The sequence below is a fragment of the Hyperolius riggenbachi genome, chromosome 4, assembly GCF_040937935.1.
Source record: "Hyperolius riggenbachi isolate aHypRig1 chromosome 4, aHypRig1.pri, whole genome shotgun sequence".
In the NCBI taxonomy this organism is placed as follows: domain Eukaryota; kingdom Metazoa; phylum Chordata; class Amphibia; order Anura; family Hyperoliidae; genus Hyperolius; species Hyperolius riggenbachi.
In genome coordinates this window covers 310,755,745-311,044,102 of record NC_090649.1, presented here as the reverse complement: position 1 = coordinate 311,044,102, position 288,358 = coordinate 310,755,745, and the positions used below count along the sequence as shown (strand labels likewise).

The window sequence follows — 288,358 nt, the reverse complement described above, 5'->3', positions numbered from 1 at the left end:
CGACTGCAAAGTCTGCCCAGTTCTCCAGGAACCCAAACCCCTCCTTCCTACACCAATTTCTCGGCCACTTATTTAACTCCCTAAGCTCCCTCTGTCTCTCAGATGTAGCGCGTGGCACTGGTAGTATTTCAGAAAACACCACCTTGGAGGTCCTTGCTTTAACCCTCCTGGCGGTTTGCTAAAAAATCGCCAGTGGGCAGCAAATCTTTTTTTTTTAATTTTTTTTTTTTTCATGTAGCGAGACAAAGTCTCGCTACATGATAGCCGCTGCTCAGCGGCATCCCCCCAGCCCCTCCGATCGCCGCCGGCGATCAGGAGATCCCGTTCAAAGAACGGGATCTCCTGGAGGGCTTCCCCCGTCACCATGGCGACGGGGCGGGATGACGTCACCGACGTCATCGACGTCGTGACGTCAAAGGGGATTCCTATCCACCCCATAGAGCTGCCTGGCACTGATTGGCCAGGCAGCGCACGGGGTCTGGGGGGGGGGGCGGCTGCGGCGCGACGGATAGCGGCGGATCGGCGGGTAGCGGCGGCGATCGGGCACTGCACGCAGCTAGCAAAGTGCTAGCTGCGTGCAGCAAAAAAAAAATTATGCAAATCGGCCCAGCGGGGCCTGAGCGGTGCCTTCCGGCGGCATAGCCCGAGCTCAGCTCGGGCTTACCGCCAGGAAGGTTAAGTTTATCTTCAAGTACCTGAAAATCATTTTTGAGGACCTTCCATCTCCCACTAACTTTGTCATTGGTGCTAATGTGTACTATGACAGTCGGGTCTTCCCCAGCCCCACCGAATAATCTGTCAATTATTTTTGCTACATGCCGAACCCGAGCACCCGGGAGACAACAGACTGTACGGCATTCATGGTTTCTTCGAAAAATTATCCTATCTGTGGGCCTAATAATTGAATCCCCTACCACCAATATCTGTCTAGCCTTAGCTGCACTCTTATTCCCTTTCTCGTTGCAGCGGTCTGCCCCTTGGTTGCTAAGGGACGCATCCTGCTGCAGCATTGCTACTCCAGAATCATCCTCCCCAATATTACGCAAACAAGCATACTTGTTAGGGAGGGACAACTCGGGACTAGCCTCCCTGACACTTTTTTCCCTACCCCATCTAACTGTGACCCAACTAGCGGCTACCTCTGCTTCTTGCTCCGGCTATACTCCACCCACCTCATCTTCACCGGTTCCAGTCAGTGTCTGGATCGTGAGATCCAAGCTCTTCTCCATGTTGTGTATGCGTCTCAGTGTTGCGAGCCGCTCATTTAGTTTTCCGACTTCACACCCAGGGCAACAGTAAACACCCTCAATCTGCTGATCAAGGCATGCATACATGTTGCAGGATGTACACTGTACTGCATTGTCCAACATGGTGACTATTGTGTGGGGAAAAATTACTTAAAGTAAACTGTGGTGGTAAAAGATGAAGCGGGAGAGTGAGTGAAGCGGGGGTGGAAGAGAGGGAGAGTGAGTGAAGCGGTGGTGGAGGAGAGGGAGAGGGAGTGAAGCAGGGGTGGAGGAGAGGGGGAGTGAGTGAAGCAGGGGAGTGAGTGAAGGGGGGTGGAGGAGAGGGTGAGTGAGGGAAGCTGGGGTGGAGGAGAGAGAGAGTGAGTGAAGCGGGGGAGTGAGTGAAGCTGGGGGGGGGGAGGAGAGGGAGAGTGAGTGAAGCGGGGGAGTGAGTGAAGCTGGGGTGGAGGAGAGGGAGAGTGAGTGAAGCAAGAGAGAAAAAAGTAAAACTTAAAGACTACACCACAACGTGCCTAGCACATTCTAACCAATGCAAAAAAACGCAATATTGGTTGAAGAAACATTCTAGGAACTTTAGAATATACAGTAAAGTGTGTTTGATAGAAATTGTTTATCTTAGTTATCATAGCTGCAAAGAGTAGTAATGTCTACTGAAGTTTTAATGAAGGAGAAATTACAATTTTAGAATAAAGTTACCACAAACAGAAATATGTGATGCAAAAATATTTATGCAATTTATTGGAATTAAAATCTATGTAATTTATTGGTATTAAAAGCTATGTGCCCATTCCAATCTGCAGCCAGCTAAGGATTCCAGCGTTGACAGTAAGCTCAAATTGCTTTTCTTTGCAACGCTTGCAGTAGTACCATACTCTTTGCAGTGTGTTTGGAGTATTGTTGCCAATGGACAGTCTAAAAACGTCCAAGTATTGCATGAGTAATAAGCAGGAGTCTTAGTTACTCATTATCCACGAACTATGACTTTCCTGTCTGCCAAAATAGTGAAGAGGCGGCACACAAAAGGCTTGCTAATTAAAGCATGTATTGATAGTGGAGCAACACTACATGTTACGAACCATCACGGTTCTTCATCAGGTGTATAATGAGACCAACCCCAACTCATACATTTATACTAGCATGACGACCACACCCCTTAATTAGGGGGCGTGGGAATCACTTAACTAGACATAAGCCACTCCTTACTACCAACCAGCAAGCAGTTAAGATATTTTAATATATAATTCATTATCAAATGTAAAACCTCATAAAGACAATACAAAAATCTGTATTAAAATGTTTTTAAGGAGTAATTCCCATATGAGCTATCTCCCACAAATACATATACCCACTAACCGTACTCCTAGGGCACTCCACTGGGGCTACCCGTAAACACCGACCTATGACTTTCCTGTCTGCCAGACTGCCAGTTTCTGTTTATGCATGTGTTTAAAAACTGTTTGCTTTTGATCCTTTCAATACCCAGAACCAAGTGAAAACTGAGTTAATAGAGTCAATAAAATAAGAATTTCCCATAAAACACACATGCTTTACAGGGGCAGGAGGCGTTGCATACCTCCCAACTTTTGAGATAAGAAAGAGGGACACTTCAGCCACACCCTCTAATCACGCCCCAGACACACCCCTAGTCACGCATACTATAAAGATTTAATAAGAACAATATGTTATTTGATAATTCATTTCACACTGGTCCTTTCTATCCTACTTTATTTTTCTTCATATTAACCACTTTACCCCCGCGCGTACGTATTTCTCCGCCCCTTTTTCCATCCTTTAACAACCAGGGACGGAGAAACATGTACTTTCCGCGTTCCCGACGCTGCCCGCGCTCCCGCTCGTAAACACGCCGCCCGCCGCTAGTAAACACGCCGCCGCCCACTCGCCCAGAGATCAATGAACGGGAAAATCCATTCCCGTTCGTTGATCTAAGCCCCGCAATGATCAGCTGCTCTCCTATGGGCAGCGCGATCATTGTGAGAAAAAACTCACGTGTCCAGCCTCCTTATACTTCCTCCAAGCTTCCGGAAGGAAGCTTGGAGGTCGCATTAAAACAAAAAGTTACTGTGGCCATCTTGTGGCCAAATAGTAAACTACACCCTACACATTTTTCACATACAAATAAATGACTTTTACACATAAAATTAACTCATTACCTCCCACACTCTCCATTTTTTTTTTTTGTAATTAAATTTTTTTTTAAAAATTTACAATTAAAAAAAAATACATAAATAGTTACCTTAGGGACTGAACTTTTTAAATATTTATGTCAAGAGGGTATAACACTGTTACTTTATAAACTATGGGCTTGTAATTAGGGATGGACGCAAAAATGAAAAAAATGCACCTTTATTTCCAAATAAAATATTGGCGCCAAACATTGTGATAGGGACATAATTTAAATGGTTTTATAACCGGGAGAAAAGGGCAAATACGTTTCATGGGTTTTAATTACAGTAGCATGCATTATTTAAAAACTATAATGGCCGAAAACTGAAAAATAATTATTTTTTTCCCCACATTTTTCCTATTTTCCCATTAAAACACATTTAGAAAAAAATAATTCTTGGCATAATGTCCCACCTAAAGAAAGCCTAATTGGTGGCGGAAAAAACAAGATATAGTTCATTTCATTGCGATAAGTAATGATAAAGTTATAGACGAATGAATGGAAGGAGCGCTGAAAGGTGAAAATTGCTCTGGTGCTCAGGGGGTAAAACCCCTCAGTGGTGAAGTGGTTAAAAATGAAATGTGTCCTCATGTGTCCTGAAAGAGGGACACATGAGGGGGAAAGTGGGACAGAGGGACAGGGTTCCCAAAGAGGGCCTGACCCTCCAAAAGAGCGACCGTTGGGACCTGTATTTGCTACATAATATTATTTGAAATGGAACTGCAGCCAAAACCATTTTTCAGCTTTGGACAAGATGCTGAAGGCTAATCTCAGTTTCAGAATTGTATTTCTTTCAGCATTGTGAATAGAGAAATTGCAGCTCTTGCCATTGCCTTTATGCTGTGCCCACCTTGTAGTAGCACCTGTGCTGTGCCTCCTTATTTTTTATCCCTGGTGGCTTAGTGTCCCTAATAGTTTTCACAGGTGGACAAATGGTCACCTGTTATAGTTTTCCTTGGTAGTCTCTTCAGGCAGAGATCAGCAGTCACAAGCAGGCTGGGAAATAGTATCTCAGCAATTGCCATTCCAGCAACGGACTGCTGTGCTCCTGTGCCCTACATTCCAACCAGCTCCTATGCATGATGATGCTGCTGTATGGCTGGAACCCAGTACATGCAGCTGTAGAAGGATGGGTGCAGTAACGGAACACACAAGTGCCATGAAGGTTTGTAGAGCAGCTAAGAGGTGAAATATTACTTACCTTAGCATCCTAGCGATTTAAAAATCACTAGCGATTTTGCGATTCAGCTGTGTAGTGGAAAAAGGCCCTTAGCATCTCTACTGAACTGAATCCCAATTTCTGTGGGGGGTGGTGGGGGGGAGGGGGTAAGGTTAGCATGGGCTCTGTGCTAATTAATTGCTGAGGACGGATATCTAATATCTGAGGCTTTCATTATGTCGCTAAAGGTCCGTACACACGCCGGACTGGAGGCAACGATGGGTCCGTCGTCACGTCCCGCTGGGTGGGCATTCCAATGACAGTCCCGCGTGTGTACGCACTGTCGGCGGACTGATACGGCTGTTTCTCAGAAACAGCCGTATCAGTCCGCCGACAGTGCGTACACACGCCGGACTGTCGCTGGAACGCCCACCCAGCGGGAGGTGACGACGGACCCGTCGTTGCCTCCAGTCCGGCGTGTGTATGGACCGTAAGACGTAGATGTACTGAATTAAGGCCATGTATTGGATAATTAAAATAGAATGTTAATTATTTTAATTAATTAAAAAACAGTACATGTATATAAAAATTTATATATAATTTAATTTTTATTTAAAATCATCTTTTAATATTAACCCGTTGTAATAAATAAATAGGTAACAAATTACCCCCTTTTGACCACTTTACTGGGAAGAGGGCAGACATTTAGTGATATCTACTTTTGCATCTAGACTGTTAGGAATATTGTTAACTCTGCAGCAGGGAGCGGCGCGGCAGATCCCGCCGCGTCCTCTCGCTCATCTCTTTCCGGCAGAACAGGTCTCTCCAGGGTGCATCAGGACAGAATAGTGCACGCGCGCACCAGGAGACAGGACCTTTATGCATTAAGGAGGCGGGTCAGCTGACCTCCCGGTCAGCTGACAGTGATGGGCTGACTTCCTCTGCTGATTGGCTGTGGTGCGCTGGGCGGAACTTCTGGATTGCCTGGTTGTATTTAAGACCTGAGCTGCCAGTAGCTCGTTGTCTGCTGTTGCTGACACTTTGCGATTAAGCTCTCAGACCTTAGTCAGTTCCTGGTGTGTTTGATCCGGCAGGACCCCGGGGATTCACACATAGCTTAGGATTATTATTATTATCTATCGTAATTGTAACTACATTATTGTATATCCTTATTGTGTATGAACCTTGCCTGAACTCTCGACTATTCTTCTGCCTCCTGATTCTGTACTCTGCCCATCTGTTTGCTGCCGACCTCGGCCCGACCCTGACTCTGATATTGCCTCCTGATTCTGTACCTTCGCTCATCTGATCTGTTACCGACCTCGGCTTGTCTACTCACTACGTATTTGCCTGACGATATTGTATCACTACCTGACCGACCTGTTACCGACATTGCCTGTACGACCACTCTATTTCGTGATAGTCCCTACAGTCAAGGGCTATCATCACATAGGAGTACTCCTGTGTTACTGTGCACAAAGACATGTGTGATCACACTCTGGATAAAATACTGACTACTGTGCTGTTGGAGCTAATACTGATCATTACATAGACCTTGTTTCCCCCTTATGGACCAAAGCAGTTTTGACATTTTAGCTATGTCCCTATTTAATCAGCAATTACTTTATCCTGACTTATGCACCTAAATTAAATATATATCGTTTTTTTTTTCAAGACAAACTAGACTTTCATTGCATGGCATTTTGTCCCTAGAACAATTTTGTTTTCTATTTCTGCATTTTAATGGGAAAAAGAGCAAAAACTTAGAACAAAACCCATTATTTCTCAGTGCTACTGTAGATAAAAAACACAAATTTTGGTTGGCTTTTTCTACCATTTATCACAAAACTTAGATTATGTTTCTGTCACAATTTATGATGAGGATATTTGATTCTGAAATAATGCTACAGTGTGTATTTTTGACTATGAACTGAGAAAATAAAAGTATTTATTAATGGTAAAAGACAATCTTATTGGCTCAGGGAACATATAATCCCTTTCACCAATTAGTGCTGCAGCAGATAGTGCTGGAGATGTGCATGGGAGCAAGCCCAATCGTGCACATTTGTACTTAAGCTACAAGACGCATATCTACAACCTAGTGGCTTAGATGAAGTCACAGAGGACGTAGATCTACTAAAGCTGAGGCTAAAGGGGGATTTCAGATTCCTATAAAAAATGGTGTACTTTCATATATCTGAGGGGTTCCACCCACATACTAAGCTTTGAAATGTGGATCAGCCCCTTATCAATTGCGATGTACTAAGTTGGAGATGTAGTTACCCCCAGTAAATACAGTAAGTTATATATAAAAACAGTAATCAGTAGTAATAGTTTATGAATACATGATATACCCAGAATCATCCTAGGTTAATATTATATGATGCCTTACTTGGATATCAGAGGTATCAAATATACAGTATTTGGCTCACACTTGACTGCCTAGTTTATATAGCCCAGATTGAATAAACTATCTGGAACAAGGAGCACTGATATTGCTAGGATATCAAGGGCAATATAAAATGTAAGTTGCTTACATACCATGATGACATCGGCTGTTAGTGGTTGCCAAGAAATAAAACAATGCCATGCAACTTACAGTTTCTCATTTTCAAAAGTTTTGAGGTTTGTTAACCAGGACCACAGGCTTTACCCCCCCTAAAGACCAGGCCATTTTTGTTAAATAGGCCACTGCAGATTTAAGGCCAAGCTGCAGGGCCACACGAAACAGCACACAAGTGATCCCACCCCCTTTTTCTCCCCACCAACAGAGCTTTCTGTTGGTGGGGTCTGATCGCCCCCAGGTTTGTTTGTTTATTTTAAATAAATATTTATTGTATTTTTTTATTAAATTTTTGGTTTTTTAATTATTTAAATTCCCCTCCCTCCCCCCATCTGCCTATCACAGCGATCGGCTGTGATAGGCTTCAACCTATCACAGCGGATCGCTTCTGTGTCCCCCAGGGGGACATCCGTGTCACATGGCTGTCCCCAGTACAGCACTGCTGTAGAGCAGCGGGTCGGGTACCCGCGGGTAACCCGAAATGCGGGTCTGGTTCGGGTACCCGAATTGATTTAAGCTGCGGGTGCGGGTCGGGTGCAGGTAGCGAGTTGCGGGTGTGGGTAGGGTTGCGGGTAGCGGTCTGCGGGTGCGGGTTGCGGGTAGTGAAAGCAAGCTAAAAACCTTTTTTAGCTTTGGTTTGTGTATAAAAATAGGTTTTATTAACTTTACAGCTCCCCAATGTTACTTTAAATGTGCACTTTAGAAGAAAATGTAAAAAAGCGGGTCGCGGGTAGCGGGTCGGGTAGCGGGCCTGCGGGTGGCGGGTCGGGTGTGGGTAGCGGTTCTGTGGGTGCAGGTTGGGTTGCGGGTATCAAATTCACCAGAAAGCGGGTCGCGGGTCGGGTGCGGGTAGCGGGTCGCGGGTGCGGGTCGGGTATGAAAAAGTGGACCCGCGCAGGCCTCTAGATTGCATCACTGTACATGCTAATTAGAGGGAGGTTTCACGACTAAAAGGTTGGAGACTGAAGGCGGAGCATCGCTCCGCCTACCAAGCAGGAGATGCGTGCGCAGCCTGTGCGGGATCTCCTGCAAACTGAAGGCCCAGGACTTTACGCTGCTCGCCGTTAGGCGGTCCTGGGGCTGCCGCCGCGGCCACGCCCATCGGTGTGAAACGGTCGGCAACAGGTTAAATGTTTTCTGGGGTTGGAGGAAAGGAGAACTAAACCACTCCTTTATTGTGGGGGTTGGCATGAGTGGGGTAAGTAGATGACCATAATTCCTTAAAAAATATAAGGACAGAAGAGGTATGGAGAATGGAGATGGTGGGTGGTTTTGTGTTAAGCATATCTAGAATTTGACTTCTGCTTATTGTTGTTTCCTTTCTCTGCACAAAGCATAAAGTAAAATGTATTGCATTTCTACAGAGCTTTACTGCTTTGCTGGGTATACTTCAATGACACATTGGTTCCACAGTACAGACATACATATACACATTTGTTCCACAGTCCACACATACAGATGATGCAGGCGCTGCATGTATGACATCTGGAGTAATCACTCCTATCTAAGTAACAGCTGGGAGCAAAGCCTCTCATTTTTTACACTGAAGCACACATAGCTACAAAGAAGGGACTTTGGAAACATTACAGTACAATAACTACATCTGTCTGTGTAATATAGCTCGTTACATTTCTTTAGCTATGTAGGGATGATTTAATAAGGTTTGGATATTCATTTTAAGTAAGACTAGCATAGAGTAAAATACGCTCTATCAGGGACAATAACCACTTGTGACTGAGCAACTTTGAACTCATCAAGACATGCTGAAGTGTATCTTAATTCTCAGTGGAAAAAGGAACATATTTGCAAATTATTTTCTCAGACTGTGGTGATTCTATGACAGTAAAATACTCTCATTAATCACATCTCCTATGTAAAGATGACACCATCATGGTTTTGATTCCAATCTAGGCTGTAGGTGTGTCTCAAAAGCTGCAGAGCTGCAGTTTTCGTTAGACTCATACTTTCGAATATGAAAGCAGGGTGTGGTGACAGGTTTCATAGGTGGCCAGCCCATCATCACATGTCATTAGAACTATGATGAGGCATGCAGTGACTAACTAAAATGCTTGGAGCTGTAAAACAAAATACCAAACACAAGTAGAAATAATCCACTAACAGAGACCTGTGCTTCTAAATTACATTTCCTCTGTCCCCCTGTGTGTATGTGTACTATATAATGGCCTGAACAAATCATGCAGTATCATTCTTCTAAACTGCTCAGTGTTATGTGTTAGATTTGAGTTTTGCAATATGCAAGTATGCTATATTGCTGGTTTTCTGTTGCATTCCTATTTTCAAAGTAGAAGTAGCAGTGTTGGCATTGGCTACATTTCTGTTGGTATCATAGTTTGTGCTGGATAATGCTGACACACTCTCAGTTACAACACACCTGAAGTGAGAGGGATTTGGAGGCTGCCATTTAAACAATGGAAATTGCCCGACTGTCTTGCTGATCCTCTGCCTCTAATACTTTCAGCCATAGACCCTGAATGAACAAGCATACAGAATAGATGTTTGACTGAAGTTTGAATGCATTTGCCGCATGCTTGTTTCAGGTGAGTGATTCAAACAATATGGATTAGGATCAGATTGCAACACTGAGGGCCCACCAGAGACATTTCTGCCTGGGACCCACGCCCCCCCATGATTTGCAGTTCACATACCTACCGGTATGTAATCTAAAGTTCTGCAGAAGATGTAAGTGTTACATAAATATATAAGAATATGGAAGGTCATTAGACTATTATACAGTAGTATTAGATTGTGAGCTCCTCTGAGGACAGACATGACTATGCAGGAGGCAGCTCCAGAAAGTTTTTAGTAAGGGGGCTGTGTAGATGCTGGATCTACTGGTGGGGTAGGCAGGTATCTGCAGTGCGCATATCATGCCGCAAAAAAGGGCGTGGCCATGCTCTAGAAAGTGGGCGTGGTTGCGATTAGTTATGGGCAGGCCCAAATGTACATGACATAAATAGTGGTATTATTCAGAGAGAGTGGGCCTGCCCATAAAAACTTTGAATGAAGCCCTCTCTCTTTTAATAAAAATAAATGCTTGGTTACCATACATACAGTATGCCTGGTTTGAGATTAGTACTGCAGAAGTTGTCAGTGCCATATAAATAAATAATAATATTATTATGGCGCTTTGAGTCCGCCAGGAGAAAAGCGTGATATAAATGTTCTGTGTTTATTTGTTTGTTTTAATATAGTCAGACATTATAGTATGACTATGGCAGGGATTAGATTGTGAGCTTCTATGAGGACAGTCAGTAAAAGTTCTTCAGAAGATGTCAGCGCTATATAAATTCATTCAATAGTAACACTGAAGCACACTTCAGAAGATCTCAGCTCTGTATAAAGAGACACTAAAGTGTCTAAAAAAACATCTTTTTATTTAATAAATGTGTTTAACCTAATAGCACTAACTAAACCGCCGCATCCCCGTGGCTGTAAGCTATCTAAATCCCCCCTAACTCCCCCCTCCCTCTCCCCTGCAAATTCCATGACTTTCTTGGTTGTGGATTTTTCTGCCCTGTACGCTTCTGTGTGAGGCAGAGCTATGAGCTGCAGCCCTTTCTCACACTATCAGCCTATCAGCGGCGGATCTCCGCCTCTCCCCTGCCCCTCTCAGCGAAGGAAGACTGAGAGGGGCAGGCGGAGGCGGCGATCCGGGCTGACAGACGCGTGTGAGGCAGGGCTGCAGCTCATAGCCCTGCCTCACACGGAAGCGCTGCCCGGATTGCCCACCGGGGAGTTTGGGGGGATTTAGTTAGATTAGAGCGAATGCGGCGGTTTAGTTAGGGCTATTAGGTTAAACACTTTTATTAAATAAAAAGAAGCTTTTTTTGAGATTTCAGAGTCTCTTTAAAGAGTACCTGTCACGAGGGGAAGAAGAGGATTTATACTTACCTGGGGCTTCTTCCAACCTCCTGTAGCCCTCTCGGTGTCCATCCTGTCCCCTCTGTACTGCCGTGATCAGTCCTGATAAAGTTCACGACTCTGCTTATTTGGGACTATTGCACATGCGTGGGCCAGGTACACAGGTCCTCAATCTCAGGTACACATCTTTACTAACTGTGCAGGCACAGAACACTCCCATCAATAGTAGCGCATTTGAGAGGGCGTACAGCCAGGTACGCGCATGCTCCCCCCTCCCCCACAGCACACACACAGTGGACAGAGAGTAGCCTGGCAGAAACTGCCATTTTTTTAGCTGCACCTTTACATACATGGGATGGGACCCATTCCCTGCTACCCTCCTTGCTTGCACTATTCATCCATTCGCACCTCCATTCCACCCCCACCCCTGTGAAGGAAGAATTGCAATGTGCAAATTGCAGACAAAGAATGTAAGTATGTAACAGTACAAGATGTGCAAAGTTTATGTCCATTTTTTAATCTTTCCTGTATTGGAATTTTTCCTTCATATGCCGTGGACATCTAAAAGCGTCAAATCTTCATTTGCATGCGGCAAACATCTTTAGGCACTCCTGAATGTTCGCATCCATACATTGCATTCATCTACAAGTGTCAATTCAGAAGTAGTTTTTAAAAAGAGAGGTTTATAACAAAAGGAGGCTAACACTTGGAAATAACTAAATAACTAAATAACTAAATTCCAAAATAGCTGGCACAATCACATACTTTATTTTAACAGTAAGTGGACATCTAAGGGTTAAAGTAATAATAATTAAAACAATAAAATGATTTGGTAAAAAAAAGTCTCCACAGTTAAATCAATCCTAGTATTTTCAAAAGATAGTTGAAAGGATAATAGTACCCTCTAGTGGCAAATCTGTAAAATGCTGAATTTGTTCAAGGCATCTGCGTTTGTAGAAACTGTATGTTAACCACTGTAAATGAAATAAAAATCCACAATAACATTAATAATAATAATAAAAACCTCCCAAAACAAAAACACTTATATTTACTGATCGTGATATCTCCTAACTATTAATTATTGTAATATGACACATGCCACAAGTGTGAAATGCGCACCAAGTCAATAGGGCACTCAAGATCTACTTTTTTCCACATACTGGGCATGTTTCTAATTCTATTGTATTTTGTATTTTCCCAGCGTCCATGCAAAAAGGGCTTTGGGAAAAAAGGGAGCGTGGTGTAAACGATAAGCGGTAATAGAGTTTATAAAAAATATTGTGTTGTATTTTGTTTACAATAATGTTTTACAAATTAAAAAACATTTAATAATGTGTATGAAATCGCGAATTGTGAAAACGATAATCTTCCCAGTTTTAAAAGTGAAACTTATAATTACGTTGGTTAAAAAACAATAATATATGTATAATCGTTATAAATGTATAATATTGTGAATAACCTTCATTTAACGTTTCTTCATGTAATAAAATCTGAGTGTATAGTTTAAAACAATGAAAAAAATATACCGTATTTTCCGCCGTATAAGACGCTCCGGAATATAAGACGCACCTAGGTTTAGAGGCCAAAAACCAAGGAAAAAAAAAAACCTTAACCTGGTGCGTCCATATTTCAGGAGCATCTTGTACATGACCTACCATCCATCTTCCCCGCGGCGAATGAAGACATTCGGCTTCTGTGGGCGGTTTCCTCTAGTGGCTGGAAAGTGTAATGGTTAAGGGCTCTGCCTCTGACACAGGAGACCAGGGTTTGAATCTCGGCTCTGCCTGTTCAGTAAGCCAGCACCTGTTCAGTAGGAGACCTTGGGCAAGACTCCCTAACACTGCTACTGCCTATAGAGCGCGTCCTAGTGGCTGCAGCTCTGGCGCTTTGAGTCCGCCAGGAGAAAAGCGCGATATAAATGTTCTGTGTCTGTGTTTTGTGTACCCCAAATGGTGTCCTCATGTGTCCCAATGTGTCCTCCTATGTCCCCATGTCATCCCCAAGTGTCCTGCTGTCACCCCCAAGTGTCCTGCAGTCACCCCCAAGTGTCCTGCTGTCACCCCCAAGTGTCCTGCTGTCACCCCCAAGTGTCCTGCTGTCTGCCCCCAGTGTCCTGCTGTTTGCCCCATGTGTCTGCCCCCAGTGTCCTGCTGTCACCCCCATGTGTCTGCCCCCAGTGTCCTGCTGTTTGCCCCATGTGTCTGCCCCCAGTGTCCTGCTGTCACCCCCATGTGTCTGCCCCCAGTGTCCTGCTGTCACCCACATGTGTCTGCCCCCAGTGTCCTGCTGTCACCCATATGTGTCTGCCCTCAGTGTCCTGCTGTCACCCATATGTGTCTGCCACCAGTGCCTGCTGTCACCCCCATGTGTCTGCCCCCAGTGTCCTGCTGTCACCCACATGTGTCTGCCCCCAGTGTCCTGCTGTCACCCATATGTGTCTGCCACCAGTGCCTGCTGTCACCCCCATGTGTCTGCCCCCAGTGTCCTTCTGTCTGCCCCCATGTGTCTGCCCCCAGTGTCCTTCTGTCTGCCCCATGTGTCTCCCCCCAGTGTCCTGCTGTCACCCCCATGTGTCTGCCCCCAGTGTCCTGCTGTCTGCCCTATGTGTCTGCCCCCAGTGTCCTGCTGTCACCCCCATGTATCTGCCCCCAGTGCCCTGCTGTCACCCCCATGTATCTGCCCCCCAGTGCCCTGCTGTCACCCCCATGTGTCTGCCCCTAGTGTCCTGCTGTCACCCCCATGTATCTGCCCCCAGTGCCCTGCTGTCACCCCCATGTGTCTGCCCCCAGTGCCCTGCTGTCACCCCCATGTGTCTGCCCCCAGTGTCCTGCTGTCTGCCCCATGTGTCTGCCCCCAGTGTCCTGCTGTCACCCCCATGTATCTGCCTCCAGTGTCCTGCTGTCACCCACATGTGTCTTCCCCCAGTGTCCTGCTGTCACCCCCATGTGTCTGCCCCCAGTGTCCTGCTGTCACCCCCATGTGTCTGCCCCCAGTGCCCTGCTGTCACCCCCATGTGTCTGCCCCCAGTGCCTGCTGTCACCCCCATGTGTCTGCCCCCAGTGCCCTGCTGTCACCCCCATGTGTCTGCCCCCAGTGCCTGCTGTCACCCCCATGTGTCTGCCCCCAGTGTCCTGCTGTCTTCCCCCATGTGTCTGCCCCCAGTGTCCTTCTGTCTGCCCCATGTGTCTGCCCCCAGTGTCCTGCTGTCACCCCCATGTATTTGCCCCCAGTGCCCTGCTGTCACCCCCATGTGTCTGCCCTCAGTGTCTGCTGCCACCCCCATGTGTCTGCCCCCAGTGTCTGCTGTCACCCCCATGTGCCCGCTGTGTCCATCTAATCCCCCCGCTGCGGCCATCTAATCCCCCCCGCTGCGGCCATCTAATCTCCCGCTGCCTCCCTCTACCCCCTCCTGTGTGGTTGGGTCCCCCCGTGTGAGCAGCGGAGCGCTGGTGTGCCAACAAAATAACCTACCCGGCAGCAGCTTACCTCCTCCATGTTGCCCGCGGCGATAGAAGACATCCGGCTTCTGTGGGTGGCTTCCTCTAGTGCCGGCTTGTAATGACGCGTCATTACAAGCCGTCACTAGAGGAAACCGCCCACAGAAGCCGAATGTCTTCATTCGCCGCGGGCAAGATGGAGGAGGTAAGCTGCTGGCGCTGCTCACACGGGGGGACTCGACCACACAGGAGGGGGTAGGGGCAGGCAGCGGCGGCGGGGGGATTAGATGGCCACAGCGGGACACACAGGTGGGTCGATGACGGCGGGTCACGGTTCGTATCGGCGGGTGTTCGTAAGTCGGCGTTCGTAAGTCGGCAGGGGCCTTTGCCGTATAAGACGCAGGGACTTTTTCACCCCATTTTTTGGGGAGAAAAAGTGCATCTTATACGGCGAAAAGTACGGTATAAGCACGTCCGTAATAACTGTTGTAAAACATTCTCTATAATAATCCCTAAGTGTCTCTGCGTCCCATGTCCGTGTGTGTGTCCCTTTTGCGCTCTGCGCATGTGCAGGGCCGCAGAGACACTGAGGGGGAATGACGCGCAGTAATGGATGACGGGCCAAGGGGCGGGCGGGCGCGGTGTGCATGTGCGGCGTGCGTGAGGTGGATGTTTTGCGCACGCGGCAGTCACATGCGCAGTGACAGACCTAGCCCATTTTTAAACGGGCTAAGGTCACTAGGTAGTAAATGTTACTAACATTTTACTACAACTAAACCTAACCCTACTCTCACACAGAACCCTCCCTGTACCTATCCCTAACCCTTAGACCCCCCTGGTGGTGCCTAACCCTAAGACCCCCCCTGGTGGTGCCTAACCCTAAGACTTCCATGGTGGTGCATAAACTTAAATCCCTGCTGGTGGTGCCTAACTCTTAGACCCCCTGGTGGTGCCTAACCCTAAGACCCCCCTGGTGGTGCCTAACCCTAAGACCTTGCTGGTGGTGCCTAACCCTAAGACCTCCCTGGTGGTGCCTAACCCTAAGACCCCCCCTGGTGGTGCCTAACCCTTAATCTCCCCTGGTGGTGCCTAACCCTAAAACCCCCCTAGTGGTGCCTAAACCTAAATCCTCCCTAGTGGTGCCTAACCCTAAAACCCCCCTTAGTGATCGCTTTATTGTGTGGATAATAATGTTTTACAGATAGTGACTGTAAAAAAATATATTACAATTTACTTACTGACGGCTTTATTATGTGAATAATAATGTTTTACAAACAGTAAGGGATAACATTTTAAATAACGTTTTAGTTAAATATGAGTTTGAAAACGTTAATAATCTCCGGGCGCCGTTTGAAAACGTTAATAATCTCCGGGCGCCCTTTTTTCCTGTTCGGCGCCCATCAAACGATATTTATTATGGGAGTGAATGGCGGCGCCCTTTTTGTCCACTTGCCTCATGCGCCCAAATTTCCCTGTTCCATTTTCCCATGTCAGTGTGGCAAGCGGAGAACGGCATGCCATGACATGATGTGGGCGGAGCTAACTGTAATGTAACCGAGTAATTTTGTGGGAGTGGGCTTTCTTGGTGTTTCCTACCAAAACACAGTTAAGCAAAGTGACCCTAAAGGTAATTAGACAATGTTCCCCAAACACATAATCATTAGGTGTCCGTGATATGTCTCCAGATGCATTGTTGGGTCCTCATCATTCCCCTTCTTCTTTCGCTTACAAATTCAGAGTTTACACACAGCAAAGTCTTACATAATCCAGGCAGGATACGAGGCAGCACCATGTTCTGGACTTCTCCCAACCAACCCCTTTTCCTCGTTCTCTGCAGGCACGTATAGGATGAAGGGGGGGGGGGGGGCTCTGGGGCAATTGCCCCCTTTGCCTCTATGGTAGCCCCGGCCCTGCACACAGTGGTGTAGCAAAAACCCCTGCAGGGGGACCCCGAGCTTGGTGGGGGGCACGGCCAAGGAGTTTTTCAACGGCAGGAGGGGAAGTGCAGCACAGGAGAGGGAGGGGGGGCTCAACTCCCCCCATCACCTTGGGCCCCCCTCAGGCCCGGATTTATCTCACAGGAGCCCATAGGCACAGATGTCCTAGCACCTTAGATTTTGCTCTCCATGAACCTACAAACCCCCACCAAACTGCACCGCAAGTGTGCTGGCTGGCCGAGCTGTCACTTCTCTTGCCCGTCATAGGTAGCTACAGGTGCCCTGTGGTATTGCGTAGCCAGAAGTACCCTCATGTACACTCTCATTAGGACTCTGCATAAGGAAGGAGGGAGGTAGGCGCACCCGGGGCGAAAATAAACGATTGAAATAGACAATTGCATCTATCAATCTTCTCCTAAAAATGACTTTTTAACATATTACGACTTTTATTTTATGTTTATATCTACTTAGTTATTTGTGTGCTAGGCACTGTACATACCCATGTCTATCTCATCATGCCACATGTCACTTCAGGTATCCTTTAAGCCTGAAGGTATGATAAAGAGCCTGTGTGACCTTCTCTTCAGTTCTGGCAATATAAAGTTTCAAAAGTGTTGGAATGTCCAAAGTATGCAGATTTTGATGTTCAGGTAATATGAAAGGAGGAAGTGTCCATTCCTGATTGAAATGAAAATTTGTTGCTACTTTAGGGATAAAATGTTGTACAGGTCTTAAGACCACTCTGACATTATAAATCGTCAGATAAGGACTTTTATATCCTAGCGCTTGGATCTCTTAAACCCTTCTGGCTGATGCTACAGCCACCAAGGAAATAATTTTTTGTGTCAAATTTTGCAAAGTACATTCTTGTTCTGGTTCATATGTTTTTTTTTAATCAAAGCATTCAGTACAAGAGTCAACTCCCATTGTGGAAATATATTTTTCTTTGGTGGCCTGATCTTATGAACCACTTTAACAAATTGTATAATTAACCGATAGGTAGCCCATCTTACATCAGTTAGAGCTGAAATAGCTAATATATGTACTTTTAGCGTATTAAGACCCAATCCGAGATCCAATCCGTTTTGTAAAAAGTCTAGAAATATCCGTAGCAAGAGGCTCTTGTACATTACCACCTTTCTCCAACATAAACTGTCTGAATTTGTTCCATACTCTATTATACGTATCATTGGTAGTTCCTTTCCTCGCTTGTAATAAGGTATTCTGTACTGCCTGTGAACAACCTAAACCATCTAGTTTTCTCCGTTCAAGATCCATACGTTCAGCTTCAGCCTGTTGGGTCGGGATGCCTTGTGAGATTATGTTCCGAATTTTGGGTAGCATCGATGGTGGTTCCAATGCTAGCTGATTCAATAATGGATACCAAGGCCTGCGAGGCTAGTCTGGGATTATCGCTATTGTCAAAAACCTGAGCGGTTCTTGCCTTTTTCATGATTGCTAACTCAGTAAAGGACCAGCCTTTAAAACGTTGCTATCATATAGATCTGGCATAGCGGGGTCTGAACCCTCTATAACAGTAATTATAGATTGACGGTATACCTTGAAATGAATCAGAGCACTCGGTATTTGATTTTATATAAAAAATTGTATTTGCTTATCATACAGCATATGTACAAAATATGAACAGTTCCAAGTAGTGTTTCCTTCTAACAGCATTCCATCTTATCAAGGCCTTTATAGCTAAGCATTCATCAATCTTCCAAGTACATTAAAAAAAGAATATAACAGTTGTGTTATGTAGAATAAGATCAAAAGTAGTCTCATCTGTATCAATAGCTGTGTACCTAGTAGCTGTGTAAAACTTGTAGTAATCTTCTTAAAGAAATAGCATAAAAAATAGCTTCTAAAAAAACTTCTTGCTAACATCTTAACAAAACTTAATGCTGAAAAATTAATAAAGTAAATCACCAGAATATTAAGCATATTACCCCTTCTCTGTCCTCTCTTCAGCATCTAGAACCATGTGTGGGAAGGTAGCTTCTGCCTCATATGTCTTCTCAGGAAATTGTTGGGCTTCTGCAAACTATGAGCTTTCAGCTCCTACTTTTATAGGGATTGGATGCAATATGTCTGCCTAATCTGGAATTTCCCTGAATCCCAGGTTCTGATTGGCTAAAGCTTCCATGCTTCAATGCTCAATATTATTGTTTATAAATTCTGATTAGGTCATTTCTGACGCAGTTGAGTAAAAATGGACGTCACCAGCCATTGATTGACTTTTTTGCCCCAGACATTGAGACTAAAAATGTCATTCATGACGCATTTCTGATAAAGTGTTCTCTGCTAATTAGGTTGGAATGTCTCGGTACTTTCCCAGACATAAGCTTGGTCAAATTGACACTTACACAGACCTGTGAGAGTCTTCAGCAATTTAGGGCTTATTGAAACATACAGGGCTTCTAATATACTTATTTAAATATAAAGCTTATTATATAATTCTTCTTAAAACAATGAATCATATAAGAAATAATTGCATATTAAATCTTAATAATATAAAATCATGTTCTATATATTTGCCTTTCTTATGAATAAATATAATAACTTTAACCGGCAGATGTCAGCATTTCATCATGTAGTAACAATCTGTATTAATAATATTAAATTTATAAGACTATGAAACCGCCAGGTGGCATCATTGAATCAATGTCTGCGTAGGTTGTAACTGGCTTTTTTTCCAGTTTATTATCCAGCCAAACTCTTGAAGAGTCTAGATGAGTTTCAGTTTGTGTGTATTTATTGTATCCATATCGTCTACAATTAATAAGACATCGTCCAAGTAGTAGTGTACCTTCAATCCTAGGTGCCTGGTATATGCTATAACAGTTACTAACACTTTCGTGAAAGTCCGAGGAGCAGTCAATATTCCGAAAGGTAAACGTGAATTGGTAATGGCTGTTTCCTATTGCAAATCTCAGGAGTGGTCTATTTACAGTAACCAGTCAACAGTAACCAGTTGAACTGCTTTTGCAATTGTGTAAATTGATTCCATCTTGAATCTGTATTTTTCTATGTTGATTCAATCGTCTGAGGTCGAGGACTGGTCTCAATTCACCCTAAATCTTTGTTACGAGAAATAACGGGGAAAAAATTCTGGTAAACCCCTCGTCATTTGGAACCTGAACAATTGCCCTTTTGGATAGTAGAGCCTGTACATAAGTAGTCAGTGTTTGTAATCGTTTTTTTTTTGTGAGGAATCTTTCTTGGCACAAATAAACTCTCTGGAGGCTGAAAGTTCCATGTGTGACCCCAACTTATGGTGTTTAATACCCATGTGTTGGTAATATGCCTCACCCACACCCCCTGGAATAATTGCAAGCAAGCTCCTACTGCTAGAGTGTGGGCTGGCGAGTACTCAGAACGAATTTTGTGCATGAGTACTTTTCTGATTAGTTCTCTGGAGAATTTTGAAAGTGTGGATTGTGCTCCTTGCCACTGTCTCCTGTAGTTCTTTCCCCCCGACAGCTGGGTTTTCTCTTCCTTTCTAACGAAAGGACCCCCTGTCTGATGTACCTTGTTGTCTTCTGCCTCGCCTCTCTTGCGGAATTAGTCCACTTTTACCACCTGTGACCCCGGAGATTGCTGTATCCATTAATTCTCCAAATAAATGCTTACTGTCATACGGAATTTCACACCATGTGACCTTAGAGTTGTTGTCGGCTGCCCAGTGTCTAAGCTACATAGCTCTCTTAGATGTTACAGTGTGTACCATAGACCTGGACGCACAACTCACTACACTGATACCAGCTTTGCCGATAAAATCTGCCACCATTCTAAACTCTTCTAATGCCACAATTAAAGTATTTTTATCATAATCTTCCTTCAACCCAGTCTGTATATTATCAGTCCATGTTTTTAATGCTTTAGCTATGGAAGTTAGGGCTATACCAGGTTTACAAGCTGACCCCATAGTGAAATATGCCTTTTTGAGATCAATGTCCACTTTTCTTCCCAGAGTATCTTTAAACGACACTGAATCCTCTAAAGGGAGTGTTGCATGCCTGGCCAGTCTAACGATAGATGCATCCACTATTGGTGGAGTCTCTAGTTTGGAGGGAAGCTCTCCTTCCAGTGGGTATAATTTAGAAAATCTATTTGCCAGTTGCAGTTTCCAATCCAATTTTGACCATTCCTCCTTTACTAAGTTCTCGATTTCCTCAATTAGTGGAAAAGTAGAGAACTCTTTTTTAAGATGAAGGTAATACTTGGGTTTCTTTTTAGGTGGTTCCTGAGACTCCTCCCATCCATTGCTTCCTTGACTGATTTGACTAAATGTCCCAGCATAGCGAAATCAAAACCGATTCCGACACTATCGACTTCCGACAAATCCTCGGTTAGATCCTCTATTGTATTTTGTGGATTAACATCTTTCAGGCTTAAAGATTCCTGAACCGCTTGTTTAACCATAACCTGTATATCAGGCATTTCCTCCTCTTCATAGACAGGTAGTGAATAGTGAATACAAACAATTTGCACAAACTAGTTTGTTCGGTAAAGAATAATCGCCACATGCCCAGCAAGTATTTTTGTCAGGGGTGTTAATATGTTTGGTTTTACTGGTTGCTTTGGAGTCTGAATGTGAAGACTCTTTATGACTTTTGTTTTGTCTTTGCCTTCCCTTGAGGTAGAGGGGCTGCAGAGACAAAGCAAAATAAATCACTTTTGCTATCTTAGGCCTTGTTCACATTGCGTTCCAGTCGCGTGTCTGTCCGCGTTGGGGTTTTTCTGAGGCGTCTTTTCCGATTCCCGGCGCTTGGGTGGGTGATTCGTTTTTGTGTTTAGTGGTTTTCTAAGCATTTTTTTCCGAGGGGTTTTGTAATTCACTCCCTGACGCAAGTCAGGAAGTGAACTCTTTGACCCGAAAAATAATAAATACAATGTATTTATTCTTAACAACGCAAGTGCAATCACCTTAATGCGCATTTTTGTACGCATTTGCGATTTTCTTATACCTTCCATTGAGGCGGAATCGCCCCGACAATGGAACACGCACCGCTTTCCTAGCCGTACCACGCACGACCCGCACTGATATGAACTTTCTCATAGAGATTCATTGGCTGCGTTTTGAAACACTGCAGGTGGGCGAAATAAGCCGAAAACGCCCGCAGTGTGAACAAGCCCTTAATGCACTCTTTTACAAATACAAAATGTACCACCATGTGACATAATCATGCCCTTACCTATCAGACAAGTACTGGCTATTTTCCTGGGCATCCTGCTCCATTCCTCAACAACATATTATTATTTATTGTATTAATAAAGCGCCAACATATTACGCAGCGCTGCACAATAGATAAATGGGTTAACATACAGGTAGAACATACAGAAACTCACAACAAAACAAGATCATGCAAATGATTTGATAACAATATAGTGTCATAGGTCAAAATAGAGACTGTTTGAGTCTACAAGAGGGGTGGTTGTGAGTAAGATTGCATAATCAAGCTGGATACATTAGGGAGGAGGGCCCTGCCAGAGGCTTACAATCTAAAGGGTGGGGTGGAGACAATAGGTGCATCTTTTAAGAGGGGTTCTAACAGAACATATTATGGTGCTGGTGTAGGGGGGTATGCGAGCGTGAAGAGGTGAGTCTTGACAGCTTGTTTGAAGGTATTAAAGGTGGGGGCGAGTCTGACGGCTGGTGGGAGCGAGTTCCAGAGAGTAGGGGCAGCCCTGGTGAAGTCCTGCAATCGTGCATGTGAGTGAGTTATGCGTGGTGCGACTAGGCGCAGGTCATTGGAGGATCGGAGGGGGCGGGCTGGTATGTGCCTGTGGACCAGATCAGAGATGTAGGTCGAGCAGGTCTTGTGCACTGATTTGTTGGCCAAGTACAGGATTTTGAAATTGATCCTAAAGCTGATGGGGAGCCAGTGTAGTGCTTTACAGAGCGGAGTTGTAGAGGCGCTGCGGTGAGAAGAATGTATCAGTCTGGCTGCCGCATTCATTACCAATTGAAGTGGGGCAGTACGGTTAGAGGGGAGGCCAGACAAAAGAGAATTGCAGTAGTCTAGGCGGGAGATGACAAGGGCGTGGATAAGGAGTTTAGTGGTGTCAGGGGACAGGTAGGAGTGGATCTTGGAGATGTTGCGGAGGTGGAAGTTGCAGGATCTGGCAATACCTTGGATGTGGGCTGTAAAGGAAAGTTCAGAGTCCAGAGTAACGCCTAGACAGCGGGCTTGGGAGGTAGGGTGGATAGTAGTGTTTTCAATAGTGACGTGCAGATCTGGGAGGGGTGCAGCTGTGCGGAGTGGGAATATTAGAAGCTCAGTCTTGTCCAAAGTAAGCTTCAAGTACCTGGCAGCCATCCAGGAGGAAATGGATGTGAGGCAGGCAGAGACTTTGTCCATTGTAGAGGAGGAGAGATCTGGGGTGTGGAGATATATCTGGGTGTCATCGGCATACAGGTGGTAATTGAAACCCATGGAGGAGATGATTTTGCCAATTGAGGCAGTATAGAGTGAGAACAATAGTGGTCCTAGGACGGAACCTTGAGGAACACCAACTGAGAGGGGTGTAGGAGTGGATGAGGAGCCATTGAAAAATGTTGTGAAGGAGCGGTTGGAGAGGTAGGAGGAGATCCAGGCTAAGGCTAGGTCCTGAATGCCCATTAGCTGCAGGGAGTGGAGGAGGAGGGAGTGGTCAACAGTGTCAAATACCGAGGAGAGGTCCAGGAGGAGCAGGATGGAGTATTTACCTTCGGCTTTGGCAAGGGCAAGGCCGTTTACCACTTTGGTGAGGGCTGTTTCTGTAGAATGGGCTGTGCGAAAACCAGATTGCAGGGGATCAAGAAGGGAGTTGGAGTTAAAGAAGTTGGTCAGGCGTTGGTGGGCCAGGCGTTCAAGAATTTTTGAGGCAAAAGGGAGGAGAGAGATTGGGCGGTAGTTGGATGGCAGAGCAGGGTCAAGTGAAGATTTCTTTAGCAGAGGAAGCACAGTGGCCTGTTTGAATATGGAGGGGAAGATGCCGGTGGAGAAGGAGAGGTTGAAGAGATGGGTGAGGACAGGCTCCAGATCAGAAAAATGTGGGCGCAGAGAATCAGATGGGACCGGATCTAGAGGGCAGGAAGTGGCAGGTGAAGTTGCCAGCAGCTGGTTGACTTCCTCCACCTTGACAGGATTGAAGGAGGTAAGGGAGGAGAAAGAGGCAGGAGTCGGATGTGGTGGGGAGGCGGGGGACGATAGAGTGGAGGAGAGAAATATCCCTCCGGATAGTTGTAATTTTGTTGATAAAGTAGTTTGATAGGTCAGTGGCTGAGAGGGTGGAGGTTGGGGGGGGAGGCGTGGGCATTGAAGGTGGCAAAAAGACGACGTGGGTTAGAGGCTTGGGTAGCGATCAAGCAAGTGAAGTATATCTGTTTACTATCAGCGAGGGCAGTATGGTACGTCTGCAACTTGGTCTTGTATCCCAGGAAATCATTGTTGTGGCGGGATTTTTGTAGTTTTTTTTCTGAGGGCAGTGTGCCAAGGTTGGGGGTTGGGGCGACTGTTGGTACGAAAGGTCAGGGGAGCAGCATGGTCTAAGGCTGCGGAGAGGCTACTGTTTTACGTATTGAGCTGCCGCTTCGTTGGGGCAGGTTAGGCTGGGGAGGGAGGAGGGGATAGAGTGGAGGGGTGTGGCTAGTACATTGGGGTCAAGGTTGCGCAGATCTCTCTGCCAACGTCCAGTTTGGGGAGGGGGACAGGGGGTGCTGGATGGAGTGAGGGTGAAGGTGATGAGGTGGTGGTCGGAAATGGGGAATGGTGTAATGTCCAGGTTTGTAAGTGCGATGACTTTGGAGAAAATTAGGTCCAAAGTATTACCAGCACATATTGCTGCAGAGAAAAATGGAGGGTACATGAGACAGTGTCTAGGAAAAAATGAATCTCACCCTCAGTAAATCACTTTTGCCCACACTGACCTTCCTGGTTTGGCACCAATTCCAACTGCACAACAATACTGCAAAAGATAACAAATATATGCTGCTCTCAAACTACTGCAGAGAATATAGTGCATTCAAAAATAACTGCATAATATCCAGCAAGAGCAAGTACAATCATCCTACCAGTTCCAGAAGCAGCAGCGTGTGTGTGTGAAGCGTACTCCTAATGCGCATCCAGCATGGGAGGGTAGCCGACTGGCTGTTTAAATGGTCAGCAGACCAGGAGAGGCTGAACCTGGTCTGGACGGCTGCAAGAATGCAGCTAGATAAGGGCAAAAAGATAAATAAAATGTCCCCTTGAAATGGGACAGAACTGTAGCGGCGGACAGGAAATAAAAAAGCAGAGAGGAAGGGGAGAATCTTTAATCTATAGCTAACAGACCTATATGTTGGGGGCGGGGCTACCCAATCGTATGCTGCCATGAATACTGCAGGAAAACTTCTTTTCAATTTCTATTGGTCCAAGTTCCAATCTGCATAACATTTACACAACATTGGAATGAAAGGAGAAATGATTTGCATCTCATTGATGATCCCTATGCTACGTACACACATGCGACAACGATCGTTCGTTGTGAACGACGAACGAACTTTTAATTGATGAAAGAACGACCTAAGTAAAGTTATTTTTTAAATGTGTGTAACGATCTGATCGTTAGAACGAACGTTACATCACGTAAAGTAACTATTGCGCTTGCGCATAAAAATGAGAAGTTTCGCATGTCAAGTCTAGTACGAACGACCGTTTCCAACGATGTACTACTTTTGCAAACGATCGTCGTTGGAAAAAATCCGCCAAGCTAGATCGTTCGTTTTTAACGATCTAGCTCGTCCGTTGTTAGACTTAATGATCGTTGGTTGCTTTTTTTAAAACGATCGTCGTTTGATACGATCGGGGAACGATCGTTTCAAACGACTATAGTCGTATGTGTGTACGCACCTCTAGAGTATAGGTCCCTAGTGTGTGTCACAAGTTTTTAATTAAAAAGCATAACTAAATGATAAAATAAAAATAAATAAATATATAAACAAACCTAAATAAATATTTTACCTAAAAAACATTAAGTTTTAAAGGGATACTGTAGGGGGGTCGGGGGAAAATGAGCTGAACTTACCCAGGGCTTCTAATGGTCCCCCGCAGACATCCTGTGCCCGCGCAGCCGCTCACCGATGCTCCGGCCCCGCCTCCGGTTCACGTCTGGAATTTCTGACTTTAAAGTCAGAAAACCACTGCGCCTGCGTTGCCGTGTCCTCGATCCCGCTGATGTCATCAAGAGCGCACAGCGCAGGCCCAGTATGGTCTTTGTCTGTGCGGTACACTCCTGGTGACATCAGCGGGAGCGAGGACACGGCAACGCAGGCGCAGTGGTTTTCTGACTTTAAAGTCAGAAATTCCAGAAGTGAACCGGAGGCGGGGCCGGAGCATCGGTGAGCGGCTGCACCGGCACAGGATGTCTGCGGGGGACCATTAGAAGCCCTGGGTAAGTTCAGCTCATTTTCCCCCGACCCCCCCTACAGTATCCCTTTAAGATGATATTTATAAACAACTATGGAATATTCCTAATTATTATGAGTGTGTAAATGGTTACTTGAGATGGTGTTAATTACAATAGGGGCATTTTCCACCATCTTTCATTAAGTGGTACATACTAAAATAAAACTGGCCTGTGTATTAAAGGGGACACATAATAATACATGGACCTAATTTACATCTTCCTTCTTCAGCTCATCTATGTGTTTAATAGATCTCATTTTGCAGCTTGCACTATTCATGGACTAAATATAGGCCTCGTTGTTTGGTGAGTACTCTATTCCTGCAGTATTTGCTGAATAATATCTGCGTAGGCTTGTATTAGTGGCTGGGAATTACCAGCGGTCATTTTAGAAGTTCAGTAGGAAATAATGAGGAAGCACACAAGCCTCAACAGTAAAACATACTTTCACAATTAAGTATCTCGCTCCAGCAGTCTACACCGCACATTAATTACATGTGTGGTCAGGGGGAATTCTGCTGCTGCTGCCGCCATAAAGTGGTAGTGAAATGCATGACCCTAGCAACACAGTATTATTTATACTGCGTATTATTTATACTGCTACTTCTCCAGATGGAGGAGTGTACTGCTCCACCTAAAGAGCACTGTAACTATACTGGCAACCAGCAAGACATTGATAACTGAAGTGAGAAGAATATGGAGGCTGACAAATTTGTTTCAGCGGCGATCAGGTAGCACACGCGGCTGGCAAAGTGCCGGCTGCGTGTGCTGCTTTTTATTTGAGCCAAATCGGCCCAGCAGGGCCTGAGCGGCAGGCTCCGGCGGTACTGGACGAGCTGAGCTCGTCCAGACCGCCCAGCAGGTTAAACAATACCAGTTGCTCCGCTGATATATTTGGCTGCAGTAGTGTCTGAATAACACCAGAAATAAGCAAGCAGATAATCTTGTCAGGTCAGAATCACCTGATCTGCTGCATGCTTGTTCAGAAGATCAGCAGGATGCCAGGCAACTGGTATGGCTTAAATTGAAATAAATATGGCAGCCTCCATATCCCATTCAGTTCAGGTCTTTTTTAAAAAACGTACAGTTCTTTTCTCCCTATCCAATCACACCTTTGCTTCCAGTCACATGAGCATTACTTTTCACCTGCTTGGAGCAGGGCTGTGGAGTCGGAGTCGAGAAGTCGGAGCAATTTTGAGTAGAGGCCTGCAGCGGGTCGGATACCCGTGGGTTACCCGAAATGCGGGTCGGGTGCGGGTACCTGAATTGATTCAAGCTGCGGGTGCGGGTCAGGTCACGGGTAGCGAGTTGCGAGTTTGGGTCGGGTCACAGGTAGTGAGTTGCGGGTGCGGGTCGGGTCACGGGTAGTGAGTTGCGGGTGCGGGTTGGGTCGCGGGTAGTGGGTTGCGGGTGCGGGTCAGGTCACGGGTAGCGAGTTGCTAGTTTGGGTCGGGTCACAGGTAGTGAGTTGCGGGTGCGGGTCGGGTCACGGGTAGTGAGTTGCGGGTGCGGGTTGGGTCGCGGGTAGTGAGTTGCGGGTGCGGGTCAGGTCACGGGTAGCGAGTTGCGAGTTTGGGTCGGGTCACAGGTAGTGAGTTGCGGGTGCGGGTTGGGCCGCGGGTAGTGAGTTGCGGGTGCGGGTCGGGTCACGGGTAGTGAGTTGCAGGTGCGGGTTGGGTCGCGGGTAGTGAGTTGCGGGTGCGGGTCGGGTCACAGGTAGTGAGTTGCGAGTTTGGGTCGGGTCACAGGTAGTGAGTTGCGGGTGCGGGTTGGGTCGTGGGTAGTGAGTTGCGGGTGCGGGTCGGGTCACGGGTAGTGAGTTGCGGGTGCGGGTCGGGTCACGGGTAGTGAGTTGCGGGTGCGGGTCGGGTCGCAGGTAGTGAGTTGCGGGTGCGGGTCGGGTCACGGGTAGTGAGTTGCGGGTGCGGGTCAGGTCGCAGGTAGTGAGTTGCGGGTGCGGGTCGGGTCACGGGTAGTGAGTTGCGGGTGCGGGTTGGGTCGCGGGTAGTGAGTTGCAGGAGCGGGTCGGGTCACGGGTAGTGAGTTGCGGGTGCGGGTTGGGTCGCGGGTAGTGAGTTGCGGGAGCGGGTCGGGTCACGGGTAGTGAGTTGCGGGTGCGGGTTGGGTCGCGGGTAGTGAGTTGCGGGTGCGGGTCGGGTCACGGGTAGTGAGTTGCAGGTGTGGCGTGCGGGTCCGGTCGCGGGTAGTCAAAACAAGCATATGATAATTCTGTATCCTTTGCCTTCCCAAAATCTGTGATGAATGTTGGCACCAGAATACTTTCTTGCTGACTTGTTTACTGCTTCTCATCTTTAAAGAGAACCCGAGGTGGGCTTGTGAAATCATATTAGGACACAGGCATGTTCTGTATACAGTGACCAGCCTATGTCCTTCTATAGTGCTACCAGCCCTCCCTCCCCCTCCCTCCCCCATTAAAAAAAGTGCCAGGCTAGTGATACGCACATTTTCGCTAACATGCTATTTACCTCTGCCTGTCATTCACCCGCCTCTCCCACGCCTACTGTATAGCGCGGCTCCCCACCTGTGTCCCTTGCCTCCCTGCCTCTGTCAGCTTCCTCCAATCAGCTTATGGAGGCGGGGAGGGAAGGGACACAGCCAGGGAACAGCGCTATACAGGATTTAAAGCTTCAGTATACATCAAAATATTGGGGACCCAGATGCCAGCAGGGACGTCGCTAGCCCTGTTTTGGGGTGGCACGTGCCCCCAATCTGTTCTTGGGTGCCATGGATCTCAGCGGCTCCCTCCAGCCGCCGCCGCCGCGTCACTCAGACCTCAGGATCAGGCGGCGAGCCGGCGACCAATCGTGCGGGCGCTAGGACCCAGCGCCCGCACTGATATGCGGAAGTGACATCACTTCCGCATATAGAGCGGGTGCGTCCAGCGCCCGCTCATACAACTGGTCGGGTCGCCGCTGATCCTGAGGTCTGCTGAGAGGTAGGGGGGGAGCGGCGGCGGCTAGAGGGGGGGCCTCCCTGTCACTCACTCACTCCCTAAAGGGGCTCCCTGGCACTCACTCACTCCCTAAAGGGGCCCCCTGTCACTCATTCACTCCCTAAAGGGCCTCCCTGTCACTCATTCACTCCCTAAAGGGCCTCCCTGTCACTCATTCACTCCCTAAAGGGCCTCCCTGTCACTCATTCACTCCCTAATGGGCCTCCCTGTCACTCATTCACTCCCTAAAGGGGCTCCCTGTCACTCACTCACTCACTCACTCACTCCCTAAAGGGGCTCCCTGGCACTCACTCACTCCCTAAAGGGGCTCCCTGGCACTCACTCACTCCCTAAAGGGGCTCCCTGTCACTCACTCACTTCCTAAAGGGGCTCCCTGGCACTCACTCCCTAAAGGAGCTCCCTGTCACTCACTCACTCACTCCCTAAAGGGGCTCCCTGTCACTCACTCACTGCCTAAAGGGGCTCCCTGTCACTCACTCACTCACTCACTCACTCACTCACTCCCTAAAGGGGCTCCCTGGCACTCACTCACTCCCTAAAGGGGCTCCCTGTCACTCACTCACTCCCTAAAGGGGCTCCCTGTCACTCACTCACTCCCTAAAGGGGCTCCCTGGCACTCACTCCCTAAAGGGGCTCCCTGGCACTCACTCACTACCTAAAGGGGTTCCCTGTCACTCACTCACTTCCTAAAGGGGCTCCCTGGCACTCACTCACTCCCTAAAGGGGCTCCCTGTCACTCACTCACTCCCTAAAGGGGCTCCCTGTCACTCACTCACTGCCTAAAGGGGCTCCCTGTCGCTCACTCACTTCCTAAAGGGGCTCCCTGGCACTCACTCCCTAAAGGAGCTCCCTGTCACTCACTCACTCACTCCCTAAAGGGGCTCCCTGTCACTCACTCACTGCCTGAAGGGGCTCCCTGGCACTCACTCACTACCTAAAGGGCCTCCCTGTCACTCACTCACTTCCTAAAGGGGCTCCCTGGCACTCACTCACTCCCTAAAGGGGCTCCCTGTCACTCACTCACTCCCTAAAGGGGCTCCCTGTCACTCACTCACTCCCTAAAGGGGCTCCCTGGCACTCACTCACTCCCTAAAGGGGCTCCCTGTCACTCACTCACTTCCTAAAGGGGCTCCCTGGCACTCACTCACTGCCTAAAGGGGCTCCCTGGCACTCACTCACTGCCTAAAGGGGCTCCCTGTCGCTCACTCACTGCCTAAAGGGCCTCCCTGTCGCTCATTCACTGCCTAAAGGGGCTCCCTGTCGCTCACTCACTGCCTAAAGGGGCTCCCTGTCGCTCACTCACTGCCTAAAGGGCCTCCCTGTCGCTCATTCACTGCCTAAAGGGGCTCCCTGTCGCTCACTCACTGCCTAAAGGGGCTCCCTGGCACTCACTCACTGCCTGAAGGGGCTCCCCGGCACTCACTCACTACCAAAAGGGGTTCCCTGTCACTCACTATCGGGGTCCCTGTCACTCACTACCTAACTGGAGGCGCATGTCACTCACTAGCTAACCTGGGGGTCCCTGTCACTACCTAACTTGGGGGGCTACCATATTAAGGGGGCATTCTGCCTATTTATGTGAAATGCTGTCTATTTATGTGCCTCATGAATGCTGAATTTGTCTTGTTGGGAGCCTTATGATTTGTTGGGGGCCTCAAGATTGCTGAATTTGTCCTGTTGGGGGCCTCATGATTTGTTGGAGGCCTCATGATTGCTGAATTTGTCTTGTTGGGGGCCTCATGATTTGTTGGGGGCCTCATGATTGCTGAATTTGTCTTGTTGGGGGCCTCATGATTTGTTGGGGGCCTCATGATTGCTGAATTTGTCTTGTTGGGGGTCACATGATTGCTAACTGCGAGACTATGGGAAAAGCTGAATCCTTATCATATGAGACAATAGCATTAAACCTACTTTTTTAGCGTTTTAAAACAGAAAATAAAACTGGGAGGTTCTAAAAAATTGAATACATTTTTCAGGAGTAGGATGGATGAAATTGTTTATCTTCACAGTTTATTTTCAACTTGGATTTTCCATAATGTTCATGTATGAGTCAAAACGTTTGTACAGTATTTAGTTTAAATTGCTGTTGCCACTTTGCGATAGATAAGTGACTTTTGGGTTGCAGTTTGGGCACTCGGCCTCCAAAAGGTTCGCCACCACTGTCATAATCTAATGTCCCACCATTGCTAGATTCATGTAAATTTGTCTCCACCCGTTACCACACCTATATTCTGGTCCATGGCCCACCCATTTTTCGGTGCGGCGCGATAAGCACGCCGCACAACGTGATCCTCATATTTTTGGCACGCTAGCTGCAGTGTGCTGAATTCTGCTGCCTACAGTATGTACAGTATACGCTGTTCTCTAGTGCCTGCACTGTGTGCTGATTTACCTCCAGTGTGTACAGTGTAAGGTGTTACTCTGTGCCTTTATTGATTGTAAACCAGCTGTATTGTATGCTGATCCCTGCTACTTTCAGTATGTACAGTATTAGCTGTAAAGCCTGGTACACACATACAATTTTGATTAGCCAATTTTTAGCTCTGTTCATTAAATTCATTGTCTGTTGGCCCACTTACTGCACGGGGGTGGTAAAATTGGGGGTCAGTGATTGACCAATCAAAATTGTATGTGCGTATACATCTTTGATCTATGCCTATACTGATTGTAAATTATCCAAATAAAGGACAGGGGGCTCCATCCAATATTTCGATGGGCAGGCCCGTTATCTGTAGCTTACACCGCTGCTAAGTTCATGTACATTTGGCCCCACCCATGGCCACGCCCACTCACCTCATGGCCACGCCCATTTTTTTTCCCTGCCTGGTGCCTACAGGTGCCCCCGATCTCCAAGGACCCTAGAAACGCCCCTGGATGCCAGTGATGCAGCCCCCTGAGGAGTGGCCAATATTGTAGTCTGGATCGGCCAATTTCTCAGTAATTAGTGATGGCAGATAAGGGAGAGTGCAGTACAAGCCCTATAATATACAATTTACACTTATAGAAGAACAGAGAAGAGAAGGCAATAAAATAGCAGAAATTGAGGAGCATTGCTGATAAGCTGATACTTACACTCCAGTGAGGCTGAAGTGAGGCTTGTTTACATAAAATTAGCATATTGCTCATGCCACAATGGAGTGTCCCATCTAGCCCTGCTGTGATAGGTCAGTGACTTGTATACAGCACAAGCCTCATTCCCTGCACCCCAAGGGCACAATTTGGGAAAGAGGCGCCCTGGTGTATAAAAACTTTTAAAAGCAGTTTAATATTAGAAAAGGAATGAGGTAGCTTACCTCAATGACAAAATCTTTATGGTAATAAAAGATTTTATTTAGCACAGGCAACGCGTTTCGCGGGTCTGAGCCCGCTTCATCAGGCCAATAACAGTGCCAAATGCAGGAATTGGATTTAGCATAGGGAGGCTCCCTATACTAAATCGAATTCCTGCATTCAGGAATCAGGGCACCTCTTTCCCAAAGTGTGCATATTTAATCCCCTACATAATCTGTTTGAGGAGTGGAGACAGAATACCCGTAGTCTTCACCACGGTGGACATCTGTCTCCATTTTTTTCTAGGAGTGTGACCAAAGCCAGGTCCGAAAGGGCCACCCTGAGTGGAGACTGAACCTGGGTGAACCTGCTTCCTGTGGTCGGTTGCCCTTCTGCAACCCCCTTTTGTGCGTAGTTTCTTTACTTATTCTATTATACCCTTTTTTCAACATATTACACTATTGGGCTCCCGTTTTGTCTCCTGTGTCTCTTTCTATAAGGTGCCAAGACACTTCAACTACACTACGTATGCACCCCAAGGGGCAATTTTAGGGCATGACAGTATTATACTATCGGCAACTAGAAACGTGAGTTACACTATTACCGCAATCCGTGGTACTCCAGTAGTGCGACTGTTGCTATGGTACCGTTCATTACTAGTGAGCGTTACCATTAGTAATGCATGTTACCATAGCAATGGTCACTTGAATACTGTGGATCGCGCTAATAGTGTAATTAGTGGTACTAGCTGCTGATAGTGAAGGTAATACTGCCATGTGCTGTCTGTACATGGCAGTACTACTGTTATTTTGTGCATCAACCCCAATGCATCTAATTAACTTCAAAATTGGATGCATTTTTTTTTTTTAGAAAACAAATGTGATTTGTCTGCGTTTTCATTGACCTACATTAAATGTAAATTGCAAAAATTCTAGAGATAAACACTACAGATGGATTATTGCTCACTAAATATTTCCTTGCACCAATCAGTGTGCTATACTGTGATAGGATCAGAAAAAATGCAAACAAGATATATATAAATCAGGGATTTCACACCCTGTAACTCAATTCTCTCTATATATAATAGTCCAGTTAATATCTTGGGATGAAAGACACAGTCCCTTTAAGGTGTATGCGCTCCAATAAGGTGTCAGTTTCCCCTGTGTCAGATTCTCAGTGTAGTAGGTAGCGCTCCACAATGTAAATGCAGCCAACATAAAACGTCTCATTTGGTATTGCACTCACCCCATCCAATTGACCACTGCTAGATTGGTCATGAATCGCTCATCTAGTGTCCTGCACCGACTGTGCAGCTGCCGCTTCCTTCCTTCTCCCGATTAGGCATCCACTGGCTCACTGCGTCATGTATACCTCCCAGGATGAGTCACTCGACCCTGATGAGTCACACGGTGAGACGAAACGCGTCGGGTGGAGCCTATCGGCCTGTGAGGAACTACTGCACACACGCTGCGCTGGCACAAGGAGACGAGCGGGGATAAAAGGCGGCAACGGGATCTTCTGTACCAACCTGACCGGGAGGCACGGGGGAGAGCTCGTTCCAAATTACTCTACACGCTGTCATAACTGGAGGAATTTGTGAGTGTGTTTTTATAATAAAAAGTACCGGTACTTTTATTCTACGGAGCTGTACTATGTGGGTTTCTCTCATCCTGGGAGGTATACATGACACAGTGAGCCAGTGGATGCCTAATTAGGAGAAGGAAGAAAGCAGCAGGTGCACAGTCGGTGCAGGACACTAGATGAGCGATTGCTGACCAATCTAGCAGTGGTCAATTGGACGGGGTGAGTGCAATACCATATGAGACGTTTTATGTTGGCTGCATTTACATTGTGGAGCGCTACCTACTGCACTGAGAAATTAAATGTAAATTGCACATAGCAAACAAAAAAGCAACACTGCAGAAAAATCGCAAAACACACTAAAGATGCAAAAATACAGTACAAATATGTTGCAGTTGAAATTAGATGGGCAAGCAGCGGAAATTTGCACTTCTGCATGATGCACACAAGTTCAGATAACTGGGAATGGGGCTACAATGAAAGTTTTATTAGTAATGGTGAAGAGTTATTTCTAGGGGCATGCAGGTCGTGCGACCGCCCTGAGCTCTATGAGGAAGGGGGGTGCCATGCTGGAGAGGGGAGCCGCGGCCACACTGAGTCTCAGCCGCTGGAGGGGAGCTGGCTTCTCCCCCTCCTTCCTCTCCCCGGGGCTCCCCTCTGTGCTCCCACCTCTATGCAAAGTTAGCGCAGCAGGAAGCATGGTATGCGCAACTCACCTTCCTGCTCGTTCCAGTCACCACTCACTTGCTGCTAGTCTCCTCTGCATAGCCGCTGATACACACTCTACTACCTGTTAGGCCAGAAACCCACTAAGAACGATTTCTAATCGCTAGCGATTTGAAAAAGCTCTTGCTAATGCAATGCTATGGGGGTTTTTTATAAAATCAAATCGTGAAAGTGGGATCACACCCATAGCATTACATTAGCAAGAGTTTTCAAATCACAAATCGCTCAAAAAATCACTCCTAGTGGGTTTCTGGCCTTAATCAGGTTTTGGTGTTTTATGTCAATTGTTATTTATTATATATAGATGGCTTGAAGGGGTCCTAATATAAACATTATAATTAAAGAGAGTCTGAAGCGATTCTAATAAACCCCCAGATATCTAAGGAGAGGGAAGGCTCTGGGTCCTATAGAGCCTTTCAGTTCTACTCCTGGTCCCTGCGTTAAGCCGCAGGCTTCCCCGTTAGCAGTCTTCGACCGATCGGTCGGATACTGCTCTCTGACCCTACGGGAGGCTTCGGAAGTCTTCGGGAGCCCGAGTGCTCCCAAAAAGGGCCACCCTGTACTGCACATGCGCAAGCATGATCTCTTGCGCACTTGCGCATGCCCAGTACAGAGCTTCACATCTCCCAAAGACTTCCGAAGCACGATATTTGAACGGAAGAAGCCCACAGGGGAACGAGGGTACCAGGAGAAGAAGGGGAAGGCCCTATAGGACCCAGAACATTCCGTCTCCTTAGGTGGGTATGTTTTTTTTTTCAATATCACTTCTGACTTACTTTCAGACTAGTACACGTGTGGACAGCGGCCCAAATTCCTCCTGACTCCTCAGCCAGCGATTAGCCTGGCAGATTAATTTAGGCGATTGCCGTCTGAGAGTATGGTCCTCCACACTTACACGGCCTGCCATGCGACATTAACCTTGTGAAGCTCAGTCAGACCTCTGCCCCTTACCCCCCTATAGCAACAGATTACTTTGCTAGCTTGTCTGTACAGCCTCGGCCCCAGGAATAATTCCTTAGCTGCACCATTAGATACACGTGCACTAGTGTAAAATGATGCACAATCACCTTTGCATTTCTTTGGAGACGGTCTAATGTTAGATTCACTGATAATTAACTCCACTAAGACCAGTTGTTTGTTAAATGCTAGCATTTTGCATTAAATTATACAAAAATTAGTTTATAAAATGTATGTTACAGAAATGGCAGAAATCAGTTGTTTGGACATTGCTGTAAAGGCTTGTACCCAAATTGCGATTTTGTGCACAATTCTTCCGACTTTTTTTGAGCAATAAGCAATTGTTTCTGCAATCTTGTGACATGGGTACGAATGTGCGATTAGGTGAACAACACTTTGTGACGCGTGGCAATAACGACCGTCACACCGTATCAGATCTTTAAGATCCCCGATGACTCCCACGCAAAGTGCAGCAATCGTTTGAGCTCTCCTTCGCTCCCGTCATGTGCCGTCTGGTGATGTCGCATATACCCGTGGGCAGGGCGCTGAACCAGGAAATGCTTGTTGCCAGGTGATGTCACTATAATCCATTTGCCTGTGTCTTGAGGTGAGTATTCAGTTTAAGAGATAGATCTCTGCAGACTGCTCGGATTCACACACAAGTACATCAGTGTGATTGCACCATTCATAAATGAATACAAACGCTTATCAATACAAAGTGGGGCATCACATTCGCCCTTCTTGATAGTTTTAAATCAGGTTCTTACTCTGCTATCTTGCATAATGCTCATTTAGTAATAGGGAAGTGGTTAAGACACAGCTATGCAATACAGGAATTTCCCTTCTCAGTCTGAGCACTAAAATTACTTTCATTACTCTGCTTAAAAGCGGTATACATCACAGATTCATATACCATTTCATCTCGTGAGGGGCCTCTATACAGGGAATTAATTGCTTCATTTTCATCCATTCTCATTACTAACAATGGTGTATGTGAGGGTACTTTCACACTACACCCATTACGTTGCGCATTATGAAAACTAGGATAGCAATGCAGCAGTGATGAAACGCATTGCATGTTATATCGTGTCGTAATGCAATAGATGCAGTGTGAATGTGAAAGGAGCATAAAGGTTACAACAGAACTATAGTTTTCAAGGTCTATATTTATATAACTTAAGCTTAACTAAGCTAAAAACTGAGCAAGGCAAATTGTAACAAATTGAGCAAGTTGAAACAGTGTACAGAAGCAGTGGAAGACTAAGCCAACAGTGGGTCCATCTTGTGCAGAATAAATGTAGAGAGTGCAAGTGGGCGTGGTCACAACAGATCATGGGTGGATCCAAAAATTGTCAATAACATACAAGTATGTGAACCTAGGTTACATTCTGTAGGCACTGTATTTATATAGCATATTTTCTACCTATTCATTACTTCTCTTACATGACTGTGCCAAAAGCAATTACTACTACTACCCATGTGACAGTGTCACAAATGAAAAGGTGTACAAGTGTAATTTTTTATGTAAATGTAAAAAACCTTAATCATTATTATGTATCTATATATACATATATGTGTATGTATATATATATATATCTATATATACATATATGTGTGTATATATATATATATATATATATATATATATATATATATATACTTACAATCTAATCACTATCACAATTATAGTCGTCGACGACAACATTGCAGCATTTTTTCGTGCGGGAAGCAGCGAACCCCATAGCCATGCATGGCAAGGCTTCTGGGATTCGTCTGCATACTCGCATACCAGGAAGTGCCGCCACGCGTCTCGTGGAAACAAGCCCTAAGACCTCAGTTCGCTAACAGGAAAATATTGATAAAGTTGATAATGTTTGACATGCCAACTGATCTCAAAATACAAATTAAAATATTCCTCAATTTCCAAATTTTGTGCATGGTACATACAATAAACCAATTTTTCAATTGTTCATTTTTTTATTACATGGGTGGCAAGGTTTGCGATAGTGATTTCCTAATGTCATTGTAACGATTGTGGGATAATATCCACGATCAGCGCACAACGTGTACGCTGACACTGAGGAGATCTCCCACAAGCGCTCAGACAGAGGACCCCAGTATTGGTGCAAATACATCCGTGGAGGAACAGACCAGCCAGCAGGAGGAGCTGTGGAGCACAGAGGAGAAACACTTCTAAATGAAGCCACAGATGTAGTGCAAACGCACTGGTGAAGGAGTGGATAAGCTGACAGGATGAATGCTTACTAATCGTAGTCACTCCCAGTGACATTAAGCATTCATAACAGGACAGACTAAAAGGACAGACAGAAAAGAGGCAAAGGCAAGACCAGGCAGAGCGAGAGACCAGCAAGGAAAATAACAAACACGCTAGTATGCATAAATATTGGCAATGAACCAATATTTAACGCAAGTACTAGCAAAATAACAAACGCTAACTAAACGCGGTCTCCGCACGTTAAGCGCAACAGAGACAAAGCGTACCAACTGACTAACAGATGAACACGGAAAATACAAACAAACAAATAACAGGAACGCTTGCTAATCAGTTGCCTTACCTCAGGCAACTGCAAGCATTTGCTCCAGACAGACAGACGAACAGATAACAGGAACAGGTCAGATAGGATCCACTACTCTTCCGCAAGAGCGAGTGCGATCCGTACACAGGAACATGACTGATAGGATCCACTGCTCTTCGGCAAGAGCGAGTGTGATCTGCACGGCAAGACAAACAGAAAGAACGCTTGTGTAGCAAGCGTTCACAAACAAGATAGGCAGGAACGAAGTAGCCAATCGCAACCGCAGCGATGGCTTCCTTCGCAAAACAGGACTGGAAGGATCCACTGCTCTACCGCAAGAGCTAGTGCGATCCACACGGTAATACGGAATCTGGGACAGGGGTCCAGTTGCAGCAGCCAGACAAGCTAAGACTGAAACTATGTCGGACAAGGAACACAGCAGGAAGCAACTGTTTATGCTGAGGTCATCCAGAGGGAGTGGACATGCAAATTCACACACAGGTGAATGGTAATCAATCACAGGCTGACAGCAGAGAAAGGCAGACAAAACTAGGCCATTTGCATGAAAAGACATCAGGAATTGCTTGGCTGCAGTACAATTTCCGCCAGCAATACATGCTGCAGAGGAGATCCTAACAGTCATATACTGTTGGCTGGACTGAACATTAGTCTATGAGCTGTCCAAACTCCTTCCTATATCCCATTATCACCCACAGGGGCTAATTAAGGAGGAGCTGGGAGGGGGCACTAGCCAGTCTGTCTCTGTCTCTGTATTTTGTGCCGAACTCTGGGTCATTCCAAATGGAATTTCTCTGAAACAGCTGCATCGAAAGAAAATTTTGTAAGTAATGGCATAGTCCCCTGTCCACCCAGTGGCGTAGCTAAGGAGCTATGGGCCCTGATGCAAGTTTTACAATGGGGCCCCCCAAGCACTCTATACATAACAATTGATATAGCGCACCAAAACCTGCCAATGGCAACTACATTGTCAGAGGTGCAAGAAGGGGATGAGGAACAGTTTGTTAATGATTACCACTATTCACAGTATCTATAGAAGTGATTATTATGAGCACAGGACCAATAGAGAGCTAATACTGTAGTTGAGGGAGGGCCCTTCGGGGCCCCGATGTGGTCGCAACCTCTGCAACCCCTATTGCTACGCCCCTGTGTTCACCGTTGCTAACAATGAAACGTTTGGGAGAGTGATCTAGAGCTTTAAATGATCTGAAAACACTGAACACATGGCAATGCAGTAAATATTGTATTCAAATACACAAGTATTGGCAGGCCTTGTGGTTGGCGAAGCTTCTGCTGGATGAGTTTACATGTTCAGCCTTTATTTATTTTATAAGATCTCATGTTATTCTCAGCGCAAACAAGATATGTTTGAAAGAATTCTGGAAATTCCCTGTGAGCCCAGGTCAGCGTTTAGCCTTACACTCCACATGTAGAAGAATGATACAGCTTGCTAGGGAAAGTTTAGAGCAGGACTTCTCACCCAATAGCACTTAACCTTCCAAATCCTGCTGAAAATCCTCTCCCCTCCCTGAACTCAAAACCATAAAAAACCCCAAAGCCAAAATATTTATATAAAGCCCACCTGTTTAATAATGGGCACTAAGCAACCAGGCCATGTTCATCCACGACCGCTGCCCAAAGCACGGCCGTATGCGTCGCATGCACACCAGGTAGCTGGCATGGACACAGGAGGAAGCAGGCAAAGGGGGTTTATTATGTAGCATTGTTCTTGAGACACTTACTCCCACATGTTACACAGGTTTTGCCACATCATTTATTCTTCATTATTTTCTCCAGAAGCACAGAATTTTAATGTAAAAAACTAATTTCAGCTAGTGGAGGAGATGGAGATTATTCTGATTAAATTTTTTTTTTAAAAACTTCAAGGAAAGGGAAAGTTTATCAATCTTCATCTGTGATCCAGAACATCAATACACCATCAAGCTGGGTCAAATAGTTAAATTATATATGCTCAGCGCAGAGTCCAAAAACAAAAGACGAGTCTTCAACAAAGCATAAAAGCAGGCAAATCTCCACCACAATAAATATTGGGTGCACGGCACAGCTCTGCAATCATGGATACCCAAAAAGGAAAGAGGCTTACCAGCTGGTGACAACCCACATTACAAGGTTGTATCAACGCTTTGGTAGGACATCAGGAAGCAACAGTCTGTCCAGGATCCACCAATTCAGCAATGATTCCTCTCACGAATGGATATCAGTAAACATCATAAAAAACAAACAAACGGCAACTCTAAGTGTAAACCGTTTAATATAGAGTTTTCATAGTAAAAACAGCTTAAAAATAGCATAAAAACAAAACTTACATACGGGGCCCATGCAATGGGAACCCCGAGAAAGTTGCACGCGTGTATGGGTCAGCAGTAAAGGACAGTATAAAGGTGCCGCCTGTCTCCTCCCGACCGGTTTCGCAAACTAGCGTCATCAGGGGATTAAGGATACAAGCGGCTGGCACCAAATATATAAACTTTTACAATAAAGAAAGGAGTGGGGCTATGAACACCAACAGTCAAGACCCCTCCAATAGAGTATAGATCAGACTCTACTAGGAGAGTGACTATAACCCAGATCAATACACATTGAAAACAATGGGATATAAGATTAGAAGCTTGAAGTCTCGGAGACAGGGCCCTTGACCACTGTGCTGTCTAGCCACTGGAGACTTCAAGCTTCTAATCTTATATCCCATTGTTTTCAATGTGTATTCATCTGGGTTATAGTCACTCTCCTAGTAGAGTCTGATCTATACTCTATTGGAGGGGTCTTGACTGTTGGTGTTCATAGCCCCAGCCCTTTCTATATTGTAAAAGTTTATATATTTGGTGCCAGCCGCTTGTATCCTTAATCCCCTGATGACGCTAGTTTGCGAAACCGGTCGGGAAGGAGACAGGCGGCACCTTCATACTGTCCTTTACTGCTGACCCATACACGCGTGCAACTTTCTCGGGGTTCCCATTACATGGGCCCCGTATGTAAGTTTTGTTTTTATGCTATTTTTATGCTATTTTTAAGCTGTTTTTACTATGAAAACTCTATATTAAACGGTTTACACTTAGAGTTGCCGTTTGTTTGTTTTTTATGATGTTTACTGATATCCATTCGTGAGAGGAATCATTGCTGAATTGGTGGATCCTGGACAGACTGTTGCTTCCTGATGTCCTACCAAAGCGTTGATACAACCTTATAATGTGGGTTGTCACCAGCTGGTAAGCCTCTTTCCTTTTTGGGTATCCATGATTGCAGAGCTGTGCCGTGAACCCAATATTTATTGTGGTGGAGATTTGCCTGCTTTTATGCTTTGTTGAAGACTCGTCTTTTGTTTTTGGACTCTGCGCTGAGCATATATAATTTATCTGTTTGTGAACTCTGGACATCGTTCTTCTTTCAGCAGCGGCCACTTTGTTTCCTTGGCGCTGATACACATATGCAAACTGGGTCAAATAGTTAGATCCTTGTTTAACAGCTGAAACCATATTGGTTGGGCAACTGCTTTAATTTTGCTCCAGTTTTCTGGGCACTAGTCCTAAATATGCCTGAGTATTTTTAACCACCCTGGCGTTCTATTGAGATCGCCAGGGCGGCTGCGGGAGGGTTTTTTTTTTATTAAAAAAAAAAAATATTTCATGCAGCCAACTGAAAGTTGGCTGCATGAAAGCCCACTAGAGGGCGCTCCGGAGGCGTTCTTCCGATCGCCTCCGGCAAGCAGAACTAACAAGGAAGTCTGCAATGAGCAGCCTTCCTTGTTTGGCTTTCCTCGTCGCCATGGCGACGAGCAGAGTTACGTCATGGACGTCAGCCGACGTCCTGACGTCAGCCGCCTCCGATCCAGCCCTTAGCGCTGGCCGGAACTATTTGTTCCGGCTGCGCAGGGCTCTGGCGGCTGGGGGGACCCTCTTTCGCCGCTGCTCGCGGCGGATCGCCAGCAGAGCGGCGGCGATCAGGCAGCACACGCGGCTGGCAAAGTGCCGGCTGCATAGGCTGCTTTTTATTTCATCAAAATCGGCCCAGCAGGGCCTGAGCGGCACCCTCTGGCGGTAATGGACGAGCTGAGCTCGTCCATACCGCTAAGGTGGTTAATATGGAGCTCATATTGAACACTGAGGCTTGGGACCCACTACAAAGCACAAAGTTCTATCGCAATCACTAGCGATTTGTGGTAGTGCTTTACAAGCGAATTTTGGGAGCGATTTCCCTGCTCCATTACAATACTTTAGAATGGAAATGCTCCCAACATGCTGCATATCCTGCGATTGCGATTTGCCTAACCGCAATCGCTCTAGTGGAATCTGTCCCATCAATTTACATTGGCAGATCGTTTAGGGAAATTGCTAGCGATTGAAAGCGATCCCTAAACGCTCAAAAAAAATGCCCTAGTGGGTTCCAGCCCTTAGAAGTAGTAATAGCACTGTTACAACTGGCACAAGCATTTAAAGAACACCAAGTGGAGAAGACACAAGTTAGAAGATATTCAGGAGATGCAGGTTCACAGCATAGTCGCTCTCTGCCTGCCATTGGAGGTCTGATTTGATGCTATGGGGAAATGGGGCATGGTTGCCTGGCACTAAGGAGTCATATAGATGAGGGTATGGTGTTAAGTAGGATTGGGCTACATTAAATTGATAGGTGGTGGGAGAGTTACTTAAAAAAAACAACAACCTGGAGTAGGTCTTTAATGTCTTGCATTAGTAATGCAGCAGATATCAGTCCGTGTCAGGAACAGCAACAAATAAGTGTGGTTTTATTATCACCCTTACTAGGCGTGATTTATTTCCCAAGAACTATGCACTGCCGGTCAAATATTATCTCACACAATCTAATGCACATATTTTCGGTAATACTGCCACACGTGTGGCACACAGCACATGGCAATATTCCCCTTCCTTCCGCAGGAAGTACAGCAAGTTACGCTATTAGCGTGACCCATGGTATTTAAATAACATGCGTTACCTTAGCACCAGGGAGGCTACTCGAGTACCGCGGGTTGTGCTTATAGCCGTTTTTTTTTTTTTTTGGCATTCTGGACCTATAGGCAAGAGAGAAGGGACAATGGGAAGAATGGAGCAGGTTTTTGCGGGCACGCTAATGAATGGACTTGGCCACCATTTGTCACTTAACCCTGTCGTTCTATTAAGATCGCCAGGGTGGCTGCGCAGTAGTATTTTTTGAATTTTTTTTTTTAAATCATGTAGCTAGCCTAGCACTAGCTACATGATTCCCCCCCCCCTCCCTGCCGAATCCCTCCCACCCTTCCGATCGCCGCCGGCGATCAAACCCACCAGAAAATCCCGTTCTGAACGTGATTTCCTTTAGGGCTTCCCCCGTCGCCATGGCAACGAAGGGAATGACATAATCGACATCTTGACGTCACAGGGAGTCCCGATCCACCCCTCAGCGCTGCCTGGCACTGATTGTCCAGGCTGTGCACGGGGTCTCGGGGGGGCCCTGTTACGCGGCAGGGAGCGGCGCATTGGCCGTGATCGGCGGTGATCGCCCCCAACGCGCAGCTAGCAAAGTGCTAGCTGCGCGTTTTAAAAAAAAAATTACGAAAATCGGCCCACCAGGGCCTGTGCGGTGCCCTGCAGCTGTTATGGACGAGCTGAGCTCGTCCATACCGCTAAGAAGGTTAAAGATATAGCATGCCAGATCATTGAACGTCCTTGGCAGACTTCAGGGGACAACTGTACACACTCAATTCTCGGCCGAGATGGCCCAGACCAGCAACCTTGCCCGAGGACAGAGAATAGTCTAGCCTGTGTACGAGGCTTTAGAACATCAGCCAGGTTTGTACAGCTATTTGTTGACCTATTCAGGAGAAAATGAGATGGATGACATTTTGTCAGGCTACAGATTACGTTTTGTTTATTTCCTAAATACAAATGGTTTAAGATAAAATCCGTATCAGTGCTCCCTGATATTAGCTACAGCTAATTTATTTGAGAGTATATTTTTAGATATAGGGGATGGTGGGCTGGCTTATGACATTATATCTATACTGTGATAGTTTAGCTATGTATATAAAAGTGTCAATGCACCAAACAACCATTGTGTTAGGCTTAATTAATAAAATGATGGAATGTCCAAAAAATCAAGCAAAACCTTTCTTTCACAAGGTGAATCTCAGTCATTATTTAATATTTTAGTGATTGGGCATGACAAAAATCAGTTTGATTGATGTATAAAATCAGTTATTAAAAGTAAGAAAAAGAAAGTTGACCAGTTTACAGCCTCCACACTAAACAGTTTCTGTTTTGCCACAGTAAAAAATGGGGCCTATTGTAAGATATGTGGCAATTTTATTTAAATTTCTGTAAAAAAAAAACTGCCTGAAAGAGTTTGGCTGACCAAATCTGGAAATTCCCCAAAGTCACGCATGAAATATAGCTTGGAATCTTTTTTAGAAGTCCTGTAAGGGGAAGTCTAAAATCTTCATAGGAGATTTATGATTACCGTAGCTGATATTGTTCATTAAAATGTTACATATTACTTAAAACTTACCATAAACTGATTTCCTTTTTTTCCTCTTCGTTTGGCTGAATCCTCATGAAAATGGGTATGGGTAAGGTATGTTTTGCTGTAAAATAGTGCTTTCTAAATAAGAAGAGAAACAAAAACTAATGGTAATAATTATTGCGTATTGGTGCAATATTCATCTCTACATTTCCTAGTTCGTGAAACAGTGCACCTAGTGTGGAGGTCTTGGAAGTAGATCTGTTTTGCTTCTGGCAAATATACGTTGAGACCTGTATAGCTCTGTATGGCTTTGTCTGAGCCTAAAAGGGGTTTTCGATGAAGGCGGATGTAACATATTTGATGGAAATTCAGTTAACTCTAAAATATCCATATATGGTTCAAAATATATAACACTAAGTTACATGAAAAGTCTAGCAATTACATGGATGTGCAAATTATCTAATTCTGCTGAATTAAAAGTAGCGCTGCAAAAAGTAATAATATAGCTGCTTTTTTTTTTTTTTTTTTTTGGCTCTACTTAATAATGAGTTGGCGGAAAAGCGGAACTGTAATTCCGCAAAAAAACAGTTTCACTTAGCCCCCAACAGCTGTCCAGTCCCGCGCCGGTCCTGCGCGATCATCCGTTCATTCGCCGCGGTGCAGTTTCCTTATAGTCGACTTTGCACCTGTGCTGCCCGAGCTTTCTCCTAGCTCCTTCTGTCCTGTGCAAGAGTTCAGGTCAACTTTAACCCCCCTGGCAGTACGCAGTTTCAGTGGCTGCGTCCGCAGGAGGGATTTTTTTTAATTAAATGGTTTTTTTTTAATGTTAGCTAGCACTAGGCTAGCTAACTATGTGGCCCAAGTCCCCTGGCATCTATCTGACCCCACCGATTACCACCGGCTATATTTACCCGTCCACGATCCCGCGAGAGCCACAGCTTCCCAATTAGCATCACTTGTCGCTATGGCGACGATCGGACATGATGTCATGACGTCATCGACGTCATGCGCAGTTCTGATCCTCCCCATAGCGAAGCCGGGTGCTGATTGGGAGGCTGCGCCATCGCGGGATCCATGGGGGGTACATATACCGGCGGAGATCGGAGGGGACCGGAGGGACTTGGGCCACATAGTTAGCTAGCCTAGTGCTAGCTTAACAATATGTAACACATTTTATTTAAATAAAATCCTCCTGGGGCGATGTGATCCCCTGTGGCGGCTAGCCCGACACTGTGTCGGGCTTACAGCCAGGGAGGTTAAAGGATACCCAAAGTGACATGAGACATGATGAGATAGACATGTGTATGTACAGTGCCAAGCACACAAATAACTATGCTGTGTTCCTTTTTTTTTCTCTGACTGAAAGATTTAAATATCAGGTATGTAAGTGGCTGACTCAGTCCTGACTCAGACAGGAAGTGGCTACAGTGTGACCCTCACTGATAAGAAATTCCCCTTTTTATCTCTTTCTTGCTCTCAGAGGCCATTTTCTGCTAGGAAAGTGTTTTATAGTTGGAATTTCTTATCAGTGAGGGTCACACTATAGTCACTTCCTGTCTGAGTCAGGACTGAGTCAGCCAATTACATACCTGATGTTTACCTCTTTCAGGCAGAGAAAGAAAAAAGGAACACAGCATAGTTATTTGTGTGCTAGGTACTGTACATACACATGTCTATCTCATCATGTCACATGTCACTTCGGGTATCCTTTAAGGACTGGAGTGATAAGATAACACTCTCAGGCCCATATGCCATTCACTTTTTCTCCTGCATTTTCTTCTAGGAGATAATTTTCATCTTCTGTTTAGAACTTGCAACACTTTGCAGTCAAAAAAATTACCAAAAAGTAGGTGGGACAGTATTATCAAAACCATTTTAAGTATTTTCTTGCTTGTTGGTGATTTAAATGGCATTTTATTGACAGGTATGAAAATATCAATATGGCGAAAACTCAGGAGAAAAAGTGAATTGCATATGGGCCACACTGTGAAAACCAGGAGTGTTTATAGGATCCTAAGAGATCATGGGCTCTTTTGGGCACTCCAGCCAAAAAATGGCTGTGGCCACACACTAGAATGTAGGTGTGGTTATGGGTGGCGCAAAATGTACATGAACTTAAAGAGAAACCGTAACCAAGAATTGAACTTCATCCCAATCAGTAGCTGCTGCCCCCTTTCCCAGGAATCTTTTCCTTTTCACAAACGGATCATCAGGGGGCTCTGTAAGGCTCATATTGAGGTGAAACCCCTCCCACAGTGTGATGTCAGGTCCATGGTTCTGACATCACACTGTGGGAGCCTTGTTGCATTGTGGGAAATAACAGCTGTTTACAGTTGTTTCCAGCTGCCAAAAATACAAGCAGCATCTCAATCCACTGATATCACCTGCCAGAAGTAAAAATGTCACCATGTGATAAATGTCACAATGTAAATGAGGGAGAGGAAAGATTTTACAATGGGCAAACACTGGAGTTCCTCTTTAACAGCAGGCTAAGTAGGCTTGCCCAGCAAAATGTTGGATGAAGCCCCCCTTTCCATATCTTAACATACCACATGAATAGGAAGAGAAGATGTCTGCAGAATCTGGAGAGCAAGCGGCCAAAGGTGAGTACTGCCGCCCGCTGCCTGGGGACATCCGGGGCACCCCAGAATAGATCCGTGGCACGTGCCACTGATCTTTTCAGTTAGCGATGCCCCCGGTGAAAACGTATCACTATATGTTAATAAGGCAAGCTTCTTCAGTGAATTAACACTTAACCGGTCAATGTATGGTGACAAGTTGTTATTTCATTGAAGTTGAGGTTTATTTTTTTTTTTCAGAAAAGGAACAGTCATAAGATAACCCCTTTAAGTGTTTTCAGTATTTTGTGAAAAGGATGGTACATTACTTGATAGTGTAGAAGAATGTATGCCCTCCCTTTATGTCTACGAAGGGGCATGTACATTATGCCCACAGCAGACATTAAATACATGTAGGTAAAAGTTAAGGTAAAAGTGAGTTACTTCTGACATTTATACAGAGAACCAGGTTTGGAAAGCCTGCAAGCCAATTAAGGAAATATATAATACAAGACTTTGTGCATTGAAAATTATTATATTTTCTACACAACAAGCATTATAAATAAAACCTAACTAGGGCCCGATTTACTAGGATTCTCCTAGAATGTAAACCACTAGGTGGCATATGTGATCCTGTAAAACTTGCCTTGATTTAGAAAAAAATAACTCCGCTTTTAGATGGCAAGGGTTTGCAACATGGTCCTGGATCTTATCAGCCTAAATAGAAAATAAAATATTGATAACCCATAATATAGGTATATAATGCACTGAGTGATTCAAGTGTCCCAAAAGCAACATTATTGTAGAAACAACCATTGCCAGTAAACAACCTATGACAAGTAGCAAATAAAAAAAAGTTTGTACAACTACCGTATATGTATGTTCACAAACAAAATTACTGGGGTGGTGCTCCCATATGTCACATATGTTTGATAACAGTAAAATACTGTATAATGAGCAAAAACATATACAGTGGAATGCGAAAGTTTGGGCAACATTGTTAATCATAATTTTCCTGTATAAATCATTGGTTGTTATGATAAAAAATGTCAGTTAACCACTTCAGGACTCAGCCTTTACCCCCTTAAGGACCAGCACTGATTTCTAAGATCTGTGCTGGGTGGGCTCTACAGCCCCCAGCACAGATCAAATACCAGGCAGAGTGACCAGATCGCCCCCTTTTTTCCCCACTAGGGGGATGAGGTGCTGGGGGGGTCTGATCGCTCCGGTCTGCGTGTGGCTGGCGGGGGGGGGGGGCACCTCAAAGCCCCCTCCACCGCAGGATTCCCCCTCTCCCTCTCCTCCCTCCCTGCCCAGGAGATCGGAGGCTGCACAGGAACGGATCTGTCCTGTGCAGCCTCTAACAGGCTCCTGCCTGTCATGTGACAGCGATCCCTGGCCGCTGATTGGCCGGGGATCGCTGATCTAGTACAACGCTGCTACTGTTAGCAGCGTTGGAAAAATGTAAACAAAGCGGATTATTTCCGCTTGTGTTTACATTTAGCCTGCGAGCTGCGATCGGCAGCCCGCAGGCTATTCATGGAGCCCCTCGCCGTGAATTGACAGGAAGCAGCCGCTCGCGAGAGCGGCTGTTTCCTGATTAGTTAGCCTGCAGCCGGCGGCGCAGATGTGTGTCGCTGGTCCTGCAGGTACCACTTTGCCGACGCGCGTTATGAGTGCGCGCTCGGCAAGTGGTTAAATATAGCATATAGGAGACACACACAGTGATATCTGAGAAGTGAAATGAAGTTTATTGGATTTACAGAAAGTGTGAAATAATTGTTTAAATAAAATTAGGCAGGTGCATAAATATAGGCACTTTTGTCATTTTATTGATTACAAAACCTTTAGAATGAATTATTGGAACTCAAATTGGCTTGGTAAGCTCAGTGACTCCTGACCTACATACCCAAGTGAATCCAATTATGAGAAAGAGTATTTAAGGGGCTCAATTGTAAGTTTCCCTCTCTGAAGAGTAGCAACATAGGGGTCTCGAAACAACTCTCAAATAACCTGTAGACAAAGATTGTTCACCATCATGGCTTAGGAGAAGGATGCCATGGTTCATGGCACAGCTTAGTGATTTGGGATGCAGCTATGCAGCAGGATGAGAGCTGCACTCGAATCAGAAATGACCACCATTCCTGGTAGAAACCGACCCTAAAGCTCAGAAAAAAACTATGGAAATCCCCCAGCACACTTGTGTCTTCTGGTTTTCTGCATGCATTTTCTGCACACCATATGTGTCTGCATGTGGAAAAACTTGTTTTTTCATAGCAGCCAATGTAATTGACAGAGAAAGTGCGCACAGAGTTGCAATGCTGTCATTTTTTTTCTGCCTGGGGAAAACTCATTCAAGTGTGAATTAAGCCATTGATTACCATAGGTTCTCTTCTTTCCTGTGCAAAAACTCACACAAAAACAGACAAGTGTGCTTCCTTCCTGATGTTAGATTTGTATGTAGTGAATTTTTTTGATGCCTACAATTGAGGGTAGATTTGCACATGAGCGGTGCTAATGGGGAGTGGCATCAGAGCCTTACTACAATGCCTTGCACCCCACCATTGCTTGTATTGTGTTCCCTGCAGCAGACTGCTCCAAACAGTGATATCTGCATGACCCCACCCCCTGCTCAGCGATGTACTTACTGCCAGACAGGAAGTACATCATGGCAATTACACTGTCTATCTCAACAATCTATTAAGGTTGTTCACGGTGCCATTCACTACCAGTGAGTGGTGCGCACTTGGTATCATGTGCACCGATGTCCAACATGCTGCAACTTCTGTGTTGGCTTCTGTCGCATCGTGTCGCACAGCTGGTACTGTGGTCTGTCTCATAGCGATTGATGGCCACTGCGACGAGCTACGGATGGGGAGAGTACTGATATGCAACACTTTTGGGGCTTGATTCACTAAACCGTGATAACTCAAATATCACACCTTATGAAAAGATATCACACCTTATGAAAAGATTTCACACCTTATGAAAATATATCACACCTTATCAAAGTTAACACGCCTTATCAGAGTAGCATAGCCAGCGCTACTAACGTACGCCTGCTAATTGACAATGGCACTCGTCCTACCCTGAGCCCCTGCGGGTTCGTAGTGCTGGCTATGCTACTCTGATAAGGCGTGTTAACTTTGATAAGGTGTGATATCTTTTCATAAGGTGTGATATCTTTGATAAGGTGTGATATTTGAGTTATCACGGTTTAGTAAATCAAGCCCTTAGTGTGAAAGGACCTACAATTAGTTCTATGAAGTTTCAAAGATTTTATTTCTTTTTTTAGACTTTTATTTTTTTGCAGTTCATAACATATTGCATTCTATATGTACCAGAGCTGAAGTTGAATTTGTATTTGATTACTAAGGCCTCTTTCACACTATACGCGTTGCTGCTGTATGCATTTTGGCAACACGTATGGTGTGCACATCAGAAGTGCATAGACTGCACTGTCTAACATTCATACTTTACGCATTTTTGAAAAAACATAGTGCTGAACTATTCACTGTAGTGAATGTGATCAGCAGCGCAAAGCACGGCAACGCAGATGGCATGCGTTCATGTGCATTGCATTCCACATAGCCACCTGCATTTGCTAATGTTAACCAGGCCCAACACGTCTGTTCACATGCATTGTTCTTTTTATATGTTCACTTTTCAGTGATTCACATCCCTTAAAGTAGGTGTAAAATCAGTTTACTGCTCTGTTAAGGGCTTCTACCATACTAAGTATGCTGTCTTGCTTAAATGTCATACTTCCTTTACCGCCCACAATAAACCTTCCCACCTTCCTATTTAGAGAGAAGCAGTCTATTAACTGGTGTGTTAAACATACTTTCCTTTATTCTTGTAGTACTCTGAGAGGAGGGGCAGCTTGTGATAATGTTGTGTTGTATTTTAGGGTGGCTTTCAGTTTTATGCTGGGTACACACGATGAGATTTCCCGTTCGATTTGCGGATCGATTTGATTAAATCAAACATGTTCGATTGGATTTCGATCGTTTTTTCCGTCGATTTTGCATACCTATCATGAAAAAAACGATCGAAATCCAATCGAGCATGTTTGATTTAATCGAATCGATCCGCAAATCGAACGGAAAATCTCATCGTGTGTACCCAGCATTAGAATTGTGAGTTTCTGAGGCTGGAGTGGCCACCCAGGTTGTCACTTAATTAAAATTAGTAAAAAAAAGTTCTAAACATTTTGACACGTATCTAATATTTTGGGTGTCCACAGTATAAAGACAAATCTAATTCTGAATAAGCTGCACTTCTCATACATAACATTGTTTTCAGTAAGGGCTGATTCATACTGGGGGCGATTACACTGTGCTCCAGCGGTGGGCAAAACGCAAGTATAGTGTCACTCACCCCATCAGGGTATTGTCACAGCAGCCTTTCGATTTTAGAAAATTGAAATCCTGCTGCATGTACCATTTTCCAAAGCATTTCCACTTGAGGAATGTGCAAAAATGCATAGTTCTTTAAAAATCTCTCTAAAAATCACATTGCAAACTTGCAATCACTAAGCTCTTAGGCCTCGTTCACATTGTGTTCCGATCGCGGTTGTGTTTGCGTTGGGCATTTTTTGATGCTTTTTTCCCCTTCACGGCGATTTCTGTGAGTTGGGCTGTTTTGGAAAGCTCTTTTGTAAACGCTTTTGCAGAGCGATTGCGTTTTTTCACTTCCTGTGATCATTCAGGAAGTGAATGCTTTGATCCGGAAAAGAATAAGTACAATGCATTTATTCCTAAAAACGCCAACGCAATCGCTGCACAAAGCGATTTTGTTAGCGTTTTGCATTTTTCCTATACCTTCCATTGAGTCAAAATGCTTCAAAAATGGTCCATGCAACGCTTCTCTGAGCGTATCGGAAACGAACCGCTCAGATGTGAACTCTCTAATAGACAATCATTACACAAGCGCTTTCAGGGCAATTTGGAAAAATCGACAGCACTTAAAAGACTCCAAAAGCGCCTCCAGTGTGAAAGAGCCCTTAGCGATTGCGTTTTGCAGTATGAACTACCCGTATTTCGCGCCGTATAAGACGCTCCGGAATATAAGACGCACCCAGGTTTAGAGGGCAAAAACCAGGGGAAAAAAAATACTAAACCTGGTGCGTCCATATTCCAGGAGCGTCTTGTACATGTCCTTCTGTGTGTCCTCATGTGTGTTCCTGTGCCCCCCATGTGTCCTGTGTGTCCTCATGTGCCCACATGTGTCCTCCTGTGCCCCCATGTGTCCTTCTGTGCCTCCCATGTGTCCTCCTGTGTGTCCTCATGTTCCACCCATGTGTCCTTCTGTGCCCCCCATGTGTCCTCCTGTGCCCCCCATGTGTCCTCCTGTGTCCTCATGTGCCCCCCATGTGTCCTTTTGTGCCTCCCATGTGTCCTCCTGTGTGTCCTCATGTTCCACCCATGTGTCCTTCTGTGCCCCCATGTGTCCTCCTGTGCCCCCCATGTGTCCTCCTGTGTCCTCATGTGCCCCCCATGTGTCCTTCTGTGCCCCCATGTGTCCTCATGTGTGCTCCTGTGCTCCCCATGTGTCCTGTGTGTCCTCATGTGCCCCCATGTGTCTTTCTGTGCCCCCTCATGTGTGCTCCTGTGCCCCCCATATGTCCTCCTGTGCCCCCATGTGTCCTTCTGGGTGTCCTCATTTGCCCCCCATGTGTTCTCATGTGCCCCCCTGCCTTCCACGTGCCTGCCTTCCTCCCTCCCGCCTGCCTGAGTCTCCTGGCTCCCCGCGCTGATCATAGATCATTGCGCTGCCCCCCGCTAGCCTCCTTTGCCTCCCCCCTGCTTATCTGGCCCCCCCATGTGTAGGAATAAGTAGCAGTAGCTTACCTCCGCAATGCGCCCGCGATGACTGCAGACATCCGTCTTCCCGGCACTTCTCTCTCTAGTGACCGGCTTAACCACTTGAGGACCTAGGGCTTTCTTCCCCTTAAGGACCGGCCACTTTTTTTCCATTCAGACCACTGCAGCTTTCACGGTTTATTGCTCGCTCATACAACCTACCACCTAAATGAATTTTGGCTCCTTTTCTTGTCACTAATAAAGCTTTCTTTTGGTGCTATTTGATTGCTCCTGCGATTTTTACTTTTTATTATATTCAGCAAAAAAGACATGAATTTTGGCAAAAAAAATGATTTTTTTAACTTTCTGTGCTGACAGTTTTCAAATAAAGTAAAATTTCTGTATACATGCAGCGCGAAAAATGTGGACAAACATGTTTTTGATAAAAAAAAACCCATTCAGCGTATATTTATTGGTTTGGGTAAAAGTTATGGCGTTTACAAACTATGGTGCAAAAAGTGAATTTTCCCATTTTCAAGCATCTATGACTTTTCTGACCCCCTGTCATGTTTCATGAGGGGCTAGAATTCCAGGATAGTATAAATACCCCCCAAATGACCCCATTTTGGAAAGAAGACATCCCAAAGTATTCACTGAGAGGCATAGTGAGTTCATAGAAGATATTATTTTTTGTCACAAGTAAGCGGAAAATGACACTTTGTGAGAAAAAAAAAAAAAGTTTCCATTTCTTCTAACTTGCACCAAAAAAAAAATGAAATCTGCCACGGACTCACCATACCCCTCTCTGAATACCTTGAAGGGTCTACTTTCCAAAATGGGGTCATTTGTGGGGTGTGTTTACTGTCCTGACATTTTGGGGGGTGCTAAATTGTAAGCACCCCTGTAAAGCCTAAAGGTGCTCATTGGACTTTGGACCCCTTAGCGCAGTTAGGCTGCAAAAAAGTGCCACACATGTGGTATTGCCGTACTCAGGAGAAGTAGTATAATGTGTTTTGGGGTGTATTTTTACACATACCCATGCTGGGTGGGAGAAATATCTCTGTAAATGACAATTTGTTAATTTTTTTTACACACAATTGTCCATTTACAGAGATCTTTCTCCCACTCAGCATGGGTATGTGTAAAAATACACCCCAAAACACATTATACTACTTCTCCTGAGTACGGCGATACCACATGTGTGGCACTTTTTTGCACCCTAACTGCGCTAAAGGGCCCAAAGTCCAATGAGTACCTTTAGGATTTCACAGGTCATTTTGAGAAATTTCGTTTCAAGACTACTCCTCACGGTTTAGGGCCCCTAAAATGCCAGGGCAGTATAGGAACCCCACAAATGACCCCATTTTAGAAAGAAGACACCCCAAGGTATTCCGTTAGGAGTATGGTGAGTTCATAGAAGATTTTTTTTTTGTCAAAAGATAGCGGAAAATTGATTTTTATTGTTTTTTTCACAAAGTGTCATTTTCCACTAACTTGTGACAAAAAATAAAATCTTCTATATTTATTGGTTTGGGTAAAAGTTATGGCGTTTACAAACTATGGTGCAAAAAGTGAATTTTCCCATTTTCAAGCATCTATGACTTTTCTGACCCCCTGTCATGTTTCATGAGGGGCTAGAATTCCAGGATAGTATAAATACCCCCCAAATGACCCCATTTTGGAAAGAAGACATCCCAAAGTATTCACTGAGAGGCATAGTGAGTTCATAGAAGATATTATTTTTTGTCACAAGTAAGCGGAAAATGACACTTTGTGAGAAAAAAAAAAAAGTTTCCATTTCTTCTAACTTGCACCAAAAAAAAAATGAAATCTGCCACGGACTCACCATACCCCTCTCTGAATACCTTGAAGGGTCTACTTTCCAAAATGGGGTCATTTGTGGGGTGTGTTTACTGTCCTGACATTTTGGGGGGTGCTAAATTGTAAGCACCCCTGTAAAGCCTAAAGGTGCTCATTGGACTTTGGACCCCTTAGCGCAGTTAGGCTGCAAAAAAGTGCCACACATGTGGTATTGCCGTACTCAGGAGAAGTAGTATAATGTGTTTTGGGGTGTATTTTTACACATACCCATGCTGGGTGGGAGAAATATCTCTGTAAATGACAATTTGTTAATTTTTTTTACACACAATTGTCCATTTACAGAGATCTTTCTCCCACTCAGCATGGGTATGTGTAAAAATACACCCCAAAACACATTATACTACTTCTCCTGAGTACGGCGATACCACATGTGTGGCACTTTTTTGCACCCTAACTGCGCTAAAGGGCCCAAAGTCCAATGAGTACCTTTAGGATTTCACAGGTCATTTTGAGAAATTTCGTTTCAAGACTACTCCTCACGGTTTAGGGCCCCTAAAATGCCAGGGCAGTATAGGAACCCCACAAATGACCCCATTTTAGAAAGAAGACACCCCAAGGTATTCCGTTAGGAGTATGGTGAGTTCATAGAAGATTTTTTTTTTGTCAAAAGATAGCGGAAAATTGATTTTTATTGTTTTTTTCACAAAGTGTCATTTTCCACTAACTTGTGACAAAAAATAAAATCTTCTATGAACTCACCATACTCCTAACGGAATACCTTGGGGTGTCTTCTTTCTAAAATGGGGTCATTTGTGGGGTTCCTATACTGTCCTGGCATTTTAGGGGCCCTAAACCGTGAGGAGTAGTCTGGAAACGAAATTCCGCAAAATGACCTGTGAAATCCTAAAGGTACTCATTGGACTTTGGGCCCTTTAGCGCAGTTAGGGTGCAAAAAAGTGCCACACATGTGGTATCGCCGTACTCGGGAGAAGTAGTACAATGTGTTTTGGGGTGTATTTTTACACATACCCATGCTGGGTGGGAGAAATAACTCTGTAAATGGACAATTGTGTGTAAAAAAATCAAAAGATTGTCATTTACAGAGGTATTTCTCCCACCCAGCATGGGTATGTGTAAAAATACACCCCAAAACACATTGTACTACTTCTCCCGAGTACGGCAATACCACATGTGTGGCACTTTTTTGCACCCTAACTGCGCTAAAGGGCCCAAAGTCCAATGAGTACCTTTAGGATTTCACAGGTCATTTTGCGGAATTTGATTTCCAGACTACTCCTCACGGTTTAGGGCCCCTAAAATGCCAGGGCAGTATAGGAACCCCACAAATGACCCCATTTTAGAAAGAAGACACCCCAAGGTATTCTGTTAGGAGTATGGTGAGTTCATAGAAGATTTTTTTTTTTGTCAAAAGTTAGCGGAAAATTGATTTTTATTGTTTTTTCACAAAGTGTCATTTTCCACTAACTTGTGGCAAAAAATAAAATCTTCTATGAACTCAACATACTCCTAACGGAATACCTTGGGGTGTCTTCTTTCTAAAATGGGGTCACTTGTGGGGTTCCTATACTGCCCTGGCACTTTAGGGGCCCTAAACCGTGAGGAGTAGTCTGGAAATCAAATTCCGCAAAATGACCTGTGAAAACCTAAAGGTACTTATTGGACTTTGGGCCCTTTAGCGCAGTTAGGGTGCACAAAAGTGCCACACATGTGGTATCGCCGTACTCTGGAGAAGTAGTACAATGTGTTTTGGGGTGTATTTTTACACATACCCATGCTGGGTGGGAGAAATAACTCTGTAAATGGACAATTTTGTGTAAAAAAATCAAAAGATTGTCATTTACAGAGGTATTTCTCCCACCCAGCATGGGTATGTGTAAAAATACACCCCGAAACACATTATACTACTCCTCCCGAGTACGGCGGTACCACATGTGTGGCACTTTTTTGCACCCTAACTGCGCTAAGGGGCCCAGAGTCCAATGAGTACCTTTAGGCTTTACAGGGGTGCTCACAATTTAGCACCCTGCCCCCTTGCCAGGACAGTTAACAAACCCCACAAATGACCCCATTTTGGAAAGAATACACAACAAGGTATTCCATGAGGGTAATGGTAAGGTCATTGAAAATTTTATTTTTGTCACAAGTAAACGGAAAATGACACTTTGTTAAAAAAAAAAATAAAAAAAAAAATTCTGCTAACTTGTGACAAAAACTAAAATCTTTTATGAACTCACCGTGCACCTCACATAATACTTTAGGGTGTCCTCTTTCCAAAATGGGGTCATTTGTGGAGTCTGTCCTGGCATTTTAGGGTCTCTGCAATCATTACATGTATGGCCAGTATTAGGAGTTTCTGCTATACTCCTTATATTGGGTATACAAGTAATGCACTCTGGGCTGAAAGGAAAAATGAACGGCAAACATACCTTGCTCCACATCAATGGCAGATCTTCCTCCACATCAATGGCAGTGATAACCTCAGGAGAGAGACACCCCATGCCACCCTGCACTCAGGGTGAGCCACCAACTTATGTGACTGGGCCTCAGAACTTTAGTATACAGCATTATGCCTGTAGGATACAGCAATATGCCTGCCAATAGAGATGACTCTGTGTGGCATTAAAGCATCATCATAGGCCCAAATCACATATAAACCGGGGGTGTCCACACTCAAGGGAAATTCAAACATGCCGTCTTATATCGCCAACCCAGGACAGATCAGCAATATCAAGCATGGAAACCGATCCTTCTTGCCACTTTTATGCTTACCCGTTTGGTTTTCAAGCTTACCTCTCCTCTCCCTGCGACAATGTGCGAAAGACCACTGAGTGTGTGCCTACTCCTGTGTCTGGAGTTCCCTAGGTTCTAATAGTGTACCTGCTCGTGGTACCTCTCAAAACACGGCCCTACGCATAGGCCAGGCTGGTCAGGACAGCGGGGACAATAAAAATTGGTGTCATTCCTTCTTCCAGTCCTGCTGCAGACACGACAACGCTTTCTTCGGATGCGTTGACCTGGGGCACACGGAATCTGATAGGCGTAATGCCTACCATGCAGTCGGCTAGTTGCATCTGGGGGGGGGGGGGGGGGGGCCTGGCACCTCCTGGATACAGGATGTCCAGAATGATCTGTTCCTGAAATTGGAGGAAAGATCCAGTTCTCCCAGCCTTACTGTAGAGAACAAAGCTGTTGTAAACTGCCAATTGAATCAGATAAAAAGACACTTTCTTATACCAGCGTCTTGTTTTCCGGGTAATTAAATAGGGCGCTAACCTCTGGTCATTGAAGTCCACCCCTCCCATGTTGACATTATATTCGTGGACGACAAGGGGCTTTACAATGACCTTAGTTGCCCGTTGAATTTGGACTGTCGTGTCTGTGTGAATGGTGGACAGAAAGTAAACGTCCCTCTTGTCCCTCCATTTTACCGCGAGCAGGTCTTCAGTACGCAAGGCGGCCCTCTGCCCCTGTTCAAGTCTGGTGGTAACGAGCCGTTGGGGGAAGCCCTGGCGACTAGGCCGCGCAGTGCCACAGCATCAGATTCCTTCTAACTTTAAGTGCTGAAAGAGGGCCACACTTGTGTAATAATTGTCCACAAAAAGATGGTACCCCTTCCGGAACAAGGGTGACACCAAGTCCCACACAACCTTTCCACTGCTCCCCAGGTAGTCAGGGCATCCGACCGGCTCCAATTTTGAGTCTTTTCCCTCATAGACCCTAAAACGACATGTATAGCCTGTGGCCCTTTCACAGAGCTTATACAGTTTCACCACATACCGGGCGCGCTTGCTTGGGATGTACTGTTTGATGCCAAGGCGCCCGGTAAAGCGTAAGAGGGACTCGTCTACGCAGATGTTCTGTTCAGGGATATAAGCATCTGCAAATGTTGAGGACAGGTGGTCTATGAGGGGCCGAATTTTGTGGAGCCAGTCATAAGCAGGGTCTCCCCTTTCATGACAGGTTTCGTCGTCGTTGAAGTGCAGGAAGCGCAGGATGGACTCAAATCGTGTCCTGGACATGGCAGCAGGGTACAAGGGAACATGATGTACTGGGTTCGTAGACCAATACGCCCGCAATACATTCTGTTTCATTAGTCCCAAGTGAAGGATAAGGGCCAAAAAGATTTTAATGTCGGAAACTTGGACTGGTTTCCACCCGAAAGGCTGGGCATACATGCTCTCCGGGTGCTCGGTGATGAATTGTGTGGCTTTACGGTTGGTCTCAACCACAATTAAGTCCAAGAGAACCTGGGTGATGAACAGCTGCAAAAAGTCTAGGGCCGTTCCTAGATGAGCTGTCGCCACCTGGACTCCAGACTGGGCAGTGAAAGGGGGCACTACGGGTGCGGCGGAATCAGGGGATTGCCAATCCGGTTGTGCCAGCACCTCTGGGAGTCTATGGGTACTACGGGCCCGTCTTCTTCTTGGTGGCTGCGACGGGGGTACTACTGCACTTGCCACCGTACCAGTTTCGACTTCCATGCTGACGCTCACCACTTCGCCAGGGTCTACAGAAGTACTGGTACCAAGTCCAGGAGATGCTGCGCTGCTGGTGCCTGCCTCACCAAGAAAACTATCAACAGCGCTAGCACCACCCTGCTGCCCTTGAGGCGGATCCTGCGCCACCTGCGGTCTAACGACTTGGGGTCTGGTACGCCTGGCTCTAGCCGGGACCATAGCCTCGTCATCACTATCGGTCAGGGAACCACTGCTTTCTACAGGTTGAAATTCGGACCCGGAAGATTCGACGGATGATTCTTCCCAAAAGAACTCATCCGACTGGTCCATGTACCTGTATACCTCGTCATCGGAAAGCCCCCTTCTTGCCATTGTGGATTGCTAAATTTATGGGGTTTTCCTCCGAGACTACCCAGAAAAAAAGAGCACCTACCTAGCAAAAAGGGAGTATTTGAGAGGTATTGGGGTTGGTGGGAAGTGGGGTCTCAGAGGCAATCAAACAATCACGGGACAATCAAATACAATTACAGCACAATCGACTCCAATCACAGCACAAGCAAATCTGATGCACTCGGAAGGTGGTGGTTGGGTGTGGTGGGGGGGGAGGGTAGGGTTGGTGTGGTGGGGGGGGTGGGTTGGGTGTGGTGGGGGGGAGGGTTGGGTGTGGTGGGGGGGAGGGTCGGGTTGGGTGTGGTGGGGGGGGGAGGGGGGGGGTTGGGTGTGGTGGGGGGGGGGAGGGTGGGGTTGGGTGTGGTGGGGGGGGAGGGGGGGGGGTTGGGTGTGGCGGGAAGTGGGGTCTCAGAGGCAATCAAACAATCACGGGACAATCGAAGCCGATCACGGGACAATTAAATACAATCGCAGCACAATCGAATACAAGCGCAGCACAATCAAATCTGATGCACTCGGAAGGTGATGGGGGGTGGTGGTGGGGTGGGGGTTGGTGGGAAGTGGGGTCTCAGAGGCAATCAAACAATCACGGGACAATCGAAGCCAATCACGGGACAATCAAATACAATCGCAGCACAATCGAATACAAGCGCAGCACAATCAAATCTGATGCACTCGGAAGGTGATGGGGGGTGGGGGTGGTGGTGGGGTGGGGGTTGGTGGGAAGTGGGGTCTCAGAGGCAATCAAACAATCACGGGACAATCGAAGCAGATCACGGGACAATCAAATACAATCGCAGCACAATCGAATACAAGCGCAGCACAATCGAATACAAGCGCAGCACAGTCAAATACAATGCACTTGGACGGTGATTAGGGGGGGGGTCTGAGGGCGATTTGAGGGGGTGGGGGGTTGATCAGGAGCCTGCACGGGGCAGACTGAGTCCTGATCTGATGAGAGGCAGACACAGGGGGTTACTGATCGCAGATCAGTTAGTGATCGCTGGGGAGGACAGATGTAAACAAAGAGCAGGGGATGTAATCAGGAGGGGGGTATGAGGGCAATCGAGGGCCTGGGAAGGTGATCGGTTACCCCCGCGGGGCAGTTAGGGTCTGCTCTGATGGGTGGGGGTGCTGAGGGGTGATGGACAGGTGATAGACAGGTGATCAGAGGGGGATCAGAGGGGGATCAGGGGGTAAGGTAGCTGTATACAGATGTATACAGTATACAGGGGGGTAGTCTGGGATGGGGTCTGGGGGTGATCTAAAGGTAGGGGGGGGGGATCAGGGGTGACTAGGAGGCAGTTAGGGACCTAAACTAAGGGGCAGCGTCGCTAGTTAGTGGCAGGTGTGGGGGGTGGGGGTTTTGCAGGGGTGCAAGGGTGCTAGGCAGGGGTCTGTTGGGGTGATCAGGGGGGGTATGAGGCCTGGGGTGGGTGATCAGGTAGGCTGAGGGCAAAAACAACAGTGTGCTGAGTTACTTACGAAGTGCTTCCTCCTCGCTAGTGGTCTCTGCAACAATGAGACCACGAGGCGAGGAGGAAGCACGTATAAGGCACTTTGTCTACCTAACAAAGTGCCTTATACATCCTGATTGGTTGCTTTTACGGATTCCTCCGCTCGCCGGCTCTGCTAAGTGGCCGGCGAGCAGAGGCAAAATGCCGGGCTTCCGACTCCCGGCGGAGGATCGCGTCACTGATGACGCGATCGCTCCGCCCATGCCCCTACAAGGACCGCCGCCAATTGTCAATACGGCGGTCCTTGCGGGGTCCACTTCCCGGCCGCCAATTGTATATACGGCGGTCGGGAAGTGGTTAAACTGATGACGTGCAGGACGGCAGGCACAGGAAGGCAGGGAATCCCCGACGGCGGCGGGTCAGCGGTTCTGTATCGGCGGGCGTTATTAAGTCGGGATTCCCTGCCTTTGCCGTATAAGACGCAGGGACTTTTTCTCCCCATTTTTGGGGGAGAAAAAGTGCGTCTTATACGGCGACAAATACGGTAAGGCTAAATGATATTACTTACCTTGATTAGAGGTAAAATTCTATAAAAATTCAACTGACTTTTAATACCTTGTGGGACAACGAATGGACTGGAAAGGAAAAAAACCCAGGTCCCAGACTCCCCGCGACCCACACCAGCGTCCCAGGCTACACCAGAACACACTGCACACCTTCGGGGCAGAAACAAGGTGAATTGGTAGGAAAAAGGGAAGAAAAACAAGACAAAACCCTGAATCCTGTGGCCATGGCTGCCAATTAAGGTGCCATCTTCCTGAATGGCAGTTGAAATGAATTAAATCAGTTGTATTGAAAAATCAAATGAAACTTTCCTTTTAAATCAATGAATCTTATTGTCTGGTCTGTGACATGTCCGTTGAGCAACTTTGCTACAGTTCCACTTTCTTCCTGAATCTGATCCAGACAGAAACTACCCATTTCAATTCCCAGTAAAACTTGCAGCATATTTCAGAGCATGTAAATGATAAAATGTATAACATTTGGTACAGATGGCCCTATAATACTGTACAGATAAGTCACCAGATCTTTGCATTGAGGTTACAGTAATTTGTCCATGAATCACTGTGAAAAGGTTTTTTTTTTTTTTAATTTGTAACTTTAATTAATAAAGAAATTGAAGAAATTATTGTATGTGCTATAGAAGGCATAGGCATGATACATGTATTACAATACTAGCTTGTAATGTATAAAATAAATAATCCCTTCATGCAAGAAATGATGGAAAAGTAACTTTGCACTCTTCCGCTTCTCCTGATCACCTCTTCCTTGTGCGTCCAGGATCCCTTTTTTTCTGTCTTTCCTCCTACTTCACTGGTAGGATTTTCAACATTGCTGCATTGATGCTGGGAACACGTTACTTTTTTTTCACCCGGTTTCCTGTGCGATCGATAGTACGAATCAAATCGCAAACAAAATCGGAAGCATTTTTCAGCACTCTTGAGCGATTTTATGGGCAGAATCGAGTGTGTTCTTGATCAAAATAGTATTGGACATGTTGAGAATAAACAGTCGAAATGACTACTATCTTATCGTGTGTTAGCGCGATCGATGAAGCGGCTCGATTATGTGTACAATATAGAGGCGTTGAAGGGGCCATATCAGAGTGCAGTGTCATCAGTAGTGGGCATAATTAGTCGAGAACATAGTAAAAATGGAACAGAAAATATACACGTATGTAGCAGGCGGACGATAAAATTACTGTTGATTTTTGGTTGAGATTAAATTCGTAGTATCGATCGCATGCAAAATCGGGCAAAAAAAGTAACGTGTGTTCCCAGCAGTTCCCTCCCTACATAGCAATTAGAGTTGATAACACACCATGTGCCTGCCTCTCAAGGCTGTTGATTAGGTGTAATATTTCATTTACGACTTTGGTTCAAAACCAAGGCCAGATTCATACTTTTTTTCTGCTCTTAGGCCAAATTTCTTGTGCAGCCCCCTCTTACATGTGTAACATCCATGTACAGCAGTCCTTTATACCTTTCACATCCAGCTTCAATGGGCAACACCTCTACTTTTCCATGTGTTGCTCCCCATTTTCAATTTCCTTTTCCCATTTGTAGCCACTTCTTCTATATACAGCAACCCCTTCTCCATGTCTAGCCACCCCCTTGGACAGCAGCTTCCCAACAACCAGGCCTTTGTGGCCTTTCCGGAAATCTAGCCCTGTTCAAACCTCACGTTGATACACTAACCATTCGTTTTCATCACCAACTCTAAAGGTGGCCACTAATGATACAATTTGCTGAACGATCATTTACACACTTTTCTTTGTGTGAAGAAGTGGAAATGATAGTTTGGGACCACTAATAGCCAAAAATCTCCTAACCAGTCCAATCAGTTTGACAGGATCCATCCGAAAATCGGATCTTGTCCATTAGTGGTCCCAAACTATAATTTCCGATCGTTCATGTAAAGAATCGTTAGTAAAAAATCGTTCTGAAAATTATATTATTAGTGATCACCTTTGCATACCATAATAATATCAATAGCTTAATGATTAAGAGGGGTGTGGCTACAAACCATAGGCCCTCCCCCCAACAAAGATTTTTGGGTCTCCCCACCTGAATATCCCCTCTTCCTGGGATGATCCCCTACAACAAGTGTTGCCTTCTTCCCAAAACAAGGGGGGCCAACATATTGACTGCCTAAAAACTACAATCTTACTGCAGAATTATGCTGAGAAGAGCCTTGTTTTTAGAAAGTGGTAAAGAGAATCCCTGTCTGGTGTTATTTGTAATGTTGACACCATGGACTTGGGGATGAGTTCCAAACCATTCTCCTTCTAAGTGTTGAGCCGAAATTCGCATAATTTTACGTTTCTTTAATTACGGGATCAAATGTTGCCGCTACAAAGCGAATTCGTAATCTCGTAATTGCCATACAAACCGTAATTCAGAATTCCATAAATTTGTGTTTTCTATAGACACAAAGTTACTTTAATGACGTTTCTAAAAGTAATTATGCAGCTTTAAGTAATTACTAAACTCAGGAAAGTCACCTATTGATTGCAATTACTGATTGCAATTTCTGATAATGCAAAGGCCCCTGCACGTGTTATCGCTTTAAATCTATTAGGAGGCTCTACCTACAGCCACTTCTAAGACAGGTGCTCTTTACCAAGGTGCACTTAGCAGTCATGGTGAGACACTTGGTTTTGGGCCTTGCAATATCTGTTAATGCAAAGGTCCCTGCACGTGCTGTTGCTTTACATGTATCAGGAGGCTCTACCTGCAGCCACTTCTAAGACAGGTGCGCTTTGTCAAGGTGCACTTAGCAGTCATGCATGCTGAGACACTTGGTTTTGGGCCTTGCAATATCTAATAATGCAATGGTCCCTACACGTGCTGTCACTTTAAATGTATCAGGAGGCTCTGAACTGGAACACAATTTTGAAAACAGACGAAAATTTCCATGTTAAACATGACATTCTGATTCATTTCCGTTACGAAAATTATTGCAATTCTGAAAAACAATTGTAATTATGAAATTCTGCGTAAACGCATAATTTCGTGAAATTATGAATTTAAGATTACGGGCGTAATCATTATTTCTCGATTTAAGAGAAATTTTAGGATGAATAAAAAATGCTTGGAACGGCAATCCCGAGCCGTGGTTAGGGTAGCTGCCTGAAGGTATATGCAGAGCCTGCAATCGAGCAGCATTTGTAACTCACCTACCCCAGCATCAGGACGCTCGCTGTCTGTTTTCTTTCTGTCCTTTGAGGCTCTTAATCCCTTGGGTGTACCATTGTTTGTCACATGGTGACAGACGGCAATCTCACCATAGGGATAGAGCGCCACCCGGAGGACAGGAGGAAGAACTGCAGTGCTGGATCCTGGGGAGATGAGTAATGTGCAAGAGCTGTTGCATTCTCTCGGCGGTATGATTTTCCTAAATCTTAGGGTCTAAAAACTAGTTAAAAAATTGTACCGCTTTTAGACTCTAAAATACAGAAAGAATCACACCACTAGGGAGGTTAGCTTGCATATCCAGGTTCAACTAAACAACAAAACTAAAAGACATGTTACACAAGCAGCTTGTAACACATGGGAAATTATATAGTAAACAGGAAGAACACGTTTTGTAGGAATAAAAGTATGAGTAATCAGCAGATGGCTAGATATGACTACCTAGGAACTGTGGAGTTCCCACACCCCTCTTTCCAAGTAAATCAATAGACATATGTTGTGCAAATCTGGTTATTTATTAAACAGACCCTGGACTTACCAAGGCTGGATATAATGAGGACATAAGTGAGACTGCAAACTTGGCCTAGACTTAATCCAAATGATTAGGTATTTTGGTGGATGAAATTTACAACCCTCCTATTGGTCTTTTCAAACCCCAGTTGATGGGTTCTTGAAAAGTTTAGCAAACTAGTGGTTAAGCAATTGCAGTTTCCTACATGCACCAGCAGGTAAAACTTACCAGAACTTGTGGGGTACATGTCTATACTTGTGGGGGGAAATGGTGATACTTGTGTGTGGGGTACATGGCAATACTTATTGGAGACAATGGTGTTACTTGTAGGTGAAATGGAAATATTTGGGGGGGTACTTTTTGGGGGACATGGCAATACTTGTGGGGAAAATGGTAATACTTGTGTGGGAAAATGGCAATGCATGTGGGGTAAAATGGTATTACTTGTTGGGGGGCCATGGCAATACTTGTGGGGGGGAAATGGCAATGCTTGTGTGGGAAAATAGTAATTGCTTGTTGGGGGGCATGGTAATACTTGTGGGGGAAAATGGTAATACTTGTTGGATGACATGGCAATACTTGTGGGTGGGAAAATAGTAATACTTGTTGGGGAACATGGCAATACTTGTGGGGGAAAATGGTAATACTTGTTGGATTACATGGCAATACTTGTGGGGGGAAAATGGTAATACTTGTGGGGGACACAGCAATACTTGTGGGGGAAAATGGTAATACCTGTGGGGGAAATGGCAATACTTGAGGGGGAAAATGGTAATACTTGTTGGGGGTGGGGTGGGGGGGGGGGGGTGGAGAAATGGTAATACTTATTGGGGAAATGGCAATACTTGTGGGGGGTAATGGTAATGCTTGTTGGGGGACGCGGTAATACTTGTGGGGGAAATGGTAATACTTGTGGGGGAAATGGCAATACTTGTGGGGGAAAATGGTAATACTTGTTGGATTACATGGCAATACTTGTGGGGGGAAAATGGTAATACTTGTGGGGGACACAGCAATACTTGTGGGGGAAAATGGTAATACCTGTGGGGGAAATGGCAATACTTGAGGGGGAAAATGGTAATACTTGTTGGGGGTGGGGTGGGGGGGGGGGGTGGAGAAATGGTAATACTTATTGGGGAAATGGCAATACTTGTGGGGGGTAATGGTAATGCTTGTTGGGGGACGCGGTAATACTTGTGGGGAAAATGGTAATACTTGTTGGGGGGCATGGTAATACATTATTTTTAGTTTATATGGTCTATTTGAGTCCTGGTACAACATTATGTCAAATCGTATTATGAGTTATTGAGACATTTGTGAATTAGTGGTTATAAGATTACAGGTATGTGCACTGATTCATAGCAATAACTTTGAGATAAATTCAAGACAGCCTGGCTTTAAAACATCTGCTGTGTCAGTGCATATGCCATTGCAATGACACAACTACCAATTCCCTAACTTTTCAGCAGCCCTTGTGTCTGATACAATCCAGACAAGGGATGTAAACCCTTGCCATCTAAATAGCTTTCAATAAATTAAAACCAACTGTGCAGAATGATGTGAGCCCAAGCATGAGTTAGGTCTGTGGCACAAGGGTAATTTCCTACATGATCACTGGTGAGGAATTGGCCAAATGTACTTTATATTAGCCATATTGGCCAAATGTACTTTATATTAGCCATATTGGCCAAATGTACTTTATATTAGCCATATTGGCCAAATGTACTTTATATTAGCTATCACTGCAAAATTGACAGTACAGTTGGATGCTGCTCTATCATGTGTCCAAGATTCAGCCACAATGGAGCTGAATTCTGGCTAATGCAGTAAATCTGTGTCAGTTATAATCAAATGCTATGTGTGTCCTGCTGAGGGCAAACCTGAACTGTAAAAAAAAGTTAATATTATTGGACAGTGTTCCTTTACCAGATAAACAGGTGCCCATGGGCTCCGTGGCACAAGATTTGTCAACATTTTTTTCCTCCTAAATGGTTTTCTAATTGGTGAGTCATAAAGGATTACTAAAAGGATTGTGAAAAAGCAGCCATGCAATTGCTTGGGTACCTGCAGTAAAACCTTCTGATAATAAATTTGGGTTGTCCTGTGTATAATACAATAAAGGTGCCATTGCAGGTATGTCCACATGACTAAAACTGCACTACTAACTTTTCAGCAATACTATTATCTGCTTTGACCAAGGTGATGATTGCAAAAAGTTTGCGACCATATAGACATGAAAAAAAAAAAAGTAAATTAGAGTTACTAGATCACTAAAGTTCCCGGACCCAGATCCATACGACTTGCAGCTAATCAACATGTGCTTTAAGAAAGATAGAAAGAACAGTGAACAGTGCAGTGACGAAAATTGCAGAAACAGGTATCTCCACACCTTTTAAAGGAACAACTGGAATTAAGAGCAAGATAAACTAAGGTGAGGTTTCATTGGGGTTAAAGTGTAAAAAAATGCACATCACCTGAACTGCATGACTCACATGTGTCTGTCAATTATTAAAGGGAACCTAAACTGAGAAGGATATGGATTTTTCATTTTAAAATAATACCAGTTGCCTGACTCTCCTGCTGATCCTGTGTCTCTAATACTTTTAGCCACAGCCCCTGAACAAGCATGCAGATCAGGTGCTCTGACTGAAGTCAGACTGGATTAGCTGCTTGCTTGTTTCAGGTGGGTGATTCAGCCACTACTGCAGCCAAAGAGATCAGCAGGACTGACAAGAAACTGGTATTGTTTAAAAGGAAACATCCATATCCATCTTAGGATCTTGCACACTACATGCAATTCCAATTTTTTATACGATTTCATTTGTGACCTCTGGCCAAGTAGTGCTCCTTACTATATAACCTAGAAATACACTGCCTCTAGGTATACCTATAGTAAGTTACACCACCTTGTTTTCTCCACATTACTTTAGATTGTAAGCTCACAAGAGCAGGGCTCTCTCATCCTTTTAGGTCTTGGAATCTGCTGCTGTATACCTTTTGTTCATCATGTCGCATTTGTCATTGTAATTACTAGGTCTTTCAATTCTGTTTTATGTACCACTGTCTATAATTTGTGTATACCATTGTCTGTATTATTTTGTACCTGTGTTTGTATTTTAAAGTATAGCACCACAGAATAGATTGGCAGTTTATAAATCAATAATAGCAATAATTTACATTACATGCACAACCTGCACTCTTAGACTAGATTTTAACAAAATCAGAGGCATATGAAAAGCATAATCTAAACGATTTCACTACTCATATTGGTTGTTAATCCTGTATTATTATTTTACTAATTTAGCCCGTTCCATTAACGTGCCCTAGACGACCGCCTGCCATACTGCACATGTGCGCCCATGTGCATGGCCCTCACACGCTCACGGCGAGCCTCCATAGGAGTGGCCCCGCACATGCGCACTACCCCAGGTGGCACACACGAATGCAGGTGGACGCAGACACCTGCACATTTATTAGGTAAGAGGTACAGTGGCCCATATGCAATTCACTATTTCTCCTAAGTTTTCTCCTAGGTGATTTTCACTCCTTACCAATAAAATTCCTTTTAAGCCATCAGCAAGCAAGAAAATATTCGGAAACATTTTGTCAGTACTTTTTCACCTAAATTTTAGAAAGAGTGCTAAAAAGTTATTTTAACCACTTGAGGACCCACCCTTTACCCCCCCCTTAAGGACCAGCGCTGTTTGATGGGATCTGTGCTGGGTGGGCTCTGCAGCCCCCAGCACAGATCAGCGGGCACGCAGAGCGATCAGATCGCCCCCCCTTTTTCCCCCCTATGGGGATGATGTGCAGGGGGGGTCTGATCGCTCCTGCTGGTGGCATGTTGCGGGGGGGGGCACCTCAAAGCCTCCCTCCGCGGCGACATTCCCTCCCCCTCCCTCTCCTACCTGTCCCCCCAGTGATCCGGGCTGCACAGGACGCTATCCGTCCTGTGCAGCCAGTGACAGGATGTCCTCTGTCACATGGCGGCGATCCCCGGCCGCTGATTGGCCGGGGATCGCCGATCTGCCTTACGGCGCTGCTGTGCAGCAGCGCCGTACAATGTAAACAAAGCGGATTATTTCCGCTTGTGTTTACATTTAGCCTGCGAGCCGCCATCGGCGGCCCGCAGGCTATTCACGGAGCCCCCCGCCGTGAATTGACAGGAAGCAGCCGCTCGCGCGAGCGGCTGCTTCCTGATTAATCAGCCTGCAGCTGGCGACGCAGTACTGCGTCGCTGGTCCTGCAGCTGCCACTTTGCCGACGCACGGTATAAGCGTGCGGTCGGAAAGTGGTTAAACAGAAGATGAAAAATTATCTCCTGGGAGAAAAAGTTAATTGAATAAGGGCCCCTATCTGTTTTGCATACACTTACAAATACTTCTTTACAACGTAAAAAACATTTTTTTTTAACCACTTGAGGACCGTGGGCTTTACCCCCCTTAAGGACCAGACCCTTTTTTTCCATTCAGACCACTGCAGCTTTCACGGTTTATTGCTCGCTCATACAACCTACCACCTAAATGAATTTTGGCTCCTTTTCTTGTCTCTAATAAAGCTTTCTTTTGGTGCTATTTGATTGCTGCTGCGCTTTTTACTTTTTATTATATTCATCAAAAAAGACATGAATTTTGTCAAAAAAATGATTTATTTTTTTTACTTTCTGTGCTGACATTTTTCAAATAAAGTAAAATTTCTGTATACATGCAGCACGAAAAATGTGGACAAACATGTTTTTGATTAAAAAAAAACCCCATTCAGCCTATATTGATTGGTTTGGGTAAAAGTTATAGGGTTTACAAACTATGGTGCAAAAAGTGATTTTTCTCATTTTAAAGCATCTATGACTTTTCTGACCACCTGTCATGTTTCATGAGGGGCTAGAATTCCAGGATAGTATAAATACCCCCCAAATGACCCTATTTTGGAAAGAAGACATCCCAAAGTATTCACTGAGAGGCATGGTGAGTTCATAGAAGATTTTATTTTTTGTCACAAGTTAGCGGAAAATGACACTTTGTGACAAAAAAGAAAAAAAAAAGTTTCAATTTCTGCTAACTTGCGACAAAAAAAAATGAAATCTGCCACGGACTCACTATGCTCCTCTCTGAATACCTTGAAGTGTCTACTTTCCAAAATGGGGTAATTTGTGGGGTGAGTTTACTGTCCTGGCATTTTGGGGTGTGCCTAATTGTAAGCACCCCTGTAAAGCCTAAAGGTGCTCATTGGGTGGGAGAAATATCTCTGTAAATGACAATTGTTTGATTTTGTTTTACACACAATTGTCCATTTACAGAGATATTTCTCCCACTCAGCATGGGTATGTGTAAAAATACACCCCAAAACACATTATACTACTTCTCCTAAGTACGGCGATACCACATGTGTGGCACTTTTTTGCACCCTAACTGCGCTAAGGGGCCCAAAGTCCAATGAGTACCTTTAGGATTTCACAGGTCATTTTTGTTTCATGACCCCATTTTAGAAATAAGACACCCCAAGGTATTCCGTTAGGAGTATGGTGAGTTCATAGAAGATTTTATTTTTTATCACAAGTTAGCAGAAATTAATTTTAGTTGTTTTTTTTTCACAAAGTGTCATTTTCCGCTAACTTGTGACAAAAAATAAAATCTTCTATGAACTCACCATACTCCTAACGGAATACCTTTGGGTGTCTTATTTCTAGAATGGGGTCATTTGTGGGGTTCCTATACTGCCCTGGCATTTTAGGGGCCCTAAACCGTGAGTAGTCTTGAAACCAAATGTCGCAAAATGACCGGTGAAATCCTAAAGGTTCTCATTGGACTTTGGGCCCCTTAGCGTACTTAGGGTGTAAAAAAGTGCCACACATGTGGTACCGCTGTACTCAGGAGAAGTAGTATAATGTGTTTTGGGGTGTATTTTTACACATACCCATGCTGGGTGGGAGAAATATCTCTGTAAATGACAATTGGTTTTTTTTTTTTTACACACAATTGTCCATTTACAGAGAGATTTCACCCACTCAGCATGGGTATGTGTAAAAATACACCCCCAAAACACATTATACTACTTCTCCTGAGTACGGCGGTACCACATGTGTGACACTTTTTTACACCCTAAGTACGCTAAGGGGCCCAAAGTCCAATGAGTACCTTTAGGATTTCACAGGTCATTTTGCGACATTTGGTTTCAAGACTACTCCTCACGGTTTAGGGCCCCTAAAATGCCAGGGCAGTATAGGAACCCCACTAATGACCCCATTTTAGAAAGAAGACACCCCAAGGTATTCCATTAGGAGTATGGTGAGTTCATAGAAGATTTTATTTTTTTGTCACAAGTTAGCGGAAATTGATTTTAATTGTTTTTTTTCACAAAGTGTCATTATCCGCTAACTTGTGACAAAAATAAAATCTTCGATGAACTCACCATACTCCTAACGGAATACCTTTGGGTGTCTTCTTTCTAGAATGGGGTCATTTGTGGGGTTCCTATACTGCCCTGGCATTTTAGGGGCCCTAAACCGTGAGGAGTAGTCTTGAAACCAAATGTCGCAAAATGACCTGTGAAATCCTAAAGGTACTCATTGGACTTTGGGCCCCTTAGCGTACTTAGGGTGTAAAAAAGTGCCACACATGTGGTACCGCCGTACTCAGGAGAAGTAGTATAATGTGTTTTGGGGGTGTATTTTTACACATACCCATGCTGGGTGGGAGAAATATCTCTGTAAATGACAATTGTTTGATTTTTTTTACACACAATTGTCCATTTACAGAGAGATCTCTCCCACCCAGCATGGGTATGTGTAAAAATACACTCCAAAACACATTATACTACTTTTTCTGAGTACGGCGGTACCACATGTGTGACACTTTTTTTGCAGCCTAGGTGCGCTAAGGGGCCCATCGTCCTATTCACAGGTCATTTTGAGGCATTTGTTTTCTAGACTACTCCTCACGGTTTAGGGCCCCTAAAATGCCAGGGCAGTATAAGAACCCCACAAGTGACCCCATTTTAGAAAGAAGACACCCCCAAGGTATTCCGTTAGGTGTATGGCGAGTTCATAGAAGTTTTTATTTTTTGTCACAAGTTAGTGAAAAATGACACTTAAAAATCAATTTCCGCTAACTTTTGACAAAATATAAAATCTTCTATGAACTCGTCATACACCTAACAGAGTACCTTGGGGGTGTCTTTTTTCTAAAATGGGGTCATTTGTGGGGTTCCTATACCGCACTGGCATTTTACGGGCCCAAAACCGTGAGTAGTCTGGAAACCAAATGTCTCAAAATGACTGTTCAGGGGTATAAGCATCTGCAAATTTTGATGACAGGTGGTCTATGAGGGGGTGAATTTTGTGGAACCGGTCATAAGCAGGGTGGCCTTTTAGATGACAGGTTGTATTGGGCCTGATCTGATGGATAGGAGTGCTAGGGGGGTGACAGGAGGTGATTGATGGGTGTCTCAGGCGGTGGTTAGAGGGGAAAATAGATGCAATCAATGCACTAGGGAGGTGATAGGAAGGGGGTCTGAGGGGGATCTGAGGGTTTGGCCGAGTGATCAGGAGCCCACACGGGGCAAATTAGGGCCTGATCTGATGGGTAGGTGTGCTAGGGGGTGACAGGAGGTGATTGATGGGTGTCTCAAGGTGTGATTAGAGGGGGGGAATAGATGCAAGCAATGCACTGGCGAGGTGATCAGGGCTGGGGTCTGAGGGCGTTGGCGGGTGATTGAGTGCCCTAGGGGCAGATAGGGATCTAATCTGATAGGTAGCAGTGACAGGGGGTGATTGATGGGTAATTAGTGGGTGTTTAGGGTAGAGAACAGATGTAAACAATGCACTTGGGAGGTGATCTGACGTCGGATCTGCGGGCGATCTATTGGTGTGGGTGGGTGATCAGATTGCCCGCAAGGGGCAGGTTAGGGGCTGATTGATGGGTGGCAGTGACAGGGGTTGATTGATGGGTGGCAGTGACAGGGGGTGATTGATGGGTGATTGACAGGTGATCAGTGGGTTATTACAGGGAAGAACAGATGTAAATATTGCACTGGCGAATTGATGAGGGGGTCTGAGGGCAATCTGAGCGTGTAGGCGGGTGATTGGGTGCCCGCAAGGGGTAGATTAGGGTCTGATCTGATGGGTAACAATGACAGGTGGTGATAGGGGGTGATTGATGGGTGAGTGATGGGTAATTAGTGAGTGTTTAGCGTAGAGAACAGATGTAAGCACTGCACTTGGGAGGTGATCTGACGTCGGATCTGCAGGCGATCTATTGGTGTGGGTGGGTGATCAGATTGCCCGCAAGGGGCAGGTTAGGGGCTGATTGATGGGTGGCAGTGACAGGGGTTGATTGATGGGTGGCAGTGACAGGGGGTGATTGACGGGTGATCAGTGGGTTATTACAGGGAAGAACAGATGTAAATATTGCACTGGCGAATTGATAAGAGGGGGTCTGAGGGCAATCTGAGCATGTAGGCGGGTGATTGGGTGCCCGCAAGGGGCAGATTAGGGTCTGATCTGATGGGTAACAGTGACAGGTGGTGATAGGGGGTGATTGATGGGTAATTAGTGGGTGTTTAGGGTAGAGAACAGATGTAAACACTGCACTTGGGAGGTGATCTGACGTCGGATCTGCGGGCGATCTATTGGTGTGGGTGGGTGATCAGATTGCCCGCAAGGTGCAGGTTAGGGGCTGATTGATGGGTGGCAGTGACAGGGGGTGATTGACAGGTGATCAGGAGGATAGATGCATACAGTACACAGGGGGGGGGGGCCTGGGGAGAATTTGAGGGGTGGGGGGGGGGGATCAGGAGGGAGCAGGGGGCAGTTAAGGGCATACAAAAAAAAATAGCGTTGACAGATAGTGACAGGGAGTGATTGATGGGTGATTAGGAGGGTGATTGGGTGCAAACAGTGGTCTGGGGGGTGGGGGTCTGAGGGGTGCCGTGGGCGATCAGGGGGCAGGGGGGGGGGGGGGGGTAAATCAGTGTGCTTGGGTGCAGACTAGGGTGGCTGCAGCCTGCCCTGGTGGTCCCTCGGACACTGGGACCACCAGGGCAGGAGGCAGCCTGTATAATACACTTTGTATACATTACAAAGTGTATTTTACACTTTGTATGCGGCGATCCGGGTGCTAGTAACCCGCGGGCGCTTCCGAACTGCCGGCGGGTTACAGCGCGAGGGGGGCGGAGCCAGTCCCCGGCGGATCGCGTCACGAATGACGCGATCGCTCCGCCCATGTCCATACAAGGACCGCCATTTGTACATGCAGCGGTCCATGCGGGGTCCACTTCCCGGCCGCCATTTGTACATGCGGCGGTCGGGAAGTGGTTAAATAACCAGCACATACGGTATGGGACTTAAATTGTATCAGAGATCTAAACATAGGCAGAATAGATACTTAACCCAGGGCTTCCTCCAGCCCCATAAACACTTCTGAGTCCCTCATCGTCCTCCCGCGGTCTGCCGATCAGCCTCAGTAACTGGCTCAGTTGGGTCCAGTCTGGGTCTTCTGGGCATGCTCAGACCACACACACATGCGCAGAAGGCCCAGACTGATGCAACCGAACCTGGTACCGGGGCTGATCGCGGCTGAATGGCAGACCGCGGGAGGATGGCATGGGACTCAGAAGTGTTGATGGGGCTGGAGGAAGCCCTGGGTAAATATCTATTCTGCCTATATTTAGATCTCTGGCTTACTTTAAGCAATTCAAGTGATATACATACTTTTACACTTTACCTCCTGCTGAATCCCACTTTAATTCCAGATGTTCCTATAACAAATGCTAATTTTATGTCTGCAATGCCCATTAATTGGCTCCTGTAGATTAATTGCATTTGTGAAACAAGAATGTTTCACAACACCTGACTTGAATAGGTACAGTATTCTGGATCAGTGACTCAATGTATTAGAGACAGAAGGTCAATAAACTGATATGCCTCAACACCATAAAGAAGTGTTTTGCTGGGTACACACTATGGTTGAAGGGGTTGTTAGGGTTAGGCATCAGTTGGGAGGTTGGTTAGGCATTGGTTATGTTTGTTAGGGATTGGTTGGGGTGGGCGGTTAGGGATCGATATGCGGAGGGTTCAAATGAAACATCATGTGTTTTAAAAACAAAAACAGATCTACTTACCTGTGGCTTCCTCCAGCTCCTGGCAGCTTTTGTGCCCCTTGCCTCAGCTCCGCTCTCAGCCAGTGTCCCAGGATCCCCTCCATTGCAGCCGCCCACCCGGCGAGGTGGGCAGCCTCTGCACCAGCGCAAGGCTGCACCACTTGTGGTTGTACTCCCGCGGCCGATAGCAATCTGCGCATGCATAGCACTTCCGCACCTGCGCAGAATGCTCCCGGCTATGTGAGCACAGTCGCGAGAAGTGTGGTGGCGCATTCACACAGGTGCAGCAGCAATGGAGGGGACCCCTGGAGATCGGAGCTGTGGCGAGGGACACATAAGCTGCCAGGGGCTGGAAGAAGCCCCAAATAAGTAGATCTCTCTTTTTTTTTTTTTTAAATAAAACACCTAATGTTTTCTTTAAGTGAGAATGAGATCAGGTTAGGCGATGGTAATTTTCACAGATATTTTACTATCATAATTACCAGTACCTAATAGAATATCGTTACTTTTGATATTCTATTAGCAGCTATTTTCGGTGCACAAATTAGCCTTTTTTACATTTGGTAATTTACAGTTCCCTTATAAAAAGGTAATGTCTTTAGAAATTTTTCTCCTGAGTTGTCTCCCAGTAGATATTTTCAAACCTAATCAATAAAACACCTTTAAAGCTCCCACCAAGCAAAAAAATACTCAAACTGAGTTTGCCATCATCTTTTAACCACTTGAGGACCACAGTCTTTTCGCCCCTTAAAGGGAAGGTTCAGGGTGGCTGTTAAAAAAATAAAAATGCCCATCCACTTACCTGGGGCTTCCTCCAGCCCGTGGCCCGTGTCGCGCTGACGTCATCGGACGTCCTCCGGGCTACTGCGCCTGCGCAGTACAGCCCGGAGGACGTCCGATGACGTCAGCGCGCCCCCGTGAGGCGCATTTTGAAACGCAGAAGAGCCCGACCTGGCAGCCGGCCTGGCCAGGTCGGCCACCGGAGGGGACCGGGAGCCTGCGGAGCGGCGCCGAGGGCACGTCCTGGCTGCCACGGGCTGGAGGAATCCCCAGGTAAGTGGATGGGTATTTTTATTTTTTTTAACAGCCACCCTGAACCTTCACTTTAAGGACCAGAGCCTTTTTCTCCATTCAGACCACTGCAGCTTTCACGGTTTATTGCTCGGTCATACAACCTACCACCTAAATTAATTTTACCTCCTTTTCTTATCACTAATACAGCTTTCTTTTGGTGCTATTTGATTGCTGCTGCGAGTTTTAGTTTTTATTATATTCATCAAAAAAAAGACATGAATTGTGTAAAAAAAATGATTTTTTTTTTACTTTCTGTGCTGACATTTTTCAAATAAAGTAAAATTTCTGTATACATTTTTGTCCAAATTTATTCTGCTACATGTCTTTGATAAAAAAAAATCCATTCAGTGTATATTTATTGGTTTGGGTAAAAGTTATACCGTTTACAAACTATGGTGTCAAAAGTGAATTTTCCCATTTTGAAGCATCTCTGACTTTTCTGACCACCTGTCATGTTTCATGAGGTGCTAAAATTCCAGGATAGTATAAATACCCCCCAAATGACCCCATTTTGGAAAGAAGACATCCCAAAGTATTCACTGAGAGGCATGATGAGTTCATAGAAGATTTTATTTTTTGTCACAAGTTAGCGGAAAATGACACTTTGTGACAAAAACAGTTTCCATTTCTTCTAACTTGCGACAAAAAAAAAATGAAATCTGCCACGGACTCACTATGCTTCTCTCTGAATACCTTGAAGTGTCTACTTTCCAAAATGGGGTAATTTGTGGGGTGTGTTTACTGTCCTGGCATTTTGGGGGGTGCCTAATTGTAAGCATCCCTGTAAAGCCTAAAGGTGCTCATTGGACTTTGGGCCCCTTAGCGCAGTTAGGCTGCAAAAAAGTGCCACACATGTGGTATTGCCGTACTCGGGAGAAGTAGTATAATGTGTTTTGGGGTGTATTTTTACACATACCCATGCTGGGTGAGAGAAATATCTCTGTAAATGACAAGGTTTAGATTTTTTTTTTACGCACAATTGTCCATTTACAAAGATATTTCTCCCACTCAGCATGGGTATGTGTAAAAATACACCCCAAAACACATTATACTACTTCTGAGTACGGCGATACCACGTGTGGCAATTTTTTGCACCCCAACTGCGCTAAGGGGCCCAAAGTCCAATGAGTACCTTTAGGATTTCACAGGTCATTTTGCGACATTTGGTTTCAAGACTACTCCTCACGGTTTAGGGCCCCTAAAATGCCAGGGCAGTATAGGAACCCCACAAGTGACCCCATTTTAGAAAGAAGACACCCAAGGTATTCTGTTAGGAGTATGGTGAGTTCATAGAAGATTTTTTTTTGTCACAAGTTAGTGGAAATTGACACTTTGTGAAAAAAAATAAAATAAAAATCAATCTCCGCTAACTTTTGACAAAAAATAAAATCTTCTATGAACTCGTCATACACCTAACAGAATACCTTGGGGTGTCTTTTTCTAAAATGGGGTCACTTGTGGGGTTCCTATACTGCCCTGGCATTTTACGGGCCCAAAACCGTGAGTAGTCTGGAAACCAGATGTCTCAAAATGACTGTTCAGGGGTATAAGCATCTGCAAATTTTGATGACAGGCGGTCTATGAGGGGGCGAATTTTGTGGAACCGGTCATAAGCAGGGTGGCCTTTTACATGACAGGTTGTATTGGGCCTGATCTGATGGATAGGAGTGCTAGGGGGGTGACAGGAGGTGATTGAGGTGTCTCAGGGGGTGGTTAGAGGGGAAAATAGATGCAATCAATGCACTGGGGAGGTGATCGAATGGGGGTCTGAGAGGGATCTGAGGGTTTGGCAGAGTGATCAGGAGCCCACGTGGGGCAAATTAGGGCCTGATCTGATGGGTAGGTGTGCTAGGGGGTGACAGGAGGTGATTGATGGGTGTCTCAAAGTGTGATTAGAGGGGGGAATAGATGCAAGCAATGCACTGGCGAGGTGATCAGGGCTGGGGTCTGAGGGCGTTCTGAGGGTGTGGGCGGGTGATTGGGTGCCCTAGGGGCAGATAGGGGTCTAATCTGATGGGTAGCAGTGACAGGTGGTGACAGGGGGTGATTGATGGGTAATTAGTGGGTGTTTAGAGGAGAGAACAGATGTAAACAATACACTTGGGAGGTGATCTGACGGCGGGTCTGCAGGCGATCTGATGGTGTGGGTGGGTGATCAGATTGCCCACAAGGGGCAGGTTAGGGGCTGATTGATGGGTGGCAGTGACAGGGGGTGATTGATGGGTGATTGACAGGTGATCAGTGGGTTATTACAGGGAAGAACAAATGTAAATAATGCACTGGCGAATTGATAAGGAGGGGTCTGAGGGCAATCTGAGCGTGTGGGCGGGTGATTGGGTGCCCGCAAGGGGCAGATTAGGGTCTGATCTGATGGGTAACAGTGACAGGTGGTGATAGGGGGTGATTGATGGGTAATTAGTGGGTGTTTAGAGGAGAGAACAGATGTAAACAATGCACTTGGGAGGTGATCTGACGTCGGGTCTGACAGGTGATTGACAGGTGATCAGTGGGTTAATACAGGGGGGATAGATGCATACAGTACACGGGGGGGGGGGGGGGTCTGGGGAGAATCTGAGGGGTGGGGGGTGATCAGGAGTCCCCAGGGGGCAGATTAGGACTTAATAAAAAAAAAAGCGCTGACAGATAGTGACAGGGAGTGATTGATGGGTGATTAGGGGAGTGATTGGGTGTAAACAGGGGTCTGAGGGGTGGGCAGGGGGGGTCTAAGGGGTGCTGTGGGCGATCAGAGGGAAGGGGGGGCATGATCAGTGTGTTTGGTGCAGACTAGGGTGGCTGCAGCCTGCCCTGGTGGTCCCTCGGACACTGGGACCACCAGGGCAGGAGGCAGCCTGTATAATACGCTTTGTATACATTACAAAGCGTATTATACGCTTCCTAAGGGGCGATCGTCGGGTTAACAACCCGCCGGCGCTTCCGATTGGCCGGCGGGTTGACGACGCGGGTGGGCGTAGCCTATTGCCGGAGGATGCGCGCGCATAACAGGGCGCGATCCCCGACCAGCAGCCACAAGAGGACCCGCCGCCGATGGCCGTATTGCGGTTGTTTAGGCCCAGCCTTTGCCGTCGCCCAGCTTTTAGTACTTTTTCAGTTGCTAAGTGCTGAAAAAATATAAAATATATAATATTTTTGTACAATCATCTCCTTGCAGAAAACTAAGGTGAAAGATGAATAGGCTATGACCCCATATGCGTTTGCACACATTTTTGGGGAATCCACATGTTTTAATTTAATGTTAGTGATAATACCCCCAAAAAGCAAATGTGCACTTACACAACAACACACACTCAATGCAAACACCTAGTAAAAATGTGAGAGCCCTTAAATGACATCATCTGGATGTGCTATCACAACATGAACATTTTTATGTCTTCCTATATTAAGATACAGTTATTACTATATGGTGATCAACTCATCACTCCTGGAGAGAGATATGGAGGCTGACATTTATTACCATTAAAACATTGCATGTTGCCTTGCAGTCCTGCTGATTCTCTTCCTTAATACTTTTAGCCGTAGACCCTGAACAAGCATGCAAGATTATCTGTATGTTTGTTTGAGTTGTGTGATTCAGACACTACCGACCAGAAAGATTAGCTGGACAGCCAGGATATTCATATTGTGGCTAAGTGCGAAATACAACTCCAGAACACATTAAAAAAACAATATAAAAAAATAACACAAGACAACCCAAATGTTTCATAAATATAGAAAAATAAATCTTATTAGGTGAAACTAAATTACAAACAGATGTGATTACTGGAGTTAGAGGTTTATATACATAAATAGAAGTATGGTTTTGATAAATAGGCATATTATTGTATAGTGATTTAAAAAAAGAACAGTCTTTTTAGAATAAGTTCATCAATATTCGTTAGGAGTGTTTTTAGTGGTATGGACCATGTTTGGTAGGTGTGCAGTCATCCATAGATCTGTTTGAATTGGTAGCATTCATTGCAGTAGCCGTTGCACTTGTTGTTGCCGTAGTGATCACATCCCGGTGCCCGACACCGTAGCTTAGGAGTGTCATCCCCAGATGACTTTTGCTGGCTGCCTCTGTATTTGCACTGAGAACACAGCTCTTCGTTTCTCCCAGCTACTGGATTCCTGCAGACATCCCTAGCACATTTCTTTACATTAGCACTGGAGCGATTCTGTAGAGGTCTCTGCAAAGAGAAAAGTTTTTTATTATTTACTTATAATGTACCATCATCTTCTGTGGCACTCTATGGAGTACAGGTAGTGCCTGGTTAACAAACAAGATAGGGACTGTAGGTTCGTTCTTAAACTGAATCAATGCCGCCTCTGTCCACTGTGCCTCCTCTGTACCCACATTTGCCTCTAGTGTCCCCCTCTGTGCCATCTGTTCCCTGTGCCTTCTCGGTGTCCCCCTGTACCTTCAGTATCTCCACCTGTGCTACCTCTGTCCCCTTGTGCCTCCAGTGCTGCCTCTGCCTCCAGTGTCACCCTCTTTGCAACCTCTGTCCCTACTTTGGGGTTGGTCCAGAAGCAGCGTTTTTCCCGGAGGGGGACGCAGAAGCATGTTAAGCAATGTTAAGCGATCATAACTGGCTCCTGATCACATAATTATCACTCACCTCCATTTAGTGCCCCTGCACTGTATCTAAAAATAAATAATCTACAGTACATCATTTTGACATCTCTGCATAGACAGCATATAGAATAATCAGTTTCTGAAAGTTTTAACAGGTGTAATTTGAGATGTTTACATATTTTTGGTTGAAAAAAAAATACATTTTTAAGCATATTATCTCTATCTTTAAGCAAATTCCAGATTTACAGTACTATAATTAAGTGATATCAAAAGAAAGTCCCATTTGTCCTATCAACTTAAGCAAAGGCATAACAGAACTATGAAAATTGGCTTGGTACTGAAGTGGTTAAAATTTGAAACTTTTATTGTAGTTTCATAGCTTTCAATGGCTTTAATCATTTTAAAGCTTTTTGTTTCCTGGGCGTCTGATGAAGTATTGACACATTGCATCCCAGGCTCATACTTTTTCCACACGATTACTGTGGCTGGTGTCGGCTTTTTCCAGCCTTTAAACAATGTGTAAAAGCAACACACAGCATCTGGAATGAAGCGAGATGTTAGCATCAACCAAGGCACTTACACGAAAGTCACTAAAAGCTTCAACCGGCTTTTTACAAACGCTTCCACTCATTTGAGTAGAGTGGTAGATCCCCTTTACATGATGCGTTCAACATTTGTAGAAAATGCTGTGTTTAGAGCCCGTGTGAACCAGCCCTTAGTCCCCTTTGTGCCTTCAGTATCCCTGTCTGCGCCTTCTCTATGCCCCTGTGAAAGGCATAAATAGCTTTATGGGAGCTCAGTCACTTCAGCCACAGAAAATGTAGGTACTGATGCCTCCTCTCCATCCCATCCATAGTAACAGCCAATCATTGCATGAGTGCCTGGTTTTGGGAGCTCTTCTCTATGACATTGCTGTGTGTTAGGAAGGAATGTAGCTACTGGATGATGTAATCAGGCAACATGAGCCCTCATAAAAAGGGGTTTACATTTTCAAAACTGCTCAGCCATCCAACCATAACCAAACTGGACGTGTCCTAAGCCCTCTCCTATTCTTCAGGATTCCTTCCTTTTCCCCCTCCTTTTTTTGTTTGCCTGTTTAAAAGCCATTTCCACATAAAAATACATACACATCTCAAATGTTTTATCAAATTCAGGTGGTAAGAAGTAAAGAGAATTGACTAGTAGAGATGAATATATACAAGCACTGCTGTGGCTTTTTCCAAGCAAGACTGACAAATCCAACTCTGAATGGAGAAAGGACATCTATAAAGCAATGTGTACTTCAAAATACATAGTTACATAGTTATTTTGGTTGAAAAAAGACATACGTCCATCGAGTTCAACCAGTATAAAGTACAACACCAGCCTGCTCCCTCACACATCCCTGTTGATCCAGAGGAAGGCGAAAAAACCCTTACAAGGCATGGTCCAATTAGCCCCTAAAGGGAAAAATTCCTTCCCGACTCCAGATGGCAATCAGATAAAATCCCTGGATCAACATCATTAGGCATTACCTAGTAATTGTAGCCATGGATGTCTTTCAACGCAAGGAAAGCATCTAAGCCCCCTTTAAATGCAGGTATAGAGTTTGCCATAACGACTTCCTGTGGCAATGCATTCCACATCTTAATCACTCTTACTGTAAAGAACCCTTTCCTAAATAAATGGCTAAAACATTTTTCCTCCATGCGCAGATCATGTCCTCTAGTCCTTTGAGAAGGCCTAGGGACAAAAAGCTCATCCGCCAAGGTATTATATTGCCCTCTGATGTATTTATACATGTTAATTAGATCCCCTCTAAGGCGTCTTTTCTCTAGACTAAATAAACCCAGTTTATCTAACCTTTCTCGATAAGTGAGACCTTCCATCCCACGCATCAATTTTGTTGCTCGTCTCTGCACCTGCTCTAAAACTGCAATATCTTTTTTGTAATGTGGTGCCCAGAACTGAATTCCATATTCCAGATGTGGCCTTACTAGAGAGTTAAACAGGGGCAATATTATGCTAGCATCTCGAGTTTTTATTTCCCTTTTAATGCATCCCAAAATTTTGTTAGCTTTAGCTGCAGCTGCTTGGCATTGAGTACGATTATTTAACTTGTTGTCAATGAGTACTCCTAAGTCCTTCTCCAAGTTTGATGTCCCCAACTGTATCCCATTTATTTTGTATGGTGCTAGACCATTAGTACGTCCAAAATGCATGACCTTACATTTGTCAACATTGAATTTCATCTGCCATGTATGTGCCCATATAGCCATCCTATCCAGATCCTGTTGCAATATGACACTATCTTCCTGAGAGTTAATGATTCTGCACAATTTTGTATCATCTGCAAAAATAGCAACATTGCTCACTACTGCATCTACTAGGTCATTAATAAATAAATTGAAGAGCACTGGACCCAGAACAGACCCCTGTGGGACCCCACTGCTAACAGTCTCCCATTTTGAGTATGATCCATTGACCACAACTCTTTGTTTTCTGTCCATTAGCCAGTTCCCTATCCATGAACACAGACTCTTCCCCAGTCCTTGCATCCTCAACTACAATAAAAACCATTAACAAAAAAAGGTATCTTAGTATGGAAAACTGTCCATAAGCTTTAAAGCTAATGGGAAGCTAAAAAAAAAAAAAGCCAGATGCTTACAAGGACAGAGAAGGGTCTGGTCCCTATAGAGCCTTCCCGCTTTTCTCCCAGTCCCCTCCCTTAAGGGCTGGCTCCCCCGTTTAAATACCCCCCGCGGGAGGCTTCAGAATTCTTTGGGAGCCAAGTAATCCTGAAGACAGGCAGCTCCATACTGCGCACGTGCAAGTGTGGAAGAGAGGGCGCTCGCGCAAGCACAGTATGGAGTGGCCTGTGTTTCGGAGCATTCGGGCTCTTGAAGCCTCCTTCGGCAGCAGAGGAACAGTATTTGACCAATTTGGTTGAATACTGCTGCCGGGGAGCCAGCGCTGGAACGCGGGGACCGTGAGAGGAGAGGGAAGGCTCTATAGGACCCAAAGCCTTCCTTCTCGTTAGGTAAGTATCTGGTTAAAACATTTTTCCTGGTTCCTATTTACTTTAATGCAGATCCACTTTTCAGTTACAGAATGTAAATATTGTTTATGATGCCTCTCATAAATTCTTTACTACTGCACAACCCAGATTGCCTCTTCATCGCCTATAATTATGCTGAATCCTCCCAGTCAGGCATGCTTGCTGATCACTGAATCATACATGCCTAAATGGGATTTTTTTTTTTTTTTTTTTTTTTTTTTTTAGGATTAAAGTAATAGAATGAACCTGTCACCCACCTCTATTTGTCTTAGTTGCTGGTCTGAATTTCTTGCTTCATGGTATCTCTGTGTTTGAGCTTCAATGAAGCACTTTTGACAGAATCCCTCAAATAGAGCGCTCCCAAATGTGCTGCACTCCTTCCCCAGGCAGCGAGTCATGTCCTTAAATGCAGCCACGCTTACACTTCCGTGCGAGGATCTGTCAGCTCTTCTAGAGACAACATCTGCAAATGAAGAAGCACAAATAATCCTTGTAAACCTTAAGAATGACACTCTTCAGAGAGTAGATTTCTTACACAAAACAGAGAAAATACACATCCTTAAACAGTTCAGGACCATAGGCTTACAGCCCCCTAGTGACCAAGTTATTTTCATTACAATCTAGTGCTCTGCAGCTTTAATAGCTTGCTGCAGAGCCATATCACTTAGCACGCAAGTGAATCCCCCCCCCCCCCATTTCCACCCACCAACAGACTTTTCTGTTGGTCGGTGCTGATCGATGGTGTAATGTTTGTTTATTTGTTTTTTATAACTTTGCCTATTTTTAATTTATTTTTACTACTCCCCTCTCTCCCTCATAGGCATCAGCCTATGAGAGGGGATCGCAATCGGAGCCTCTCCAGGGGACAGCAGAGTGACATGGCTGTCCCCAGTACAGCGCTGCAGTAGATCACAGCGCTGTACAATGTAAATAGACGGCGATTTCACAGTCTAACAGTCTGCTAGTGGTGATCGCCACTGGCATGGGTGATGGTTTGTAAAACCCCGCCCCAGGACTTGACGTCTTTCGGCGTTAGGTGGTCCTGGGGCTGCCACCTTCCAGATGCCCATTGGCGTTAGGTGGTCGGGAAGGGGTTAAAGGATACCTAAAGTGAAATAAAGGTTCCAGCCCCTGTAGTCCTCCTGGTCATTCGCCTCTTCTTATTTTAGCTGCTGTGTCCCTCTGAAAGCTGGCCGACGGGCCCATTCAATGGCTACTGCATGCGTGGTTTCCTAACTCTGAACCGTGCAGGACTGTCACGCCGGTCGGCGTGATGATGCGTAGCGGCCAGCGTGAGGATGCGGCGCGTCCCCGTCCATGAAGAGTACTGCCAACCCTCAGCCTGAAAGTCATTGGTAATGGAGCCACCAGCGGGACCAGGAGAGGAGCCAGGAGGATGCCGGGGGACCTCGCAGCCTACGGTGGGCTGAAGGAAGCCCCAGGTAAGTACCATTTTCATTTCTATTAACTGCTCAGGGTCCCTTTAAAAAAAACTGTCCAGCTTTATTTCACTTTAGGTTCCCTCTTAGTGCTGTGCCTCATATATTTTACCTTAACTTACACCAGCAGTACCATTATAATATGCTTCAAAATTTAAGGTGCTCGAAAAAGAAATCTATGTAATTTACTGGGGTATAGAACCATGACCATATGTGTTAAGCTACTATCAAAATTTAGTTTTTTTAGTTTTTTTTTAGCCATCTTGAGCAAAAGTTAAAAGCGATATTGGCTTAATAACTCGCATGAAGCCAGTGGATACACAAAATGCCTAAAAACCTCTGAGATTATTGGTTTCACATAACCACAGACATGTAGGCGAGCCCTTCAGCCAGGGTTAGAGCCAAACTCATTGAGAGGTACTCTACTGGTGGATGCAATCGCATCCTACACAGAGGGAGCATTTGAGGAGAGTCCGAGGTCCATTTATATGCTGCTCCGTATGCTTTGGCCAAGCCTTTTGAGCTCTTCACATTATTTATCCGCCTGATTGAGCGGACTACAATTTCTTTGCAATGCTTGACATGGTGAATACAGGGGAATTCTGATACTAGTCTCGCCTAATGTCTAGCAGCACCCACAAGGTTTGGAGCCCATGGACCTGCAGGCGACCCCAAAACAAGTCTGCTCTCCAGGTTTTTTATCCAATTAGATATGTGTCCAATCATGGATGTGCTCATTGTATGCATAGGATGCAGTTGCATCCACCTCTAGAGTAGGGACCTCTTAATGAGATTGACCTTGTCCCTAGCTGAGGGGCTCACCCATACATCTGTGGAACCATTTTTTAACGTGTTGTGTGAATCTGCTGACTTTGTGTGGGTTATTGAGCTAAAGTCCCTGCTACCCAGCATATTGTTTTTTGTTGTTGCATAATAAAAGATCTTGATTTTAAGTTTAAAGGAAAAAAACCTCCTGCTCCTTGTTCTGCAGGCAGTATGGAACATTACTAGCATGTGACCTATCGCTACAGCGATGGAGAATTGCGTGAGAGTTTTTATAGTGGGCAGGAGGACATATGTGGAATGAATTACTTTACACTGCAATCTCTTGCACCTAGCAGGTCAACAAGCCTAAATTGCTAGCAATATGTACTAGTTCCAGGTTTAGGGGAAATGCTATTATTACACTTTATGCAGTTAATATAACATGGCCATGTAACACTTAGTTGTACAAGAAGTGTGGGGCATCAGTGTCAGATATTTTTTACTGGTGCAGAGGAGCTGTATGTAAATTACTGTATCAAACCTACCAGCCCCTGTACACCAGAAGCCTGGTCCTGGAGTTCTGCTTTAAAATACATTTGCCATGTTTCAACAAAATAAAGAAAGGTCTGTACTACACAGAGAACACTCACTACATGCTACATAAGTGACTCTTAACCACTTCAGGATTCTGCGTACGCTTAACTTCGCCCCTGAATCCTGAAGTGGTTTCCATGGAGGCCGTTCCATGTCAGTTCACGGAGGGTGTCTCCGTGAACACCCTGCGAGCTGCCGATTGCGGCTCGCAGGGTAAATGTAAACACGCGGGGAAGATCTTCCCCGGTGTTTACATATATACGGCGCTGCTGCGCAGCAGCGCCGTAGAGGAGATCGGCGATCCCCGGCCACTGATTGGCCGGGGATTGCCGGCATCTGATAGGCTAAAGCCTTTCCTATCCGGCGCAGGATGGCTTTCCGTCCTGCGCCACACACAGGGGACGGGAGAAGGAGGGAAGGAGGCAGAGGGAGGACTAGTGCTGCGGAGGGGGGCTTTGAGGAGCCCCCCCCCCGCTAGGCACAGCAGCGCGGCGGCGATCAGACCCCCCCCAGCAGGACATCCCCTAGTGGGGAAAAAATGGGGGAGGTCTGATCGCCCTGCCTGATTTCTGATCTGTGCTGCGGGCTGAAGAGCCCCCGCAGCACAGATCAGCCAAACCACCCGGAATCCGGAAGTGGTTAAGGCCCGTACACACGTCCGTTTTTTGCGAACGACGGGTCGTTTGAACGACCCGTCTTTCAGTCGTTCGCCCGCTAAATCGGGCGTGTGTACAGACTGTCGTTCGCGTGATAAGAGTGAGTTTGAGCGATCCGCCCGGCGTTCGCAAAAAACGGACGTGTGTATGGGCCTTTAATATAGTAGCAGCAGAGGATGCTGCTGATACTAGAGGGGTAATCTGTATGTCATATCTTTCTTAAAACAATCAACTAAACATCTGCTGCATTCTGAAGTAAAGGCAGGGAGCCACTAGAAATCGAAAAAAAAACCCTATAAAAAAAGCTAGCGATTGTAGTATTAAACACAGTAATTTCCAGCGCAATTTCAGGGAATGTACTTTTGAACCTTGCATTCCCTGAGGCTAAGTTCACAGTGGGACGTTAAAGTCGCGCGTTAAAACAGCATTTAACGCAGAATAACTCACTGCAATGAAAAATCAATGCCCTGTTCACAGTGCACACGTTGCGTTGGTGTCTAACGCTGCATGTTAAGTAAAAGTACTGCATGCAGTGCGTTATACACGTTATTAGCTGCGTTGGACTGTTTGCACATGCTCAGTAATGACTTGGAAGCATACTTTTCATTGCCTGTATTTTTTACTGTATCTGCTGTATGCGACCGTAACGCTGCGTTGCCACTTTTTGGGCGCGTTGCGTTGTAAGCTTGCGGTGCGACTTTAACGTGGCATCAAAACGCAACGTCCCACTGTGAATCTAGCCTGAGTGAAATTGCTCCGAAAAAGCTGCAGCACCGGGATTGTGATTTTGGCAAATCGCAATTGCTGTGGTAGAATCCACCACCAAAGGCTTACATTGGCAAAGCTCTTTCGGAATCACCAATAATTCCTAAAAAAAAAAAAAAAATATCACAAATCGCTCTAGTAGGTCTCAAGCCTAAAGGTTTCGTTTCCATTGGCGGTCCACTTGGTCATGCATTTCTCATATTTCCAGCAGGCAGTAAGTTTTCCCTCACTGCAGAATATGCTGCCAGGTTAACTTTAACTATTCAAGTTACACTCCACTACTGCTGAGAAAAATGGAATTCCTTCAGTTCAGCTCTATACCTCAAAGGGATTAATGGCAAACATTATATCAGTTCCTTGACATGTAAGCAAGTAAATCATGTGTAAATAAACAGTTACGTTAAAAAATTCCCTGGGAATCAATTCTAAGCCATTTAGATGGCTGGATAATTTCCGACACGTCCGATCTCCCGCCCGATCATTTCGCTGCTCGATTCTGCATTGAGGACAATGCAAAAAGATAAGAAAAATGAGCAGAAGATAAGAGAATCGCCTGTGGAATCGAGCGGGTAATCGATCGGTAAAATCGAGCCGTGTATGCCCAGCATTAGGCTAGTTTCACAGTGGGTGTTGCATTCCCTTTAAAAGCAGGTACTCAAAAGGGGCTCCACACGTTACCCACTACATTGTGGACTCCGCTATAGTTGGTGCATTGCAGTGCAACATCCTGCATTACAGTGAGGCCCTTACATTGGACCGCAACACCCCAATGTGATCGCAGCCTAAAGGCCCGACACACCAAAGACCATTTTAGTTTTTAAAAAACGCCTCCACTTACATTAAAATCACGGCAAAATTGACACAATCACAATTTTTTTTTTTACGCGATTTTAATGTAAGTCAATGGAGGTGGTTTTAAAAACAAAAACAACCCACAAACCACTCTTTGGTGTGTCAGGGCCCTAAGAGAGACTGTGCTATAAAGGTTTTTAAGTTTGCTGCCAGTCATTGGCTCAACCTTGGTGTGAAATGAGCAGCAAGCTTCCTACTATGTGCAGCTAATTACTCCTGCAGCAAGTTCCTACTCTGTGCAACTAATTACTCCTGTAGCAAGCTCCTACTCTGTGCAGCTAATTACTCCTGCAGCAAGTTCCTACTATGTGCAGCTAATTACTCCTGCAGCAAGTTCCTACTCTGTGCAGCTAATTACTCCTGCAGCAAGCTCCTACTCTGTGCAGCTAATTACTCCTGCACCAAGCTCCTACTATGTGCAGCCAATTACTCTTGAAGTAATGTTCTACTCTGTACAGTTAAATACTCCTACAGCAAGCTCCTACTCTGTGCAACTAATTACTCCTGTAGCAAGCTCCTACTCTGTGCAGCTAATTACTCCTGCACCAAGCTCCTATTATGTGCAGCCAATTACTCCTGAATTAATGTTCTACTCTGTACAGTTAAATACTCCTACAGCAAGTTACTACTCTGTGCAGCTAATTACTCCTAAAATAATTTTCTACTCCGTGCAGCTAATTACTCCTGCAGCAAGTTACTACTCTGTGCAGCTAATTACTCCTGCTGCAAGCTCCTACTCTGTGCAACTAATTGCTCCTGCAGCAAGTTCCTACTCTGTGCAGCCAATTACTCCTAAAATAATTTTATACTCCGTGCAGCTAATTACTCCTGCAGCAAGTTACTACTCTGTGCAGCCAATTACTCCTGCAACAAGTTCCTACTCTGTTACAGAAAAAATAAATAGAACACATAAAAAGACTGGTTTAATATCATAACAAAGCATAGTTACACTTCACTTCAGCTAATTAATAAGATTGCAGGCTGCAGGACAAATAATCAGATAGTCTTGTAATTAAGTAATTACTGAGTAAGCAAAGAAGAGAAAAGTTTTGGACTTCCCCCTGGACATAGAAAAATATTTTCTGCATAGTTTACACAGCTTAGCATAACTGAAAACAATCGTATCAATTATCTTATGGAGTAAAGTATGAGTAAAGTAGAGGTTTGAGTATTCACCATTTCAATAGCTTTCAAACCGTTTATATCTTCTATTAGTTTTATTATGTGTTTAAAGGGAACCGAAACTGAGAGGATATGGATGTTTCCTTTTAAACAATACCAGTTGCGGGGCAGTCCTGCTGAGCTCTTTGGCCGCAGCAGTGGCTGAATCACAGACCTGAAACAAGCATGCAGCTAATCCAGTCTGATTTCAGTCAGAGCACCTGATCTGCATGCTTGTTGAGGGGCTGTGGATAAAAGTATTAGACACACAGGATCAGCAGGAGAGTCAGGCAACTCGTATTATTTTATAAGCAAAATGTATATCCTTCTCAGTTTAGGTTCCCTTTAATGCTTTAGACCATAGATGAAATTTGAGTTTCATTTAATTTAAAAAACGTGAGTTTCAGTTTAAAGCATACCTAAACTTAGATTAAAAAACAAACACCTCTGAGAGAAGCTTTTGGAGAGTCCAGAGACTTACCCAAACACCCCTCTGTTCCAGCTCTGTGCTCTTCTAAACATACAGCCCACACTCGCTAATGTGCAGTATGGCCATGCTCATACATGGAGGGAAATGCAGTCCTGAAGAACCAGAGGGCCTTGGACAGCAGCAGAACAGCTGAGGAGGAGCATCTAGAAGCTTCCCTCTGAGCCAAGTATCAAGTTTTTTTTGTTCCTTGATCTGAGTTCAAATGGGTCAGCTCTTGCTGCTGCAGCCAGCAATGATACAGGCAACAGCTGCTAGAACAGGTAGTAGCTTATGTGACAATTATGTGACTGTCAGATAGCATACAAGCAGATGTAGAAAACAAAGTAAGGCCTCATTCACATCATACGCGCTTCCGTGCGGATATGGAAGCGCGTATGATGTGCTGAAACACAGGAACGGCAGAAGGGCATAGACTGCCCTTCTACCGTTCACATCTACTGCGCTGCGCAGCAGTACGATGCGCTGGGAAGCGCTTGCGTACTGCTGCCTGCATTTTGCCCGCACCGCAGAGCTGATCCCATCACTGTCAATGGATGGGATCTGCAGCGCAGCGGCGCAGATGGCATGCGATCGGATGAGCTGCATTCCGATCGCACAGCCATCTGCGTTGGCTGGATGTGAACGAGGCCTTAAGTTCTCCTTCATTCACACTTTAGTGCGCTTCTGTCCGCTTTTTATCAGCACATCAATGTTACAGATTGATACAAGTTGCTGAAAAGCGGACAGAAGCGCACTGAATGAGGCCTACTCTCCTTCACACATCTACAGAATTAATATGACAAGTTCACATAGTATTGCAGCGTATAATAAAGTAATTACCTACCACTGTTTTCCTGATGTTCAATAAAACATAAAGTGCAAAATCCATCATTTTGTAGTGTCCCAAAAAACTGGCAACCAGACTTTCTGCATTTTTGGTTAGGTGTTCTTTTTCCTGTATTGTACACTGGGCCAGATCCAGAGCTGAGAACCAATTCCGGACTCTCGCTGCTGGTTATTGATAAACCTGCCAGGTTTTCCAAGCTCCTAGATACATGTGCAGGGTCTTGTAAAGCATTCTGATGAACCATTGGAGGAGAACTTAAACTCTGTGATTGTTCTGTAGTCCTTTTGAAGCAAGAGCTGCAAATTCCATTAAAAGTCCTTTTTGTGTCCTGGAAACAGATACTGCACTTAATTATGCCAGTGTCCCTTGCCCTGTCTGTGTTACTGCCCAACAAATGTTCTCTGGCGTTATGGCAGCGTTCACACAGACCATTGAGCTCTAAATTTAAAGTAAACGGACAGTCAGGAGTTTTACATTTCATTGCATTTGTTTCACTGAAGATAAAAAGACTGGGTGCTGTAGCCACAGCACTAACAGAACCGGACAATGGCTCATTTGTCGTAAGACACGATGATTCAAAGTACTCAGTTCTGCAGGGAACCGTTTCACCCTTTGCCACTTGAGTTTTAGTCCTGTCACCTGACTTCTGCTTCCTCTCAAAGCACTCATGGCAGAAAGGCTTGGTGCTCACAGACATGTAGAAAGGACAGTTCAAGGTTTCACACTTCACTTCCACAAGGGATAGCTGAGGTAGAGAAATTTCATATCTACTTTTGCTGCCGTTGCCTCGTCCATATTGTTCAGAAGATTCTTGCCACCTTTTATATTCATGTTGAATTAGTTGAGAATAATCTTCTACTAAATTGATTTCTTTCGGTAAATTACTTTCAGCTAGCCTGTGGAGAGAAATAAAGATGAAAGTGTCTCAAATTGAAGTAGTGTTACTTTTAGCGATTTGTTTACACAGAATGTGTCTCAAGTGAGGACAAGAGAAACTGAACATACAACAGTATAATATTACAAAAAAATCTAAAGTTCTAAAGACATAAGCTGCTGAAGTCAAAGACAACATGAAAGAAGACTTTCTTTGACTCTCCTGCTTCTTAGAAGACTGCTACAGACTTGGTAGACCGAAGGTGCAGCCTAAAGCCTGATCTTTACAGGTAAAGTTTAGAGATGGTCATGTAAATTATATGCAGCTTTAAATCGGATCAATTAAAATTGTCAGGAAGTTTTTCTGATTGTCCAATTTCAGGCTGCATATATTTTACATGAAATTTGATTTTTAGGCGAACTTATTTGCATATCATTGACCATCTTTAGTAAAGTTCTTATCTACCCACTTCATCACCAAGTAAAGCAAATGATATAATTACGCAGGTACCAAGTGCAAAATAAAACATAGCTGGAGAAGAGGACCATGGCCAGCCAAGAATGCCACACTGACTGCCTAACCTGACTGGTGGCCCAGTGAACATCTGCTTGGAGTGGGGACCTTGCTTGAAGTGCACTGTAGATACATTTAGAAAAGCTGCATTTATACTGTATGTTCATCAGCTGGCAAGGCGGTCATACTGTGACTTTACTAGGGGGACACAATGGTCCAAAGTATCCATACTGTTTAGCTCTTGTTAGTGTTAGATTTTGCTCTCCACTTATTGCTATTTTGCCATGAATTGTAGGCTTATTATTCATTCTTTAGTAAAGCTTGTAGAACTTGCTGACAGCTAAGATCTATGATCAGCTAACACATGTATGTATATGACCTGTATATTCCATCAGGACAAAGCACAAACAATAAAAAATACACAAGCATGTATACAACAGTAAAAACAGAAGAAGTTTGCTGTGTACAAGTGCATATTCTACCCTAAGGATAATAAGAAATGAACAAGAGGGACAAAAACGGAGGTACCTCTACGTATGTTCTCTAAATATCCACTCCACAAATGTCCACCTTTCTGGGTGGAGTTATTGGCTACTCCAGTATTAATTGTTAAAAGGTCAGCAGCATCAAAGCTAGTCTTAAAGTTCATCCAGCCTTTGTGGTCTACCCAGCCATGTCCCTATACTGGGGAGGACTTATATAGAGGCATACAAAATGTTCCTCCTCTGTATGTCTTTAATAAAAGATATGGATTAAAAAAACAACAACATGTCATTAGGGAGCTATGGAGGCTGACACTTATCTCCTATAATTACTTCTACCTGGCTGTAGTGCTGATCCTTCGAGTATTCTCCTGCCTGTAGCCAATATGCAGATTCCCTCCGCTGTATCCTAAGAAAATGACTTAAAAACCTTTGCATCCAGGAGACTCCTCTCTAGGTCTTTAATGCCATCTATATTTTAAATGGGCCCTTTAGAGGTGACTGGAGTAAAAATATTCTAGGAAGGGAACACATTATAATGGAAGCTCACCTGGCAGTGTTTATTACGTGAGTGGTGTCAGTCTCCCAGGACTGCACTGGTACCTGCAGGATATGCAAATACTCTTTAAGGAGCTTGTCTTTGGATTTCTCTTCAAGGTCTGTCAAAAAGTGCACTGTTATGTCTTCACATCTGCCTCTCTCGAAGAACGCAAGTGAAACTGCTCGAATTTCTATGGTAGAAATGAATAGAATAATCACTATCCAAAGATGAATACAGATTTGTATGTACTTTCATAAATCTAAGTTGTCCATATAAAAGCTGTTTTCTGTTTACTAGGCCCAATTCCTTACAAATGAAATAATGCAGTAGTACCAAATAAACACCGTCACTTATATATATGTTCAGAAGTTACATGAAAGCCACAGAAAATTCAGTCAGGGCCCTTTCACACCAGAGGGCTTTTTCGGCGTTTTAACGCCACGGCCGAAGTTGGCGTTTTCCTAGGTAAAAGAAAGTCCATAGACTTTCATTTTACCATTCACACTAAACGCTGCGTTTTGGAGTGTTGCGTTTCAACGCTCCCAGGCGCTTTTTCTGGGCCTACCGCGGCGTTTCTCATTACAATTGATTGTAATGTATAGGCGTTAAAACGCCTTGAAAACGCCTTGAAAAGGCCTGCAGCCAAAACGCAGCGTTTTAGCCTTTCACCGCTGCCTGTAGTGTGAAAGAGCCCTCATGCAGTGACCGCATATGTTTGTTTACAAAGTTACCATAAAACTGTCCCAGTTATGCTCTCTACATCTTTGATGCTCTGCTTCGTGCTGAATGTCTGTATCTTTCTGTCTATAACAGGGTGACCATACTCACGTGCAGTTATATCAGACCAGCAAGCTATCTCTGTGTGACTGCCATGTCTGACAAGTCCAGAAATACTGAAATCCTAAAGGAGAATTTCATATTTTTTTAATGTCATCTCTATTAAGCCTGGTACACACATGCAATTTTATGGAACTCCCTTTCACTCCCCCTCAGACTCGCTCCTTCCTTCAACGCCTTCAAGCAAGCCCTCAAAACACATTTCTTTAAAATGGCCTACCCCACATCTACCACACTCTAAAGGTGCATACACACATCAGACTATAGTCTTTGGAAAATGAAAGATCACAGACCAATCTTACCACCCTTCATGTAGTATGAGAGCCATACCTTCACAGTCTATTCTATGGAGCTGAACTCCCCATCAGAAAAAAATCTTTGCAAGATGCTGCACACAAACATGCTGCACACACTCAAAAGATCTGTTCCTGCCAAAAATCCGTTCCTGCAAATTGCAATGATAGTCTATGAGATCTGCAGATCATCATACACACATGATTTAACTGACATTCATCTGCAGATCAGATCCACCAGGATGGATTTTCAGATGTGCGGATGATTGCTTGATTTGCAGATGAACGTCAGTTAAATCACGTGTGTATGATGATCTGCAGATCTCATAGACTATCATTGCAATTTGCAGGAATGGATTTTTGGCAGGAACAGATCTTTTGCAGGTACTGATCTTTTGTGTCTGTACAGCATCTGTGTGTGCAGCATCTTGCAAAGATTTTTTTCTGATGTGGAGTTCAGCTCCATAGAAAAGACTGTGTAGAGCAGCGTTTTTCAACCAGTGTGGAACGTTGCCTGGTGTGCCGTGCTCTTATCCCCCCTCCCGCACGTCCCCGCGGCCGCCGCTGCTATTACCTTAGCAGCGGCCGCTCTCCCCTCTCCAGCGCCATGTATTTATTCTAGCAGCGTATCTCCGGCTGCTCTGTGTGATGCGCAGGAGGCAGGGCTCGGTTTCCATAGTAACGGCGATACATATCGCCGTTACAGGAAGCCGCTGCCCTGCCTCCTTCCGCATCACACAGAGCAGCCGGAGATACGCTGCTTGAAATATACACGCGCCAGAGAGGGGAGGGGCGGCAGCTAAGGTAATAACAGCGGCGGGGGGGAACTATCCTGGGGCACTATACTGGGGCACTATTCTGGGGCACTATACTAGCTATACTGGGGCACTATTCTGGCTATACTGGGGCACTATACTAGCTATACTGGGGGGCTATACTGGGGCACTATACTGGGGCACTATACTGGCTATACTGACTATACTGGGGCACTATTCTGGCTATACTGGTGCACTATACTAGCTATACTGGGGGGCTATACTGGGGCACTATACTGGCTATACTAACTATACTGGGGCACTATACTGGGGTACTATTCTGGCTATACTGGGGCACTATACTAGCTATACTGGGGGGCTATACTGGGGCACTATACTGGCTATACTGACTATACTGGGGCACTATACTGGGGCACTATACTGGGGCACTATACTGACTATCCTGGGGCACTATACTGGCTATACTGGGGCACTATACTGGGGCACTATACTGACTATCCTGGGGCACTATACTGGCTATACTGGGGCACTATACTGGGGCACTATACTGGCTATACTGGGGCACTATACTGGGGCACTATACTAGCTATACTGGGGCACTATTCTGGCTATACTGGGGCACTATACTAGCTATACTGGGGGGCTATACTGGGGCACTATACTGGCTATACTGACTATACTGGGACACTATTCTGGGGCACTATACTAGCTATACTGGGGCACTATTCTGGCTATACTGGGGCACTATACTGGCTATACTGGGGCACTATTCTGAGCCACTATACTAGCTATACTGGGGCACTATTCTGGCTATACTGGGGCACTACACTGGCTATACTGGGGCACTATACTAGCTATACTGGGGGGCTATACTGGAGCACTATACTGGCTATACTGGGGCACTATACTAGCTATACTGGGGCACTATTCTGGCTATACTGGGGCACTATACTAGCTACACTGAGGCAACTAAACTCCCTACACTGGGGCAACTATGCTAGCTATGCAGCCGCACCCCAGGCCCCCCCCCCCCCATAGCCTGCTGCGCACGGCACTGTCCACTAGGTCGCGCAAACAACCGGGGGCTGCATTACCCCCCCCCCCCCCCCCCCCCGTGCCGTTCCCCGGAGAAAAATTTGGTCAGACAGTGTTCCCCGGGCCGGAAAAGGTTGGGAACCACTAGTGTAGAGGATGGCTCTCATACTACATGAAGGGTGGTAAGATTGGTCTGTGATCTTTAATTTTCTAAAGACTATAGTCTGATGTGTGTATGAGCCTTCACTCTCTCAGTCAATCACCTTTTCCACAGTCCTACCTTATGTGCCCCTCCCCCACCCTTTAGATTGTAAGCCTTTGGCAGGGCCTCCCCCCTCCCTTAGTGTGTCCTTCTTAATTTTACTACCCCAGCAATGACACCCTTCTCATGGACTAACTTGGACTTGTTTTGCTGGGTCTCTGTAAAACGCATTTTATACCCTGATTGCATGTATAACCTTGTGCTATGTTGTATAACCGTTTGCTACCTCTCTGTCTGTCACCCCTTGTTGCAATGTATGTATCCCTATTTATTGTCCAGCGCTGCATAATATGTTGGCGCTTTATAAATACAATTAATAAAAATAATAATTAGCCAATTTTACCACTTCCATATAGTATACGTGCCTACACATTTTGAATTCTATGAACAGATTATGTAGGTAAATTCTCATATTACATTGGGGTGGAAAAATTGGCCATACAATCTTCGATTCTCAATGACAGTATGCTTCTTGGGTATGGTGGAAGAATGAGTTCCAGCTAATGTAGCCACGCCCTGTTCTGCTACTCAGTTACTCCAGAAAAGGCAGATCACCTTAAAAGAAGGAGGATGCCACATCCTCATTACCAAAATTAGGAAAAAGCTAATACATTTTTGCCTTCAGCAACTATAAAAGGGTCTAACTCCAAAATTTGACAAGGAATGTTTAGAATATTCATCCACCAATCCCCATATTGTATGAACAGTAATGGATACCAGCTGTAGTATTATATAATAAGATCTTCAGCAAACGCAATATGCATATCAGAAGCTCCTTTTCTCCTTGTATGTTTGTCATTTGCACTGTTTGTGTCTACTTTCTCTGTCTGTATAATTTAACACAATACTAAAAGATAGATGAAACTATTTCAGCCAAAAGGGCCAAGGCTGGGAACATGTGAGCAATAAACCATCAGTTCAACATCAGAATTCACACTGCTTTTATACGCACCTGGGCCAGAGTCTTTAATAGTGACAAGAGGAGCAAAGTGCTGGCTATCGTAGCCAAGAACAATGGGGAATTTATAGCATTCCTGTGCAGGCCAATGGAGAGGTAGGTAAATTCCACTAACATTAAGAGGAGAAAAGCTAGTGCCAGATTCCAAAGAACGGAATACGTTATCTGTGTAAAAAGAAGAAGACATTTTTTTTTATTTCTGCTCTGATTCCATTAACAAAGCTAACATCTCATTTTCCTTAAAGATGAGCTTTAAAGAGACTCACAGATGAGTCTCACTGCAGTTTTTTACTTACCCGGGGTTTCCTCCAGCCCCATAAGCATGGACGTGTCCCTCGCATTCTCCCGCAGTAAACCCCCGGTAAGCGGCTCAGTCGGACTCAGTCTGACTGAGTGACGTCAGCTGGGGCCTTCTGCGCTTGCGCAGGTCTGCCACTGACGTCACTGAGCCGCTTACCGGGGCTCAGCGCGGCTGAACAGGACATCGTAGGAGGACGGCAAGGGACACAGCCATGCTTATGAGGCTGGACCAAGCCCTGGGTAAGTAAAAAAACTGTAGTAAGACTCATCTCTGAGCCTCTTTAACCACTTAAGCCTAACTGGACGAGTATACACCTCCACTGTAGTTGTGGAGGGTGTACCACCAGTTTGTTACTAAATTAGGCACACGTGATATCATTTTAACCGAGACGAGTTGTAGAATACATTTTGGTGTGTTTTAAAAGCTTGGACCCATGACACATAAGAAAGAAGGTAGTTAGGGAAAAAACTCGATTAAACATAAAAAATAATTTTCAAACTTATCATCAAACTTGGGAAAGTATTAGTAAAACTACAAGAGACATATGTGGTAACATTTTAACAGTGATAAGTAGTATAATAGATTTTAGGGTGTTTAGGGTTAACGGCATTGGGTATCATTCATAAAGCATTTCCGCATGCGGAAATGCTTAACACCGGTGACTTTCCCGACCACTCAGCATAAGCCCCATTCATAAAGGCTCTTTCCGCATGAAAAGGTGACAGAGCGATACATTTCCGCCTTGTGCGGAGTTTTTTTAGATTAATCTAGAAAAAGTAACAAACACATCCATTCATAAAGATTAGAGCAAGCGGTATCCGGAAGGAAAATACCGCTTGCTCGACAGTAGCGATAGGCGGGCGGAATACATATAAATGAATGGGAGGGACCTCCCAAGCAGCATCAGACAGAGCAGCGCAGGGAGGGAATCGGGCAGCTTTTAAGTTTCCGCATGGCTTCCGCCACGCTGCCGCCAGCTTCCTCCAGAAAACCTCCGCACTTCTTCCGCAACAGGCAGACTTCTTTATGAATGGCCACCCAGAAGTCTTAATTACCGGTTGCGGAGAAGAACGGTGTTTTCCCGCACTACCGACAGCCTGTTTATGAATGATACCCTATGTCTTGTGTATTGGTTTTAGTAACAAACTGAATCAATAGCAATAACATTTTTGTATATTCTGTTCAAAAACCAAAACGTGTAAAATGAAAACAAACTGACAGAATATAAAAGAAAATAACTATATTGTTACCTTAGGAATTTGTTTTTTTAATATGTATGCCATGAGGGTATATTACTGTTATTTTTTTGCAAATAAAGCCTTGTAATCATCGATAGTGTACAATGAGAAAGAAAAAAAACAAAACACCTTTATTTCCAAATACAATATTGTTACCATATATTATGCTAGGAACATAATCTAAACATTGTAATAATCAGGATGGGTAGGCAAATATCTGTGGGTTTGACTTATAGTTAGCAATGTTTATTGTAAAGCTATAATGGATGTAAATGGAGAAATAGTGTGTTTTTTCCCAATTTTTTCCCTTTAAAATGCATAGAAAATAAGGAAATTACTAGACAAAAATCACTCACTAAAAGTCTCATTTAGGTGTGATAAGTAGTAGTAAAGCTATTGGCGAATTAATGGGAGCAGTGCTGATATGTGAAAATTGCTCTCGTCCTGAAGTGGTTAACCATGGATTGAACTACATCCCAATCAGCAGCTGATACCCCTTTTCCCACACAAAATGTTTACCTTTTCTCCAATAGAGCATCATGGGGGGGGGGGGGGGGGGAGGAGAATGGCTGATAACACTGTGGGAGGGGTTTCACCGCATTATGTCATGACCAAGGTCCTGACAATTTGCTGTCTGTGAACCTCATTGCATTGTGGGAAATAATGACCGTTTTAAGCAGACAGACAAGCAGTATCTCTCTCTGTGCATAGAACTCCCAGTAATTAACGTTCCGTACAGATCACCTGGCAGAACAAAAGAGGTCACCACCACCAGTGATACATTTCAGAATGTAAACCAGGGAGTGGAAAGATTTTACAACGGGCAAAAACTGATTAGATAATTTATAAGTGAATACTGTAAAAAAAAATAAAAAATTATTCATTGTTAATTTCACTACAGTTCCTCTTTAAGATATGAATAACAGAACAAAAAAAAAAATACACTGAAAGAAATGAAATCCCTTGATTATGCCTAGAACGTGTGATCTCTTGGCAATGAAAGGCTGTATACATGAATGTGTATGTAAGAATGACAGCTCCTTGTCCTTAGACATGGACTCATACTGTCACTGAAGTATGGTAGACCACTATGGGAAACCTACAATGTGCAGCCTTGCTTGAAATAAATGTGGCTGCTGTTCACATTATCTACCACCTAAATGCTATTCTTATTAACCTGTTTGTTTGCCCACATGTAAAGCCTAAACACACTAGGGTGATAAAGACAAGCCTCAAATCCATAGACAAACCACACTGGCTTACTCAAAAAAAGCATTTTCCCTTGTGCAAAGTAAAAACCACAACTTTTAAATGTTTTATATAATCACCTGAAAGGACAACGATTGGCCTTCGGAGGATGTTAACAAGGACAAATATGTGAATCTCTTCAAGGCAGTTATACTGCAGCCCATTCTGGCCCATTGAGGGTTCTGTAGATGCCATATTGACAAGATGTTCCCATTCTTCATCCCAATTCTACAGATGAAATCATCAATTTAGTAAGAAGAAAAAAACAAAAAACAACACTGCATTTTATGCTTCATGGATGTCCTAAAACAAAGCTTTACACGAAAAAACCAACACAACAGTGGACATGCTATACTTGAGTGAGCTATGAGCAGCTTCTAAATTTGTGTTTGATCCTATAAGCTTTCTATTGCAACTCAGAGGGCCAGTTTTAGTACTGCTGTGTTCAGTTGCAATGATTGAGGAAACAAGAAATTCCAATTGTGGATTTACAAGCAAAAAGAGCCTACAAGCATGGCCCGCAATTACGTAATTGCTACAAATCTTCTTGCTCCAAGTTGTTACCAAGCAATAGCATACCCCAATGGAGCACCTATAATGGGCTAAATGGGTACTTAAACTCAGGGGCATATCTAGAAATCAAGGGTCCCTTCGCAAATTTTGCTTGCCCCACCCTTACAAGAAATTGATAAAGTACCCCCCCCCCCCCAGTATAGGGAGCTAAAGATACCCCCTAGTATTAGGTAGCCCCTAGTATAGCTAGCTAGAGGTACGGCTGAGTACCCCAGCATCCGCAGCAGTCCCACTCACCACCTGCCAAGACCACTAGGCTCCCTTTGGCTACAAGCCAAGTATCTGCTATGACAATCCCTATGCCACTGCTTGAACTTATAGTGAATCCACGCTAGTAGAGTTCAATACATTTCCTGAATAGGAAATCAAAAAATGATGAAGTTTTCAAATTAAATTTAAAAGGTAAAATGTATGCCTTCAAGTACTCCTTTATAAAGTAATTGGCCTAACAGTGTGCTAATAAGAATTGGTACTCCACATATCCTTAGACATGGACAACCAACCTTCCACAACATCTAGAGCACAGGTGTTGATTTCCAGTCCTCGAAGGCCATATCAAGGCCAATGTTTAGGATGGGCAGAGGAATGAAAAAATGTTTTCTACTTGATGAACCACACCTTTTCCAATTCAGACCCTGTGCCAAAAATGTGAGGACATCGGCCCTTGAGGACAGGAGTTTGACATTTCTGGTCTAGAATGTGATCTACAACTCTAAACACACTGTATGTTTAGATTTGCCCTCAGGAAGTGGCATACTTACAATCCCAAAGCCAAGACCACACTGTCACCAGAAGGCAGATGTGGCAGGATGAGCCACGGCAGGTGCTGAAGTTTAATAAGATGCTGTGGAGCTTGTTACTTTTCTGATACTATATGGAGGCCTTTTGGAGAAAAGTTGTAGCAATGCACCTTCCATTTTGGATGACATTTATTTAAATTCTTTAACTTGCTTTTTAAATAGATGGGAGAAAACACTAAGTAAGTAAGTAAGTAAGTAAAACTACACTAAATTCTATGTGCTGCCAGTGTAACTGTCTACATATTTCAGCTGTTTGAGGTTTGGTTTGTTTCTTACCCGGGTATCATATTGCAGCCCCGTACTTATAAACTCTGTGGATTTAACACTTTCCAGCTGCCAGCGAAATTTAAAATTTCGAGTATCCGTTGTTCTTAGAACTTCATGTAAAGACTTTCTTAGCACTAAATCCGTGTCCTGGACACCCCACATATACATAGATGTTGCATGCATTAAGCAGTTTCCATCACCTGCAGGGAAATAAGAAAAGCTTTAGAGCAAAATACTGTAATATCTGAAAACAACATATTTAAAGTGAACCCGAGGTGAGAGTTATATGGAGGCTGCCATATTTATTTCCTTTTAAACAATACCAGTTGCCTGGCTATCCTGCTGATCCTCTGCCTCTAATACTTTCAGCCATAGACCCTGAACAAGCATGCTGCAGATGAGGTGTTTCTGACAATATTGTCAGAACTGACAACATTAGCTTCATGCTTGTTTCAGGTGTACTTCAGACACTACTGCAGCCGAGCAGAGCCGCCAGGCAACTGGTATTGTTTAAAGGAAACAAATATGGCAGCCTCCAGATTACTCTCACCTCAGGTTCACTTTAATTACAAAACACAGTGGTGCAGATTTATCAACACAGGTACAAATATAACTGGAGTAAGGTGGAATAAGTAACCACAGCAACCAGTGGAATTCTTTATTCAACAGCTGATCTTAAAAAGGCATGTACACATGTTCAGTAACTATTACCCTTGGGGATTGATGGTTGATCGTTGATCAATAGGGCAACTGTTTGGGAAATCAGTGCTGTATAGACCCGCTGTCTGGCTATAGCATAGCAGCGTGTATTGCTCCATAGAGAGGGGAGGAGGATTGATGGAGCAGCTCATGCGTACCAGCATCTGGCAGGATAGACCCGCTGTCTGGCTATAGCCTAGCAGTGTGTATTGCTCCATAGAGAGGGGGGGGGGGAGGAGTGATGGAGCAGCTCATGAGTACACAGCATCTAGCAGAATAGACTCCCTGTCTGGCTATAGCCAAGCAGCGTGTATTGTTCCACAGAGAGGGGAGGAGGAACGATGGAGCAGCTCATGAGTACGCAGCATCTGGCATGATACAGTCACTGTCTGGCTATAGCCAAGCAGCGTGTATTGCTCGATAGAGAGAAGAGGAGGAGTGATGGAGCAGCTCATGAGTACGCAGCATATGGCAAGATAGATTCGCTGTCTGGCGATAACCAAGCAGCATGTATTGCTTGATAAAGAGGGGAGGAGGAACGAAGGAGCAGCTCATTAGTACGTAGCATCTAGCAGGATAGACTCCCTGTCTGGCTATAGCCAAGCAGCGTGTATTGCGCGATAGAGAGGGGAGGAGAAACTATGGAGCAGTTCATGAGTACCCAGCATCTGACAGTAGGGCGGTGGAGTCGGATTTGGAGTCGGAATCGAGGAGTCAGAGTAATTTTGGGTACCTGGAGTCGGAGTCGTTGTTTTCATAAACTGAGGAGTCAGAGTTGGATGATTTTTGTACAAAATCCACAGCCCTGGTAAGTATTAGACTAAGGAGTCGGAGTCGAGGTTGGAGCCATTTTGGGTTCCCGGAGTCAGAGTTGGAGTCGATGGTTTCATAAACGGAGGAATTGGAGTTGGAAGATTTTTGTACCGACTCCACAGCCCTGTCTGGCAGGATAGGTAAGTATAGGCCATTTTTTTCACTAGGAAACATGATCACACAGCATGCGTTCATGTTTGCTTCTATGTCCACTACCATGATTTAATTGTGATCTGAGGAGTATATAGCACAATTGTGGTGCATTTGCGATTTCTGGTGGGAGTAAAAAAAAAAACTCAGCGGGTAAATAGTTTGAATTGCAGATTTTCCTGCACTACTGTAGAAGTGCAAACAGACCAAAAATGCAGCAGGCCGGCGATTGAAAATCAATAAAAAAAATCGAAATACAGCACTACAATTTGCATGTTGCAATTGGCACAACGGTGCTGTAGCAATCAGCAAAATGGGAGCGATATGATTTTTGGATCAAAATGAAAACCCAGTGGAAAAGTGCACAGCTGTACACATGATAGATCATCTAGATTTAGTACATTACATAACTGGTTGCTCTACCTCCAGTTTTCAGTGTATCTGTTTTGATAAACTACCCCAGTATTACATTATATAACCAATTTTGTGATTCACAGTTATCAAGAAGGTGATTGGAAATACTATACTGTAGAGTACAGTACATGACCAGAGGACTATCATTTTACTTTCACATTCCCTTATGCTGGGAATACATGATGAAGTTTTTTTGGCAGATACATGGATCGATATATGGTCGTTTTTCTGAATGATTTTCTCATAGACGTGAATGAAAATCGGTTGGAAAAACGATCGGCCAGTAAATCTGCCAAAAAAACTCATTGTGTATTCCCAGCATTAGGAGTGTTGCACATACAAGCAGTCACTGTAACCTGAAATATTCACTTCTTCACAAACAGTGCAGCTGCCTTTAGTCAAAGCAGAAGATGATAGTAACCTATAAAAAGAACAGTCTGCTGACGAGCAAAGCCCTTCTATTGTAGACTGCAGAACAAAGGTCAGACTTGTTGTTACTATGCGTTTCATGATAACAAAGAACAATTAACATAAAATTCCCTGTCATTTGGAATTTCCCAGAGTTCAGCTATGTGACTAGCAATATGCTGATGTCTATTGTATTTTTTTTTACAGTTCTTTCAACACAGAAGGAGCCAGGACTTTCCCAGAGGGCGGGACTACCTTGGCTGGAATGCATAGTCAAACAGGCAAGACCAATGTGTGCAGCCAATTGAAGCTGGAATTTTTTTTCTACAGCCGTGTTTGCTGAAGTTTCGATTTTCATATGACCAATCTTCTTCCTCATTTCTGTCATTCTGATATTCTAAGTCACATAGGTTAAAGCATTCACAAGGTTAGGTAGGAAAGGGCAGCCATAAATACAGCAATGTTTTTTTTTCCTTATGACCTAAGGCTAGGTTCACAGAGGGATGTATCCCGTATAAAGCAATGGAAGGAAAGAGTAGTACTGCACCTCAGAACAGCTCTTTGCCATGCACCCAGTCTGTCTAATAAATCACACCAAGTCAGCAGCCAATAAAAGTGTTCTTGGTTTAAGTGGTAATAGCTCCAGAACGGAAGCAGATGTCTGGGTTGTTAAAAAGTTGCATTGCTCCTTACAAGTGCGATGCAACACATACAGTAAAGCATACAGTACCACTAAATGTATGCTTCACTGCCACTGTAACCATGCACATTGTCTGGAAAACACATCATGCAGCACATCACTCCAAAGCTGCCTGCCACACGTATAATGACAATACGAATGCATTGCTATTTCTTTGACTGTTGCAATGCACCGCAACGGATGCAATGGGAATATACCTCACTCCAAAATGTCATATGACATGAATAACCATGAAAGTAAAATAGAAACATAAAAAAACCCCAAAAAGAATCAGGAAACTTTTCTTGAAACACTGTCTCATTCATTAGCAATACCATAACTATGAATGTAAAATATCATGCAGAAACTCATGCCAGTATATGTGATAGAGTACTCACCGTTTGTCCTCAAAGGGACAAGTTTCTTCAGCTCTCTGCAGGCATTTAATCGTTTGTGGCTTTCCAATGTAGCTTGCATGGATCTGTCAAACAGGCACTTCTGCAGAATCTCCCGGAATTTCGAGCAAAAGTGACAGATCATGAACAGTTCTATAGTGAATCGGTGCATTGATTTAAAGTGGTGGATGATTCCATTGCTGGGCTTAGCGATGTCCTGTGGGGTCTTTTCTCGGATTTTCACAGCCTTCAGCATGTTACTCATGTAGAGATCTTGAGGGAGGACCTGTAGATTGGCCATGTTTCTGTGGAGGAGAGAGTGTGCAGCATTCGTTAGCTGTCATATGTGCACTCACCACACACCTGGAGGCTGGAAGTGAAGCCTTTTACATGTACACACTTCAAAATTCCCCAGCAATTACAAAACAGCTAAGACAAGTTTCCGAGATTTCACATATGAAAAAAAAAGACAATTAGTCATATGGGTCTGATGTAATTCATGCTTTTTAGATAAGAAAAAAAAATATAAAGGGAAAGTACTATACAAATTATTCTCCTCTATTAAACCACCCAAAAACTGGTGACACTACATTGCAATAGGAAGTGCTAACTGCATGGCGGATGCCCATATTACCATCTAGAGGTGGTTTCCATAAAAGAGATAAGGAAACGCATTGATGAGAATAGAGAAAAGGGCAGCAAGGTGCTGCCCACAGCAACCAACTTTCAGTTATTTGGGGCTGGACACAAACTAAATATATACAAATAGGAAAATCAGGGTTTTTTTTTGTATGTGTGTGTAGTACGCATAAAGAACATTAGTAGCAATCTCATATTTTTATGTGTGTGTATATATATATATATATATATATATATATATATATATATATATATATATATATATATATATATATATACATATACAGTGGAGGAAATAATTATTTGACCCCTCACTGATTTTGTAAGTTTGTCCAATGACAAAGAAATGAAAAAAGTCTCAGAACAGTATCATTTCAATGGTAGGTTTATTTTAACAGTTGCAGATAGCACATCAAAAGGAAAATCGAAAAAATAACCTTAAAGAGACTCCGTAACAAAAATTGCATCCTGTTTTTTATCATTCTACAAGTTCCAAAAGCTATTCTAATGTGTTCTGGCTTACTGCAGCACTTTCTGCTATCACAGTCTCTGTAATAAATCAATGTATCTTTCCCTTGTCAGACTTGTCAGCCTGTGTCTGGAAGGCTGCCAAGTTCTTCAGTGTTGTGGTTCTGCTATGAATTTCCCCTTCCAGGCCCCTCTATGCACACTGCCTGTGTATTATTTAGATTAGAGCAGCTTCTCTCTTCTCTCTTATCTTTTACAAGCTAAATAAATCGTCCTCTGAGCTGGCTGGGCTTTCACATACTGAAGAATTACAGACAAGGGCAAAGCTGTTTGCAGGAGAAAAAAGAGCAGCCTGAAACTTCAGTGCATGAGAGATGCAGGGAGAAAGAAACACACAAATGATCTCTTGAGATTCAAAAGGAAGGCTGTATACAGCCTGCTTGTGTATGGTTGTATTTTCTATGTGTAGACATACAGTACATCAACCTACTTCCTGTTTTGGTGGCCATTTTGTTTGTTTATAAACAAACTTTTTAAAACTGTTTTTAACCACTTTTAATGCGGCGAGGAGCGGCGAAATTGTGACAGAGGGTAATTGGAGATGTCCCCTAACGCACTGGTATGTTTACTGTTGTGCGATTTTAACAATACAGATTCTCTTTAAATAAAAGATAGCAACTGATTTGCATTTCATTGAGTGAAATAAGTTTTTGAACCCTCTAACAATAAAAGACTTAATACTTAGTGGAAAAACCCTTGTTTGCAAGCACAGAGGTCAAACGTTTCTTGTAATTGATGACCAAGTTTGCACACATTTTAGGAGGAATGTTGGTCCACTCCTTTTTGCAGATCATCTCTAAATCCCTAAGGTTTCGAGGCTGTCTCTGTGCAACTCTGAGCTTGAGCTCCCTCCATATGTTTTCTATTGGATTAAGGTCCGGAGACTGACTAGGCCACTCCATGACCTTAATGTGCTTCTTCTTGAGCCACTCCTTTGTTGCCTTTGCTGTATGTTTTGGGTCATTGTCGTGCTGGAACACCCATCCACGACCCATTTTCAGTTCAGTTTTCAGTTTTATATATATATATATATATATATATATATATATATATATATATATATATATAGATAGATAGATAGATAGATAGATAGATAGATAGATAGATAGATATATATATATATTTTTTTTTTGGTACTTATCCGTTAGCCAGGTGCATCCGGCAGGTGGCGCCAAAACTCCACCAGAGTTACATCTTTCCCTACTATCCATGCCGGCCTGGAGGGGGAATAGTAATTAGCGCCACCTGCTGGATGCGCCCGGCTAACGGATAAGTACCATTTTTTTTTAATAACACAGGATCATACTGTCACAGTTGCAGTTTTAAAACCACACTGTCTTTTAGGCCTCTTTCACAGTGCTACGTTAAAGTCGCACGTTAGAAAATGTTTCATCGCAGACTAATGCATAGCAATACTAAGTCTGTGCGACATTCACAGTGCACATGTTGCGTTTGTGTGTAACGCGTAGCGTTATTAGAAAGTGCTGCATGCTGTGCGTTATACACGTTATTAGCTGCGTTGGACTGTTTGCACATGCTTAGTAATGACTTGGAAGCATACTTTTCATTAACCTCCTTAGCGGTAACCCCGTGTGTGACACGGGGTAAGCCGCCGGAGGGTGCCGCTCAGGCCCTGCTGGGCCGATTTACATAATTTTTTTTTTTTGCTGGACGCAGCTAGCACTTTGCTAGCTGCGCCAGCACCCCGATCGCCGCCGCCGCGCGCCCGATCGCCGCTATCCGGTGCGGCGCGCGCCCCCCCCGCAGACCCCTGCGCTGCCTGGCCAATCAGTGCCAGGCAGCGCCAAGGGGTGGATCGGGTCTCCCAATGACGTCCCGACGCCGCTGACGTCGGTGACGTCATTCCGCCCCGTCGCAATGGCGACGGGGGAAGCCCTCCAGGAAATCCCGTTCTTTGAACGGGATTTCCTGATTGCCTATCGCCGGAGGCGATCGGCGGGGCTGGGGGGATGCCGCTGAGCAGCGGCTATCATGTAGCGAGCCCTCGGCTCGCTACATGATTTTAAAAAAAAATAATTAAAAAAAAACTGCTGCGCTGCCCCCTGGCGGTATTTCTCATACCGCCAAGGGGGTTAAGCATTAAGTTGCGACTTTTTGGGGGCGTTGCGTTGTGATATGCGTTGCGACTTTAACGTCGCATCAAACCGCTACGTCCTACTGTGAAAGAGGCCTTAAGCTATGAAACAAAGCAGAAATAATCACTCTTTGAACTGTCCTGCAATAGCACCTTATCTCAAGCTGTCTCACACTGTTTCTTGTATTCTGCCCGAGTGGGTTGAATAGCTCAGATAATCTCTTTTGCATAGATAACAACGCATTTCTGTTTGTTTTTTTACCTCTTCCTGTACTGGAAAACAAAATGAGACTTTTTTCTTTGCTACTAATGTTCTATTTCTTAGCTGTAGTACACATAGAATTTGTCTTGTAAAAGTGTATTTTCGCTCCAAGTTTGCGTTAAAATAACTCAGCACTCACTCTCACCATTACCACATGCACATTATGGGCTCTATTCACAAAGCTTCTCATAAATGACTTATTTATCACCTAATTGATAAAAATAACCTTTCAGCACATTTTCAAGCAAAATAATCACTGAGGCTAATGCACACCGAGCGGTTTTGGTAGCGTTTTTAGAACCGCTGGCGGATGTGGAAACGCTTGGGTAATGTATTTCAATGGGCTGGTGCACACCAGAGCGGTAGGCGTTTTGCAGAAACGCATACTCCTGGGCTGCAGCATTTTTTGGATTTCTAAGGCGTTTCTGCCTCCAATGTTAAGTATAGGAAAAACGCAAAACGCTTGATAAAACGCCAGATCAGAGCGGTTTTCCAGGCGTTTTTGTTACAGTAGCTGTTCAGTAACAGCTTTACTGTAACGATATCTGTAAACTGCTACACAAAAAACCGCTACACAAAACCGTAAACCGCTAGCAAAACGCTTCATAATAATAAGAAACTCTTCAAAAACCTCTAGCGTTTTGCGGATCTGCTAGCGGTTTTTGGTGTGCACTGGGCCTTAAAGTAAGTTGTTCCTGATTAACTTTATTTCAGCATTACTTTTCTTACCTTAAAGAGAATCTGAAGCGAGTATAAAACTCGCTTCTTCTCTTATATTCAGCAGGGGCATGTGTGCCCCTGCTAAACCGCTGCTATCGCGCCGCAAAACGGGGGTCCCTTACCCCCCAAATCCCCTCCGTCCTCGCCGGGGATCTCTTCCGCATTGGGGCAGGGCTAACCGCCGCAGCCCTGCCTCACGCGCATCTGTCAGCACGTATCTCCGCCTCTCCCCTGCCCCTCTCAGTCTTCCTTCACTGAGAGGGGCGGGGGAGAGGCGGCGATTCGCCGCTGATAGACGCACTGTGAGGCAGGGCTGCAGCCGTTAGCCCTGCCTCTAGGAGCAGCAAAATCTACGACCAAGTTGGTCGTAGATTTTGCAGGGGGGGGAATTGGGGGGTAAGGGACCCCTGTTGTGCGGCGGGATAGCGGCAGTTTAGCAGGGGCAAACATGCCCCTGCTGAATATAAGAGAAGAAGTGAGTTTTTTTACTCGCTTCAGTGTCTCTTTAACTATATTATATTTTTGCTCTTTGGGAGTTCAAAATGTAACATAGATAAGGTGAAAACAGAGGAAAACAGGTTAAAAAGCTTTGTGAATCATACTGTAATCAAATTTGACATGCTTTATACAGAAGTCCTGTGATTTGGACCCTTGTTGGAAGTACATAATCAGCCTTCTCGAGAAAGAATGGCCTGCAAATTGACATAAAGTAAATCTAAACAGGATCAAAATCATGCCTATGGAATAGATAGGACTTTCCACTCACTTTCATGTGAATTCACTATTTAAATGATGACCAGTTTGAATTAACATACAATTAAGTGAACTAACATTACAATTAATTACAAAACCCTTGCCTAAAGTAAGAACTCTGTGCTTAATATAGTTCAGAAGGATTACTTGAAAATCACATGTCTGTCATCAGCTGTAATAAACACTATCCACAATACACTGATATCAGTACATGAGTCATATGCCAAATGGAACACATTACATCAACAGAATACTGTACAGTGCATATCTGTACAATCAAGTGATTAACTCAGAAATGCAACAAAAACTGAAATCATATCTATACAGATACTGTACTAAACTTTACAAACCTATATACATTCCAGAAATGCAGCATCACACCAAAACAAACAATTCCTTTTAAGGTGCCACTGCCCATACATCTAGCAATGTTGCTGTACGAACGATTATTCCATTCAATCATTTTATCGAGTCGAGAGAGAATAGAGTGTGTTCCAGTATGCCCAATCTATGAAAAGTGGACGATATCATGTCGAATCGAGTTTCCAGTTCCAGTTTAGTTGATCGAGCAGGATGCAAGATATTGGTCGATCACACAGGATTCAGCTGCTGCTACATTTGATTGACTCCCAATTGATTCTTGCATTCAGAGCCTGGAGACACAACATTGGTCAGATAGGATATTAATTGTACTTTGTGTGTCACTAGTTAATCGACTTTCGATCAACCATACTGAAGTCGATTCCCCAATAAAGTTGATTGCTTTGTCGATTGAATCAGAATCGCTAGATGTATGGTTACCTTTACTTTTGTCCTATCCAAAATGAGGCGGTAGTCACTATGAGGTGTGTAGAGGGTCTCGCAGCTATGCACATCTGGAGGCAAAGTAAAAGGTACCTTCATACACTAACCATTTTGCCCTTTTCAGAATGCACTGAAGAAATCACATTTCCAGACCTCCAAAAAACGTAACTTGCATAATCAATCATCAGGCTTGCTTTGCATTCTGTATGTTCCAAACCAAATCAACTGCAGCATCTCCTAGGGGTACTTCAGCTAGGTTTATGGGGCACTTGGAATTTGTCACAGTCAACCTATTAAAATGACTTTTGGAATAAAAACATAGCTAAATCCCAGATTAAATAGCAGTGTCCTCCCCAGAATTTTTTTCCAGCCGTCTTTCATGAAGAAGTAGGTGGAGTGAGACAGGGAGATTTGGTGGTGAGGAAAGCTAAATGTACACTACTGTTACCATTTCACATGGGGTGATTGTTGCATGGAATATGGGGGTTATTTACTGCAGTGTTCCATATGGCGGTGTTTGTTGCATTTCATATTGGGTGTTATTGTAGCGTTCCATAGGGGTATTATTGTTGCATTTCATATTGGGGGTTATTGTACCGTTCCATAGGGGTATTATTGTTGCATTTCATATTGGGGGTTATTGTAGCGTTCCATAGGGGTATTATTGTTGCATTTCATATTGGAGGTTATTGTAGTGTTCCATAGAGGTATTATTGTTGCATTTCATATTGGGGGTTATTGTAGTGTTCCATAGAGGTATTATTGTTGCATTTCATATTGGGTGTTATTGTAGCATTCCATAGGGGTATTATTGTTGCATTTCATATTGGGGGTTATTGTAGCGTTCATTAGGGGTATTATTGTTGCATTTCATATTGGGTGTTATTGTAGCGTTCCATAGGGGTATTATTGTTGCATTTCATATTGGGGGTTATTGTAGTGTTCCATAGAGGTATTATTGTTGCATTTCATATTGGGGGTTATTGTAGTGTTCCATAGAGGTATTATTGTTGCATTTCATATTGGGTGTTATTGTAGCGTTCCATAGGGGTATTATTGTTGCATTTCATATTGGGGGTTATTGTAGTGTTCCATAGAGGTATTATTGTTGCATTTCATATTGGGGGTTATTGTAGTGTTCCATAGAGGTATTATTGTTGCATTTCATATTGGGTGTTATTGTAGCGTTCCATAGGGGTATTATTGTTGCATTTCATATTGGGGGTTATTGTAGTGTTCCATAGGGGTATTATTGTTGCATTTCATATTGGGGGTTATTGTAGTGTTCCATAGAGGTATTATTGTTGCATTTCATATTGGGGGTTATTGTAGTGTTCCATAGAGGTATTATTGTTGCATTTCATATTGGGTGTTATTGTAGCGTTCCATAGGGGTATTATTGTTGCATTTCATATTGGGGGTTATTTTAGTGTTCCATAGGGGTATTATTGTTGCATTTCATATAGGGGGTCATAGTAGTGTTCCATAGGGGTATTATTTTTGCGTTTCATATTGGGGGTATTGTTGCATGTTATATGGGTGTTATTGCAGCATTATCTATGGTGGAGATTGTTGCATTTTATATTGTGGGTTATTGTAGCATTCCATAGGGGTATTGTTGCATTTCATATGAGAATGCTTGTTGCATTCCATACGGGCATTATTGCAACATCTGTTACATGATTTCATAAAGGGGGGTGATTCTTGCACTTCATACGTGTTATTGCTGCTAAGTAGGGAGGGGGTCGAGGGGTACTGCAGATACTGTCCACACTACTCATTTCAAGCCATGTGCACATACCTTGTAGTCTCTACACAGTCTCTAGACTCTAGTGTTGCCTCTATATTTACTTTGAGCAGTGGGTCGCTTTGCACAGACTTTTGAGAGATTTCAGCAGTAAAACGAGGTATCTGGCAGAGTAAAGGTGGGTACACACGTCAGATAAAAGTCTTTGGAAAATGAAAGATCACAGACCAATTTTACCCCCTTCCATGTAGTATGAGAGCCATACTCTACACAGTCTATTCTATGGAGCTGAACTCCCCATTAGATAAAAATCTTTGCAAGATGCTGCACACAAAGATGCTGTACACATGCAACAGATCAGTATCTGCAAAAGATCAGTTCCTGCAAAAGATCCGTTCCTGCAAAATGCATTCAAAGTCTATAAGATATGCAGATCTCATACACACCTTGTTTAACGGACAATTATCTGCAGATCAGATCCACCAGGTTGGATCTTCAGATCTGTAGATAATTGTCTGATCTGCAGATGATGGTCCATTAACCAGTTCACCCCCAAGGGTTTTTACTCTAACGGACCAGAGCAATTTTCACTTGTCAGTGCTCCTCCCGTTTATTCCCTAATAACTTTATTACTACTTATCACAAGAAAATGATCTATACCTCGTTTTTTTTCACCACCAATTAGGCTTTCTGTGGGTAGTACATTTTGCTAAGAATTTTTTTATTCTAAATGCATTTTAATGAGAAAAAAACAAAAAAAAATAGAAAAAAAAATCATTATTTCTCAGTTTTCAGCCATTATAGTTTTAAAATTAAACATTCTCCTGTGGATAAAACAAACACATTGTATTTGCCCAGTTGTCCCGATTATTAAACCATTTAAATTATGTCCCTATCACAATGTATGGCAACAGTATATTATTTTGAAATATAGGTGTTATTTTTCTGTTCTGTTTTTTTTTGTTCTGGCCATAATTACAAGCCTCAATGTAATAAATTAAAATTAATTTTCCCCCATAAAATATAGATTAAAAAAAGCTGAGTCCCTAAGGCAAGTATTTATTTATTTATTTTAAGCTGATTTTTTTTTACAAGTGTTTTCTTTTGGAGGGGGAGTGTTGGAAGTGGAATTTTATTAATTTTATTACTCATGTGTATGTACTTGTAAATGTATGTATTTTGTACGTGTCATATACTTTTTGGCCACAAGATGGCGCTAGTGAACACTCGTTATAGTAAGTGTTAATTTTTTTTTTTTTTACACTTTATTTAATTGTTACATTTCCTGTTTTTGTGAATGGACGTAGCCGCTGTTCGCGGTCACGTCCATTCACTCCAGGCACTGCGATTGGGTAGAGGACCGTTTGGTCCTCTTCCCCAATCCCTCAGCACGGGATCCTGACGGAAACGGCGGCCATAGCAGCGCGCACACGGCGGTAGCAGCGGCGGGAACGCGCGACTTATTAATACGTCATGTTGCCGTTAATAGGGTAAAGCATGACGTATTAATGCGTTAGGATGCCACTAAATGGTTAAACAAGGTGTGTATGGGATCTGCAGATATCATAGACTTTGAATGCATTTTGCAGGAACAGATCTTTTGCAGATACTGATCTGTTGCATGTGTACAGCATCTTTGTGTGCAGGATCTTGCAAAGATTTTTATCTCATGGGGAGTTCAGCTCCATAGAATAGACTGTGTAGAGTATGGCTCTCATACTACATGGAAGGGGGTAAAATTGGTCTGTGATCTTTCATTTTCCAAAGACTTTTATCTGACGTGTGTACCCACCTTTAGGCCACATACACACATCAGACCATAGTCTTTTGAAAATGAAAGATCACAGACCAATTTTACCCCCTTCCATGTAGTATGAGAGCCATACCTTCACAGTCTATTCTATGGAGCTGAACTCCCCTTCAGAAAAAAAACTTTGCAGGATGCTGCACACACAGATGCTGTAGACATTCAAAAGATCAGTATCTGCAAAAGATCTGTTCCTGCAAGAGATCCGTTCCTGCAAAATGCATTGATAGTCTATGAGATCTGCAGATCATCATACACACCTTGTTTGAGGGCTCGTTTCCACTATCGCGAATCTGCATGCGTCCAACGCATGCAGATTCGCACATGTAATGCAAGTGAATGGACCTGTTTGCACTGTAGCGTTTGCGTGGTGCGTTTTTATGAGCGGTGAAAAAACGCACAAAAGAGCCAACGAATTCGCCTGCTAGTGGAATGTATGCGAATCGCAGCTAATGTATTTAATAGGGAAATCGCATGCGTTTTTTTACGCGTTATTTTACGCGATTACGCATGCGATTCCGCATAGGACCCAATGTAAATTAACACAGGCAGTGACATGGTTAAAAACGCACATAGCCTAACCTATGCGAAATCGCATGCATAATCGCGTAAAATAACGCGTAAAAAACCGCACCTGCATGCGATTTCTTCTGCGGTGGAATCCAGGCGATTCCGCACCGCTACAGTGGAAACGAGCCCTAACTGACATTCATCTGCAGATCAGATCCACCAGGATGGATTTTCAGATCTGCAGATGATTGTCTGATCTGCAGATGAATGTCAGTTAAACAAGGTGTGTATGATGATCTGCAGATCTCATAGACTATGAATGCAATTTGCAGGAACAGATCTTTGGCAGGAACAGATCTTTTGCAGATACTGATCTTTTGTGTCTGTACAGCATCTGTGTGTGCAGCATCTTGCAAAGATTTTTTTCTGATGGGGAGTTCAGCTCCATAGAAAAGAGTGTGAAGGTATGGCTCTCATACTACATGGAAGGGGGTAAGATTGGTCTGTGATCTTTCATTTTCCAAAGACTATAGTCTGATGTGTGTATGAGGCCTAAGATGGCTTGCTTACACACTGCTCAAACCCTGGTTCGTGGCCATAGATAGCCCCGCCACTTACTTCACCCAGCCAATAGGTTCTCACAGCGCCGTCATCGCAAATACAGCGCACACAGGAGTGGTCCTGCAGTGCAGAGGACAGCCCCGACTTCTATCTCTGTGTCAATGATTGCTGGCATCAATGAGATTCCTGTGTCATTGTATCTTCCAGAGTAAAGCTACATACACACGGGGGACAATTGTCCCCCGTTGCATGCATACACGCGACCAGGGAGCAAAAGTTCCCTGCCGGCGACAGCTGTCCACACGGCTCGCCAGAAAGGCAGAGACGCGGCGGAAGCTGTTTGTGAATGGAGCATCCCCCGGCCGGAAGCGCCATTCACTTGCGCAGGTCTCCTGTCGCTAGCCCGCATACACACGCAGGACTAGCGACAGTTGTGGCGAAGTTGCGGCGACAGCTGTAGCCGGCGATTGAACATGTCAATCGCCTGGCGACAGCCCCGACGGGCGACAGTTCCGGGGCGCGCACATCATACACACGGGCGACCTGTCGCCGCAACACGCGCGTGCCACGTGGTTGCGGCGACAGCCGTACCTCGTGTGTATGCACCATAACACATCCACGTGTTACTTCCTATAAAAACGTACTTATAGTACACGAAAAGGAAATAATGCGCGGGGAAATTTTGTGGCCAAATAGTAAAATTACACATAAATACATTTTATTTAGTAAAAATACCCACACTTACATTTAAAGTTACCTCCACACTCTCCCATAGTACCCAAATATTTTTTTTTCTTTGCAAATTAAAAAATACATAGTTACCTTAGGGACTGAACTTTTTTAATATGTTTGTCAAGAGGGAATGTTACTGTTATTTTTTTTTAATTTATGGGCTTGTAATTCGTGATGGACGCAAAACTGAAAAAAATGCACCTTTATTTCCAAATAAAATATTGGTGCCACACAGTGTACTAGGGAAATATTTTAAATGCTGCAATATCCGTGACAAATAGGCAAATAAAATGTGTGAGTTTTTTCCACAGTAGAACATTTTATTTTAAAGTGAACCTAAAGCCGATCAAAAAAAATGAGATTAACTCACCTGGGGCTTCCCTCAGCCCCCTGCAGCCGATCGGTGCCCTCGCAGCTCCGCTCCGATGCCTCTGCACCCGCCGGTGAACACTTCCGGTTTGGCCGTCACCGGCCGACAGGCATGGGAACGCGAGTGATTGTTCGCGTTCCCAGCCTGTATATCGCCCCCTATGCTGCTATTGCGACCTCCTGGCCGCAATAGCAGCATAGGGGGCGATATACAGGCTGGGAACGCGAACAATCACTCACATTCCCATGCCTGGCGGCCGGTGACGGCGAAACTGGAAGTCGTCGCCGGCGGGTCCAGAGGCATCGGAGCGGAGCTGCGAGGGCACCGATCGGCTGCAGGGGGCTGAGGGAAGCCCCAGGTGAGTTAATCTCTTTTTTTATCGGCTTTAGGTTCACTTTAAGGCTAGTTATACACCAGGACGTTGCGTTTAGAGGATGTTATAGGGCACATAACGTGCCCCTAACGCAACGCCTGGTGCTCTCTGGTGTGGACGTCGGAGTGAGCCGCGTTGTGCAGCTCACTCTGGCGTCCGTGATGCATACTCTTGGACGCATGCGGCATCACGTGGTCCCGCCCAGCCAATCGCCGCACAGAGCGGCCGCTCCAGGAAGTAAACACTGCACGTCACTGAGTGCAGTGAATATTAATTAGCCATGTGCACGGCCGCTCTCCCCTCCTCCCCAACATGACTGAGCTCGTGCAAACAGTCTAACGCGGCTTAGCCGCGTAGAACGCACAGCATGCAGCACTTTGCTGCGTTACAATGTAACGCAACGTGGGCAGTGTGAACAGCCCACTTGTGTTACATTGCTGTGCGTTGGGGGAGCGTTACAGGCTGCACTAACGTGTGCCTATAATGTCCCTGTGTGCAAGAAGCCTAAAACTATAATGGCAGAAACTGAGAAATAATTATTTTTTTCCATTTTTTCTTATTATTCCCATTAAAATGCATTTAGAATAAATTAATTCTTAGCATAATGTACCACCCAAAGAAAGCCTAATTGGTGGTGAAAAACAAGATGTAGATCATTTGGTTGTGATAAGTAGTGATAAAGTTATTGGTGAATGAAAGGGAGGAGCGCTACAAGGTGAAAATTGCTCTGGTCCTAAAGAGGAAAAACCCTTCAGTGCTCAAGTGGTTAAACACATTTTTGGCTTTTTTAAATATAAATTACATATTAAGGTTATACGGTATAGAAAATACACTGTTTTTAAACTGTTCACAATGTTTTTAAACTGTTCATGAAAAAATCAAGGCAGGGTCTGACAAGTTATAATGGGCAACAACTTGTATTTCTATGCCTTAGTTGTTTTCTGCCTAACAGAGTGCATTTCTCCGGGTCCATAATATAAACTGACAGGCATAGAAATCTAATAAACTGGGATTTGAAACATAGTGCCGCTGCATATTTTGAAAACCATCAATTTGCATGCTTAAACACAATCTAAATGCGCAAAATCAGCTCTCTGCAGTTTGGTCCCTCTCTTAGGCCCAGTGCACACCAAAACCGCTAGCAGATCCGCAATACGCTAGCGGTTTTGGGAGCTGATTTCAGAGCGATTCTAGGTATGTTTAGAGAGGTTTTCTAAACATACCTAGTGGTTTTGGGTGCGTTTTTGTGTAGCAGATTACACATATAGTTACAGTAAAAGCTGTTACTGAACAGCTTCTGTAACAAAAATGCCTGGCAAACCGCTCTGAAGTAGCGTTTTTCAGAGCGGTTTGCGTTTTTTCTATACTTTACATTGAGGACGAAACGCTTCCGAAATCCGCAAACGTGCAGCAGGAGGCGCGTTTGCGGCTTGGCAAAAACCTAAAACCGCCGGTGTGCACCATCCCATTGCAATACATTAGCCAAGCGTTTTTCCAGGCGGATGCGGCCGGCGGATCGCTCCAAAAACCGCTCGGTGTGCACTAGGCCTTAGGCTCGCCTCACAACACTAAGATACAATGTATGCATTGGACGCCATATAGTCATCCCCACATTTAACAATGTTAATGTAGCGGTTATGCGGTGTCTGTGAGATGGCTCATAGACGCTGCAAGAGGCATCCGAGGAATACGATGGGGAACATTAGTGTGAATGCTACCATTTAACCCCATCTATACTTATGGCAGCATTCCCCCATCCCTCGCCTGACAGAACAATGGGGAAATGCTGGGTGTGTAATGACAGTATGAACCTAGCTTTATACAGGCTCATTGTTTCACAGATAACACGTCCCCCCCCCCCCCCCCCCACAGCATGTAATGATAAATACACAACCAGAGACTGCCTTCTATGAAAACCACGTTGGGATGCTTAGCAGCTCCAGATACTTTGGCTGCTGGAATATGGTGTAAACAAAAAGGAAAGTAAATTAAATTTGAGCACCACAGCATACAGGTACCTATTGCTCAGTACAGCCAACTAATATACCGGTATTAGGATCAATCAAGGATGTACTGAACCAGCTTGAGGAAGTAAATGTAGACACGAAACAGGTGAAAATGTACCTATGAACAAAGATCCTATGAAAAAGTAACCCTAATTAGAATTTACTGCCACTTCCCATGAACAATAAAACCATGCAAGACACACTGATGCTTCACTTGTACGAATAAAAAAATGGCTTCTGTTTTGATAGTGAATGCCTTAAAGTGAACCTGAGGTGAGAGTGATATGGAGGCTACCATAATTATTTCCTTTTAAAAAGGACCACTATCGCGAAAATTGTAAAATTTTAAATATATGTAAACACATACATGCGTTTCTCCCACAGTAAATTGAGCTGTCAATTACCCTTCTCCTATGTTGCTGTCACTTAACCTCCTTAGCGGTATGCCCGACACTGTGTCGGGCATACCGCTCTGTGGCCCCAGGAGTCCCCCATAATTAAATATTTGTGCCAAATGAGTGTAAACCCTCTAGCTAGCACTAGGCTAGATAGTAAAAGTGTCGGGCACCCACCGCTCTCCTGCGATCCCCCCCATTATACATTACCCCCCCCCTGGATCCAGCGATCACGCAGCCTCTCGGCACAGCTCCGGTCTCTCTATGGGGAGGATCGGGTTTGCGCATGACGTCGGCGACGTTATGACGCCATGTGCGATCCTCCCCATAGTGAAGACCGGAGCTGTCCGGGGAGGCTGCGCTGATCGCTGGATCCAGGCTGGGTAATGTATAAATGGGGGAGCGGCGGGGATCAGGGGATGCCGGACATTTCTTCTAGCTAGCCTAGTGCTAGCTACAGGCTTTACACTCATTTGGCACAAATATTAAACAGACGGGGAAAAAGTAACAACACCTCCTGAGTGGATAAAGTAGGTCGTAGAAACCCGACAGGTTTTGGACTAGCCCATCTCCTCATGGGGGGGTCCGCAGGGTTTTGTTTATTATTTAAAAGCACTTAGTGAATGGAAGTTGCTCTGTCCAACTGCCAAAAAAAGTGTGCAATGAGCAGGGAAGCTGGCTAGCATCACTGTATAAATTATTTTCAGGGAGTCTTGATAAAGAATAAAAGCCTTGCTGAGAATCGGTTCTGTCAGATTTCTCCTACCTACTGTAAGTGACAGCAACATAGGAGAAAAGTAATTTATGGCTCATTTTACTCTGGAAGAAACATACTTTTTATCTGTATTTGTTTACACATATTTTAAATATTACAATTTTTCGCGATAGTGGTCCTTTACACAATACCAGTTGCCTGGAAGCCATGCTGATCTATTTGGCTGCAGTAGTGTCTGAATAACACCAGAAACAAGCATGCAGCTAATCTTGTCAGATCTGACAATAATGTCCGAAACACTTGATCTGATCCATGATTGTTCAGGGTCTATGGCTGAAATTATTAGGCTAGGTTCACAGTGGTCAGTTGCATAACGTACACCTTATAATGAGTGTGAACTGCAATGGAGACCGGGCATAGACTTTAATACAAAGCCTGCATGCAGCGAGTTAGAATAACGTGATCAGTTACAATGCAGTACTGTGAACAGCCCCATAGAATTGTATGGGCAGAGAGCTGTCATGCAGAATTATACTGCAACGCAACTGCTGAAATAATTTTATACAGCAGGCTAAAAATGCTGTAAATGCTGCCTTTTCTGTACACCATGCTAACATTGCCGGAAGGATAGCTGCTGTCATGCAGGGGTGCAGCTGTGGGTGGAAACATACTGTGGTACGCACTTCTGCTACTTCATGATGCAGACAGCATGTATGGGAAGTATGCCTTCAATGCAGAGCTGGTTAGTGAGATGCTAATCTGTTAAAATGTATACATAGATTTAGCTGCATATTTTACAAAATCATGAGCTACTGCATCCAATTTGTAATTTCCAAGCTGCAAAAACTGGCTCAAAATGAATATCAAATATGCATCAACTCTATATTATTAGCATCTGATTAGCCATCTCTAGGTCCAGCAGCATGTCTGGGCCAGAGATCATCAGGGCTGGAACCCACAGGAGCGCTTTTGGCAGCGTTTTGGCAGCACTGCGATACGCTAGCAGTTTGCCAAAACGCTGGGCTAATGTAATGGATGGGGCAACTTCCACAGGAGCGTTTGCGTTTCCCAGAAACGCAAACGCAGGACCTGCAGCATTTTGGGAGCGTTAGCGCTTCAATGTAAAGTATTGAAACACTAGCAGAAACGCTCAGCAAAACCTAAACTGAGCGGTTTTGCTAGCGTTTTGCGGTTCAGCACACTGTAACAAAATGAAAAATAATTCACAGGACCAATCAGGATAAAAACGCAAAACGCTACGCACCCGCTGGGGAAAAAAATACAATGTTGCAAAACACGACCAAAAACGCGCATGAATCCGCTTGCAAACCGCTCAGACAAAACGCTAGCGGTTGCGTTTTGCGTTTGCGGTTTTCAGGCCTTAGAGCCCGTTTCCACTAACACAAATTTGCATGCGTTTTCTGCATGCAGATTCGCATGACAATATAAGCCAATGGGCCTGCTTCTATTACAGGCGAAATTCGCTTTGCCCGCAGGAGAGAAAAAAAAATTGCTGCCTCTGCAACAATTTTCCACGCAGTTTATGAATTTTCGCGTTAACGCGCACGGAAGTGAATAGTAATGAATGGCGACAGGAAAATAAAAATTGCGTACACATGCGAATTTGCATTAAAAAACGCCCGCTACAACCAGCAATGAACTAAGACTTTAGATAATAATGAAAGATACATGTAATTATATGGTGAGATGATCTCCCTTCTTTTTCTTCTTCCTCACGACTCTCTTCGTGGAGGAACCTTTCCCCCCCTCTTTTCCTCTTAACTACTTACTAATAGATACAATGACCTATTGTTAAGTTGTTGTTGACAGGTTGACCCCTTGGGTCATATAGTATGTTATGTTGTAACTAAAAATGAAATTTTTTCAATAAAAATTTACCTGTTAAAAAAAAAAACGCCCGCTAATGGTTTGTGAACGATCGTTTCCTTAAACATCTCCGTACATGCACACTTTTATTAACGATAATTGTTTTAAAAAATCCGTCAGGTTGGATCGGGCTTTTGGAATGAACCGGCTTGTTGGTTTTAATGATCGTTTGGTACATATCAGGACGAGCGACAAAACCCCCAGTGCTGTCCCGTCTAATGTCAAATGTGCCCCTTCCTGGTGCCCGGGGCACTATACTTTACCTGTCCATGTCCGCCACTGGCTCCGTCCATACACGTGCCTCACGTGGTTGCTGGCTTACACGTGGACATGTGTGTGACATCACACAGGCTCCCATGTTACTCCAGCAACCACATGGGGCACGTGTATGGACGGAGGACAGAGCCAGCAGTGGACACGGATAAGTAAAGTATAGTGCAGCGGACACATTTGACCTTGGGGGGGTGGGGGGGGGGGGGACAGAATTTGGCCTTCAAGGCATTGAATGCATTTTCACAAAGCTGATTCCCAATTGATTTAAGCATGAAAGAGATGGGGAATCTGCCTGCGGTGTATGGGCAGCCGATAGACCTTTCTCTAATCAGATTAGATCAGAGAGACATTTGTTTCTTGGTTGAATCTGCCCATCATCGCTAGATGTATGGCTACCTTTATAATTCCACTGTTGCTGAGGAAAAAAAGTAAATATTTTAGCCAAGTTGTGATAGAAGCCATTATGCTCTGGTCCGCAGTGAAGAGGGTGGGGCTTGAGGATGTTATAAATTATAATGACACAATCAGGTCCAGTTGGCTGATGGTGTAATGGTTAAGGGCTCTGCCTCTGACACAGGAGACCAGGGTTCGAATCTCGGCTCTGCCTGTTCAGTAAGCCAGCACTAATTCAGTAGGAGACCTTTGGCAAGTCTCCCTTACACTGCTACTGCCAATAGAGCGCGCCCTAGTGGCTGCTGCTCTGCTCTGGCGCCTTGAGTCCGCAAGGAGAAAAGCGCAATATAAATGTTATTTGTCTTGTCTTGTCCATGACTGTAAAATATACCAGGATCTCTCATCTCTTCAGATCAATGGTCCTCAAACTAGGGCACGCGGGCCGAATGAGGCCCCCTGAGGCTTTTTTACCGGCCCCCAACACAGAAAATGTATTACTTATAGATGCGGTGAGCTATATCTTTAAATATTGGTGGTCCGCATATGGAATAGCAGTGCTGCCACCACCCATCCACATGGAAGCCTGAAAGCAGTAATTCACTGGTTTCCAATCAAATTCCACATCAGGTGACACTGCTGTTCAATTGGACTGCAGGTTGTTACCTGGCTATGCTTCACTGTCTGGCCCGCCAAGACTTCTACATCATTTTATGTACACTCCGGCCCCCCAGCAGTCTGAAGTATGTTGACCCGGCCCTCGACCCAAAACATTTGGGGACCCCTGCTTTAGATAATAGTCCCTTTGCTTATATAGAGGAAGGACAGAAAAAAAACCTAGTGACTAAATAGGAAATATGTCAAATGTAACTTTTTATTAAGTGTAGAATTCTGGGAAAGTAGAAAGCCAAAAATACAAACAGGAATCTACTTATGTATGGCAGCTTGAAGCATTGTAATTGGCTGAATAGTGTGGGTGTAGTTATTACTACAACCTGTCTGAGGTTTAAAGTGTGAGAGGGTGATGTCCACCCAATCACGTTATTAGAATTTTCCTACGCGGTTTCCCGCTTGGTCACCCTCAAATAGAATAGAACTGAAAAGAACGATGGAGTAACTGCAATCATTTTCAACCAAAATACAAGCTCTATATGTTTTACTGTATTTAAAGTACACCAGAAGTGAAAGGGATATGTAGGCTGCCATATTTATATCCTTATAAAAATATCGGTTGCCTGAACTAACTGAGTTGGTTACTGCTTAAGGACGGAGGTGATTGAAATCTACGCCATTTTGATCCCTTAATACCTGCCAGGGCGTAGATTTCATATCACTGCCGACGTGTGTTCCCGACGATTGCGTTGCTCCTTTCCCGACGCCCGTCTCTATGACCGCAGAGCCCTGTGAGCAGGTCGGGACCGGATTTCATTGGCTCCTGACCCTGTCGATCACTGTAGGGAATTCCCATTGGCTTACATTGATCACACGGTTAGGACAGTGCCAAGCACACAAATAACTATGCTGTGTTCCTTTTTTTCTTTCTCTGCCTGAAAGAGTTAAACATCAGGTATGCAAGTGACAGTTTCTGTCTGGGTTGGGCCTGGGTCAGACTATAGCATAACCCTCACTGATAAGTAATTACAGCCATAAAACACTTTGTCAGTAAATGGCTTCTGAGAGCAGAAAAGGGATAAAACGGGTCAATTATTCATTGATTTGCGCTCTGGCATACTACAATGAAGGTGTCACTGAGCAGACACAATGAAACAGTAAAAACTTAAAAACTTGAATCAAATATAAAATAAAACTGTGGGATAACTTAAAAAAAGTCATTTTTAGGAGAAGGAGGATCGATACAATTGTTTTTCTCATCAGTTTATTTTCACCTTGGATGTCCTTTAGGTTGCTTTCCCAGTAAGACATTACAGGCGCACGTTAGTGCAGCCTGTAACACAGCCTAACTCATGGCAATGAAAACTAAATGGGCTGTTTACAGTGCCTACGTTGCGTTACATTGTAATGCTGGACGTCAACAAAGTGCTGCATTCTGTGTGTTATATGCGGCTAAGCCGCGTTAGACTGTTTGCACATGCTCAGTAATGTTGGAGGAGGTCTCCCCTCCTCCTTTCCGGCCAGCCACATGTCTAATTAATATTCACTGCACTGTGACGTCCAGTGTTTACTTTCCAGGAGCAGCCGCTCTGTGCGGCGATTGGCTGGCGGGACCACGTGATGCGGATCACGTGATCTCCGCATCCCAGAGCACAAAAAAGGCGCACCAAGAGCTGCATAATGCAGCTCTAGGTAGCGTCCTGCTCCAACGCCACCAGGCGTTGCTTTAGGGGCACGTTATGCGACCTACAACGTCCCCTAAAACGCAACGTCCTGGTGGGAAAGCAGCCTTAAAGGGAAATAAATATGGTAGCCTCCTCCATCACACTCACCTCAGGTTCACGTTAAAGGAAATCAGAGACAATATAAAAATAAAAGTTTTATACATACCTGGGGCTTCTTCCAGCCCCATACGCATGGATCGCTTCCACGCCACCGTCCTCAGCCTTCTGTATTGCTGGTACCAGGTCCCGTAACTTCGGTCAGTCTGCGCAAGAGATGTGCGCTCTCTAAGTATCTCTCCGTCTCTTGCGCAGAATGGCCGCGAACCGGTAACGGCAATACAGAAGGCTGAAGACGGCAGTGCGCATGGGGCCGGAGAAATCCCCAGGTATGTATAAAACTTTTATTTAATATTGTTTCTGGTACATTTTAAGAACAGGGTTGGGGAGCTATGGTTTAAAGGAGAGAGATATGGAGGTTGCCATATTCATTTCCTTTAAAACAATTGCCTGGCAGCCCTGCTGATCCTCTCCCTCTAATACTTTTAGCCATGAGTGAGCATGCAGATCAGGTGCTCTGACTGAAGTCTGACTGGATTAACTGCATGCTTGTTTCAGACACTACTAAAGCCAGAAAGATCAGCAGGAAGGTCAGGCAACTAGTGTTGTTTAAAATAAAACAAATATGGCAGCCTCCATAACCCTCTCACTTCAGGAGTCCTTTAATCAACTAACTGAATTAATTGATTAAAGATTCAGGGAAAGTTCAAACTCACGACTGTGGACAACTACCGCTGTTTTCCAAGAACGATTTTTCATTTTATATGTGGGTTTTAACATGCGCATCACTCACGGCTAGCTGGTAGCAACTGATGTTAGGCGATAGGAAACCCGATCACGATTAGCATGTATAGAACCGCTAATCGCGATCGCTCCCAAAACGCTACTTCGCTCAGTGATTTTCGCATTTATCAAGGAAAAATAACTCCTGCAAAACGTTAGCGGTAATTGCTAGCGTTATGCGATTTCCTGGTGTGAAGGAGCCCTTAATCACTCTTGCCATGTGGTCTCATTGCTCTCACCATTTGTCATCACTGCAGCCCACAGCTCCGAATCTCAGTCAGGAGACAATGACCCCATGATCATTGTGAGCCAATCACAATAATCACAGCTTGGTTTTAGAATAAAAAAAAAAAAGTATCTGCTCCTTAAAGATGAATGGTAACAAGAGATGTATACATACCCAAGGTTTCCCCCAGCCCCCTTCAGGGCGCTTGGTCCCTCTCTGTCCTCTTTTGTAATTTGGGTCCCGGTGGCAGAGGACGTCCTCGCGCACGCCTAATAACGTGGACATAATTGACAGTGGTGCTCGCGCAGGCACAGTAGAGGACGACCTCACGAGGTGGGCCTCTCAGTGGAGGGAACCAGGAGTCAGCGGCTGAGAGTGAAGCTGCGGTGTGGGACATGTTGGCTGCAAGGGGCTGGAGGAAGCCCTGGGTAAGTAGATTTTTTTTTTTATTTGCTCGGACATTCCCTTTAAAAACGGTTTCTGTAGGACAACTGCATTAAAATGTATCAATTTGTAGCAAGCATAAAGGTGACTGTACACGATTCAACCAAATCAATTGATTTTCCCATTATTTAAAATGAACCAGAGACAAAGCACTCTCACCTAAATTAATGTCCAGTACTGCGTAATATGTTGGCGCTTTATAAATACAATAAATAATAATAATAATGTATGTTGCCATATATATCAGTGGGAACATTAGAGAAAACACCTACCCTGTTGTCTGTTTCATTCTTCACTGTTCAGCTTGCTTCTTAGCAGCCCTGATAAAATCCTTGACTGAGCATTCAGTCTGGCTTTGCTCACGAATCATTATTGCACAGACTGTTTTTTCTGATGTCTTTTCAAGCCCAAGCCTGCCCCCTTGTGGCTCTGCTCAGGAATCATTATAGCTAAGTCATTATAGCAAAGCCAGACTGAATGCCCAGTCGGGGATTTTATCAGGGCTGATAAGAAGCAAGCTGAACAATGAAGAATGCAGTAGAGCAGGATAGGTGTTTTTTCTAATGTTCCCACTGATAACACACGAAGGTGCTTCATCTCTGGTTCACTTTAAGGACTTTAGACACACTGCAGAGCGCTTTATGATCAGTCAGCTCTGCGTTTGCATTTTTGTAATAACACGCTTCCAATGACTTGCATTAAAATCACGGCAAATTCACTGCAATCGCGATTTTATTGTAAAATAATGAGTGTTTTTAAAAACGCAATGCTGACTGATCGAAAAGCACTCTGCAGTGTGGCTCAGCCGTTAGCAACAGGAGTCGGGTCCTTATTCTTCTCTTCACTGTAGCGGCCGCACAGCCAATCTCCCTGCGGCTTGTCTCTGCATGTCACATGACATATAGGCTAGGATCACGGTGAGAGAGTTACGTTGCGTTCCTGAAACAGTGGGAACGTAATAGAACAGGTAAACGGCGCCGCACATTATCCACGTGTTGCATATAGTGAAACAATCAGTATTTGAAAATTTTGCTTCACTGTACAGTTAATGCCAGCGTTAAGCATTGCACGGCTTCTGGGATTCGCCTGCGATCCCACACCCGGAAGTGCTGATGCGTGTGGCACAAGTGGAAACGGGCCCTTAATGTGAACAATCAATAATTACCTTCTGATTAAGTAGAAACGGGCCCTCAATGTGAACAATTGATAATTACCTTCTGATTATTTTCTATTTTTTTTAAAAAAATCGCATCAAAAGATCACAGTTAGTGAAAAAATTGTACCGTTAATGTGCACCTTTACAGAGTTCCTGTTCTTTAGCAGATTTTAGCTCTTCACCTCATACTATTGACATACAGTATAACTATATTTATACTAGAAAGGACAGCCTGTTGAAAAAATGGGCACTAGGCCTCGGCCGTGACCCCCCCCCCTCCAACGCACAACCTGCACGCTTGAGCGCACACGACCACGCAAGCCCGTCCCCCTCTACGTTGTCCGTCCGCATGACACACATGCGCGCCAGGCACGACGCTTGGACACACGACACGACAGGGAGTTTGTTATATAGGATAGTCTCTATAGTTCTAGAACAGAAACGTCCATGTTGTTTAGTCCCTATTTTTTGCAGTGATATTGGAACCATGGTGGCGGGGTGTAGAGGGTTAACTTTATGTGCAACGTAGAATTCTGGAAATTCCTAGAGGATGTGACAGGAGTATCTCAGATTCCGATGATGGACAAAGAATGACAGCAACTATACTAGGATGAAAGCAAAACCACAGCCACACAGAGGTTACACACACAGCAGAGCGGGCAGCCAGCCAGCCAGCACAGTCTGAGCATTGCGCACTTTACTGCGCCCTGAACGCTAAGTGCAAAGAGACTAAGCACTGCTGTAAGATGTAAATGTGAAAGTGGTCTGTATGCATAGACTACAAGCCTGCAGCCCTGACATGATGAACGGACACTCGTGGTCCCTGCTATTCCAGACAGCGCTGCGCGGCAGCTGCTAATGACTTCGCCCTTGTCTTACCGTTTGTGTGTCCAATGCTCTGCTGGCATAAATCCCATGTACTGGCGATCTCTAGGCAGCGGTCCAGTCAGTGCTTGGATTGCATATCACAGACAGGACGATCGTTGAAGCTCCATAGAGGGCGGCCTGTGAATTCCTCCTCCTCACTCAGCTCTCCTCATCTGCTGCAAACTGAGGTGACAGGGCGCCCAGAAACTTTTCGTGGTAAACACCATTTCCCCAGCGACAGCCAACAAGCTCGCATTGGTTGCTACACTCCACCCACCGGGGTTTTCCCAGGCCGGGGACTTTCCAACACACAGGCCTTGGCAGTTCTGTCAGTGGCCAGCAGAGGGCGAGCTGCAGACCAATACGACATAATACTTTACATCATTGAACTAGAGATGGGAAGTTCGGATCTTTTTAATGATCCGGATGATTCGAATCGGATCATTGAAAAGATCCGGATCTTTGATCCGAATCTCGGATCATTTTACTACCGAAGCATTCGGGGGTGAAATGACTAGCAGGACAGGACTTTCTCTGTGGTGGACAGAGAAGGGGAGGGGGGTGGACACACAGAGAAGGGGAGAAGATGGACAGACGGCAGGGAGTGGACAGAGGAGGGACGAGCATAGAGCAGAAATGTTTGCTTGCACACAATACCCACATGCTGCAATCATATGCTTTACATGTATTTCACATATATGCTCATCTGTGTACTTTGAATGCAAACGTCGCACAGTGAAAGAAAGCATTCCCCAAAGCATTCCCAGAAGTGAAGTGCAGCTGTTTAGAGCGAGTGCAGGAGGATCATTTTGCGCTGCAATCACAGTGCCTGCAAAGTTACTGAGCTGTGCTGAGCTGAGCCAAAAGTTTCCAATGGGCTCTATTCTCAATGACTTCCCGCATGCGGTAAAGTCAGTGTGGGAAATTTGCGACCAAAACATCGCTATGTTGAGATTCACAAAATTTTCCGCATGTTATTTCCGCATGCGGTAAATATGCGGTAGTAATGCGGAAAAAGTTCCGCAAAAGTCGGTATTTTCGCCAAAAAAAAAAATATTTCAGGCGCATTATTTCAGCGTTAATTACTGATTTTTTTTATCACCTACAAGTAGTAGGTGATATATTTCGCATCCCATTGATTTTAATGATGTCTGGAGGCCTAAGTGCTATGCTTGGTGGAATTGTTTTTTAAACTATTTTTCATGCAACCTTTTTACCGCACGTTTACCGCATGTTTACCGCACGTTTAATTGCTGTTTCCGCACTCTTTTTACCGCATGCGGAAAACATGCGGAAAATTTTAGTGAATGCAGAAAAAATGCGGAGATTACCACTGGCGGTAATTTTGCGGTAATATTTTGTGGTGATTTGGCCTCTTTGAGAATAGAGCCCAATGTGTTCACTGTGCACAACTACGGAACAGACAGCCTGTAATGAGCAGCGCGTTATAGCCAGTATGTGTGCTCTACACATATCTGGCAGTGGCACCGATGTCCCCTCTCTCTCATCTACCTGTCTCCCTGCAAGGCTGCCTCCCCTCCAACAGAGCGATCCATCTCAGCTCTGCTTCCAGGACCCCGCTGCCCGCTTAGAGGGGGCGTGTCGCTCCTGGCCCCACCCCTTTTGCGATCCGAATCACTCATTTTGATGATTCGGATGATTCGACTCACAAAATAGATTCGGATCAAAGATCCGAATCGTTCATTATCCGGACAACACTAAATTGAACTTTACCTCTTCAGGCGCTGAATGCATAAGCAGTGTTGCCAACCTTTATAGACGGTTTGTAAATAGAATGATTTATTTCCCATGTCCGTTTGGTCAGTAAGTAAAGGCCCATACACGTGCAATGCATGTTGCCCGACGGGAATTGGCCCCCCGTGGGTGACATGTCTCAGGGCTCGAGGCTAACAAACGTGACGCTAACCTACAGGCTACTGACGTGTTCTGTTCCCATGCAGAGAGGTGGGGTGTAGCGGTGCAGGTGTGACATTGTGCGATGGCGGGAGAATGATGCTCTCGGCCTGAAGTGATCAGCCGGATCGCTGGCTGAGAGGGGTTTGGGGCTGCTGAACTCACATGAATTCTCAACTGAGGCGGTCATTATTGCCATTTTCGCTATGAGGTTTTCTGCTGAGTTAGAGTGACCAGATTTTTGTCGGTTCGACCTGGGACGGGGGGTTTGGCGGCACGCAGCGCACTACGCGCAAAAAAAGGGTGGGGGGTGCGTAAAATGGGAGGGCTGCCAAAAAGTGGGGGGGGGGGGGCTGCAGCGCCGAAAAGTAGGGGCGGCCATGACATTGTATGGGCGGAGCTAACATAATGATGTAACAGCGAGGCATAAGAAAGCAGTGTTTACGCCATGATGTGGTCAAATGAGGATTCGCATCATGGGTGTGCAGAAACTGTGTGATGCTATTTAATAGTATACCGTAACCCTAAAGCAGCAAACATAGCCAACTATGACCATTAAATAATAAATGCAGCAAGAGTTACCCCAGACGCCTGAAAATAAACGCAATGTGGGCAACATGTCAGCACAAAATAAACGCATTGTGGGCAACATGTCAGCCCAAAATAAACGCATTGTGGGCAACATGTCAATACAAAATAAACGCATTGTGGGCAACATTTCAGCACAAAATAAACACATTGTGGGCAACATTTCAGCACAAAATAAACGCATTGTGGGCAACTAGTCAGAACAAAATAAACGCATTGTGGGCAACATGTCAGCACAAAATAAACGCATTGCAGGCTGTCAGTACAAAATAAACGCATTGTGGGCAACATGTCAGTACAAAATAAACGCATTGCGGGCAACATGTCAGCACAAAATAAGCGCATTGCGGGCAACATGTCAGCACAAAATAAACGCATTGCGGGCAACATGTCAGCACAAAATAAACGCATTGTGGGCAACATGTCAGCACAAAATAAGAGCATTGCAGGCAACATGTCAGCACAAAATAAGCGCATTGCGGGCAACATGTCAGTACAAAATAAACGCATTGCGGGCAACATTTCAGCACAAAATAAACGCATTGTGGGCAACATGTCAGCACAAAATAAACGCATTGCGGGAAACATGTCAGCACAAAATAAACGCATTGCGGGCAACATGTCAGCACAAAATAAGCGCATTGCGGGCAACATGTCAGCACAAAATAAACGCATTGCGGGCAACATGTCAGCACAAAATAAACGCATTGCGGGCAACATGTCAGCACAAAATAAACGCATTGTGGGCAACATGTCAGCACAAATAAACGCATTGCGGGCAACATGTCAGCACAAAATAAACGCAATGGGGGCAACATGTCAGCACAAAATAAACGCATTGCGGGCAACATGTCAGCACAAAATAAACGCATTGCGGGCAACATGGCAGCACAAAATAAACGCATTGCGGGCAACATGTCAGCACAAAATAAACGCATTGTGGGCAACATGTCAGCACAAAATAAATGCATTGCGGGCAATATGTCAGCACAACATAAGCGCAATGGGGGTAAACATGTCAGCACAAAATAAACGCAATGTGGGCTTATTTCACCTGGAAAGAAAAGCATTTACTCACCTGACAGAAGTCTCCTCTCACTCCCGGCCAGCCTCTGGCGCGCAGCTCCCCTGGACGATCCTCCTCCAAACTCCTGCGCTGACAGGCAGAGCAGGGCTACGGCAAGATGGCGCCCGAAGCCCTGTACTGGAGACACAAATAGTCTCCAGTACAGGGCTCCGCCTCCGGACGCCATCTTCCCGTAGCCCTGCTCTGCCTGTGCCTGCCGGAGGACAATGCAGGCTGCTGGAGCGGGGCTGCGGGGAATTAACTAATGCAGCGTCTATGAGACGCTGTGGCTAGTTCATTCAGTACGATGGCCAGAGTCCCGAGGCCGGGACGTCCCGCTGCTAAAATCGGGACGTTTCCCGGGACCTCACGCAGCTTGGGACAGCGCCCCCCGAAGGCGGGACGCGTCCCGGGTAAAGCGGGACGTATGGTCACCGTAGCTGAGTCCCCTAAAGTAGACTAGCACTGTGGTAAGTCTATGTGATGTTTAGATTGCAACTAGTGCGATGAACATTGCCTGAAGCTGGGTACACACGTGAGATAAGTCTTTGCAAACCGAGGGAAGGCTTGCCCGTATAATCTTTTGAAAGATGCTGCGTCTTAGGCAAACGCATGCCTATAAGACCCAAGAAATGCTTTATTAGGGCCCATTCACACTTGAGAACACTAGAACTTAGTGCTACCGTTTTGCGTGACTGATTTTACTGCGATTATCACAGTAAAATCACTGTACAAATTCACATTTTTTTTGTGATCGCGATTAGCACTTCAATAGCATGCTAATCCTGATCACTCTTCAATCATGGCAAAATGCCGCATGCAACGCCTTTGCGATTTCTGCTAATCACGAAACACCCGCAATTAGCAGCAATCGCGGCAGTGAGATCACTGCCATGTAGTTAAAATTGCTCTAGCACTTTAAAAAGCGCTAGAGCGCTTAGGCGATTTGCGGTAAATACCCGCTAATCGCCCTAGTGTGAATGGGTCCTAAGTCTACTTCCTTCTTTTTCGCACATGCGCTGTGCACACTGAAGTTAAAAAAAATGGTGATCTGATACACACCTTGCTTAATGAACAATCGTCTGCACACCAGATCCGCCACGTTGCATATGAAAGATTGAGAGAAATATCTTTCATCGCCATCTTTGGTGGTCTTTTTGTTTTACAAAGACTATTTGCATATCGGTCATTTATCTTTTACCACACACATAATGCTGTATACACAGCTTTACTCATAGGATCTGTGAAAACAAGCTTTCTGTTGCAATGCTCTACTACGAAATTAGGCCTCTTGCACACTACATGCAATTCCGAATTTTTTTTTTATATGATCTGATTTTTGATTTCGATAAAAAAACGTAGCAGCATGCAGTACCTGTTTTAATAGGAATCAAAAATCGGATCGTATAAAAAAAATTTGGAGTCACATAGTGTGCAAGCGGGGACACACACGCACACACACACACACACACACACACACACACACACACACACACACACACACACACACACACACACACACACACACACACACACACACACACACACACACACACACACACACACACACACACACACACACACACACACACACACACACACACACACACACACACACACACACACACACACACACACACACACACACACACACACACACACACACACACACACACACGCAAGTAATGCTTTCCTATGGGGTACACTGTGTTTTCAGGAGCCCCCTGCGATTCTGTATAGCCTGGTTTTTACTTTCATTCCAAATCCAGGTTATAATGAACTGTTTGAAGGAAGGGTGTATATGTGACGTATGCGAGGTTTGGCAACGGACTCTTGCGCTACACCGTTCACGGCCTGCACCGCTAATTTGCGCAGAAAGCGGAGGCAGCTTTGGTCTTGGTAAGAGTACTAGCGAGACTAAGACGAGTAGACACTGCACATTAAAAAATAATAATAATAATAGATTCATAATAAAATACAACCCGACCAAAAATGCTGACAAAAAGATTTACCACCCCCAAACACTTCCCCAATGAGTAATTACAATTTTGTTTGTGTTTTTTTTTCTTTAGAACCCGAGATGAGAGACGCATGGAGGCTAACATATTTATTTCCTTTTAAATGATGCACATTGCCTGGCTGTCCTGCTTATCCTCTGCCTCTGAAGCCCTGTAAACACGCTTGATTAAAGCCGGTTGAGGTGACCGATAACGACCGCCTCAGACGATAATCAGGCGTGTGTAGAGGACTCCCGACCCTCAAACACTGCACTGCAAGAGATTTGTTTGCTGGATCAACTCACCTGAGTAATGACTGACTTCATTGTGGAAGCTGCTCCCCTGGCTCATTGCATGACCTCACACATGCCTCACGTCCCCCCCTTCCCCGCCGCAGCATAGCAACAGGATGTGTCTTCAGCTACATAGCTTGTGTCTGTACAGTCTGGCCCAGGGATGTGAACGCATCTTAAAGTGTACCTGAGACCAGACTAATTGCACGATTTGAATGCTCCCAACCGCCGGAGCATGGAGCATGCATATGCACACAACAGCGCAACACTGGCCAAACTAACAGAGCTCAGAACGGGGGTATGGAGCGGCTGGGAGGATGGTGATGGAGCTCATGGTCCTCATGGAGCTAGAGTAAACCCCAGGTAAGTGTAAATCATGTGTAACTATTTTAGGCATTAACCCTGTATGTAGCGTCAGCCTCAGTCTTTGTGCAGTGACACTGAAGTTTACAACAGCATTTCATTGATTGTATAAAATTTACATATAAATTTACACACACACATATATATATATATATATATATATATATATATATATATATATATATATATATTCTACTCAAGGTTAATGATTGTATAAGTGAATGACTGACAGTAACTACATACCTGTGTCAATCATCAGTGTGTGACAACGCCTATGAGTGCATGCGTACAGTCGCATAAGACACTACACTGCACCTGAGGAAGTGGGCAGGTGGCGCGAAACGTGTCGCCTTTTTCTGTTTCCAATAAAATTAATATCTTTAAACCTCCAACCTGAGATAAGATTGTTTCATTGCCCACGTTTATCCATTGCATACCACATTGGGGTGCCTCCTCCCATTTTGTGTACAGTTTCCCCCTCCCACCAGGTGTGTCACCTGTGATTTATCCAGTGGTCCTTTTTCTGGAGTGCAACTTAACCTATCCTGAAAAGGATACCCAATCAGCATGGAGATGGAATTCTCCACACACCTGATACTGTGGTTGCCTAATAGCAAGTAGTGTTTGTTTCACACATTTTATTCGCTGGAAATACTGGCACTTCTGGTGTTTTTATGTTTTTTTTTTTTTTTCATTTCTTTTTTCCTTTTCCAATTCCTGAGGTTTGTCAACAGAATTTCAAAGACCGGACACCCCTCATATGGTAAGAATTAGATTGTGAGTTTCTCTGAATGACAATAATGGACGCCACGTACATAGGCACTATGTAGAAGTGCTGCAGAAGATGTCAGCGCTATATAAATACACAATAATGGGCGTAATGATAATGTACACACACACACTACTGAACCAATGCAACCGCATTAGACTGGATTTGCAAGAATCTTGCAATCGGACCAGAAGTTTGATAATAATCTTGTGAATCTGTCAGCAATGGGTTTCTTTCTCAGTAAGTAAAGTCAACTGCGCCACTAACCAGTCACTTTGTCGCCTAGTGACCTTAATACACACTGCAGTGTCTGTCCTTCAAGACTGGTTCAGATGTCCCAGGTTCGCTGAAGTTTTTACCAACAATAGATGAATCTTTTGTAACTGTCTGCTGTGCTCTCAAGATATCCAATGTAGCATCTCTACAAAACAATGCTCAGCATAGTGTAATACTGCCTTAAAGGTTTGTCATACACTTTCCCCTTTGTGCAGGGTGCATATGTACTCACACTTGTGTCTCCACAAACCCCTAAGCACAAGCAGCTCACTAGATAGTAGCCACCTTAATTTCCAGGTGGGACTCTTGCTTGTTAAATATCATAGTGGCTCATCAGCATTCACAGTATAAAATGTAGAATGGCAGAAGAAAAAACACAGAGAGATCCGGGAGCCCAATCTGGTGCAATATGGTTAGTAGGTCGGGGTGTTTCAATAAACAGTACAAATTATACTCACAAAATTGGGTTGCAATAAAGGCAACCACTCGTGTCCGCAGGTAGGGAAATACCGTCCCCACTCGGCCTTTAGGTCCTAGAAGGTCGCTGCTCCAAAAAAGTGATTTTGTGGGTCAAGAGGTATCGACCAAATCTCCCCTACTAGCAGGGGTGGTGTCATTAGGGCCCATTCACACTTGAGAACACTAGAGCTTAGTGCTACCGTTTTGCGCGACTGATTTTACTGCGAGTATCACAGGAAAATCACTGTACAAATTCATTTTTTTTGTTTATGATCGCGATTAGCACTTCAATAGCATGCTAATCCCAATCACTCTTCAATCATGGCAAAATGCCGCATGCAACGCCTTTGCGATTATCTGATACTAGCGCCCGGATACTCAGACCTCCTGTCTAACAGGCACTGTTATTGACCTGAGGAAGCGGCTTTGGCCATGAAACGCGTTGTCTAGTGCACCATCTAAATAAACCTTTGTTACTTGAACTTCCATTTGTCTCTATCCCTAAGGGGACACCTATAAGGTAGGACAACCTACTTGTACAAATATTGTTGGTTACTGCCATATAGAGTATATACACAGTATAAAATCCTCCTTTAAACCTCAATAAAAAGCATTAAAACAGTCCTTGTGAAACAACAATAAAGTGCAAATGCCCACTGTCAGGAACCGGCCCCACGGCAAGCCTGCACAGACGGTTTACGACTGGGTGTTTTGACCGGATCGAGAGGGGAAGCAGCCTTATCAAGCTAACACAAGGTTGTCACCCCTCAAAAACACTTCTCACTCTCTGCCACCACTAGCACCTGCCAGACACTTCAACAATTCCCACTCTGCTGTTGAGTGGCCTGCTTTCAGTCCAGCGTTTTCGTATTTGGGTCAGCTGCACGCTTAGACCAAAACACTGGAACGCCGCACACACACAATACAATCACACGGTAGCAAGGCACAATCCCAGCAGTACAATCAGGCACTGAACTTGTAACGCAAATTACACTGCAGTCTCTCTCTAGGACTCTGAGCTCAGTTAGTACATCAGAAGTCAGGCTTATTAAATAAATATTTAATATTCCAAAAAGTGGAACAGTACAGAAAGGAATATATACAAAAGAGTTACAAAAACAAGTTAAAAATTACAAAGACACACAATAAGACAGTTTGCAAAAATAAAAACGGGAATCAAATGTTACCAGCATGAAGGTCTGAACGTTGTTTGCGGGAGAACGCAGCAGCTGGTTGGACCAGGGCAGTTCTAACTTCTTTGCTATCTCCTGGGAACTACAAGTTGTGAATGTCCTCTTCTAGCTTTTTAGCAAGCAGCGTATCCCGAGGGTACTCATCCAGATATAATTTAATTTCCTCAGAAGGTTTGCACAGAACTCTGGTCATATCCTTGCTGGCTGTGATATGCAAACTTCAAAGGTTCCTGTTTTAGCTTCCAACTTTCCAGACTCAGTCAGTCCTGATTGTATATTGGGACAACAGGGGCTGTTTGCATGCGTACAAAGTTCAAAGCAATGCAACACCTTTTCAGGAGATTGAGGACAAAGGGGTGGGTCGTTATCTAGTTACCTGTTTCCTTGCTGGAAACTGAATGCAAATGTAATTTATATTGACATACAGAAAATCAAATTAGCAGCTTCCTTCAGCCTGGTGCCCAATTATACCCCAAAGCCAGCTGCCAGACTGGCTTCTAACATACATACACATCTGAAATTGTACACAGCAGACAGAAAATGAAAAAAATGGCTTCTGTATTATATACAATATCACAAATGGCTGCTATATTATGACACCCACGTTTCATGTGTACTTACACACTCCCAGATGTGTTTAGGCTCATTAGTAAGTAATGCTATCTCCCAGGCAGTGCAGTTTCTAGGCTAAATTGCACCCAGGGCGAGAGTGTAAAAATTGCATCCCCTTCCCCCCTACCCCAGTGGACTCGCGAACCCTTAGGTCCCTTTTACACTTAGTCAGTTGCTCTCAGTTATAACTGAAAGAAAACTGATTTTCAAACTATGGCACAGTTCCCACCACACGTTTTAACTGAAATCTTTTTCACAATGCACTGCTATGGAAAAAACGTGTACCAACGCACACTAATGGCCCTTTTCCACTAGCAATCACAAACGCCAGCGATTTCGATTTTTCATTTGTATTGCACTATCACTCTAAAAATCGCTCCAGAAAGCGATTGCGATTTCCAAATCGAATCACTATAGTGGAAAATACTTCTCATGATTTCTATGATAAAGTAACAAACCTAGCGATTTAAAAATCAATAGCAATTTGCGATTTTGCGATTCAGCTGTGTAGTGGAAAAAGGCACTTCAGCATATTAATGCACACTAACGCATACCAACTGATTAAATGTAAAAGTACCCTTCCTCTTTAGGGACAATCACACAGCCACAGGTGACAAGTAGATCTGCCTACTTACTAGTGACCAGCCATCCAGGAGGAAACAGAGACCAGGAAAACACACAGGCGAAGAGAGCCCAGAAAGCTGACTCCTCCATGGGCACAGCGCACTGACAGCCTGCAGTACCGCTACAGGACATCAGGTGTCATCACGCGGAGGTGACGTGATGATGACTTGACATCTGATGCAGACAGCCCAGGAGGAGTCAAGGAAGGTGATTGAGTTGGTAACCTTCTTCCATTTGGCTGCACCATGCGTCACCAGCTCCCTAGCAGTTATGTCCTTCTGTCTGCGCCCCCCTTCTTCTACTTGCTGGTCTGCACCCAGGGCGGTCACCCTGCCCAGACTGCCCAAGAAATGACCCTGCCCCCCGGACCCTGTAGCTGGTGGGTAACTGCGGCGTCCCGCTGCTCTATCCCTCACTACCTCGTACTCGGACCAAGGCACTCACTTCCTGGAACCTTACTGCGTCAGACGTATTGTATCCTTCCAACATGTTTCATAATTCAGAGGCTAGCGTTGCCAGTACATACTTCTCATTTATGTAATGCTGCCTCCTGCTAACTCCTCCCCATACTGTTGTTTATCACTAGAGGCGGGTTACCTTTCCACTTTGCTTGCCGCTCAGCAGTTCAGGGGCCCATGGCAGGTCTCTGTGTGGACTGAGGTGGGCCCCTTATTGCTGGATGCTAGGATCGTTTTTTCCCTTGGCCACCTGCCCCATAGCATCTGCTATGGTGATCCCTAACACACTACTTTAGAAAAGCACCCACATTTATGATTACTAGGTGTAGGAAGGTGATACCTTGATCCAGTCAGGCAGATCATTGTTATCCTTGTGGCTTCTCTTCCCTGTTGGTTAAGGCACACCAAGGGTCAAGAGGTTGAACGTGATATGCATGGGATGTTTTTCAACCAAGATAACAAGGTAAATTTAAATATGGAAAGCGGACCCAAACTCTTGAACAGCACACAATGCACACAAGTCTTTATTTCACATATAGTTGCTGATGAAATTAACTTCTTTGTGTTCTGTGTTTGTTTAGATAGATCAAAGTATCTAAATACATTAATAGTATCTAAATACATGAACTGTTATTTACTGCATTTAAATGTATACTTTTTTCATATGAAACTTTAAAATCGATTTTCTCAAAAACTATAAGGTCTTTTTAAAAAAATGTTTTTCCTCTTGTTCCGACTGTTCTTCTTAACATGTCTGTTTCTGGCATGTAAGGGGGCTTTACCATTACCCGCTATAGTCGGCGGGTTTTTAATCACGAATACCGACTAGTGATCACAAGTAGGTCGTGATTACGAGTCGGGTAATCAGTGCAATCACGAGTGCATTCGTGATCGGCATTCATGAGCGAGAGCCGATCACTAATGCCGATTACGACCTCGTGATTGCAAAAAAGTTACTCGTGATCACGACCTCGTGATGAGCATCTCTGGCAGTGAGGTGAAGGTCTTTGGAGGACCAGTTGGACGACCTGGTATATACCTGGTAATATGTTGGCAGTGCTGCGTAATATGTTGGCGCTTTATAAATACAATAAATAAATAAACAAGCTTGGAAATGTAGGTAGGGCAGGTTTTGTGCACAGATTTGTATGCCAGGCATAGAATCTTGAACATTATCCTGAATCGGATAGGGAGTCAGTGCAAGGATTTACAGAGGGGAGATGTGGATGCGGAGTGGTGCGAAGAATGTATGAATCTTTTCAGCCACGTTCATAACTGATTTAAGGGGAGCAATGCGTTTCAAGGGGACGCCAGTCAGGAGGGAGTTACAGTAATCAAAGCGGGGTATGATGATGAGGACATTGATGAGCAGCTTGGTCGTGTCCGATGTTAAGAAGGGGCGGATCTTGGAGATGTTACGGAGGTGGAAATTGCAGGCTCTGGTGACGTTTTGGATGTGTGGGATGAAGGAGAGGTCAGAGTCCAGGGTGACACCCAGTCAATGGGCCTGGGAGGTAGGGCGAATGGTTGTGTTAGGGCACCTCTAGCCATTTTGTCACTCCAGGCGAGAAAACCTGTGGCGCCCCCCTTCCCCCCGTGGTGTCCCTCCACGAAAATAATCGCAATGCGGCAATGTTTCACTAGAAAATAATCCTAATGCAGCAGTATTTCACCAGAAAATTATCGTAATGCAGCAATGTTTCACCAGACTATAATCGTAATGTGGGCAGCGTTTCACCAGAGAATAATCGTAATACAGCAATGTTTCATCAGAAAAAAATCGTAATGCAGCAATGTTTCACCATGAAATAATTGTAATGTGGCAATGTTTCACCAGAAAATAATCGTAATGCAGCAATGTTTCACCAGAAAATAATCATAATGCAGCAATGTTTCACCAGAAAATAATTGTAATGCAGCAATGTTTCACCAGAAAATAATCATAATATGGGCAGCATTTCACCAGAAAATAATCACAATGCGCAATGTTTCACCAGAAAATAATCGTAATGTGGGCAGCATTTCACCAGAAAATAATCGTAATGCAGCAATGTTTCATCAGAAAATAATCGTAATGCAGCAATGTTTAACCATAAAATAATTGTAATGTGGCAATGTTTCACCAGAAAATAATCGTAATCTGGGCAGCGTTTCACCAGAAAATACACCTAGGCAGGGCTCTTCTTCCTGCCCTGGTGCTGCACCAGTAAAAAAAAAAAAGCATTTACTCACCTGCAGAAGGCTCCTCTCCCAGCCTCTCTCTGGCGTGCAACTCCCCCGATGGTCTTCCATGCAACAGGTCCTGCTGCACAACTCCCACGCTGACACAGACAGAGTAGGGCTATGAGAAGATGGCGCCTAAAGCCCTGTACTGGAGACACAAATAGTCTCCAGTGCAGGGCTTCGGATGCCATCTTACCGTAGCCCTGCTCTGCCTGCTGGAAATTACAGACTCCGCAGGTGAGGTGAACTGCCAGCTGCGGGGAGTGAACTGGCACAGCGTCTATTAGATGCCGCAAACCAGTTCATAACCTGGGGGTCCCACATACAGTAAACACTGAGGCTTGAAGCTTTTACTTCTACCTGTAAACCTGAAATCAATTTAAAATTTTAATTTTTTTTAGGATTTCCATAAATTGTAGTGAAGATTTTTTTTTATTCCTACAAAGGTTATCATGCTGTGGCTAATCTTTTAATGCAGAGAAGAAGTTCTGAATTGAATTCCACTTTAAGGCTGCTTTCAGAGTGGGACGTTACAGGTGCACGTTAGAGCAGCCTGTAACGTAGCCCAACTCACAGTAATGATAAATCAATGGGCTGCTCACAGTGCCCACGTTGCTTTACATTGTAACGCTACACGTTGAATGGAAGTGCAGCATGTTGTGCGTTATACGCGGTTTTAGCCGCGTTAGACTGTTTGCACATGCTCAGTAATGTGTTTTTTTTTATTTACTAGAGGAGGAGGGGAGAGTTCGCTATTGTGGCCAGCCACATGGCTAATTAATATTCACTGAAGTGTAGTGATGGGAAGTTCGCTCTTTTCAATCAATCGATTCATTGAAAAGAGCCAACTTCCCATCACTAGGTTCAGTCCTGCTGCTCTGCCTCTGAATCGATTCTGAACAGTAGTGATGGGAAGTCCGGCTCTTTTCAATGAATCGATTCATTGAAAAGAGCCGACTTCCCATCACTACTGCAGTGTTTACTTCCTGGAGCGGCCACTTATTGGCTGGCGGGACCACGTGATGCGGAGTGTTCCGATCACGTGGTCTCCACAGCCATTTTAACAGCGCACCAAGAGCCGCATAACGCGGCTTTATATAGCGACCACCTTTGCCACCAGCAAGCGTTGCGTTAGGGGACGTTATGCGACCTTAACGTCCCCTGCAACGCAACGTCTAAGTCTGAAAGAGCCCTAAAGGGAACCCATGGTGAGGGGGATATGGAGGTTGACCTGTTTATTTCCTTTTACATAATGCACATTGCCTGGCTGTCCTGCTGATCCTCTGCCTCTAATACTTTAAGCCATAGACGCTGAACAAGCATGTAGATCAGATGTTTATGACAAATCTGACAAGATTAGCTGCAAGCTTGTTATAGGTGTGTGATTTAGACCCTATTGGCCAGAAAGATCAGCAGGACTGCCAGGCAGCTGGTGTTTTAACCTCCTTGCCGGTTATACCGAGCTCAGCTCGGGGTAACCTGCGCAGGAGGATTTCTCAGGCCCCGCTGGGCCGATTTGCATAATTTTTTTTTGTTACATGCAGCTGGCACTTTGCTAGCTGCTTGTAACATTCGATCGCCGCCGCTCGTCGCCGATCTGCCGCTACCCGCCACGCCGAGCTGCAACCCCCCCCCCCGCCCCAGACCCCTGCGCAGCCTGGCCAATCAGTGCCAGGCAGCGCTGAGGGGTGGATCGGGATTCCCTGCGACATCCTGACGTCCATGACTGTTCTGAACGGGATTTCCTGCTTACTCCGATCGCCGGAAGCGATCAGAGTGGCTGTAGAGCTGCCGCTGTACAGCGGCTATCATGTAGCAAGCCCTGGGCTCGCTACATGATTTAAAAAAAAAAAAAAAAAAAAAAAAAGTGTTGCGCTGCCCCCTTGCCGGCGGGAATTGGACCGGCAAGGGGGTTAAAAGGTATTAACATGGCAGCTTCCATAAGTCGCACACCTCGGGTTCCTTTTTAATTTTTAATAAATTGTGCTCCCACAGAAGTGCATAGATTGCCTATTTGTTGCATTTTTGTAAGGGTCTTTCTGTTGTTACCAGTGGGGCCAGTGAGAGACAAGGGACATAGGTCGCTTGTATTTACAAATCTTTTACAGAAGAAAATCTTGTGAACTCTGCATTGTTGTTTTGCTTAGTTAGGTTATACGGTAGTTTACTCAGACAGATAAGTTTCCAACATTGCACAAGTTCTCTTCACAGCCTATTATATTTAGATGGAAAAGCATTTTTCAAATATGTTTACTGGCATACAGGTTTCTTGCCTAATTTGTAGATAGAACACTCATAATTGCAAAAACTTTTCTTGGAATTTGCTGTTTTCAGATTTTCAGCTGAGGTGTGTATTGTTCAGGATTGGGAGCAGGGCCGGCCCGCTCATGAGGCGGGGTGAAACATTTGCCTCAGGCGGACATCTGGGGGGGGGGCGGCTCCCGCCTGTCCGTGGGTGGGAGGCCGCCCGCCGAGCTGGAGGAGTAGCGGGCAGAAAGGGGGTATTGGGCCTAGCGGTGGGGAGGGGGGTCGGACCCGATCTGCGCTCCCCTCCAGCTGTAAATAGTTAAGTACCAGTGTATAGATTAAGAGGCAACGGGCGGGGATCACTCACCTCTTCCGCGGTCCAGCGAGCGCTCCACTGACGTCACTTCCTGCAACACCACCCACTGTATGGAAGGCGTCGAAGGAAGTGACGTCAGTGGAGCGCACCTTAGAACGCGGAAAAGGTGAGTGATCCCCGCCCGTTGCCTCTTAATCTATACGCTGGTACTTAACTATTTACAGCTGAAGTGGAGCGCAGATCGAGGGACCCAGGCGAGGGACGACCCCCCTCCCCACCGCTAGGCCCAATACCCCCTTCCTGCCCGCTACCCCTCCAGCTCGGTTTTCTTTATCAATTACATTAGCTGCTGTGAAAAAATGCGTACAGTGGTGTGCAGAAAACGTACATAGAAAAACACACGCAGAAAACTGCCAAAGGCTTAGGGCCTGATTCACTATTCGGTGCAGGGCCGGCGCTACCATTAAGGCAAAGGAGGCAGCTGCCCCAGGGCCCCAGAGCTTGTAGGGGCCCCCAGTGGCTACAAGAGGAAAAAAAAAATTCAAAATCGGCCTTATAGTTTTTGAGAAAATCGATTTTAAAGTTTCAAAGGAAAAACAAAAACACATTTAAAAACCTGCCGACTTTAATGGTTAATAGCAAATCCACCTTAAATGCTAGAAACCCTACATTTGCAGGGTATGTTAAGGAGATCATTAGGAATAAGAGGAAAAAACAATTTTTCAAAAAGACCTTATAGTTTTTGAGAAAATCGATTTTAAAGTTTCGAAGGAAAAAAAGTATACTTTTAAATGCGGTAAATGTCACTTTTAGTAGCAAACCTAACGGTAGTGTAATTTTACATGCATCAAACGAAAGCGCAATAAATTTCCTGACGGGGTTTTCCCAATTTTTTTTTTTATGTTTAGAGTGTGGGAATTTAAAAAAAAATTGTGGGGTCCCCCCTCCTGAAACTTTTTAACCCCTTGTCCCACATGCAGGCTGGGTTAGCCAGAATGTGGAGCTCTGACCGATTGGGACTTCACACCCTGACTATACCAGCTGCAAAAAAGGTCCCCTAATGCCGATTTTTGTTCCAGGGTATATGTTGGGGGGGCCCCCCAGGTTTATTTTGCCCTGGGGCCCCATTGTTGCTTAAACCGGCCCTGATTCGGTGCTAACCTAGTTAGCACGCCTTAAGGCTTTGGGCGTGCTAACTAGGGTGCTAAGTAGTTAGCACGCACCAAGCTGAATAAGATTGCGCGCAAAGTATCGCACGAACCAGGCTTGGTGCGCGTGAAACCAGTGCGACAAAAATGGCACACCCGATGCACCCATAAGGGCGCATTGTATGCGCCCTAAACGTGGCATGGGTGCGACAATTAGGGCGCATCCAATGCGCCTTTATAGGCGCACCGGGTGCGCCGATTTCATCGCACCCGGTGCAATGTTTTGCGCGCACCGGACTTTGCGCGCGATACTTTGCGCACAAGCATTAATTAGCACACGTAAAGTTTGTTTAGGCGTGATAAAGGGCTTTTCACAAGCGTGCTAACAGTTAGCACCGCTTTGTGAATCAAGCCCATAGGTTGGGAGGATCTTAGTGTTAAGCGTAGGTAAGGGGGATGATAGTGTTAGGCGTAGGTGGAGGGAGGTTAGTGTAAGGTGTAGGTAGTGGGATGGTTAGTGTTAAGTGAAGGAAGGTGGAAAGATAGTGTTAGGTGTAGGTGGGGGAAGGATGGTGTTAGGTGTAAGTAGGAGGAAGGATAGTGTAAGGCATAGGTAGAGGGAAGTTAGCAGTTCTCAGGGTACTTTGGGCACCAGGGTTCGGCTACGAACTCCGGAGAAAACAGCGATCATGTGAAATCAGATGCCCAGGATTCAGCTTCCTGCATCAGCTGTGGCAAGGTGCTAGTGTTAGGCATAGGTAGAGGGGAGAATAGTGTTAGGGGTAGGTAGTAGGAAGGATATTGTTAGGCATAGGTGGGGGAAGGATAGTATAAGGTGTAGGTAGGGGGGAGAATAGTGTTAGGTGTAGGTAGTAGGAAGGATATTGTTAGGCGTAGGTGGGGGAAGGATAGTATAAGGTGTAGGTAGAGGGAAGAATAGTGTTAGGTTTAGGTAGTAGGAAGGATATTGTTAGGCGTAGGTGGAGGAAGGATAGTGTTAGGTGTAAGTTGGGGGAAGGATAGTTTAAGGCATAGGTAGAGGGAAGTTAGCAGTGCTCAGGGTTCTTTGGGCACCAGGGTTTGGCTACAAACTCTGGAGACAGCAGCAGGCATGTGAAATCAGATGCCCAGGATTTGGCTACCTGGATTAGCTGTGACAAGGCCTTCGTGTAAGGCATGGGTAAGGGGAAGAATAGTGTAAAGTGCGAGTAAAGGTAAGGCTAGTGTTAGGGGTAGGTAGAGGGAAGGATAGTGTAAGGCGTGGGTATGGAAAAGGATAGTGTTAGGCATAGGTAGTGGGGATGTTAGTGTTAGGCATAGGTGGGGGGATGCTAGTGTTAAGCGTAGGTATGGGGGATGTTATTGTTAAGCATAGGTGTGGGGGGAGTATAGTGTTAGCGTAGGTAGGTGAAGGACAATGTTAGGCGTAGGTAGGGGGGAGGTTAGTATTAGATGTAGATAAGGAATGGTTAGTGTTAAGCATAGGTAGGGGGAGGTATAGTGTTAGGTGTAGGTAGGGGAATTGTTAGTGTTGAGCACAGGTAGGGGGAGGGATAGGGAGACAAGAGAGCGCTCCGTAGTGCATTAAATGAGGTTTACTTGATAAATAAAAGATAAATCATCACACTCACATTTAGTGAAATTGTTTGCGTCTGTGCCTTTTGCTCGTCCTGCGGGTCGCCTCGTACCATGGATGGCCTGGCCAGGGCCAACGGTATAGATGGGATGTCAGAGGAACGTCTGACTGGAGCAAGCGGCGCACAGACTCTGCCGTCTGACGTCACTACCGGTTTCGGCGTAAGTCCACGCCTTCCTCAGGTGACGGGCTCTGTAGACGGCTGGGTATACATAGCGTTATACGCTTGGCAACAAGGTTGCCAAGGGGCGGCGATTAAAATGAACAACTTTATTGAAACAGTTTAAAAACGTGCATTCCACTGTTTGATGAAACGCTGTGCGAACACATTGAAAATAATAACTCCTGCAGTGTTTACCTGCATTAGATGAACTGATGCATATGTACAATAAATATAAAAATATAAAACATGAATATAAAAATATATAGAACATGAATTTATGTCAAATTATAAACAGATAGTGCCTCGGACATAAGGCTATTGCATTAATCATGTAGCTTATATTGCCAAAGTAAGAGGCAGAAAGGCTAAATTTAAACACAAAACAAATTGCTATGTGTCTACACATTGATCCACAAGAGTCTTTCGACCTCAAAATATAAAGTGTAAACTGGCATCTTAAACAAGAATGTGATCCAAAGACACCCCGTGGACCATTAACTAACTGAACAAGACACCACAGGTCTCAAAACCACAGACCCTACTGCAGCCAACAGGCAATGTAGTATCAATAAAACAAGAACTATGAGCAAAAATCCCAATGTTTAGAAGAATGGTTGCTAGTGTGTACATGCATAGGTAGTCAAACCTTCATTTTTGAATAAAACAATTGTAAATGTAACAATATAAATTAGCAGAAAGACTTAAAAACTGTTATCATATGACCATAACTGAGTAATCTGGCCTTATCATAGAATAGAAGATTATGCAAAAAATTGGGCAAAATTATCATCACTAAGACTATACTGATAGAAAAGGCCACACAACCCACTATATCTAAGGTGCAAGCACAAGATGAGAGGCAAAGTTCTATACACCATTATATGGGAGCAAAAAGAACATTTACACATACATAGACTCCACAGACAGCCACCATTACGTGGAGGCAAAAGAAACACATATATATACATAGACTCTACTGGCAGGTTATCCCCCCACCAGTGTATCACTCCTTCCAGAAGACGGAAGCCATAATTTTTGTGTATATATGGATGAGTTATTACAGACAAAGATGATCACAGATTACAACTGAGACACTCAAAAAGGACCACAGTAACAGGGGCAGCTAAAAGGAAAACATTATGTCATGAAGCTGTGTACTTCTAATTCCTCATTAAGACCCTTAGGTGATAGTGTGTCCAAACGGAAGATCCAATACATCTCCCGTTCACACAATTTTTTATATCTAAGGCCCATAGTTAATGTGTCCGGGATGTATTCCAGGCCTATGATCTTTAGACTTTCTGGATTTCCTTGATGGTGTTGCTGAAAATGGCATGGCACACTGTGTTTGTCTGATTTGGCTAAGGCCCTGTTCACACTTGCGGTTTTGTCAAAACCGCACCGGATGTCCGGACCGCACCGGAGCCGGACCGGACCTGATCCGTACGGTTCCTATCCGGATCCGGTCCGGGTCCGGTCCGTTTGCATCCGGTTTCCGTGCGGTGTGAACACGGTTGCGGTCCGGATCCGGTTTCTTAAGGAGATAACATCCTGTAAATACCTGGGGTCTGGGAGGTCAGCAGAAGGGTCTGGGGTCATTGTTGGAGACAGGTGGACGTGTGGAGACCATCCGTGGATACAGAGACTGCAGTTGGGACCATGGATCCAGGCATTTTTTACTCGTAAACCTGGGAATTCTCTCCTTCCTGTTGTTCGCCTCCTCGTTATCAGACATCAGACATGTTGCTGCCAAAACGAGCTCCAGCATGAAATCGCTGCTGCCCCACTCTTTGAACGCTGGGCCCATGTGGTCCCCATCCAAAATGCATAGGAAGTGGGGTAGAACGTTCGGTTTTTGTAGCCAGTGTGTTGTGCGCTCTCCGGCTCTCATTGCTTTGTATTGGCCGGATGGTGCAGTCCGGCTCCGCTCCGGATACGGCTGCCGGAGGAGCCGGACCAAAAAATAGCGCATGTTGGAACGGACGCCGGAGTCCGGATCCGGTCCGGATCCGGTCCGGCTCCGGTCCGGCAGAACGGACGCATGTGAACGGACGCATAGGCTTTCATTGCTATTGCCGTGCGTCTGTTCCGTCCGTTCTGCAAGCGGTCCGGCTCCGGCACGGCGATTCCGGACGGCCACCGCTAATGTGAACCGGGCCTTAGATATTGCATTTATGCTCATCTAAACAGGTCCTGAGTTCCCGTGTGGTCCTGCCTACATATTTCTTATTACACCCACAGTATAAAAGATAGACTACAAATTTGGTGGCACAATTTATGAACTGTTTTAAGGGTATTGTAGGGCCACCCTGATTTGGTATGGTTTTGGCTCTGTGTTCCATAAACACACAGCATCCACACCTGTTTGAACCACATCTGAAGTTTCCAGTTATACTGCTTTTAAGCCAGGTGGTTTTATCATTGTTCTTCAGGCTCACTTGACTGGGTGCAATGGTGTTTTTTAGCGACTTCGCTTTTTTAAAAATTATTTGAGGTGTCTCTGGTAAAAGATTCTTTATTATAGGATCCTGTAGCAGTATTGGCCAATTGTTCTTTATAATGTTCTGGATTTTTCCAGAGCTGCCTGTATATTTTGTTATGAAAGTGGGCCCACTTTTACATGATGCAGATTTGTCCCTCTCTTTCTTTCTTTTGTCAGTTGTATCTGTCTGTATTTCATATTCCAACCTGGCTGATTGTATAGATCGATCTGTGTAGCCTTTTTCTCTAAACTTGGTGGTAAGAATGTTCGATTGCACTTGGTAGTCATGGTCCTTACTGCAGTTCCGCCTTAATCTGCAGAACTGGCTTCTTGGTATATTATGTTTCCATCTGGGATGGTGACAGCTATCTGCATGGAGGTAGGAGTTGCCTGCTGTTGGTTTAAAGTGAGTACGTGTTTGAATGGTCAGATCATGATCAATGAACAGTTCTAGATACAGGAAGATTAATTCAGACCTGTCTATAACATGAGTAAATTCTAACCCGAAGCTATTATTGTTGCAATAGGTGACAAATTCCAAAAACCTATCTTTAGTGCCGTCCCAGATAAGTAAGATGTCATCAATGTATCTGGTGTAAAGCACAAGATTAGCTTTAAAAGGGTGATCAGACCAGATATGATAGTGTTCCCATGTATATATTAGCGAAACTTGGGGCAAATCCAGCCCCCATCGAAGTCCCGCATTTTTGTAGGTAATAGTCCCCCATGAAGCTGAAGTAATTGTGTTCTAAAGCAAATTTCAAAAGATCCAAAATAAATTGGGCCTGTCCAGTGTTTAGAGTCTCATCTTCCGATAAAAAGTGTCTCACTGCCTCAAGCCCTTTAGTGTGCGGTATACAAGTGTATAATGAACACACGCCCAGTGGTATCCTTTTTTCCACGTGTAGTGTTTCAGAATTTCGAGTGCATGTAGGGAATCCCTAGTATATGATTCAGTATGTTGAACAATAGGTTGTAAAAAATAGTCCACATAATCTGATATGGGTACCATTATCCCCTCCATACCTGCCACAATTGGCCGTCCAGGTGGCTCCTCCAGGTTCTTATGGATCTTTGGTATGTGGTAAAAGTATGGAATAAGTGGGTTTTTAGGTTTTAAAAAAGTATACTCCTCTTTACTGATGATTTCCTTAGTCATCCCATCATCAAGGATCGCAGTTAGATCCCTTGAGAATTCCTGTGTGGGGTCTTTTCTCAATTTGACATATACATTAATATCACTAAGTAGTCTTTCTCCCTCTGTTTTATCAACACTTTAACAAAAAAGGTCCTAAATATTTTTAATTTTGATATGCTTCCCAGGTCTAAGACCTTATATCGAAATTTTTACACACAAAAAAGCTTGGGAAGGAAAAATGAATCAACTAAGGTTATTATATTCTAAAAATAATCATTTATTTATAAATCCATAATAAAAGATTTTAAAAAATAGCCAAGGCACACACACATAGCAGGAGATGCACTGATTCCATGTCTATTATTTCAACCACCTGGACCCAGGTTAACACCTGTCAATGACTCGTCAGTCATATGAAAAAAGCCATAAATAACCAGAAAAAATGCATATGCATATAAAACTGTACAGTAGAAAAATATATTCACATGAGTATATATGCACTATCTTGGATAAGCCTATAGACATCCCCTGCAGGGTATTTTGCAATCCACTTGTTCCTCTAAAGTATGCAGAGAAAAGAGCTTGGTTCACCCAAGTAATTCTTTGTGCAGATGTGCAATTTATAGTTGAAATGGGTTCCAAAACTTTTGATCATATGTAACAGGTCACTGTGTTGTTCCTCTATATTGGTCAGTTGTATATTGTCCGCCAGGAAAATTCCTTATGCAGCTGTGACCGTAAGAGGACAAAATACTTCAAGGATATTTCATTTCATTTAGAACCTTATATCATCATTCACAGAGACTCAGAGAGAGATTCAAACGTAAATGTTACAGTCAGATCCTTTTTGCACCACCTGCATGGGTTCCAAGGTCATCAGCATATATGTCAAACAACGTCACATGATTTTAGCATACTCCTATGTAAATTCATATTGGAGATGGCACTGTATATTCTCCTTTGACAGTCCGCCAGGATTTTATCCTTATTTTATCCTTATGCAGCAGAGGCTTCCCCCACCCGAGGTGAGTACCTCCCAGGGGATTTTTTGAGGTTACAGATCCTCTTTAAGGCTTAAGCACATGGTGCTTCTTATCCCTCTTGCAGGCTGGTATTACTTGAGCAGCTGAGCCTGCCAAATGTAGCCAAATGCAGGAACAACACCTGGGCCCATATGCAATTAACTTTTTCTCCTAAGAGATAATTTTTCATCTTCTCTTTAAAATAACTTTATCCCACTTTGCAATTGAAAAAGTGCCAAAAAGTAGGGGAAAAAGTACTATCAAAACTATTTTGAGTATTTTCTTGCCTGCTGGTGGTTTAAAGGGCATTTTTATTGACGGAATGTGAACATATTAAAGTAAACCCAAAACGTTGGCTATCTACAGTACTGTATATAAAAAAAGTATACTTTGGCTATCTATATCAAAAAACATACTACTTGATCCGGAGGGCTATCCAGATCAGGCAGAGTTACTTACCGTCGCTCCCTGATGCTTATGCATACTTTTTAAAAAAGATTTTAATTTTGTGAAACAAAAAAATGGCCACTGCCATCATGCTCCTGAACGACGCACATGAGAGGACCTGAGCTCTTAGCGTGCTGACAAAGTCATCTACAGCCAGGGGAGCAAATATTGAGGAGGCTGGTAAAGGGTGTTCTGGAGGCTGGAATGGGCGTGTTCAGAAAATCCCTGCCATCTACAGACGGCCTTTGTTGATAAGCTGCTTGGCTGCATTTTTTAGAGGGTGCTGCGGCGACCAGGGTTAGGGAGACATTTCTCTGTGTCCACCTAGGGTACACTTTAATGTGTATTTCATATGGGCCCAGTTCCCCAGAGTGCTTTGGGGCAGAAGGTTGCGTGACATCATAGCATAGGCTAAACATCATGGGGGGAGTTGCATACCAATATACAGCAATATATACATATAGTGTTTCTGATGCTGAAACCAGGATAATTAACATAAAAATTGGTATCTTGATTATTATATTACATTCTACTCTATGTCATTATGGTTCCTTTTTGCACATACATATTTCCCTATACATCATTAGCCATTGCGTAGGCTGGATGACAGCCAATTTGCACATTTATCAAATAAGTGTGATGACCAGGCAATGACCAGATGATGATGTTAGTTTTGACAGCACTGTGCATGTTTGTGCATGCATTTATAACAGTCAAACATGCACAACTGAGGAAGTTCGGCATGGACCAGAAACTGCTGACGAGCTTCTACTCAGCCACCATCGAATCCGTCATCTGTTCTTCTATCCTTGTCTGGTACGCTGGCTCCTCTGCCAGCGACAGACACAAGCAACAGAGAGTCATCAGATCAGCGGAAAGGATCATTGAAAAACCACTTCCCCCACTGGACCTACTCTTCAACACCAGACTGCGCTCCAGAGCCTTGCGGATCGCAAATGATCCTTCGCACCCAGGCTCCCGCTTTTTCTGTCGTCTCCGTTCAGGCCAGAGGTATCGGGCCATCTACACCAGGACCTCAAGGCACAGGAACAGCTTCTTCCCCCCAGCTGTCAAATCACTGAACTCTCTGGACTCACTCCCATCCCCCACCACCAAAAGAAGAGCGGCCCCTCCTTAGGCCACTTGCTTCACTAGCTAGAATAGTCTTTTAAGCATGCCTGCACTGCAGAACTCTTTTTAAGAAATGGCTGTTATGTAATTACTGTACCGTATTGTATTTGATTTGTTTTGATGTATTGCTATCTCTGGTGTGTGTCATTTACTGTTTCTTTGCCCTGCTCCTGCCAAGCCCAATTCCGGGCACGACCCAGTCGTGCTTGGCGGAAAATAAAATTCTGATTCTGATTCTAGAAAAAATAGTGCTGTTTAATTTTTTTTTAATCAAAATAGAATTTTAAAATGAGCATGCATCTTCACGCCCATATCTCTTCATACAGTACTTCTTGTTCCCCGTGCAGTCTGGTATTTGAAGCCTTTCAGCATGAGGCTCCTTCCTCTGTGCAATACCAGCCTACGTAATCTATAATACTGGAGGAGGGAACCCTACAAAAGGGTGTCAGCAATCCCCTCCTGCAGAGATCTCTTGTCCAGGGGATCCCATCCCCATCTTGGTGGTCAGGAGATGAGGTAACTGGTAGGCCTTGCTGCAGAGCTTATGGTGGAATCTTTGTACTCTCTCAAAAGTAAACAGGGGAAAAGGGTAATTTTCCTAAACCCACTTTACAATTAAAGGTTAAGTAAAAACAAATCTTTATCTAAAATAAAACTCTTTTCTTTGTTGTTTCATCTGCCCTTTTCGTTTTTCTTCTATTTATTTCTTGTGCTCTGTATATTTCATTTTTCTTCTGTATACTTTCATCTTTTCTCATTCTTGTTAAATCCTTCAGGGTTTTTTTTTGCTCTTCTAATCTTCTCTTCTGTTCTTTTCTTCATAAAGCCTCATCTACACGCGTAGATGAGGTAGCGATGTGGCTTATCAATCGAGCCGCATCAGTCGGATCTTGCTACCGCCAATTCCCTGCTCGTTCCCCGCGAGGGGACGATGGCAGGGAATCGAGCGGAAGATGCGCGGCGTGGGGACGAGCGGGTATCAAATCCGGCGCGGGCGAGCGGGGACGCGGCGGGGACACGGAAGAGGCGATCCGGCGGCTAATCGAGCCGCCGGATCGGAGCCTCATCTACACGTGTTGATGAGGCTTTAGACCCTACCTCAATTAATCTGTTCTCACAGCACCCTGCTGAAATGTTAACGAGGAGCCCTGTTTGTGGCTTGTTTGTATTTCAGAAACGTCCAGATTAACCGGAACTCAGGCATCCGGCTTTCTCAAACAAATGGCATGCCTGGTGGGGGACATAGGTTCCTTCCTATGTTTGCAGAGTGGTGTGCAGTGGAAGTAACTTATGAACCCGGGCACCTGTCTTCTTCACTCATGTAGGTTTGTGGCGTCCTCGGACGATGGTGAGGGAGGGTGCAGCAGCCGGGCAGGTGGGTGAGGGAGGGTAAAATACATACCTAATGCTCTTTTGAAGCTGGCGGTAGAGACTCCCGTCTTCCTTCGCATCATGTGACTACATGTACAGATGTACATGACTAGTCACATGACGCGCTGTGTAGTCACAGGTGAAAAAGAGGAAGCCTCTACCGCCGGCTTCAAAAGAGCATTAGGTATGTATTTAATGGCAAACTGAGTGAAAACTGATCTGATCGATCGTTGATCAGATCTGTTTTTACTTTCCATTTGGCAGTGTGCACAGAGCCATCCGGTTCCGGTGAAGCGGAGACCGGATCCGCTCACCGAATCCGTATGGCTCAAAACGCTAATGTGAACCGGGCCTTAGTGAATCAAGCCCAAGGTGTTTTACTTTAAATTAACATACCTCTGTGCTTAGTTTGATAATTTAACTTAGGTTAGATATCCTTTAAAGTGGAACCATCATCAAAATTTCCTTTCCGGCCCAAAACATTAGGATAAAAAAAATAACCTGTGAGGAAATGCAGAAGAAAAGGTCAATGACTTGTGGGCAACATTTTAAATCACACCGATACAGCTACAAAAGACAGGTCAACTTACCAAAACAAGCTGGCCATACCATCATTTGAGTTGCATTCTTCAATGAAAATGTCTTCATCAATCCTGTGAGATGCATTCATTCTATTTTCTACATAAAATTGATTAGGCATGTTCTCTTAATCAATCATGATTTAGCTTTTGATGAAACTGAAAGAGCTGTTAAATTCATTGTTTTAAAAATTGCAGTGTGAATGTTCAGCAACAGCTAACCTGTTCCACCGTTGTGTCTCTCCGGCTACCCTAGGTGTCCTCTGTGCCTGCCAGGCCATTTTGGGGGTGGGGGAGTGTTTGAAAGTTTCACGGGTGGCACCATGAGACATAGATATGCCCCTTTCTATGTGAACTCAGATAATCATCTTAATAAAATGATTATCTGAAAAGGTAGGTAATCATTATTATTAACTTTCCTTGCAAACTTGTGAAATGTATGTATATGTTAGTGTTAAGACATTAGTCTGAACTTTAAAGGCTCGTACACACGTCGGATTTTTGCAAACGTCCGGTCGTCTGGGCGTCAAATCAGGTGTGTGTACAGTCGGTCGAGCTGATAAGACTGGACGTTCAAACGTCCAAACGACCGGTCATTTGCAAAAATCCGACGTGTGTATGTACCTTAAGACTACATTTACCTTATAATGTCAACGTTGCTGAATGGAATTCAATTCACTTTATCTCTAGATTTCTTCCCTGGAGATAATTTTTAATCTCCTGTTAAAATAACTTTTTAGCAATCTGGAATGGAAAAAGTGCCAAATAGTAGGTAAAAAGTACTTTCAAACTTATTCTGAGAATTACTTGCTTGCTGATGGCTTAACCTCTAGACGACCAGCTTACGCCGATTTTCTTCTTTCTCTTTCGAGCGGCCTTTCCATGTCCGTTCACGGAGGGTGTCTCCATGAACAGCCGGAGAACCGCCGATCGCGGCTCGCTGGCAAAATGTAAACACGCGGGGAAGTAATCTCCGCTGTTTACATCATACGGCAGCACCGTAAGGCAGATCGGCGATCCCCGGCCGCTGATTGGCCGGGGATCGCCGGCATATGATAGGCTGAAGCCTATCCTTCAATGCGCAGGACGGATATCCGTCCTGCGCAGCCCAGGAAGGAAGAGGTAGGGAGGGAGAGGGAGGGAGCACAGAAAACGATGCGGAGGGGGGCTTTGAAGAGCCCCCCCCGCAAAGCGCAGCAAGCCGGTGGCGATCAGACCCCCCCAGCAGGACATCCCCTAGTGGGGAAAAAAGGGGGGAAGTCTGATCGCCCTGGCATAATACTGATCTGTGCTGCGGGCTGGAGAGCCCACGCAGCACAGATCAGGCAAATCACCCCTGGTCGGCAAGTGGTTAAAACACATTTTATTAAAATATCACCAAGGAGAACTTAGGAGAAAAAAGTGAACTGAATATGGGCCAGAAAGGCTACACTTAAGTTGAATTAATTTTACTTTCAGTTTCTCATATAAGAAAAATACTAAATTACGTTGACATGCAAAGTACTTTTGGTAAGTGTGTTTCACATAGGTAAAAATGTAGATCATTTTTACTGTCAAACAAGTGATTTTTTTAATCTATTATGTAAATGGGAAAAGTTTAACAGTGCATGACATCTGAAAGTGAAACTTCTGTTTTGCAGTAAGGGGGTTCTGATGATCTAACAAGGAACGAAAAACAGCATTGTATGAGCATTATACAGTTCTGAGCAAAATGGTTTAGTCTCATATAGATCTTTGATGTTGCATGTGAATTCTGTTCTTGTCTTCAATCAAGCAAACAAAATTGATTTCCAATACTGCTAAAACTCCTTTCGAAGTGAAGTTCATTGGACCTCATGCAAGTCCACAAGATAGAAGATTTGCTGCATGCTAGTCTTCTATCTCCCTGATGCACATGGCACTGAAAAGGGTACCGAATCCTTAAAAAAAGTTACCTACCTCAGTAGAGGAAGCCTCTGGATAGTCCAGATGAAGGTTGTGGTCGTGGCCATGCTCCCCTCCGTGTACAAGTGCGGCTGCACTGCGCAGGCGCAAAGTACAGCCTGCACCTCCATATCAGCATGTAGCCGCTCATGCACTGCTTTGTCCTACATGCATGAGCGACCCAGTACTACTGCGCAAACCCTACTGATGCCTGTGCAGGTCTGCTTGAACACAGAAGGGAGAGTGGCCGCAAAGAGGAATAGGGCATGGAGCTGTCTCAGCAGTTGCTTTAGTTCTCCCTTGATCAGGGCCGGATTTGTACTTTTTACTGCCCAAGGCCACTGTCACCAGCCGCCCCCTTCAGTATAGGTAGCCAGATGACCCCTCCCCCTTTTCCCTCTAGTATAGGTAGCCTGATGACCCCTCCTTCTCAAGTATAGGTAGCTAGGTGACTCCCTTAATCCCTTTCCCACTCCCACCTTTCAGTATAGGTAGCCAGCCTGCCTCCACACCGCAGTAGCCATCAGTGTCACTCCTCTGCTCTTCACCAGTGCAGAAGCTTCCTCTTCCCCTCTGTCTCCATCAGCCGCTGCTGTACATCTGTTCCTTCAACCAGCATCTTTCACTTGTAACTTGCCAGCATGTTAGCAGCGAATCATACGGGAAGAGGAAGCTTCTGTGTTAGAGACGAGTGGAGATGTGAGCGACTGGCGGCTGCTATTTCACATCTTCCGCTTGTAACTCTGCAATAAGTTCATAGCCACTGGCCACACAATGCCTACGTGCAGAGAGAGCAGGGCGGCCGCAGCACAGGCCTCTGGCAGCAGAGTATCGTTGTCAGACGCTCGCCTGATCTCCCGGCACCGCAGCATTTGCAAGCTTGCAAATGCTGCACCAGTTTAGCCTGTTGCTTTGGTGCCCTTGCTCCTGTGGTGCCCTAGGCCATGGCCTAGGTGGCTTTGGCCTAAATCCAGCCCCGCCCTTGATTACTTTTCCTTAACGTACAATTTTTTCACTATTTTCATTAAGATTTTTAAAAAACGATGTAGTCCCCTCCCCTTTACCCCTTTCAATCTCTCCTCCTCTGACTGTATTGCCACAATGGCTGAGCCTCTCTACAGCATGGCACTCTGCAACAAACCTTACATTTACCTTTAAAGATATACAAAAACTGCAATGCACCAGCTGAGGTTGTGAAACTATATACAGACTTTTGCAAAAAGCAGAAAAAGCAGTACTAGCATGTTTCCTGTTTACTAAGATAACACTGTCCTGTGCTGAACTTGCACTTCATTTTGGATTGTTCAGTAACCACATATGCACTGATACGAATATAACCAAACTGAGAACTCCTGGGCCCTCACCCATACTGATCTTTTAGTTGTACATATGACAAAGTTCTGACATTTTTGATCTATGAAGATATACAACATACAGTATAAAAATACCCAAGAACAGTATTAGCAAGAAGTTGTCTCAGGGTTGCATTGACAGTGACTCTAAGGCCTCTTTTACACGGGAGGCTAAGCTGTGTGGTTTGTCTGGCAATTCAGCCTCCCGGCTGCCGGCAAACAAGCGCCATTTAGGTGCAATTAATTTGCAGCTAAATGGAAGCGTTTGTAACCTCATTCCACTCATGTTATCATTTGACATGCAATAGTGTAACCAGAGGACAGAAATCTGCACCTCGGACACACTCAGATGTGACTCCATGGAGGTGGACACCTATTCAACACCTGTACCGAGTGCTAGCAAGCTCGCCAGCTCCTGGTGCGCAGGAGCAGGGCCAGCTCTAGGCTTTTTGCTGCCTGAGGCAAACTTGAGAGGTGCTCCTTCCCTCCCCGAATTTGGAATGATTGCACAGCACCTGACAATTAACTCTGCTTCATTTAATGTTCTCAGCATGTTAATGTCAGCAAGGGAGCATATGCTGCAGCTCAACACAATAACATGCTGACTGGCTGCGAGTCTGAGACAAACAAACTGCTCACCCTCAGCCAATTGGCTTTCCTCTGTTCCTCCTCAGTCAGGACAGCAGTGCCACCTCCTCCCTTCTGCTGTGCAAATCAAATGAAACGCTGCTCTCCTGCTTCCCCTCCTCCTCACAACACGCTGCTTTTCCCCAATGATGACCTCTTCATCTCACTCGCTCTCCTCTCGCTTCTCCTACTCTGATTGCATGCTGTAAGTGTAAACCCACAGTACAAACATGCCGTCCCTGTAATCTCTGCGCACACGAGTTGTGATGTGATTTTGGGGTTTGGTATGCAATACTCCTAGTTTGTGGTCTTAGAGTTTCTCCTACCATTGATAACTCACATGTTACCAGGCAAGTATTAAATAATGTGCTAAGGGAAATGAATAGCTTAAAGGCAAGGAGAGGCCAGGAAAGGCAACAAACAAGTTTAGAGGTCAGACACAGAAGCTGCCCATCTATATAACAACAAAAAAAGTTACTGTACTGTAGATTTGCAAGCAGATCTGACCAATCGCTGATGCAGTGCTTTGCCAATTAAACCATGGCATTCACAATTATATGAAGTAAAATAAATTACTTTTAGGACAAAACACAATGAATAAAGTCCAGTTCACTCTAGGTCTACTGCCCTGTAGTTTCGAAGGCCAGGCAAAAAATATAACGTAGACCCATCCCCATAGCTTTTATTAACCCCATGTCCTCAATGCAGGCTAGTATAACCAAGATGGCTGAATGCATCAAAGTAGGGCTCCACCATACGAACCTATACCAGCCCTCCATGGGCGTCCACAGAAAATTTTCCAGGGGTGGCAAAAAAAGGGGGGGGGGGAGTGGTGCGGGGGTAATGTGGTCATGGACCAGAATGTGAGTGTGGTCACAGGCGGAGCCAACTTTACATTAACTTAGCAATAGTGGGACATTAGACTAGGACAGTGGTGGCGAACCTTTTGGAGGCCGAGTGCCCTAACTGCAACCTAAAAGTCACTTATCTATCGCAAAGTGCCAACACGGCAATTTAAACTAAATACAAACGTTTTAAAGCGGACCCAAACCAAACATTTTTTTTAATTAAAAATATTTAGTTGCACCACTCTGACACATACAAAGATAAATAAACACTCCTTCAAACCTATGAGCATTTCAGTGCCTGCTTTTCACCCTTCTCTTTTCATAACTAGGGTTATACTGGGGGCAGCCATTAGCAATTCCTCCATTGCCAGACACCACTTACTCCATCAGTTTGCCGGATTTTGTCCCGGAAATTTGAAAGGAAGGGAGGGGTTCCTCCAATAAATGTAAAATATTTTATATTTGTCATCATGCAAAAAAGGCTGCTATTTATTATTATAATTTAGAAAATAGGTTTTATTTCTGAAATCTTGTATTTTTAATTTGGGTCCACTTTAACTCATACATGAACATTATGGAAATTCCAAGCTGAAAATAAGCTGTGAAGATAAACAATTTTATCCATCCTCCTCCTGAAAAATGTATTAATTTTTTTAGAACCTCCCAGTTTTATTTTCTGTTTTAAAAAGCTAAAAAAAAAGGTTCAATGCTATTGTCTCAGATGATGATGATTCAGCTTTTCACATAGTCTCGCAGGTAGCAATTAGGTGACCCCAACAAGACAAATTCAGCAATCATGAGGCCCCCATCAAGACAAATTCAGCAATCATGAGGCCCCCAACAAGACAAATTCAGCAATCATGAGGCCCCCAGTAAATCATGAGGCCCCCAACAAGACAAATTCAGTAACCATGAGGCCCCCAACAAGACAAATTCAGCAATCATGAGGCCTCCAACAAGACAAATTCAGTAACCATGAGGCTCCCAACAAGACAAATTCAGCAGTCATGAGGCACATAAATAGACAGCATTTCACATAAATAGGCAGAATGTCCCCTTAATATGGTAGACACCTCTTACCTGGTGTCTGAATTCTCCTCTACTGGCTGCTGTGCTTGGCTGGCCTGGCAATACTGTTTTTGGCTGGCTTGGGGATGATGTGTGGGCCAAAAAGGCCTGGCAGTGATGCTGTGGCCTGGCTGACAGTGATGCTGTGGCCTGGCTGACAGTGATGCTGTGGCTTGGCTGGTGGTGATGCTGTGGCTTGGCTGGCGGTGATGCTGTGGCTGGGCTGGCGGTGACGCTGTGGCTGGGCTGGCAGTGACGCTGTGGCTGGGCTGGCGGTGACGCTGTGGCTGGGCTGGCGGTGACACTGTGGCCTGGCTGGCAGTGATGCTTTGGCTGGTCTGGCTGGTGGTGATGCTGTGACGGGCTGGCCTGGCTGGCGGTGATGCTGGGCTGTGCTTGCCTCGTTTGAGTAAATGCTGGCCTGACTGGTGGTGATGCTGTGGCCTTTTTGTAGAGATATGTATTGGGGTTTTTATGATATCTGAAAGCTGCCTTTAATAATGAGGCTCTCAAATGCCTGTCCTTTAATAGGTTAAGAGGGTCATTTTTGATTTCCTACCTAATTAATATTGGCATACTCCCACCTTTTTGAGATGAGAAAAAGGGACACTTTATACTAGTAGTAGTGGCTGAATGGACTAATGGTTAAGGGCTCTGCCTCTGACACAGGAGACCAGGGTTCAAATCTCAGCTCTGCCTGTTCAGTAAGCCAGCACCTATTCAGTAGGAGACCTTTGGCAAGTCTCCCTAACACTGCTACTGCCTATAGAGCGCGCCCTAGTGGCTGCAGCTCTGGCGCTTTGAGTCCGCCAGGAGAAAAGCGCGATATAAATGTTCTGTGTCTGTGTCTGTGTTTATACTAACATTTGAAATTAAGAAATATATAAATGATGGGAATAAAGGTTGGAGACAATTAAACACATTTTCAGTAGAAAAATACATATTTTTACAGAAATCTGTGCATCAATTCTGAAAGTAGGACAAATGAGGGAGAAAGAGGGACAGAGGGGTTTGGTTTCCAAAGAGGGTCTGTCCCTCTGAAAAAGGGACAGTTGGGAGCAATGGCATTAGTATTAATAATAAAACAGATGTTTACAAATAATTATTGTTATTAATCTTTTTCATCTGCCAGCTTCTGTTTTCAGTGTTTATTTTTTTCTTCTTGACTGAACAGTCACTCCCTGGCTGATGCTTGCTGCCACCACTCTTTGCCGCGCTTTTGCCTGGCACCTGTAGACCCATTGGTCCTTGTCCCTGCTGAAAGCTCTTTGCCACAGCTCTGCTGAGCTTCCTTGACACTGACTACCCAGCCCCACAGCGCCGACACCGTCGAGACCACCACAGCTCCCCTTGGGACTCCACCGCACTATTGTACAGGTCAAAAGCATCTTTAAACCTTCCACCGAGCCTCACCATTGGTTCACAGTCTAAACCAATGATAATCTCAATGGATTTGAAGATCATTTTTGCTGGGGCTTCCTTTACAGTATTGGTGACAGTCCAGGCAAAAGCATCTTTGAACTTTCTGCCAGGAATTCTTATTGACTTTAACATATGTTTCACTATCTTATTCAGTATTTATCTAATTAAAAATGTGAAATGATCAATACTGGTATTTACCAAACGGGAAATAAGCATAATAGCATTTGTTTAGTGTTATAATATTTCATGTGATAATTAAGAACTTTGCTTGTGAAAATGCTTTGTGAATTAAGCCCATTATATTTCATCACCACAGTGTACTCAAGCTGCCCAAACTTTGCTGCAGGAGTGGACGTGGCCTAAGCTGCCACTTACCATCCACCTGGAAGGGCATACCCATGCTCCTGAGCAGTGCAAGTAGGAGCCTCACATGTCTGCGGACAGTACCACCTAATAAAGTTATTGTTCTTTTTGGTGGATGCCCAGCATAACTATTAACTAGTGAAAATTATGTATTTTGCTCACATGAATATACATTTAAACATCAACTGCCAAAATATCAGATGGTGGAAAAAGATATTTTAAATATCATAGACCCCAAGGGGAATTTTGAATATTGCATCCTCAAAGTGTCACGTTAGCAACTTCCTGTTACCGCATATTGAATCTACATGACACTTGTAGCAGGTGTTTCCCAGAGAGTTAATAGCCAACTGTCACCTAGAATGATTTCCTTCTAGAGAATCTAGACGTATTTCCATTTCCTCCTGATAGTCACAATAGAAATCATTTTTTAAAGGCATGAGCAATCCATTACAATTAATTACTGTATGTTTCAGAATATAAAACGCTCTAGAATTTAAGACGCACCTAGGTTTAGAGGGCAAAAAACAGGGAAAAAAATATATACTAAACCTGGTGCATCCATATTCCAGCAACCAACGTATAGTTGGTATAGTTTCTCACATCTTGTAGATGTTCTCCCCCAATCAATGTCCTCATGTGTCCCCTTCTGTCCTCCTTTGCTCTCCCTGTGCTCCCCCTTCTGTCCCCACTGTGTCCCACTGTGTACTCCTATGCCCTCTAATGTCATCCTGTGTCCCCTCCTGGTCCCACTGTGTCTTGTCCTGGTCTGCCTTTGTCCCCTTTTGATCCCCTGTGCCCCTTCCTGGCCCCCCTGTGTCCCCTCTTGGTCCCCCTGTGTCTTCTACTGGTCCCCTGGTATCTCCTCCTGGTCCCCCTGTGCCCCCTCCTGGTCCGCCTGTGCCTTGTCATGGTCCCCCTGTGTTCCCTCCTGGTCCCCTATGTCCTCTCCCCCTGTGTCCCTTCTTGGTCCCCCTGTGTCCCCTCTTGGTGCCCCTGTGTCTTCTACTGGTCCCCTGGTGTCTCCTCCTGGTCCCCCTGTGCCCCCTCCTGGTCCGCCTGTGTTTCCTTCTGGTCCCCTTGTGTTCCCTCCTGGTCCCCATGTGTCTGCTCCTGGTTGACCTGTGTCTCCTCCTGGTACCCTTGTATCCCCTCCTGGTCTACCTGTGTGTTTTCTGGGTCCCCCTGTGTCACCTTCTTGTCCCACTGTGTCCCCCTCCCTGGTCTCCCTGCCCCCCATGTCTCCTCCGCTCCCCGTTCAAAATTAAATAGTGGCAGCGTGGCTTACCTTCCTAGCGATTCCAGCACTGGGTGGTCCTCCATCCCTGGCTGGTCTCCTCCGCCCCCAGCCCGGCTGGTCACCTTCGCTCCTGGCTGGTCTTCTCTGCTCCCTGCCGCCAAGATATCCATCTTTGACAGGGAGTGGAGAAGACCAGCCGGAAGCGGAGGAGACCAGCGGAGGAGACCAGCCGGGGACGGAGGGCCACCCAGCGCTAGAATCGCTAGGAAGGTAAGCCATGCAGTTTAATTTTTCATTTTAAACAGGGAGCGGAGGTGGGGGGGCATAAGGGGCAGTGGGGGACAAGGCAGGGAATCCCAAACATTGCGGCATGTTGGTGGTTCGTATCGGTGGGCGATCGTAGGTCGACGATTCCCTGTCTCTGGAATATGAGGTGCAGGGACTTTTTCTCCCCATTTTTTGGGGAGACAACGTCCATCTTATATACTGGAAAATATGGTAACATTTAGCTACATAGTTTGGTTGAAAAAAAGACATTCGTCCAACGAGTCCAATCAGAATAAGAAATAAATAAATAATAATACTAATTAAAAAAAAGTAATCAATGGATACCTTTCTCTCCTGCACCCTAACATATCCCTGTTGGGAATGGCACAACAAAAAATAACAAGGCTTGGGCCAATTAACCTTTTAAGGGAAAAAACTTATTTCCTGACTCCAGGTGGCAGTCAGATAAAATCCCTGAATGAACTCTACTGGGAATAACCTAGTAATTATAGCCACTTTTAACAATTCTTAAGGTGGCCGTACACTGGTCGATTTGCCATCAGATTCGACCAACAGATAGATTCCTCTCTGATCGAATCTGATCAGAGAGGAATCGTATGGCCACCTTTACTGCAAACAGATTGTGAATCGATTTCAGCCTGAAACCGATCACAATTTGTGGAGCTGCCACTGCTGCCTCCTCACCCCCCCCCTGCATACATTACCTGTTCCGGCCGGCGCGAGTCCCCTGGTCCCCGCTGTCTTCTTCTCCGCTCCGTGCTCCAGACCGTTCCTGCAGCTACTGAACTTCCTGTCCAAGGGAAGTTTAAACAGTAGAGGGAGCTCTACTGTTTAAACTTCCTGCCGGGACAGGAAGTTCTGTGTAGCTGCAGCCGGTCCGGAACCCAGCGCGGAAAGAAGACAGCAGGGACCAGGGGACTCGCGCCGGCTGGAACAGGTAATGTATACCCGCTGTATTCCGTCGGTCGTCGTGCATTCGAACGCCGCTATTGACGCACTCCCGACCCGCCGACGATCAAGAAAAATCTTCCGCACGGACGGATCGACGGGAATCGACGGAAACGATCGTTTTCGGACGGAAAATGTGCGCGGCGATTTTACAGCCGATTCGATCACTGTGATTGAATCGGCCGTATATCGTGAGGAAAATCGTTAGGTGTATGGGCTCCTTTACTGTAGAGAACCCCTCCCTAAACAGATGGCAAAACCGTTGTTTTTTACTCCATATTCAGATCATGTCTCCTTGTCCTTTGTACAGTTTCTGTTTTGTTATAATAAATATGCTTGTAAACAAGTGAGCAGAACTGAGTACATATAATTCGGGCGCAAGTGAGCTGGGCACAGAGGGAGCCTAATGACGGCTCACTCTGCTGCCGCTCAAATTCCCGGCAGTGCTAAATACTATTCCCCATACGAGTTGTAGCAACTCAGAGGCAGATGTAATTTGGGGTCTGGCGATTGCCGAAACCCCGAATTACCTTTGCGCGGGGGGCGCAGCATAGCACTAGTGGCCTGATTCAAGCAGAATCTACTCGCCCATTATTTTTTACTCATTTTACCACTGCATACAATACCCTAATGTGTAACTCTGGTTACTCTTTACTTCTATCTTTTATCCTCAGTAGGGAGATTTCCCCTCACCTGTTCTGTATGACCATGGCGCTGGGTCAGGGGACACAGACCGCAAGAATGTCACAGGTAGCTTAACCCTTTACCACATTTCCAAAATTGAGTTTTATTGATCTTTGTGTGGGGAGATTTCACTTTTGACCAGTGTTGTTATGTATTACTGGCAAATTGGAGAGAAAAGAAGAGTTGTCTGGCACTGCAGCTTTAATAGTGCATAGCAAGTGTACAGATGCATAGATGAACAAAAACAAGAAACACCAAGAGCCCCAATAGTGTAATATGTACTGGTAAATGGTTACTAGATAGAGTAAATATTAATACTCACAAACTAGGGTTACCATTAGGCAACCACTGTAAAGGCAGTTGGGGAGATTTTCCTGACCCCACTCAGGAATAAGAAGTCGCTCTCTGTAGATGAGAAAAAGGGGGTTCAACCCTCCACCCAGGGTGGACTCAATATTATGCAGGAGAACAGAGGCGCCAAAAGGATAAAAGGAAGCTAAATGAGCTTAAAAACCAAATTCTTGGTAAATAGAGGAGGTAGTGGTGGACTTACCTCCTCCAAGTAGACACACAACGACTGTAGTAAACTCAGTCCATATATTTTATTTATGAACTCCAAATATGCAACACGTTTCGCAGGTTTGATCCCGCTTCATCAGGCAACAACAACGGAGCAATAGCACACATGGTCAGTAGAAGAGCCAGGCACCTCTGTTACAGGTTCACAGATGAACAATGCGTGGTACATTACGTGCTCCTGCTGGGGTGAGGGAGATAGCTCTGGGTTACAACATAAAAAACATCATAAATAGTTACCCTAGGGAGTTTAATATATATATATATATATATATATATATATATATATATATATATTTTTTTTTTATATATGTATTTCATAAGGGTATATCACTATCTGTCAACAATATCTGTCTATCTATGGTAGGATTCCAGCCTCATCTATCAATTATTTCTATCTGATTGCAACTATATCTGTCAACAATATCTTTCTGTCTATGGTAAGATTCCAGCCTCATCTATCAATTATTTCTATCTGATTGCAACAATATCTCTCTGTCTATGGTAGGATTCAGCCTCCTCTATCAATTATTTCTATCTGATTGCAATATTATCTTCCTGCTTATAATATACCATGGCCTGGTATCTCACCATGGGGTAATTATGTTTTTTTTTTTTTTTATTTAACATGTCGTCTTTATTGAGGTATTGCAGTGGTAATACATAATAGATATTATCCGCGCGCAGGCGGTTTACCAGAAGTAATGACATTTGAGTATTAGGATAAAGTGAAACCTTAATGTAAAAAATCAATGAGGTAGTTGGCAATGTGGGAGAGTCCTGAAGGGGAATATCCTATACAGGGAGATGTATTGAACAACAAAGAGACATGTTATAACATAAACAAAGTATAAAACCTAGTAAACGGTAAGGAATTATATACAAACAACAGCCGAAAACCCACAATCCCGCCCCCGACCCCAACCGCCTACAATGCTAGTGGCATTGTGAAGGTCTATAGATGAGAATTAGGTTTTGACATGAGTGTAGCGTGAGGTGGTCCAAGTGTCCCATATGGAGTGAAATTTTTGCTCTGATCCCCTGTGTAGGTATATGGCTTTGTGGAAAGGAAGAATTTTATTGACTGATCTAATTCAGTCAGCTAGTACTGGGACTTGAGGTTGTATCCATTGTCGAGTGAGCACCTTGCGGGCTATGTGGAGGGTATTAAGCAGAAGGAGTTTGGTGTATTTATTACGAATATCATGAGGGATCATATTTAGTAAACAAAGTTTAGGGTCCAATGCAACTGTGCAGCCCATTTTGTCATTTAGAAATTTAATAATTTGTTGCCAGTAGATGTTCACTTCAGGGCAGGACCATATCATGTGGTAGAAGGTGCCTTGGGTCAGGGCACATTTAGGGTATAGAGGTGAGTATCCTGGGCGGAATTTAGATAATCTGGCCGGGGTGAGGTAGGCACGATGCAACACGTAGAGACCAAGCAGTCTATCAGGGATGTGGGGGGAAACCCTGGCAGAATCTTCGAGAGCCTCCTCCCAATCTTCATCGGAGAACTCCCCCAGATCCTGCACCCACTGTGACTTCCTACCAAAGGCTCTACGGGTGGCTCCTGTTATCATTATAGCTGCGTATAAAGCTGAGATTAGTTGAGTAGAAGAAGAACCTGTTACAATTTTTAGAATACCAGAGTCAGAGAGGGAAGGAGGTAATGTTGGAAATTGGGTTTTAAGAGCATGTGAGAGCTGCATATAATAGAATTTCATGTGTGCTGGTAAATGAAATTTAGTTGCCAATTGTTCGAATGAGACAATGGAACCAGATTCCAAGACTTGGTGTAGGTATATAATATCACGTTCGATCCACAGCCGACTATTAGGAAGTTTGCGGAGTTCAGGAAGGCCTCGATTTTCCCATATCGGAGTGAGTTTCAGTGGGGCATCTAGCTCTAGGTATTTATGTGCAGTGTCCCAGACTTTTAAAGTTTGGCAGAAGGTTGTCGGAAACTGCTTGGTGTGGGGGGATTTTTTAGCCCCAGTGGCGATAATACAGAGAGGGTCCATGTGGCGAAGAGGGGGGGTGTCATACACTAAATTACATGTGCGGTCCCTGTTAATTGTGAGGTCATAATATATATGTGAAAGTTGAGCTGCCAAATAATAAATGTGGCAGTTAGGAACTGCTAAGCCCCCAAGGTCTTTTGGGTTTTGAAGAGTAGTGAGGGAGAGGCGATGCCTTGAGGAGCCCCAAATAAACTGAGTTAGGAGAGTGTTTATTTTGGAGAAGGTGTCATATGGGAGGTATATCGAGGCATTCCATGAAACATAGAGTATCTTGGGGAGGAGAACCATTTTAAATAAATTTGCCTGACCTGCCACATTTATGGGAAGTTTGGACCAGGCCTGAAATTTAGCAGATATATATTGCAGCAGGGGTGTCCAGTTTAGGGAGATAAAGTCTTGTGGGAGTCTGGAGATCTTGATACCTAGGTATGTGATCTCTGATGCCCATTGCAGAGGAGAGGAGGTCTGGGACAAAGTTGGTGAAAATATGTCAATAGGAAGGATATAAGACTTGGACCAATTGATACGTAGACCGGAGTATTGTCCAAAATTGTCAATGAGGGTAAGGGCACGTTGTAGTGAGGGTCCAGGATCGTTTAAGTATAGGAGCATGTCATCAGCATATAAGCTGATTTTATCTGTCATATTAGCTTTTTTCAGGCCACGAACATGGGAATCTAATCTTATCAGGGCGGCAATGGGCTCAATCGCCAAATCAAATAGGAGGGGGGACAGTGGGCAGCCTTGCCTCGTGCCTCTGGATATGGGAAAGGCATCAGAGATCCAACCATTGATTCTTATCCGGGCATAAGGATCAGTGTAAAGTAGTTTAACCCATGCAATGAAACGGTGGCCAATATTGTAGCGGCCTAGAACGGACAGTAGGAAGTCCCATTCAATGGTATCAAAGGCTTTGGCGGCGTCAAGAGACACCACCACTCTGGTTCCAACATTCTCGTGCCCTGTCTGCATAGCAAGAAACAGTCTTCTGATATTTAAAGCAGTTGATCTACCTGGAATAAAACCAGATTGATCTGGATGTATTAAGGAGGCTATAACTTTATTAAGTCGATGTGACAGAAGCTTAGCAAGGACCTTGACATCAGTTTGGATTAGGGAGATAGGGCGATATGATTCACATTGAAGGGGATTTTTACCGGGTTTCAGAATTAAAATGATTAAGGCTTCTCTCATAGAGAGCGGAAGGGTGCCTGTTGCAAGAGCATTGTTGTATAATTCCAGAAGTTTAGGGGCCAGCAGTGATTTATATTGTTTGAAGAATTCCCCTGGTAGTCCGTCAGTGCCTGGAGATTTAGAGGGGGGGTAAAGAAGAGATGGCGTCTTCAACTTCCTGGATTGTGATTGGGGCGTCTAATAATAAGCGACTGGGTTCGTCTAGGGAGGGGAGGGAGATGTCCTCAAGGTATTCTGCAATTGAAGATGCAGAAGCAGCAGAGGTCTTGGAATACAATGATTGATAAAAAGAGGCAAAGCGTTGTAGGATATCAGGAGGGGAGGAGAGAATGGAACCCCCAGCATCCTCTATCTTAAGGATTACCTGAGGGGCTGTCATCTCTCTGGATAATTTAGCTAATAACGCTCCACATTGTTCACCTAGTTCATAGACTCTCTGCTTGGAGAATAAAATTTTGCGGTTTGCCTTGGCTATGAGGAGTTGTTCATATTCAGCTAGTTTAGATCTGTAGAGATCATGAAGGGTGGGAGAGGGATCGGTGGTGAAATCAGAGGTAACCTGCTGTAATTCTAGGAGAACTGCACGTTCATTTATGGCAGTGTTTATTTTAATACTTTTTATTTTGGAAGAGAACTGCTGTCTAGTAAATTGTTTAAATACTTCCCAGATCGATGCAATTGATGCAGAGAGGTCTTGCAAGTCAAAAAAACCTGCAAAGGTCTCCTCAAGGGATTTTGACTCTGTGATTTTGGATAACCAAAAAGGATGTAGTCGCCAGAATGGTAGTTTAGGAGGAAAGGACCAGTGTAGTTGAATAACGTATGGGGAGTGATCTGACATGAGAGAGGGGAGAAAGCAAGCCTTGCGTATATATGGGAGTAAAGATGCTGAGACTAGAATGTAATCCAGGCGTGAACATGTTTTATGCGATGCAGAGTAGCACGAGAATGCCGGAGTACCAGGGTACTTTACTGACCATGTATCGTGTAAGGATACATCTTTAAGGAGGGTAACCAGTTTAGTGTCTTTGCCAGTGGGTGCAGTGGATATAGCTGGCTGGGGGATTTTATCGATGTTTGGGTATAAGATATAGTTAAAATCTCCGAGCCATATTGAGGGTACCTGAGGGTAAAGAGCAATGAAGTTCAGTGCAAGTTTCAGGATTGCAAATGAAAATGGAGGCGGTATGTAGATAGCAATGATTAGAACAGAAACATTATATAATAAGCAATGCATGAATACATATTTGCCTTCGTCATCGGTGATTTGGTCTATTAACTGGAACTGAACACTTTTAGCAAAAAGCAAGGAGACACCTCTAGAGTGTGAGGTGTAAATAGAGTGGAAGGACCATCCAATCCAGGGGCGGCGTAGGGCCATAGGAAGGGTGCCATCTAGATGTGTCTCCTGCAGTGCGATTATATCTACATGCTGTTTACACAAATACTCCATAACCACCGTCCTCTTGACCCTGTCCCGCATGCCCCTGACATTCCAGGTCAAAATGGACAAGGAAGTGCTAAGGGCCTGGGAGACAGGGGCCATGATGGAAGGGAGAGCATAGTGTGTAGAATATACACTCTAGCAGAGGGGAGGGGGCAGGGGGGGTCCGGCTGCAGAACATGGAAACAAAGAAGTTATAAAAAATAACACCCGGCTCATAGCCCAAAACATAGGGCCAGAGCTTTTTCCCAGAATTGTATAATAACATAAGAATAGTACATTTAGCATGTATAATCCTAATAACATCAGGAGATATACATGAAAAAAGAACATAACAGAAGAATATTAACACCTGTGGGTGCAACATCAATATATGGTGTTGCATATAGCCTTGCTCTGCACCCTGCCAGAGCTACTAGATAGGCCTTGTGCATCTAGGAACAATCATAGTTAGTGAATGAAGCGGGTTCATATTTACCACGTGCAGTTCTTGTAGGAGTGGGTGAGTATGGAGGGTAGTCCCCGGTAGAGCAAAAAGTCATACCGGGTGACGCAGCAAATAGCACCATGATGTCGTCGGATATACGACCATGTGGGTCCATGGACATTGAGGTTTTCAATCTTCTGGGCTGGTTTGAGGCTTGTACTTATCGATCCAGGTGAGAACTTCAGTAGGAGATTCAAAGAAGAAAGTTTTCCCGTTTGATATAACCCTAAGGCGAGCAGGGAAAAGCATGGCGTATTGTAGGCCCAGGTTTTTAAGCTTGCGCTTTGCGTCCTGGAATTTAGCGCGTTGCTTCTGTGTTTCCACCCCGAAGTCGGGGTATATAGAAATAGAGGCATTATCGAGTTGAATGTTACCTTGCTCGCGGGATAATCGAAGGACGGCGTCTCGGTCCTTGAAATTAAGGAGTTTAGCGATGAAGGTGCGCGGGGTCGCGCCAGGCGGATTAGGTTTGAAAGGTATGCGGTGGGCCCGCTCTACAGAAAAAGCTATGGAGAAGGAGTCCCTGCCATATTGTGTGGTAAGCAGTTCTTCTAGGAAGCGAGCAGGGTCATTCCCTTCCATCTTCTCCGGGAGCCCCACCAGGCGTATATTTGACCTGCGTAGCCGATTCTCCATATCCTCCTGACGAGCTATGATGGTTTTGATGTGGCCCTGCGAGGTGCGTACATCAGATGGAAGCGTTTTGAAGTCATCCTCAAGCTTAGAAATGCGGGCCTCCGCATCAGAGACGCGCTCACGGAGGTTGCGGACATCCTGGCGTAGAAGTTGTAGGTCTGCTTTAACCTCCTCTATTTTGATGGTGAAGGTATCTGTTAAAGAGGTTTGTAGGGCCGAGATGGCTGATAGTATCGACTGGGCTTCAGGCGAGGATATCTGATCTGGCGGGGAGGCTGGGTCCTCCTCCGTGGCTGATCCGGCGCCATCTTGGTCTGCCCGGCGAAACTTATCTATCGGGCCCGTAATCTTCTCGGCGGCCTTCTCATTCTTTTTTGGCCCCATACTGTCGGTAGGGGTCACGGGTAGTTGTGCAGGGGGTGTAATGTCCCAGATGATGCAGGATAATAGCAGGATAGAAGCTAGTTTCGCTCGCAGGGTGAGGAGCTCCGAGAAGTGCGACCGCTCACATCCTCGTTCCGGCCACGCCCCGGTAATTATGGTTTTAAATCTGTGTTAAACTCTGAACTTTGGTTCAATTCCACTAGTTACTAGCTTTTGGCCTTATCTAGATCTTGGCCTTAATTTATTGGCATACAATATATAGCCTAACCAGCTGCTAGAGAGTGCTTGGTTATCCTGTGTAGCATGCTGCATGTGTTTGATCTGTGAGTTACAGCTGAGTCTCCTTTAAATTCTGCTGCATGGCCTCTGAGACTCCCATTCCACCATATCACCTGCATTCAGTATGCTAATTAAGATGCTGACAGCCTGTTTGCATATAGCTAGGATACGAGGTCAGTTTTGGGCATTTGAACTCAAAGTGCATTTGTAACTCTATGAAAGTGCTATGAAAATACAAAGAGCAGAATTAGACTGGTGTTTACTATCTGTCTGCTTTCTCCAGTCATCCTCAAATCTCTACAAACACTACATCCTCCGGCTGTCAGCAATATGCTGTGCATTTCATCCTCTCTCTTATTGACTCCACAGCTTGCTTCTCTTATTTTTTCAACCTCATTTCACTTCTTATGCTGTGTCTAGATATAAGTCTAAAACTCACCCTCTGCTTTACTCTCTTTGCCGCCTCCTCCTCCTCCTCCTTGCTGAAGAGGAAATTTCACCTAACCCTGGACCAGGGATGAGCAGAAACTACACCAGTGCGAATTTACGCATCGTAGTTCGCATCTACGCATCATAGTTCTTAGGTGCCATTTCAAAACTACGCTTACGAATTTACGTGTAGCGAAGTTCCGATACGCGTAGCTTACGCCCACTACGCGTAGTTAACATGTGTATTGCGTAGTGAACTACGAATGCATTACTCGCAGCTAATTTTCCGCATGCGATTGTATGCTTACAAATTTACACATTGGAAAGGGGAATTTACGCATAGAAGAGTTTCCAGTATAAGCATTTAAAGAGGAATTAATGCGTAACATTTTCTGCATGCGGGCATAAGCATCCACATACACTACGCTTCACACTACGCGTAATTGCGTATTTTAACGCGTAGTGTACGAAATGCATACGAAGCAAATATTTGATTTCGAAGCCGTAGTTTGGCGAAACGTAATTGCGTAAAACTATGCGTAGTTCCAGCGTAGCGAAGTTGGCTGACTACGACCATCCCTGCCCTGCCTAGACCCTCACTCTGTTAGTAACAAATCATATTCACCTCCCTATAGTCATAACCTTATTAATATTCCACTTGTTCCCCCTACTCCCCCTCCTATCTTGGCTGCCCTCTGGAATGCTGCTCAGTCTGCAACATGATCTTTTCACTTCCAATGCCTTCACATTCTTTGGGGTCACTGAAACTTGGCTGACACAGTCTCACCTGCTGCACTCTTTTATGGGGGCTTCTACTTTAGTCACACCCCTAGAAGTGGAAATAAACATGATGGCGATGTAGGCATTCTCCTCTCTGATAAATGCTCCTTCAAACCACTCACTCCCATTCTTTCTCTCTCTCTCTACCATCCTTTGAAGTCCATGCAGTCCGACTATACTCTCCCTATAACCTCCAAATCACAGTTATTTACCGCCCTTCAGGCCCTGCTTCTGTTTTCTTAGATCATTTCTCTACCTGTCTCCTCCAGCTCCTGTCCTCTGAAATCCCTACCATCATCATGGGTGTTTTTAACATTCCTATTGATACCAATAATTCTGTCTCCACCAAATTTCTATAACTCACTTCCTCCCATCGCTTGTCTCAGTGGTCCACTGCTTTAACTCACACTGATGGCCATATGCTTGACTTCATATTCACTCGTCTCTGTTTTGTCACTGATTTTACTAATGATCTGCTCCCATCAGGGATTCCCTCCTGTGTGCCCACAGTGTGCCCGGCTCCCCCCGCTTGCCTCCGCTCCCTGCCTGTGTCTCCTGGTCGCCCCCCAAAAGTGTAGTGACAGTATCAGCAGCTTGTTTACATAAACCGCCATGCCCGTAGGGATTGCAGAGATCCTTCTTCTATGTGTAGCTTCCTCTAGTAAATGGCTTGTATTGATGACACAATCTAAACAAGCCGAACACTAGAGGGAGCTACGTGGGAAAGAAGGATGTCTGCAATCCCTACGGGCATGGCGGATTAGGTAAGCAAGCTGCTGCTACTGCTTCTGCTTCTGCACACACGGGGGGGGGGCACAAGATACAGGGAGGGAGCAGAGGCATGTGGGGGAAGCCGAGCACAAACTAGGACAGAAGCGGGCACATGAGGGGCACAGGAGGACACATGAGGAGACATGGGGGATACATGGGGATACAGGATGCTACATGGGGATACAGGAGGACACATGGGGAGACATGGAGGACACATGGGAAGACATGGAGGAGACACGGGGGATACAGGAGAACACATGGGGAGACATGGAGGACACATGGGGATACAGGAGGACACATGGGGAGACATGGAGGACACATGGGAAGACATGGAGGAGACACGGGGGATACAGGAGAACACATGGGGAGACATGGTGGACACATGGGGATACAGGAGGACACATGGGGAGACATGGTGGACACATGGGGATACAGGAGGACACATGGGGAGACATGGAGGACACATGGGGAGACATGGAGGACACATGGGGAGACATGGAGGACACATGGGGATACAGGAGGACACATGGGGGAGACATGGGGACACAGGAGGACACATGGGGGATACAAGAGGAAACATGGGAGACACAATTTGGGGAAGAAAATGTACAAGACACTCCTGAAACATGGACGCACCAGGTTTAGTGTATGTTTTGGTTTCCCCTTGTTTTTGCCCTCTAAATTTAGGTGCTTGTTCTATTCCAGAGCGTCTTATACGGTGGAAGATACGATAATTTTTCATCTTCTTTTTAAAATAATTTTTCAGCACTTTGCAATTGAAAAAGCACCAAAAAGTTCTGATAAAGTACTATAGAAATTATTTTGAGTATTTTCTTGCTTGCTTGAGGTTTAAAGAGAACCCGAGGTGGCATATGTTAATCCTAATAGGACCCAGAGGAATCCTAATAGGACCCAGTAAGTACTCCTGAGTCGCGGCTTGGCTTCCTATTGGTGGAAGCTAACAGAGGCGGGGAGTGGCAGGGGGAGCCTGGAATCCAGGCGGAAATGCTACGAAGCTGACTGACAGTCTCACATAAATGAAGCCAGCTAGCAACAAGTAGATTGTTGCTTGCCTAGCGATCTTTTAAGGGGGTGCAGCAGGGTGCAGGGGGGGAGGGGGGCTGGCAGCGGCGGTATGATGGCCCAGAGGCATGTCATTGTGAAAATATCACCTAGGAGAAAAGTCAGGATAAAAAAGCTAATTGCATATGGGCCTCTCTGTCACAAAGAAATAATCTCATCCATGTAATTTGTTTACAATGTTTGTAAATCAGTCTGCTCTCTCTACTTTTGCCAGTGTATCTTTAGTTAACAGGTGGTCTTTCAGCAGCAAGGTTGTTAGCCCTGTGCACAACATGTGGGAGTGTTTGTGTAGTATCTCATAACTCAAAGGGCCCTTTGGTAGCCCCAGGACTTGTTATGTTGGTTAGCAATTGGTACTGGGTGACTTGATCACTTTGTGACAGTTTTCTCCTGGTGCTTGATTCATTGGGTCATATGCAATGACCATTTTCTCCTTCATATTTTTTGTTTGGTGGTTTAAAGGGCATTTTAATGGCAAGTTTGAAAATATCACCTAGAGAAAGTTAAATGGCTTATGGGTTGTTGTCTTGTTTCAATATTCTGACAAATACACTGCTGCATGTCAATCTGTTACTTTAATAAGCTGTTTTAATAAAGGCTGATTTAAAAGAAAAACAACACAAGTGTTTCTGGCTGCATTATAGTATGTCATAGAGAAAAGATTGTATGTGGGGTCCAGAAACAAGCTGCACACATCATTTTTTTTAAATGTAAGCATAATGTGAAGGCCATTGATAAACAGGGGCTGTCAGTATTAATGCATTCATGTATAGAGGAAAAACACCAAAACAAAATGTAATGTGAATGGGGCCTAGGCATACTCTGCATATGTATTCACAATCACATGAGAGAAATTTGAAGAATGCCTTTGGGATAAGGACACATCATATGCTCTTCACAGAAGGTAATTAATGTATGTATCCCTGAAGAACTCCGCAAACATACTTCCATGAGGTAAAGTATGTGCATATTGTGGGGGGAAGGAAAAGGGGGCAGGTGGCGGATAAGACAAGACAAGACAAGACAAATAACATTTATATTGCGCTTTTCTCCTTGCGGACTCAAAGCGCCAGAGCAGAGCAGCAGCCACTAGGGCGCGCTCTATTGGCAGTAGCAGTGTAAGGGAGACTTGCCAAAGGTCTCCTACTGAATTAGTGCTGGCTTACTGAACAGGCAGAGCCGAGATTCGAACCCTGGTCTCCTGTGTCAGAGGCAGAGCCCTTAACCTCCTTAGCGGTAACCCCGTGTGTGACACGGGGTAAGCCGCCGGAGGGTGCTGCTCAGGCCCTGCTGGGCCGATTTAAATAAATTTTTTTTGCTGGACGCAGCTAGCACTTTGCTAGCTGCGCCAGCACCCCAAACGCCGCCGCCGCGCGCCCGATCGCCGCTATTCGTTGCGGCGCGCGCCCCCTCCCCCCCCCAGACCCTGTGCGCTGCCTGGCCAATCAGTGCCAGGCAGCGCCGAGGGGTAGATCTGGAGTCCCAATTACGTCCCGACGTCGCTGACGTCGGTGACGTCATCCCGCCCCGTCGCCATGGCGACGGGGGAAGCCCTCCAGGAAATCCCGTTCTTTGAACGGGATTTCCTGATCGCCTATCGCCGGAGGCGATCGGCAGGGCTGGGGGGATGCCGCTGAGCAGCGGCTATCATGTAGCGAGCCCTAGGCTCGCTACATGATTTAAAAAAAAAAAAAAAAAACTGCTGCGCTGCCCCCTGGCGGAATGTTTCATACCGCCAGGGGGGTTAACCATTACACCATCAGCCAACTTTACACCATCAGCCAGATCATGAGCTGTGTGGAGATCAAATGGGGGAGTCAGGAGATGATGCTGATGTGCTGATAATTCAGAAACAGGTGACTACTGCCATCGTACATAGTGGATTTGCAGGAAGAGACAGACATGTAGCATCTTTTTCTTTTATTTCCCTTTTTATGAATCCCAGAAATGTATTCGCTTTAGCTGCTGGTGTTTGGCATAGACTATGATTGCTTATCCAATACTCGTAACCAATTCTGACCATGGAGATGTTTTTAGCTAAAGGACCAGAGAAATTTTCACATTTCAGCACTGCTCCCATTCATTCGGCAATAACTTAATCGCTGCTTATCACACTTGAATGATCTATATATTGGGTTTTTTGGGGGACAAATTAGGTTTTTATGTGAAAGAACTTTTTTTCTTAACAATTACTTTATTTTCTATGCATTTTAAAGGGAAATAAAATCTTGTGAAATTATTCTCGCTCATCCCATTTAAACACTACCTGAATTCACATGTGAGATTGGGGTGTATGTACTAAACTATATTAGTCATAATTACGTGTGTAAGGTTTTATGATGAGTAGAGTATAGTGCATATGATGTTTTGCATTCTGCACTACGCACATTATTCTGCTTGACGTAATTTAGTGCATACACCCCATGTAAAGGTAAACGTGGGTACATATAATTCTAGTTCTAGTAAGAAGTATTCTCAGGATCCTTTTTCATGTTTTTTATTGCAAGGGTTTAACCACTTCACCTCCAAGGGTTTTTCCCCTTAAAGGACACCCGAGGTGAAAATAAACTAATGAAATAAACAATTGTATCTATCTTCCTTCTCCTAAAAATGACTTTAAGACATGTGTCGAACTCCAGGCCTGGAGGGCCAGATCCATGCCAGTGTTTAGGATGGAGTGAGAAAGAGAGGAATGTGTTCTACCTGATGAACCACACCTTTCCTGATTCAGACACATCAATTAATTTGAGCTGTGTCAAAAAGGCCCTTGTAGGACCGGTTTGACATCCCTGCTTTAACCACTTGCTGACCGCCCACAGCCGATGGGCGGCGTCAAGGGCTGGGCCCAAACGACCGCAATACGCCCATCGGCGGTGGCCGTGGTTATATGGCGATCCCGTCATTCGTGACGCGATCAGCCGCCGGTGACAGGCTCCGCCCCCCTTGCGCTGTTACCCGCCGGCCGTTCGGAAGCGCCGGCGGGTTACTAGCTCCCAGATCGCCTCTACAAAGTGTATAATACGCTTTGTAATGTATACAAAGCGTATTATACAGGCTGCCTCCTGCCCTGGTGGTCCCAGTGATTGAGGGACCACCAGGGCAGGCTGCAGCCACACAGGTAAGCACCCAAGCACACTGATCTGCCCCCCCCTTCCCTCTGATCGCCCACAGCACCCCTCAGACCCCCCCTGCCCACCCTTCAGACCCCTGTTTGCACCCAATCACCCCCTAATCACCCATCAATCATTCCCTGTCACTATCTGTCAGTGCTGTTTTTGTAGTTAGTCCCTAAACTGCCCCTTGGGGGCTCCTGATCACCCCCCCACACTCTCAGATCCTCCCCAGACCCCCCCGCCCCTGTGTACTGTATACATCTATCCTCCTCTGTAATCACCTGTCATTCACCCGTCAATCACCCATCAATCACCACCTGTCACTGCCACCTATCAGATCAGACCCTAACCTGCCTCTTACGGGCATCTGATCACCCTCCCACACCATCAGATCGCCCGCAGACCTACCCTCAGATCACCTCCAAAGTGCATTGTTTACATCTGTTCTGCCATCTAATCACCCACTGATCACCCATCAATCACCCCCTGTCACCACCTGTCACTGCTACCAATCAGATCAGACCCCTATCTGCCCCTAGGGCACCCAATCACCCGCCCACACCCTCAGAACGACCTCAGACCCCACCAGACCCCCCCCCCCTGTGTACTGTATACATCTATTCTCCCCTGTAATCACCTGTCAGTCACCCGTCAATCACCCCGTCAATCACCCCGTCACCACCTGTCACTGCCACCCATCAGATCAGACCCTAACCTGCCTCTTACGGGCATCTGATCACCCTCCCACACCATCAGATCGCCCGCAGACCTACCCTCAGATCACCTCCAAAGTGCATTGTTTACATCTGTTCTGCCATCTAATCACTCACTGATCACCCATCAATCACCCCCTGTCACCACCTGTCACTGCTACCCATCAGATTAGACCCCTATCTGCCCCTAGGGCACCCAATCACCCGCCCACACCCTCAGAATGCCCTCAGACCCCAGCCCTGATCACCTCGCCAGTGCATTGCTTGCATGTTTTCCCCCCTCTAATCACACCTTGAGACACCCATCAATCACCCCCTGTCACCACCTGTCACCTCCTAGCACACCTACCCATCAGATCAGGCCCTAATTTGCCCCGTGTGAGCTCCTGATCACTCGGCCAAACCCTCAGATCCCCCTCAGACCCCTTCCGATCACCTCCCCAATGCATTGATTGCATCTATTTCCCCCTCTAACCACCCTGTCACCCCCCCCTAGCACTCCTATCCATCAAATCAGGCCCAATACAACCTGTCATCTAAGAGGCCACCCTACTTATGACCGGTTCCACAAAATTCGCCCCCTCATAGACCACCTGTCATCAAAATTTGCAGATGCTTATACCCCTGAACAGTCATTTTGAGACATTTGGTTTCCAGACTACTCATGGTTTTGGGCCCCTAAAATGCCAGGGCAGTATAGGAACCCCACAAGTGACCCCATTTTAGAAAAAAGACACCCCAAGGTATTCTGTTAGGTTTATGACAAGTTCATAGAATATTTTATTTTTTTGTCAAAAGTTAGCGGAAATTGATTTTTATTGTTTTTTTCACAAAGTGTCATTTTCCACTAACTTGTGACAAAAAATAAAATCTATGAACTCACCATACTCCTAACGGAATACCTTGGGGTGTCTTCTTTCTAAAATGGGGTCACTTGTGGGGTTCATATACTGCCCTGGCATTTTAGGGGCCCTAAACCGTGAGGAGTAGTCTAGAAAACAAATGGCTCAAAATGACCTGTGAATAGGACGTTGGGCCCCTTAGCGCACCTAGGCTGCAAAAAAGTGCCACACATGTGGTATCGCCGTACTCAGGAGAAGTAGTATAATGTGTTTTGGGGTGTATTTTTACACATACCCATGCTGAGTGGGAGAAATATCTCTGTAAATGGACAATTGTGTGTAAAAAAAATCAAAAAATTGTCATTTACAGAGATATTTCTCCTACCCAGCATGGGTATGTGTAAAAATACACCCCAAAACACATTATACTACTTTTCCTGAGTACGGCAATACCACATGTGTGGCACTTTTTTGCAGCCTAACTGCACTAAGAGGCCCAAAGTCCAATAAGCCCCTTTAGGCTTTACAGGGGTACCTACAATTAGGCACCCCCCAAAATTCCAGGACAGTAAACACACCCCACAACGGACCCCATTTTGGAAAGTAGACACTTCAAGGTATTCAGAGAAGAGCATAGTGAGTCCGTGGCAGATTTCAATTTTTTTTGTCGCAAGTTACCAGAAATGGAAACTTTTTTTTTTTTGTAACAAAGTGTCATTTTCCGCTAACTTGTGACAAAAAATTAACTTTTCTATGAACTCACCATGCCTCTCAGTGAATACTTTGGGATGTCTTCTTTCCGAAATGGGGTCATTTGGGGGGTATTTATACTATCCTGGAATTTTAGCACCTCATGAAACATGACAGGTGCTCAGAAAAGTCAGAGATCCTTCAAAATGAGAAAATTCACTTTTGGCACCATAGTTTGTAAACGCTATAACTTTTACCCAAACCAATAAATGTACACTGAATGTTTTTTTTTTTTTTTAATCAAAGACATGTAGCACAATACATTTGGACAAGAATGTATACAGAAATTTTACTTTATTTGAAAAATGTCAGCACAGAAAGTAAACAAAATCATTTTTTTTGACAAAATTCATGTCTTTTTTGATGACTATAATAAAAACTAAAACTCGCAGCAGCAATCAAATAGCACCAAAAGAAAGCTGTATTAGTGACAAGAAAAGGAGGTAAAATTCATTTAGATAGTAGGTTGTATGACCGAGCAATAAACCGTGAAAGCTGCAGTGGTCTGAATGGAGAAAAAGGCTCTGGTCCTTAAGGGGCGAAAAGACTGTGGTCCTTAAGTGGTTAAGATATTCCACAGTTTTATTTTATGTTTAAATCTACTTTTTAAGTTTTAACTGTTTTATTGTTTTTGCTTAATGACACATACATTGAAGTATGCCAGAGCTAAAAATCTATGAACTGTTGACCCTTATTATCTCTTTCTTGCTCTCAGAAGCCATTTTCTGCTAGGAAAGTGTTTTATAGTTGGGATTTCTTATCAGTGAGGGTCACATTGTAGTCACTTCCTGTCTGAGTCAGGACTGAGTCAGCCACTTACATACCTGATATTTAACTCTTTCAGGCAGAGAAAGAAAAAAAAGAACACAGCATAGTTATTTGTGCGCTAGGCACTGTACATACCCATGTCTATCTCATCATGTCACATGTCACCTCGGGTGAGCAATAGCGCTCCTTCCATTCGCCTATAACCTTATTACTACTTATCACTACAAAATAATCTATATTTTTTTTTAGCCACCAATTAGGCTTTCTTTGGGTGGTACTTTTTGCTAAGAATTATTCTATTCTAACTGCATTTTGTAATGATAATAATAAAAAATTTTTTTTAAAAAAAATTCATTATTTCTCAGTTTTCGGCAATTATAGTTGTAAAATAATACATGCTACCGTAATTAAAACCCACACATTTTATTTGCCCATTTGTCCCGGTTATTGCAACATTTAAAATATTATGAGGCAGTCAAATAGCATAAATGCAGTCACAGTTCTCCTAAAGAATGAAAACAAAACAAAAAGCAAAACACTGCTGATGAGAAGAGAGTGCTAACAAATTTCGAAGGCTATTATGTTCTCCACCTACGAGGTTAAGATTTGTATGCCATTTAGTTTACATGGCATGATGTTGTAATAGATAGCACTCTCGCCTTGCAGCGCTGGGTCCCGGGCTTGAATCCTAGCCAATGCACTACATCTGCATCTACATAGAGTTTGTATGTTCTCCCAGTCCCAGATAAGTTAATACAGATAAGTTAATTGGCTTCTCCTAAAATGGAGACTAGGACCATGACTGACATATGACTATGGTAGGGATTAGATTGTGAGCCCATCTGGAGTTAGTGACAAGAATATACACATGTAAAAGCACTGTGGAAGGTGTCTGTTCTATATAAATACTAAGATCTTGATTCACTAAGACAAATAGCATGCCTTATCTGAGTAAACACGAAAATCCACAGCACCACGTCAATGATGTATAGCTCTTTTATTGTTAAAATAACAAAGAGATAACAATAGCCATAACAGCGACAGACGCTGTTTCAGACAAGGTCCTTCCTCAAGCTGTGTCAGGCTCTCTCTTATCTGATTTAACATGCCTTATCAGATATAACACACCTTATCTGAGTTAACATGCCTAATCAGAGATAACACACCTTATCAGAGATAACACGCCTTATCGGAGTAGCATAGCGAGCTCTACGAACTTATGTTTGCTAATTGGCAATGACGAACTCCACTCATCCTGCCCTGAGCCCCTGCGGGTTCGTAGAGCTCGCTATGCTACTCTGATAGGGCTGTTAACTTTGATAAGGTGTGTTAACTCGCATAAGGCGTGTTAACTCGGATAAGGCATGCTATTTGTCTTAGTGAATCAAGCCCTAAGTATTAATAATGATAAGCATGTTAGCCGCTTGCAAGTTCAAGATTCATGACCTTACATTTATCATCGCCATATTTAATTTTATATATCTCTCCCCTCATATCCATGGATTCAAGATCCCTCTGTAACATACCCCTATTCTCCTGAGCATCCTATCTAAAGTTTAGATAGTTTACACAGCAAATCTAGCTGCAACAGCTATTTGGCTTGAGGAATGCCCTATAAACAATATGAAAGGAACACAATTATGCAATGAGGAAAAGTTTATCTTGGATCCACTTTAATTGTACTTATGTTATATAATCTGCAAAGATGGCTTTGTTACTTTCTATACCGCCCAGCAGATCGTTAATATGGTGTTGTTCATTTTATCAGGGAGGGTTTTTCTTCATCTGGTATTTTTAATTTTTTCTTACCGCTTTAATCCTGAGAAAGTTCCAAAAGCTGTAATATAACATGATGAATAGTCAGCTGACTTAATAAATCTCTGTACGACTGCAGGGGAAGTACACACTGTACTTTTTTCTTTCATTTTAACCGCTGGAAACCAGACTTGCTTGTGTCACAAGGTCAGAAAAACCACACACTCATTCCTTCTAGTATGATCAACACACTCAGGACCAACTTTTTATTTTGACTGAATTTAACTTTAGGAAACTACAAAATTAACCCAGGCATTTAATGACTTTAAGACTGACTAAGACATATTTCTGGTTCACTGGGCATGTGTTTGGGGATTTTTCAATTTTTTTTTTTTTTTTTTTTTAGAAGTACTTTATCTAATCAGAAACAATGCCAGGAGATGTTTGTATTTCTCAAGTGGAAATTCAGTGGAAAGTTCAATAGTCAATACTTTCTATGAACAAAATAAAAAGTTATCAATCAATGAAGGGTTATTCATAAATGTCTATCACTTCAGCTTAAAGGGAATCTGAAATGAAAATAAACTTATGAGATAATGATTTGTATGTGTAGTACAGATAAGAAATAGAACATTAGTAGCAAAAAAAAAAAAGAGTTTCATATTGTTTCCAGTACAGGAAGAGTTAAGAAACTTTGGTTGTTATCTAAGCAAAATAGCTTTTCTGAGCTCTCTGACAAAGCTTGGTAGGCTACAGTGCTGTTTTCTGAAGCACTTATCTCAACCTGTCTTTCACTGCTTCTTGTTTGTTTAAGGTTTTACTACAGGAAAGTTCAAAGTGTTATTAGCTCTGCTCTGTTTCATAGTTTAAAATGCAGAGTGTAGTGTGTAAACTGCAAATATAAGAGAATGATGCAGTGTTATAAAAACAAAGCTATATAACTGAAAAATGAAAATATGAGACTTTTCTTTGTTACTAATGTTGTATTACTTATCTGTACAATTCATTGGGCTTGATTCACTAACCGGCGCTAAGTGTTAACGCCAGTGTGAAAAGCCGTTTTTTGCCCCTAGTACGCGCAAAGCTACTTCGCGCGCAGCCCCACTCACTGCGTGCACGGCGTGGGTGCGCCTATATTAGTGCGCGGTGCGACAGTACCATCGCACCCACTGCCCCTTGGATAACGGCGCATCGGGTGCCCCCGAAGCAGCGCATGTATGTTCAACAGAAACATACTGGGTGCGGGTACAATGTAGCACAGAGCCCGTCTAGTGCAAAAAACAAGTGCAAAAAAAGGACACTATAGTCCATGGGTGAGGGTAGAATGTAGGCACAGAGTTCCTTGGGTGTCATCTTTTAAACCTGAACTGCAGGAAAGGCAACATGCCATGCCAAGGCCAAAGGAACCAGGCTGGTAGCCGGGTTGGGCCAAGCCATGACATGTTGCGGTTCCTAGGGGAAGGGATTCGATTCTGAAGGCCACGTCCAAGGGGAGGGCTTGAGAAGCACAACTTTCTTTTTCAATTGTGCATTACAATTTTGGGTCTGATCCTGATCCAAGAAAAAGAAGATGATTGGACATACTGCGTATGCGCAGCGCAATATGTCCGGGTCAGGGGTCAGAAGAGTCGGCCGGTACCGGGAGCTGTAGCAGACGAGCGGGACACGACGGCGGGGAGCGAGGGGAGCGGTGAGTATGTCCTTTTTTTTTTGCCTACACCATGCTGCATTTATTTTACCACAGCCTGTGGGCTGTGGTATCCTATAATATTTGATTTTACATCTACATAGACTTGTATTGTTGCAATGGTGTCCCTTTAGCAAGCTACAATCACTAATGAGAGAGATTTGGGGCTGCTACAAATGTTGCTTTTTCTAATATGGGTCTAAGGATACCAAAAAGCACTAAGGCACAGGATTAGAGAAAATCAAACCTTCTTCTTCCTCTCCTTGTTTTGCATACCTCAATAATATTGTTTTACATACACCACGTTCTCTTACCTTGCAGGCTAGAGTTGCAGAACCTGCACTGTTTCAAAGGAATGGTATTTGTTTTATGGAAATTCTGGAAATTACCTTACCTACAGAAGTTCCTGGGTCACTGTCTCTGTGAACTTTCTTGCCAGAGATGGAATACATACAGTGGGATGCAAAAGTTTGGGCAACCTTATTAATCGTCATGATTTTCCTATATAAATCCTATAAAAATTGGTTGTTACGATAAATAATGTCAGTTAAATATATCATATAGAAGACACACACAGTGATATTTGAGAAGTGAAATGAAGTTTATTGGATTTGCGGAAAGTGTGCAATAATTGTTTAAACAAAATTAGGCAGGTACATAAATTTGGGCACCACAAAAAAAAGAAATGAAATCAATATTTAGTAGATTATCCTTTTGCAGAAATGACAGCCTCTAACTGATTCCTGTAGGTTCCAATGAGACTCTGGATTCTGGTTGAAGGTATTTTGGACCATTCCTCTGTACAAAACATCTCTAGTTCATTCAGGTTTGATGGCTTCTGAGCATGGACAGCTCTCTTTAACTCACACCACAGATTTTCAATTATATTCAGGTCTGGGGACTGAGATGGCCATTCCAGAACGTTGTACGCTCCTCTGCATGAATGCCTTAGTGGATTTTGAGCAGTGTTTAGGGTCATTGTCTTGTTGAAAGATCCAGCCCCGGTGCAGCTTCAGCTTTGTCACTGATTCCTGGACATTGGACTTCAGAATCTGCTGATACTGAGTGGAATCTATGCGTCCCTCAACTTTGACAAGATTCCCAGTCCCTGCACTGGCCACACAGCCCCGCAGCATGATGGAAACACCACCATATTTTACTGTAGGTAGAAGGTGCTTTTCTTGGAATGCTGTGTTGTTTTTCCTTTATGAATAACGCATGCAGGGATGCTCGGATGTGCCTCATCCACGAATTCGGCAATCCGCGTGGTTGCAAAAAAAAATCCGCATTCGGCCCCGCCGCATGCGGATTTTCGTCCACGTCCACGCAACCACGCGGATTTTTTCCCGTGAATGGCGTAATCACGCGTGGATTCACGCCCGGAGGCGGATTTTCTTTTAACGTTAATAACAAAGCCCCCATACATGCTACAGTCCCCCAAATAGCATGGATTATCGAGGTGATAAGGGGCAACATAACTTTTTTTTTCTAGAGAAAATGGATTTTAAAGTGAAATCAACACTTTAAATGGGGCTATTAATTGGTAATAAGTGGTTTTAAAAAGGGATATACGCGTTAAGCAGTCAAAGAGGTGAAGGCGAGTTCCAATGGCACTTGGCGGCGAAGGTACCGCTGGAGGAGGATGAGTGGCTGACGGCAAAAAGGCTCCAGAGAGGTTTTTGTAAAAATTTTTTTGTTTTTTTTGCAGCAATTAGCAATGACATCGCAGCAGAGTTGTCAGTGGACACGGGCAGTGTGAACGCAGAGTGCAGTGGTGGTAGCGACTGAGTCAGGAGAAGGACTATGCGGGCGGTCAGTTCAGCAGCACAGAAGGACCACGGCAACATACTGGTGGTAGTAGTAGCAGCACAGCATCATAGTGCTGGCCAAAAAATTAAATGCACCCGGCGACCCGGGCAGTGTGAACGCAGAGTGTAGTAGCGACTGAGTCAGGAGGACAAAGCGGGCGGTCAGTTCAGCAGCAGCAGCACAGTAGTAGTAGCACAGCGTCATAGTGCTGGGCAAAAAATTAAATGCACCCGGCGACCCGGGCAGTGTGAACGCAGAGTGTAGTAGCGACTGAGTCAGGAGGACAAAGCGGGCGGTCAGTTCAGCAGCTCAGAAGGAGGACCATGGCAACTTACTGGTAGTAGTACCATAACACCAAAAAATTAACCAAGGTAGGCACTAGGCAGGTAGTAAATGTCTTTATAAAGGCAGGCATAGTTAACAACAGCACATGCAGCAGCCACTTCATGTCCCCCTGTGTCCGACAATAGGGGCCAGGAACTCACCTTCCACCCAAGTCTGGTTGATTTTCAGGAAGGTGAGTTTGTCCACAGAGGCGTGGGAGAGCCGAGAGCGCTTCTCTGTGACCACGCCACCGGCCGCACTAAAGCATCTCTCTGAGAGGACACTGGAAGGAGGGCAGGATAGGAGTTCCAGGGCGTACTGGGAAAGCTCGCTCCAGATGTCCAGTCTCTTGACCCAGTACTCCAAGGGGTCCACGGGGCTGTCGGTGTCATTGAGCCCGCTGGATGACCCCATATAGTCAGACACCATGGTGGTCAGTCGTTGCTTGTGCTGGTTGGTGGTGGATGCTGTGGCGGGCACCTCTGTTCTGGGCTGCTGCACTGCATACAGGCTCTTGCTTAGGCTCTTCAGGTCTCCGGGGCGCCAGTTGCTGCTGCTGCTGCTGGTGGTTGTTGTTGTGCTGCTAGTGGCAATGGCAGGCACCTCTTGCTGGCTTGGCAGAGCAGTTACAGTGGGGGTGGAAGGCTGGGGGAATGCTTCCAGTAGTCTGCGCACAAGGGCCTCCTTCAACTCCCTTGTGCGTTGCTCGGTGGTGGATGGCGTCATTAAGTCTCCCAGCTTCCCCTTCAGACGGGGATCACGCATCAAGGTAATCCAGATGTCCTCCCTTGAACGCATCTGGATCACCCGGGGGTCCCTGCGAAGGCAGCGCAACATGTGCACAGCCATGGGAAACAAGTGGGCCCTGCCAGCAAGATCTTCCTCGTCCTCGCCATTGTCCCATAATGCATGCCTGTCCTCTTCCTGTGCCATGTCGTTGTCCTCCTCAAACCGCCATCCACGTACAACGCCTGCTGCACTCTGCTCCTCCTCCTCATTCAGGTTAGGGACCTCCAACTCTTCCACTACCTGCTGTGAGCCCTCCTCTGAGCTGGACTGTGCTGCCATCTGCTTCTGTTCTTCCAACTGCCTCAGGGCTTCATCCCCACACTCAATTAAATTGTCCATTGCCTGCTCCAGTAGACAAACCAAGGGCACCCACTGGCACACAGAGGCCCGCTCCTCACTGACCATCTTGGTTGCCTCCAGGAAGGGACTCAGCACCAGGCATACTTGCTGCATCAGTGTCCACTGAGTGGCAGTAATCATGGGGACTTGCTGGTTGCTGGGGACACTTGGGTCTAGCATGTAGGCCCTAAGAGCCAGCCTGTGCTGACACAGCCGCTCCAACATGGCCAGAGTCGGATTCCAGCGAACTGGCATGTCGATGATCATCCGGTGTTGTGGCCTTCCATACTGCTGCTGTAAGGTGGACAAGAGTGCAGAGGCAGTGGCTGACAGGCGGAAAAAGCGTACCACCGCCCGGGCATCCTGCAGCAGCTCGCTCATCCCCTGGTAGGTGCGCAAGAAGCGCTGCACCACAAGATTGAGCACGTGGGCCAAGCAGGGGATGTGCTGGAGGTTTCCCTGCTGCACTGCTGCCACCAGGTTGGCCCCGTTATCGGCTGCCACATACCCCACTTCCAGGCCTCTGGGGGTCAGCCACCTCCGCTCCTGCTTCATGAGGGCAGCCAGGATGTTGGTGGCCGTAAGCCTCTCCTTCCCCAGGGTCACCAATTTTAAAAGGGCTTGGCAGTGCCGAGGCTTGGCGCTGCTGCTGCTGAGGCGGGCTTGCTTTCCGGGTGCTGAGGGAGTGTCGTGACAGGACCCTTCTGCATCCCCCCTCATCCCGCGTGGTGGCACCACTAGCTGGGCTGATGCGCTCTTGTCCTCCCTCCCTTCCATCAGTGTCACCCAGTGGGCCGTAAAGGACAGGTAGCGACCTGTCCCAAATCTGCTACTCCACGAGTCCATGGTCACGTGGACCCGCTTGCCCACAGAGTAGTCCAGGGAACGGGCCACGTTTTCCACCGCAAACTTGTGGAGTGCTGGGATCGCGCTCCTGCTGAAATAGTGGCGACTGGGGACTTGCCACTCGGGGATGCCAAATTGGAGCAGCGTCCGCATGGCGCTCCCCTCCTGCACCAGGGAGTAGGGAAGCAGCTGTGATGCCATGGCCCGGGCCAGCAAGCCATTTAGTTTGCGGATCTGCCTGTGGCTTGGAGGCAGAGGCTTGGTCAGACCCTGAAAGGTGTCGCTCAGCAGGGTCTGACGACGCTGGGATGCAGGGGAGACAGAGGAGAGAGACGAACACTGGCTGCCAGCCTCAATGTCTGTGTCCTGAGTAGCCGAGGTGGAAGAGCGCTTGCGTGCTACTACTGCTGCTGCTGTGGGGGATTCACGACCCTGAGGGAGGGATGATGCTGCTGCGCTGGTGGGCCTTCTGCTCTCAGGAACCCCTGCCAGCAGTGCCTGCTTCCTCTTAAACTCCGCATACTCACGGCAGTGGCGGCTTCTCAGGTGGCCCTGGAGGGATGAGGTACCCATCTTGCTCAGACTTTTCCCACGGCTCAATCTTTTGCTGCATAACCTGCACACAGCATACCTTTTGTCATCAGTACATTCCTCAAAGCAATCCCACACTGGTGACTTTAATTTACTGCAGCCCCCACTAGCAGAGGGTGCAGCGGAACAATGTGTGGTAGTAGTTGCCGGGGGTTGCATGGTGGTGGTGCCGGCTGAAGCAGTGTCCTGTCTACTTCCTCCACGCCCACTGCTGCCGATGCCCCTGCCCCTGCCTGACATATGGCGATATCCTTGCCTAGGCCGAGGTGACTTGTCATCCTGCTCTGCCTCTGACCATTCTTCCACGGACTCAGCAGGCTGCACATAGTTAGGGTCCACAACGTCGTCATCATCAGCAGCATCATCATAATCCAGCTCTTCCTCTGACTCCCCCGCCTCCTCTTCTGTCCCTACATCCCCAGACACAGACCCCTCTTCTTCATCACCAGAACTCAACAACGCTTGTGATTGTGGCCCGATCTCAATCTCTGCCACATCAGTCCCCAGTAAGTCCTGAGCTTCTTGCATCAGCAGGTTCCCAGAAGCCGGACTGAGGGACAGAATGCTGTCATCCTGGGAGGGCTGCTGACCAGTGGGTGCTGGGGTGGATGTCACAACAAGTGTGGGACCTTGGCTGCTGCTGCTGCTTGGAGTGGTGCTCACAGTAGAGGTCTGGGAGGAAGTCATGATGTCCATGAGTACGTCAGGTTCCATTTGCTCAACCACCACACGGGGACCAGAAACTTTAAAATATTTGGACAATGGCGTCCGCTGACTCAGCCCAGGCTTTGCTGCCCCCCTTTCTGCTGCATCACGACCACGTACAGCTGGGCGTCCTCTGCCTGGACGTGGAGCAGTCCCAGAAGTGGCTGAGGCAATTGAACTCCCTTTCCTCTCACCCCGCGAAACCCTGCCAGACATGTTGCTAGTAATGAATCACTGGATGCAGTGGGCACAGTACAAGGTCACTGAAGGATGCAGTGGGCACAGTACAAGGTCACTGAAGGATGCAGTGGGCACAGCAGTGGGCACTGGATATACAACTAGGTCACTGAAGGATGCAGTGGCCACAGTACAAGGTCACTGAAGGATGCAGTGGGCACAGCAGTGGGCACTGGATATACAACTAGGTCACTGAAGGATGCAGTGGGCACAGTACAAGGTCACTGAAGGATGCAGTGGGCACAGTACAAGGTCACTGAAGGATGCAGTGGGCACACCAGTGGGCACTGGATATACAACTAGGTCACTGAAGGATGCAGTGGGCACAGTACAAGGTCACTGAAGGATGCAGTGGGCACAGTACAAGGTCACTGAAGGATGCAGTGGGCACAGCAGTGGGCACTGGATATACAACTAGGTCACTGAAGGATGCAGTGGGCACAGTACAAGGTCACTGAAGGATGCAGTGGGCACAGTACAAGGTCACTGAAGGATGCAGTGGGCACAGCAGTGGGCACTGGATATACAACTAGGTCACTGAAGGATGCAGTGGGCACAGTACAAGGTCACTGAAGGATGCAGTGGGCACAGTACAAGGTCACTGAAGGATGCAGTGGGCACAGCAGTGGGCACTGGATATACAACTAGGTCACTGAAGGATGCAGTGGGCACAGTACAAGGTCACTGAAGGATGCACTGGGCACAGCAGTGGGCACTGGATATACAACTAGGTCACTGAAGGATGCAGTGGGCACAGTACAAGGTCACTGAAGGATGCAGTGGGCACAGTACAAGGTCACTGAAGGATGCAGTGGGCACAGCAGTGGCCACTGGATATACAACTAGGTCACTGAAGGATGCAGTGGCCACAGTACAAGGTCACTGAAGGATGCAGTGGGCACAGCAGTGGGCACTGGATATACAACTAGGTCACTGAAGGATGCAATGGGCACACAAGGATGTCACACTGTGTAATGAGATGCTCATATGCCAGCGAGCGAGCGAGCAGTGGGCACTGGGCACGGCACAAGGTCACTGACAGAATGAATGAACAGCGCTGGCAGAGAGTGGCGGCGCCGGCGGTGTGACTGGCTGCCTGCAAATAGTACAAGTGTATAAACTGTCACTGGAATATACAAGTGAACACTGCAGCTGCACTAACCTGCCTGCCTGCACTATACACACAGATAATCCCCACTCCCACTGCAGCACTGAACCTGCCTGCACAGCACTACACACAGTTAAATAATCACTAGACTCCCACACTCCCACTACACTACACTGACTACAACTAACTACAGCAATCACTCACTGACTAGCTAACTGTGTACAGTATAAGAGCAGTGTTAGCAAAAAAAACGCTTTGTTTTTAACACAATAAATGCACTTGCTCAAACAACAATGGCCTGGAGATAATCCTCTCAGCACCACAGTCTAGCAAGGACAGAGCTTTTCCATCATGGCCGCCTCTTTATATTCAGGAGGGGAGGGCATAGCTCCCCTCCTGTGATTGGTTGCTAGGGCCTGGCTGGGGCACTCTGATTGGCCTGCAATGTGTCACTTCCGCATAGTTTGACGCATTTCCGCAAACCACGACTTCAGCGCCGGGTTTCACGAGCGTGAATGCGGATTTCTGTCCGCATTCACGCGTAGCCGAAGCAGATTTTCGTGGTTGAAAATCTATTCACGGCTTAGCGTGTCCGAGGGGGAATGCGTCAAAATGGTCGTGAATCCACGCGTAAGCGTGATCACGACCTGGCGGTGAGCACCACTGAACGCATGTTGTTATGCCCAAATAACTCAATTTTAGTTTCATCAGTTCACAGCACCTTATTCCATGGCTTGTCCAAATGTGCTTTAGCATACCTCAAGCGGCTCTGTTTGTGCTGTGGGCAGAGAAAAGGCTTCCTCTGCATCACTCTCGCATACAGCATTTCCTTGTGTAAAGTGTGCCAAATGGTTGAACGATGCACAGTGACTCCATCTGCAGAAAGATGATGTTGGAGGTCTTTGGTGCTGGTCTGTGGGTTGACTCTGACTGTTCTCACCATTCGTCGCTTCTGTCTATCCGAGATTGTTCTTGGTCTGCCACTTCGAGCCTTAACGTTAACAGAGCCTGTGGTCTTCCATTTCCTCAATATGTTCCTAACTGTGGAAACAGACAGCTGAAAACAGCTGAAAACAATTATTGTCCACTTTCTGTAAATCCAATAAACTTCATTTCACTTCTCAAATATCACTGTGTGTGCCTCCTACATGATATATTTAACTGACTTTTTTATCGTAACAACCAACGATTTTTTCAGGAAAATTATGACGATTATCAAGGTTGCCCACACTTTCGCATCCCACTGTAGTGACTTCCATACCATTGCATCTCAGCCTCCTAGTTTTTACCCGGTGTTTCTCCCACCCACAGGTAACAGAATCTCTTAGCAGTCTTTGCAAAGGCAGAAACTGCCATGGCAGTTTTTCAGAAAGGGGTGTAGCTAAGCAACAAAACCTGTTTTGATGGGACAAGTACTCATTTTTTTTCCTGCTACTCTGTTAGCCGTTGGTTCCTGTAACTTTGTGCTGCCTGTGCTGATAGGGAGAGTTTTATTTTTACACTGTATATTTTCTGTGTACACTGAAAATATACACACAACAGATTTCTAATGAACTTTTTTTCCATCCAGGAAGTTATCTTTAGCAATCTTGGTACAGGGTGTCTTTTCAAATGAGACAGGATATAGTTATGTACACATAATTGTCTGAATCAGAGTCATATTGCAAGCATAACAAAATAAGAAACAAAGATAGCACATAGCCTAGCAGTAGCACTTCATTGTTCTGCCTGGTTTTGAAATTCTGGAAAATCAAGTCTATGTTCTTTCTTATGAAAGCAAGACACAAATGCAATATGGTGACTGTCGTGTAGGGAACCATTTAACTTGAACTTCAGGAATGCATATCAGTATGGATATCTTCTATAGATTTCATGTTTTGCATCAAAATAAACTACAACACACGGTGGTGAGGCGCCCAAGACTTATAAAATTAAGTTTTAAAACCAACTTGAGGTGGCCTACCTCAGACAAGAAATCACTTACGGTACAGTAAGAAATGTATTTATTAATCACAAGACTTGTGCTTAATAAATTCATTTCTTACTGTACCGTAAGTGATTTCTTGTCTGAGGTAAGGCACCTCAAGTTGTTTTTAAAACTTGATTTTATAATTCTTGGGCGCCTCTCCACCGTGTGTTGTTCCTACCATGCCCCTCTTTGAGGGGAGTCCTTCCCGGACCCCTGGGCTCCAGGTCCTTTTATGCAGAGTGCGACCAGTACAGGCCGCGACTTGTACCCGTTTGGAGGCGGTATCCTCCTAAGGCGCAGTTGATGGTTGCTCTTCTTGCAACCCACCTTTGTGAATATTAACTCATTAAGGGCTGGTTCAGACGGACGTTTGCAGAGCGTTTACAGCCAGCGTTCAGGGCTTGGTGTTAAACGCTCCCATTCAAGTGAATGGGAGCGTTTGTACCAAGCTTTCAAGCGCGTTTACACAAACGCGGCGTTTGGGTCCCGATTTTCTCTGGCGTTCAAGGAGCCCCTGGAAGCTACATGTAGCTTCCAGGGGAGGTTAACCGCGACGGCTAATGTCCCCCTAGGGGAAGAAAAAACGCGACCGCATCCAAACGCACGCGAACGCTGCTGAACGCGACGCCAGCAAACGCAACGCCTCCAAACGTCCGTCTGAACCAGCCCTAAATCTGACATTTCTCCTCCATTTTTGAACGTGCTACACCATTTGGGCTCCCAGTGTCCCTATGTTTTTTTTTTCCAGGATTTCCTGCCCATTGTTGTTTATCAAAATATATTGGCTATTTTATTTCCTGTGGTTATATCTATGCTTATTGTGTTCCCTATGTAGTAATGGAACAAAGTCCTCTAGTATGCCGAAGTATCAGCATTCAGCAACAGGCTGCATTAGGTAAAGTGAGCTGTGTACAGCTTACAAAGGCCCATTTTAATAACTGCAGCATCGTATATACAGAGATAAAAGTCTAAGAAACGGGAGCAATATAAAAATAATATAGAAAGAAATGGCATTTAGCATAATGGAATGAGGAAGTATATTAAGTTCTGCATAGTATTTTTAAAATAATATAACAGGGAAAAAACACTCTAGTTATGAAGGGAATTTCTAACCGCTGAACACTGTCTGTTTTCTCAGATCAGTTTATGTTTAGTTTACTGGATTTTTTTTTGCACATTGCCAAGAATTGCATTTAACGTTAATAGTTAGAGCCCTTTTCCACTAGGCGCATTACGATCCGAAAATGGGATCGTACACAGTTTCCTGACATTTAATAAATCGCAGGGGCACATGAGTAACATTGTAATTGCCCTGTCCCTTTTCCACTGCACCAATTGCAGGTGTTGCAATTTTTACCAAAGTACAATTGCACTGCCTGCTCCAGTGGTTGTGTGATTGCGCTCAGATACACCCTATGTGAGCACATGAAAATCCTTGTACTGTGCAAGAATCGCAATCACGCCACACGTAATGATTGCATGAAAAATTCAACAAGCAGGAAAACAAATTGCCATCAGAATTGCAGCGTGATTGAGATTTGCAGTGGAAAAGAACTCTGAAGTGTTTTTGTGGAAAGACAAAAAGGAAAATTGAGAGCCCACAATAGTGTAGTATGTTAAGATAAAGTAAACAAGGTGGTTTGCATACAATGATACTCACAGGAAGGTTACCTCTAAAGGTGGCCAAACACTTATAGATTTGCAGCAGATTCAACCATTAGATAGATTTCTGTCAGATGCCTGTCAAGTCGAATCTGACAGGAATCTATCTGATGTGTGCCACACACTAGGAACAGATTACCAATAGATTTCAGAATTAAATCTATTGAAAATCTATCTAAAGGCATTATTGGACCATTAGATTCAATGCAACTCTATGGGCCATGGATCTGCTACCAGCAGCAAATCGACCTAGATTTTCTATCCTGTCAGATAGATCAAATCCATCGAAATAGATCAAAATCGGCTGCAAATCGATCGATAGATTTGAAAGAATCGATTTCTGATTGATCAATCGATACTACAGAATCGATCGATGGCTGAAATCAATTAGTGTATAGGCCCCTTTAGGAAACCACTGTATAGGCAGGTGGGAAGCATAGACCTGACCCCACTCAGGTTAAGAAGTCGCTCATTGTAGAGCAGAAGAAAAAGTTGGGGCAACACCCCTCTACCAAGGGAGGACAAAATGTGATGATAAAATAAGAACAGAGGCATCAGAACAGGATGAAATTATACTAAAAACAGTTTAAAAAGGGAGGTTGTGGTGGACTCACCTCCACATAGTAGAGATGGCCCGAACTTCCGGGCTTCACGATCGCGGAGAACCGCAAACTTTTCCGGAAGTTCAATTCGCCCCCATAGTGCATCATTAGGGTCAACTTTGACCCTCTACATCACAATCAGCAGGCACATTGTAGCCAATCAGGCTACACTCACTCCTGGAGCCCCCCCCCCCCCTTATAAAAGGCAGGCAGCATCAGGCATTGGACTCACTCGTGTGCCTGCAGTAATTAGAGAAGGGAGAGCTGCTGCAGAGAGAGCTATAGGGAAAGCTTAGTTAGGCTCTTGTAGGCTTGTTAGCTTGCTCCTTGCTTATTCTTATTGCTAAAAAAGCACCCCTCAACAGCTCTTTTGAGAGCTAATCTTGTTCTTGTTCTTTTTTTTTTTTTTTGTGGCCCACTTGCATTATATACAGCCCTGTCAGTCAGTCGCAGCTGGCCATTGGCCCCTTGGTGGTAATTCTTACTGTGCCACTGCCAGGCCCAGCACATTCAGTGAGTGACTACCTGTGTGTGTGACAGGCAGCTGCACATTTGTAATCCCAATCACTGCACCTGTTCACTGTTCAGTGCACCTACCTACCTACGTGAGCGCACGCAGTTTTATATACCACCACCAGTCGTTGCACCTGTTCACGGTACCTGTGTGTGTGACAGCTGCACATTTGTAATACCAGTCACTGCAACCTGTTCACTGCACCTGTGTAACCACACATTGTTGTACCAGCAGTCACTGCTTACCTGTTCACTGCACCTGTGTGACTGCATGCTGTTTTATATACCAGTCCGTGCATACCTGTTCACTGCACCTGTGTAACCGTGCATTGTATTAGTCAAGTCAGTGCATACCTTTCACTTCATCCCCCCCAATATGGACAAAACAAAAGGCAGAACCAGAGGCAGGGCACCTGGCAGGTCTGTTCGCGGTCGCGCTGTCGTGATTTCGTGCGGCCCTTGACCAAAGTACAGTGTTCAGAAGAAGGCACGTGCCATCAACCCCCAATATTGTCAGGACGTAGTTGACTATTTAACACAGAACACCTCATCTTTCTCAGCTTCCGCACAGAAGCGTGACATATCTTCCTCCTCCTGCTCTGATTCTGGCACCCCACTTAACACTCAGTCGGTCGCCACCAGCAAAGTGCCATCACCCCAGGGCTCAGCAGTGTGGACATTTTATTGTGTGTCTGCCTCAGATGAGAGCAATGCCATCTGTACTCTCTGCCACCGAAAATTGAGCCAGGGAAAGACCAAGACCCGCGAAGGGACAACTACCTTACGAAGGCACATGATTACAAAGCACAAACTGCAATGGGATGACCACCTGAGGAAAAGCAGCACACAAAAGCAAAGCCACACACTGCAGTAGAAGATACCAGGCCGCAATTATTTCTCAAAAAAGGCGATACCTAAACTGTACCGTGATGTTGAAAGGCAAGTGGTGACATATCTGGCACACAGCTTTGGGTCAAGGGTCCATCTGACCACGGATGCCTGGTCTGCAAAGCACGCTCAGGCTGCCCGAAGACTAAGTCAGTACCCACACACAGCATCTCTGCCTGCAGGCCGCTTGACTGCCTTCTCCGCCACCACCAACAGGGTCCACCAGGATTCCAGGCGGATTTCTGAATTTTAATAGTTTTTCTGGTGCGTGTACATGCCTGCCTAATTTTTCTGGGTGCACTGCAGCTGTAACAACATAACAAAAGGCACGTACATGTGTCAATTCCCCTTAGTGATTGTTACCTTGCCGCGGTGAAGGGTCTTGCGTATCACAATGAAGCAATGACCGACGGCTATATGAGTGTGTTGGGGTTGGGGGGCACACCTGACCCAAGAAAAGGTCGTACACTAATTACACTACCTGATTGATGCATACACATGCAAGATGTTTTAAAGCACTTTAGGCCTCCAATTTAGCATGTAATGTGATTTCTGCCCTTAAAACGCTGCTGTGCGTTCAAATCCAGATTTTTTCCGGGGAGTTTTGGCATGTATCCCACTCATCCATGCAAAAACTCGGACGTTAGACCCCTTGAAACATCTTTTCCACCACTTTTGTGGTCAGCATAAATGTTTCTAGTTTTCAAAGTTAGCCTCCCCATTGAACATGGGGTAGAGATGGCCCGAACGCGGTCCGCAAACCGAAAATCGGAGGTTCTGGCCATCTCTACCCCATAGATGACTCGATTTTGTCAGATGCGAGAAACTACAAAGAGCTCTATTGAAGCCAAGTGCCACTTTGGGCTCACTGCCATTAAGTGCTTGGCTTCACTAGGACTCTTGGCAGTTATGCAGTTATTCTTTATTCAGCCTGATGAAGCATGTTATATCCGTGAAATGCGTTGCACTGTGGAGTATTCAGTAAAGAAAAATTTTACTTGAATCTGACAAAATCAAGTCATCTAAGAGGTAAGTCCACCACTACCTTCCTTTTTCAACAGATTTTTTATATTTTATCCTGTTCTGGTGCCTCTGTTCTGATATTTAGCATCTAATCCAGAGACGGGACAAGGTCCTCCAGCACCCAAGGCAGAGACACCAAAGTGCGCCCCTCCATCCCTCCCACAACAGCCATCACACACTAATTGCTATTAGACTAAGATGCGCCCCAGGGCCCCCAACACCTTAATCTCTAGTTATCTGGCTTGCAGTCACTGCCATGTATCCCCTTTTCTTATTTCTATCTGCTTCAAACACAATAGGGGAATAATAACTGAGTGAGTTGTTCGCCCCCTCCTACACTGTGCCCAGAGGCTGGAGCCTCTCTTGCCAGCCCTTATCTAATCTAATCTAATATTATCATTTAGCAGCAGTCTTACTTTATGACCAAGAAATCTTTTTTTATATTTGCTTGGGATTTTCATGTATTTTTTTTGTTGTATGGCCTCAGACTTTTTTTTGCTAATAAAAATGAATGTGTTTTGCTCTTTTTCTTTATACTTTTCTGGTGCACCAGGTGTTGTTAATACATTTTCTGTTTACATCATGAAAAACTGTACAATTCAAAATACAATTGCTCACACATTTATAACAAGTATAGTATATGGTTTCCCAGAGTAAAATTACTTATGTTATGTAGTATCAATAATTCAAATAAAGAATAGCTCTACTAACAACCTTCGAATATCCTAATCAAAACTCATCAAGAGGCTTTCAATTCATGTACAATCAATGTAAATTTACTGCCCGGACCGATCTATGGGATTTTGCTTCCTAAATCACTTTATTCAATTCTTTCTGATTCAATAAAAGAATCAAATCTACTGATCAATTGACAAAAAAATCGATGTATGGCCTGCATTAATTTTAGAAAAATATTTATAACCCAAGGCTTGAGCCATATATACGGTATGTCAGTGAATTGAGTATCAGGGATAAATGTGTGTGATGCCTTCTCCACACATACTGTATATGGTCATGTTAGCACACTTATAGTGATTGCTGTATGAATATTTTTTGTTTATATGATACACTTGCATGTACAACTACATTTTTACATTTTGGTTCTGTGGATGCTAACAATTGTAGCCCATATCAATGTAATTATTAATAAAAGTGTGCCTCATCTTTATGTTGTTTTAAAATGCCTTTATTATGATCTTTTATAGGTACTGTAGTATATGCAGAGCCGGGACAAGGTCCTCCAGCACCCAAGGCTGAGACACCAAAGTGCGCCCCTCCATCCCTCCCACTCCAGCCGTCACACACTGATTGCTATTAGACTAAGAGACGCCACAGGGCCCACAACCTCCCCAACACCTTAATATCTAGTTATCTGGCTTGCAGTCACTGCCATGTATCCCCTTTTCTTATTTCTTTCTGCTTCAAACACAGTTAGGAATGACAGCCGAATGAATTCTGCGCCCCCTCCTACACTGCGCCCTGAGGCTGCAGCCTCTCCAGCCTATGCCTCGGCCCAGCCCTGAGTATATGGTTATTTTATGGGAATACTGGTGTTGGACCTCCAAATGAACTTCCTTGGGCTCCATTGCAAGTACTCATATATATCATTTTTGGATCTATTAAATATTGCTGTGCAGTGCTTTATTATTGTATCTTGTTATTGTGTATCTTATGGATAGGTAGTCGGGTTGCTTTTTTAAGTACTACTAGGCATGCTTACTGACAAAATCTTAAATAACACTGGATATGTCTTTTTTTGTTTTCTGGCCCTCTAGTGATTTCATACTTCTTTTTATTCCTAATTTTTAATGGTGTATTTGAATGCTCTTTATTGATTTATTTTTTATGGGATTTTTATGGGATTAAAGAATCTTTTGCAATAGATTTTATGGCCTCAGATATAAAACCCAACTTATGAAGAACTGGGTGTTGGTCCATGAAACACATTGGGTTAAATGTAGCTGTGGATGTTAATCAGTGTTAGGGCTGGTGCACACCGAGCGGCTTTTTTAGCGTTTCTGCAGCCGCTTGCGGCTGCGGATACGCTTGGTCAATGTATCTCAATGGGGTGGTTCACACCAGAGCGGGAAGCGTTTTGCAGAAACGCATACTCCCAGGGTGAGGCACATTTTGGATTGCGGATGCGTTTCTGCCTCAATGTTAAGTATAGGAAAAACGCAAACCGCTCTGAAAAACGGCACTTCAGAGAGGTTTTCCAGGCGTTTTTTGTTACAGTAGCTGTCAGTAACAGCTTTACTGTAACAATATATGAAATCTACTACACCAAAAACGCTTCACAAAACCGCAAAATGCTAGCTGAAACGCTACAGAAAAAGAAGAAAAAGTGTTTAAATATCTGCTAGCATTTTGCGGATCTGCTAGCGTTGTTTGGTGTGCACCAGGCCTGAATCTTGAAAGCTGTCAATATTTATAGATTCTATGTTGTGTATATATGCCTGGTATAAATGCCTCGGTGGGTTTCACCCCAATACTGTATATTATTAATTTCTAATTATAATATACTGTAGAATTTAGGGATGATCAGGGTCCTTCAATTCCAAACCCAATAGAATTCCATGTATTTGCAATAGAATCAATGGCACCGAGTAAAGTGTGAAACCCACAAACATCATACTGACACCATTTGCTATGTATGCTTTGTACATCTCATATAATTTTGTAAAAAGTTTTTCAGAAAATCAATCCTAATATTTTGGCAGGAAAAAAATACATTTTTTAAACCCCCGAAGAGTCAGATTTGTCAACTTAAACAAATGGACGGTGTGGGGTCACCCCTCCTAGGCACTGTTAACCCCTTGCTCCCCAAGCAGGCTGGTATTCCTCAGGGAATTTGGAGCCCACCAGCATTGTGCATTCTTCTGTGTTTTGCCCACTTTTCTTGCATGAAGAGTACCTGCTGTACCTGCTGTTCCTGCTATTCCTCCATGGAACCTGTTGAGACTGAATCGCTGCTATGGAGTTACATCTGACCATGCTATGGCCTATGGAGTTATATCTGACTACAGCCATGCTCAGATGTAACTCCATAGGCCACCTCTCCAATGCTGTGCACTAGCAAATGACCAGTTGGTGCACAGAAACAGCTGAAAGATGGTGAATTTATTGCTTTTGTCAGTAATCCTGTGCTTACCATGTCAGGTTCTGCTGCCTCCGCTGGCAGCACATCTGGGACTTCCGCTGTGGCTGGCCGCATTGACAGAGATGGTGTCAGCAGCGTTCATGCGGAGTCCCAGCCGCATGATACTCAGATTGTAAGTGAGGGTAGACGCATGAACTGGCAGCGTCGCTCCTCTTATGCTATAAGGAAATGTGTCAGCTGATCACCTGTCAGCTGACACGCATGGTTCCACCTTCGGTTCCTGATTGGCCTAGCAAAAGACAAACACTTATATAGCGCTTTTCTCCTGGCGGACTCAAAGCGCCAGAGCTGCAGCCACTAGGACACTCTCTATAGGCAGTAGCAGTGTTAGGGAGACTTGCCTAAGGTCTCCTGCTGAATAGGTGCTGGCTTACTGAACAGGCAGAGCCGAGATTCGAACCCTGGTCTTCCATGTCAGAGGCAGAGCCCTTAACCATTACACTTTCCAGCCACTAGCAACGTGGTCTCCTGCTTACCCGGGCTTCTTAAGCGCTGTTCTGACACTTGCTCACTGTCTGCTCTAGCTAACACTTCGCAGTGAAGGCTTCAGACCTTAGTCAGTTCCGTGTGTGGCTTGAACCAGCAGGACCCCGGGGATTCCATACTAGCTCAGCTTATTACATATTTATTATTAGAGTTGGGCCGAACGGTTCGCCGGCGAACGTGGTTCGCGCGAACTTAGGTGGTTCGCGTGCGGGTACCGCACGCGAACGTTTTGCGGAAGAAGTTCGGTTCGCCCCATAATGCACCTGAGGGTCAACTTTGACCCTCTACATCACAGTCAGCAGGCCCAGTGTAGCCAATTAGGCTACACTAGCCCCTGGAGCCCCACCCCCCTTATATAAGGCAGGCAGCGGTGGCCATTACGGCCACTCGTGTGCCTGCATTAGTGAGAGTAGGGCGAGCTGCTGCAGTCTCTCATATAGGGAAAGATTAGTTAGGCTTAACTTCTTCCTGGCTGCATACCTGTTCTGTTCAGTGAGCCCTCAGCCCACTGCATACCTGTACTGTGATCCTGCCACTGCATACCTGTTCAGTGATCCTGCCACTGCATACCTGTTCTGTGAACCCACCCACCACCACTGCATACCTGTTCAGTGATCCTGCCACTGCATACCTGTTCTGTGAACCCACCCACCACCACTGCATACCTGTTCAGTGATCCTGCCACTGCATACCTGTTCAGTGATCCTGCTGCCACTGCATACCTGTTCTGTGAACCCACCCACCACTGCATACCTGTTCAGTGATCCTGCTGCCACTGCATACCTGTTCTGTGAACCCACCCACCACTGCATACCTGTTCAGTGATCCTGCCAGTGCATACTTGTTCTGTGAACCCACCCACCACCACTGCATACCTGTTCAGTGATCCTGCCACTGCATACCTGTTCTGTGAACCCACCACTGCATACCTGTTCTGTGAACCCACCCACCACTGCATACCTGTTCTGTGAACCCACCCACCACTGCATACCTGTTCAGTGATCCTGCCACTGCATACTTGTTCTGTGAACCCACCCACCACCACTGCATACCTGTTCAGTGATCCTGCCACTGCATACCTGTTCTGTGAACCCACCACTGCATACCTGTTCTGTGAACCCACCCACCACTGCATACCTGTTCAGTGATCCTGCTGCCACTGCATACCTGTTCTGTGAACCCACCACTGCATACCTGTTCTGTGAACCCACCACTGCATACCTGTTCAGTGAACCCGCCACTGCATACCTGTTCTGTTCAGTGGACCCGCCACTGTATACCTGTTTAGTGAACCCGCCACTGCATACCTGTTCTGTTCAGTGGAGTTTGGTGTGTCAGTGTGAAGCAGTACCTTAATTACACTACCTGATTGATGTATACACATGCAAGATGTTTTAAAGCACTTTAGGCCTGTCATTTAGCATTCAATGTGATTTCTGCCCTTAAAACGCTGCTTTTCGTCAAATCCAGATTTTTCCCGGGGACTTTTGGCGTGTATCCCACTCCGCCATGCCCCCCTCCAGGTGTTAGACCCCTTGAAACATCTTTTCCATCACTTTTGTGGCCAGCATAATTATTTTTTTTTTTCAAAGTTCGCATCCCCATTGAAGTCTATTGCGGTTCGCGAACTTTAACGCGAACCGAACCTTCCGCGGAAGTTCGCGAACCCGGTTCGCGAACCTAAAATCGGAGGTTCGGCCCAACTCTATTTATTATACCTGTGTTTGACTTCTGCCTGTTTTTCTGACCTCTCTTTGCCTGCCAATTTTGTACCTTTGCCAATCTGACCTGTTGCCGACCTCTGGCTGATAACACACTAAGATATTGCCTACCGATTTTGTACCTCACCAATCTGATCTGTTGCCGACTCGATTTGTCTGACCATTCTTATATCTGTATTCAGTGTTTGTACTGCCTTCCACTGTTACTGCCTGTAAGACTTTACCCTCTCAGGGAAAGTCTGTTAATTGTCTGTCTGCTAGTGCCCACACACACCAGCAGATCGTTACAGCTTTCAGCCTCTTATGGACAAGGGGCCTAACTGTCATGTCTATCACTTCTATATTACGTATTTCGGTATATCAATGTCTGTATTTTTATGTTCCTATGCTTGTTTTCCTACTCTGTACAGTACCATGGAAAATGATGGCGCTATATATAGTATATCAATAATACAGTAAAACTCCTGTTATCTGGCAACAATGGGGATCAGCTGATCCTGTACAAATGTAGTTTCTGTTTGCTTGAGAGTCAGTGATAAAAATAGGCCTAGCTTATGCAGTACTGTATATTTACCATACACTCTGTATTAATGTTTAAATCCAGTAATAAAAACAAATGAAGACACAAAAGACAAACGTAACCACTTATTCCATTCATGGCAGTATATCTATGCCTGCCCAGGAGAGTAGATATGCGTCTATTTCCACGATCGCTCCCACGTTGGTACTCAATGCCGCCTGTTAGAGGGTTGGCCAAATAGTAAAATTACACCTACATACATTTAAAAAAAAATAAAAAATACACATACATTACATTAATATTAACTCCTTACCGCCCTCACTCTCCCATAGTTACACAAATAAAAGTACATACATAGTTACTTTAGGAGCTGAACATGTCAGAAGGGTATATTGCTGTTAATTTTGAAAATACAGGCTTGTAATTAGTGATGGATGCAAAACTGAAAAAATGCATCTTTTTTTAAAATAAAATTTTGGCGCCATACATCGTACTAGGGATATTTTAAACATTGCAATAACCAGTACAAATAGGGAAATAAAATGTGTGGGTTTTAATTATGGTAGCATGTATTATTTTAAAACTATAACGGCTGAAAACTGATAAATAATTATGTTGTTTCTTTTTTTTTAATATAACCTTCTTGCCGGTTATCCCGAGCTCAGGTCGGGGTAACCTGCGCAGAAGGATTTCTCCGGCCCCGCTGGGCCGATTTTCAATTTTTTTTTACTGCACGCAGCTAGCACTTTGCTAGCTGCGTGCATATCCCGATCGCCAACGCTACCTGCAGCGCCGCCCCCTCCAGACCCCTTGCGCAGCCTGGCCAATCATTGCCAGGCAGCGCTTAGGGGTGGATCGGGATTCCCTCTGACGTCCCGACGTCCATGACGTCGGTGACGTCATCCCGCCCCGTCGCCATGGCGACGGAGAAGCCCTGCAGGAAATCCCGTTCTGAACGGGATTTCCTGCTTACTCTGATCGCCGGAGGCAATCGGAGTGGATGGTGGGATGCCGCTTGTCAGCGGCTATCATGTAGCGAGCCCTGGGCTTGCTACATGATTAAAAAAAAAAAGTGCTGTGCCGCCCCCTTGCCATCAGAATTGGAACGGCAAGGGGTTAAAGTAATTCTTAGCAAAATGTACCACCTAAATAGAGCCTAATTGGTGGCAAAACAACAAGGTATAGATTGTTTTGTTGTGATTAGTAATGATAAAATATTTGGCGAATGAACGGAAGGACCGCTGGAAGGTGAAAATTGCTCTGGTACAGAAGGGTAAATGTAACACAAGTTAATGTAAGTGGTTAATGTAACACAAGTTTATTACTGTATAAAGTGTGTATGTGTAAAGTGTAAAAATATCCTGTAAGGCTAGGATTTTTTATATGGTTGCTGGAGAATTCTAGTTAGCTGACTACTGGATAACTGAGAGTTTCCTGCATGTCTGAATTTTGTTCTTCCACTGTGACCTCATTAGTTGCAATAACAAGATTGACCACAAGATGGAACCTTTGTATTAAGAATGGATGCAAGATTTGCACCATATAAAGTACTTAGGACTGATGCACACCAGAAGAGCTTTCCTGAGCGCTTTCTGATTTTAAAAGCTCCTGCTAATGTCATCCTATGGGAACAATGTGATTTTGTAAAAATCCCCATAGCATTGCATTAGCAGGAGCTTTTAAAATCTTTAGAGTCAGAGTCTCTGCAGGCAGCCAAATTCAGCATTTTTTTAGCATATTAAATATATAGATACTGTGTAGATTCATATCTTCTATGTAGCTAGTGATAGGATGCAGCAATCACATTTTTGTTATAAACAAAAACCTAAATTTGTATTATTTTGCTGCAGGCATCACTGTTTACAAAAAGGCCTGGCCCACTAACAGCGATTTTCTCAGTGACAGTGATTTATAAAGCTCTTGTTAACAGTTAATGTAATGTTATGGGGGATTTAAAAAAATCACATCCCTCAGTTGAGATCACACAGATAACATTACAGTAGAAAGAGCTTTTCAAATCACAAGTGCTTAGAAAAGTGCTGCTAGCGGGTCTTAGGCCTAAGAGTGTAATATTGCCCATGTTTAAAATGTAAGTCTGGCCAAAACCTGGAATGTTTTTGTAGAACTACAGTATACCAGGGGCGTAACTAAAAACCTCTGGCCCCCCCTGCAAAACTTTGGATGGGGCCCCATCAAACCCATCTGCCCCCCACCCCCACCCTCAGGCAAAACACCACAAATAAAATGACCCCCCCCCCCCCCCCCGACACCTAACCCAGGCACCCCCAACCACAAAAAAAGAAATCAGGCAGACTGAGGCACCCCCACAAAACAGCAATTCGGCAGACAGCAGGACCACGCACGCACGTACGTACATACACACACTACATACATATACACAAACACAGCCACACTACATACATACATACATACATACATACTGTACACACAGACACAGACAGACACACACACAGCCACACACTACATACACAGCCACACACTACATACACAGCGACACACAGCGACACACACAGACACACACTACATACACAGACACACACAGAGACACACGCAGCCATACACTACATACACAGCCACACACTACATACACAGCCACACACAGACACTACATACATATACAAAACACACAGCCACACACTACATACACAGCCACACACAGACACTACATACATATACAAAACACACAGCCACACACTACACACACAGCCACACACTACATACACAGCCGCACACAGAGACACACACACACACACTACATACATATACACACACACAGCCACTGACTACATACACACAGACACAGCCTGGCAGCGGTAGACATGACATTTTCTACCATTTATCACCCTGTCTGTAGGAGAGCGGCAGAAGAAAGAAGAAGACACAGAAGTTCTTTAACTCGTAACTCTTAGCAGCCCTCAAGGGCTTACCTCGCCATGCGAGTCCATCCTGCCTGCTTGAAGGGGCAGGGAGGGTGGTTGATAACCAAGCACCCAGAGGTTCAAGAGAAGTATGCCTCCAGGTCCTAGTGCTCGACACCGCACCCGACAGCAACAGCCTGCTCGCAATTTGTGTCCTACTCGTTACTATGCTTGTTAATGCTTGTGGGTGGGTGGTGGGCCCCAGAGCCGCGGGCCCCCCTCTCCCCTTGTGCCCCCCTGCCCCGCATCTCTTGCAGGGGCAGTAGTTACGCCCCTGAGTATACCAATACCACCCATAACACCATTAATAGTATTTATTTATTTATTTTTATCGTTATTAGGAAGGTCCTATATTTGTTGCAGTAGAAAAGGTGAAAAGGGTGGTGTTCTATAAAGTTCTCTAACTGCTCTTTTTCTTAAAGTGCGGCACAGTAAAAGAATAGGTGGAGTACCATTAACAAAAAATGTATGTGGGTGATCAGAGAAAACATAAGGGGACATTTATCAAGAGTGTCTGAGACAAAATATCGGTAGGTTTTTAGAAATCTGTGCAGAACTGTCTCAGACATTTTAAAGAGGAGCTGTCAGGCATACTATCTCAGAAAAAAAACCCACATACATAAGTAGATAAATACTTGCTGTACTTACACAACATGTATTGCACTGTCCAAGTTTTGATTTTAGTGATTTTTCTATAGTAAAAAAAAGAGAAAATCCTTCTTTGGATTGTACATTTTAACTGTGTCTATCTTGAAGCCAATACGGATGTCATTTCCTCCCTTACTCTCCTTCGCCTGATTTTTTTTATGCGTTGCCCGCCCTCCTCCCAGCTTTCAGGCACTCTCACCCAGCTCTGCAATAGAAAGTGCATTGTCTCAGAATGAGAAATATTGGCCAATCAGAGAGGAACAGAGGCGTGGCAGTGGAAAACGGGGGAAAGAGGCTTCAGCCAATCAGGCTGCATTAGGGAAGTCTGAGAGGAAAGTAAAGAAGCAAAAAAGACAACCCAGCATGCCCTGCAACTTCCTTTGTGTGGCAGTGTACCAAATAAGAGTCAGGAAAACTGGGGAACGATCATTTATCAACAAGAAAAGTAATAGTGATTTTTAACTTTTGGATTGCCTGGTTAGCATCCTTATTACTTGTTTACCAGATAAAAATAAAGAGTTGAATTTTGATTTTATGTCCAACAGTTACACTTTAAAGGAAACCAGAGATCATACAAAATAAAACATTTATACATACCTGGGGCTTCCTTCAGCCCCATGCGCATGGATCGCTTCCACGCCACCATCCTCAGTCTTCTGTATCTCCAGTAACGGATCCCGCAACTTCGGCTGTCGGAGAGATACATAGAGAGCGCACTTCTCTTGCGCAGACTGGCCGCGACTGGACGAAGTTATGGGACCGGGTACCGGCGATACAGAAGGCTGAGTATGGCAGTGTGGGAGTGATCTGTGCGCATAGGAGTGGAGGAAGGTATGTATAAAACTTTTATTTTGTATGGTCTGTGGTACACTTTAAGAACCCACTAGATAGTGCAGATTCCTTCTTAAACTGTTCTACAATAAGAGGAGTTAGGAAGGTTTCTCAGACAGTGCAGTATGTGAGGGAAATTGCTGTTACTGTCGGAACCAATACATCTGCTGTATTGATACAGAAAAGAGAAGTTATAATAGTGTAAATATATTATTTATGGTAGCTATTTTAGGTTAACTGACAATATGTAATGTAAATAAGTATATAATATAAATATACACTGTATTAGAACTGAAACAGTGGATCAATGCCTAGCACAGGGTTAAGCACAGAACAGCTTCACAGGACACCTGGCATCAGGGGGAGGAGCACTTCACAACTCATGTCTAGCCTGCACTGCACAAGCTGTGAAGAAGTGCTAATAAGCACTTCCTAACCACTTGCCGACCGCGCACTCATAACTCGCGTCGGCAAAGTGGCAGCTGCAGGACCAGCGACGCAGATCTGCGTTGCCGGCTGCAAGCTAACTGATCAGGAAGCAGCCGCTCGCGCGAGCGGCTGCTTCCTGTCAATTCACGGCGGGGGGCTCCGTGAATAGCCTGCGGGCCGCCGTTCGCAGGCTCGCAGGCTAAATGTAAACACAAGCGGAAATAATCCGCTTTGTTTACATTTGTACAACGCTGCTAACAGTAGCAGCGTTGTACCAGATCAGCGATCCCCGGCCAATCAGCGGCCGGGGATCGCTGTCACATGACAGGCAGGAGCCTGTTAAAGGCTGCACAGGACAGATCCGCTCATGTGCAGCCTCCGATCTCCGGGGAAGGGAGGGAGGAGAGGGAGAGGGGGTATCCTGCGGTGGAGGGGGCTTTGAGGTGCCCCCCCCCCCCGCCAGCCACACACAGGCAGGAGCGATCAGACCCCCCCAGCACATCATCCCCCTAGTGGGGAAAAAAGGGGGGCGATCTGGTCGCTCTGCCTGGTGTTTGATCTGTGCTGGGGGCTGTAGAGCCCACCCAGCACAGATCAGCGAAAACAGCGCTGGTCCTTAAGGGGGGGTAAAGGCTGGGTCATCAAGTGGTTAATCTGCTGCAGTTTAGGAATGGATTTGAACTTTTCTTAACTGTAGTGCAGTTTTAGAAATTCACACTAAACTGCCGCTATTAAGTAGATTTTAGGAATGTTCTTATTATCATGCAGAACATGTCTTCCTGCTGGTTAGAACTGTTTAAGAAGAACAAATTGTAAGTAATGCTTTGATAAATCTGGCCCATAGTACGCTACGGTAAGGAGCAAGATTATGCAATGAACATAGCATGCCACTTTGAAAAGTGGTCACACTGGCAAGAAGCTAGCATTGGCAGAGGCCTTCCAGATCCTCCTTGACCCCACCGCTGCTGCCCTCTTCTTCTTTATGCCTGTTCTTCCACCCTGTTGTTTTACTGGGCATGCACGGAGCGTAGTTGCGCATGTGCAGTACGGTTGGGCTTGTATGAAGTTAGGAGTGCGGCCCTAACAACGTATCTGACAAGCCCCTGTTGGATATGCTTTTAGTGCCCATACATGGTACAATTTTTATTTTTTTTTCTTATGAAATAATTTTGTTCGAACATTTTGTTAGATCGAATATAAAGATTTTTCCAACATGTCCGATCTTATTTAGGGAGAGCACTATTATTGGCGTACAGTAAAGGGGAAGCAGGATAATGATAGAAATATAATGGGGGTGAGCATTGAAACCAAGGTATTTTAATAGCAATAACATTATATTAATAACATTATCAGTACAGAGTACTATAATACTGGAGACATTAATGGGGTAAACTAATGGGGAAGCACAAGTGAAGAAGAAATTAAAATGGGGTGCTCCCCATTGACGAGCATACCACACATTTATTTCCATAGAAAAATGTAATTTCTTTTTTTTCTAGAGGCCCTCATTAAATACATTTTACTTTTTCAGTTGCTTTGCTTTATGACAGGATATGTAAAAGTACAATACATCTCCTGAGTGAAGGAAAAGCTTACTAAATTTCCTACAATACTTTTTTTGAATGTATTATATTATGTATGTATTAAACTAGGCTCACGGTAGACACCAAAGTGGATACCACCAAATACGGTAGCTTCTGAGCTATTACAATTGCATTGGTAGCACCAGTGTTAGGTTACTAGCCTCAGAATATACTGTATTTAGAGTAGTTGTCATGAACTATAAAATCCTATTAGAGTAGAGCGCCCTCTTCTGTCGTGTCTTATTATAGCTCTGGTGTTGCATCTACTATCTATATATATATATATATATATATATATATATATATATATATATATATATATATGGGTGTGTATATATATATATCCATACAGTATATATATAAATATCTTCAGTATATATATATATATATATATATATATATATATATATATATATATATATATATACTGTACATATTACCCTGTTTTGTTTTTTTTTAGCTGCTTTTATCTGTATGTACTTTGTTGCTTTATAGACTATTTACAGTACTGTGAACTATGTTATAACAATAATACTTATGTACTATGTATTTGTATTGTGCTGCGGAATATCTTAGCCCAATGTTAATCAATAACACTTATTCAATACAATAGAAGAAAAAAAAATTCTACATGAAAATTTAGATACCAGATTTTCATACTAAAGCACATAAAGTATAATAACGTACTGTATCTTTAATTCAAACAATTATTGAGAGTCATTTTTTTCTTTTCAGTGCTTCAGCAAGTGACCACAGGTAGCGTCTAAGCTAGACCAAAATGCACAGTGCTCAATTTTCAGGGATATGCATGCAAAAATCATGCAACGGCTTACACAGGAAGCAGAGGTCTCACCAGTTAATGCAGGTACAGTACTGATAGTGTGCTCCTCTATCTACATTTCTGTGCAGCATGGATGATACTGGCCTCAATTCACGGAGCATTATCAAACATTTATCAAACACTTTATCAAACGTTTGATAATTTACCTCATGGGTAAAATCTCACTAAGGTGTTATATTTGTTGAACGTTTTATCGGTAAAACATTTGATAAATATATAACACCTTAGTGAATTTAAAATGAGATTTTACCCATGAGGTAAATTATCAAACGTTTGATAAAGTGTTTGATAAACGTTTGATAATGCCCCGTGAATTGAGGCCACTGTAGCAATGCAGCCATGCACAAGCAAGTCACAGATGATGGCAATTCCCTCAGTAATCAGCAGCAGCTTACACAGGAAGCCTAGGTCTCACCAGCTGGTGCTTTTAAGGTAATTTATGCACGCCTACAATTGTGTGCAGATATTGAGCATGATACAAGTGGCTGCCAGCCCACCCACCAGCTCATGGGTCTCTGACTGTCATATGATCTATGCACCCGCCCACTTTCCACTATAGCTGGATCCAGAATACCGCAGGGGGCAAAAAACAGGTTTACTATAACAGAAGTTTTATTATATCCAGGTTTACTATACCAGGTGTTGCTCCCTTTACTTATAATGGTCAGGGCCGGATTTGTGCTTTTTGCCGCCCTAGGCCGATCATCACCAGCCGCCCCCCCCCTCCCTCCCCCCACCGACCAACAGCACCCCTCACACACGCACATAATTTATATGCACCTTTTCATCAGATTAGATAATTTAATAACCACTATGCCCCTAGATAAAATAAATAAGTAGTTATTAAGAAGTGTAGCAGAGCTCAGTAAAAGGCAAAAATGTATATATACCTGGGGCTTCCTCCAGCTCCATACGCTCCAATCGGTCCCACGCCGCTGTCCTCAGTTTTCTGCAGCGCCGGTACCGGGTCCCTGCATTCCGTGAGTCTGAGCTAGTCTCACGTAAGAGAAGTTCGCCCTCTACGTATCTCTCCGGCAACTGCTGGAGAGATACGCGAAGAGCCCACATCTCCTGCATAGACTGGAGCCGACTGACGGCAGAGCGGGGAACCAGTGCCGGCGCTGCAGAAGGTCGAGGACAGCGGCGTGGGATCGATTGGAGCGTATGGGGCCTGGAGGAAGCCCCAGGTATGTATACATTTTTGCCCTTTACTGAGCTCTGAGTCCCTTTAAGTAGCCATGGCTACAGGATGATTAGGATGCCCTGACCTGTGTAATAGAGTAAAAAGCTAAAGGCCCGTATCCACTACACTATTTTTTCGACAACTGGCAATTTTTTTGAGCGACAAGTGATTGTTTCGGTATCACAACATTGGTGCAGTTGCACGATTACATAAACGTTTGAGATGCGCTGCGACAATGTCTGTCACAGAGGATCAGATCTTTAAGCTTCAACAACTTCTGCGCAAAGTACACAGATCTATTGAACTCTTGTTCGCGTTCGTGTGCCATCGTCGCATGTACCAGCCAGCAGGAAGATGGATTGGAGAATGCTCGTGGACGTCTTTGTGAGCCATCTTCCTATGTAGTTAGGTGAGTATTCAGCTTAAGATCAGCAGTGGAAGGGTTACAAGACAAGAAGGGATGCAGCTGGTGGGAGCAGAGATAGGAGCAGCAGAGATCAAAGCTGGTCAGTGAGAAAATGACAAGGGGGGAGGAAGAGGGGGACGTTTACCTGGCATACCGCTGGTGTCTGCAGGATGTCACTTGTCCCTGTTAGTGTGCTTCAGAGAGGGAAAGGCAAACTGCAGCTGTTGCCGACAACCAGAGATGCTAGCCTGGGAGTGAAAGGGTGGTTGGAGCTTCTGCACAGCCCACTACATAATAGACTGTCTGTCATGCAGCTAGCTACTGTCTGAATCTGGCGCCGGGGAAAAGGGGGCGGCAACTCACGGAGACAGCACCAGTATTGCCTAATTGTGTACAAGCACACTGAAAATGCTGAATATATACAGGCACATTTGCCATCTGGAGGGCTGAGCCGTGACTCACCTGACCCCTGTATGATAGCAGCTTCCCTGGTCTGCTGCCCCACTTGCTGGTGGCTGTCCGCTTCCTTCTCTCCCGCATCTTCCTGTATTAGCTCTGCTGTCACTTCCCGCTTACTCCCTGCTTTCACCTCCACTTGTCCGCCTTTAATTGAGACCCAAACTTCCCCTTGCTCGCTGCCCGGGCTTTCCTCTATCAGACCTGCAGCAATCAGCGTGGCCCCCAGTGATGAGTCAGGCGAGTGGTGACCAATGAGGGCGCTGCATACTTCACATAAAGGAAGTGTGAAGTATACAGTGCTGTGATTGGTCACCACTCGCCTGACTCATCACTGGGGGCCACGCTGATTGCTGCAGGTCTGATATCGGCAGCGGAGTAAGGGGAAGTTGCGTCTCACACATAGACAGACAAGCGGGGGTGAAAGTGGGGAGCAAGCGGGCAGTAACGGTACATAGCTAGGTTGCATAGCAGGCGCCCCAGCTGCCCCTTCCGCCCTAGGCCTCTGCCTCGGAGGCCTTCCCACAAATCCGGCCCTGATAATGGTGTTTGTTTGGGACCTGGACATTTAGTTTACTATACCCAAAGTTTTACTATATCAAAGTTTGCTATAATGAGATTATACTGTATATATTGCTGTTGAAGCCCATCTCCATGGTTTTACATTTTCTAGATAAGACAGAAAGGGTTTACAACCTTCTTTGGGACTTTATTGATGTATTTGTCCCCTTATAGGATACTTTTCATCACTTCCTGTTCGTACAGACTTCCTGTTTGCACAGGAAGTAGATAAAGTAACCAACATAGACAGCAACAAATTAAATCTTTGTGTTTAGTTTTCACACTTCTTGAATTAGAACGTTAATCTCTCAATTGTTTTTTTATTTTAGTTTTAACTTTTTTTTCCTTCCCATGTCCCTCAGTTACTGCCCCCTAGGACATTTTCTCCTGCAAAGAGAATTAATGGAAAAGCATGTACTTTCCCGTGCGTCTGGAGATATATATATATATATATATATATATATATATATATATATATATATATATATATATATATATATATATATGTATATATATATATATATATATATATATATATATATATATATATATATATATATATATATATATATATATATATATATATATATATATATATATATATATAATATAAAGTTGGACTTTTGACACCAGTAGCAAATTAAGTAAAAGTTAAACTCCTCTGTTTACGTATGCACAAATGTGTTTTTCTTTTACCACATATTTTAAGAAACATTGCTGTATATATTCTATATTTTTAGTTTGGCCAGAACATCACATAGCTCAGTTTGAGCATTATTGTATTATGCAGAGAATAAGTGCAATTCAGTACCTGCTTTTGAATAAATACAACCATGTTATCCTGAAATATTCGGTTGAACAAACAATAATGCTTTGTTGTTCAGAACTAATGTTGTAAATATGCTATAATGCCAGAGATTTATACTTAAGTGAGTTAATTGTCCTGGCAGAGGAGATGACTTACAGCGGCATCGTTGGGTCTTCATATCGGCTTTGCAGCATTTTATCCCGAGCCAAACTCCAGCTCTCTGTTTTATGCCTTGTGTTATGGTGGCGGCCGTATCTCATCACTGTTGATCAGTAATAAAAGGAAATATATCAAGCGATAGTTACGCCAGCATAGAAGTACATAAAAATGTTTTGTGTCCTGTCCATGACATTTCTTTAAAAAAAAGTTACAATCAGGCACAATTGTTCATTCCCACTATCAGGATGATCGTAATGCTTGTTTTAAAAGGGCAGATCACCCATAATTCAGTTTATAAACTGAGAAGCTGGTTGCGAGTGTCTAGATGAATATTCATTAGAATCTCTTAATCTGCCATCGACTGTGATTCATTAGGCATATGTAAATATCACTCACTTTAATTACCCCTAAACTGACTTAACATAATGTTGTCATTAGCAAATTATTAGTTATTTGTATAACTAATGGTACATTATGGTGTGCACGTTAAATTGTCAGATATATGATTGTAATTATGAAGATGCTTTATGCTAGGTGCCTTTAAACTGTTCTATGAAATATAATAGAGACAAATCAAGCCATGCATGCTAATAGCACAGCCCTCAAAACTTTTTAGACTAGGATTGCAGCAATGCCAGCAGACAGAGATGGAGATGTACTTTATAAATAACTGTGCTGGAGGAGAGCTTTATCCAGAGCGTTGTATTACAATCTAGTTTCTGAGCTGTATTTTTAGTGAGTGGAAGATTACAACAGTTTAAAGTCAGTCAACCAAACCTGGAAACCTGTCCAGCTGTGACATGGATAATATAAGTGATTACAAGATGGTAGCACCATCTGAACATCTTTAAAGCTCTTATAGAGTCTGTTTTAACTTGAATGCCAAGCTGACATGCATTTCTGCCTTGCCCTGTGCACCAGAGAAGAGGGCTAGTTCAAGGTCACATGCAGCAGGCAGAGCTGGCATGTGTTGGGGCAAACTGTGCCAGTGCCCTGGGCACTAGAAAGTTTTCAGGAACCTTCAAGGCTTAACAGCTGTAATGTAGCTAACTCTCCTGTTCTGTGCTGCCAATAACCTGCATTTTGCTGTCTCTGCTGAGCTGTCTTCGCAGCTTAGACCTGCAAAAAGCAGGTCTAAAGACACTAATGCAAGTCTTCCACCGCTTTAATAAGGAAACCCCAGAACTTCTCATTGGTCCTCCCCAACAGCGCAAAACCCCCGCACCCCCGGCCCCCTACAACTCACCCAGCAGCGCCACTTATCAACTGCCGCACCTCGCCGCTATTTCCATCGCTGTAAGTGACTCTGAGCTCTGGCAAAACATCTTTGAAGCTCCCGCCAGAGCTCCCCATGGTCTGTACCAATGAGAATGCCCCTCTACTGATGTATCTATGCATGTTGGACCTTAATGCAGAAGTATGGCAGAGAGTCCGCAGACACTCGGGAGCAGCATGAGAGGTAAAGTATTTACATGCACAGGGATGGGGGGGGGGATAGTGACTGGGGATTCTGTTGTGCTTGTCCGTTATTACTATATTGCATGCCAATACTGCTACGCACTTGATCAAACACAATGGCCCAAGATTCCCCAGCATGTCCGAACGATACATTCAACCAATCGTGGCAAGAAATTGGTTAAATCTTTGATTGGGCATGGTTGTTGTGGTACCGATTTTCATTGGCTTCAATAATGATAATCGAATCAGACGGTCAAACGGCCGCAAAATTAACAGATGTATTGCACACTTAAGCTAATATTTTTATGTATTTTTTTTGTTTGTTTTTTTTTGCCATACTTATATGCGCTTTAGCCAGTCAATAGCAGCAAATTATTATATTTTACATTTATTTCACTATTGACACAAATAAGCTGTTTTTGTTTTTTAACCATCATGGACGTGATATGGTTATTTACAAAAAAAAAAATGGCAATCATTATTATCAGACAGGTTATGAAAACTCAATGAAGTTTCAATCAAATAGGAAAAAACGTTATGGACAAAAAGCAGAACATTGGATTCCCCTTATGCCCTATAATAAATAAAAGAGCAACAATCCATTCTGTAGAAGCATATTTATAGCACTTGTTTAACATTTCAACAGTCTTTACACAAAAGGACTTTCCTGTAGTGGAATTTATGAAAAGTGTGATGCTCCATGTGTTGATTTGCACGTCAATGTGTAGTGTAAAAACTATTGTTACCTCTGCTGTGGGAATCTACAATGTACTTTTAGAAACACCCCCCCCCCCATAATATGGTGTAGCCCTTTGTCCCTGTACAAAGTAAATGAAAAGAACACCCTCAGTTACATAAGAACACTATCACTTATACAAACACTAGGAAACCGTTACTAAGCATGCATGGCCCGTATCTTACAGTTTTTGAGAAATGATAAAAAACATCTCTTGGCATAATATATTTTAGGCACTCTTAAGGAGGCTATATACCGATTTTTTTTTTACCATCGTTATCTGGCCATTTCGATCACTATTCAGCAGAGACTGAATAGTGTACTGGTTAAAGAGACTCTGAAGCAAACTTTTACCTGCTAGTTCGCTTCAGTAGTTTCATTAGATGTAAACCGCCGCATCCCCGCCACAAAACAAGGGCTTTAGACCCCACAAATCCCGGGGCAAACATCCACAACCATGTTGGTCGTGGATTGTGCTGCCCTGAGAGGCAGAGCTTTCTGCTGTATTTACATAGTGTCAACATCTTCTGTTGCATTGTACAGAGTATATATAGTCATGTCACTAACTGTCCCTCAGAGGGGCTCACAATCTAATCCCTACCATACTCATGTATGTCTATTGTATGTATGTATTGTTGCAGCCAAAAAAATGTACAGTGAAACCTTAGATTGAGATTAATTTGATTTAAAAGCATTTTGCAAGACAAGCAAACATTTTAATTACATTTTGACTTGAAAAGCAAGCAAAGTTTTGATATACAAGCACAGAACGCTTGCGTGTGTCATGTCATCACAACTGCGCTGAGTTCTTCCCTTTGACACTGCAGGATTTTACTCAATTATGCTTAATTTGAGCACCATATAAGTACTAAATAATAATAACTGTACAATGTTACATTTCAGTCACACACAAAAAAAAGGTTGGTGTCATTTCAGTCACACACAAAAAAAGGTTGGAGTGAGCCTACAGACAGCAATGATTCATTTATACAGTAAAGTACTTTGTACTAAACATTTTTCTACAAATGTTTTTGGATTGTTGAACGAATCATCAAAAGTTTCCAACTTTCCATGAATCCTTTTGGGGAATTTGCTTTGATATAAGAGTGATTTGGATTACAAGCATGCTTGTGGAATGAGTTATGCTTGCAAACCATGGTTCCACTTTATCTGTACGTTTTTGGGATGTGGGAGGGAACCGGAGTGCCCAGAGGAAACCCACACAGACACGGAGAGAACATACAAACTCTATGCAGATAGTGCCCCAGCTGGGATTCAAACCAGGGACTCAGCGTTGCAAGGTGGGAGTGCTATCTACTACCTTAAATCATAAAACCATCACTTCTGCCGATTTTTAGAGATCAGAGTTGTTTCAGATATCTTCCCCTGCTCCCTGGTGAAATGATGAATTATGTGGTACATGGATACCCTTAATCATTTGTTCAAAGATTTAAAAACAAAGAGAAAAGCACTCCTACACAGTGAAAATTATTTTTAAACTCTGCTTTTAACAATGATCCCACGTCAATATCCTTTTGAACACCCACTGCACATTTTAACATTGATTGCCCTTTTTAATTGTATTTTTTTCACTTGGGTTATGTTCCCACAGGTGACCTTGACGTCCATAGCAATTTTAGAACTAGCGGTATGTTCAAGGTCTTTGCATTTATCCTGGAGAGGTGGCTTCATTGCAAAATATCAACATTCCAGAGTAGTTGAGATTCCGCAGGAACTTATAATTGTACAAAAGGAATCCCATTGAGGTAAGACACTGGCAATTCTGATCATCTTTACTAACGTAGCGGATCATTTCACAGATGCTCCTGTGGACTGCCATTCTGCTATAACTTAAACTGACTATTACAGTAAATGTTCAGAGATTGCATATGTTTATCATGTAATTTCTGCTACTTTACGTTTGTTTACCTTCATAGTCTTCAGGGAAGGTAATCCAAAAGAATTAGAATCTGACAACTGACCACAGATTGTTTCATCTGAGTTTTTATCCTCTCTGATTGAGAGAATTAAACATTCAACAGAAAACTTGACGTATACCTAATAAACTTTCTAGTCGGATGTAGTTGTCAGTATTCTACTGTCTAAAAAAAAAAAGAAAAAAAAATCCCAAGCAAGCTACATCTTCTGCCCACCAGAGCGCACAGAGTAACAGATTACAGCAACAGCTTGGGTCTCTATTTACTTATGGAGGAATTTGGAAGCACAGATTAGAGATGGCCCAAGCGGTTCTCTGGCGAACGGTTCCCAGCAAACTTCTGGGGTTTGCGATCGCGCAGAACCGCGAACTTTTCCGGAAGTTCGATTCGCCCCCATAGTGCATCATGAGGGTCAACTTTGACCCTCTACATCACAGTCAGCAGGCACATTGTAGCCAATCAGGCTACACTCCCTCCTGGAGCCCCACCCCCCCTTATAAAAGGCAGGCAGCGTCAGGCTTTTCACTCACTTGTGTGCCTGCAGTAATTAGTGAAGGGATAGCTGCTGCAGACTCTCAAAGGGAAAGCTTAGTTAGGCTCTTGTAGGCTTCTTAGCTTGCTCCTTGCTGATTCTTATTGCTAAAAAAGCACCCCACAACAGCTCTTTTGAGAGCTAATCTTGTTCTTGTGATCTATTTTTTTTTCTGTGTGTCCCACTGACATTTGTGTTGCATAGACAGCTTTGCTAATTCCTACTGTGTGTGCCACTGCCAGGCCCAGCACATGCAGTGACTACTACCTGTGTGTGTGACAGGTCCACATTGTAATACCCACTGCATATACCTACCTGTTCTTCACTGTGCACCCACCCACCTAAGTGACCGCACGCAGTGTCACTGTGCCTGTCCGGTACCTGTCTGTGTGTGACAGGTGCACATTGTAATACCCATTACTTCATATACCTACTACTACCTGTTGTTCACTTCAGTGCACCCACCCACCTACGTGAGTGCACGCAGTGTGATACACCACTCCATGCATACCTGTTAACTTCACCTGTGTGACTGCACATTGTATTACTCAAGTCAGTGCATACCTTTCACTTCATCCCCCCCGATATGGACAAAACAGGTAGAAGCAGAGGTAGAGGCAGACCCAGAGGAAGGCCACCCGGCAGGTCTGTGCGAGGTCGTGGTGATGTCATTTCATGCGGCCCTGGACCAAAGTACAGTGCTCAGAAGAAGGCACTTCCCATCAACTCCCAAGATTGTCAGGACGTGGTTGACTATTTAACACAGAACACTTCATCTTCCACAGCCACCAGCGCTACTCCAAGTACCACATCCGCTACATTTGAAAGTTTGCAGGAGTTATTTGGTGGGGAAATCACTGATGCACAGCCATTACTGTTATAACCAGATGAATCAAGTTACACCACCTCATATGTCTGAGTTAGGCGACACTATGGATGTAATGTGTGCGGAGGGGGATGATGAAGTACCTGCTATTGGTGCAGTTTTAGAGGTGTCTGAGGCAAGCAAAGCTGGGCAGGATGATTATGATGATGACGATGATACGGATGCCACGCCTAATAGAGGAGATGAACAGGGGGACAGTTCAGAGGGGGAATCAGAGAGGAGTAGGAGGAGACGAGTTCCTGAAAGAAGCAGGAGGAGCTTGTTGTCAGAAACAGCTGGTGGCAGTGTCCGGCGACATGTATCGCCACCTATGTATAGCCAGCCAACATGCCCTTCAGTGTCAGCTGCTGATGCCACCATAGTGTCATCACCACAGGGGTGCTTAGCGGTTTGGAAATTTTTTAATGTGTCTGGCCAACGCCCACGTAGGGGCAAGTGCCTTACGAAGGCACATGGAGAAAAGACACAAACTGGGAAGAACACCTGAGCAAAAGCAGCACACAAAAGAAAAGCCACCCTCCTTCTACTCTTCCTCCCTCAGGTGCATCATCTTCAGCCACTTTCTCCCTTGCACCTTCACAGCCACCCTCCTCCACTCCGCCTCTGACTCCTCCACTCCGCCTCTGAGCGGTTCCTGCTCCTCTGCCCACAGCAGCCAGGTGTCTGTGAAGGAAATCTTTGAGCGGAAGAAGCCAATTTTTGCCAGTCACCCCCTTGCCCGGCGTCTGACAGCTGGCTTGGCGGAACTGTTAGCTCGCCAGCTGTTACCATACCATACCATAACCTACATTTCTGATCTTACTCAGAGATACACACCAAGCCGCTCACTTCGCTCCTCCAATGAACTGCGCCTGACCGTCCCCCGCATCACCCAGTCCCATGCACGCCTCCAAGACTTCTCAAGAGCCGCTCCAACACTATGGAACTCCCTACCTCCGCCCATTAGGGCAGCCCCCTCCTTCAACACCTTCAAGAAGGCCCTTAAAACTCACCTTTTCACTCTGGCCTACCACCCCTCACAATTGCTCTAAACCCACAGCTGAACTCTGGTCCCCTGCCTCTCGTGTCCCTACCTCTCCCTCTAGATTGTAAGCCTCTGGGCAGGGTCCTCCTCCTTTTGTGTCCTACCTGATCATGCACCTCCATTACTGTGCACCCATGCTATGAATTTGAGTGAACCTAACTTGCCTAATCTCCATGCTCCCCTCCAGTGACTGACTAAGCATTACCTTGTACTCATACTGTGCTGTGTGATCTGGTTTTCTTGTATTCCTGTATTGTCATATTGCTGTTTGTCACCCCTAAATATTGTCTGTAACCTAAATTAATGTCCAGCGCTGCGTAATATGTTGGCGCTTTATAAATACAATAAATGATAATAATACCAGCTGGTGGACTCTGAGGCCTTCCATAAATTTGTGGCCATTGGGACACCGCAGTGGAAGATGCCAGGCCGCAATTATTTCTCTAAAAAGGCGATACCCAAACTGTACCGTGAAGTTGAGAGGCAAGTGGTGTCATCTCTGGCACTCAGCGTTGGGTCAAGGGTCCACCTGACCACGGATGCCTGGTCTGCCAAGCACGGTCAGGCCAGGTACATTACTTACACAGCCCATTGGGTCAACCTGGTGACCGATGGCAAGCGGGAGTACGTGACAACTTGTGACACCTCCACGGCTTGCAGGCAGGCCTCCTGCCACCTCCTCTCCTCCTGCTACATCCTCTTCGCTGTCATCTTCCTCCTCCTCCTTGGCTGAGTGGCAGTTCAACTCTACTGGTGCTGCAATCTCCTCTCCAGCTACACAGCCCCAGCTCCCCAGGGCCTATGCTGCATGCCAGGTACGACGGTGTAACGCCATCTTAGACACGTCTTGCCTCAAAGCGGAGAGTCACACTGGACCAGCTCTCCTGGCTGCTCTTAACAAACAGTTGGATCAGTGGCTGACCCCGCACCAGCTGGAGATCGGCAACGTGGTGTGTGACAACGGCAGCAATCTCATTTCCGCATTGAATTTGGGAAAGCTGACACAAGTACTCTGCATGGCACATGTGCTGAATCTAGTCATTCAAAGATTTGTGTCAAAGTACCCAGGCTTAGAAGACGTCCTGAAGCAGGCCAGGAAGTTGTGTGGGCATTTCAGGCAGTCTTACACGGCCATGGCACACTTTGCCGAGATTCAGCGGAGAAACAAGTTGCCGGTGAGACGCCTGATTTGCGATAGCCCGACTCGATGGAATTCGACCCTCCTTATGTTCTCTCGCCTGCTAGAACAGGAGAAAGCCATCACCCAGTACCTCTACAATTTCAGTAGAAGGACACAATCTGGAGAGATGGGGATGTTCTGGCCCCCGAACTGGACACTGATGCAAAATGCATGCAGGCTCATGCGGCCGTTTGAAGAGGTGACCAACCTGGTGAGTCGCAGTGAAGGCACCATCAGCGACTTGATCCCTACGCTTACTTCCTGGAGCGTGCCGTGCGTAGAGTGGTGGATCAAGCTGTGGAGGAGGGTGTAGAGGAACAGTTACGGGAGGAACAGTTGTGGGAGCAATTTTCAGCAGAACCAGATGTTTCCTCAACACCTGCGGCAGCACAGAGGGGGAGGAGGAGGAAGATGTTTCTCGGACTCGGATGATGAGGAAGGTGTTTCTTTGGAGGAGGAGGCGGCAGCAGAAGAACAACCGCAGCAGGCGTTGCAGGGGGCTCATGCTGCTCAACGTTCCCGTGGTATTTTTCGTGGCTGGGGGGAGGAGAAGGACTTACCTGATGTCACTAAGGAAGAGCAAGAGGAGATGGATAGTACGTCTGCATCCAACTTTGTGCAGATGGCGTCTTTCATGCTGTCCAGCCTGTTGAGGGACGCCCATATAAAAAATATATAGGGGAATGAGCTGTACTGGGTGGCCACGCTACTAGACCCTCGGTATAGGCACAAAGTGGCGGACATGTTACCAACTCACCTGAAGGCAGAAAGGATGCAACACCCAAGATAATAAGGTTGTTGCTTCATTGTGGACAGACCAAATTTGATCAGCTGGACAGTCAGTGTTCTGTCATTCAGCTACCTCAGCCCGGCTGCCATATGGGCTTGAAAACCGCCACGGCCTGCACTCTGGCCATGGTGCGCACCAGTCCAGCATGGCCGTCACTACACAAACAGCTGTTTGTGGTGCGTTACACAGTGAGTTTGGTGTGTCAGTGTGAAGCAGTACTCTAATTACACTCCCTGATTGATGTATACACATGCAAGATGTTTTAAAGCACTGGGCTTGAAAACCGCCACGGCCTGCACTCTGGCCATGGTGCGCACCGGTCCAGCACGGCCGTCACTACACAAACAGCTGTTTGCAGTGCATTACACAGTAAATTTGGTAGAAAGGTAGTGGTAGGCAGCACCCAACCATAAAAGTACGACGTGCTTATGGTCGATATCCCTCTGTCTCCAGGAACAGCAAGCAGTAAGTCCAAGAGAAGAGACCCAGCAGCGTCTTCAAGTGTATTTCATGCTCTTACTTTATTTAAAGCATCAGAGGTTTTACAAAGGGCAAGTCTCTGCGATGTTTGCTCCTCTCGAAACGTCGCAGAGACTTGCCCTTTGTAAAACCTCTGATGCTTTAAATAAATAAAGAGCTTGAAATACACTTGAAGACGGTGCTAGGTCTCTTCTCTTGGACTTACAGTGAATTTGGTGTGTCAGTGTGAAGCAGTACTCTAATTACACTCCCTTATGTATACACATGCAAGATGTTTTAAAGCACTTAAAGAGACTCCGTAACAAAAATTGCTTCCTGTTTTTTATCATCCTACAAGTTCCAAAAACTGTTCTAATGTGTTCTGGCTTACTGCAGCACTTTCTACTATCACAGTCTCTGTAATAAATCAATGTATCTTTCCCCTGTCAGACTTGTCAGCCTGTGTCTGGAAGGCTGCCAAGTTCTTCAGTGTTGTGGTTCTGCTATGAACTCCCCCTTCCAGGCCCCTCTATGCACACTGCCTGTGTGTTATTTAGGATTAGAGCAGCTTCTCTCTTCTCTCTTATCTTTTACAAGCTGGATAAATCGTCCTCTGAGCTGGCTGGGCTTTCACATACTGAAGAATTACAGACAAGCCAAAGCTGTTTGCAGGAAGAAACGAGCAGCCTGAAACTTCAGTGCATGAGAACAGGGGGAAAGAAACACACAAATGATCTCTTGAGATTCAAAGGAAGGCTGTATACAGCCTGCTTGTGTATGAATGTATTTTCTATGTGTGGACATACTGTACATCAACCTACTTCCTGTTTTGGTGGCCATTTTGTTTGTTTATAAACAAACTTTTTAAAACTGTTTTTAACCACTTTTAATGCCTCAGCTTATTACACTCACTCTGACCATTTCTGATGAAGCAGAATTGGCTCTGCAGACTTCTTTAGCATCAATTCACTACAGTACACAGCAATTGGGGAGGGGTACAGAGGTTGGGTGCAGTACTGGCTCTGCAGACTTCTCCAGCATCACTACAGTACAGAATACTTAGGGAGGGGTAGAGAGGTTGGGGACAGGGCACTGTACGCAAGACCTTGCTGCACACTGAATAGGGACTGTCTACAAATCTTTGTCTGCAAAACTTTGCATGATTCCTTATCAGTGGTTAAACAGATGCAGTTATTAGAACAATTGTGCAGAGAGCAGAATGTTTTCTCTCTCTGTGCTCTTAGTTGTCAGTCTCTCAGGACTGGGAAAATAAACTTCTCCCCCACGGGGCCCCCGGCAGCTTCTGGGCCCCCCTTCAGCTGCATCCCTTGCGGGGTCTATAGTTACGCCAATTTATCTATTCCGGAACTTCATTCAATGTATGACCCTAAATTATCTCCCAGTCTTCCTCCACTTTGGATAACAAGACGCTATCTTTAACAGAACAGAAGATATACCTACTATTCTGCTGACTACAAAATGCACTGGAATAATAACTTCTTTGAGGGACAAGGGACAATCAATTGAATTAAATTAGTGTATGCCAAATATACAGTATATATATATATATATATATATATATATATATATATATATATATATATATATATATATATATATATATATCTGTATAGCGCTTGGTAGCACAAAACAGTCGTCAGGCTACCCTTGTCCCAGAAACCCACTGAAGGCAACCCACTGCGGTAGACCTACCTGTCTGTACTTTTATATTGATGTTACCTTTCTTTTCACATATGGTCGGATACAATAAAGGAAGTTTACACAGCAGTGATGGATATACTTTTCCGCTGCCTACCTTGCAACTTTTATCGTGAGCTTGCTGTACTACCTTGCAATAGAGAGGGTTACATTCACAGACACTGGTTCATCATACCCCCTGCTTGGAGTGCCTGCTCTGTTTCTGTCTCTACATAGACTGTTAGGATCTGTTTCCTCTATCTGCAGATCTGTGCCACCTGCAGCATTTCCCCGCAGATGAGTTGGACAGGGAAACGCTGCCTATTCGGGCAATGGCTTGCCATCCGAATCGCACTGCAGTGTGATTATTGATGGCATGCTGCAATTTCCCTCATCATGCACCCAAATCTCTACAGCTATGCATGGCCCGGTTAAGCGATTTGGATGTGTATGCGCACCACTGTAAGTGCCGGAGTGCGTCCTGCAAGACGCATGCTAGCTCACTGGAAACTGACCCTTAGAATTATTGATCTTAAGGTAATTTTCTTATTTTATATGCATTTTTAAATAGCGTTCTAGGAAAGATTTTTTCTGTGTGCGATTTGAGTATATTGTAAGGCACTGGAAATGCGGAAAAATCACATTTGTTGCATGAAAATCCCATCCAATTTTTAAGTTAATTAGTAACATTCTCATGTAAATTAGCTTAATTGGTATACACAAAATAAAAATCTGCAATTTGAAAAATTGCATTAAATCGTGCACGAAATGCAAAACCCGGCAATATAGGTTCAAGGTAATAATATGCCAGCAGATATTTGCTTTCTCTGGATTTTGGGCCTCAGTCCTCGCATGTTAATTCCAAAGCTTAAGGATTTCATCATTAGCATATGCATAACCCCAGTCTTGTGACCAGGCTAGTATCTAGTGTGTGGCCCACCATCATGCCAGAGGGTGCAGTGGGCAAGCTACAATCAGGCATATGACATAGGGGAGCAAGTACCATCACATTCTGTGGTTACTTTGTATTATACATGCAGTTGAAGTCTACTTGGTGATTAGTTTGTTTGGACAGAAATTGCATAACATGCAATAAGTAGCAGATGTATATCATGGAGAATGCTCATCTGAGGGTCTGGTCACGCAGTATTTAGAAAGAGCCATAGGCGGCCACGTTCTTTCTTAAAGAGACACTGAAGCGAAAAAAAAATTATGATATTATGATTTGTATGTGTAGTACAGCTAAGAAATAAAACATTAAGATCAGATACATCAGTCTAATTGTTTCCAGTACAGGAAGAGTTGAGAAACTCCAGTTGTTATCTCTATGCAAACCAACCATTAAGATCTCCGACTAAGTTAGTCGTGGAGAGGGCTGTTTTCTGACTTTTATTATCTCAACTGTAAGTGAACTGTTTACTTTTTCTCTGCTAGAGGAGAGGTCATTACTTCACAGACTGCTCTGAAAGAATCATTTTGAATGCTGAGTGTTGTGTAATCTGCACATGTTATAGAATAATGCAATGTTAGAAAAAACACTATATACCTGAAAATAAAAATATGAGAATATTTTCTTTGCTGCTAATCTTCTAGTAAATATTCATAGTACACAACCAATTCACTATATCATATTTTTTTTTCGCTTCAGTGTCTCTTTAATTCATTGGTTTATCTCTAATCAGTGGCAATTTACAAATGTAAAAAAATCCCATCACTTATAACCAACACTGATTAATTCAGCAGGGAATTCAGCACAGGACTTAAAGCTGACCTCTAGATGGAGGTGCACTAGCTCAGTTGTTAGGGACTTGTTACAAATTCCAAGTACCATTAAACTAAAGAATGACACATCTCTGATATGCAAATTTTTACAGCGCACCCATAATGCAGTTTAGTATTTTACAACAGTGTTCTGGGCTTTACAACAACAACCACCACAAAAAAGAGGAACCAATAAAAGGGCAGTGATGGATGGCTTGTGTCCCAGTGGAAATATACCATGTAATCTTATGAAGACAATACATTATGGATAGCTTTGTGATGATAGTGGTTAATCATCTCCCTCCCGCACTGACCCACTCTGCTCTGCCTCTGCTTGTCAGATGAAAACTACATGGCGGACACATTGTGGAGACACAAGTCTTGGCTGCAGATGGGAACATAGAACCATTACAATCTGCTCTACACTAGGAGGACAGTGAAAAGGGGACTTGCATGAAGGCAGCTTGTCAGCAGGGGATAGAACTTGGGGCCATATGCCTCTCTTCTATTCCCTTCTGTCGCCAAGTCTGCTGCCTCATCCTTCTGTCAGGGGACACTTCAATGATGAACATTTTATAGAAAGGTTTTGTTTACCTAGAAACAGCCTTTCTGAAGATTTTTGTTCATTAAGCGCCTTCATCTTTCCTTTTAGGGTGAGTCTCTTATCTTGCTGTCACAGTGAGCACGCTATGGAATCGCAGCCCTCCACATAGCGGACTTTGGAAGAAAATAATATACAGACTTTCTTACTTTCTGTTAGATGATACATAGTTTAAGATAGATTATTAATATTATAACTATTACAGACCACCCAAAATTCATCATACAATTAAAGGTGGAGTAGAGTAAGAAAGATGACCCACTATATATTCAAAGGGAACATGTGCAATTTCTTTTAACTCAAACATTGTATTTTTTTCTTTGTTTGATACAATTAAACACAAACTCAAATATATATTTTACTCAAATATAAACAAACTCATTATAATTTGCCATTAAACGCAGGCGCAGAAGCTGCTTTCCGCTCAGGCTCTGGCAGAAATAGCCAAGCCTGATCGGGTCTGCTCTACTGCACAGGCGTGAGCTGCGCTTGCACTGTAGAGCAGACCTGATCAAGCTATTTCTGCTGGAGCCCAAGGGAAAGCTGCTACTGTACCTGCGTGCACTGCTGGCAAGCCCTTGTCGCCAGCAGTGCTGGATCCCCTCTGCTGAGGAGGGCGGGGAAGCCTCTTTAGGATCCAGAGGCTTCCCCCTTCTGAGGTAAGTACCCCCCAGAGGCACTTTTTCCCCTTCAGGTGTACTTTAAATAAAGGAGGGGAATCTGTGGAGAAATAATCAGTACTCAGTACAATAAGATACAGTGACCCATATGCAATTCACTTTTTCACCTGATTTTTCTCCTAGGTAGTATTTTTCAATTTGTCAATAAATGCCTGCTAAGCCACCAGCAAGCAAGAAAATACTCAAAATAATTTTGATAGTACTTTTGTACTTACTTCTCAGTACTTTTTCAGTTGAAAAGTGCTGGAAAGTGATTTTAAAGCGGTATAAAACCCTGACATAATATTCAATAAAAACATGTTTTCCTACTTTTTATATGCCATACGGCTATCATATTTGCATTTGTGCATAAGTATTATTATTCATTTAGAAATTACAAGTTCCCAAAAGTACAATTTTTTGCTTTGAGAGCTCACTTTTATGCATTTTATTCATAACTGGTTTTATTGATTATGTAATGAAGGCAGAAATGCTTTGAGTGTCTGTCTGTGTCCAGGAGCTTCTGCACAGTCAGATAATGTGTCACATTCCTCACTTGATACAAGTAAACACAAGATAACATTATCTACACTTCGGATGCGTCCAGATTTCTCTGCAATGAAATTTTAAGTCCTGTGTGTAACCCTTTAAATGCTGTTCTAGTAAAAAAAAATGCTGCTTCTATATAATATGCTGTAAATATTTTTTTAGAACAAAGAAGAAATGCTGGGTTTCATTCCGCTTTAAAAAGAAGATGAAAAATGATCACCTAGGAGAATACGCAGGAGAAAAGTAAAATTGCATATGGGCCAGTGGCCCTTATGCAATTAACTTTTTCTCCTAAGTTTTCTCCTAGGAGATCATCTTTCTTCCTCTATATAGAATACCTTTACAGCACTTTGCAATTGAAAAAGTACTAAAATGTAGGTGGAAAAGTACTATCAAAACTATATTAACCACTTTACCCCCGCGCGTACGTATTTCTCCGCCCCTTTTTCCATCCTTTAAAAACCAGGGACGGAGAAACACGTACTTTCCGCGTTCCCGACGCTGCCCGCGCTCCCGCTCGTAAACACGCCGCCCGCCGCTAGTAAAACCGCCGCCGCCCGCTCGCCCAGAGATCAATGAACGGGAAAATCCATTCCCGTTCGTTGATCTAAGCCCCGCAATGATCAGCTGCTCTCCTATGGGCAGCGCGATCATTGTGAGAAAAAACTCACGTGTCCAGCCTCCTTATTCTTCCTCCAAGCTTCCGGCAGGAAGCTTGGAGGTCGCATTAAAACAAAAAGTTACTGTGGCCATCTTGTGGCCAAATAGTAAACTACACCCTACACATTTTTCACATACAAATAAATGACTTTTACACATAAAATTAACTCATTACCTCCCACACTCCCCATTTTTTTTTTTTTTTTTGTAATTAAAATTTTTTTTAAAAATTTACAATTAAAAAAAATACATAAATAGTTACCTTAGGGACTGAACTTTTTAAATATTTATGTCAAGAGGGTATAACACTGTTACTTTATAAACTATGGGCTTGTAGTTAGGGATGGACGCAAAACTGAAAAAAATGCACCTTTATTTCCAAATAAAATATTGGCGCCAAACATTGTGATAGGGACATAATTTAAATGGTTTTATAACCGGGACAAAAGGGCAAAAACGTTTCATGGGTTTTAATTACAGTAGCATGCATTATTTAAAAACTATAATGGCCGAAAACTGAAAAATAATTATTTTTTTCCCCACATTTTTCCTATTTTCCCATTAAAACACATTTAGAAAAAAATAATTCTTGGCATAATGTCCCACCTAAAGAAAGCCTAATTGGTGGCGAAAAAAACAAGATATAGTTCATTTCATTGCGATAAGTAATGATCAAGTTATAGGGGAATGAATGGAAGGAGCGCTGAAAGGTGAAAATTGCTCTGGTGCTCAGGGGGTAAAACCCCTCAGTGGTGAAGTGGTTAAATATTTTCTTACTTTCTGATTTAAAAGGCATTTTATTGACAAGTTTAAAAATATCGCTTAGGAGAAAAATCAGGTGAAAAAGTGAATTGCATATGGGCCCTTTTCATCTACATTGGCTCCTGGGAGATTTTTTTTTGTTTAAAATAACTTTTTAGCACGCAGCAATCAAAAAAGTACCAAAAAGTAGGTGAAAAAGAACTTGAATGAAAGAGGTCTTTACTTTCCAGATGACCCTTGTATTTTTCATCAAGAATATTTTTGTGAGCAGAAAAGAATTTTCCACTACTGTTGCACTAAACAAATTTTTAAACCATGTTGCTCTGTTGTGCTTTGGGGAACTATTGCATGTCTGCTACACAGAAGTAAAACAGGACAAGGCAGCTGGTGGGACAAAATTATAATACATTAGTTTTCAACTTAATATTTTCTTGATAAAAATATTTTTTTATCTTTTAGTGCTAAACCTGATAATTAAACAAAACAACAACTATGAAATAGATAAAAAAATATCTAAATATTGTTACTAAAGTGAAAATAAACTGATTTGTAAACAGTTGTATCTGCCCTAAATAGGAAATTATTTTGAAGGTTGAAAATCTAGGTTTAAAGTTTTCACTGGCTCAGGTGTAAGTTTTATTCACCTCCCCTACAGACAAATCTTGAATTGAATTGTTGAACTTTTTATCTGTTCAATGAACTCAGAAGTGTGTCTGAGAAATGCAGGAGTTTCATGATCTCTAATTATTTATCAGTGAAAGTTACACCACAGACTTCTCCTTGTTATTTAAAGTCCTGGACAATCCGTACAATGAGAAAAAAACAAAAAATTGGAACACAGTCTAGGTTTACGTAGGATTGGGATTGTATATAAACATGTTTATCCTAGCATGTTGTTACAACTAAATTCAGGATCCCTTTAAATCTCTTGAGCATTCCCGTTTTGAATATTGTGTCATACAATTACCCAATTCAAATGTAAGTATTATTTCTTATTTGGGATGAGTGGAATTGTCACTGACATGCTTCTGAGAATCTCCTCAAACTTCCAAGGTTCTGCAAAAGTTCAGCGAGCCAGTTTTGCGAACTTGCATTGAAAGTACTGGCCCCCGACTTCTGTGGTTGATAGCAAAGTTCCAATACATGCAGTCATCATTTCAAAAACACCTTGTGGTTTTTGAGAAAATCAATATAAAAGATAAGATAGTGCTCCCTGACACAAATGAATCTGAGGTAGGTAGTTTAAGGCAAATGACTGCTTTCATAGTGCTGTGTTTACAGACTGACCATTGCATAGGTCACACTGAAAACACTGACGATTACCATGGATCATACCCTTTTGGATACATGCTACAAGTCCAAAATGGCAGAACTCATCCAAGCAAAAGATAGGGACACCAAAGTGTGTCAATGTGAGGAAGTTCTTTTAAGGTGACTGTGCAAAACCTTTGCAGATGGCAGCATTTTGCCTTTGTTACCTGTTGAAGCTCTCTGACCCGTGGCAAGCAGGAAGCAACAGAATCATCACAACTGGACTGCAACAGAAAAGCCTTTTTTTAGTTTGCGTAACATTTACTTAAAATGTTTTTGAGTTGCTGCTGATGTGTAGAAAGGTATTTATTGAAAAAAAAAAGGTTGCTTATAGAGATAGGTACATGGTGCCAACTGCAGTGTTGCTGTTGGGAGAAATTATTATTCTAATGTGCATTTTCGAAACACTTGGGAAATAGTGACCATAATATTGTAACATTTTACCTGCAACAGAGCTTTGATCAAGCAGACAACTAAAACAATGCATTTTTAAAAGGCTAAGTAATGCTCAGTAACTTGCTAAGACTGGTGGACTAGGATGGTAAATTACAGGGCAAGGACACTGAAAGTAAATGGCAAACATTTAAACAGATTCTTAATAACTCTTGTAGAATGTACATAACTAATGGGAATAAAAATTCTAGGTCTAAAAAAACTCCAGTATGGATAAATAATACAGTTTTGGGCACGATTAAAGGGGAACTATGGCAAAAAAAAATTTAAAATATGTGCAAACATAGACAAATAAGAAGTACGGTTTTTCCAGAGTAAAATGAGCCATAAATTACTTTTCTCCTATGTTGCTGTCACTTACAGTAGGTAGTCGAAATCTGACAGAAGCAACAGGTTTTGTACTAGTCCATCTCCTCATAGGGGATTCTCAGCAAGGCTTTTATTTATTCTTGACATTATTCAAGTCGTGGCGCTGAAAGGGTGTTTTAATTCTAATAGGCTGCAAAAGTATACAAGAGGTTAACTCTCATCCCCACCTTAATAACAGCTGCAGCCAGTAGGGAGGAAAAGGAATGCACACAACCTGGAAACTTTGGTTGACTGAACCACTCATTTGAGATTGTTAGACACACTTTGCCTAGTGTGTAAAGGTGTCTCCTGACACCCACTGAAAACTTGGAAGCAGGGATTTACCATAAGGCACTGTAGGAACGTGCCTACAGATGCCTGATGATTGAAAGGCAAGTGCCTCCCTTCCTCCTTTACTATGCAGAGTCCCAGTGAGAGTGCTAAAGAGAGGTTACTCACCCTTCTCTCTGCATTCCACTGACAAGATCTCCCTTCAGTCAGGAGCATCTCTAGCTACTAAATACTTAGGTTCCTCTAGCTACCTAATACTTAGGGGCACCTCTAGCTATTTAATATTGAGGGTACTCCTGGAAACCAAATGCTAATGGGCACCTGTAGCTACCTATGATGGGCAAGGGGAGTAAGGGAGAAGTGATAGCTGGGCCAGCCAGCACACTTGTGGTGTAGTTCGGTGGGGGTTTGTTAATTCATGGAGTGTGAAGTCTAAGGTGCGAGGACATCTGTGCCTATAGGCTCCTGCTCAGAGGCAATTGAACTTGCTGGAAAATCATGCTCAACTATTATTATTATTATACACCACTACAGATGCCTTCAGTTCAATCATGTGTATCTTCTCCCCCTCTTCTCTGTATAGCTGAACACACTTCTCCTATCAGAGCCAAACAGCATTCTTGTACCGCAGTCATTCCAATTCTGTTGCTGAAAACAATTTGTAAAGAGTGCACATTTAGAAGAAGAACTTAGAAGAAGACATTTGACAACCAGAAGAAACGGCGAATCAAGATGAGGGTCACAGAGAGGAACCAGAAATACCTTTTGCTGGGTTCAGTAGAAAAAAAATATATTAAAACCTCATGTGTTTCACTGACCCCAGTTTAACCATGTATGGTAATTAAAGGGAACCAGAGACGAAGCACACTCTTGTATTTTACCATATATATCAGTGGGAAACTTAGAGAAAACACCTACCTTGCTTTCTGTTTTATACTTCACTGTTCAGCTTGCTTCTAATCAGCCCTCATAAAATCCCCGACTGAGCATTCAGTCTGTTCTCTCATGTCTTTTCAAGTCCAAGCCTGCCCCCTGCTGGCTCTGCTCCGGAATCATTATAGCTGAGTCATTATAGCAAAGCCAGACTGAATGTTCAGTCGGGGATTTTATCAGGTCTGATAAGAAACAAGCTGTGCAGTGCAGGATGAAACAGAGAGCAGGGTAGGTGTTTTCTCTAATGTTCCCACTGGTCTATATGGTAAAATACATGAGGGTGCTTTGTCTCTGGTTCACTTTAAGGGATCTGCTTTAACACCCCTTTCACATATTTTCCTAATTAAAAGCTATTTTGGCCCCTTCTTGTCAAGGGGGTAATTATACTTTATAACATCCCAACTCCCACTGATTGTTTTATCCCCACCCCAGTCTTGGGTACACGGAGGAGGTGATACAGTCACACAGATTGCATTGGTTTTTAAATGTGCCTGTCATCTGTATTAATAAGGAACTTGTGAGGGCCTTGTAGAGATGAGCGTTAGTGTGTCACTGCCAGGGCCGGGCAGAGGTGAGGCAAGGCAAGAGAGACCCCAGCCTCAGGGCGTAGTGTAGGAGGGGGCGCACAACTCACTCAGCTATCATTCCCCTATTGTGTTTGAAGCAGAGAGAAATAAAAAAAAGTGGAAACATGACAGTGACTGCAAGCCAGATAAGTAGAGATTAAGGTGTTGTGGGCCCTGGGACGAATCTTATTCTAATATCAATCAGTGTGTAACGGCTGGGGTGGGATGGATGGAGTGGCACACTTTGATGTCTCAGCCTTGGGTGCTGGAGGACCTCGTCCCGGCTCTGGTAACTGCCTTCCATAGACCTGCTAGAATAGCACTGGTGTTGATGTTTACAGTGTTTTCAGGTAGTTGAAGTTAGATTTTCAAAGATTTTGCATGTAGACAATATGCAATGAAGTTGTATAGCTATTTTTATCCTTCAGTCCTTGATTACACTTTTAATACTCAGAAAGCCTACAGGTACTGAGTTATTCTGGGGACCTTGTTAGTATGTGAACTTTGCAGTGTAATTGTAAAAAGTAGCCGAACCGCCGCCAGAACGCACGTAACGGCGGATTCCGCATCTCAAACAGGGACCTCCGCAGTCTTGCCGGTGGGTGGAGTAGGGCAGGCGGCGGAGTCCGTGAGCTCGGCGGACTCCGCCGCACAGTTGCTGCCTGGGGGGGTCGCCCGCTCTCTCGCCGCCTCAGAGTCTCCGCATTATGCGCTCACGTAAGGAACTTTATTCCTCCAGAAGGGGAGTCAGCTGACCAGGCCGGTCAGCTGACTCCAGCAGAAGTGTGGATTGGCTGGGGCTCTGGGGCGGCGCTGAGTAGCTCTCTGGCTACATATAGGACTTGCTGGTCAGTAGCAAGTTGTCTGCTGTCATGAATACTTAGGTGTAAACACTCAGACCTTAGCTCAGTCCCTAGGTGTTGATACCAAGGACGTCACACCTTAGTTTAGGATTATATTGTATATTTATCTGTGTTTTGACTCTGGCTATCCCTAACTACTCTCTTCTCTTATCGATCTTGTACCTCTTCCTATCTGATTCAAAGTTGCCGACCCTGCCTGTTTACTGACTCTGAATCAGCCTTCCGTTCCTGTACTGTTGCCGTCTCTCTGTTGCCGAACCTCTGCTTGTCTGACCTTTCTCCCTCCAGTGGAACGTCTCCCACTGGTGGGCTATCTCTGAGGCTTGCCTCTCCGAGACACCTGCTCTTGCAGACGATTACTGCTAGAGGCCGAGATTCCTCTCTTTGCCTGGTTTCCAAATTTTAATATGTTTGTCTAGAGGGCATATTATTATACATTTATGGGCTAAAAATTAGTGATGAATGTAAAACTTAAAAAATGCACCTTTATTTCCAAATAAAATATTGTCACCATACAATATAATAGGGATATAGTTTTAACGTTGCAATAAACAGGACAAATGGGCAAATAAAATGTGTGGATTTTAATTACGGTAGCATGTATTATTTTAAAACTATAATGGCCGAAAACTGAGAAATAATGATTTTTTTCAATTTTTTTTCTTATTATTCTCAGTAAAATGGATTTAGGATAAAATCATTCTTAACATAATGTACTACCCAAAGAAAGCCTAATTGGTGGCAGAAAAAACAAGGTATAGATAATTTTGTTGTGATAAGTAGTAATAAAGTTATTGATGAATGAAATGGAGAAGCGCTAAAATGTGAAAATTCCTCTCGTCCATAAGTTGAAAAATACCTGCGGGCTGAAATGGTTAAAGAGTACCTAAATGTGAGAGAACGCGGAAAAGCCGCCGCGTGTGCTGACAGCAAGGCGGCTGATTCCGCGTCCAGCGCGGCGGTTTGCACACGGAAGCGTGCGTCTGGTAATCTGAAGGAACGCGGAAAAGCCGCCGCATGTACTGACAGCAAGGTGGCTGGTTCCGCGTCCAGCGCGGCGGTTTGCACGCAGCAGCGTGCATCTGGTGTGGCTGAGTCTGTTAGTTCACACAGGTTCAGGAATACGTGCACACGCGTTGAGAGGCAGAACTTTTATGATGGCCAAGGGGGGATCAGCTGACCAGGCTGGTCAGCTGACCTCAGAGCTGGTAAGCATTGGTTTATCACTTAGGGGTGGCGCCACAGAGCGCTGCTCTATATATAGTTGCTGCTGGCCAGTCTCAAGTTGTCTGCTGTTGCGAACACTACGTGGAAGCACTCAGACCTTAGTCAGATCCAACAGTGTGTTTGAACCAGGAGGACCTGGGAATTCACACTGAGCCAGATTACTTGTGTTATCAATCTGTTATTCTTCAGACTAGTTCCAGGGTGTAGAGACCACGGACCTCACACACAAGACTAGGGAACTTGTGTTATCATTCTGTTATACTTCAGACTAGTTCCAGGGTGTAGAGACCACGGACCTCACACCCAAGACTAGGGAACTTGTGTTATCATTCTGTTATACTTCAGACTAGTTCCAGGGTGTAGAGTCCACGGACCTCACACCCAAGACTAGGGAACTTGTGTTATCATTCTGTTATACATCAGACTAGTTCCAGGGTGTAGAGACCACGGACCTCACACCCAAGACTAGGCATTGTTTGACATCTGTTATGACCTATTGCTTTCCTAACTATCCCTCTGCTTTCTGATTCGGTACCACGCATATCTGATATTCCGTTGCCAAACCTTGCCTGCCTTGGATACCGAATCAGCTTTCTGTCTTTGTAGTTTGTCTGTCCGTGTGTTGCCGACCTGGCTTGCCCGACCTCGAGAGCTATCTCTCCCCTTTAAGAGAGTCTCCAGATCAGTCAGTGACATCCACCTTCAGGTGTCACTCACTTACTGGTCCTTCCTACTTTCAGCCTGACTTCTCCCCTTGGAGAGTCTCAGGCTGCTGGAAGGTTTCTGTACTCTCTAAGAGCAGTATTGCCCATACTGCCTAGGATCACCTGCTCATCAGGTGGTTCACTCAAAGTCATACTGTTACACCAAACACTCACGATATATATATGTATATATATAGGTGTCCAGAGGTTAGTACTATATCTGTATTATTGGTGATTCTGCAGATCATCAATAATCAGGTATATATCTGTATTCTTGGTGATCACCAATAATCAGATTCTCTCTGTGTGCTGACACCGATCGTTACACTAAACCAAATGGAAAAAAAAACCAGTTTCACTTACCTGGGGCTTCTACCAGCCCCCTGCAGCCGTCCTGTGCCCACGTGGCTCCTCAACGATCCTCTCTTCCCCCGCAGCGGCTCAGTTTCATTTTCGCCAGCGGGGCCACTGCGTTTGCGCAGCCCTGGCCATCCGTATACTTGTCCGCATCGCCATTTGCAATAGCTTCCTGCGCAGGGTCTGTATATAAATTAATTAGCAACCCGGCCCTACAGCATTCAGTTTTCATAAAAATTTATCAGAAAAATATAACACTCCCGATCTTCTGTTATCTAATAAAAACAGATAATTCTATTGTTTTGGACAACCGATTGTTTTTATCAAATTGCCGTAAAATTGGATCATTTTATTGTATGGTGTGTGGCCACCTTTAAACTACTTTCACACAGTGTGGTGCAATTCTGTTCTGGTACGAGAGCCTGCCACAGGACAATTGCAATGCACCATTTCTTGTTTTTTACAGCCTGCAGCAGACAGCACTGATAGGGTAATTTCTCTAGCTCCGCCCCCTGCTCAGTGGCGTCCTCCCTGCTGGACAGGAAGTATGTCAATGGCAGTATGTCAGAGTCTGCATTGCCTCCGTGTCATTTGAAGCACTTCCATCACAATTGCGTTGCACCATGGGTACTGTGGCCAAAGTACCATGATATGATGCGATAGTGTAAAAGAGGCCTAAATTGCATATGCACAGAAACCTGTTATGCAACAACAGCAAAATGTTTGTAAATTGCTTTTCTGCCATAGGACTACTAAAAACCACTAATGGAGGATCTTAGTGTCAAGGTCCTGTTGATCTTGGCACTAGTGATTGGTGCAGGCACCCCCGAGGCATGAAAACTAAGTGGGCACGTGTCTTCACCAGCGCACCCCACAAGGGATGATGGGCCGTCATTCCTAGCGAGCGACGGACTACTTTGTTGCCTGGTGCCCACCAGTTCACGACCCCCAGGGCTGGCCCACCAATGACCAAAAGGGGGGCGAATTCCAAGATGTGGGGAGAAAGACAACAACTGATCTGGTGGTAAATGAGCCTAGTGGCAATGACAAACAGGAGAATTGAGTGATGGCAAGGCTACTTTGTTGCCTGGTGCCCACCAGTTCACAACCCCCAGGGCTGGCCCACCAAAGACCAAAAGGGGGGCGAATTCCAAGATGTGGGGAGAAAGACAACAACTGATCTGGTGGTAAATGAGCCTAGTGGCAATGACAAACAGGAGAATTGAGTGATGGCAGGAAATACTACAGCACTCGGTAGGACGCTATGATAGAACTGACTGACTGGATGCTGTGACAGGAATGAATGACAGGATGCTATGACAGGACTGAAATTACAGGAATGGCTGGCAGGACACTTAGACTGGACAACAGGATACTAGGACTGGACTGACCTGACAGGGCTGGCGTACAGCGTGGAGACACCGCGGCTATATGCAGATGGAACAGCACTGAACACTGAGTGGCCTGGGTTTAAATACCTGAGCCTTCATGCCGGTGCTGTTGCTCTTCCCCCCGCCACAACTACCAGTAACCAGAAGGGATGCGTGCGCTGTCCTTAGAACGCGCCACCGCAGCCACAGGGGGGAGAATGGCATAGACGCCATTCCCGGAGAACTGCTAATATGGCGGCTGAAGAGGCTGACGCTGAACCCCGAGACCGGTGAGTATAACACTTAGTTTATAAAAACTGCAGTGGTTTCTTTCAAGGCAGCTACTACTAGTGTTTTATGACTTTCTGTGTTACAGGTTGCTGTTTGCATGAATTTCATAGTGCAATTGGTATGTGTTGTTTGATTTGGGCCTAGTCCTAACTGAACAGAGAACTAAATTTATGACTTGAAGCACTATTCTGCTTATTCGTGATGTCCATAAACCAATGAGATCACTGAAATTGGCAGCTGAGGTTGAATTGCTGGTTGGATATTGTAGGAATTCATAGGACAGTCTACCACATTTGAAGTCAAGGTTTCTCTTTATTGTAAAAATAAGAAGCTTCCTGTATACACAGGAAATAATTTGGAGAATGTTAAGTTTAAAGTCAGTGACAGTGAGACTTATTAGAGCCTCTGAAGATGTTTTTTTCAGTAGTTCAGTACATTTTTCCATCATGTGTAGAATGGATGTATTTTTTTCCAAGTAGGCCAAGCTAGAAATGAATCACATTAGGATACATGTGTAGGTGGTTTAGTAGCATTAAACCATTAAAAGCTGAATTCCAAATATGAATGTGTTCTGGTGTGCCACCATTGACTCCACTCCTTAGATCCACCCAACCCACAGTTAGCAGTCATACTTACCATTACTACCTTCATTTTGTTGAAATCCTCAGTAGACAGCGTTTGGCTTCCTCGCTGGAGACTGTGTATTTCAGTGCTTTGCCCGCTCCATTGACATGAATGAGCTTGTTGCCATTAGCAATGATGTAGTACCTCACTTACTGGATAGAGGGGTAAAATTATGAGTGGTCACATGACCGCTCATTTTCTGAGAGATTTTAGCAAGCTGGTGCCTGGCATAGTAGGCATAGGTAGTGAATGTGGCTTCCACAGGGAGCGGGGGCCCGCATTGTAAGGGAACTTTTACGTAGAGTTGGACCTTAAACAGTTGTGATGGCTAAAGTTATAATCTGTCTGTTATTTCCAAACAAGCTGTTAGATCTCTAGCTAAAAGTTTACCTCTTTCTATGGACAAATTAATTTCTTCTTCACAAGTTCCACTCAGATTTTGTTGCTAATAAAAACAAGGATGTAAATACTATTAAGTACAAAACAGCCTGCTGCCTAATTGTTTCCAAGCAATTACAGATTATATTGAGCCATTCATTGTGCACAAACCAGTTTTTCCAAGACACCAGCTCCCTTTACCTTGAAATTTTATTGGCCTAAGAATTTCATGTACCATATGTTGCGGTATGAGACTAGCTGCAGTTTCACAAACAACTTTTAGATATACAAGTGAATGATCACCTGATTTTAAATGTGTTTATCTAATGAGACAGTAACAATAATTTATTGTGAACATAAAAATTCCCACTGTTACTCATCGTACACCTTTGGCTAAAAAAGGTTGATGCACTGAAATATGCTAATGAATATCATCTTGGTTTTTAGCAAGTCAGTAATAAAATTTGCATCTGATATTGTGCACAGTAAACTGGGTTATTAGCCTTGAAAATGAGTCTCATAAAATTTAAATATGGGCTTAAATCATATTAACTGTCTTGTAGATTTTCCAAAAGGCTTTAAAGCATTGTGTTTTGTTTCCATAGTGTTGAGAATGCAGATGTCATTTTGCCTTCAGGGGTTGTCCTTGTATGATCCATGAGAGCCCGCAGGGCTACTTGTGTTTTTTCCGAGACTGGTCTTATATCCAATAATAGCATTATAATTCAGGAAAGAAGACATCTACATGCACAAGCTAAATATTTAACTAACACGTTTCTTCTTCTGCTCTTCATGATACACTTAAGAAGTTTTCCATCTGTGATCCATGTTAACTGTTTCAAGGAAAAGCAAATACATGATTCAGTAAAATGACGCCACACAAATAGCTGGATAAAAATGTGTAGTGTTAATGATTTATAAATAGTGCATTTTGCAAGGTCGGACACTGAGAAAACAGTAGGCGTGGCTTCATGCAGGAATTCATAAAGACGTACACAGAGGGGCAGTTCACTATCTGGCAGGTGTGTAGCTATAGTGGAGCAGCAGGAGGGCCCAGAGCTGTGAGGTACTCCAACTGCTAAACTTTCCTTCTTCCAATACAGAGATCCATCCTTCTGATCAGGTGTTTTTGTGGCTACACTTGTTATGTGTGTGCAGATCAAGACTGACCACACTTATATTATAACCATTACTAGTCGAACCCCCAGACTGTAAGGGTCAGCAAGGGGAGGCAAGGGAAAGGTGTGAATACTGGGGGCCTCATCTAAGTTTTGCTAGGGGATATAATGCATCACACTTACCTCCTGGTCAATCCAGTGCCAGGTTGTTATGCTGCTGTTATATCTCTCCCTCTAATAGTTTTAGCCATAGACCCTGAACGAGAATGAAGATCAGATGTTTAAGTGAAGTTTGACTGGATTAGCCACATGCTGGTTTCAGGAGGGGGATTCAGACACTAGTGGTGGATGAAAAATCAGCAGACATCCTCCATATCACTTTCACTTCAGATATCCTTTAAGGTTACTTAATAGCCGAGCTTCACCACAATTATACCAAACTGCAGAATAACTCGCACAGGGAGGACACAACTTAGCATAGTATATGAGATCATGGAAACCAGTCCCAGTCTTGGTAACACAAAGAAGTGACTTAGTCTTATTATGCTATACTCATGGTCTGGATTAAACATACATTTATAAAATTATTTTACAAATGTATGTTTAATCCAGACCATGAGTATAGTGTTACCAAAACTGGGACTGGTTTCCATCTCATATACTATGCTAACAAAGTTGTGTCCTCCCTGTGTAAATAATTGTGGTGAAGCTCGGCTATCAAGTAACCTTAACCATTTCAGCCTCCTGGACGTAGCAGCTACGTCCAGGAGGCCATGCGCACTCCCGCGGCCGATCACGCGTGCATGCGTGCTCCCGGCCGTGGATCGCTAGGCCAGGAATCAATCAATCTGGCCATGGTGCCCGATGATTGATTCCTCTCCCCTGCAGAAAAAGCGACAGCTTCTCTCGGAAGCTTTGCTTTTTCTGGCTCTTGCGTCCCCATGCGTCCCTCTAATCGTATATGTTACGCTTAGACTGACGTCATGTAAACAAACTCATGGCTGCCGTCTTGTGGCCAAAAAGTAAAACTACAACTAAATGTAAAAAAAAATAAAAAACAACACATATTGACATAAAAAAATTACTGTTTACATCCCACCCTCCCAAAAATACCCAAATAAAATGTTTAACCACTTGACCACTGAGGGGTTTTACCCCTTGAGCACCAGAGCAATTTTCACCTTTCAGCGCTCCTTCCATTCATTCGTCTATAACTTTATTATTACTTATCGCAATGAAATGAACTATATCTTGTTTTTTTCGCCACCAATTAGGCTTTTTTTAGGTGGGAGATTATGCCAATAATTATTTTATTCTAAATGTATTTTAATGGGAAAATAGGAAAAAAATTGGGAAAAAATCATTATTTTTCAGTTTTCGGCCATTATAGTTTTTAAATAATGCATGCTACTGTAATTAAAACCCATGACCTTTATTTGCCCATTTATCCCGGTTATTAAACCATTTAAATTACGTCCCTATCACAATGTTTGGCACCAATATTTTATTTGGAAATAAAGGTGCATTTTTTCAGTTTTGCGTTCATCCCTAATTACAAGCCCATAGTTTATAAAGTAACAGTCTTATACCCTCTTGACATAAATATTTAAAGAATTCAGTCCCTAAGGTAACTATTTATGTATTTTTTTTATTACAAAAAAAAAAATTGGGAGAGTGTGGGAGGTAATGAGTTAATTTATAAAGTAAAACTATGTATATGTATATGAAAAATGCTTTTGGGTGTAGTTTTACTATTTGGCCACAAGATGGCCACAGTAAAGTTTTGTGAATGCGTCCTGCGTAGGAAGTACGGTTGTTCAGGGAGGCTGGGAGTTTTTTTTTGACAATGATCGCGCTGCTTCTCATAGAAGCAGACGATCATTGCTGGGGGGCTTAGATCAACAAACAGGATCTGTCTTGCAGAAATAAAAAACTGTATAGTCATACTGTATATGACAAAATCATTATTGTTAGAAAAAAAAATTCTCCTAGGTTTTCTCTTAGGTGATATTTTCACATTATTAATAAAATGCCTTTTAAACCAGCAGCAAGCAAGAAAATACTCGGAGTAATTTTGATGGTATTTTTTCACCTAATTTTTGATACTTTTTAAATTGCAGAGTGCAAAAGTTATTTTAAACTTAAGATTAAAAATTACTTTCTAAAAGAAAACTTTGAAGAAATAGAAAATTGTATCGGACCCAAGGTTTCATTACTTAGCACTTTAGATCATATAGAGAAGCTCAAAGTGAATGGCCGTGTCTTTCTGCTATTTCTGGTTTTTACTAATCAGGCACACTTTATTGGCAACTGTAGTCCAACTCCAGTATTACAAGCCAAACATAGACTGCCAATGACTTTATTACAATATGCTTGGCAAATCTACACAAAATCATTACCTGCTTTTCTGGTTATAACCACCAATGTATGGAAATGAGTCAAATGACAACAATCACTGTGAGATGAAACCCCCTCCTGCCTCAAAGCTCAATATGAAAGGTCTGGTCTCCTATGGCATCTTTAGGCCAGAAATTATCTGACGTTGTCAAAGGATACATGCAAAACTGGCCTTGAATTATTAAAATAAACTGATATTATTAAACTGGGTCATATCATACTATAGCAATGGTATATGAAAGATACTAATTGTCGTAGCTGTTCTGTGACAGCAGATGCACGCAGGGCCAGATTTGTACTTTTACCGCCCTAGGCCACTGTCACCAGCCGCCCCCCGTCAGTATAGGTAGGGAGATGACCAACCCTCCAATATAGGTAGCCTGATGACCCCCCCCTCCCCCCTCCATTATAGGTAGCCAGATAACTGTTCCCCCCTTTCCCTCCAGTATAGGTAGCCAGATGACCTACCTCCCCCCTTCCCTCCAGTATATGTAGCCAGATGACTCCTCCCCTTGTCCCTCCAGTATAGGTAGCCAGATGACTCCCTTAGTCTCTCCTTTTGTCACCTCCACCTTTCAGTATAGGTAGCCAGCTCGCCTTGACACCGCAGCAACCATCAGTGTCACTCATTTCTCCGCTCGTCTCCAGTGCAGAAGCTTCCTCTTCCTCTCCGTCTCCAAAGCTGTCCAAGAAGTCCATAGCCATCGACCACAATGCAGACGTGCACAGAGAGCAAGGTGGCTGCTACACAGGCAGCTAGCGGGAGAGTACCGCGGTCAGGCGCTCGCCTGATCTCCCTGGCCCTGCATTGCAGCATTTGCAAGCTTGCAAATGCTGCACCAGTTTAGCCTGCTGCTTTGGTGCCCTTCCTCCTGTGGTGCCCTAGGCCATGGCCTAGGTGGCCTTGGCCTAAATCCATCCCTAGCTGCACACACACACCTGTATTGAGAAGGGTATTTTTTATATCCAGATAAATCCAAGAAAGCTCACATATATTTGAATTATTTCTTACTGCATGTGTTTACTTCCACCAGCAACCATAAAACCACTAACTAACTAATGACTTTTCTAAGAAACCTCACTAAGGACTCATAAGACCCAGGTTAGGATTTCCAACTCTTGCCACTTAGACACATACATTTTTAATTAATCTATGACAGTTTTGAGGGATAATTTATGATTTCCAGACATCTCTGATTCCAAGAGGTCTTTAAAAATATCAGCTATACATTAGCAAAATGTGCTAGAATATATGATGCAGCATTTTGTAATCTAGTAATACAGCACCACATACCTGGTAGATTTACTAATTGCTGAACTAAAGTGGCCCACAGTTTCTGATGAGAAAGAGAGACACTGATGAGAGAATAAGACTGCTCTCAGCTTCTGAATATTTACAGTATAGCGTACAGACTTCCTATGCTATGTGTTACCTCTGTAAATCAGAGCTGGACCAGCATACACAAATCACATATATCAGTAAATGTGTGCAGATTTCCAACTTCCATACATGTTAGAAGCAGGGTTTAAAATACGTTCCATTTTTGGAACTGGACTAAGATGGATTCTATAGAAAAAGTATAATTAGAATAATTGATTAAACTGTGGGGTACGTAATTGTGAATTGCAGTGGCATAGACCCATGTTCACCTTATCATCCAGTCATGCACAACAGAATTCAAAAATAAATAAATGGCTGAAAACAGTCATATGAGTATCAACTTGAAAACTGAATTTATTCTTTATTAAATATCTCACTGGTACATTTTTGAACAGTTGAATTTGTTACAACCCATGCTTTGAAGGCAGTGAAAAGAAACTATTCCAAATACTGTAGTTTAAATTTCCTTACTTAATAAGCCCAATCCAATTCACTTTTTTCTCTTAAGTTTTCTCTTAAGAGAAAATTTCCCTCTTCTGTTTAACATAACTTTTTAGCACTGGCAATGTAAAAAGTACACAAAAAGTAGACAAAAAAGCACTATCAAAATTAATCTGAGTATTTTCTTGCTTGCTGGTGGCTTAAAAGGCATTTTATTTATAACGTGAAAATATCACCTAGGAGAAAACTTAGCAGAAAAAGTGAATAGGATCAGGCCCTGCATCTTTTTCCTTTATCTGAGAATTCGAGCAATACATTAAAGGCGATGCTTAATACATGCACATGAAATGCAAGTTCTTTTTTATTAAGTGTTCCTTAAATTATGCCTCTACAGATTACTCAACACTATGGCAAATTGCCATCCTCTCAATTGCCATCCTTTTTAAATCTATTTTAATCTAGATTATATGTGTTAATTTACCATACATTGAGAGCCTAGAGACTAGATGAAAAAAAAAGTTTCATTTTTGGAACATAGCCCAGTTTTTAACAAATATTTACAGCACATTCCGGGCTCTATCCTGTTAAGCTATTTTTCAGAAATGCAGTCACTAAGAAGTGTTTTCAGTGTATTGAGAATGCTGCTAAACCTATTTACTTCGGAGTCAGATGGAAACGGCATGTCTGCATTTGGCCCGCATCTTCGTGGAGACAAGAGCTGTTACAGTTGAAAATATAGTGAGGGAGAGGGAGGCTTAACTATACAGCCTGCCACCATTGGACCATTAGTATGGAAATGAGGCATGTGTGTGACAGGTGGCCTTACAACCAACACAATTAACTTTCTCCATTACCCTGTGTGCTGACAAAACAGATGCAGCATCAATAAGCAAAAAATCCACAAACACTGAATAAGAATGACAAGTTGCACACCCCTGTTTTTTCCGAGGGGAGGAAACATAATTCCTACAATTAAAGGAGATGTGTAAAGAACCGCGGAAGAGTGTCATCACTGTGTAAATGAGTTAAACAGTTAAATAAAGAGATGTGAAAAATTCTGTATCTCACAGTATTTTTAGTGTGTACTCACAGGATAAATATGAGGATATAAATGGTTGTCAAAGCTATTACATTATACCAACCTATATATTGTAATAACATTATTAGGCTGTTGTTTGGTTTGTTGGAGAGGATAGTATGAAATCTGCGCAAAATAGCACATTTTTAAGTTACAGTTAATAAAATCATACTGCCAATCCTAAATCATAATAACAACAACAATAATAATAATAATAATCACTTATTTACACACTTATTTTATAGAATGACATGGTTATGCACTCTACATTCATCTGTTTTCATTTTAGATTTGTAAATGCTTTGATAGAAAAAAAAACTCTTGGCACATTGAAGGGTAAAGCTATCATTTTATAAACATCATGTCTGATTTTCACACTCTTGTTACAAAAAAGACCTGACGACAGCCTACATATGGATAGATCAGCATTCTGAATAAAATGATTGTACCTCAGAATCAAGCCATCTGCATATGCTTCACATATACACACACAGCAAACACATTGCCAGATGTGTCAACACTCATTGCTAATTAACAAACAGTCCTATCGCGTATTCAGATCCTATGTATTTAGTCACTTCCTTTTACAAACTGACACCGATAATATTATTATGACTTTAGGGTTGGAGAAGACTGACATTTCTGTAAAATAAAAGAGGATGGTTTAAATGTTATCAAATTCTCCAACAATGCACCATAAAACCGTGCGTGCAGCGGTGTCTCCCTACTTTACTGCAATGTCATTTGCATAACTGAAGAAAATACATCATAAAAAAATACACATCTGCATTTCAAACTACAAGTAAAAAATAATTAAGAGCAAGTGACATGATATTTAAAATGCCACTGAAACTATTGTTGTTCATTCGATAACCTCAACTAGAGAGAGTGTATATTGCATTTTGGACTAAGAATTAATAGGTGCGCAAGTAACCATTTCATTTTAAAGGATATGTCATGAGATTCGCAGCAAGCTAGAAGTTTTTGCTAGCATAATATTATTGTTAGCAACTTCATTCGAAGAGCAGCAAATGCATCTAGAGACTTGTAATGGCTACAAATCTCTTTGTACAACATAGTGCTGTAGACAGAACTTCACAGTTTGCTATGGCAGAAAAAAATAACTACTTCTGCAGTCAATCCCTTATCAGGGGTTTTCTTTTGCATTTTCACATAGATCAATAAAACACAAATTGCAAACTTAAAACTTTGCTAAACAGCCCTCAAACTATTTACATTTTAAATGCAGAAGATCAATAGAATTTACAAATAGTGTTTTCGAAATCCTATTTCTCATGATATGTGCACAATTTTTTTTATGTTAAACTGAAATCATTACTAGTTGACATTTGCACAGAATATAATATTCAAAAATTCCATTAAAGGACATGTGACCTAAAAAGGATATGAAGGCTGCCATTTTTATTTCCTTTCAAACAAATTGCAAATTGCCTGGCTGTTCTAGTGATCCTCGCCTCTGACACTTTTTTATCCATAGACCATGAACACGCATGCAGATCTGACTGGATTAGCTGTGTGCTTGTTTCAGCTGTGTGATTAGACGCTACAGAAGCCAGATTAGCAGGATGCCAGGCAACTAATATTGTTGAAAAGGAAGTAAATATGGCAGCCTCCACATAACTCTCATTTTAGGTGTCCTTTAAAATAAAATGTTTAAACTCTGGTGAGAAAATAATCATCAAATATGTGTAGACTGAAAATTCTGTTTTCAACAATTCATTCTATTAATGGTATTGTCACTGTCCAGATGCAAGTGGTTTATTCACGGATCCAGTAAATACATAAACAATTGATGCAGTGTAACACAGTCTAGTGTGTGGTGTGGGGGTGTGGCCATTGAGCCACATCCGTTTCACTTCCTCCCAATGCTTGCTCACATGCTGGAGTTATGAACAAGCATTGCGAGTATGCAAAATGGCTTTTGTGCCAGCCCCCGGTGTCTGAACGCCCCCACCCGCCAAAATTTCCCCACATATCCCAGAGCTTATGGTGGCATCCAAACGTCCGCCGATCACGGGTGCCCAACTTTCCTGTTTCCACCTGAGACAACCATAAACAATTGTACTTATTTGGTTAGAAACCAAAGTCTCTTTTTTTTTTTCTTCTGCAGTACTTTATGAACAGTTGACAGTGCTCCTGACTTTTGGGCCCCTATTCAATTAACTTTCCTCTGGAGTTTTCTCCTAGGGAAAATTTTCACACCTTATCAATAATAAACAAGCAAGGAAATACTCAAAATAAGTTTAAAGAGTACTTGAGGTAAAAACCACTGCTGACAATAGGAGGTCTCAAACAGCCTGTTGCGTGTGGTCCGTTATTAGTCATGGAGAGAATCCGAAGACATAACGATAAAAGTTGTTTAGGTGATACCTTTAATGACTAACTGTACAAGATTTCTTTGCAAGCTTTCGAAACTTTATGTTTCTTCTTCAGGCATGTTTCAGAACTGGATCAGAACCATATGGTTACAGTTAGTCATTAAAGGTATCACCTAAACAACTTTTGTTGTTATGTCTTCGGATTCAAACAGCCTGATCTCTACCTGTATTGACAATTCAATTACCAGTATGTTGTATTTGCAGGACTAACATCAGCAAGTAGGTGTTAATGAGTTAAACTGCCACTCAATAGATGCCTTCAGGAGCAATCCTGTTAGAGTTCATTAGTAATGATCTGGAGGTGGGGATCCATAATGTTACCTTCCTTAATGCAATAGATTAACACCTAGTAAGGGGCTATAAACCAAGAATGAATCACTGTCTGGCCCACAGTGCCTAGAGCGAAACTACTTGATTGACGGTTCACTGTACTAAGCATGAAAATCAGAAGATACTTGAAAATGAATACACATATCACATATGAGTCGTCTCGTAATGTTTACTTGTTAATATTTATAGCTTGTGTAATTACTAATTGTGATGCTCCATAATTCTGTTTGCAGCATGTGCTCCAGGCTTGGGAACTGATCTAGATACACTTGAGGAAGTATGTACAATAGAAAATAAACTCACATTGGCCTCAATTCACTAAGTATTACCAAATTCAGTAATGCTAAAAAACAGCTGATTTTACCAATCACCTTCCCAAATTCCAATTCACTAAACGTATTACCACACAGAAAATTGAATTTACCAGCTAGTGAGGTAAATTACTGACTCAGTTGTAAATGCCTCAAGAAATGTCAAGAAATTGCAATTCACAAAGATTTACGCATTCGGTAAATTGGGCAAAAGTGTTCAATATTTTTCTTCAGCTCTTGCCAGTCGATAACTCACTCTCTCAATGCTCTCTCCATGTGGTAACTTTGACAGACAGCCAGTAGGGAGAGCCAGACAGCCAATAGGGAAAGCCTCACAGCCCTGCTTCTCACAATGAAAGATTCTCCCATGCACCTGGACAGTTTCCAGGCCGTAGCATGTCTCAAGAAAACATAAGGTACTGCTCAGGAAAATCCAGGAGCCCATTAAAATAATAGCTATACATTGTCATTGCCCCACCATCTGCTATTGGAAATTCTGCCCTCCCATTTACCACCTACCTTTTTTGAGTAGCCACGCTGGCCAGATGCTTGTAGATTTAATGTTACCCTAAGAATCAGCAAATTAGCAATGAAAGTTGCCATTTCTGAATGCTGCACAGAACACCTGATCAAGACATTAAAGGCCTGCACACACAAAATCAATGTCACCCAATTAGGGACCCGATTCCTCAGGCGACATTGCAAGGCTGTGCAGATGTGTCGCTGCTTGCAAACAAGCAAGATGTTCTGTTCTATGCAGGTGGGAGGAGCTGTGTGGGGAGTAATGTCGTCCAGCAGGCAGGATAAGGGAGGAAGATATTGGCCATCGCTCGGCGAAGTGATCCACCAGGATGGACTGCTGGCCGAGCGGTCGGGGGCATTGGGGTTTCCGTACACATGCTGGATTCTTGGCCGAGTTTTATCTTCATCATGTATACTGCTTCAGTGCTGCTTGAAAGAGTAATGAATACTGCTTTACTGCTAGGAGCTGCTGCAAAATCTTCAGTAAATGCAGATTTTGTTAGATTGTGCACCATGCTGTTAAAGTGCCCATGTACAAATTCCACAATTTTGGTTAGCTAGTGGCTACTGGCTACTGCTTTTTTTGGTGTTAAGCTTCCATTTCAAATCAAGCCTCTCTTTCGCTTAAGTTTACTAACATCTTGAGTCTGATCATCCAGCTACAATAATTAGTAGCATCATGAGCTAGCCATTGCCTAACACATGCATATTGGTAGGTAAAGGTGCATACACATGCACTACCAGCAACAACGACGGGTCCGCCAGACCCTCCCGCTGGGCGGTCTTTTAGCAGACAGTAGTGTGTGTGTACGCGCTGTCGGCGGACTGATAAAACTGTTTCTGAATGATCCACTGAGTGGATCGTTCACAAAAAGCCTTATCAGTTCGCAAGTTACTGGCGTGTCACATGATAGGAAATGCTGACTGGAGAGACATATATACAGCGGTGACAGAAATGGAGGGGACAAGGAAGCTTCTGTGCTGGAGGCAAGTGGAGAGGTGATTGACTGACAGCTGCTGTTCCTCTGCATGCAACTCTGCAATGCTTAAGTCTGTAGCCGCCAGCCGTGATGTGCACAAAGAGCAGGGTTGCTATGGGCCGGGTCTTAGTGCTGTTGGCAGCTAGCATATCTGGCTATTATCTGCCTGAATGCCGACGCCCTCTTCTATCTTGCTGCCCTCTGCCCAGGTATATATGGCCTTGCCACAAATCCAGGCCTGATGACGGCCCCATACATTCTAGTTATGCCCCTGCTTTGTGCATCTCTAGCAGATTGAGAAGGTCCGGAACTAATCAGCTTATTTTGTCGCCGCTCATTTGGGTACCGCCATAAGCCGTAATGAGAACAACATGAACTTCACCCAGGAGTTTGTCTGCAGCAGGGTGAGCTATCTTTCAGCTTCACCCTACGCCACAATTTGGCCATGGCCATTTTTAATGTACGTTGTCCACAAGACCTAATGGTAAGGATTCTAATTTCAATCCCAAACCTACAATTCCAAACATTAAATATAACTTATTTCAGACTGTATCTGCATCCAGAAAGCTTGTATGTTTGGGGACTTACAGATTATCAGTTGTGGCATGCTAATATTCCTTCACTCAACAAAGAGAGCTGGAATACAGTCACGGCTAGTTACATCAAGGTATGCAATGCAGCAAAAGATAAACTAGTAGCATTTACATTTCTCTTTAGCAGTTATATTACTGGTGAAAAGGCAGAAATGTGATTCCTCATTACCAGATAAATGTCATAGATACAACCAGAGCGCAGCCACTTTTTTACAAAAGGCATTTATTTACTTTTTGTACAGAAACAATTGCATTTGTTTACTGTAGTTGTGTCCAGGGGCAGACTGCCCATTAGGGCACTTGAGCATGGACCGAGGGCCCGGGGTCAGTAGGGGGCCTGCCCCTGGCGCAATTGAGAGGCAGGAAGGGGGGCACAGCGGCAGGCGGGGGGGTGGGGGTGGGGGTGGGCATAGTACTTACAACTCACCTTCCGCCGCCGATCCCCTGCAGCCACTTTCTCCTTCCTCTCTTCCAGGCATCCATCGCGTTGGTAACAGCACATCCCATGATGACGTGACCGCATGTCATCACAGGTGGCGCTGTTACCAATGCAACACATGCCGGAAGAGGAAGGAGATGGAGGCTGCAGGGGATCAGTGGCAGAAGGTGAATTGTAACTACTATGCTCGTTCCCCCCGCCGCTGCAGGGCACCTACCTAGCTAACCTATACTGCATGCACCTACCTATCTAACCTATACTGGAGGTACCTACCTATCTAACCTATACTGGAGGTACCTATCTATCTAACCTATACTGGGGGAACCTACCTATCTAACCTGTACTGCGGGCACCTACCTATCTAACCTATATTGGAGGCACGTACCTATCTAACCTATACTGGGGGAACCTACCTATCTAACCTGTGCTCATAATAATCACTTCTATAGATACTTTGAATAGTCGTAATCATTAAGAAACTGCTTCCCATACCTTTCTTGCACCTCTGACACTGTAGTTGCCATTGACAGGCTTTGGTGCGCCGTATCAATTGTTATATATAGAGTGCTTGGGGGACCCAATGTAAAACTTGCATAGGGGGCCCACAGCTCCTTATCTACACCACTGCACCTACCTATGTAACCTATACTGTGGGCACCTACCTATCTAACTTATACTGCGGGCACCTACCTATCTAATCTATACTGGAGGCACCTACCTATCTAACCTATACTGGGGAAACCTACCTTTCTAACCCATATTGGGGAAACCTACCTATCTAACTTATACTGCGGGCACCTACCTATCTAACCTATACTGGGGGCACCTACCTATCTAACCTATACTGGGAGCAACTGTACTGGCTACCTATATTGGAGGCACCTATGCCTCCGCCATGCAAGCGGGTGTACGGGGCCCCATAATCTCCTATTGTCCGAGGGCCCCATGAGTTGTCAGTCCGCCCCTGGTTATGTCTAAGTATTTTTACCAAATATGTCACTAAAAGCCCTGAATTCAGCAAGCAATGGAACAGTTATGGGTGTTACTAACAGTATACATTGTAGCTGGCCAGGGCAGCTGCTTAAAGAGTAACTGTCAGGCTGCAGAAGCTAATTTAAACCTCTATTCTCCTGTGTTAAACAGTTTAGAAGGAAGCCCAAAAGCCATTAGTGAAGATAAAAATCTCAGTTACCTTTGATGTGTGCTTATCAGCAAGTCTGTTATAGACCCATAAGGACGCAAGCCGCATACTAAACTGCAAAGCATTCTGGGGCCCTCCCCTCGGCTGCTAATGAGACGTTACAGAAGCTTGTAATCAGTCCAGCGTGTAGCACTGATAAATCTCGGGGCAGAGTACTCTGCAGGAGTCAGCTATTGTTCCTAGCCACATGGCTCATTAATATTCACTGCACACTGTGTTGTTCAAGTAGGAGCTTATCTGTGATCAGGAAGCAGGCAGGACATGACGACACATTTGACAGAAAAACATGGAGCCTGCCATGAGCTGTCAGGAGCATCTATCTCTGCATATACTATATACAAATTCTGTGAAATCCAAACGTGGACAGTGAAATGCATATGTAATGTAAGTACAGCCAATCTTTAGCTACTGATATATGTGTTTATTTTCTCTGAGACCTTATACCTAACAGCTCCTCTTTAAGGACCATCATCCCAAAGTGATGGAATTTAGAATCTCAGTGTTTTTAAACATCTTCCCATTCTACAGATATCTGTGCCAAGCTTTGGACGGGGCATACAGGAGAATAATTAGTATTTGCAGCAATAAACAACCTGGTTTGTTTTCTTTTATTTTAGATTTAAAACACAGATGGCTTGATAATAGTTACAGAGTTGTAGAAAACCCATTAGCCAGTGGAGAATATTTTAACCCATTGCCCTGTAAAATCACCTTGATAGAACAGTAAAATTAAACCGGACAATAAGGGAATACATGAAACCAAAGGTGGTAAAGTAATTGCATATAACTAGTGTTATCTATTGTAATGGAGCTTGTAGGAATAGCAAAGAGGATAAAAGTCAAACAAACAGACCAGAACTTTCTGTTGTGTCTTTGTAACACTTGTCATGTCATTGTCATTTTACTGCTGCCATAAACCCTCCCTATGTGTTGAATGTGATGGCCTTACTGCAATTGTCTTGACAATAGGGAACATTTCAGTGCTGTAAAGGAGTTTAATGATTAAGAAAGGCAGCCAATACTGCCAGACACACACACAAAAACACATTCCTACACAACCATGAAGCTGGCTTGGTGCAAAATGTTCCTTTGTCTACATCAAGAGTAAAAAGCTACAGAAACATCTGAATTTTTCACCCATACCTCCCACCAAGTGTATAGTTAATGTATAAATCCTCTTTAGGATTTCAGAGAGTTATCAGGTCACTCAACTTTTCAACTAGCTAACTAATTAATGAAATGGAAATGAACTGCTCTCTATTTCTGCGGATCCTCTATGCATGTTGTTAAGAATAATTTGGGTGAAAAAAGCTATTTTGCAAGATATTTATTGCCATTTCAGTTAAAGCGGTTTAAAACCCTGACATAATATTAATTAAAAACATGTTTTCCTACTTTTTATATGCCATACGGTTATCATAATTGCATTTGTGTGTATTATTATGCATTTAGAAGTTATAGGTTCCCAAAAGTACAGTTTTTTGCTTTGTGAGCTGACTTTGCATTTTATTAATAACTGGTTTTAGTCATTAATTCATTCAGGCAGACATGCTTTGACTCTGACTGTGTTGAGCAGCTTCTCCAGAGTCAGAGAATGTGTCACATTCTCACTTGATACTTGCTGGTCTAGTAAAAAAAATGTGGGTTATATTCCGCTTTAAATATATAAAATTGATGCACAGTGCTGCTGTCATCTCAGGAATACATAAGGACCAATGTTAGCATTGTTCTCCTAGGTTTTGGTCCACTTTGTCATGTGCTTCAGCCTCCTGCCTCCTTTATAGCAACAGAATGTGTCACTAGCCTGTAGACTAGCAACTCATCTACAGAACTTGGCCCCAAACTGTTGCTTGAGGGGTTGTGTTCCTGTTGTGGTTGTGACTGTAATTGTGAACTGTTCATACCATTAGAGCAGGCCTATAGGCCCCATAGGCCTTGAAGCTTCCAACTGAAACTTTGTAGTGAAACTTGAGGTATGCCTCACAGAAACATGGTTCAAGAGTAATATCATAAGTTATTACATAAACTAGATATCTAAAGGGATCTGGAAGGAGTATAAACACATACCTGATGCTTATCAGAAGAAAGTAGATTCTAGCTCAGGCCCCAAGATAAAAGACAATATAACTGCTCTCAAGATGGCAGATGTGAGCAATTTATTTAGGAATATCAATATCTCATCAATAATTATTTCATGGAAGGTAAAGTTTCCTTTAGTTGAATCATTTTAACAAGTGTGGCCAAGTATAACTCTGAAATTGCTAACATGGCAGTCATGGAAGTGAAGTAGTAGTGGTTGCACCAGGAGAGAGAAAAAAACAACAAAACACAGTCTCTTAATGTTTTAAAGGGGATGGGAGTCTCTGAAAATGTACTCTCAAACCTTTATTGCCTTTCCGCAAACACTATTCAGACATAGTGGCCCTTATTCACCTTTTCTCCTAAATTTTCTCCTAGGAGATAATTTTTCATTGAATGTTTAAAATAACTTTTCAGCACTTTTCAGCAGTAGGTGAAAAGTATTGTCTTAGAATTTACTTGCCTCTTGGGGGCTTAAAATGCATTTTATTGATAAGGTGTGAAAATATCACCGAGGACAAAACTTAAGAGAAAAAGTGAATTGAATAAGGGCAGCAGAGACAGATTACATATCTCCACTTGGGCTCTATTGCAGATGGGGTCATCTGTTGGTCACTCGGAAGCAGGAAAAAAGGGTGCATGCAGCAAGTGGACTAATTGGGCGCCAATAGAAAATATTGGTATTTGAGCGCCGGAGCGGAAATTTGGGCACCCAGTAGAAGCGCCCATTATTTATCGGGCACTGCATGTGACCAAATGCCGATATTTTGCAGAGCCCGATATTTAACTTTTTTTCTGCCCCTGCAGATGCAATGCGATCATCGCATCGCACCGTGGCTAGTGGGGGGGGGGGTGTTTGCTGTTAGGTAGGTAATGTGTGGGGTGGGGGGAGTTTAGTTTTAGGCATCAGGTAGATAGTGTGTGCAAGGGGAGTTTAGGTTAGTGTGTGCGGGGGGGGGGATGTAGGGGGTAGTTAGCTAGTGTGTGCAGGGGGGGGGATTGGGGAATTTAGGCATTAGGCAGGTAGTGTGTGGGGGTGGGGGGTGTTAAGGTTTGGGCATTAGGCAACAGTAGTGTAGCAATAGGGGTTGCAGAGGTAGCAACCACATCGGGGCCCTTGGGCCAGAGGGGTCCCATGCGGCTCTTCCTCAACCAAAGTATTAGCTGTTTATTATTCCTGTGGTGGTAATAACTTCTATAGATGCTTTGAATAGTAGTACTCATTAACTAACTGTTCCCCATCCCCTTCTTGCACCTCTAATACTGTGGATGACCTTGGCAGGTTTTGTTGCACCGTATCAAGTGTTACATATAGGGCTCGATTCACAAAGCAGTGCTAACCCAGTTAGAGACTTTAGGCATGATAACCATTGCACCACACTGGTGAAAAGCCAGTTTAGGTGTGATAAGTTTAGGCATGATAAGTTTATGTGTGATAAGTTTAGGCATGATAAGTTTAGATAAGTTTAGATCGCTTGCAAAGTCCCGCACGCAAAGCAGCGCCATTAAACTTTATACGAAGTGCACCAGACTTTGCTAGCATAAAACTTTTGATCAGCTGTGCACTGCGGTGCTAACGCAGTTGGCGCTTAAACTTATCATGCCTAAACTTATCACACCTAAACTTATGCCTAAACTTATCATGCCTAAACTTATCACACCTAAACTTATCACACCTAAACGTATCATGCCTAAACTGAGTTTAGGCATGATAAAGGGCTTTTCACCAGCGTGCTAACTGTTAGCACCGCTTTGTGAATCAGGCCCATAGAGTGCTCGGGAAGGGGGGGGGGGGCATGTAAAACTCGCCCTGGTGGCCCATAGTTCCATAGCTACGCCACAGTTAGGCAGGTAGTGTGTGTGCGGGGGGTGTTTAGGCATCAGACAGGTAGTGTGTGCGGTGGGGGAGTTCGTTTTAGGCATTATGCAGGTAAGGTGCGTGTGTGTGTGTGTGTGTGTGTGTGTGGAAGGGGGGGGGGGGGTTAGTTTTAGCCATTAAGTAGGTAGTTTGTGAAGGGGGTAGGGAGGTTTAAGGGTTAGGCGTTGGGGGAGGGTTCTGTGTGAGAGTAGGCTTAGGTATTTAATACTGATATTTTACTATTGGCCTTACTACGCGCCCACATTTCCAGGGGCCTTTAATTAACATATGCTGGTCACTCACTGTTCAAAAAAGATTTTTGTGCAATAATCAGTCCCACCAAAAGCTCCCACCATTGTTTACTTACACTCACTCGTTGAGCATTTGCATAAAACTGGTATTATCTAGAATGCTGTCTCCTCCCTCTGCACTAAGATGTTAATCTGCCTACATTATAAGGTGGCGGCGGTAACTGGGGAGTATTAGGCTATAACTCCATGCAGGCAGAATTACCATGGTTGGTAAATAATTAACATCATTATGATTGGTCCAATATTTATTCTAGTGACTGCCTTGCAAGCGCTTTGAGTCCAACAGGAGAAAAAAAGGGCGCTAGGCAATGGCCAATTCGTGATGCAATTTGTGCACAGACATGTCCCGCTCGTCCGTCCCCCACTGCTGTCCGAAGTCTATGCACAGAGGGCGATGTTGCTTGCTTGGCAGTTGGAAAAAGCTGTTATTTCCCACAATGCAACAAGGTTCACAGACAGCAAACTGTCAGGTCTGGAAGCAGGGACACAGGAGGATGCAGGGACACAGGGGTTTTATTATATAGGATTATTATTGTGTCTCCTCCATATATATTGAATGTTAATAATGGGAAAAAAAAACCTGAAATAATGCATAAAATGGAACAAGAGTAGAATAAGTTGCAGACCAAAACATGTTAAATGCTCCCTGCTGCTCCTTGACTTTTAAATTCGAAATTAGCAATTGTGACCTCGCCTCATGCTCACATGCTCACATACGCGAGTGGACTGCGTAAGCCAGAACTATGGCTGTGTCCTGTGAGTCAAAGTGTTACTGTGCTCAAGGTTTATTATACTCTGCAAAGCAGGCAAGTGTCAGGGATGGTAAATAAGCAATCAGACTAAACACTGAAGAACAGCTATAAAGTCAAGCTCTGCATCCTTTCAAAATGGTCCAGTTATGTCAAATTGAAATGCTTTTGTAAGAAGCCTACCACAGACCAATACCTCACGCACCTTTATCACACATTTAGAATGTACTCATTATACAGTATGTGTGTTTGTACTTTGTCTATATGTCAATGTATATTAGTGATTTCTAATGTTTTTCTCTAGACCGGTAAAATGTATATTACATGCAGCAACTGCGCAGTAAACTGATACCTGTGTCACAGGTGGTGTCTGTCAGAGCAGGGACAAGGTCCTCCAGCACCCAAGGCTGAGACACCAAAGTGCGCCCCTCCATCCCTCCCACCCCAGCTGTCACACACTGATTGCTATTAGACTAAGAGGGCCACAGGGCCCACAACCTCCCCAACACCTTAATATCTAGTTATCTGGCTTGCAGTCACTGCTATGTATACCCTTTTCTTATTTCTTTCTGCTTCATACATAATTAGGAATGACAGCTGAATGAATTGTGCGCCCCCTCCTACACTGCGCCCTGAGGCTGGAGCCTCTCCAGCCTATGCCTCGGCCCGGCCCTGGTGTCTGTACTTCCTTTATTATATACAGTGTTAGCAAAACAAAAATATAATGTATAGCTGTACTTACACATATTAAAGCACTTTGTGTATGGCTCAATGACACAACACTCAGAGTTACAAAATCTAAATGATGTAAAGTTTTTAAGCCAGAAGTCTGTGGAATGTAAGTCTAGCAGACTTCAAAGTAAGCCTGTCAGTCCGGATAACAGTTCATATTGTGATGTATAATAAAGAATTGAGTTTAATGTTTACATAGAGGCTTGAGCTCCTGCTGAGCATTGTGCATTCTGACAACAGTCAAGTTAATCATTCATATCTGGTGGTCAGAAATTTGTACCCCTGTGTGTCTTTAAACTCCTTCTGCATCCCACCACAATACAAAAAATGAAAATCATATGACCCTGCGGCAGAGTGCGCTGACATGGTCATATGCATAGTAGTGTTGGGCGAACAGTGTTCGCCACTGTTCGGGTTCTGCAGAACATCACCCTGTTCGGGTGATGTTCGAGTTCGGCCGAACACCTGATGGTGTTCGGCCAAACTGTTCGGCCATATGGCCGAACTAAGAGCGCATGGCCGAACGTTACCCGAACGTTCGACTAGCGCTGTGATTGGCCGAACGGGTCACGTGTAGTGTTGGGCGAACATCTAGATGTTCGGGTTCGGGCCGAACATGGCCGCGATGTTCGGGTGTTCGAGCCGAACTCCGAACATAATGGAAGTCAATGGGGACCCGAACTTTCGTGCTTTGTAAAGCCTCCTTTGCAAAAAGAGCTTATAGTTTTTGAGAAAATCGATTTTAAAGTTTCAAAGGGAAAACTGTGTTTTAAATGCGGGAAATGTCTGTTTTCTTTGCACAGGTAACATGCTTTTTGTCGGCATGCAGTCATAAATGTAATACATATAAGAGGTTCCAGGAAAAGGGACCGGTAACGCTAACCCAGCAGCAGCACACGTGATGGAACAGGAGGGGGGTGGCGCAGGAGGAGAAGGCCACGCTTTGAGACACAACAACCCAGGCCTTGCATGAGGACAAGAAGCGTGCGGATAGCAATTTGCATTTTGTCGCCATGCAGTCATAAATGTAATACAGATGAGAGGTTCAATAAACAGGGACCGGAAACGCTAACCCATCACAGATGTTCATTGTTCATGTTACTTGGTTAGGGTCCGGGAGTGTTGCGTAGTCGTTTCCAATCCAGGATTGATTCATTTTAATTTGAGTCAGACGGTCTGCATTTTCTGTGGAGAGACGGATACGCCGATCTGTGACGATGCCTCCGGCAGCACTGAAACAGCGTTCCGACATAACGCTGGCTGCCGGGCAAGCCAGCACCTCTATTGCGTACATTGCCAGTTTGTGCCAGGTGTCTAGCTTCGATACCCAATAGTTGAAGGGTGCAGATGGATTGTTCAACACAGCTATGCCATCTGACATGTAGTCCTTTACCATCTTCTCCAGGCGATCGGTGTTGGAGGTGGATCTGCACGCTTGCTGTTCTGTGTGCTGCTGCACGGGTGTCAGAAAATTTTCCCACTCCAAGGACACTGCCGATACCATTCCCTTTTGGGCACTAGCTGCGGCTTGTGTTGTTTGCTGCCCTCCTGGTCGTCCTGGGTTTGCGGAAGTCAGTCTGTCGGCGTACAACTGGCTAGAGGAGGGGGAGGATGTCAATCTCCTCTCTAAAGTCTCCACAAGGGCCTGCTGGTATTCTTCCATTTTGACCTGTCTGACTCTTTCTTCAAGCAGTTTTGGAACATTGTGTTTGTACCGTGGATCCAGAAGGGTATAAACCCAGTAATTGGTGTTGTCCAGAATGCACACAATGCGTGGGTCGCGTTCAATGCAGTCCTAGGCCGAAGAGGTCATAGCCTAGGGTCACAAAAACCTGTTTATTTGGGCAATTTCAATGGTAGTGATGCTGACGTACATAAATCTCAGCCATGGCCGTTAGCAACGTCTGAATTTCACGAAATGTCTCATGCAGGTAGAAGACATATTGTTAGACTTGGATTCCAAAGATGGGGTCCCTACATCTCTGCAAACCAGAGTTACAGGGGTCCAAAATTGGTAAAATCCCCCATAGGCTTTCATTGCCTCCCTATTTCACTTTCCAAAATCTCACATCTTTTCAAAGGGCAATTGCTCAGCAGTGGCAAATTTTCTAGCATTGTAGGGACCCTTAGGGGGAACATGACTGGTGAGTTTCGGGCCCCTAGGCCGAAGAGGTCATAGCCTAGGGTCACAAAAACCTGTTTATTTGGGCAATTTCAATGGTGGCGAGTCTGACGTACATAAATCGCAGCGATGGCCGTTAGCAACGTCTGAATCTCACGAAATGTCTCATGCAGGTAGAAGACATATTGTTAGACTTGGGCTCCAAAGATGGGTTCCCTACATCTCTGCAAACCAGAGTTACAGGGCTCCAAATTTGGTAAAATCCCCCATAGGCTTTCATTGGGCCTCCTATTTACAGTTCCAAAATCTCACATCTTTTCAAAGGGCAATTGCTCAGCAGTGGCAAATTTTCTAGCATTGTAGGAACTGTTAGGGGGATCATAACTGGTGAGTTTCGGGCCCCTAGGCCAAAGAGGTCATAGCCTAGGGTCACAAAAACCTGTTTATTTGGGCAATTTCAATGGTAGTGATGCTGACGTACATAAATCTCAGCCATGGCCGTTAGCAACGTCTGAATTTCACGAAATGTCTCATGCAGGTAGAAGACATATTGTTAGACTTGGATTCCAAAGATGGGGTCCCTACATCTCTGCAAACCAGAGTTACAGGGGTGCAAAATTGGTAAAATCCCCCATAGGCTTTCATTGCCTCCCTATTTCACTTTCCAAAATCTCACATCTTTTCAAAGGGCAATGGCTCAGCAGTACCACATTTTCTAGCATTGTAGGGACTCTTTTCTCAAAAACTATAAGCTCTTTTTGCTAATTTTTTCCCCTCTTGTACCCACTCCCAAGGTGCACATACCCTGTAAATTTGGGGTATGTAGCATGTAAGGAAGCTTTACAAAGCACAAAAGTTCGGGTCCCCATTGACTTCCATTATGTTCGGAGTTCGGGTCGAACACCCGAACATCGCGGCGATGTTCGGCGAACGTTCGCGAACCCGAACATCTAGGTGTTCGCCCAACACTAATGCATAGCACTACACTGGGCAGGAAGTACATCACTGGGATGCCCGTTGGTCTGCACATGTGTGCAGCACCACGCTCCGGCATTTACACTTACTGCATTGCCCATAGACTTCCATTACCCCAGGCACCATGCGTTAAGTGTGGTGCTTGCAGTAACGCACTACAGCCCTTGAATCGGATTGGATACTTTTGGTGCACCGCAATGGACCGCAATAGGTGTAAAGTTTCAATAGACTTTCATTGCTTATGCAGCCCCTTGCGATAAAATAGGGTAATGCAAAGCTGGTTTAACATGCAAGTGTAAAAGGGGCCTCAAACTTGTCTTGAGCTGTAGCTAAACACTCCCTAATTTTGGAGATTTATTCAATTATTGTTAACCAATCTGTTATCCCATTGATAGAGAGTCTCTTACCATGTTTAGATATTATGGTACCTGACACATTTATCGTACGTTGAAAAGAGATCTTTGAATTGTTTCATACAGGTGCTGGAGGCAAATAGTAGGTAGAACTCTGGAGCAAAGTTTTTGTCCAGCAATGTCCTTGGTCATGCTGTGAGTAAGGGCCCAATATATTTTAGTCTGTGGTCATTCACACTATCTATGGAGACGGGAGCCTCTGAGACATGGGAGTATTTCATGGAGACACTGGGGAATATTTTTTGAGTTTTTTTTATAGCAGTGGCATAACTGTAGGAAAGCAGCCTTGTGGGGAACGGGTCCCAGGGACTTCCTTACCTCCTCTACCAGGGCCCCCATCCTTTGGATCCCTGGCTTTCTTCTGCTCATCCACAGACCCACAGATCAATCCAGCAGTAGTGCTTGGCTTACCTCTTGCCATGTCAAAGTCACTCCTGTGCTCCCCCTACAGCCACTAGCTCTCTGCCTTCATCTTTTAGGGAAGTCTCTGAGACTCTAAACTGTGGCAGGAAAATGTTTAAAGGGTACCACTAAGTAAAATGATAAGTTAAACATGTGTATGAACAGCCCCAATCCTACATAGAAGAAGGAAAAGCAAACTAACTTACCAGTATGTTTTTTGGGGATGTGGCAGAAAACCAGAGTACCCAGACGAAACCCACAAAAACACAAGAAAACATGCAAACTCCTGGCATATATTTTAACTGGGGACTACAAGGCAATAGAGCTATCCACTATGCCAGTTTGCGGCCCATGTTCAGATGCTCCTCTGGATATTTTAAAATAAATATGTGCTATTTGGAAGGGAACAACAGTTCTGTGTAAGCTTTTTTGAGCATTTATAGAGCTGCTAGTACATATTTGTTCAGTGATGGCATCCCTTTCCAAAGTCATTCCAAGGTTCCTGCAGACCTGTTATTTTTCTATGGTTCTTCTCCAGCTCACTCACTGCAGACATGCACAGTTGATACGGCTTATGGAGAACAAGCGGCAGGTGTGTAGGAAGACTATATACCGGTAATACTATATAGTGAAAGTGTGGATGAGGAATGGGGTTTCTCTCTCTGAAATGTTTTAGGATATGTATAGGTGAACTTGCAGAAAAAAACCCATACATTTCTGCCCATTCACTTAGCTTTTTTAATTGGGCAGCTACAATATCCAAAGAACAGGCAACATTTATTGATATTGATTATTGCTTTTATCTTAGTGTTTGATGTGCCAGACTAAAGCAATGCTCCAGCTGCTATTCCTAATGAACTACATGATCAAATGAGATCTTGCTAATTAGTAAGTTAATGAGGACAAGTTAATATAAATGTTTAAGTCAGTAATTTTAAGTTTCAAAGAAACGTTGAAATGGAGCCAGATCAGAAGTTCTTGCTAAGACAGCGTTTTGTGGTGTATTCCCTCTGAGTCAAGCTGCAAAGCCAGCGACCGAGCCAGAAAAGACATGATTTACATGATTTCTTTACGTATGTACTGGGTAAAGTTTAGGCATTCAAAATAATGGAAAACTACCTATATTAGTAATTGAACATAAGTAAAACAATGTAGGCATAGTTAGATAATGCAAAGATGGACAATTTCACTCCAAATAAGTACTGTTGTTTGTTTTTTTCTTTTTACATACCTCTGTAATAGCAGGAACATTTCTAGACAAATGACCACTATGCCACCAGCCTCATTACCAGGGATATAGCCCAAATATCATAAGTGATACCACTACTTAACCACAAGGGTGGAGCAGCACAATGTGTTCAGAAGGAGGGTCATGTGACCCTCAAAGTCGAGGACTACCATAGATGGGTACATTGGGGGTCGTCGGGCCGGGCACCCTTAGCTGCCCACTGCCACGCCTCTCCCAGAGCCACCAACATACTTGGTACAGTATTTTACTGTTCATTGTCACACTTTGTTTAGGACTTTGCTTGGTAAATATCACCGCTATTCATGTATGTACATTCGATGCTGTATGCTGGAATAAAGCATAACAGTGGCACTTTCTTTATTGGAGATAACACTTTATGCTGTAGTCTAGAGCATGTTTGGTCTGGTCCCCTACCTCTCGTGTCCCTACCTCTTCCTCTAGATTGTAAGCCTTTGGGCAGATTCCTCCTCTTTTTGTGTCCTACCTGATCATGCACCTCCGTTACTGTTAGCCCATGCTATGCATTTGAGTGAACCTAACTTGCCTAATCTCCATGCTCCCATCCAGTGAATGACTAAGCATTACCTGGTACTCATACTGTGGTGTGTGATCTGGTTTTCTTGTATTCCTGTATTGTCATATTGCTGTATGTCACCCCTAAATATTGTCTGTAACCTAAATTAATGTCCAGCGCTGTGTAATATGTTGGCGCTTTATAAATACAATAAATAATAATAATAATAATAATAATAATAATGTTTCACATCAGTTCCTGGGTCAGCTTTATAGTCACAGCCAAAGAGGGTCTAATGACCATACCCTCGTGTATTCCATGTGGCTGCTGTACCTTGTTATTTACTTTGTAAAGTGCTTTGGAAGATTTCAGCATTACATACACAAATAATGATAATAATCACTCAGTTTACAAGCATGTAATTGTATGTAAGATATGCATCACGCTGTAATATTTGCACCTGTTTAGTGTTGACCCACTAGGTGTAGTTTGCTGAAAACTCGTGCAGTTAAATAAGTGGAGATAAAAAGCGGTGCACTTATTCAAAAGCTGTCACAGCAGTACCTTCAGCCAAATAATGGGAGCTCTGATGGACACTGAGGAAATAATCAGCACTAGTAAATGTTAAAATAGTCATACTTAGGTGTTCTCTGCCCTAGGCAGGAGGGGCAGTTCTGAATATGGTGGCAAAACTATTAAACTGAGTTAATAGGCGGTTATTGCTTGCATAATTTGGCAGGAACATTTCTTGTTGCACATTTTAGCTTCATCTAATCTGACACAGTACTTAATTTAACTGGCAGTGTGCAGCTGAGAAGTGCAAAGAGACAGAGAGCTGCCTGTGGCATTACTAGCAGCAACTTCATGGGGTGCTGTTGTTAAAAGGAAGATGGAATCAGAGACATTGTGTAACAACATGGTTGCCTTTGTAGAAATAGCTCAGTTTAGCTTATGTTCAGTTTTGTGGCTGTTTTCATACAGTGAGGTTGCTTCAGAAAATGCATCTCATCAATAATATATCTGCAAATGTTGCTGTTTAATCTGTAAATTAACTTTTCAAAACTCCACGCAAAAAAAAAATAAAAAAATAAAAAAAATCAAGCATTCAAAATAAGCTTTTTCAGTCTGACTTTGATAACACTTTTTCTTTTTTTTACTCTTTGTATTTTTTCCTTAATAGGTGCTTGAAGGGTTTTATATTAACAGAATTGAAAAACGGATACATATAGATAAATCATGGAGAGAAATATCAGCTCCAATATTAGAAAAACAAAAGTTTTCTTTCCTAAAACAGAAAGAATTTGCGATAATTCAGGTTGGAGTGAGCTTGAGATGTCTCCCAGAGCAACACTGCTGAATATATGCAAATTAACCATTGTTAACCAAATTAACCAATATTAGAAAGCATGTTGTTTCGCTTCACCCAAACTTACTCTATTATCCAATTTCTCATAGATATTCGTAGTAAACTTTATTATACTTTTCTGTTTTAAATTATAAATTGTATTGAATCGACGAATAGCTGTATGATTTATTATTTCCACTCAAGGAAGGTAGACCTCATCCGATACAAGCATAAGAATTACCATATTTTCTTTTAGGTATTACAGTTTTATTCTATCTTCGATTCTAAGTTAAAGCGGACCCAAACCAAACATTTTTTTAATTAAAAATATTTAGTTGCACTACTCTGACACATACAAAGATAAATAAACATTCCTTCAAACCTATGAGCATTTCAGTGCATGCTTTTCACCCTTCTCTTTGCATAACTAGGGTTATACAGGTGGCAGCCATTAGCAATTCCTCCATTGCCGGACACCCCCTACTCCACCAGTTTGCCGGATTTTGTCCCGGCAATTTGAAAGGAAGGGAGGGGTTCCTCCAATAAATGTAAAATATTTTATATTTGTCATCATGCAGCTGAAAAAAGGCTGCTATTTATTATTATAATTTAGAAAATAGATTTTATTTCTGAAATCTTGTATTTTAATTTGGGTCCACTTTAAGGTAAGAGGTCTATATTTTTATGTTGGTTACCATATTAGCATAATCAGAAATAGTGATGGAGGGATTTGGTTTCCAAAAGGGACTGTTCCTCAGAAAAAAGGACATTTGGGAGCCATGCTTTAATGCTGGTCTCCAATCACACTGAAACCAAATCACCTCACTCCTGTGATCTGTGACCTCTTTACAAGGACAGGAAATCGGAAGATAGATTGTAGCCTTCAGCAAACACAACAGTAATAATTTGACACAGTCAGTACAATTTCATCACTCTATCAAAAACAAGAATAAAAACATTAGGCTGCACTTCAACTTTAAATAAAATCTTATGTTATGTTTTCATTGAGTCATTGTGGGTGGGTGTGGCCTCTGCAATGCAAAATGGGCGCTTGCGTTTTATTTTGGCAGATACGCTTGCGATTTTTTTCTCTGGTGGACTGGTGGCTGGGGGAGGGCTTTTAATGTTATGCATGCAGTGGGGTGGTTAAGGTTAGGTGTGGATGGGAGGTGGTTAAAGTTAGGCACCAAAGGGGGAAAGTTAAGGTTAGGCGGGAGGGAGGCGGTTAAGGTTAGGCTTTGAGAGGGGACCTTTAAGGTTAGGTGTGTGTGTGTGTGGGGGGGGGGGGGGGGTAAGGATAGGCATCGGTAGAGGGTGGATTCTGTGTGAGAATAGTTATAATAGATTTAGCTCAGCTGTAGTAAATACTGGTATTAATTACTAATATGTTACTATCATAATTAGCACTGCATGAGTAGGGTATTGGTAAACTTACCAATATTAAAATATCAGCTTTTTCTGGGCACCCAAAGTTCCAGGCGCCCTTTTTGTATGCACGTGAAAATGGTTTGCCTTTTTTTTTTCAAACAACAGAAAAGTAACATTTGAACTGTCTGTGATGTTCCATGGTGAGGATTGTAGCTATGTGCCTTTTTACAGCACAGAGGTAAGCATTGTATCTTTTTACAGTATTAATTGCATCATTGAATTTAATATGCACCAAAGTGTCCTGTAGTGATGGAACTGAGAGTCTGTGAATAGTTTGAAACCATGAGATCTACAGTTTGCCATGAGGTGATGTAATATCAAACATTGTTCCTGTATTGACTAGAGTCTGCTAGGGATATAATAAAGAAATCAGGCCATTAGCGGGAGGCCTGCTGTGGTCTCACCACCAAAAGCTGCCAGTGGTTGAATTTCCCAGCATTTGGAGACACTGTCTGCGTTCTACAGGTCTGCTTATGTGTGTTGAAGATGCTGAGGGTGAGGCTGCCTGCTGGGTGGGTTTCCTTCCCTTCCAAGTGCTCAGGGGAGGTGAGAGGACTCCGTCAGGTCTCCCCCTTGATTCCCCCATCATACAATAGATTATCCAGCAGGTCCCTCTGCCAGAGAGCTTTACCCTCTCCCATCTCTCATACTGAGACATTTTTCCACATTTCCAGGATTATGGCCATTTTCACTTAGATCTATGTGTGTTGCAGCCACATACAAAGAAGCACTTGGAGACGGGATTAGTAGGATTAGAAGAGATTCACATATGTCCAGTTCAAGCAATTGGTATTCAAAGCTTTACACTTTCAAATGCCACCAAGAGAGAGAAAAGGGCTTGAGCGCTCACTTTGCATTTCAGCATCCTCATGAGGAGGCCTGTGCACTCTATTTATATTGGACTCCAAAGCTGTGCTAACTGAGGATAAACAAAGTCTTCTCTCTGTTTAATCCCCCATGATTCAGAGACTCAGGTCTACATAGTAGCGGAGCTTCAACACTTCATGAAAAAGAGAAAACAAAACATTTATTTAAATAACACAGGAACACAGAGACACAGGACAGTTGGCTACAGAGGATCACCCATACTGCAAAAGGGACACTTTCTATCATCTTTGTGACCCACTCTGCCCTGGTGAATTCAGTCACAGCATCACAGACTTGAACTTCAATGGAGACAGACAGACAGATAGATAGATGTGAGGTGACATAACAGTCCTTTCTGTGCCTCTTTTCCCTTGACTGTAGCCTTCTTGTTGTGCTGATTGTGCTGAAATTGGAGTTTACTAATGTGCACATTCCCATCTTTACTCTCGGATATCCCAGCTCCACAGTCTGACAGCTTTATCCTCGCTATTATCAGCTTTCTGGCCTGATGTCATCAATGTCTTCACCATCGTCAACCAGCATTCAAGAGCCAAGGAATATACCCTGGGATTACAGGTGGTGGTACTGCTGCAGTAATGCACAGGAGTTTACATTTTTCATAAGCAATCAGTGAACTACAATTCATCACTGTAACGATTGTGGAATTCTCTCCGTGATCAGCGCACAAGACGTGTGCGCTGACACTGCAGAAATCCTCCACAAACGTATAATTTGCGGAAACCCAGCAGAAGGTGCAATGCACCTGTAGAGAGAAATTCCTGTCGACAGGGGGAGCTGTGGAGTGCAGAGGAACAGCTCCTCTGCCCTACCACACACGCCAGACAGGAATTGCACGAAGGGACGGAACGCAATCGCAAGAGAGGCGATTGAGAATGAGCACAGAGACAGATTGTATGTGTGTGCTCCAAACTAGTCGCCAACCCGCGACGGAGCACACACCACAGCAGATATGAAGTAGGAACGCGATCGCGAGAGGTGCGATCGCCAGTCGTGACACAAGGTTACAGCAAGGCAGAGCACGAGAGTAGCAAAGGCACAGCAAATCATACAATGAAGAGATACGGAAAATAACAAACGCTAGCTAAACGCGAACACCGCACTCATTCGCAACAGTGCACGCGTTAATGGGCAGTCTCCACGTGATAAGCACAATAGAGACAAACACGCCTAACTAACCACCGACAGACAAACATGAAACAGAGGACGCGAGCGCTTGCTTAACGGTTACCTCACCGAGCCTCCAGCAAGCGTTCGTAGCAGACAAGACAGACACACGAAAACAGGGACAAGCGAGAGATAGGATCCACAGCACTAGCGAAAGTGGCTAGCGCGATCCAGGAAGACAGAACAGAAGGATCCACAGCACTAGCGCAGGAAGCTAGTGCGATCCAGGTACAGAGTAGCAGAACAGAAGGATCCACAGCACTAGTTCAGGATGCTAGTGCGATCCAGGTACAGAGTAGCAGAACAGAAGGATCCACAGCACTAGCGCAGGATGCTAGTGCGATCCAGGTACAGAGTAGCAGAACAGAAGGATCCACAGCACTAGCGCAGGATGCTAGTGTGATCCAGGTAAACAGATCAGAAGGGGCTGCCAGTAACAACCGCTGTTACGGTTAGCACCCAGACACACAGAACGATTTCCTGTCGACCACCGCTGGGACAGGACAATCGCCACAGACAAACAAAACAGATAAGCAATCCTAACTGCACTAAGGAAACCTGCCCAGTGCAGTTTCCAGGGATTACTCTAGGCTAATCTTCAACAAAGAGCAAGGCTGACACTCCCGGCGAGTGTCACACAGGATCTAACTCTTATGACCAGCCAAGGTCTGTGATATCACATGGTATAAATAGAGCAGGCCTACAAGGGATGTGGCTAGGCAATTTGCATGACAAACATATGCAAATTCTTCAGCAGCAAGCTGCAATACTGACAAAAGGTCTCTCTTCCAGAGACCTGCAGAATGCAGACCTGAACAGTGGTCAAAAGGCTGCCTGCCTGCGCAGGCAGCCCAGCGGATCCTCACAATCACTGCATTATTGATTTTGTACACCTGCAAAAATCAGGCTCCCACTTTATCGCCAGTGCATTGATTATAAAGGCGTCATGTTATAAGCAGCATGCACACATACAACATCACTGCTGTGCCTGCATATTTTGCTCTGGAAGGTTCCCATATGATTCTAAATCCCCCACCCACATTTTATTGCAGCTATTTACATATCTGTAGCCATGGGCCTTCTCTACCCTTTAAAGAGGAACCGTAACCAAGGATTTAGCTGATACCACCTCTCCCATGAGAAATCTCTACTTTTTCTCAAATAGATCATCAGGGGGCATATGTGGCCCATATTGTGATGAAACACCCCCCCCCCCTTCCCGTGTGATGTCATGACCATGGTCATGGTAGTTTCCTGTCTGTGAATCTGGTTGCATTGTGGGAAATAACGGCTGTTTCCAACTGCCAAACAAGCAGTATCTCCCTCTGTGCATATGTATGGCTATAAAAAAAAAACAACCTTTTAGCCTGTTGCATTGTTAGGGGTTGTGCTTATAGATAATGGCAGTTGGTGCTGTCTATTTTTTTCTTGTTTGCCAGTAGTAAAGATGATGAATAGCAGGCTCATTGTGGATAAACAACATGAATAAATTAAATGGTGAATATCAATATTTTTTTTCTCAGTTTGCAATGTATTGATTCCCCCTCCCCCACTACTATTTTTGGTAAAGTTCCTCTTTAATTTCCCTTCAATCTTCAATCAGGGGAGACCCTTTTAACAACTGACTATATTTTATCACTTTACACTTGAAGTAAACCTGAGATGGGATAACATGTTCTATTTTGTTCACTTGGGTCTTCTTCCAGCCCCCTGTAACCTACCAGGTCCCTGGTTTCCTCCCTTTCTGCTCCGTTTTGCCTCTGCCCTCCTCCAAAAAGATCACCGGTTGAGGGCTACTGCATTGCCGAGAGTGCGATGGAGGAGCCATGCGCAGTAGCCCGCAAATGATCTAGTCAGTGAGCTGTTGGTGGGGCACAGTGGCACAATAGAGCACACTGGGAGAAAACTGAAGTAATCTAGAACTTGTTCTACTCATCTCTGATTTACTTCAACTTTATTTATACAGAGGGTGTTCTCCAGAAATGTGCTGTTATTTCTGCAGAAATAATGCCCTGTTTCTAACCACCAGATTTATAGGAGTCCTGTTCAGCTTAACCACTTAAGCCCACAGGGTTGTTCATTTTTTGCATCTGAGCAACTTTCACCTCCCATTAATTTGCCAATAACTTTATCACTACTTATCACAATGAATTGATATATTTCTTGTTTTGTGCGCCACCATTTAGGCTTTCTTTGGAGGGTACATTTTGGTAAGAATTATTTTATTCTAAATCCATTTTAACAGGAAGATTAAGAAAGAAATGGAAAAAAATCATTATTTCTCAGTTTTTGGCCATTATAGTTTTACATTAATACATGCTACCGTTATTAAAACCCATGTATTTTATTTGCCCATTTGTCCCCGTTATTACATTTAAATTATATCCCTATCACAATTTATCAACAAGCAAAGTATAGAAGGAGCACCACAGATGATGATAATCTTCGAGTGTGCCCTGGTCAAGGCCTCAGTGCCCTAGGAGACCTGCAGCAATCCACAAGACAAGTAGGACTGGCACCACTCTTTCAAATAGTATCAAAGCTCTTTTATTGTCAAAAAGGCATAGCAATGACAGACGCTGTTTTGGGACTCAGCCCTTTCTCAAACTGCAATAGCCTTAACACACATCCGTGCATATGTCCTTAAATATCCCACCCCCAATAAAAACACCAATCGGTGTCCTGCTGGGTGGAGCTTGTGTGGCGGACCTGATGGGAAACAGTCAAACTAATATGTAAAATCTCAATGTTATCAAACTATTTACCTGTCAGCTGTCTTGAACAAACTATTCAGCATGAGCGCATCATCCGGAAGCTGCTCGGAAGACGTCCGTGTAGCGCATCCCTTTGCACTCCACTAGCTCCCCAAACATCGAGCGCTTGCCGGAAGTGGTGCCCACACTTCTAGCTGGGTCCGGTGGTAGCCAGACAACAAGCCTGAACGTAAACACCAGGACCCAGCAATGCAAAAAGACTTGTCCATCCCCGTCATGGCCACAGAGGGAGGCACCCCGGCCAACATTTTAAACATACTTGCCCGGCTGCATATATAATATTGCAGAATCACAGGGCCTGAACAGAATACATAATGTTCTTGTTTTTTGCTTTTTGTTTTTGTTATTTTTAGTTAACATGATTCATTTTTATTTTTTTTCTATTGCCTCCTCGTCTTGTGGCCCCGGTGGGTGGCACCTGAGGTCATTATGTCTTCTGTTCAGGCCCTGTGATTCTGCAATATTATATATGCAGCCGGGCAAGTATGTTTAAAATGTTGGCCGGGGTGCCTCCCTCTGTGGCCATGACGGGGATGGACAAGTTTTTTTGCATTGCTGGGTCCTGGTGTTTATGTTCAGGCTTGTTGTCTGGCTACCACCGGACCCAGTTAGAAGCGCGGTACCACTTCCGGCGAGAGCCGGATGTTTGGGGAGCTAGTGGAGCGCAAAGGGATGCGCTACACGGACGTTTTTGGGCTTCCTACTTTCATGCGGCCGCTGATTGGTTGATGGGGCGGAAGCTGCTTGACGTCACGGCGTAATGCTCCTCTTCCAAGCGGCTTCCGGATGACGCGCTCATGCTGAATAGTTTGTTCAAGACAGCTGACAGGTAAATAGTTTGATGATAACATTGAGATTTTACATATTAGTTTGACTGTTTCCCATCAGGTCCGCCACACAAGTTCCACCCAGCAGGACACCGATTGGTGTTTTTATTGGGGGTGGGATATTTAAGGACATATGCACGGGTGTGTGTTAAGGCTATTGCAGTTTGAGAAAGGGCTGAGTCCCAAAACAGCGTCTGTCATTGCTGTGCCTTTTTGACAATAAAAGAGCTTTGATACTATTTGTAAGAGTGGTGTCAGTCCTACTTGTCTTGTGCCTATCACAATTTATGGCACCGATATTTTATTTGGAAATAAAGGTGCATTTTTCAATTTGCGTCCATCACTATTTACAAGCCTATAATTTAAAAAATTATATTAACATACTCTCTTGACATGCATATTTAAAAAGTTCAGACTCTTAGGTAACTATTTATGTTGTTTTTTTTATTGTAATTTATTTTTTTAAAGTAAAATTTTATTTGGGTAATTTTTGGTGTGGGAAGTAAACAGCTAATTTTTAAATGTAATACAATGTATTTATCTATTAAAAATACATGTGGGTGTAGTTTACTATTTACTATACAGTCAAAAAAGTCCTGGAAGCGTACGATCACCGCGGTCTCTGATAAGAGACCGTCGGTTTTTCTGCGGGGAACTTAGATTGATGAATGGGAATTATATTCCCATTCATTGATCGGGGGGCTAACGATGGGCGGCGGGAGAGCGCACCGCACACTGACAGCAGCACAGCCTATCTGGATGAACATATTCATCAAGATAGGCTTAAGTGGTTAAAGTCGATTTAAACTCAGAACTTCCTCTCTGCTCTAATCGATAAACAACAGCAAAATAACCTTTAAAGAAAAACATTTCTTCATTAAAACTTATTCCACTCATTACAAGAAATTTTACAAAAACCTTGCAGTGTTTACCTACTGGTGTCATGGGAGCACAGAAAGGGTTAACCTTCTGTGTTTACTTATTAGCCCAGAACAATGGCACAAATGGTGGGAACACATGATGCAATTCCAGTCCAATTGATGGGAATCTGACGATTTTTTCTGATCTGTGCGATCTGTTTCTGATCGATAAAGAGATCAATTTTGCTAAGTTATAATCAGAATATCGATCCCTTTATCGATCAGGAGCAGTTTGGACATGTACACATGTTAGAACTTCCCATCAGATTACCCATTGATCAGACGGAAAATTGCATTGTTTGTTTCCAGCATTATACCTTTTCTTTTAGATTAAAGGACATCCGCGGTAAAAATAAACTGATGAGAAAAACAATTGTATCTATCCCCCTTCTCTGTCTTAATTTGGGACTTATCCCCACAGCAAAAACAGGTACAAAAGCTGACATGTTTCGGGCATGCGGCCCTTAATCATAGCTTACAAACACATAGCTCTTGCCTCTCAATTTAAAATACTCGGAAAGGTGGCACACCCAAGTGTGGCAGAGGCCCAACCCCTCCTAGGAGGAGCCAAACACATAAAGGTAGCCACACGTGAGGTAGTCACCGTCGCTTTGTAAATCACCAACATTTAAAAGAGATAAAAATTCCGAAATATATAAAACCAAGAAGAAAATAAGGAACAATCAAAAAGAAAAAGGAGTACACGATGTCATACGAAATAATTTAGTTCGTTTAGTTATAGCAATTATCCCATAAACCCATTACTAGCAGACATAGCCACCTATAGCATATAAGCATAACAGGGGTGTGAGTCAGATTTGGTGGATGGCTCAGTTCGTAACCAATGCTAGATCCCATCTCGCATTAAGTCCTTTCGGGGCTCTAGTCCCCAGATGAAATATCCATAAAGCCTCCCTTCTGCGGATTGCTGCCAGTAGGTCCCCTCCTCTTTTTGGCAGAAATACCCTTTCTATGCCCTGGAAGGAGAAACCAGACATATCACTACCATTTGAGTTTCTAAAGTGTTTGGCAACATTCGAGATATTCCTGGTGGACCAGGACGCCCCCAAATAATGTTCGAAAATTCTAGCCTTTAGGGGTCTGGTGGTACATCCCACGTACTGTAATGAACATAAAGTGCATGTAACCATATAGATGACATTGCTGGTATTGCAATTAATGTAATGTTTTAATGCACATCTATACCCATTAGATAGAGACTCAACTACCCGTGTTCTGTGGTGCACTGCACAATAATGGCACGAGGGGATACCACACCTATAAGATCCCTTGGTAGTGAGCCAAGTGGGGGGTCTGTCTGTGGAGCAGAATAGGCTCGGAGACAAAGTGCTTCCAAGTGTTGGTGCTCGCCTACTGGCAAATTTAACACCTTCCCGTAGATAAGGCTGCAAATCGTCATCTGCCTCCAAAATAGGTAAGTATTTACTAATAATACTCTGAACTTCTCGAAGCTCGGAGCTATACGTAGTGACGAAAACAGGCCTCATTGTAGCACTAGCTTCAGAGGCAGACCCCCGTACCAGTCGGCTCCTCTGGACCGAAAGTGCCCGTTGCTTGCCCCTCTCAATTGTCCATCTAGGGTACCCCCTCTCACTCAAACGCTTTTCAATTAGAGAGAACTCCTGTTGTAAGGTGGAGTCATCCGAGTGATTCCGGCGTGCCCGGATGAACTCTCCCACCGGAATTGCTCGGATGGTGTGCGCTGGATGGCAACTATTCGCTCGCAATGTCGAATTCCCAGCACATTGTTTCCTATATGTCTTAGTTAGTACAGTGTTGGATTGTAAGCAGCCCGTCACAGTCAAATCCAAATAATCTATGGAAGATTGATGCCATGTATGTGTGAACCGTAAATTGCATTGGTTATCGTTAAGGGAAGTCATGAAAGTGTCGACCAGAATCGGATCCCACCTCCAGACAACCAAAATGTCGTCAATAAATCTACCGTACCACGCAATGCAGTCCCGTAGGTGCCCCCCACCCCCAAAGATGTGGAATTCCTCCCACCACCCCATGTAAAGGTTGGCCAGGGATGGTGAGAATTTGGCACCCATCGATGCCCCACACCTCTGGAGGTAGAAGGCGCCATCGAACATGAAATAATTGCGGGTAAGGAGATAATCCACAGCAGCGCAAATAAACACCCGAAGATCCATGGAGTATTGTGAGTATCTTTCTAGATGGTATTCTTTATTTATATCTCACAGTTATATTTTATATTTAAATCTAGTTTTTAAGTTTTTACTGTTTCATTGTCTGTGCTCAATGACACCTTATTATTGAATTATTGACCCTTTATATCTCTTTCCTGCTCTCAGAAGCCATTTACTGACAGGAAAGACAGGAAAGTATATTATGGCTCTAATTACTTATCAGTGAGGGTTATGCTATAGTCTGACCCAGTCCAACCCGGTCCCAACCCGGTCCCAACCTGGACAATAACTGTCACTTACATGCCTGATGTTTAACTCTTTCAGGCAGAGAAATAAAAAAAAAGGCACACAGCCTGGTTATTTGTGTGCTAGGCACTGCACATACCCATGTCTATCTCATCATGTCACATGTCACCTCGGTTGTCCTTTAAGTTGTTTACTGCTTCCCTTTTCCATGCATCACCAACCTCTCTGTTGGTTGGCAGTTATTTTTTTCTCTGTATACTTTAATTTCAATAAAAAGAAAATTGAAAAAAATGAGAGGCTGAACTGTAGTAATAAACAGTTTGTATAATTCCTTTACAAAGAAGAAACATTTCTGTTATGTAACAGATTTATTGAAACATGCTTGTGTTGCGGTTTAAAACACCTTTATAATCTGGAAAGGAAAAAAAAAATGATGGCATAAAGAGCATAAAGATTTCTTTGTGATAAAGTTTTGGGATAAACCCTAATACACAGCTCCTGCCTCAGCCTCCTGATGTCATCAGTTCTCTTCTTTATGGCCCTGTCACCATGATGGTGGTGAAGTGGTGAAGTTAAGTAGTGGTGAAGAGCTCTAACTCCACTTTAATGATAGCCCTGTCTCTTCTGGTAATACGAACTATGAGAAGGCAAGAGGATAGTTTTATGTTTTCCAAGCATCCAATGACCAGCATTGGCTGCACCAATGGCCATGGAAGAAGCATTGAACACCTTGGCTGCGCACTTTATATTTACAGTGGTGTCTATGGCAGGACAGGGCTTAAAAATATATAGAAAAGAAGGAACACAGACCATCAGGAGGAGAGTACAGAGTACGAGGTTCTCATCTACCGACTTTTGTTTTTTTGGAAAACCTGCTTTGTAAAATTTATTTGCAAAATATTAAAATGTAACATGGAGGCACTTACAAACAAGTAGTGCTGAACAAAAGCAATATAAAGTAAACTGCACAATTTATAATACTTGTGGTTTATGTTGACATTTCCTCTTCACAGTTATTATTGTTGTCCACAAATGCTCATGTGACTCAAAAGTATTTTACTGCAAAGGTTAACTTTAATACCATGTGCACTATTTCTAATGATAACATTTATTAAAGTTTATCTGTTATTATTTAGAAATTTGTAGAGTGGGCCAAATAATGTTGGCTGAAGGACCGTAGTGAACCTCAAACAGTATGAAGCATTCCATACAACTATAGTATACGTTTGGAAGGAAAGCTGATAGTTTTTTCCTCGCAAGTTCCCCCTCATCGCAATAATCCTGAGGAACTAAGGACAGAAATGAACATTTAGTGATGGAAGTTGACTATAATGACCTGCATGGTTTTATGGAGCACATATATCCATTATGGAATGTTTTAAGGAGCCAATTAAATAAATTTAAAGGAAGCTTGTTCTACATAAAGAATTTTCAGGAGCACTGAAACACACCAATACTGCTGACAGAAGATTTGGATTTACAAGAAGGCACGTGCCTGAAGGTAGCTGGTGTTGGAGAGGTGGCTGATTGAGCAGATCCTGCTGCCACTATACTGTCTGCTGCTGACTTCTTGTTATATTGTATCACGCCTTTCAACAAAGGGCTGCTTATGCAGGGAAGTGCACTGAATTGTACATGGATTTCTGCTCCTGCACGGGGATCTTAAACTATAGCAGTTTAACTTTCACGTTAACTCTTGTTTAAAGAGCTATGTCCTTCATGCTCGTTTATTACCTTTTGCACCTATTAACTCCACAGAAAGCAGAGAAGTTTCCGCAGATATTACAGTCCGATGTCAGTAGTACAAAGGCATCAATCACTGACATCTTAGAAAAGTCAACATATAGCCCATGCTTCTTACTTCTTATGGGAGCCACCACACAGGATCGGTGGGTCCTCAGATCTAGACAGTAAAAACCTTGCTGTCTAATAACAACTTTTACAAAAATAAGAAAAAAATATATATATAAAAGGGAAAAAAAATTAATATAAAGAGCAGCCTTCAAAAAATTATACTTGTAAAGAGTATAAACAGCACAATACAATATAACTTAGATAAGACAAGGCCCAACTAGTGGAGGTAGAAAAGCATAGGCAGGAAAAAGAGAGAAAATGAGAAAGGAGAAGAGGAGGGTAATCTGCCAAACTACCATAGGTTTGTAAATCAACTTAATCTAAATCATTGGAGACCCACGAGGCAGCCACTCCCAGTTCTCCCTTAGTTTCAATTCTTCCTCATGTCTAGTCTTATGCTGGGATTACACCATACAATTTTCTGTTAGATTTTTCTGTTAGATTCTCTAAGTTCAACATGTTGGAAATTTATCTATCTTACCATCTATCTGCCGAGCAATTAGGCATTGTTCTACTCAGCAGTAGAGATGGCCTGAACCTCCGATTTTCGGTTCGCGAACCGCAAAAGACATCAATGGGGAGGCGAACTTTGAAAACTAGAAAAAATGATGCTGGCCACAAAAGTGATGGAAAAGATGTTTCAAGGGGTCTAACACCTGGAGGGGGGCATGACGGAGTAGGATACATGCCAAAAGAAAAATCTGGATTTGACGCAAAGCAGCGTTTTAAGGGCAGAAATCACATTGAATGCTAAATTGCAGGCCTAAAGTGCTTTAAAACATCTTGCATGTGTATACATCAATCAGGGAGTGTAATTAGAGTACTGCTTCACACTGACACACCAAACTCACTGTGTAACGCACCGCAAACAGCTGTTTGCGTAGTGACAGCTGTGCTGGACTGGTGCGCACCATGGCAAAATTGAAGGCTGTGACGGGTTTCAAGCCCATATGGTCGCCGGGCTGTGGTAGCTAAGTGATAGAACAACAGTGACTGACCAGCTGATCAAAATTGGTTTGTCCACAATGAAACAACAACCTTATTATCTTTGATGTGCCACCCCCTGAGACACTCATATAGGTAGGTATATGCAGTGATGAGGTGGGTGCACTGAACACAACATGTAGGTATATGCAGTGATGAGGTGGGTTCACTGAACACAACAGGTAGGTATATGCAGTACTGGGTATTACAATGTGCACCTGTCACACACACACAGGTAGTCACTGAATGTGCTGGGCCTGGATGGCAGTGGCACACACACAGTATGAATTAGCAAGGCTGTCTATGCAACACAAGTGTCAGTGGGACACACAGAAAAAATATATATCACAAGAACAAGATTAGCTCTCAAAAGAGCTGTTGTGGGGTGCTATTTTAGCAATAAGAATCAGCAAGCCTAACTAATATTTCCCTATGAGAGTCTGCCAGCAGCTGTCCCTTCTCTCACTACTGCAGGCACATGAGTGAGTGTAATGGCCGGCGGAGCCTGCCTTTTATAAGGGGGGAGTGGCTCCATGAGGGAGTGTAGCCTGATTGTCTACAATGTGCCTGCTGACTGTGATGCAGAGGGTCAAAGTTCACCCTAATGGAGCATTATGGGGGTGAACCGAACTTCTGGGAAAGTTTGCCTTTGCCGCCGAAGGCGAACCACCCAAAGTTCGCCTGGAACCGTTCGGGACATCTCTACTCAGCAGGAGATGACCAGAAGACAATGCACCAGAGATAATGACCATTCTCTACAGAAAATAATCTAATTATGCATTCTAACAGAAAATCTAAAAGAAAAATCGACCAGAAGAATCTAACAGAAGATTGTATGGTGTAATCCTAGCATAAGAGTAGGTTCGCACTTATTTTAAAAATGTATCCGTGGCTCCGTTTTTTGGCCCAGATCAAAAACGTACCCATGGATACCAATGTTAAAAATCGTAGCCTTCTTCACTCAGTTTCAAAACGGCTCTGTCTGCGTTTCGGGGAATCCGTTCTGAAAAACAACGCAGGATCTGGATTTGCAGGGTCCGGAGGGGTAGTGAAGGGCAATACAATACCTCCTCTACACAGGCAGCTTTGGACACAGAATCGGATCCGTTTTCTGTGTCCCAGCCTGTGGGTGAGGAGGGGGCTGCCATGTTGGAGGGGGTAGCCGCCAGGACGGGGGCGGCAGTGGTCGGCGGGGAGGGGAGTTGCCCCCCTCACCTGGGTCCCCCATCCCAGCTGAAAACATATTCAAAACTTAAAAATGGAGGGGAACATTTTTTACCAAACCGGATCCGTTTCAAGCGGATCCAATCTGTAACGCATTAGTGTGGACCTAGCCTTAACCTTCTAAGCCTATCAACTAAATCTAGACTCATGCTTCCCTGTCCCCCTAACACTCCCAATCTATGCCCAATCCCCCTCGCAAACTTTTTTGGAAGTTCGGTCCGCCCCTATACTACATCATTAGGATCAACTTTGACCCTCTACATCACAGTCAGCAGGCACATTGTAGCCAATCAGGCTACACTCCCTCCTGGAGCCCCACCCACTCCTATAAACGCAGGCAGCGTCAGGCATTTCACTCACTCGTGTACCTGCAGTAATTAGAGAAGGGAGAGCTGCTGCTACTGCAGAGAGAGCTATAGGGAAAGCTTAGTTAGGCTCTTGCAGGCTTGTTAGCTTGCTCCTTGCTGATTCTTATTGCTAAAAAAAGCACCCCTCAACAGCTCTTTTGAGAGCTAATCTTGTTCTTGTGAGCTATTTTTTTTGTGTGGCCCACTTGCATTATATACAGCCCAGTCAGTCAGTCAGTCGCAGCTGGCCTTTGGCACCTTGGTGGTAATTCCTACTGTGCCACTGCCAGGCCCAGCACATTCAGTGACTAACCTGTGTGTGTGACAGGCAGCTGCACATTTGTAATCCCAATCACTGCACCTGTTCACTGTTCAGTGCACCTACCTACCTACCTACGTGAGCGCACGCATTGTTAATACTACCAGTCATCATTGCACCTGTTCACGGTACCTGTGTGTGACAGCTGCACATTTGTAATACCAATCACTGCAGTGCATACCTGTAACCTGTTCAGTGCACCTACGTGACCGCAAGCAGTGTAATATACCACCAGTCACTGCACCCGTTCACGGTACCTGTGTGTGACAGCTGCACATTTGTAATACCAATCACTGCAGTGCATACCTGTAACCTGTTCAGTGCACCTACGTGACCGCAAGCAGTGTAATATACCACCAGTCACTGCACTTGTTCACGGTACCTGTGTGTGACAGCTGCACATTTGTAATACCAATCACTGCAGTGCATACCTGTAACCTGTTCAGTGCACCTATGTGACCGCAAGCAGTGTAATAAACCACCAGTCACTGCACCTGTTCACGGTACCTGTGTGTGACAGCTGCACATTTGTAATACCAATCACTGCAGTGCATACCTGTAACCTGTTCAGTGCACCTATGTGACCGCAAGCAGTGTAATAAACCACCAGTCACTATACCTGTTCACGGTACTTGTGTGTGACAGCTGCACATTTGTAATACCAATCACTGCAGTGCATACCTGTAACCTGTTCAGTGCACCTATGTGACCGCAAGCAGTGTAATATACCACCAGTCACTGCACCTGTTCACGGTACCTGTGTGTGACAGCTGCACAATTGTAATACCAATCACTGCAGTGCATAACTGTAACCTGTTCAGTGCACCTACGTGACCGCAAGCAGTCTAATATACCACCAGTCACTGCACCTGTTCACGGTACCTGTGTATGACAGCTGCACATTTGTAATACCAATCCCTGCATACCTGTTCACTGCACCTGTGTGACCGCACGCTGTTTAGTATACCAGTCCGTGCATACCTGTTAACTGCACCTGTGTGACAGCTGCACATTGTATTGTAATACCAGTCACTGCATACCTTTCACTGCACCTGTGTGACTGCACATTGTATAAGTCAAGTCAGTGCATACCTTTCATTTCATCCCCCCCCCCCCCCCCCCCGATATGGACAAAACAACAGGCAGAGGCAGGCCACCCGGCAGGTCTGTTCGAGGTCGTGCTGACGTGATTTTGTGCGGCCCTAGTCCAAAGTACAGTGTTTAGAAGAAGGCACGTCCCATCAACTCCCAAGATTGTCAGGACATGGTTGACTATTTAACACAGAACACCTCATCTTCCGCAGCCACCAGCGTTACTCCAAGTACCACATCCGCTACATTTGGCACTTCGCAGGAGTTATTTGGTGGGGAAATCACTGATTCACAGCCATTATTATTACAACAAGATGAAGGCGCTAAGCAAGTTACACCACCTCATATGTCTCTGAGTTAGGCGACACTATGGACTTAAAGGAATACTTAAGTCATCTAAAAAAAATGACTTTTACTCACCTGGGGCTCTCCTCAGCCCCCTGCAGCTGAACCGTGCCCTCGACATGTCCCTCCGATGCGCCTGGACTCGCTGGCGGGCACTTCTGGTTTGGCCGTCACCGCGTTCCTGGCCGCAATAGCGCCCTCTATAATGCTATTGCGGACGGGGACGCGGATAATCAGCCACTTTCCCAGCCTGTCGGCCGGTGACGGCCAAACCGGAAGTGCCCGGGTGAGTAGAAGTCATTTTTTTTTGCTGACTTAAGTATTCCTTTAACGTGTGAGGAGGAGGAGGAGGATGAAGTACCTGCTGTTGGAGCAGTTTTGGAGGTGTTTGATACAAGCAAAGCTGAGGAGGATGATTATGATGATACGGATGCCATGTGGGTTCCCAAAAGAGAAGATGAACAGGGGGACCGTTCAGAGGGGGAGTCAGAGAGGAGTAGGAGGAGACAAGTTGTTGAAAGAAGCTGGGGAAACTCGTCATCAGAAACAGCTGGTGGCTGTGTCCGGCGCCATGTATCGCCACCTATGGACAGCCAGCCAACATGCCCTTCAATGTCAGCTGCTGACGCCACCAAAGTGCCCACACCCCAGGGTGGCTCAGCGGTGTGGACATTTTTTAGTGTGTATGCCAAAGATCAGAGCAATGCCATCTGTACTCTCTGCCACCAAAAATTGAGCCGTGGAAAGGCCAACACCCACATAGGGACAACTACCTTACGAATGCACATGCAGAAAAGGCACAAACTGCAATGGGAAGACCACCTGAGCAAAAGCAGCACACAAAAGCAAAGCCACCCTCCTTCTCCTCTTCCTTCTTCATGTGCATCATCTTCTTCAGCCACTTTCTCCCTTGCACCTTCACAATCACAGCCAACCTCCTCCACTCCACCTCTCACCTTGAGTGGCTCCTGCTCTTCTGCCCACAGCAGCAGCCAGGGGTCCGTGAGGGAAATCTTTGAGCGGAAGAAGCCAATGTCTGCCAGTCACCCCCTTGCCCGGCGTCTGACAGCTGGCTTGGCGGAACTGTTATCCCACCAGATGTTACCATACCAGCTGGTGGACTCTGAGGCCTTCCGAAAATTTGTGGCCATTGGGACACCACAGTGGAAGATACCAGGCCGCAATTATTTCTCAAAAAAGGCGATACCCAAACTGTACCGGGAAGTAGAAAGGCAAGTGGTGTCATCTCTGGCACACAGTGTTGGGTCAAGGGTCCATCTGACCACGGATACCTGGTCTGCCAAGCACGGTCAGGGCAGGTACATTACTTACACAGCCCATTGGGTCAACCTGGTGACCGCTGGCAAGCAGGGAGTACGTGGCTGTGCAGTGGACCAACTTGTGACACCTACATGGCTTGCAGGCAGGCCTGCTGCCACCTCCTCTCCTTTTCCTCCTACTCCTCCTGCTACATCCTCTTCACTGTCGTCCTCCTCCTCCTTGGCTGAGTGGCAGCACAATTCTACTGGTGCTGCGATCTCCTCTCCAGCTACACAGCCCCAGCTCCCCAGGGCCTATTCTGCATGCCAGGTATGACAGTGACACGCCATCTTAGACATGTCTTGCCTCAAAGTGGAGAGTCACACTGGAGCAGCTCTCCTGGCTGCTCTGAACAAACAGGTGGATCAGTGGCTGACCCCACACTAACTGGAGATCGGCAACGTGGTGTGTGACAACGGCAGCAATCTCATTTCGGCTTTGAATTTGGAAGAGTTGACACAGGTACCCTGCATGGCACATGTGTTCAATCTCGTAATCCAGAGATTTTTGTGTAAGTATCCAGGCTTACAGGACATCCTGAAGCAGGCCAGGAAGTTGTGTGAGCATTTCAGGTGGTCTTACACGGCCATGGCACTCTTGGCTGATATTCAGCGGAGAAACAACTTGCCGGTGAGGCGCTTGATTTGCGATAGCCCGACCTGCTGGAATTCGACCCTCCTGATGTTCAACTGCCTGCTACAACAGGAGAAAGCCGTCAAACAGTATCTCTACAACTACAGTCAAAGGACACAGTCTGGGGAGATGGGGATCTTCTGGCCGAAGTACTGGACACTCATGCAAAATGCCTGCAGGCTCATGCGGCCGTTTGAGGAGGTGACAAACATGGTGAGTCGCAGTGAAGGGGCCATCAGTGACTTGATCCCATATGCCTTCTTCCTGGATCGTGCCGTGCGTAGAGTGGTGGATCAAGCTGTGGATGAGCGTGAACAGGAACAGTTACAGGAGGAAGCATTGTGGGATCAATCCTCATCAGAACTAGATGTTTCCTCAACACCTGCGGCAGCACTGAGGGGGGAGGAGGAGGAGGAAGAGTTGTGTGGGGAAGAGGAGTAAGATGATGAGGAAGGTGTTTTTTTTTTTTTTTTGGAGGAGGAGGCAGCAGAAGAACAACCGCAGCAGGCGTCTCAGGGGGCTTGTGCTGCTCAACACTCCCGTGGTATTGTTTGTTGCTGGGGGGAGGAGGAGAACTTACCTGACATCAATGAGGTAGAGCAAGAGGAGTTGGATAGTATGTCTGGATCCAACTTTGTGCAGATGGCATCTTTCATGCTGTCCAGCCTGTTGAGGGACCCCCATATAAAAAAACTCAAGGGGAATGAGCTGTACTGGGTGGCCACGCTACTAGACCCTCGGTATAGGCACAAAGTGGCAGGCATGTTACCAACTCAACCGGAAGGCAGAAAGGATGCTGCACATGCAGAACAAGCTGGCAACTATGCTTTACAGTGCGTTTAAGGGTGATGTCACAGCACAATGGAATAAAGGTACCACTGCCAGTAAACCTTCTCCCATGTCCACGCAGGCAAGGACAGGGCGCTCTAGCGATCTCATGGTGATATCGGACGTGCGGACATTCTTTAGTCCAACGCCTCGCCTTAGTGCTTCCGGATCCACCCTCCACCAACGTCTGGACCGGCAGGTAGCCGACTACCTAGCCTTAAGTGTGGATGTAGACACTGTGAGCAGTGATGAACCCCTGGACTACTGGGTGTGCAGGCTTGACCTGTGGCCAGAGCTGTCCCAATTTCCCATCCAACTCCTGTCTTGCCCTGCCTCAAGCGTCCTGTCAGAAAGGACTTTCAGCGCAGCTGGAGGCATTGTCACTGAGAAGAGAAGTCGCCAAGGTCACAAAAGTGTTCAGTACCTCACCACACCGCCGTGTGACTGGCTGCCTACCCCAAGACTAAGTCGGTCCCCACACAGCATCTCTGCCTGCAGGCCGCTTGACTGCCACCACCAACAGGGTCCACCAGGACTCCAGGCGAGCAGCGGCCGCTATAATAATTTTTCTGGTGCGTGTACATGCCTGCCTAATTTTTCTGGCTGCACTGCAACTGCAACAACAAAACAAAAGGCATATACATGTGTCAATTCCCCTTCTGGATCATTACCTTCCCGCGGTGAAGGGGCTTGCATATCACAATGAAGCAATGACTGGCTAAATGAGTGTGTTGGGGTTGGGGAGCACACCTGACCCAAGAAAATAGATCCTACCATATGGGCTTGAAAACCGCTATCGCCTGCACTCTGGCCATGGTGCGCACCAGTCCAGCACGGCCGTCACTACACAAACAGCTGTTTGTGGTTCTTTACACAGTGAGTTTGGTGTGTCAGTGTGAAGCAGTACACTAATTACACTCCCTGATTGATGTATACACATGCAAGATGTTTTAAAGCACTTTAGGCCTCCAATTTAGCAATAAAATGTGATTTCTGCCCTTAAAACGCTGCTGTGCGTCAAATCCTGATTTTTCCCGGGGAGTTTTGGCG

At 44.3% G+C, this 288,358-nt stretch overlaps 1 protein-coding gene and 1 long non-coding RNA gene across 5 annotated transcripts; one reads left to right on the top strand and one right to left on the bottom strand.

Moving 5' to 3' along the window:
* Positions 1–80,068: 80,068 nt before the first annotated feature.
* On the bottom strand, positions 80,069–139,158 carry LOC137503926 (tumor necrosis factor alpha-induced protein 3-like). 3 transcript variants are annotated; one of them, XM_068231661.1, is made up of 9 exons: positions 138,379–139,158; positions 106,034–106,335; positions 102,482–102,672; positions 100,913–101,060; positions 98,040–98,210; positions 93,894–94,074; positions 91,472–92,370; positions 84,184–84,389; positions 80,069–80,500 (listed from the first exon to the last, which is right to left on the bottom strand). In XM_068231661.1, exons 2-9 carry the CDS (start codon positions 106,329–106,331, stop codon positions 80,255–80,257), a joined length of 2,340 nt encoding a protein of 779 aa, XP_068087762.1. In that variant the 5' UTR covers positions 106,332–106,335; positions 138,379–139,158; the 3' UTR covers positions 80,069–80,254. The 3 variants fall into 3 exon arrangements, with proteins under 3 accessions (XP_068087762.1, XP_068087761.1, XP_068087763.1); XM_068231660.1 differs by lacking the exon at positions 138,379–139,158 and adding an exon at positions 129,479–129,804; XM_068231662.1 differs by lacking the exon at positions 138,379–139,158 and adding an exon at positions 113,633–113,708.
* On the top strand, positions 129,484–213,016 carry LOC137503927 (uncharacterized). Of its 2 annotated transcripts, none has more exons than XR_011019380.1 (4): positions 129,484–129,654; positions 135,107–135,687; positions 156,237–156,373; positions 212,916–213,016. It is a non-coding gene; the product is annotated as an uncharacterized lncRNA (long non-coding RNA). The 2 variants fall into 2 exon arrangements; XR_011019381.1 differs by having other exon boundaries at positions 129,484–129,682.
* Positions 213,017–288,358: the final 75,342 nt, after the last annotated feature.

Excerpts from the sequence above, each read along its gene's own strand:
- LOC137503926 (XM_068231660.1), bottom strand. The coding sequence starts at position 129,516 with ATGGGATTTATGCCAGCAGAGCATTGGACACACAAACG. Across the intron at positions 102,673-106,033 it reads TGTCCCTTTGAGGACAAACG|GTGATGGAAACTGCTTAATG; the intron begins GTGAGTACTCTA and ends ATTTCCCTGCAG. Across the intron at positions 101,061-102,481 it reads GGCTGCAATATGATACCCGG|AATTGGGATGAAGAATGGGA; the intron begins GTAAGAAACAAA and ends TTTCATCTGTAG.